This window comes from Thrips palmi, unplaced genomic scaffold (genome assembly GCF_012932325.1).
Source record: "Thrips palmi isolate BJ-2018 unplaced genomic scaffold, TpBJ-2018v1 HiC_scaffold_5, whole genome shotgun sequence".
Taxonomy (NCBI): Eukaryota; Metazoa; Arthropoda; class Insecta; order Thysanoptera; family Thripidae; genus Thrips; species Thrips palmi.
In genome coordinates, this window is record NW_023144632.1 from 10,858,349 (window position 1) to 11,130,478 (window position 272,130).

At 58.0% G+C, this 272,130-nt stretch overlaps 19 protein-coding genes, 1 long non-coding RNA gene and 2 other non-coding genes across 51 annotated transcripts; 14 read left to right on the forward strand and 8 right to left on the reverse strand.

Moving 5' to 3' along the window:
• Positions 1-1,017: 1,017 nt before the first annotated feature.
• Positions 1,018-3,417, forward strand: LOC117650325 (protein YIF1B-B). The gene is made up of 6 exons (XM_034393676.1): positions 1,018-1,207; positions 1,528-1,677; positions 1,788-2,065; positions 2,133-2,425; positions 2,515-2,608; positions 2,712-3,417. The coding sequence occupies exons 1-6, from the start codon at positions 1,177-1,179 to the stop codon at positions 2,919-2,921; spliced, it is 1,056 nt and encodes a 351-aa protein (XP_034249567.1). The 5' UTR covers positions 1,018-1,176; the 3' UTR covers positions 2,922-3,417.
• A 190-nt stretch (positions 3,418-3,607) lies between these two features.
• Positions 3,608-7,965, forward strand: LOC117650317 (ubiquinone biosynthesis protein COQ9, mitochondrial-like). Of its 2 annotated transcripts, XM_034393665.1 has the most exons (6): positions 3,608-3,762; positions 6,709-6,951; positions 7,026-7,167; positions 7,247-7,439; positions 7,541-7,750; positions 7,833-7,965. In XM_034393665.1, the coding sequence occupies exons 1-6, from the start codon at positions 3,705-3,707 to the stop codon at positions 7,857-7,859; spliced, it is 873 nt and encodes a 290-aa protein (XP_034249556.1). In that variant the 5' UTR covers positions 3,608-3,704; the 3' UTR covers positions 7,860-7,965. The 2 variants fall into 2 exon arrangements, with proteins under 2 accessions (XP_034249556.1, XP_034249555.1); XM_034393664.1 differs by lacking the exons at positions 6,709-6,951; positions 7,026-7,167; positions 7,247-7,439; positions 7,541-7,750; positions 7,833-7,965 and adding an exon at positions 4,330-6,518 and having other exon boundaries at positions 3,627-3,762.
• Positions 7,966-8,064: 99 nt separating this feature from the next.
• On the forward strand, positions 8,065-9,361 carry LOC117650334 (eclosion hormone). The gene is made up of 3 exons (XM_034393697.1): positions 8,065-8,512; positions 8,678-8,766; positions 8,993-9,361. The coding sequence occupies exons 2-3, from the start codon at positions 8,689-8,691 to the stop codon at positions 9,158-9,160; spliced, it is 246 nt and encodes an 81-aa protein (XP_034249588.1). The 5' UTR covers positions 8,065-8,512; positions 8,678-8,688; the 3' UTR covers positions 9,161-9,361.
• A 40-nt stretch (positions 9,362-9,401) lies between these two features.
• On the reverse strand, positions 9,402-20,519 carry LOC117650310 (basic proline-rich protein). 4 transcript variants are annotated; one of them, XM_034393638.1, is made up of 15 exons: positions 20,364-20,519; positions 19,912-19,987; positions 18,190-18,234; positions 16,824-16,864; positions 16,362-16,460; positions 15,807-15,827; positions 15,122-15,328; positions 14,728-14,803; positions 13,714-13,815; positions 13,441-13,613; positions 13,254-13,355; positions 12,940-13,185; positions 11,155-12,264; positions 10,020-10,221; positions 9,402-9,940 (listed from the first exon to the last, which is right to left on the reverse strand). In XM_034393638.1, the coding sequence occupies exons 2-15, from the start codon at positions 19,970-19,972 to the stop codon at positions 9,816-9,818; spliced, it is 2,610 nt and encodes an 869-aa protein (XP_034249529.1). In that variant the 5' UTR covers positions 19,973-19,987; positions 20,364-20,519; the 3' UTR covers positions 9,402-9,815. The 4 variants fall into 4 exon arrangements, with proteins under 4 accessions (XP_034249529.1, XP_034249528.1, XP_034249532.1 ...); XM_034393637.1 differs by lacking the exon at positions 14,728-14,803 and adding an exon at positions 13,937-14,021 and having other exon boundaries at positions 9,403-9,940; XM_034393641.1 differs by lacking the exons at positions 14,728-14,803; positions 18,190-18,234 and adding an exon at positions 13,937-14,021 and having other exon boundaries at positions 9,403-9,940.
• A 284-nt stretch (positions 20,520-20,803) lies between these two features.
• On the forward strand, positions 20,804-23,588 carry LOC117650320 (thiamine transporter 1-like). The gene is made up of 8 exons (XM_034393669.1): positions 20,804-20,932; positions 21,144-21,266; positions 21,328-21,498; positions 21,837-22,050; positions 22,133-22,353; positions 22,421-22,523; positions 22,620-22,809; positions 22,925-23,588. Exons 2-8 carry the CDS (start codon positions 21,144-21,146, stop codon positions 23,181-23,183), a joined length of 1,281 nt encoding a protein of 426 aa, XP_034249560.1. The 5' UTR covers positions 20,804-20,932; the 3' UTR covers positions 23,184-23,588.
• A 97-nt stretch (positions 23,589-23,685) lies between these two features.
• LOC117650312 (O-acyltransferase like protein-like) lies at positions 23,686-28,030 on the forward strand. 3 transcript variants are annotated; one of them, XM_034393645.1, is made up of 15 exons: positions 23,687-23,844; positions 23,965-24,104; positions 24,194-24,341; positions 24,625-24,767; positions 24,800-24,937; positions 25,120-25,343; positions 25,430-25,479; positions 25,560-25,753; positions 25,833-25,993; positions 26,241-26,418; positions 26,508-26,828; positions 26,925-27,141; positions 27,212-27,354; positions 27,431-27,543; positions 27,646-28,030. In XM_034393645.1, the coding sequence occupies exons 2-15, from the start codon at positions 23,979-23,981 to the stop codon at positions 27,788-27,790; spliced, it is 2,301 nt and encodes a 766-aa protein (XP_034249536.1). In that variant the 5' UTR covers positions 23,687-23,844; positions 23,965-23,978; the 3' UTR covers positions 27,791-28,030. The 3 variants fall into 3 exon arrangements, with proteins under 3 accessions (XP_034249534.1, XP_034249536.1, XP_034249535.1); XM_034393643.1 differs by having other exon boundaries at positions 23,686-23,844; positions 24,606-24,937; XM_034393644.1 differs by having other exon boundaries at positions 23,748-23,888; positions 24,606-24,937.
• Positions 28,031-48,964: 20,934 nt separating this feature from the next.
• Positions 48,965-52,830, reverse strand: LOC117650313. Of its 2 annotated transcripts, none has more exons than XM_034393647.1 (8): positions 52,613-52,830; positions 52,305-52,544; positions 51,935-52,170; positions 51,637-51,775; positions 51,320-51,563; positions 50,984-51,219; positions 50,516-50,902; positions 48,965-50,445 (listed from the first exon to the last, which is right to left on the reverse strand). In XM_034393647.1, exons 1-8 carry the CDS (start codon positions 52,778-52,780, stop codon positions 49,873-49,875), a joined length of 2,223 nt encoding a protein of 740 aa, XP_034249538.1. In that variant the 5' UTR covers positions 52,781-52,830; the 3' UTR covers positions 48,965-49,872. The 2 variants fall into 2 exon arrangements, with proteins under 2 accessions (XP_034249538.1, XP_034249537.1); XM_034393646.1 differs by having other exon boundaries at positions 52,296-52,544.
• Positions 52,831-64,451: 11,621 nt separating this feature from the next.
• Trnaw-cca lies at positions 64,452-64,523 on the reverse strand. The gene has a single exon. It is a non-coding gene; the product is annotated as a tRNA-Trp (tRNA).
• Positions 64,524-68,839: 4,316 nt separating this feature from the next.
• LOC117650315 (ets DNA-binding protein pokkuri) lies at positions 68,840-105,806 on the forward strand. 5 transcript variants are annotated; one of them, XM_034393656.1, is made up of 9 exons: positions 68,840-69,273; positions 90,730-90,830; positions 92,988-93,046; positions 99,128-99,343; positions 99,670-99,777; positions 99,968-100,522; positions 101,114-101,500; positions 101,579-101,828; positions 101,920-105,806. In XM_034393656.1, the coding sequence occupies exons 3-9, from the start codon at positions 93,034-93,036 to the stop codon at positions 102,437-102,439; spliced, it is 2,049 nt and encodes a 682-aa protein (XP_034249547.1). In that variant the 5' UTR covers positions 68,840-69,273; positions 90,730-90,830; positions 92,988-93,033; the 3' UTR covers positions 102,440-105,806. The 5 variants fall into 5 exon arrangements, with proteins under 5 accessions (XP_034249547.1, XP_034249546.1, XP_034249550.1 ...); XM_034393655.1 differs by lacking the exon at positions 90,730-90,830; XM_034393659.1 differs by lacking the exon at positions 90,730-90,830 and having other exon boundaries at positions 99,968-100,243.
• Positions 105,807-106,639: 833 nt separating this feature from the next.
• On the reverse strand, positions 106,640-146,897 carry LOC117650326 (protein held out wings). Of its 6 annotated transcripts, none has more exons than XR_004588028.1 (8): positions 146,768-146,897; positions 123,454-123,587; positions 117,414-117,530; positions 116,998-117,138; positions 116,796-116,916; positions 115,933-116,250; positions 112,379-114,409; positions 106,640-109,411 (listed from the first exon to the last, which is right to left on the reverse strand). XR_004588028.1 is itself a non-coding variant. In XM_034393678.1 (8 exons), exons 1-7 carry the CDS (start codon positions 146,895-146,897, stop codon positions 112,395-112,397), a joined length of 1,050 nt encoding a protein of 349 aa, XP_034249569.1. In that variant the 3' UTR covers positions 107,146-109,411; positions 112,379-112,394. The 6 variants fall into 6 exon arrangements, 5 of the variants coding, with proteins under 5 accessions (XP_034249570.1, XP_034249568.1, XP_034249571.1 ...); XM_034393678.1 differs by having other exon boundaries at positions 107,146-109,411; positions 112,379-112,483; XM_034393679.1 differs by having other exon boundaries at positions 106,640-112,483; positions 116,817-116,916.
• Positions 146,898-171,770: 24,873 nt separating this feature from the next.
• Positions 171,771-174,553, forward strand: LOC117650318 (probable metabolite transport protein CsbC). Of its 2 annotated transcripts, XM_034393667.1 has the most exons (8): positions 171,776-172,262; positions 172,403-172,699; positions 173,073-173,183; positions 173,261-173,387; positions 173,576-173,727; positions 173,810-173,889; positions 173,992-174,070; positions 174,170-174,553. In XM_034393667.1, exons 1-8 carry the CDS (start codon positions 171,924-171,926, stop codon positions 174,488-174,490), a joined length of 1,506 nt encoding a protein of 501 aa, XP_034249558.1. In that variant the 5' UTR covers positions 171,776-171,923; the 3' UTR covers positions 174,491-174,553. The 2 variants fall into 2 exon arrangements, with proteins under 2 accessions (XP_034249557.1, XP_034249558.1); XM_034393666.1 differs by having other exon boundaries at positions 171,771-172,262; positions 173,810-174,070.
• A 632-nt stretch (positions 174,554-175,185) lies between these two features.
• On the forward strand, positions 175,186-178,399 carry LOC117650323 (probable uridine nucleosidase 1). Of its 3 annotated transcripts, XM_034393671.1 has the most exons (9): positions 175,186-175,293; positions 176,551-176,599; positions 176,687-176,735; positions 176,827-176,925; positions 177,002-177,273; positions 177,357-177,473; positions 177,536-177,672; positions 177,779-177,949; positions 178,109-178,399. In XM_034393671.1, the coding sequence occupies exons 1-9, from the start codon at positions 175,207-175,209 to the stop codon at positions 178,307-178,309; spliced, it is 1,182 nt and encodes a 393-aa protein (XP_034249562.1). In that variant the 5' UTR covers positions 175,186-175,206; the 3' UTR covers positions 178,310-178,399. The 3 variants fall into 3 exon arrangements, with proteins under 3 accessions (XP_034249562.1, XP_034249563.1, XP_034249564.1); XM_034393672.1 differs by lacking the exon at positions 176,827-176,925 and having other exon boundaries at positions 178,109-178,397; XM_034393673.1 differs by lacking the exon at positions 176,551-176,599 and having other exon boundaries at positions 175,207-175,293; positions 178,109-178,398.
• Positions 178,400-178,964: 565 nt separating this feature from the next.
• Positions 178,965-187,267, forward strand: LOC117650333 (LIRP-like). 3 transcript variants are annotated; one of them, XM_034393694.1, is made up of 3 exons: positions 178,965-179,126; positions 184,752-184,977; positions 185,692-187,267. In XM_034393694.1, the coding sequence occupies exons 1-3, from the start codon at positions 179,115-179,117 to the stop codon at positions 185,862-185,864; spliced, it is 411 nt and encodes a 136-aa protein (XP_034249585.1). In that variant the 5' UTR covers positions 178,965-179,114; the 3' UTR covers positions 185,865-187,267. The 3 variants fall into 3 exon arrangements, with proteins under 3 accessions (XP_034249585.1, XP_034249586.1, XP_034249587.1); XM_034393695.1 differs by lacking the exon at positions 178,965-179,126 and adding an exon at positions 181,618-181,970; XM_034393696.1 differs by lacking the exon at positions 178,965-179,126 and adding an exon at positions 183,692-183,857.
• A 329-nt stretch (positions 187,268-187,596) lies between these two features.
• Positions 187,597-205,205, forward strand: LOC117650306 (leucine-rich repeat serine/threonine-protein kinase 1). Of its 5 annotated transcripts, none has more exons than XM_034393625.1 (26): positions 187,597-187,705; positions 188,234-188,364; positions 188,466-188,622; positions 188,702-188,742; positions 188,839-189,004; positions 193,602-193,761; positions 193,842-193,986; positions 194,070-194,360; positions 194,497-195,075; positions 195,152-195,313; positions 195,416-195,757; positions 195,901-196,587; positions 196,676-197,350; positions 197,425-198,058; positions 198,138-198,362; positions 198,450-198,572; positions 198,664-198,863; positions 199,236-199,374; positions 199,451-199,735; positions 199,842-200,356; positions 200,445-200,560; positions 200,653-200,833; positions 200,930-201,542; positions 201,625-201,734; positions 201,816-201,938; positions 202,019-205,205. In XM_034393625.1, exons 2-26 carry the CDS (start codon positions 188,311-188,313, stop codon positions 203,522-203,524), a joined length of 8,229 nt encoding a protein of 2,742 aa, XP_034249516.1. In that variant the 5' UTR covers positions 187,597-187,705; positions 188,234-188,310; the 3' UTR covers positions 203,525-205,205. The 5 variants fall into 5 exon arrangements, with proteins under 5 accessions (XP_034249516.1, XP_034249519.1, XP_034249517.1 ...); XM_034393628.1 differs by having other exon boundaries at positions 187,621-187,639; XM_034393626.1 differs by lacking the exon at positions 187,597-187,705 and adding an exon at positions 187,747-187,910.
• Positions 205,206-205,547: 342 nt separating this feature from the next.
• Positions 205,548-205,620, forward strand: Trnan-guu. The gene has a single exon. It is a non-coding gene; the product is annotated as a tRNA-Asn (tRNA).
• Positions 205,621-205,739: 119 nt separating this feature from the next.
• Positions 205,740-209,494, reverse strand: LOC117650311 (G patch domain-containing protein 1 homolog). The gene is made up of 10 exons (XM_034393642.1): positions 209,165-209,494; positions 208,874-209,094; positions 208,645-208,793; positions 208,171-208,558; positions 207,721-208,094; positions 207,400-207,629; positions 207,180-207,297; positions 206,884-207,072; positions 206,503-206,770; positions 205,740-206,418 (listed from the first exon to the last, which is right to left on the reverse strand). Exons 1-10 carry the CDS (start codon positions 209,223-209,225, stop codon positions 205,822-205,824), a joined length of 2,595 nt encoding a protein of 864 aa, XP_034249533.1. The 5' UTR covers positions 209,226-209,494; the 3' UTR covers positions 205,740-205,821.
• A 113-nt stretch (positions 209,495-209,607) lies between these two features.
• On the reverse strand, positions 209,608-217,148 carry LOC117650319 (bone morphogenetic protein receptor type-1B-like). The gene is given in 9 exon segments (XM_034393668.1): positions 209,608-212,912; positions 213,009-213,256; positions 213,259-213,323; positions 213,421-213,718; positions 213,809-214,001; positions 214,108-214,243; positions 214,324-214,550; positions 214,631-214,812; positions 216,999-217,148. Coding segments are annotated over 9 exon segments (1,569 nt in total). The 5' UTR covers positions 217,090-217,148; the 3' UTR covers positions 209,608-212,783.
• A 263-nt stretch (positions 217,149-217,411) lies between these two features.
• LOC117650314 (major heat shock 70 kDa protein Ab-like) lies at positions 217,412-224,622 on the forward strand. Of its 4 annotated transcripts, XM_034393652.1 has the most exons (8): positions 218,487-218,762; positions 218,837-219,029; positions 219,125-219,310; positions 222,320-222,457; positions 222,540-222,711; positions 222,809-223,380; positions 223,470-223,739; positions 223,820-224,401. In XM_034393652.1, the coding sequence occupies exons 3-8, from the start codon at positions 219,131-219,133 to the stop codon at positions 224,399-224,401; spliced, it is 1,914 nt and encodes a 637-aa protein (XP_034249543.1). In that variant the 5' UTR covers positions 218,487-218,762; positions 218,837-219,029; positions 219,125-219,130. The 4 variants fall into 4 exon arrangements, with proteins under 4 accessions (XP_034249539.1, XP_034249545.1, XP_034249543.1 ...); XM_034393648.1 differs by lacking the exons at positions 218,487-218,762; positions 218,837-219,029 and adding an exon at positions 217,412-217,579 and having other exon boundaries at positions 223,820-224,622; XM_034393654.1 differs by lacking the exons at positions 218,487-218,762; positions 218,837-219,029 and adding an exon at positions 217,559-217,680.
• A 148-nt stretch (positions 224,623-224,770) lies between these two features.
• LOC117650307 (eIF-2-alpha kinase GCN2) lies at positions 224,771-231,547 on the forward strand. 2 transcript variants are annotated; one of them, XM_034393632.1, is made up of 24 exons: positions 224,771-224,962; positions 225,171-225,340; positions 225,425-225,560; positions 225,643-225,762; positions 225,864-225,979; positions 226,105-226,165; positions 226,274-226,420; positions 226,549-226,782; positions 226,871-227,001; positions 227,108-227,302; positions 227,378-227,575; positions 227,661-227,829; positions 227,923-228,089; positions 228,175-228,349; positions 228,416-228,542; positions 228,643-228,912; positions 229,009-229,190; positions 229,283-229,498; positions 229,572-229,729; positions 229,817-230,042; positions 230,113-230,222; positions 230,302-230,593; positions 230,692-230,858; positions 230,938-231,547. In XM_034393632.1, exons 1-24 carry the CDS (start codon positions 224,897-224,899, stop codon positions 231,062-231,064), a joined length of 3,960 nt encoding a protein of 1,319 aa, XP_034249523.1. In that variant the 5' UTR covers positions 224,771-224,896; the 3' UTR covers positions 231,065-231,547. The 2 variants fall into 2 exon arrangements, with proteins under 2 accessions (XP_034249523.1, XP_034249522.1); XM_034393631.1 differs by having other exon boundaries at positions 224,897-224,962; positions 229,009-229,196.
• On the reverse strand, positions 231,417-232,454 carry LOC117650335. Its single transcript, XR_004588029.1, has 4 exons — positions 232,258-232,454; positions 232,043-232,161; positions 231,844-231,953; positions 231,417-231,762 (listed from the first exon to the last, which is right to left on the reverse strand). It is a non-coding gene; the product is annotated as an uncharacterized LOC117650335 (long non-coding RNA).
• Positions 232,455-232,508: 54 nt separating this feature from the next.
• LOC117650331 (succinate dehydrogenase [ubiquinone] cytochrome b small subunit, mitochondrial) lies at positions 232,509-234,017 on the forward strand. The gene is made up of 4 exons (XM_034393692.1): positions 232,509-232,696; positions 233,020-233,159; positions 233,241-233,425; positions 233,512-234,017. The coding sequence occupies exons 1-4, from the start codon at positions 232,651-232,653 to the stop codon at positions 233,687-233,689; spliced, it is 549 nt and encodes a 182-aa protein (XP_034249583.1). The 5' UTR covers positions 232,509-232,650; the 3' UTR covers positions 233,690-234,017.
• A 4,930-nt stretch (positions 234,018-238,947) lies between these two features.
• LOC117650330 (knirps-related protein-like) lies at positions 238,948-260,449 on the reverse strand (the record flags this gene model as incomplete). The annotated part of the gene is made up of 4 exons (XM_034393690.1): positions 260,175-260,449; positions 250,197-250,274; positions 240,151-240,430; positions 238,948-239,270 (listed from the first exon to the last, which is right to left on the reverse strand). Coding segments are annotated over exons 2-4 (681 nt in total), but the record flags the coding sequence as incomplete, so codon positions are not given.
• Positions 260,450-272,130: the final 11,681 nt, after the last annotated feature.

Sequence of the window (272,130 nt, forward strand, 5' to 3'; positions counted from 1 at the left end):
TCCCCATGCCGGCAATGCCCTGGCGGCCTGGCCCGGCCGTCGCAGTGACTGGGAGTCCCGCCTTGGGGAGATGAGACAGTTCAGCGGAGGCCGTGGAGGAGCCAGGCCAATGCGGGCCTCCAGCGCGACGCCGGGTCCCGGGTCGGCGGGGCCAGTGGGGCCAGCACGCGGAGGGAGCCGCAGTGCGGCGAAGCACGTCGCGACGGGGGCGGTCGGCGGGGGGCGTAGCACCGCGTAGCACCCAGTGGGGCACCGCGGGAAGCCGCCACGGAACTGGTAGCGAGCACGCCGCCGAGCGCGCCGCCACCCCCACGGCCGCGCTCCGTCGCGCCGCTCGTCACCCCTGGAAACACCAGTCACGTGGCCTGCCCCGACCTCCTGGCCGCTCCGCCGCCCCTCCCCTCGCCCACCACCCCTTCCTGCCGCAGAGTGTCCAGGGCCGGCCGTTCGATCAGCTGATGCGGTGGCGGTGTCTATGCTCACGCTTTGACGCTTGCACCGCCCAAGAAGCTGCATCTCCACGACAACAAGGCGACTGGCATTTGAGACGAACAAGATAGAAAAAGCAACTCTGAAACACTTGTAGTGAGAGATAGTGGCCTTATCTTGTTCCCTTACTCTAGGAGAAAAACCTCACAGTTTCTGGTTAAGATCGTATCTCTGTCGTTGTTCTCCTTTTGCCATATCGATGTACGAAGCTCAGTTTCACTCTCGACCGAAGTCGGCACTTCGTCTCACGTCCAACAACCCCTACCACTGCAATGGAAAGAGACCGTGTCCGTTTCGCGACACGATTTAAAACCTTTTCTCCGTGCCCCGCATATCGTGCCAACATGGCGCGATAAAAAATGTACATGCGCGAATGGGGCTTCATCTATCTTTGCTTAAAAAACGGGTCCTATCATGAACGCAAATCGGTGTACGCTGCATCATTACGCTCAATAACTGGGTGTTGTCGGGAGGGAGGGATTTACTTTTGAATATTTGTTCGCGGCGAGGTATTTTCGCGTGTAGCAGTTGTTGCCATTGAACTTAATTGTGACGTGGTGCATTGTGGGAATGGCGACGATGTGGCTGGAGCAATAACATCTGACCAAAGTTATGTCTTAGCTCAAACTTTAAGCGTACGGAAAAATATAGTTTAAGGGATTGTCCGTTGTTAGAAAATAAACTAAAATGAACTTCAACTCTGCGGGTGCCAGACACCGTAAGTACCTTAATGAAGTTTATTTAATGTCTCGTGAGTGAGCAACTCAGCAGTTTCTCCAGTGGCAGCTGCCGGTTTAGGTTATATTATTGTCAAAAGTGTTATTTATATTTATGTCTTTGTGATCCCGTGTGATTAATCATTCACCTTTTTTGTGGTTATTGCTACTATCTGTTAATACCTTTTCTTAGTGGTCATTGAAAGTAGAATTTCAAGTTACTTTTAAATAGTATGAGGTGTTGACCTTATATTATTTTGTCTTATGCACTCTCTCATGATAAGTTCATCATTTATCCATCTACTTTTGTGAAATGTTGCAGCTGCTCAGCGCAAGGCTAAAGCTGCAGGGGATACCTCCCCAGGTACACCAATGTCTCCATACCCTGCACCTTTCAACCCTGCGTATCCCACTTATCCCCCACCGTACGGCCAGCCAGGAGCCAATATGTATGGCCAGCAGCAAGGTGCTGGTATGTTGAATGACAATTGTAAAATTTATTCAAAGCTTCAGTGATAATTTTTTTATGAAGTCAAAACTGATGCCATGATAAAAATTTAACTGTGGTGCTCTGTGTATCAGGCGAGTACATGCAGCCAATGCAACCAAATATGGGAGGATTCCCGGGAGCCCCTCCGGTGAACCAAGGTTTTGCCATTCCTCCTCAAATTTTTGAACAGCCAATGGTAGCTGACTTGGCTATGCATTATGGAGCAAGCATGGTGGGAGCAGGGCGCCAAATTGTTGACAGAGAATTGGAAAAGTATGTCCCTGTGTCAAGACTCAAATACTATTTTGCTGTGGATACAAAATATGTAACCAACAAGCTGCGTTTACTCTTCTTTCCATTCACTCACTCGGTTAGTAAAACAATACTTTTATCTTGTACTCCATTGTGTTCCTGAAATAATGTTATAATTATTCCAGGATTGGTCTATGAAATATGAACAAGGGCAGCCTGTCCAACCACGATACGAGCTGAATGCGCCAGACTTGTACATACCCACCATGGCATATGTCACTTACGTTCTGCTGGCAGGATTTGTCCTTGGGTTTCAAAATCGGTTTTCCCCTGAGCAACTGGGTATTCAAGCATCATCAGCTCTAGCTTGGGCAGTAGCAGAAGTGCTTGTTGAACTTATCACATTATATATAACAAATATAAATACGAATCTTACTACTCTTGATCTGGTAGCATACAGTGGGTACAAATATGTAGGGTAAGTTTTTCCTACCTCTGAATCTATTCCTGAATTTAAATGATTTGATTTTACCTAAAATATGCTAATTTCTCTCTAACTTGTTCCAGAATGATTTTTGCCATACTCCTAAGTCTTGCTTTTAGCAAAATGGGATATTACCTCGGCCTTATTTATTTTAGCATTTCATTGGCATTCTTCCTGGTAATGTCTTTTATAGTACTTGCAATGAAAATTAAATAGAAAAAAAATTACAAACAGGCAATTTTTTGGAAGCTAATCTTTGATTTTACTCTCTTATTTTTAGATTCGCACTTTAAAATGTCAAGTATTGCCAGAGGGACATTCACAACCATCCCACGACATGTACGGGAATCCTATGATGAATTCAGATCAACACCATTCATCTGGGACCAAGCGAAGAACTTATATACTTCTGTTTGTTGCGGGCTTACAACCATTACTAATGTGGTGGTTGTCTTCTCATCTTGTTTCTACATCTCTTCCAAAGGTGTAGCATTAGTCATTGATCATCATCCAGCAGGACTTTGTTGGTGTGCTTCTGTCTAAAAGAATCTTGATGCTAAGTACAGTTATTGATTTAGCAGATTATCCCTTATTTTCCTTGTGCCTTTATTGAATCTGTGAGTTAATTAACTGTTAAAATTGTATTTCTCTCATGGGCCCCTGCATTTTTCCTCTGTTCTTAATTTTGTATGTAACATTGTCATCTGGATTAATATAAACAAATTTCAATTTCCTTATTGTGGTAATTCCAATGGAGGTTTCATTAGAGTTTTGATTTAAAAATGTTGTTGTTTTATAATATTAGTTGGAAGTGTGGGGTTCATGGCAATAGGGAAGTTTTCACCCGCCTTTTCCCCTCTGGTCAAGTATCATTTTCTACTCATTCTTTTCATTATTTTGTATTATTTTCCTTATTCCAACTTGAGTACCACTGACAAATGTGCCGCCTGTTCATTTTGAATAAATAATATGTACTTTTACAATGATTGTTGATGGTCATTTCCTGAACCACGGTTTTTCCCCTATTTTGAAACCCAATTTTTATTTGAAGGTTCGAGCATTTGTTCCTGCAGTTCCTGGGAACACACGAATCTGAGGCTAAAATCAAAATCCAAGAGGGGGCGTAGAGCCTAAGGGGTGTGTGTGTGTGTGTGGGGGGGGGGGGGTGGACGCCAAGGCAATTTTTCATACCTGGCACCTCGCTAGATGAGAAAGTTAGCGGCCAGAAACCTTTCCTTTTCGACCGATTGATTTTCAAACTTGTTTCACTAACATGGCTGCATTTGCGTTCCGAGAATTGTCAACTATTCGCGCATTTATTACGTTTAACGGTAAGTCAAGACTGGAGGTGACTGAAAGCTTGCATATTTTTCTTCTTTTCTGCTGCTCTCTTTATGTTTTCTCAAATGGGTGTGTTTTACCACTGTTCGCACTTAGGGTTATCTTAGTGTTACTTGTGTACAGCTGAGTTTTGCAAATTATTTTTTCAATTATACTGGCCTGCTGCGCAACACACTGGCATGTCTGAGTACCATTCCTTTTCTCTGAATTTGGGTGTAATCATGGCACAGTTATGTTTTCGAGGATATATTACATAACCTCTACACATCCCGTAGGTCGTATAAATAAACGCATCTCTTGCGCAATGCTACAAGTCAAATTGACAGCTAGAAATTATTCGTTGTCGACGCAATTTCCATCCGAAAATTTCATTTTTCATGCGTGTTTCAGTCTGAGTTTTCAATTGTCATTTCATGCAGAAATCATTTGTGATCAACTTCAATTTGTGATAGATCTCAATTTGTGACAGAAATCTATCTATTATGTTATCATTACAAGTGTAAACTGTTATCCAGCCTTAGGTGATAGTGTCACATAGCTCATTGTGTGTGTTACAGAATGATAATACTCCCCGCTGGATGTTTTGATTGTGAGGGCTGAATGTCATCTTTCCTTCACCATGGCTAACTCTGCTGACCTGGTTCAAGCTATTGCGGAGTGTATTGAAAACTCTGAAACAAACAAAGCTTCATCTATACTTGAAGATCCTAAAAATAAGGAATCCATCTCATCGAACTGCTGGGATATCATACATATTCTCTGTGCTAAATTGAATCAAGATGTTTATGACAAGCAGCCTGCAATGTTTCATTGCTGTGAGAAGCTTCTGAACAAAGTTACAGAACTTTCATGTCCTGAAGAAGCCCTCCTTGAGCTCATCGAACAGGCAGAGTGTCTCGATAATGATCATCGATTTCTGGCATTACTCAAACCAATTCACAACTTACTGAAACGAATGCCGGACAAGAGAGGACGATCCTTAGTTTGGTGTCTTAATTTGGTTGCTACCCACTTGTCTGCATTGCAAGAACCAGATTGTTATAAATTTCAGGGTGATGAGAGGGTGTTATTAGACTTAGACCCAGCAACTCGTAGAGCAATAGATATTTATGATTCAATTGTGCCCTTTTATGAACCCTTTATTGAAGAGGTTTCTCTATTCAGACCATATGAGTCAGCTGATAAGCCTATTGCTGCTCAGCGACAGTATCAACGCTATGTACTTGCAGCTTTCCTCATTCATTTATTGGGCAAACCATTAGTGTTTATGGACTTAGACTATGATGGAAAGACCAAAAGCAGAATTTACTGTATTGCTGAAAATATTGTTGGATTCCTTGATCATTTAATGCCAGATCTTGTACCTATACTGTTTGATAAGTATGTTGCAAAAAAGAAGATTTCTCAGAATGATGACTGGGATGAGGATCCCTTAAAAATGTTTCTGTATGAAGATAAGGTTCCCACCTTGGGCCTTGCAAATCTTGTATATTTGACTTTAGCTGGAGGGTTATCACGCCAATGCATACCACGTGTATACAGCTCCAACTTTATATTTCAAATTGGTCTTCATCTGAGCACAGAGCTGCTTCTAGTGTCCCATGACTTAAGTGTGTGGAAAGGACTGCAATTGGCAGAGAGGTTAATGCTTATTGTCCCAAAATCGAGCATTCCTTTTACAATGCTTGATCTGCCAGTCCATAAGAAGTTTTGTACAACTTTGGAGAAGGTGGTTGTGTATTGTGAAGTGGAAGGTTACAGAGGCAAAGGCATAAAAGTCTTTCAAAACTATGTAATGTTGATGGATTTTGCAGCCCAATATCAAGTCTTCATCAAATTATTTCCTGTTCTTCAGCATTCAGGTTTTAAAGGGCTTTTGGTGACAATGTTGAAAGATACTATTAGGTTAACATTGAATTCTGTACACATTCCCCATGTTCAACTGTACAGAGGCAAGTCCTTGTTGAAGCTGTTGGAGGTGTATTGTGTAGTACCCAATGGCCCAGAAGTAGACTTGATGGACCATTCAGACCATATAATATCACTATTGAATTTACTGTGGTACCTTTCTCTTGCTGATGGAGGGGATGTGCTCGGGTTGTGGGAGCATGCTCCATATTTGGATCGGAATTTTATCCATCCACTGAAGAATGGTCTGAAGCTTTCAAGAGCACATTATGAACTGAAGATCCATCAGTTAGAAGAAGAACGAATGGGGCCTCAAGGAAAAGACAGCAAAAAAGAGAAGATTGAAGTTGCTGTAACTGTCCATGGACAAGCTGTCGCAGATTTGTCTTATGAAGAGAAGAAACAAATTCTTAATGTTGCTCTTAATAAATTTTCAATCATGGAGTCATTGCTTAGCAATATTCGTGAGAAAGTGGAAGGTCGATTTGCTGCCCGTACTTAATATCTAAGTTTCTGAAAGATGTTACCTGTCCTGCATAAATTTCAAAGCATTTGAAATTCTTTAATATACAAGACTATTTAATTTATTATGTTGTGTTTGAGTTTTTTCAGAATTTTGGTTTGCATATTCAGACTCAAAATGCCAGCAGCCAGTACTGTAGAATACAGTTACAACACTTTTAACAATTTGTTAATGGGTGCTATCACCACAGTTTGATGTGGATAATTTAAGTGGTATCTCATGATGAATGTTTGCTTTAATTTTGCTACTGTTAGGTCTTGGTTTGTGACTTAAGTCAATTGCATCCTTTAATAAATCAGTTTGCTTTAGTATAAATGCTTTCATACATGTTTACCTTAAAACACCTCACACATTTTCTTTTTAACACACTACATATCAATATTTTTTTATTAAATGCAAAAGATTTCAGTAATTTTTTTTATTTTAGGTAATATGCACTCCCACTATGCCCTCAAACATTATTTGCCTAGTCAGGGTAGTAAAACATTGTGTATTTCTTGTGCAGGCATCAGGCTATCTTGGTCAACTACACCACGTCATTTCCAGTCAACAGACTCCCCATCTGGACAAGGGACATCCTCAGGACAAGTGCAAGATGACCAAAGTACAGCACAACAGAATCAGGGCTCTCGTAAATCAAGTACCCAGAGCGAAAATGATTACGACAGAGATATAGCAAGGCAAATTTTAGCAGCTTCTATTCCATTTGTGAATAAAAGTGGATGGACTAAAGCAGCATTAAGTGAAGGTAATTTTCTAAAATACTTTGTTTAACTTGTTCCAGACCAGCTGTACTTGATTTCATATCTGAATATGTTTTAGGTGCTGAAACACTAGGATATGCTGGAATAGCCCATGGTATGTTTCCTTTGGGAGGGGTTGAACTAGTCAATTACTTTTACACAAGCTGCAATGAAAAGCTGGTGGAAAAACTTAAACAAGAATATGAAAGCCTTCCTGAAGGGTAAGTCCTCAGTTCATATGTATTTTCTTGAACATAAGTTTCTTGTTCTTATATTTATTAATAAATTTTATTTGGACAGAAAATCGCCTGATCCTGAGGTAGTTGTCTGTAATGCTGTTGAAGCAAGACTTCGCATGATTACACCTCATATAGATAGATGGCCAGAAGCTATGGTTCTACTCAGTATACCACGCAATGTCCCAACATCCCTTGCCAACCTTTTGACATTAGTGGATGATATTTGTTATTACTCTGGAGATAGGTCAGTGGATGTAAGTAAATTATTTGTCATTGGAATAACAATTTAACGTCTCTCTTCAATAATAATCTGTATTGCAACCCATATTATTCATGTTTTTCTTTTCTTTATTAGGTTCGATGGTATGGCCGCCGTATAGGTCTGGCTACTGTGTACAAGATGACTGAATTGTACTTCATTCAGGATCAATCAGAAGACCACAAGGCCACATGGAAATTTCTTCAGCAGCGAGTCGAGGAAGCAGTTCAGCTCCAGCGAATTCTTCATGAAGCCGGAATTTCACCAAAGATAGCCTTAGATACTATTTCTGCAACATTTGACGCTGTATGTACACTTGCTTTAATTTTTTTTTTAATGCAATATTCCGACATAATTTTAATTTGTCTTACCTTTTTTTTAACTACAGGCACGGAGCATTCTTCGAATCAGATAATGTTCCGTCAATTTTGCAATCAAGATGCAAGATATGTTAAATTAAGTTGGTATGAATACACCTAGTACAAATTAAAAACAAATAAATGCTTCTCAAATCATGTGCATTTTTGCTTTTCATTGCTTTGGCTCATGTCTCATGCAAATTCATCATCAACATTAAAAAAAAAAAAAAAAAAAAACACACTTTTTATAAGCCATTGGAATTAAAAAAAGTTGCTCTGGACCATTTTTGAGATTAAGTCTCGGAAATCCTAGCTTACTTCAGAAAAGACCACATACCCGGTCTCCCTATTTCAAGAAAAGACTCAAGTTTTGGTGAACATTACAGAGAGTGGTGGCCGCCCGGAAGGCACCCGTCCCATTAGACATGGTGTTGCACTGATCCTATTAGTGCCATCCACACGGAGGGGTCGGGAAGGGGCGGAAACGAAGACCGGATCCCGCGACGCAAACTGAAGGGGAAGTGCGACACTCCCTGGACCCCCCGGGGGCTCTGGAAGGGGGTGAACCCCGGCCACCCCGACAGTCAGCTACTCTCGCTCCGGCGACTATATAACGGCAACCTCTCACGCGGCGTGGTTCACACTTCGTCCAGCCCCCTTGCCGAGCGGTTCGATAGTGCTGCTGCAGTCCAAGCGACACCTGTCGACGGTGAGTCTCCATACAGCGAAGCAGGTGTCTATAAAAATGTGTTCTGCATCAAAATCCGCGAAGAAAAGATTGTACACATATAGATCGAAATCCGTATTTATTTTCCCCTGGGTGGTTCCCGGCGTGTCCATGCTTGGCTCATACTTGTTGAAACCACATATCCAGGTACCCTTAGGATGGCACTCCCAACGAAGATGGTCTCCCTCATGCTGTTGCTGCTGGTGCTGTCAGTCACCCTCGCAGCTTCTAATCAGGTAGGTCAGTGTCCGCAAGTGCTGATGCTACCATTCAAAAAAATTCACTGCACAGAGTCGAAAAAGCGTTGGCTAAGTCTCTTTTCTTTCTCTTTCCCTCCCTCTTTTACAAGAATATAACTGGGTACGCCTTTACGTTTTTGAAACTTTCACATTTTTATTTCTCATATTTTCCTGGATTTGTCTGCACTTGAGGTGGGCCATGTTCTTTCTACTGCTTCCTCAGGTCCACATCTGCGTGGAGAACTGTGCCCAGTGCAAGCGCATGCTGGGCGACTACTTCCACGGCCAGCTGTGCGCCGAGACGTGCGTGGAGCTGGGGGGCGCGTCCATCCCGGACTGTCAAGACGTCGACAGCATTCGGCCTTTCCTCGTCAAGGCGGATCTCGTGTGACACGAGGTGTGACGCGGTGCAGCAAAAACTTTTAGTTCCACAGAGTCATGAAATTGATTGTTCACCTTTAGCTTGCATACTTAAAGGATCTGCTATCTCGCAACTTTCAGCTCTCTATATGCATGCTGTGTTACATGTATTCAATCATGAATCAAATTTCTCTTGATTTGTAAACGCCTGCTATTTTAGAATGATATAATTGACGAGGTGTTAAAAAATAAAGTATTTACATCTAAAACATTATTATTATTATTATTATTATTATTCTGTAATTTACACTATCCACATCCACAGGTACAAAAACACGTGAAGATCTTAATTTACAGACCAATGTCAAGTTTGCTTAAAATATATTAAGACATGTGAAGGATAATTTGTTTGCTTGGTTTGCTCCCACATTTCATCAGGAGTGATCTTGGTCTACTTTTTTAAGACTGATTTAAAAACAGATACAGCTGAAACAAATTCTTAAAAAGTTCACTTACATATGAACTAGCCCACATGAAACCTTTAGCCCGAGCAGAGACTAATTTCTGACCAAACTAAATTTACAAATACTGCAAGCAATATGACTTCAATATGAAGACAAACAGATATTTTAGTCAAATTTATATTTAAAAGAAAAAAAATTATGAGATCCCTATGAGTTGATAATTTACTCCGTCTTCTCTTCACTAGGCGCACTTGCTGCTCCTTCTGCCCCTGTTTCTGCAGTAGTAGCAGTCTCCGCAGGTGCAGGAACAGCTGCTGGGGGAGCATCACTTGCCCTGTTGGACTCCTCTGCGACCATGAAATAACCAAAAATGTGACATCAGCAAGAGAAACGCAGTCATGTCAACATTCAACGGGCGCAACTCACCTGGAGCAGGGACTGCTTTGGCATCTTCAGGCACAGATGGTGCTGCGGGTGGCACCACAGGGCCCACTGCAGGGGGCTCCGGTGCGGGGGGATGATGGATGGCGGGAGGGGGGCCCACCGCCTCCGCACCAGGCCCTGCAGGACCCGGATGGCCAGTAGGCATGGGAGCGTAGGGGTTCGGAGGCATCACACCCTCCATTCCCTGCGGCAACGGACAATGGGTGCGCCAGTTAGAAACACATCATCTCAGCTAGTAGAGTATAGTTTAACAGGTTGCCATCAATACTTTACTAATTCTCTTCAGAATAAAGAAATTGAAATTACTTGAAAGTCACTACGACGTGCAGTGCGTCAAAATCTATTGACTTATGTTATTACATATTATTTTTAGAGTGGCGACTTAAAAAGGAATTTTGAAGGGCTAGGGGTCTTTCCCACAGTGTATCACTCAATTCTTATCTTATAGATGTTATGTGATATGTGACACATTTAAGGTTAAAGTTTGATCAAAAACATGTTAAGAGGATAGGGTAAGCGCTTGTGGTTCAAGTGTACCTAGACATTATGTTTCTCCCTCTGTGAGGCATATCGAGGTTGTTCAGAAATCCAGGATTAAATTCGGAGAGAACCAAAAGGCACAACAATAAGTGCGACGCTGCTAAAAGGAAAAGAGGAAGATGGCCGGAACTAGAGAAAAGGAGACGGGCAGGGCGGGGGTACGGGCCAGGATGGACGACGGAACCCACATGAGAAGCTATGCACATAGCTGGAGCTTTTGTAAAGTGCCACACAGTCTAACACACACTACACACATACAGAGCGCTGCTGAATGTAAATGAGCATAACAACCAGAATAGCGTTAACATTGTAATTCATAAAAAGTAAAAAATAAAAATAAATTTGAACCTTTTTCTATTTTGATTACTTATTACTTGTCGAATTGAATTGTGAAGTTTCATGCAAAAACTAAAAAGTAAATGTACTGAGAAAAAAATGGTGCAATTGTTCTAATTAGTTGCAGAAAAAGTATATTTCAGCTACTTCCCTTTCAGCATTAAAAATCAAAACACTAAACCAAGAGAAAACAGAAAGCAAAAAGCCAATAGCGTCAAATGCGATGCGATGCGGTACGTACCGGGTGCGCTGCGTCCATGTGGGGGGCGTGGGGGTAGTGAGGTCTGCCTGGTGGGCCGCCCATAGGTGGGCCGCCCATAGGTGGGCCGCCCATAGGTGGGCCGTGCGGCGGGTACTGTGGACCAGGCGGGCCGGGAGCATACCCTTGGTGGTAGTACGGATGAGGGGGGTACTGAGGCGGGTACTGGTGATATGCCTGCTGGGGTGGGTAGCCTGCAGCCGGTGGGTACGCATGGACTGGAGGGCGCGAAGGTGGTGCTCCAGGGTACGGGGCGTACGGCTGGGGCGGGTACCCTGCGGGAGGTCCCTGGGGTGGCATCATGCCGTGGCTAGGAGGGTATGCTGGGTGGTGGGGATGATGGGGGTGATGGGGGTAGGCCCCCATGGGGGGCATGACGGGCGGCACGCCGGCAGCAACAGGTGGTGCCACCGGGGCCGGCATGACCGGTGCAGGCGCTGGTGGCGCGACTGCGGTGACGGGAGCGGGGGCTGGTGTGTGTTCAGTGCTTGGAGCGGGCAGGGGCGCAGCTGCCGTGGCCGCGCCGTTCACCTGGGCTTCAGTCGCAGGCTCTGCGGGCTGGGGCTGAGGCACCTCCGCGGGCTGGGGTGCGGCTGGTGGAGACGCGGTGACTTGAGAGTCCGCGGCCACGGGTGGTGCAGCTGCCGTGTCTGGCGCCGCTTCTGTCGGTTCTGCAGGTGCTGCAGGCGCCGCCTCCGCTGCCGGCTCCTCCACCTTCATCGCGACGTCGCCCTGCGTCTCCTCCTTGACGACCGGGGCCGGCTGGGGCTCACTCGGGGGTGCCTCCGCCGCTGCTGCCCCTGCTGCCACCTCCGCCGGGGGTGCTGCTTCCGTGGACGGCACCTCGCCACTGGGGGCGGGCGCGGCGGGCGCGGCCGGCGTGACGACGGGGGCGGGCGGTGGCGTCGCCTCCGTGCTGGGCTCGGACTCCGACTTGACCTCGGCGGCCGCTTCAGCGGCGGGCTCAGCTGCAGGCTCAGCTGCAGGCTCAGCAGCACTGGCGACGACGGCTGGAGCGGCGGCAGCCTCGACTGATGGCGCAGCGGCCTCTGCTGCTGGTTCGGTCGTGGCTGGCGGGTCCGTCTCCATAGGCTGAAACGAGATATAGAACCAGATTACTCAAGCGACGTGACAAGCCCAGCGCGCTCTGCAGAAGCACAGAAGCCAGTTTAATAAACCGACCCAGAATGATGCATCACACTGGTTACACTATGATGCACCTTTTGAGTTTCAAGCCAAGAATGTGAAAGTTGATAAAAGTTTAAGTGAAGCAATAAAAGAATAATAATACATATAAATAATGTTGTCTAACACAACTATCATTAGACCCGTTACATGAAAAAGTTAAGCTGTTAGTTACAAATGAACAGCGGCCTGGCCTACAGCAATAATTCGTGCTTGATAAGCAAAATCGAAGTTCTATTCAGTGTGGCATTGTTGTTCATCTACAAAAGGTGAACCAGTGAACAGGTGCAATAAGCATTCATTACCTGAATTGAATGCAGAGTGAGCATCTAGTGCCGCATAGGAGAAACCACACAAACATTCAACAAACCACACACAGTGCAACACTGGTTCTCTCAGGAAGAAATTAAATAGTATGTACAAAAAAAAAACAGAAGAGGAGAAAATTTTAAATGCAGAACAAAAAAGAGGGCACGGATAGTGAAAGTGGGAAAGTTTACCCTATAATACACACTCCATCAAACCAAACACCAAAAGAAATAATCACTACGCATACAAAATTAATTCAAAAGAAAAACAAACCTCTTGTTGGGACTGGTTGTCTTCAGTACTTTGCACAACAGGCTCAACTGCATTCTGTTGACCATCACCACTTTCCTCTCCAGCAGGCCTGCTGTCACTGCTTGCTTCTGTGCCGTTGGGTGTTGCTTGTCCATTTTGTGCAGGCTTAGGAGGTTCCTCTGGTTTCATGCGCTCTTTCCGAAGGAGATCAATCTGTTTCTCAACCATTCGGTTGAATGTTTCTTCATCAACAGCACGCTGGCAGTGCTGTTGAAAAAAAAAATTATGAATATTATATGAAAACAAACCAGACATAAGGTAAAAAAAGCACTGACCTTTTTCAGTTCTTCTTGGAAAACCTCACTACTTTCAGTGAATTTCCTTTTCTTGGATTCAAACTTTTCTTCAATTTGCTGCAGTTCTGCTTCAAGCTTTTTCTGATGGAGGCAAAGGAAAATTGTTGTGAAAAGAACTCAAAGAAAAAAGAACAGTTAGATCAGAATTCTGAAATTTTTGGCATACCTGATGCATTGAAAGAGACACTACTTGTCTCTTCAATACTTGCATTCGAGTAGTTGTAACAACAGATCTCACATCAGGTACAACAGAATCAGAGAATATTTCATTGATAAGTCTGTGGTTACGTAAATAACGAGCAAAAGCTACATGTTTCACCGAGTAACCATCATCTAAATCTGAGAAAGAAAGGTAGGGGAAATCATTTGAGAATTAGAAATCTCGCTTAGTCACACACACTAATAGAAATGAAAAATGTTAATTCAATCTAAGGTTTACCATCTTCATCTTCAGCAGGTTGAATGTCAATTCGGCGGTCTGCTTGCTTGCTGCTACTCATGCTCCCTGGCCGGTCATTCTCCCTGTCCACATCCACTTGAACTAGAGCAAATAAACATTTTCAAATTAAATGGGCAATGGCAACAGTTTCCTGAAATGGAAACTCACTAAAATTGTGAAACAAAATACACAAAGCAAAGTAAACAACATGTTGGTAGCATACCAGGCTTCCCACGAGATTTAGCAGAAAGGTAAGCCAAATAGGCTGGAGAATTGTGATATGCTTTCATGCATTTCTCATGTTCCAGCTGAAAATAAACAGAAGGCAAAATCCCCACAGTAAGCTGGATGCAAACAAACACAACATTCAAAGCAGTACACATGTACAGCGTTACATGGTGCTTGGACATGTAATACCACAACTCGTGCAGAAGCATTACATTTTTACAAAGATCAGAACAAAAATATTTACTTTGCTTAACTGAGTATCACAAGGATCTATAAAAATTAATTTTTTCCCTTTTGAAACTTTCTTTGCCCAGAAAGAAAAGAAAAGTCATACCACACAATTTTGAAGGTTTTATGTTCTTCAGTTAGGTAGAATAAAAAGGGGGCGAACATTAAGAGAAAAATGAGCATTGGTGCTAAGACAATTGTACTACTAAACACAATCACAGTCATTAGATCTAAAATTATATTAATATTTTTTAATTATTTTTTTGGAGGGGGGAGGGGGGGCTACCATGGGGAAACAGGGGACGGGATAAAAATAGCAAAGCAAAATCGCAGCCTTCCATACCCAAAATCCCAGAGTGTGAGAAAGTTGTAATGCACATCGTACACAAGAACTTTTCTCATATGTGGGAGTGCAGAACACAGAAATCTAATCCACAGAACCCAAGACTTTATAAGCTATCACATAATGTAATGATGTTTGAAGCAAGGAAATAGGCAGCACAATTAATACCCCACATTCAAGTTGAGGCATGGGCAGAGGCCTCTGGGTGCCCGTACCTTTAGATTTGGTAGAAATCCAATTAAGGTATGCAGCAGAATTTTGGTACTGCTTCAATGCTTCCGTATATTGAACCTAAAGCCACATGTTTGGTTATCACAGTGAATCTCCTTTGTAATTTGGAAACAGTTACAATTAGATTCAATAGATATGTATAATACCCAGTTGATAAACTAATGAGGTCATAAAAAAATAAACTAACTGAGAAAATTTTTTCTGTCTCTGTGATCTGATAAGGTTTGGTCTATCTTTCCAATTTTTAACAAGCCCATTGTGAGCTAATTTAACATTTACAGAATTCTGTCCACACTTGCAGTATGTCACAGGATAGGTGTACAGCACTTCATAAATAATTGAGAATAAAAGGAAGAGATAAATACATTGGAAACCCACCTTTTCTGCTTCGTATTCTTCAATATATTCAGCTTTATTGGCATCTGGAAGATCACGCCACATCTGACCAATAATTTTACCGATTTCCCAGAGTTTGTGATCAGGGTTGCTGGCTTTCACTGAGTCCCATACCTTGCGACTGTATCTCATATAAGGCATAAGAGGTTTTTCTGGAGGTTTTGGAGCCTTAGGCATGCGATTGTCTCCCTGTAATGAAAATAAAATCATGTTAGTAAATGTGTTCATCATTTTTTTCCCAGAAAAATTTTAGATTTTTGTCCATGCAGTTCATTTTACTTGGGATAAGAGGATGCAAAGCTAGTGACCATTTCATAGTTGCATTTCTATCCGATCAGAACAAGGCCCACATCCTTTAGAAACCTACTGTAGTAAAATATCAATATAAAGTACCTACTTCCAGTTGTACTTGTTTTTCACATGTGTTAAAAGGTTGCTAATCATGCAAGGAACAATAAAAAAAAGGACACTATAGGAAAAACTATGCTAGAAATTGAAAACAATCAATGAGGCGCACACTTGTTACTGAAGGTGGTATGGTAGACTGGAGCAGTGGAAAAGGAGCACATATCATTTGGAATGCTCTCAGTGGGTCTAATTTAAGAGCTCTAAAATACAGAGGTTGGGGTAATGATTTAGTGTGAACTATAACTCAAAAGATATTTACCAGTCCAGTCCAGCCTCCACCCTGTCAATGAAAAGCAAAAACCAATCAACATAACAAAATAAAAACCACATGCAAGCAACAATAACACAACACTACCAAAATTAAATTTTGTTACTGAAAAAAGAAACAAGACAAAATAAAAATTTGATACATTACTCGTAAAATAGCCAAACAAATTAAGCCAACATAACTTATAACCAAAATTAGTAAGATCACTAATAATAATTACGATGAGTTACAGAAGGTAGTATACTTTTCTATTGTTATGTAAAATAATGATAAAAATGCAATGTATACATAAAAGGTAGATTAAATTGTGCATTGTTTCTCAATTTATACTAGCAGGATGTAAATATCATTTGAGAGAAAACCATTATACCTTGGATAGAACATAGGTAAGACAGATTAAAACAACGTCTTGACAGAGTTAAAAAAAAAAGTTAGAATGTGGATGTACCAAAATAACCTACGCCCCAACAAACAGCAGCTATTGTTTATAGTTGCATGCAAAATTTAACACCAACACAGCAGTTCAAATATTTCTGATTTACTTACACCCACTGCAACCTTTGAAATCTTCTGCGGATTGAAGTTGGGATGGCCATGAGGAGAACGTACAAATGGATCTTGGTGAATAGAGTTGTCTTTCTGGATCTGAAAATGTGGGTTACAAGTAAGATAAAAAATTAAGCTAGACCGACGATTTATCGTTCATATCAAGTACAGGGTTTACATACAATGGGAGGAATGGGAAGGGGGATTTCGTCCAGTAGCGTACAGTAATACTGTGCAGGAGGGGAATTGTACAGAAATGAAGGAGTTGTTGCATCCAATACCACCTTGGAGATTCGGGGAGCAACAAGGAAGAGGGAGGGAAAATTTTACAGTTAACAGTTGCATCACACAAAATGTAAACATTAGGTGATGACATACCAAGCTAAGGTATTTAAGATTGACAAGTGACAGGAAGATGAGGGGATTGGTCTGGAGTATTATTTAACCTGGGGTGGTACCTACCATGCCTGGAAGCATGCCACCTCCTGAAGCCCTGAGACGCTCTGGAATGAAGAGACAGGTGCAAACATGAATTAGTAGCAGCACTAGCAAACTGAGATCAGAATGCTGAATGCATGTCATTAACATTTCAGAACTGAGGCAATTTAAAAGTGCCAGTGAGCAAAGTTTGAAAAAGCTGGAGCTGCTTTAAATTGAGTTTAACTAGTAACAAACTTTTGGAAAGAATAAAATATTCAAAACAGAGAGTGAAATTGACAAATAATTGTTGCTTTTGATTACCATATCTTAGGCACATCTAAATCTCAGTAAAGCAATTGCCTATAGGGAGAGAATATTAATTGACAGAAATTATTGATGTAAGTCCTTCCCATGTGTTACCTCAACCAAACTAACAAAGCAGAAGGGCAGCCACAGTTTCATCTCAAAGTAGTACGTCTATGAGGTGTTAGGAAATGTATACAACCATCAAGATAAGTATGGACATGGAGCATCTTGGGGGCACATCATCTACATTTATCAGAATCAAGCTCCTATCTGAGAGTTAATGAAAATTTCTACTGGAGAGCACCTTTAGAGCAACATGCTAATAAAAAGCGAATGCGGAGAAATGCTATGCAAAACCGCACTTATTCCAAGGCGTTATGCAGAAGACTGAAGATAGGAACATGTAGGTAAACAAATATTGAACAGAGTCGATTGAAACAGCCTCAGAAATTCCAAAGTTGAAGAAACATGTATCTGGACAGTGACTGGAATGAGCAAGGCATACATAAAATGGTTTCCCAGAACCCAAACATATATTTGTTTAACTATTCACATAAGCCAAAAGAGTAGATTACATCTCTTATCACTGATCCTTCGAATAATTTACCACCAAATGAAAAAGAGGTTCATTTGAAAGTATTGGAACAAAATGGTGATTTTCAGAAAATGGTGGCTGGTTCCAGCACCATAGGTAAGGAAGGATATTGTTTGCTTTGGAGTAGCTGAAAGCTGATGGTAGGCAAGGCAAGATCCATAAGTCCTTCTCACACACACACAAAAATAGAAAAAAAGAAAAAAAAAAGAACGAGTTGATTCAATTTTGACATTGAACTGGTTCTATACGAAGAAGAGCATGTTAACTCATATTTCGTTGTGATTGGTGCTGTTCTCTTTGATTTTACTTGAAATTCGGTACACTAACTATCCTGTTGCTTGTGATAGCTACACAAAAATTATTGGAGTTTTATGTATACCATTTACACCAGCAACAAAGAATTAAATGAGAACTTTACCAACAACAAAGAAATAAAGGTAACATGTTATTTTGACTTTAGAACACAACCTAATAAGAATAAAATCCCACCCTTTTTATCTTACCCACCTTTCAAAATGTTGAATGTCATAGGGGCACCGGGAGACTGCATCTCTAGATGGCAAAAATAATGCAACAAAAACAAAAATAGAGGGGGTCTAGAGACACAAAATCTACAGCACACTATGGCAGCAGAGTAGCACATAAGAGGATACAAAAAAGGTGGTAAAAAAAAATTACACATAAGAAAAATTTATGTACAAATTTTCTGCACTAAGAATCTAATCATTTTGTTGTGTATTTAAATGCAGCTCCATAGAGCCATCAAGGAGGATTGACCATGAGAAGAAACTGGTTTATCTTCAATTTTTAAGGGAACAGATCTTTAACAGACCAAAAAGATACAGCAAAAAACAATTTGAAAGCTGCAATGCTGTGGTTCACACAAAAAATATTACTCATTGATCTAGAAAAAGAATCCATAGACTAAGAAATGGTTTGCCCCAAAAACATGAGGATAAACTTGCGACAATTCTAGTATCCTCCAAAACTACTCTGGTGCCAAATGTATGAAAGAGCATGTCTTCATTCCAAATGTGAACACAGCACAAACATGGGTCAATATTATTGGTTATATGAACTCATGCAATAATTGAAATAAATATTCATTGATGAATTATTGGCTGAAGATTTCATGCTCTTGCAGACAAATGAACATCCACAGCAAACACACATCATAAGAGAATTAAAGAAGACCACTTTAAATTTAGCTATTCAAAATGATTAAACATGATATGGTACACAGAACAATTGCTTCACTAACAAGTGCAAGATTTAAAAGAAAAACATTAGTAGCACAACACTTCCACAAAAAAAGAAACAAAAAAGACAATGGAAAACTGATTACAGGATATACTGGAGAACCATAAAGTAATTCAAATAATACACCTAATGAGTGAACTAAAATTTGTGCATCATCTAATTCTAATCCATTTCTAATACGTTGAATTTAAAGTGCATTGTTTTCAAAGTAAAAATGATATTAATTGGATCTAACCCAAGTAAGAACACACAAAGAAAACACAGATTGCAAGAACAGGACAGTGAGAAACAGAAAGCATCATACTGAGAAAAGGCCCTTTCCACAGAAACCAAAACCCAAGCTAAAATGCCAATAAAGAAATCTATAGGAAGATAACCAAAGATTGACTGGCCTACTTTCAGAAAGACACTTTCAGAATAAGCTTCATTCTACAAAACAATAATTCCTAATCATTTGTTGAAACCCAAACACCAGGAAAGTCTCACATGCAACAGAAAGCCGCTGCAGGTTAATTTAAATGCATTATGTAGAAGTCAACATTTTTCTGTCCGTGTAAATTAATTGAATGAATAACATCAACGTGATCAAAGGTCAACAAATTTTGTTAAAAATTATAAAAGCTCATAAAATTGAAAAACTGAACACATAATTGGAAAAATGTTGGGGTAGGGACAGACATAAGAAAAGATATTTAACCAAACACTATTAAAAACAAACTAAAAGAGAGAGAGAGAGAGAGAGAGAGAGAGAGAGAGAGAGAGAGAGAGAGAGAGAGAGAGAGAGAGAGATTGATAGCATAAAGGCAATAATAAACTGATGCAGGCAGCATTCATTATTCAAAGCACGTGAGCTTAAACAAAAGTAAAAAAAAAGCTTGGGATTGTTTATTTAGGTGAACGTTTTCATGCGAAAAGGCCTGATTTTATGTTATCATTGAAAGAAGCAAAGTGGGACTCCTATTAACTCACGGTTTGACCCCAACGCAGGGCTCGTCAAGGCCAGGCTCTTGTAGTTACTTGGTAGAGCCATTGCAGTGATGGTTACCTGGAATAAAAACAGTTATTAGATGAAAGGAGCAGGTCACTATTGGAATGGTACCATTTATTGAATGGAGCCCCGACCAACGGATTTCCATGTCAAAATCAAACTGTTGGAGCATATTAACCTTAAAAAAACACTGCTTACAGTCGATATAAAATGATTCAGAGGAGCAAATGGAAACATAATATTATTAAAAAGATGCATACTAAGATTTTACGAAGAAAACGTTTTTAAACAAAATGGGTTGAGGGAAATAAAAGAAATGTTAAAAAGAGGCAGAAAAACTGATAGGCATCAGAACCACAGCGTCAGTATCACAAATGACGATTGCAATGGGAAAATTTTAGAAATGACTTCGAAGAATAGAATCTATACTCACAATAGGTTTACAAAGATCGTAAATGTATGGCGTTTATGTTAAATACGGCGAAACTCTCAACTAAATAACAAATATTTGGAAGTAACGCAGGGATCACACGTCCGCCATCACAGCTTAGCGGCGGCTTCCCGGCGGCTATCGAACTTCGATATCGAAGCTTCGTCGAGGATCGAATCGAGGTATCGAAAAGGCAACGGTTTCCTTTGCAGCGGCGGGAGCCTTAAATGTGAGCGCACACCTGCACGGAGGTAGAGCCGGTCTGAAAAATGGGATGCCATATTTAGGCCTCGGACGGGGGCAAAGCGGCACCTTTTGCCTACTTTTCAGGCTCAGGAGGACTGTAGGCCCCGTCACGCCTTTAAATTTGTCGCTGGGAAAATAACCCAAGACCAAAATCAGTACTCATCCGCCAGCGCGGCAGTTTTTACAGAGATATCGAGCTGTCGTCCACGCCGGCGGCGGCGCCTCATGATGTCATCCAAGGGCACTTCAGTTGCCTTCAGGTGCCTGGTGACAAGACTAGCGCCACATCGTTTCGCTATTTATTTTTACGCCCCTGAGCCGCGAACGTGAGTATTGTCCGACACTTCTCCTCGAAAAGGTTCTTTCTTTCTTTTTTTTGAGACGGTTCCAGCAGCACGTCCACGTGTTGCGGCTGTCACATTCCACCTCCACAGACCTCACCCCCTTTGGCACAGACTCGCATACGCATTATATACAAAGTGCACAGTGTGAGAAAATCTCATTGGCGTCGAAATTGAGTGGTAATCTTATTTTCAGATGGAGTGGAAGATGGTGGCGGCACTGCTGGCGGCCTACGGCCTGCTGAAGGAGACCCGCCCATCGGAGACCTTCATTACGTCGTTCCTAACTGGGCCCGACAAGAACTTCACTTCGGAACAGGTGAGAGACTGTTTCCTCATCAAGACTATCTCGGCCATGGCTCATGAAAGGATCTTTGCAGGTGAACCAGGAGATCTACCCGGTCAGCACGTACTCCATGCTCGCCCTGCTCGTGGTCATCTTCCTCGTCACTGACTGGCTCCGCTACAAGCCCATCATCGTGCTGCAGAGCGTCAGTGCCGTCGCCACGTACAGCATTATCGCCTGGGGGCAGGGGGTGCCCCTCATGCAGGTAGGTGGGGACAACTTATTATTTTTTAATTCTTCGTCCTCTCGGAGTGGTGTCCTGCTCGGTCCTGCTTCGGAGTCGCTCTGGAAAGCCGAACAGTAACCCGCGTGAGACGCGCACCTCTAAAACCACCCAAGAGACCAGGGCACAGAAAACGGCGATCATTTTGGATGTAGCTCCAAATGAAAAGGAAAAGGCCACAGCTGGGAGAAAGAGACTATGCTGAAGACAAGATTCTCGTGACTCTCCGTCGAGCCCGAACCCCTGCGTCGCTTGCTCTCTCTCTCTCTCTCCGCACTCTGCCAAAAATGCAAATTGACACATTGGTCTTCCATTCCTAGTTCATGGAGGTGCTGTATGGGCTAATGTGGGCCGCAGACGTGGCGTACTTCACGTACATGTACGCCAAGGTGGACCGCGCGCATTACGGCACGGTGTCTGCCACAGCCAGGGTGGGCTACCTTCTGGGCCGCTTCAGTAGCGGCGTCCTGAGCCAGCTCGCCGTCAGCCTCAACTTCATGTCCCTGCTGGGACTGCAGTTCGTGACCATCGGAAGTAAGACGCTAAAATAAGTTCCACAGCCAGCAGCGAAGTCAGTCCCATTTGGAAATAAAGAGCCAAAAACCACGTGTTGCAGCGGCCGCCGTTTCCACCGTGTTCGCCCTGGCCCTGCCCACGGTGTCGACCAGCTTCTACTTCCACCGAAAGGCCACCACCGAGCCGCAGGCAGCCGAGCCGAAACCGTCGTTGGCGGCGGTGGTGCGCCTGCTCTGGGCGGACTTCAGGGACGCCTTCCGCCAGCGGGCCGTCATCAAGTGGTCGGTCTGGTGGGCCCTGGCCGTCGGGGGGTACATGATGGTCAGTTCCAGAGGGCAGCAAACATTTCCTAAAATAAATGGTGGTAAACTTTGATTTTCTTTTGTAGGTTGCCAGCTACTGCCAGATTCTGTGGAAAGATACGCTGGACGGGAACAAGAAAGAGGCGACTATGTGGAACGGCGCTGTCGAGGCCGTCTACACACTGTTAGGTATTGAGGAAAGGAACCTACCCCGGCTCGGCTGCACCCGCATTGGAAGTCGCCGCAGTGCAGGATATCGGTTTTCAACGGCTTTCTTCCGCTTAGGCGCCGGGGCAGTGTGGCTGACCACCAGGAAGACGGACTACTCGGCGTGGGGGGACGCGCTGATCGGCATGTGGTCGCTGGCCTCAGGGGGCATCATGATCTTGGCGGCGGTCAGTCGCAGCATGGCGGTGCAGTACGCCGTGCACATCGTGTTCGGCACCACGTACCACGCCGCCGTCACGGTAGCCAGGTGCGACAACGGCAGAGCGAGAGCGCCTGCGTGCCGCCACGCGCCACGCGCCGCGGCCGGAAGGGTGGCCTACCACGCAGGCGCTTCACGAGCCCGCCTTTGTTTCTTTTCCCAGCTCGGAGGTGGCGAAGAGGGTGCGCGAGGACGCCCACGCCCTGGTGTTCGGGTTCAACACCCTGGGCGCGTACGTGCTGCAGACGGTGCTCACCGTGGCCGTGGCCGGGGAGGGAGGCCTGGAGCTCAACATTCGCGAGCAGTTCGTCGTCTACGGCTGCTACTTCCTGGTCATCGGGGCTGCCTTCCTCGCCGTCGCGCTGTTCGGCTTGTTGTCCAGGTGTCGTGGCACTCGAAAAATGGACGTGCCTGCCGTTTAGCTGTCGAACATTCTCCAAAGAAGCCGCTCCGAGTCAAGAACTTCGTGCGAACTCTGGGCGCGCCACGTCCACGTCCCTACTCCCTCCACTCCGGCTCCCCGCCGCACGGGGTATTGCCGGGACCCCTCTCCGCGTGGAGAACACTACTTATGCGATTGCTCCACGATGTCTACCTCTACGTATACAACGTGGATTGCACACAAATTGGTGGGAACATCCTGCTGTTGTTATTGTTGTTGTTTTTATTATTGTTAAGTTGTTGTTTTTATGCTAGCGTGAGACATTAAATGTTTTGACTGGAAACGCGAAAATATTTTGAGATGATGAAGTTATCCGTCTAGGCCGGGTTTCTGGTGAAGCCATGGCTTCATGGACCGAGCTAAATTATACATACACTTTATCTTTGGTCCAGTTACCACCACTGCCACTAGCACAAGCGGAGCGGTATCCCAATAGCAATAACTACAAGTGCGAGAGAGAGAGTCGATCACAACGCCACGACACGCCACGATTGGCCAGGCACGCCGCCACGACTTTTGTGGGCGCTCATCGTTCGTCTCCGGAGCGCTGTGTCCGTGCCACAGGCAGTGCGTTGGTCCACCGGAATCGGAGAGGTTAGCTTCAGTCTGTGCACGACAACACGTCACTCCCTCGCGCCCAGGTGAATTGAGTTTTAACTGCTTCGCTGCTGATTGAATTGGCACTGTGAGAATCATTATTGTAAACAAGAAAGTTGAATGGTACACTAGTTCCTTGATGGTGTATATGTTCGACGTCGTAGCTCCGCGCTCCGCGATGAACGCGGCGTCGGCTGCTTTCTACCTGCTCCTGGCTGTGGTGCTCAAGAGCCTGAGGGAGCACGGAGGACGCATTCGACCGGCACATGGACGTGGAGAGGGTGCAATCGTCGCTATGTTGGTCGTGAGTATTAAACAAACAAATGAGAACGACATAAACAACAACAACAACAATTGGTGTGAGAAAGTGAAACGTTTGTTTGTGTTGTTGAGGTGGAGGCGAGCGTGCTCGTCGACGGAGCCCTGTACCCGAGACTGACCCCCACGGCGGGGCTGTTGCTGCCCCCGGACACCGAGTGCCACGAGCACACTCTTCGCCTGCAGCGCGCCTTCAAGAACAGGACGCTGTGGGCGGCGCGCAGTCAGTAAAAATTTTGTTTGCACATCAAATGAGCTGATTGGCAATCTTTCCCAAGTCGATTGCGCCCCTTTGTAGTCTTATTTTTCCCACAAACCAGCGCGTTCATGTGGCTGAGATTCAAAATTTGGGCCATCGCTTTCTGTTTGCCATAAACAGTTTTTGCGGATCATAGAGAATGAAATCTTAAATGCCACCCAAAACCGCGCTGGTTCCGTGTTAAAAATAAAAAATAAAAGCTTGTACAAAGGTCTGTTATTGGATTAGTGACGCCCGTTTCCTGCAGTGGTGGACGCGAGCGCTGGCAGTGTGGTGGGCGGGCTGTGGGGCGCGCACTTCCAGCTTGGCAGTTTCGACGGCTGCCTGTCGGCGGGGACGTCATCTCCCGTGGGAGCGCGGTACTGCTTGGCGAGACTGTTCGCCGCCGACGTGGCCGCGCCGCAGCCCGCCCTGCTGCCCAGGCCCCCCAGGTCCCCGGCTTCCACCCCCGTCGCCAGCACCCCCACCAGCACTACCGCCCTTGCGAGGCCGGCCCCCAGCAGCGCTGGGACCACGTGACCGGCCTCGACCCGGAGAGTGACGCCCGGGATGCTCTGCAGGTATGGCACCACCACTTGCTCCAAATATACACAAGATTACCGCGTCAGTAACACATTTCTTGGTACAACTTCAACGAAATCGGGCAAACTACCCTCGCAACGCAAGGCCACGCACTACGGGAAGCCAAGCGATGCGCTGCTGTTGCGTCGGGCGAGACGTCACCCCTCCCACTGTGTTGCAGGGCTGCGGGTTGGTGGACGGCTCCATCCCACTGGCCGACGTCCTGGTGGCGCTGTGCGTGCCCGAGTCCTGCGGCGCCGTGCCTCTGCAGGCCGCCCTCAAGAAGTCACTGCTTCGTGCCTCGGCCTCGGACATCGCCTTCGACGTGCGCGTCGAGGAGGAGTACTGCGTCAGCCACCGAGAACTGCAGGACGGCCAGTTTGGTCTGGCGGCGCTCTTTTTCTGGTACAGAGTGTTCATCGAGGCCATTCGCCTGTGTCGTGCCACTGTCTCTCTCGGCCATTGAACCATTGTGTGCCCTTTGCCTGCAGGACTCTCGTCTTGGCGCTGAGCGCCGCCGCGGTCACCGCGCCGTATCTGGGTGAGTGCCTCGCCTCGTCGGGTTGAGTACCGTCGTCACCGCCCGTTGCGTTTCGAACAAATTGACCGCATGTTTTTCAGGCGGCCGCCTGTCGGCGTGGGATTGGCGCACCCATGTGGCGGCGCTGGCCCGGCCCGACGCGCCCCTGTCGGGGATGGACTTGTCGGCCTTATCCGGCGTCCGCGGCGTCAACATGGTGCTGCTGCTCGGGGCGCACCGCGCTTTCAACTCGGCCAAGCTCGCCACCACCAACCAGTTCATCAACACGGCCGAGGTAAGTGTCCGAACGGCGACGCGGGGCACCGCCCTTGGCACCGCCAGGCCATTCTTGCTCAATCACGCCCTCTGTGCAGTCCCGCACGGCGCCGCTGCACGCCCTGGGCCACCACGCCTCGCTCCTCGTCGACACGTGCTTCTTCATGTCCGGTCTGCTCATGTCGCTGTCGCCGTCCGTGAGACAGGGCACCCAGGACAACCACAACGCCCTCCGAGCCACCGCCAGCCGCTACCTCAGGTGAACGCCTCCCCCTCCCCCTCCCGCGGCCGCCGTGCTGGGTAGGCCACTCGGGGAGCTGGCTGCAGCGCTGCCGCGCGGGATGCCTATGCGCTCGTGGTGAGGCGCTCCGAGGCGGCCGGGCCGGGCCGCGGTGCTGCGCGGTGCCCGACCTCTCGAACTTCTCCTGCCAGCGGCGTGTGGCTGTGGCGCGGCCAAACACTTCACGAGATCAAATTTTGATTGTAATGTTGTCCACGCTCTGCAGGCTGACGCTGCCCTACGCGATGGTGATGCTGTTCTACGCCTTCGCCATGGAGTCGCTCGGGTCAGGCCCGCTGTGGAAGTCCATCACGATGCCCGAGGCCGCGGCGTGCCGGCGCTGGTGGTGGGCCAACTTGCTCTACGTCAACAACTACGTGCACGGCCAGCCCGGCGAGTACGCGGTGAGAGCACGTCCTGCTTTGGCCGGCTTTGGCCGTCGCGGCCCCGCGTCTCCGCTTCCCTCACGACGCTCTGCGCTCTGCCCCCACAGTGCATGCTGCAGTCGTGGTCGCTGGCCGTGGACATGCAGCAGTTCGTGCTGGGGACGGTGCTGGTGCCGCTGCTGACGCCCGCCAGCAACTCGGCCAACTCGCTGCCCCGCTGGTCCGCCTGCATCCTGGCCGTCGCCCTGCTGCCCCCGTTCGTCGCCACCCTGGTGGAGGGGTGGCCACCCCTCCTGGTGTGGTCTGCGCGCGCGCTGCAGAACCCCTTCGCCGAGCCCATGTTCTACTCCATGTACGTGGCCACCCAGTTCCGCGCCGCACCCTACGTCGTCGGCGTGCTGGCGGGGTGCGTCATGCTGCGCTTCAAGGTGGGCGATGATCGGTGCCGCGCTCCTGTCCACTCCCGCTACTGTAGCTACATGGACACGGTGTACTTCACGTGTGCGTGGTCCTTGTGGTTGCAGGAGCGGAGTCTGGAGCTGAACCTGTGGGACTCGACGAGGCTGACGTGGGGCAGCTTGGCCGCCATGCTCACTCTCCTGACGTCCAGCGTGCTGTTCGCCGACCTGTCCGCGCCCGCGCCGCCCTCGCTGGTGTCGGCCCTGTACGCCGCGCTGTGCCCCTTCGCCTGGGCCGCTGCTCTAGCAGTGTTCGTCGTGGCGGTCACGTTCGGCCAGAGGAGTGAGTACCGGTCGAGTGCCAACACTTTGTCAACGTTGTCGTTTCCCTTGTTAATTTACCACGTGTCCAGCTGCCGTGGTGGGGCTGCTGCGGTGGCAGCCGCTAGTGACGCTGAGCCGCCTGTCGTACGGCGTGTACCTGGTGCATTTCGCAGTACAGCTGCTGCAGGGCGGCGCCGAGCGCGCGCCTCGCAACGTGACGGTCGCCACGGTGGTGAGTAGCAAAATCCATTCCCAACCATATTCCTTGCAAGCTCCGGGTACAAGTTCGTTTTCTGATTGTTTGCCAGTTCCGCGACGGCTTCAGCGACCTGGTCATCGCTCTCATCGTCAGCGCCTGGCTGCACTTGATCGTGGAGGCCCCAGTGCGGTACTTGGCCAAGTCGGCGCTCTATGGCCGCAGGTACCACGGGGCTGAACAGCTTGCTGACCAGCGTCTAGACGGTGGTTTGTGTGAACCCGTCTAGAATGCCTTTACTCAACATTTTTGTTTTTTCTCGGGCAGGCTGGTGATCAACGTGAAGCTGTGCAGGAAGCGCACCGCGTCCGAGATGACGGCGAGTTCGGCTTCTCCGACCCCGACTCCGACCCCGGCAGTGTTGAATGGCATCGGCAGCATCGGCAGCGCCGCCAAAGTGAGCTGCTTTTGATCTGCGAGAGAAGAGACAAAGATTACATGTTCACTACTATGATCAATAAGCCTACTTGATAATCGACTATTTTAAATTATGTATTTTATCTAGTATTTCAACATAACTTTGAAAAGAATTATGTGTTTTAAATCCATGTGATTGTATACATCCAAATTTTAGGCGAGTCTTTAGAAGTCAAGGCAGAGTATGTGTAGGTCGCTTTTCAGAAAACAAATAAAACTTCTAGTCATACACGTTTCTGCAGCAGTTTATTATTTGACGGACTTGGTAACGCTTAACAACGTTACGATGTTGCCGACGTTTCCACGTAACCAATATTTCTGTACTTAATGTTTAACTCAATATTTCTGCCCAATTTTTCTAGTCCAATACTTCTATTCATGATTTGTATTGGGTGCGTCAACTTGAGAGATAGGTCAACTGACATACACCCTCAACTCTTACTACGCCATGACGATAATGTGCAGAGTGTCGTCATCATCATAAACGTGATGGTGCGGCCGGCGTGGGAGGCAACCTTTCCTCGCTTCCCCCATCGGTACACTACACTGTACACCGGCGCGGCGGGCACGGCGCCGCGGCGGGACGGCTCCCCGGCGCAACCAGCGCGGCAGCCCGGCGGCCCGGCCGGCCCTGCGCGGTTACCTAACAGCCGCTCGCTGCCTCGCTGCGCGGCGCACGGCGCGCTGCCCTTCCCCGCCATCTTCCCCGCCACCCTGCGACCCACTTCCCTATTTCGTTGCGCCCTGCGCCGCGCCGCGAGGAGACGGACTGCGCCGACACACTGCGCTACACGGCGACAGGCCGCGCGCAGATTCGAACAAGCAGGGCAAAGAAAATTTAGTTTCGGGGAGCTACCGCGGAAGACAGCCAGTCTTTTCCAGCGCTTTTTTCGCGCCTGATAAAAATCCCTTGAACTTGGTGCTTTTGGAACGCTTTTTTCGCGCACTTTTGCCCGGAAACCACGTATATCTCTACTTGGGAAACGCAGTTGAGTCCAAGCAGTCGCCTCAATGGTGGGCAAGCCTTTTAGGCACGCCAGCAGGCGCGGTTTGCATCGGTCAATCAAATCAGGGCGCGGTCCATTTCTCGCGATTCATGCTCGTAAACGCGATGTACTCCTGGAGTTGGACCTCGCACTTCCTGTGCGACCCCTGTGGCGCGAACCAACTTCCCCGTACCAAGCCGAGTGTCCGGAGTGTCGTAACGTCGCCGTGGACCTCGGGGCGGCTCGGCCTGGCTCGGGGCCTCCCCGGTGTTGCCGGTGGCGGCCGGACACTGGCGTGGGTGTGCGTCCGGCGGGCCGCGCGCGGAACGCCGGAACAGGACATGTAGGCCGCCCTGGCGGCGCTGGCGGCGCTGGCCCGCGGCGGCCCGCGGATGAGTCCACGCGCCGTGATGCAATGCCCTGGTGCGCCGGTGCGAAAGGCTTGCCCGCCGGCCCCGGGACCCACCGGAGAAGGGGAGGGGGGAGTAGCACGGACCAGGACGCGACCTCTTTCCCGCTCTAGCCGTACCCGTACCGCGCGCGCACCGCGGAGGACGCAAGAGGACCGGACTAGGCCGGCTGCAGGCTGCATTCGCCTTCGCCGGCCGTTGCAGCGCACAGCGCACCTACACCGCAAAGCGCACCGCGCAGTGCGGCCGACGGGGCGCCGCGCCAAGTCCGCGGGGAATGGCGGTGCCTGCCTTGCCGGCCGGGGCTCTCGCCGGGGCTCTAGCCGGGCCCGGCCTGGCCGCATTGCCGCATTGCACATCGGGGCGTTGCGCGCTGCCATGGCGCCGCGGCCCCAGTCGAGCGGGGTTCTTGCTCTTCCGCAACAAATATGAGAAATTGCCGCGGCGTGAGGCCGGCTCTCCCGCGGCGGCTCGGCCTGGCTGTGCCGCGGCTGGCCGCTTCAATTTGTCATCGAGAGGCCTTTGCCGCGGAGACTCCAACGCGCGGCAGGACGAGGATTTGGCCGTTGTTTTGGACACGTTTGCGGCGCGGATGGCCTGCCCCCCTTCCCCACACACGCAGTCATCATCTTTCCGATTGCGCTCGCCGTCAGCGCCTTCGCGCGGCCACGTCATCCGGACGCGTTCATGTAAGATACATCCAATAACCAATTTGCGCTGCGAAACCCATCAGGGGCTGTGACACCGACACCCGCAGTTACGCTGCGGCGGGGTGCTGCACCCCCCAACCCCAATCAAGACGCACGGGGGCGAACACGTGACCTGCCGACCGATTCCGCGGGGCCTTTCCTCCTTTCGTCGCCGTCTCTCTCTCTCTCTCTCTCTCTCTCTCTCTCTCTCTCTCTCTCTCTCTCTCTCTCTCTCTCTCTCTCTCTCTTTCTCTCTCTCTCTTACTCTCTCTCCCCCCACCCATACGGGAGGCCCCATGAGTGCGACAGAGGCAGAGCGACGATGATGCGACTCTCTGAATCAACCTCCTGTGCCGCCGAGGTGTTGAGAGGCAACCCCTGCGCAGACACTTGATATCACGGGTCCAGAAATCGCACCGTTACGTCGCCATGGTTGGCCATGGTGCGCCGAGCCGGCCGACGCACTCCGGGCGCCTCGAACTCTCAACGACGGCCTCACGTCTCTCAGCACCACGGCACCGTCACCCCCGACGCAGACTGACTCTGAGGGCCTGTCTGGCGCCCTGCCTGCGGAGCCTGGCATGGCAGAGCCTGGCTTGGCAGAGCCTGCAGAGCCTAGGCGGGGCGAGCCGCGCGCCACTGGCACGGTTTAGCCGCTAGTCTTGCGACACTGGTTGCAACAGAAGCGCAGCGCGGTGCAGCGCAGTGCAGCGCGGTGCAGGGCGTGGCCGCGGCGTGGCGGCGCTCGACTCGGCTTGGCTCGGCTCGGCTCGGCCCCTTCGTACACCTGCGGTTGGCTCCAGCCAGTATCGCTCGACGCGGTGCATGCTGCTGTACTTGCCCAACAGCGCCAAGCAGGCCAAGCAGGCCAAGCAGGCCAAGCACCGTAGTAACTCGCACTGACACCCCCGACTAGACGGGGCGAGGCGGAGCCGGCCGACGCATAGAGGGAGGGCGCGGTGCTGCAACGGGGTCGCCGCCGATAGCCGGGCCAAAGTGCACGCCGAGCCCACGGCGGCGCCGCGCGGCGCTGAGCCCAGTGTTGCGTCGCGCTGCGTGTCCCGGTGGGGCTGCCTCTACGCTGCACGTCGGAAGCCAGGCTTTATCGAGTGTGTTGCACACTGTCGTTAAATGAAAGGCTGCCTGTCTGACCGCCAAGCGGTTCGCAGCCACGTATCGGCTAATCGGCGCGCCGCGACACGCCTCGCCACGCCTCCGTTCGGCCGCTGTCCCTGCGAGTGCGGGTTCAGGATGGCTCAGAAGGAGGGGGAGAGGGGGGGGGGTCATTTCGCTGGGCGACGGCGACGCGCGATGGGTAGGCAAAAAAGTAGCACTTTCCCACAAACGTTTGGACTAAGAATACGGCCTTTACTCAAAAGGAAAAAACCTGAGTTTAGCAGGCATATAACAATTGCGCTCGTTTGTGCTTCAGTGCGCGGGGTTGAGGATAAGGAAGGCAAAGTTTCAATTTTGCACGGATCCAAAGCAGAGAACGGCAGGCAGACGTGAGCACTCTCCGATGATGAAATGCCAAGCTGTGCCTCCGGAGGCGGCCGAAACTTGCCAAAAAATGAGGACTGGAAGGATGACACGAAAGGCGTCATCACCGCCGGCTGCCGCGCGCCGCGTCTCGCAAGGTCGCGGATCGGACCGCGGCGCGGCGCCACCATCACGCGGCCAGCAAAACAAGACCAAGTCTCGCTTCATTTCGTTTCCGTCCGCCCGATCGCGGATTTTTCGGTCTGGACACAATAAAAACAGATTTGAGTGTGTTTTTGTTCTGGCGCGCGTCCAATTGTCATTGCGTCGCTCCGCTCGCCATTTCTAATTACTCATTCTGCGGCTCGCCGGGCGGGGCGCAGCGGGGCGAGGCGGGGCGGGGCGGGCACGGCGCCGCATCAGGAAGTCAACGCGCGGCACCGAGGCCTTGAGCACAACACGTTCCTCCGGACTTCTCCGGTCACTCCCAGTCACTCCCATAACGGCACCTCGCGGCTCCGTGGCTCCGCGCCGCTCGGATTGGCTCGCCGACACTTTAACAACATCCCTGTTGTGGGGACACGCGGGGACGCCGTTCGCACACTGTTCGCGGAGTGGGTGCGGTGAGGCATGCTCGGAGCCGTCAAGCTCAGCCAGTGTAGCGCGTGGGTTAAATTTTAACAGTCATCACCAGGATCACCATTTGACGGCCTGGTCTGCTGTACTCCCTGGTCACCCAAGTGACCCCAGTGCCGCCTTGGTGCCGCCCCCGCCGTGCCCCCCACTCTCCCTTTCGCCGCGTTCGCTCGAAGTGTGCCGGGTCGGCAGGGAAGGAGGAAAAGGGGCCAAAGGGGCAGCTCCCCTCCCCCCTCCCCTCCCCCCGTCGGCCGGCGAGGAGCAAAACTGGGAACGAGGAAACGTTACGGCACGGGCCGTCAGGGCAGGGCAGGGCTGGGCGGCAGGGCCGGCCGGTATTGCAGCACGGCTTGAAGCAGCGCGGCGCGGCAAGGCGGAGTGGCACACACAGTGAGCCTTCCGTATTGGGCCGCATTAAGCGCTTTCCGTCCAGGGCGTGTCCACGACCGTCCGCCACCGTCCGCCACGTCGGCCTTGCGACACGCCATCCTCCCGCCCTACAAGAAGAGGCACTGACCACGCGCCGTGACGCAACGCCGCCCGGTGGCATCGCTCGTTATGGACCCCCTAGGGCCGGGCTTAACAGGATTTGAGTTTCGTTCACTGCCTCCAAACTTCGTCCTGCGCGCGGGCCGAGGGCGATGGCACTGGCGGCATTGGCGCGGCCCGTATGAGCTTCGCCGGCACTGTCGCGGCAGTCGTATTGTGCAACTCCGATCCCCTCACTGATCCGCTCCACGATCCTCTCCTGCGATACGCCCTGCTGATCCTCTCCTCTTCCTGACCCGAGCCGCGGAGCGCGGAGCCGCCCGAGTCGGTCTGTCTCTCTGTCAGCTCGCTCCTCGTTTTTCCTCCGCGTCCTGCCGGTTTGTTATGCTCGGAAGGCAGCACCTTCAGTGCTTCGGTCTGCCTGCGTTGCCGGCTGCGGTGCTGCGGGCTGCGGTCACCCCCTCCCCCCCTCTCTCTTCGCCTCCTGTTATCCTCCTTCCTTCTCTCTCTCCTTCACTCTCAGCAGCAACACTTCCTCCATTCCTGCCGCCTGCATCATGATAAGCGGTTCGATTCTGCAGTCCGTGTGTCTCCCCGACCGCCCCGCCCGTGTGCCGGAGTGTCAACCTGCAGACTGATTCCGAGAGTCGCTCTGTCTCTCTCGCACCTGTGTGGGACGCCCCATGAGAGCGAGAGAGACAGGGCGACGAAAACGACTCTCGGAACGAGTGTGCTGCCCGCCTGGCCGCCGATTTCATCCGGAGAGCGCGTTTCCTAGTCGGTGAGGGCAAGAGGCGGCGCGGGGCGACCGGCGCGGCAATCGCCACCCTAGGCCGTTTGATTGCTGGCGGTGAATGTTGAAGCACTACATACTCTCAAAGAGGCACGTGGACCCGATGCCGTGTGACGTGACGCTCCCACTCAGAGACTGTCGCTCTGCTGCGCTCTGCCACGCTCTGCCTCTGCCACGCTCCAGTGGCTTGGCGGCGCCCCGCGTCCCCCGCGTGGGTAGCAGGCAGTGCCCGCGAAGTACTATACACTCGACTTGCTGTGCTGCGCTGTGCCCGTCGTGTGAACGGTTCCGCATTCTGCACCGGCCCCCGCGCCCCCCGCGGCCCCCGTCCGCCACTGCCCTGGGTGCCCTGGTGCCCTACGCCTTCGTACGGCGGTCATGCCGTCGCGCGGCGCACACAAAAAGCGAGTCGAACGTAGCTGACAGACTTCGGCGTGGAATCTGCTGCTGGCACTGTACATCACATCCGACACCGTGCTGCCTGCGCGCCAATCAGGAAGCGGCGCCTCGATGGATAAAGGGAGGATGGCGTTAATTACTACCCGTCCGCCCCGCCCCGCCCCGCCATGCCGCAATTCGGCCGCAACGCGCCGCACGAATCTGCGTACCGCCAGCGCGCCAGCCGGCTGGCTGTTTCTGTTTGTTCCTGCTGCACGCGGCGAGGTGCTCGGCGTGCCCGCGTGGCGTCGGCCCGGCCCCGCGCCCCGCGGCGGTGTAGGAAGTGCCAAGCGCGCCGCCGCCAAGCGCCAGGCCGCGGCCTGCAAAGCTGATTCCGAACACTGCTACGTCGCTCCGTCTCTCTCGCACCCCTACGGACCACCCCATGAGTGCGAGGGAGACAGAGCGACGAAAATCACTGTTCGGAATCAGTCTGCTGACACAAAGCATACCTCGCCCCGCCACGCCCCGCCGGCCCGCGCCACGCTGCGCTGCGCAGCGCCAGAGGACCGATATGAGGACCTACTCCTGGCTGGCCGGTGTTGAGACGACAGCCGACGAGGGCCTGTCGCCGTCGCCGCGGCCCTTCGCCCTAATGAGGCAGGGAAAGGGCGCCTCCCGGACCCCAATCAAAGGGCTCGGCTGGAGTACGGAGTACGCGACATCGGGATCTGCGGAAGTCAGCCGAGTCGAACCGAACACGCGGCCGCGCGCCGTGCAATCGCTCTCGGCTCGGCTCGGCACGGCACGGCTCGCGCGGCGCTCGACTCGTCGCCGTCTTGGCTCACTGCGGGGCGGGGCGGGGCACGGCGGGGCGGGGGGCGAGCCCCTCCACGCCGCGGCCCCTTTCCTTTCTTTTCGCTGGGCAGCCGAAGGTGGGTCAGTGTTGAGTGGGCGCCGCGGAAAGGGGGCGGGGGAGGGGGGCTGGTGGCCCGCTTCCTGGCCGGGTTGTGTACACACGACTCCAGTATGGGAGAGCATTATGCAACCCGCTGCTGTGCCTTAGCCCGGCGGGCTGTCGGGGCTGTCGGGGCCCAGCGAAGCCCCCAGGGAGGCAGGAAGGCTTCCCGTCGGGCACACGGCGTGGCGTGGCGTGGCGGCCGGCCGATTTGCAAAGAGGAAGCGGTGCGGCAGGGCTGGTGCGCTGGGCCTTTGAACCTCTGAACCTTTGACGACGTGCACTGCGGGGCGCTGCAACAAAAGGCAGCGCGCTCGAACCCTAGCGTGCCCGCATCGTTCTGAGTGGTCCTGTGTATTTCCCTGCCGTCCTGTGACCCGGCCTGCCAAGCCGCGCAGCCCTGCGTTTCCGCGCAACGCTCCGAATCCGACGGCCGGCCGGGCTGGAGGCCGGGCTGGAGGCCGGGCTGGAGGCCGGATGGGCCGGGTCCAGTGCGGTCCAGCTGGGTCAGGTCGTTGCTGTAAGCGAGGCGGGAACGAGGGCGAGGCGCGGCGGGGCGGGGCGGGACGAGTTAACAAGGAACAAGACTGGTGTGAAGTCAAGTGATGTAAGGTTAGAGCAGCGCGGAGCAGCGCGGATGGCATTACAGCGGTAAATGGGGCGCCCACGATCCCGCCATAACCGCATAAGCCTTTTGCCTTTATTGGGTATCTAGGACGAGGAGGGGGGGGGGCGGTATTCGCTTCCCGGCGGCCGAGCAGAGCTTGCGGCGGCGGCCTGCACCAGGCTGCACTGCTGCACGGGGCTTGGGTAGGCAACCCGGCGGACAGCCGAGCACGCAAGGCGACGCGCTGCCTATTTCGCAGGCGCTCTTGGTCGCCGCTTCGCTGCTGGTAACGCATGGAAATGACCGTCCAGATATTTTTGTCCCTGTACGCACATCGACATCGGACTGGCGGCAGTGCGTTGGACCCTCTGGGTAGCTGCAGTCTCCAGAACGAACCCTCGACGGCTAGCGCGCTGGCGGTGGCCTCTGGCTTCCCACGAAGCAGCGTCGTGGCCGGGTCCGCGGGGTCGTGGCGGGTCACCTCACCCCGCGCTGCGTTGTTCTGCCTGACTGCTTGGCCAAGGCGGGCGGAGGCGAAATCTACCGAGAATGCTACCGAGCCGCTGCACCACTGCCCCTCCGAGCAGTGTGGACGTTGACGCGGACCGCGCTCGGGCTGGTAGGCGTCGCCGGGTCCGGGGCGGGGCTGGGCGGGGCGGGGCCCTCCTCTCCTCAGGTGGTGACACGCTATATGAGGGAAGCCCGCCCCGCCGGCCCGCCCGGCCGTTCCCATGGGACCATGGGACCCTGGGAAGAGCGTGCCGTGCCGGCCAGGCCGGCCAGGGCAGGGCATTCCCCGGAGCCAGCCAGGTGAACTGAGAGGGTGCAGGAAACGCAGCGTGCCGCCGTGCCGGCCGTAAGGCGCCGTAAGGCCGAAACCCGATGCCAGCCATCGATGCGCCGCTCGGCCTCGAACCTCCAACCCCGCACCCCGTGCCGGAGTGCCGTGCCGCGCCGTGCCGGCGACAAAAAGAGGCCATTTAAACCAATTTGGTCATGAATATTCAGTGGCATTTACGGTGCAGGCGAAAAAGGAGAACGATCTTGTGGTGGAACTTTTTCGCGTAGCGAGGCTTGTGATGGCATGAGTTTAGCAATCTGAGGGAAACCCATCCATCTCATTGATTTGATACCTCTTGATCCGGAAAACGCGCGCATATCTTACCGGCGACGTGCGTGAAGCGACTCCCCCGAGACCCAGATCTGGCCAGGTGCTCCCAATCCACTCCTGTGCATCTCATTCTGGACGGTCTGGGCCCCGGACGGTCTTCCTCGCCTCGCGGCGCCGCGGTTTCGCAACGAGCTGTGGCGCAGTGGCCAAGGCAGTGGCGTAGGTGCGGTGGCCCAACTTCCCGCCGCCCGGCGCAGACTCTTGACTCGCCGTTCTGGTTCCGCGGCCCACAGCACACAGCACAGCGACTCCGGGAGCCAAGTCGAGGCGCCCACAACTCCGGCCACGCTTATGGGGGCTCTATTCTTCAAATGGGACGAATCAAAGACACGGGCCATTCGCAACCAGCATTGTGCGTGATTCGGTTTTGGCTGGAACACGTCTCGGGAACTTTGTCCGATGGTTTTGCCGGCGCATTGTGCGCACCGCGGCACCGCGAGTGACGCTGGCCAGCGCGTGTGCCGGTCCGTGCCGGTCCGTGCCGGTCCGTGCCGGTGGACCAATGGAAACTGGGGCGTCGCGCGACTTTGTGAGTGCGGTGCGCGGTGCGCGGTGCGCGGCGGGGGCGCGGCGTGGGACCACGGCGGGACGCGGGGCACCCTCCGGCCCCTTGGGCTGCAGGGGCCGCTGCCAGCACTGCCAGCACTGCCAGCTCCCAGCGAGCGCCGCGTCTTGCAGCACTACCGCCGCGGCTTGCAGCAACGCGCCGCACTGCACCGCCGGCTTGCGACACTCCGAGTCATGGAGTACCCGCGAGAGGAGAGAGGGCCGCGCGGAGCCTGCGCCGCCGTGCTGGATGGCGACCTGCTTGGCCTGCTTGGCCTCCGTGACACCATCTCTCTGCTGCAACCGCGTTCTAGCAGAGCAGCGTCGCGGCGGCGGTGGTGTAGGCGCCCCCTTTTCTGGATCGAGGCTAGGAGCAACACGACGACAGGCACGCCTAGAGGCTCTGTACGAACATGGGCGCGTCGACGAGAGACCGCAACTCGCCTCCAGAGGAAGACGAACGCACCGTCCGAAATTCGGCCGGCAGAAGGGATTGGTGCGCGCCACTGGTTGGCCAACCCGATCAACCAATGAGGCGAACACAGCGTCCTGCTCGCGATTAACCTTTCCCGGCACGTAACGACTTCCCCCTTTCCCCCTTTCCCCGGGCCGCCGCCCGGCCGCCTCCCGCGCGAGGCGGTGCCGCGGTGTCCAGGAAGCGCCGCCATGCCGCCATCGCCTCGGTGTGTCCATGCAACGCGACTGCTCGATGCTCTTTCAATAAGCGGGGTGGAGCCGAAGCCGGGCAAGCAGGCGGACGCGACGCGACGCGACGCGCTGCCAGGGCAAGGCAGGCAGGCCGTGCCGCCGAGTCACCTCGCCGCCAAGTCGCAAGGGGTTTCCGCTCAACTACCATCCACCGTACAAATTTCATGTGCAAAGTTAGGTTTTTGAGGAAGAAAACGTTGTCGGACTCGAACTGCGCCCTGCGGCTTGGTGAAGCCTGATTGCGAAGGCCCTTTGCGCAGGCAAGCCCTTTGAGCACGGCCACGGCACAGCAGGGCGTTGCGCCGCGTTGCGCGAAGACCGACAAAGACACTGCAAGACACCCACGCCGTAAGACACCGCCGCTGCACCGCGCGCTCGCGCACTGCTCTTCCTGCATACAGTCCGTCCCAATTAATCCCAACAGGAAACCGAGGCGGATGTCACTGACTGCCTGTTTTCATACTCTCAGCATTTTCCGCTCTTGGCGTCCACATACACACACTCTCCGCAGTCACAAACAAGTTTATTATTATTCAGCGTCGCTCACGTGCGAATGTGTGTGTGTGTGTGTGTGTGTGTGCGTGAGTGTGGCGTTCATCCTGTTCCTTATTTCCCTCTCCTTTCTGGATCGAGTTGACTCCTTTCGCAAGGAGTGGGCCCGAGCAAGACAACCCCCACCCCGCCGACTGGCCCCGCCGTCTGGTGACGCGCGGCCGCGCAGCGCGCCGTCTCCCAGAGTCGATCCGCGTATTTCGGACACAGTGGCCACGCTGTGGGATGCTGCCGGAGGCACGCGGGAGATACGCCCGGGAAGACGTGTGGCAGGGCTGGGTGGGGCGGCGCGGGGCGGCGCGGGGCGGGGCGGTCCAGCAGGCTGGGCTCGCGGCAATACGGTCGTTGCGACACCGCCAGCCCCGGGCTGGCTGGGACGCGGCCCGCTTGGCTTGAGTTACCGTGTACCGACTGCGGAGTGTAGTGGCCATGGCATGGGCCGCTTGTCGGGCTGCTGCAAGCAACCGTGTCCACGCCGGACACGCCGAAAATCGGAGCTCTCACGCGCCGCCGTGTTTTCGAACGCTTGTCTCCTTCTGGCTGCCACCAGTGCCCCCGCCTCGCGCCGCCGCCGTGCGGCCGTCGTCGTGTTCCTGGATTGTCTTCCCGCGTCCCTCCGCCCCCACGCCCCCCACGTCCCCGCGCCTCGTCTTCCCGTACGCCGCGACTCTGGCTGCTTCCCCTGCGCCCCGCCCCGCCGCGCCCCGCCCCGCCGGTCGGCCTGTTCCTGGAGGAGCGCTGCCCCCGTCCCCTTCCCTTTCTCCCTCCCGGCCGTGCCGTTCTTGTTGTTCATTACATACCGCCTATCGACGGCCGAGGCTGGCCGAGGCAAGCCCAGCAGAGGCCGTTCCGCTCCGTCGCGCTTTGTGTGATATAATGTAACTTCCCTTTCCAGTGCCCCCTCCCCTCGGCCCCCTCGGCCCTCGGCCTCTTACAAGCCGCACGCTTGGCGCACTCGCGCACTCTGGCACGGCGCGTGGGTCGCGCGGCGCAGCCTGCTTTACGCCTCCGCATGACGTAAGGCTCCGTAACGCTCTTTATGCCCTTCCTCCAGAGCCTCGGCCGGGACGACCGGGACGTACGCGGGGCGCGTTGCGAATGTCGTTTCCGGTCCGGTTTCGACCGCGCTGCTGTTCCGTTTGGGCGTCGGGCTCGTTGCGAGTGGTACACCGTGTCCGGAACAGAAACTCTCTCAGAAACTCTCTCGAAACAGAATTCAGAACACTACAAACAGCAAAAGCGGGCGAGAATGTGTCCAGGACGGGCACTGTCGGTGTGGACAAGATGGTCGTACTTTCGGCCGCGGCGAGGGCTCCGTCCGCCCAGCCAAGCGCGCGGCGCGCGGCGCGGTGGCACCGACGCGGAAGTGAGGTGAGTCGAAGCCCCTTGCCGGGCCGCGCCGCCCCGCTGCCGTTTTGGGCGGACAGGTCGGCGGCATAGCCGGTGAAGCCGGCATAGCCAAGGCCACCGGGCCGGGCCGAGCCGAGCCGAGCCGCCTTCCCGCTTCCTGCGTGCGTAGCGCCGCGTGCCGCGCAGCAGACTGATTCCGCGGGAGGCCTCTCTCCCTCGCACTCGTGGCGCGTCTCGTACAGGTGCGAGAGAGACAGACCGACGGCCGTACTGTGCGGAACCACTCTGTAGACCCCCGTCACCAGGACCAACACGCCGCTCCTCGCTCCTTTCGGGCCCACAAGACCTCTATCCTCCTGGCGATTCAGCAATCGGCCACGCAATTCGTCAAATGCCGAGAGTAGTGCCGGGAGGGGCCGGGAAGAACCCCCGGTCCACTTCAGCCTGGCTGACACCTGCTTGGGCGAGAGAGTGCGGAGAGTGCGTGGCCGGTGCTCGCGTATCGGGTTCCTCGTTTCGGGGATTCGCGGCGATTGCTCCTATCGGCAGGACAGGAACCTCGCGGGCACTGCAGCACTGCAGCGTTACCCGGTGGCGCCACCGCCAGAGCGAGATCAAGAGTCGCCTTATCGGCCCACTCCTGGGCGTGAGTCATGCTCGTTCAATCAGCGCAAGTCAATCACCGGAAAAAAAATGCATGCGTCAATCGAAAAAAGGATTACAACACTCCGAAGAACAAAACACTCCACAAAGAACGATCCACGAGAAATGTACACTTCTGAACGTGAAACTCGGAAAATGTTTGCCGATGTTTGCAGTTTCGTCGGTTTCGTGTGCCCAAACAGGAGGATGTTTCCTGGCCAATCGTTAGCAGAGCACGATTTCTCGTAGACTTTTTCATTTCGTAGAAGCCGCAGAAGCGTATGCATACCCTCTGCTCGGCAGCCTCCTTGTTGAGGCTACGAGGCCAGCCCATTGCACCTGACGCGAGAAGAATTGGAACAAACGTCCCGGATTGGTTGGATCTGGACGCGGAGGCACGTGAGACACGTGAAGCATACTGCATTCCGTAGCCCCGACCGGCCGTTGCTGGGACCGATGTGCTTCCGACACCGCCACGGGCCACGGATACCCACGGATCGTATCGGGGACGACGAGAGATATGCGTGTGTCGCCGCCGACACTGGCGAGACGCAAGGAAGCGGGGGAGGGCGAGGGGGCGTGGGGGGCTGAGGCCGGCATCGGGGGGCACCCGAACAGAGGGATCAAAAAAATAAAAGCATCATGCGGGACGAAGATGAACTTTCAGCATGAGTGAGTTTCCTTTGACGGCAGAGGCGGCGGCTGCGAGGCAAAGGACGCCGACGGCGATGCGTTAGCCGACTCCTCCCCGCCCCAACCTGCCGAAGGTGGCGAAGGGCCTCACCATGACCATACGCACGGATCAAACTGTGTTGGCACCTCTGTGCAGCCGCCGTGGTGGCGTTGTTGCGTCGACGGGGATGTGGGTGCGTGCATGTCGTGCATGGGGTGCGGCGCGGCGTGCGGTGGCGCGGACGGCCGCCAAACACGTGGGAGAGCAGTAAGCCCGCCGAGTGACCCGGACTGGGCTAGCTAGCCAAAGCACGCCGACAACAAAGGCGGCGAGATCCGCGCCGCCCCGACGGCCACTACGCATCGGTGTACATACTCTTTCTATTTAGTGGAGGGATCGAGGTCTGTGATAAACAAACGCAAACAACCAACTCTGCTGTTTGGATACTCGCGGGCGGGGCTGTCATTTAGTCGAGCTTCGCGGGTGGGCGGTAGGCGGGGGGGTCTCCTCGCGCCTCCCTGGGCAGGAAATCAACGCCGCCGCCCGAACACATCTCCAGCCCCAGCCGCCCTGCGCCGCCCGCGCCACCCACCCTCCGCGCAACTTCCCGCGCAAAACATCCGCGCGCCGGACGTCCGGCCGGACGTGGCAGCGAGCGCCAGGGCTGCCAGGGCGCGCCGCGCCAGGCCAGGGTCGGCGATGGAGGATGGGGCGGTGGCGCCCTCTGGTGGAGGCTGGCTGCGGCACCAGCCCAGGATGGCTCCTGGGTGCCCGTGGAACGCCGTGGAACGCCGTGGAACCTGGAACGCGACTTCCGACAGCTGAGGGAACGAGGAGCTGGAGTCGCAGCGCGGTGCCCTGGATCCTCTTGCGGATGCGGCGCGATGCGGCGCGATGCGGCGCGATGCGGCGCGATGCGGCGCGATGCGGAGCGATGCGGCCTCGCGGGCTCTCGTTAATATTCTCATTTCCGAAACGTGACCAAGTCACTGCAGCGGGTGGACGCGAGCAGCAGGCGTCAGGGCGGGCACGACCCGGCAAGGGAATGAAGGGACCCTCCACCGCAAATCGAGGAAAAGTTGTGGATTTTGCGGACCCCACGAGTGAGTATGTGAGGGCGCGGCGCAGCCCCTCTGCCCCGTGGTTGGACTAACGACTGACGCAACGCTAAGCACAGCAGCCCCCCCCCTCTCGCCGACCCGCTGCAAAGGCCAGGGGTCGGACAGGCGGTGGCTGGACGTGATTGGCGACGTCACAAACCAGAGTCCAGCGCCGGGCAGTTGGAGTTCCTGCGAAGAGCGGTGGCATCGGCCAGTGGGATCCAAATCCACACAATCGAGGCAAACGACGTTATCACAGCCTGCTCCTTTTCGTTCTTTTTCAATCGATGCTCCTCCTGTCTCCAACGCCCCACTGCTTTGCCCTCGCTCGCCCTCGCCCCAATGAGGATGCCCTGGCTCGACGCAGGATATTGGCGGCAGAATCGGATCAGCGCTCCTCCTGGCCTGGTCGCCTTGCACTGCTTCTACCAGACGAGACGCGCGTCGCCGAGCACTTTATTGACCCCTGGGCCCTGGGGTCGGCGATCCAGGCTGCTGATCCCGGCCGTGCACTGGCGGGGCTGGCGGGGCGGGCAGGCTGGCGGGCGTCGCCCCGAGTCGTGCCGGTGGACGCAGTGCCGCGCTGCGCCGTGCGACGACCGGGCCGGAAGGAATCTAGTGGCGAAGGCCATCCACTTCCGCGGGCGTTCAACTCCCTGCAGCCGGCCCGCCTGTGCCCGCCTGCCCCTCCAGACTCCTCGCCACACCTCTCCCCGCCTCGCCGCGCACTGCGTCTCTGGTCCAGGTTCCGTACTACACCTCGCCGGCCCCCCCACCGGCCCCCGCCCCGCCGCGCCTGCGTTCGCGGAGTACAAGTCCAATGTCAATGTCGTTCATCCGCACCCATGTCTGCTGGCAGGCGTTGGCCTTTCCCCCGCCGCTCCCCGCCCCGGCCGCCGCCGTGCCATCGACACCTGGAGTGCAACGCACGGCAACGCACGCATGCAGATCTGGGAGGGGAGGAAGCCTGGCGACAATCCGGACGGACGAAGGAGGAGGGACGACATGACGTCAGATTATTAGCTTGGAAAATAAACTCGAATCATGTGCAGTCCTCTGTTTTAACATGTGTTAAGGCTCGCGTCAACGGTTGACCCTTTCCAGAGCACCGGAAGACACTCGGATATCGGCGTGGAGGTCGATCGCGCCTACGCGTTCCATCCCCACGCCGGCGTGCTCCACGACGTGCTCCACGACGCCCGACGCGGCAGCAAGCCGGGCTGGGCCGTTCAACTCCGAGTCAACCACGGGGTCGAGAGCGGGTTCGTTCGGGTGTTGCCTGCGGAGTTTGGGCAGGACGAAGCGAGAGTCCCAGGAGCACCGCGCGAAATGGAACAGGGGCAAAGGTCCTAGCGCGCTCGCTAAGAGTTCGGCGTCGTGGGAGGCCCAGTCAAACCGTTGGCGTTTGCGTGCCGCCGCCTCGGCCTCGGCGTCCCGGGGCAGGGCGGGGCAGGGCGGGGCGCGGGGCGTTGCGTGGAACCCGCGGCAGAACGGCAGCCTCTCCGGGTAACAAGCGGTTGCCTTCCTCTCGCACTCGGCGGGGTCGGCGGGTGCTCTGCGGACCATTCCCCCGACAGCTAATCGGCGCCATCCTGGACGTCCTGGACACGCTGCCAAACAGCAGCCCGTTTACCAGTGATCGCGCCGTGTGAGTGTAGTGTGGTAGTCGCGTTCCATTCTCTGGGCTCCAGTTTCCCGCGAGGAGTCTGCGTGCCGGCGCTGGCTCCCCCAGTGCAAGTACTACAAACTAGCTGCGGGTCAGTCCAAGAACAGCTAGCGGATAGCCCAGGCCGGCCAAGGGCGCGGGGTATCGATGAGGGAAGGCGCGGCCGCGCGCGGCAGACAGCGCTGCGCTCTTGTTTTGTCCGTGGCTAGGCTGCAGTACGCAGTGGAGTGGATGCTGCGGAAGGCGCGGCGTGGCGCGCCGGCGGGACGCAGTGCATTGAACCGCCGGAGGTACCCTTCCCACTCGGCCCACTCGGACACGGGCAGACACGGGCGAGCGGACGGGCACGGAACAGGCCGACAGACAAGACAACTCGACAACTCGCGTGCCCACCAACACCATCTCAAGTCGTATCCGTGGCGACCGTCCCGCTCCCTCGGCCCGCGGCCAGCCGCTGTCTCGCTTCTCGCTCCCACCGACTCGGTTCCGTCCGGGGCCTCTGTCCGGGCTCCTGGCCCGTGGAAGGGGGAGGGGGGAGGGGCGCCAGGTTCACGTTCAGGGACAGGCAGGGCAGGCAACACAGGCCGCGGTCGGCGTCCCCGCGTGCAGAGTGCGGGCTGCATGTGGTGTTAGGGTGTAGCAGAAAAATCTCGTTGATGCTGAAGTGGTCGCGTCGGGTGGAAGTTGGGCGGTCGTCACCGCCGTCACCGCCTCAGCCTTGGACTGTCGCTGCATACCTCGCAGTGCCCTCCCCTCTCCGCCGTGCCCCGCAGGCCCTCCCGCCCTGGCCCTGCGTGCCCTGCGTCACTTCCGCTTCGCCGCCGGAAGGCGGAGCCCTGCCGGCCCCGAGCACCCGGAGCCGGGGCGGAGGGACGCGGGTAGACGCGGGGCCTCCCTCCCCCTTTACTTCCGGGCGCAGCACAGGACGGCAGCAGCTTGGCCGCGCCGTGCCACTTGCTCAGCTGCAAGTTCGGCCAAGTTCGGCCTGGACATGGACTGGACAACCTGAGCCGCGACGCCCCGACGCCGCGACCGCGGTCCTGCAGTTCCTGGTGCAGGCCCTGTTATCAGTCTCGTTACCGGGATGCGCTGCCGTACATTCGGGGTGCGCGACGATAACGCCACGGGGGCTTCTGGCCGTGCCGCCCCCTGGCCGCCCCCAGGCCACCCCCCGCCCCGGAAACGCCGCCGCTGCGGAAGGCAGGCGGGCGGCGCGGGGCGGCGCGGCGCTGGGGGCCGTATCCGGTTCCGGCCCTCCCACCCTCGCCTTCTTCCGATCTTACCCGCTTCGCTTCCTTTTTACTGGCGTCTCCTTCTCCGCCGCGTTCGCCGCGGCCTTATCGGCGAGGTGCTCGTTCGCCCGAGTGCTCCGCGGCGGGGTGGCGCTCCGCGGCGCGGCCTTCCCCAAGGCCCGCCTCGACGCCACCCCGGACCCCCTGCACGCCTCTCGCGTGGACTCGGCCGCTGCCCCGCTAAAGACTGACCCGGACTGACCACACGTAGCCCCGCCCAGTGGGGTGGCGCGGTTCCGGCCACCCCCTCCCCCTTCTCCCCGAGTCATTTCCGGCGCAGGACCTCTTCCGGATCCGGCCGTCATGACGTCAGCAGCGCGGCTGCCAAGGCTGGCCAAACCCCGGGCTGCCTTGTCTACCTCGTTCACGATGTTTGTGTCCGAGCAGCTGAAGCACGAAGCTGAAGCACGTTGGAACGCCGTCGTTACGTCTTGAACCCAAACAGGGCACTCGATTTTCAAACCCTGGCTCACCAGTCTCTCAATCACTGTGGCTTTCACTGTCTCGTGTTCGTGCAGCATGCGCTCAGCCATAATTTTATTTCGTCACTTTTCCTGTTCTAATTGAATGTGTTGGCGATCTGTTGAAAAAGCGAGAGAAAACAATGTTAGAACGGAGAGGAAACTACACACGTTCGTTTCATGGAATTGGTGAAGGCGTCATCACGACAGTAGAGAGGGATTTTTAAGCGCAGAATCGGTTTTTTCGCTCCCGCTTTGAGGGGGTTCGTTGGGTGTGAGGCTTATTGACGCTCGAACGCTCGCATGCTCGAACGGCGGCCAAAGCGCCTCACGCTCACATCCAAGCTCCTAAAGCTAGTGCCTTTGCCTTGGAGTTTGCCTGGGTTGCGAGGACGGCAAGCAGAAGACTGCAGCCTGCATCTTACGCTTTGACCTAGCTGCAAGGTACAAGGCCTGCAGGCCTGCAGCCGATCGGCCGTGAGCGTGGCCGACTGGCCGCGTGGCCTCCCCCTTTATCACGGGGGAAATTGGCGAGGTTGTCCAATTGACGTCCTGACGTCCTGACGCACTCCAGGGCCGCGTCACCAGCGCTTGACTGTGACACAGTGAGTGTACGGCGTGCAGCACAGGAAGTGACAATCTGCGACTTGCCCCCCTTCGCCCTGGCCTGGCTGGCCTGGCTGTCCGGGCCGAGCCCTGCGTGGCCGTGGGTCGTGGGTCGCGCGGTACTTGATGTGGGCGGTGCGGCGGGGCCGAGGCCGTCCAGGCCCTGCTGCTCTGCTGCTGCACGAGGCCAGGGGCAGGCTAGCAGAGGATGTCCAATTTGGAGAGTTTAGCGCGGCGCGCTGGCGGGTGAGGGGCTTCTCCTTCTCCACGGCGCGACGCGACACGGCGCGACACGTCCTCGCCGTGGGGATGTGACTCACCCCGTTGGGGGTGTGACCGAAGGGCCGAACAGGTGGCTGATCCGATTTCTCCGACTTTCCCAGTCCATAAGCTCCGCGGATCTCATTAAAGAGGCATCGGGGACCAACTAACGTGGCCTCGCGGTGGGGGCGGGCAGCTTGCGACTCCGCAGGATTGCGTGGGCCTTCGCCGTGGCGGTGCAGGGTGCGCGTCGCGTCCCCATGGCGCCTTGTTCCTGAGCCGGAAATAGGTTTTGAAGTTGACTTCGTTCTCGCTGGCCGCCTGGCCGTCGCATCCGGGCCGGAGGAGGAACGCCGGAACGGACCACCCCGGCTGACCGGAAGTTCCATCTCGGCCGCGGCGAGCCCGCGTGCGCCGCCGACGTGCCCCCGACCGCCCCGCCCCTCCAGCCCAGCCCTTCCAGCCCAGCCCCTCCGCACCATATCCCATCTCCCGGCCTGATTACGCTGTTCTAACCTCGCTAGGGCAATCCGGCGCAGCTAACGCTAACCGCCTTCCGCGCGCCGTGCCTCGCTCGCTCATCAACTCCCCTCGAGGGAGGCATCGTCGCGCGCCGCGTTGGCATGGCCTGGCAGGGCCTGGCTGGGCCCGGGGGCGGCAACAACATCCGATTTAGCCGCGTCGCGCCCAGAGCACAGCGAGCACAGCGCACAGGGCGCGTCCTTCTCCTATTTCCGACCGACACACGGCTGCGGCCCGCGGCCCGCCCCGCGACGTGGCCGCCGAGGACTGCCGCGAGGCACGGACCGCCCGGACCGGCTGCTGGTCGTGGCGCCGTCTTTCGGCAGCTTCAAATTTCCCTAAACCCCGAGGCCCGCCAAGCATGCCGCCAGCGCCAGGGAGGGCGCAGGGAGGGCGTGGTGATGGAGGGCAGCACTCGCTCATGCCGCGCGACTCAAATAGAGCCGCTGTGTGGCGGCCCGGGCGGCGGCGTCCCGCTTACTCTCCGCTCAGTGCGCGTCGCTCTTCAGGACCCCCGCGAAGGTTGACTGGTGACGCGACGCTGGGCTCGAGCGGGTAGGGAAACCAGTCACCAGCCTGACCGACGGGCGCCCTGGGCGACGCGGCGGGGCGGCGGCGACGTCGTGCAGGCTGCAACCGTGTCGGACTCGACGAAAGGCGGCGGTCCTCCCCGTCTCGTATGATTGATGCCCTCCACTGATGGGGCCCGATAAGGTAAAGAACCACAGACCCCGACCGCCCCGCCGCCCCCGCCCCGCCCCGCGTCCCGCGTTTCACCTGTGGGCCGTGCAGTTTGAGGGACCGCAGGACGTGGCCGCCCCCTGTGGCTCTACCGCCCGCCGCAGCCCCGGCAGTGCCCCGGCAGTTCTCCGCTACCTGGCCGCCCCGCCGCCGGTACCGCCAGCGACCCGCACCGACCACCGTTCGAGTTCAAGGGAGAATGCAAATCGAGGAAAGGGATGAGAATGAGAGATGGATTCGGTTTAATGACGACCGGCAGTTGTTGGATAAGGGTCGCCGTCAACGTGACGAAGGCCGTCCTCGCCCTTGGAGCCCTAGCGGTGGCGTTGGCCTTATCGCACCGCCGCGGCGTGGCGGGGCGTGGCGGCGCACGGCGGCGCACGGCGGGGATGAACCGCCAGCTAATGAGGAAATCACGACGCACTTTCGGCAGCCATTGGGGCTCCGCGCCGCGACGCAGAGATGGGACCGGCAGATAGCCAAGGTTGGGGATTTTCATTTCGAGTCGCTGTCCTGTTATTCCTGTTAGGTAGGGTCAGGGGGCGTCGCCGCGCCGCCCCACCATGCACCGTGCACGCCAGAACATCGGTTCAAGAAAAAGAGGCTAAAGTTTGTCCGGTCGCAGCGGCGTTCCGGCCTACATAGGCCCTCTCATGGGACTCGAATGAAACGCGGTTGCCGATACACACGCGCTAATTCTTCCTCTCACCAGCGTGCAGTAACCACGCGGTGGTCGACAACGGCGCGTGACACGGTGCGTGGGCGTAGCAGAAGCACGTTCCAGGAATCTGTGGGATTGAATGCCCTGCCGCTCTGCCAAAAGGGGAAAAGAGTACATTCCACTGTTCGATTCTCTCTGTTGGCGAAAGAAAATTTGATGAGGCGAGAGCGAGCAGACCTGCGTTGGAATTCTGTTGAGGCACGTGGAGCACTCGACGCAACCCGAACCGCCCCCACCACCCCAACCCCGGGATGCAAATGCGATTTCACCGCAGGGCAGTGTCCACAGCATCGGCACGCTTGTCCGCCGGACAAAAACCACAGCGAACATACGCGGGCACACTCAGACACAATCCAAACACACTCACTTGTACGTTTTGTGCTCCCATTTCATTTTTTACATTAGCTGTGATGACGCGCGCATATCGGGCCGTTTTTTCTTTGTAAAGCTCTGCGCAGAACGGCCCCACAATGACTAGTATTCAGGACGTTTGGAGCGCGGCGCGGCGCCAGGTCAGGCTCGGCAAGCCCCAGCACGCCCAGCACAAAGGGACGGAGTGCAGAAAGACGACGCCAGAGCGTCATCGAATTTCCACCACTTTTCTCTCTTTCCGTTTCTGCGGTGCGGTTGTGAGTAGTTTTTTTCTGCGTCTTTCGGCGAATTTGTTCCTTTTATTGATAAGAAAAGATCAAAATATAAGTAGGAACACGTTAAATTAATCGTAACAAATACGTATACAATCAATTTTTATCCCAGGAGAAGAAAATAAATCAATCCGCGAAGCAGTTGCCACTGGTGAAGGGACGTGACTCTATTGTTCTAGTGCCAAATTTCAAAATAATGATAGAGAAACTGTACCAACTGTGCGACGTTCCCTCGCCCCAACGGCTCCAACTTGCCCGTCAAAGTAAAATGCAACCTAGGAAGGGTGCAAATAAAAACGTAGTGCAGACCGTTCTGGCCTTTGGGGAAAGCGCTTTGCCAGCTTTGGCTGTTTTGTCGCTGTGCAGTGCAGGCCGAGCGGAACGTTTTCCAAACGGATGCGTTTCTAGCCGCTTGCAAAATTTGGTTAGTGCGTGCGTAGCCGTGCGTAGCAGCGCCTAGCTCGAGTTTATATCGTCTTTTCTGCTCATCGGTCGGCCTTTGGAGTGCGTTCAAGGAAGGGATGCTGAGCGCTGCCCGGCCTGTCGTCACCGGGCCTGTCCGGCTCGGGGCTTGCTGGCGATGGACCCCCAGCCTAAGGTATTATAAAGGCAACAAAGCGAAAGGCGTTGGAAAAGTCCGGATTCGGACCAGAAACTTGGTTTAAGGTTTAAGGTTGGACGCTCAGCATGTCAAGCATGAGCCTCTCACTGTTACTTAGTGAGGTTGATGGGCAACACAGGGGGCCCTTAGTCCGCAGAGTGCGGCTCCGAAGACCCACACTCCGCTGCGCCCGGATGACTGGGTTGACTGTCAACCTTGTGGTACAGTCAGGGTTTTAACCCACCCAATCTACTGCCCGCGCCATACAGTACCCTCGTCGCAGCAGCCGAGGGGTGCGTACTCACAGACCGCTCGTCCGGCGCCTCAGGTGTTGCAGAGCCCCGTTAGGGGCAATGCGGGGGGGGGGGGGGGGGGCTCCCGAGGGGACCCCCTGATTACACTGAGACAAGGTGGTGCCCAGCGAGTTGGACCTCCTGCTCGGGGAGGGAGACGGGGCCCGTCGTGGTCATCGTGGCTACCGAGGCCAGCAGATCCACAGGCACGCCGTCGTGGACGCCGTCAGTGGCAGGCTCTGCGTCAGGCCCAGGCGCGGTCAAGGCGGCCATGACCTCTGTCTCCAGGCGGGTGACTCGCTCGTAGCGACCCGCGCCCTCGGCCAGCATGACAGTGCCCTCGACGAGCAGGGTGGTGACCTGGCCCAGAGCGCCCTGCACACACGCGTGCGCCTCCTCGGCCGCCTCCTCCGCCTCCACCTCGGCCTTGATGGCCTGGAGGGGCGCGTCCACCGACACGTCCCTCGGCGGAGAGTCCACGTCGTCGGCCGGCTCGTCGGGGTCCAGGCCCACCATCTTCTGGCCGCCGTAGCACAGCAGCTCCCCGAGGAACACCGCTGTGGCCACCGCCAGCCCCGCGAACAGGCACGCGAAGGGGCCCACGATGCGGCGCATGTTAAGCTGTGGGGCGTTACTGCCGTTGGGGTTGCTGGCGCGTCGTATGCTGTATTCTATCTGTAGGGCACAAGGAGCTTTAGAGGCCATACAGCCGGAGTGGTACCGCGTGTGAAGCCAAGAAACTTACATAGAGGTTGATATTGGTTTGGAGGAGACGGAACCACCTCGGGACCAGGCCGCCGTCCTGCGTGTGCGCAATGGCGTCGTTGAGGGCGGGCAGGATGGGGGAGCCCTTCGCCACCAAGGTGGTGACGTGGTAGGAGAGCAGGGCGCCGCGCAGCGGCTGCAGTATCGACCGGCCGCGGTTGTCGGCGAAGAAGCGGGACGACAGGTACCACATGTTCTGCTCGCCCATGATGAGCGCCACGTCGTCCGGGGACTGGCGGAGAAGGCGCGAGCAGTTCTGCATGGTACGGCACACGACCACGCGGTCCAGGAGCGGCGCGAGCAGGCCGTCCTGCTTCAGGAAGGGCAGCATCATCTCGTCAATCATGCCCACGCGCCGCACCCGCCCCTGGAAGCAAAGCAAAGCAAAGGGTGCCAAGCCGGCAGGCAAACAGGCAAACCGCCATGCGTCGTGGGCTTGCGTTCCTACATTCAGGTCCTCGATAGTGGATGCGCTCTTCCTCGTGATGGTGCCCAAGTTGGCCATGGCGAGGGTGGCGCGGTAGCCCGCCGTGAAATGCAACGAGAAGACGACCCAGAGGAAGACGAGCAGCGTGGTGCGCGGAGACATCCAGCGCGGGAAGGAGCGACCCTCCAGGAACACGCCCCACAGCAGCATGGCGTTGGCGGCCGCGCCCTGCCGGTTCAGCCACGTCAGCATGGCCCCTGCGGGCAGCGCCAAGGCAGCGCAGCGGCGTCGTCAGTCGCCCTCCGCCAGAGGGTGACCCTCGCGGTGGCCCCCGCCACCAGGACCACCAGGACCTACCAACGCACAGCATGGTGCCGGCCAGGAGGGCCCAGGTCTTGGCGGACAGCACGGCGAAGGGGTACTGCCAACGGGGGACTTGGTACTCGCGCACCAGGTAGAGGCGCAAGGCGTCCGAGGTGTAGACGCCGCTCAACTGGAAGGAGTAGTAGCGCTGCGCCGTAGGGAGCACGCCGCCGATGACCAGGTCCGCGTGACCCAGCCCCAGCAGGTCGAGCGGGTCCACGTTGCTCAAGTTTTGACGCTGGAAGAGGTCAAGTGACACTGAGACAATGCCAGACTGGCTCGGCTGGTTGGGGACACTGCCTCTCCTCTACCTTATCGCCGGCGTTGATGTGATTGGTGATTTCGTCAAGGCGGTGCGCAGGCAGCATCTCCAGGGTGACGTTCTTCGTCTTCGCGAAGTACTGCACGAGGCTCACGTCTACGCCGCTCAGGCCGTTGTCGGGGTTCATCCTGGAATGTGGCACAAAAAAATCTGACAGAAAATGGCTGATTTTGCCATAAATCCGACCTTGACGGGGGTGGAAATCTTGAGTGTACCCTCTTCTTTTGTGTCCTTATGCGTATCGTGTCGGGTTGGGCCTGCGCCGTCATGCAGTATGTAGTACTTACACGTAGGGCGCGTTCTCCATGGGGGCTACTTTGACCGTGCAGCCCTTCAGGTCGTCCGCACGGGGCAAGCCAGTGAAGAGCGTGGCGTTGGCGGTCTTGTTGAAGATCCGCATGCTGCCGGTGCCAGGCCCCCAGTGCGCTTGCAGCGCCAGGGGACTCCAATTCTCGCCGCAGCGAACGCCTGGCTCGAACAAGGGCCGCGACGTGAAGATACGGACTATGCGGCGTGGCGGTGCCTGGCAGCAACAAGCCCAGATAAAGAAGTAGAACAGTTCGGAGGGCCTGTTACCACCGCAACCACCTCGCCCACCTCGCCCGCCTCGCCCTCTCCGCCCACCTCGCCCACCTCAACCCGACCCACCTCACCCACCTCATCCGCGGCGTTGTGACTCTGCAGGGCGATGGCCACCCGCCACCACTGGCGCACTCTGAGCTCGTTTCGCACGATCACCGCATCAGAGAAGCGTCCCGCCACCACGACAGCTAGCAGGGGCGTGGAGCGGTCAAAGTGCGGCAGGACCTTGTTGACCTGCCACCACACCTCGGCGACCAGGTCCTTTCCGGTTGAGCCCAGAAGCAGCACGACCACGTCCACTGGGTGCACCGACGCCTGCCACCAAGTTCGGGGTTCGAACATCCATGTCTAATGCTTTACTACGTGGAGGACGCGGTGCGGACCTGCTGCCCGGTGAAGGTGTTGTCCTGCACGGCGTCTATCCGCAGGGAGAAGGACTGGTTGTGCTGGAGGCTCGCGGCGGCCCGCGGACACAGCACGTCGTGGCGCCGCGAGTAGGACAGGTGCACGCGCCGGAGATTCATTCCCGCGTCCGGCACCTCGGCCAGCATCGCGTCCAGGAGGAAGCTCGCGTCCACGCACAGCTCCGGGGGCGGCAGCATCCCCGCCCCCGGGGTCGCGACGAAGAGGGCCGTCGAGGACGCCGCCATCGTCACGAGCAGCGCCAGGCAGCCCCGCGTCCCCATAGCGCAAACAGCGCAGCGCAGCGCCAGGACGTCGACCAGACCTCCCCGCGGCAGCGCACCTGCCGACTAGTCGAGACTAGTGCACCCCATGTCCGCGTCCGGGCCGTCCGGGCGGTGGTCCCGCGCTCGGCGCCGTGACCGAGGCCGTGACGGACAGGGCGGACAGCAGAACAAAGCGCGAGCCCGGCGGGGAGGCCGTCGTCCACCCGCCCACGACCGTCCGGGACCGTCCAGGTGCCAGGAGGCCCTCGATGAGCCGATCAGAATCGCAAGGCCGAAAGGCCGCAGACGGTGTGGCGCTGCGGCGCGTCGGCCTCCCTATCAGATTCAAGCGCCGAGTAATTCGGAACTGCGAACTGCAAGCTGCGGCCGCGCCTTCGATCGGGCGGCTGGCGTCCACGTCGACGCGGAGACAATACGCTTCGCGCACTGCCAGCCTGACAAGGGCACGGCCATCCAAGTCCCGCGAGTCCACTTCGTAACAACATTATAAGGTGTTCATTTGGACCTGCCTGTCCTGTCTTAGACCCGCCTACTCCTCGCCCGAGAGATAACGGTTGGACAACATGTACGGCAAATCTATTACTACTACTTCGATCGGTCCATCATTAAAACAGAGACGGTCTCTCGTTTGGCACTGGTAGGCAGAAAATGGTGACCCTTTCGCGACGAGTACGTTCGTCGCAGCGCAGTCGTCGCAGTCGTTAATGATTTCGCAGCTGCGCTACGTGACATTCCGCTTTTAGCGCGCACTCCATCGGCTCGGCCCGATCAAGAGTCAGATAAAGGCCGGACAGGGCGGGGCGGGGCATCCGAATCCACGTCCACTCTCGACGTCGCACGCCCCCCTCCTGTCACACTTCCTGGAAAGAGGCCTGCAGGGACCGGAGGGTCAAACTTGAAACCCTGTCCAGTCCTCTCTGGTCGCTTCTCTGTCCGTCCGTCCGTCCGCCCGTCCGCCCGTCCGTCCGTCTGTCTGTCTGTCTGTCTGTCTGTCTGTCTGTCTGTCTGTCTGTCTGTCTGTCTCGATGTCTGTCTGTCTGTCTGTCGATGTCTCTCCCTTCATGTATGTGTGTGTCTGCGTGTGCGCGCGCGCCTGTGTGTGTGTGCGTGTGAGAGCAGCGCAGTCAAGTATGCCAACATTCAGGCAAACAAGTCAAATACGTCATGCTGAATGAAGGGCCCCGGGCGTTCGAGGTGTTCGAGTCGTAGGCCCCGATGCAGGTCGCGCAGCGTGCAGGGGGCGGTGGGGGGCGGACCCCGCCGAGCCCCGCCGTCGTCTCGGAAACGAACCTTTTGTGCTTCCTCTGTGATCTAAAAGCACCCTCGTCATCATATAATATCTCTGCCGGGTTTTCATCGGAATTAATACTCTGTCTGTCCCCCCTCGTGTTTGTGTGTGCGTGTGTGGAGATTCTCTTCCCTCTGCATTGTGCTGACCCTGTTAATTCCCGGAATGCCTCGCCAAAAAAGCCGAAGAGGGAAAAAGAGAGGCGTCGGTAGCGGAGCGCGCGGGCTTGCACGCCAGCACAGCAGCAGCCCGTCGACTCCGGGGACGAGCCGACCGACCCGCCCGATCGGCACACTCGGCACTCGAGCTTTGCGATGCAGTGGCCGAGGGGCCCAAAGGCAAAATGTCCTCAAACAGTCGCTTTGTGACTGGACGTGACTACTCGTGTTGGCAGAACCCTGCACGCCGTGCTCCCCAGGGTGGGGACGTCATCGCGCTGCTACAAGCCGCACAGACACGGCGGCACTACACCGTTTAGCAACGCCTCGTGCACAAGTTATGCGCGGTGCATGACCACCTTGGCCGCCCAGCCACCGAGCAGGCAAGCCGGGCAAGCCGCGAAGATGGTGCGTGGGAGTTTCACACGCGTCCTGCGTGGCGGCGGCTCGGCGGCTAGGCGTGTCACCGCGACACGGTCGCACAGTCTCGCCGGTCTCGTCCGATGCGAGCAATAGATGCGTGTGTGCGAGAGGGTTGCTCAACGTCCGCAGCTGCGTCGCTGCGAGTCCCTGCGAGTCTCTGGCACGGCGCGGCTCTAGGCGCGGCGCGCCCCAGTCGCCGCCCAACCAGTTCCCGGATTTGCATCGCGCTGAAAGGGGATGGGCTGCGCCGGGCTGCGCGTTGCGCGTAGCTCGCCGCCGCGGGTACGGGACGGTGCAGGACGGGTAGCACCGCGGCGCACAAAGCGGTCGTTAGTATCACTCGATTCTCACGCCACCGCCACCGATTGAAACAAAGCGGCCGGGACGCGGAGGTCGGCGACAAAGGCCGGGGGTGCGCGGCGACGACGGCGACGACGACGCTCGCGGTGTCTAGGGACGGCCTAGACGGCCTGCATCGGGGTAATTAGCCCGCCGGTGGAGGAAAAGAAGAAAGGTTGCAGCACGCCGCCTTTGCACGCCGTGGGCTCGCAGTGGGCACGCCGTGGCCGTGGGCACGCCGCAGGACACGCCCACGCGATTCGCACGGGACGCGGACACCTGTGCGAGGCTGCATGACCCCGGACAACAAGTGCCGACAAGAGAGGAGGGCGGAAAAAAAGGGGCCAGAACGGGAGGCAGCAAAGAGGAGGCTGAATGCGGGGCGGCATTCAAAGGAGACCCCCATGCCAACCCCTTCGGGACGAGGAAAAACCGCCGCGCGCTCCCCTCCCCTCCCCCTCCCCCACCACACACCCCTCGCGCTTCGACCTCTACTCTCCTCCTGTTTTGCATCCACGACATGTAATCGGGGCTGCGGACGCCGACCGTAAATTTACGCAGTGCGAGCGAGAGGGAGTACTGTACGCCGGATGGTTGCTGTGCCACTGCAGTGCGATATGCGCGGCTCGGTCCACACCGTCATTCAGACACGTAGTAGAGTACCAGGATATTGTGGAGAGCAAGCTGACTGCGTCGAGTGGATATTGTTGTCATACCGTGCAAGCTATTTCCAGTGGTGCACGGATGCGTCCGCGGCCGGTGAGTGACGCGGAGTGACGGTCCACTATCCGTGCATGGCGCCGTGCTCCTGAACGCGTATCACCGATTGCATCCCGATCTGGACCGCTAAATACAGAACAGCGAACGGCGAACCACATGTGCTCTCCTCGTCAACCTCGATCGGCAGCCTCTGTTCCTGCGGCACTCCCCTCCCCGGCCTCACCCCTTGCCCCTTCGCCCACCCCTTCGCCGCACGGCGGTCGGTCCAACCTAGCAGTCCCCCGGCACACAAGGACACGCGAATACACTCAGTCACACACACACACACGCACACTCACGCACGACCCCCGCGCGCCGCGCATGCACTTGATCCGCACAAAACAAGACTGGCGAGTAAAAAGCCACCCCCTCCACTTCCTCTCCCGTCCTCCCCCTTCCCTCCGGTTTCCCTCCGGTCGCATCACGCCCATCCCCTCTGTCGTATTTAACTAGCGAATAATGTTGCCCCGGGCGCCTGCTGCACCACTGCTGCACCGAGTGCGGCACGGCCTGCGCGGCCTGCATGGCCGGGTTGAGCGGGCGCCTACGCTGCATGGCATGCACCGAACGGACCGAATGCGGCCGAGGGTATATTTGTGTGGCAGTCGTTCATAACAACGTATCTACCGTGGGATTCCCAATGAAGATGCGCTGTTCTGTCAGATGATCACTCATTTGCGGACCTGCACACACCGCTGTCCATGGCTGTCCACTTGGCGCCGGCCGCAGCGCTTTTTGCAACCGCGGCATCCACTCTGGAACACAAAGCCGCCGTCCACACCGAGAGCTCGGGCCGGCTCGCAGCGACCCGCCGACCACAGGAGAGATACAGACGGTGGAATAGCGCACTGTTGGGGATTGGTGGTCGCTACCTCGATTTCCGATATCGTTCGTAGTTGCCGGATAGAAATTTGAATGTTTTTCATTCCCTTGTTTGTGTGCGCGACGCATAGCGACCCGCCCCGGCCGGCACCCCACCCCACCTCACCCCACCTGCACCCCAGCCTCCCCGGCAGCACGGCAGCACCCTGGCCTGCACCCTGGCCTGCCCCACCACCCCAAAGGACGCGCCGCCAGCCACGCGACGCCGCGCCGCCGCGCCGCCGCGCCGCCAGCAGCCCAAACATATTACAGCCGCGGCCAGCGGGTCGAGAAAAAACGAAACTAAAGAAGAGCCACCCCCTTTGCAGCCTTTCTCGCTCCCCTCCAGCCACCCCCATGCCGGCCTCCCCCTCCCCTCCCCGCCCCCCGCCGCCGCAGCCAGCCCAGCCAGCCACCGCAACTACAAACTGCTGCTGCTGCAGTCGGCTTGACGTTGACAGGACGCCGGGATATGGTGCACTGCTTGCCGTTGAGGCCAGCAGATGCAACGTCCCACGTGACCTCCGATATCGTTCGGGCATGGATGAAACGGACAATAATATTTCTGTCCCGGGCCGTTTGGAGGAAAACCGGGACCGGCACTCAAAACCAGGACCAAGTTAAAGTAATAACAACATGTGTCATTTTGAGGGGAAATTGGACAGGCTCTTGTGCACGCAATAATAATTTTGAGGTCATCGCCTTTTGACTCCGCGTTCTTCGTGGGCTGGAACCCGGCTGCGTTCGTAAAGTCAAACAGCTTCCAGGTGCAACTCCGCTCTGTCCGAGATTCGGCGTTCAGGGGGCGCTGTTACTCGTTTCGAAAACTGCTTTTGATTTTTACGCGGTGCGTTTGAATCAACCCCGCTGAGCTGGTCCGGGGTTGTGCGCGCAGTGCGCGCAGCTCGCGGGGCGGGGTGGCCTTCCTGATCACGGCCTGGTCCAAGAGGATTAAAACCGGCGTGGCACGCGCGACGCGTTTTGTGGAGGGAGCGTGGGCAGGGGAAGGGGAAGAGGAAGGGGAAGGGTCACGCTGGGGGAAGGAAGGAAGTGGGTCGCGACGGGGGCGTCACTAAAAAACGCGTTTTAAAATCGCGCGCAACGCGGTGCCTCACGCCGCCGTCGCCGTGCCTCGCCGGCGGTGTCCTGGGGACTCCCTCATCGCGGCACTGACGACGGCGGCGCCGACTGAGCAACTCTGCGTGCTTTGACCTCCAGACTCGAATCAAGCCCGGGGCGGCCCCAAACGGTTGCCCGTTCGATGAGCAAGCAGTCTTGCCACTGTACGCATCATTCTTTTGATCCTTTGATCCCGACCCTCCATTTCCCCTTGCAGCGGACGGAGGTGCGAACTCGCAAAACCTGTCCCCTGTCTGCCCCACCCACACCCTGCTGCTGCACGCCGTTCCCACACAAGCATTACGCTGGCGACGAGACGCGACGAGGGGGACGCGTCCGTTTTGGCTCGCGGCCTCAATCACGGCATGGCCGAGGCCGAGCAAGGCTCCGGGCAAGGCTCCGGGCAAGGCTCCGGGCCTGCACTGCAAGCGGGCGACGCAGACGACGCAGGCGGCGAGGCAGTTCGCTCAAAGGCGGAACCGAGATGAGAGATGTCCTCTATGGCTGAACCAACCGGCTATCTCCCGTGAAAGCGATCCGTTTTGCTCCAGTACCTCGGCGTGGCGCGGTGCAAAAATGCGCCCGAGTCCTTCTTTGGCAGAACGGCCAGAGGGTGCGGAGGTGCAGAGAGCGCCTCGAGACGCGCGTCGAGCACAATGGAGGAGTGGCGGCCGGACAGGCATTCAGCGTCCAGCCCCCACCCCCCTCTCCTTTAACACCGTGCTCCTTGCAGTCACCCGAGCTAGAGGGTGCAGCCCCGCGGGGCCTCACCTTGACCACCCGGCGAGGATGTCCGCACCGGGAAAGAATATACAAGAAGGACCCCATACGGAGGGGAGGGGCGCCCGCCGGCGGCAGTGGCGGCGGTACTCGGCGCCCGGAAATCGAACTCTTTCAACGAGGCTGCATTCTTTAGCACGCTGAAAACGAAAATGAGTCCCGTTACCCCGGCGTGCACAGATAACACAGTACTTGGAGGGAGTGCCCTCTCGCTTGATTGGGTGAAAAATCGGTGTGAAATTCTGTGTAAGCTGCGGCGTTGGGTCGGTGGCGCGCCATGGCGTTGGCGGGCAGGGCAGGGCGCCGCGCCTCGCCTCGCCGGGCGTTCCGCATGCAGGTACACAAGGTGTGAAAAAAGCATTCATTAGTCTCTGAGTCTCTGAGGTGCGAAAGTAATTCGAGAGGTCGGCCGGGCTACGCCGGGCCCGCCTCCATCCGCAGCCCCGCAGTGGGGTGGGGAGGCGACGCCCGGCGACGCCGCACAGGGACGCGTTTTGGACGTACTGTACAGCGCCTCAACTCGGCCTGCTTCGCCTGCTTTGAAGGCGGTAATGAGCCGCCGGCGCTTCGTCGCTCTGTCTCTTGGGACGCGCCACGAGTGCCAGAACTGCGGCCAGAACGACAGAGAAACCCCGCCGTCGGAAATCAGACTCCTGGCGCTGGGCGGGCACCCGGCGCTGGGCAGGCACCCGGCGCTTGCCTGCACCTCAACCTAAGCCCCCCTGTGGATCGTCGTCATGGCGACGGCATGTCACCGCGATCTAAACCCAGCCACTGTCATTGTGGGACGCAGTCCAACAGGGAAAGAGGAAGCCCGGAAAATCCATGTCCCCGCGCGGTTGTCCCCGAGGGGAAAAGCACTCGCGTTGGTGACTGTCTGTTAACAGACGCGTGCAATTGCACGCGTAAAAGTTTGAGGCGTGTTTAGACGCTATACTGGTTGGTTCCACAGGTTTTGAGTGTGCATTCATCGTCCAAGGTTCAAAGGTTGTTTGCTGTCGCGGCTGTGGTACGTAGAGGGAAAAGTGCACGAGGAGAATCGCGGTTCGTTGATAGCACGCTGCGCGATTGGTCGGTCCGCCCCGTCGGGCCCGTCCAGCCGGTGCTGCCTCACGCGCAAAAAAATAAATCTCTTGAGAGCTACGTACAAATTGGGTCAACATCGTTTGTACGACCTGCACCTGCCAAAATTCGTCCGACCTCCTTCCCGCTGTTATATTTTTCTACGACCTCTTTTTGTCCGACCTTACCACCACCTCAGCCCCCAGCCCCCTCAACACACGACAAAACGACACATGGTTCCCACGACGGAGTCATATAAAATTTGGTTTAAAATAAAACATAAAAATTTGAACCCTACGACCCTTTTTGAATCAAGTCAGGCGACGCCATCGCCATGCCCTGCCGCCGCGGTATGTCGGTGGCGGTCGTCTTCTCGGAAACGAACGCCGCTCGCCGGCCTCAAGGCTTGGCCCCAAGGCTTGGCCCCGTGCACGGCCGTGGCGGGTCGCAGGTGCATCCAGTGTGCACCCCAGCCCGGCTGCCCTGGCTGCCACCCTGGGTACCCTGCCCATTTAACAGACCGATCGGAAGCGATCAATTTAAGTAATAACTCTCCGAGGACTCTCGGCGGCCTCGGCGCTTATCTGTGCCACTTGTGTGTGTGTGTGTGTGTGTGTGTGTGTGTGTGTCTGTGTGTCTGTCTGTCTGTCTGTCTGTCTGTCTGTCTGTAAAAAGGGGGGGGCGGATGGTTGTCACACAGATTGCGTGATTTTGTCAGGTCGTTCGCAATTCTGTAATAATAATTTGACGCGCCTTTTGCACTTACAGGCGTTTCCGATTGTCTCTGCTTACCCGGATTGTTTCAGTGAGGGACGCCTTGGGCACCGTAGAACGCAAAGAGATGCAAGGATTTTCGTGACCTATATTGCTTACGTACACGGATTGTTTCAGTGAAAAGCCCCTGGGCAACGTAAAACGCAAAGAGATTATGCACGGATTTTCGTGACCTATATTGCGTTGTTGTTCGTGCGGATTTCCAGCAGCTGGCCCTGACGCCCTTCCCGAGGTTCCCGGCCGGCGGCGTGGAGGTGGTGGACCGCATGGCGGAGCAGCGGGCGCTGTGCGGCTGTGCGGCGCTGCGGCGGTACAGTCACACCTCCGTGTGTTGTTTTAGGACCCTGTGTGTGCAGCACGGTTCGGCCCAAGGAGTGCCAACCGCAACACGTCGCGCTGGCGGACCACCGTCGAGCCTGGCCGAGGCGGGGGGGCGGAGGGCCGAAGACCCAGATCGGGAAGCAAACATGACGGGCAAATAATCCAGCACGCATGATAGGGCGGCCGCGGCCAGGGCGACGCCTATCGGCCTCGAGGACGCTGTTGTCGTCGTCGTCGGCGACCTCATCGGTGACGTCGCCACTCCCCCTCACTAACGAATTGCACGCCACTGCAACGGGTGCAATCAGCACTGCCTGCCGCGGTGCCCCGCCGGCGCCCCGCCGACGCCCCGCCCCCACGCTGCTCCGGGGCGCTGCTGGGAGTACATTCCAGCGGCCCTTATAATGATGCGGTTCGGTGCGGGGCCTAGGGCCTAGGGCCTCGGAGGGCTCCAGTGGGGCACATGTGTCTGGCGACACGCCCTCGCGCGTCCTTGCGCCCTGGCCCCCTTCATGCTGGCGCCACCGAGCCGCCTCCACCCTTTGAGGCCCTGCATCGGCCTGCAGCCCTGCAGCCGTGACTACACTCCAAATCCAGGGTGTCTAGAAACTATACGCCTTAGGCGCATGCCACAGAAATGGAACTGCCTTAAGGCGCCTTGATTCTACACGCCAAAGGCGTATACCCCATTGAGCACCTTTTGCAGATAGAAGTTAGCATGTGAGCACCATTGGTCGAAGGAAAGGTGCGTGCATTGTACACACCCTGGATCATAGGCACTGAGCTCAATAGGACTCAAGGTGCGTAGAATGTAAACACCCTTTAAGGCCTCGGTAGGCATGGCCTCGGCCAAGGGCGGTGTTTGCATTCAACGCACCTTGAGTCCTGTTGAGCTCAGTGCCTATGATCCAGGGTGTGTACAATGCACGCACCTTTTCTTCGACCAATGGTGCTCACATGCTAACTTCTATCTGCAAAAGGTGCTCAATGGGGTATACGCCTTGGGCGTCTAGTTTCAAGGCGCCTTAAGGCAGTTCCATTTCTGTGGCATGCGCCTAAGGCGTATAGTTTCTAGACACCCTGGATTTGGAGTGTAGCCGTGCCCACTGAGGCGAGGGCTCCGACACTGCGCGGCCTCCTTTCTCTAGGGCCTACACCGGGCTTCAGGGTGGCGCACGTTTTCTGAGGATATAGGAAAATGCCCGGAAAGTTTCCGGAAATATTGAAAAAGAAAACAGTGTTTTTTCCGTTTTTTTCCCTGGCCTCGGAAAAATAGGAAAGATTCAGCCTGTAAAGTAGGCAAAAAGCCGGGCATTCCACCTGAAAGTGGCAAAAAGGCAAAAAGCATATCTTTATCCCTATGTGAACACGATTCTCAGTGTACTCATATACTTTGAAAGTTTTCGGAAAATTTGCATCTCTATTTGAGGACAAGGCGGTTTCCGGGCTGGCCGGCTGGCCGGTCCGTGCTGAAGGCGGCCGCTCCCTGGCACTTGGTGTGCGCGAATTCCCTCCCAATTTCCCTATCGTTGAGGTGGGCCCTGTGGGCACTGCGGGCTGCGCGGAGGCGAGTCCCCACGGCAGCGCGGCCAGTGTGGTCCTCGGCGGGAACGCAGTGGCGTCGCCGGCCGGGGTGGGGCTGGGTGGGGCGCGGTGGGGCGCGGTGGGGCGGGGTGGGGCGGCTGGCCTTGGAATCGCCTCGCCGCCAGGTATGCAGGCTCCCGATGCACCTCAGTTCATCGTTTTCCTTTTTCTTTCCTTTTTTTAGTCCCTCCGCCCCGCCCCCCTCTCCTCCGGGCCGGATCAAGCCTTGGGTCAGAGGAACTAATGCGCAATATTCGGCTCGGGTGAACCCTTTGTATAATGTGTGCCCGGCGTGCCTGGCACTGGCGGGCAGGCACGGCGGCGTGGTACGGCCCGGCCTTACGGCCCGGCCCTAGGGACCGGCCAGGTAGGGGAGGGCGTCCCTGCGGTAGGAAGAGGACTCCTGGACAAGGCGTAAGATGTTCGGGCTTACCTGGGCATTTAGATCCGTCTTCCCATCACAATGGAGCCTCCTCCCCCTCCTCCCCCTCCCCCGTTCCTCTCGAAATCTTTTGATGGGTGTCTCGTCCCGGTGCGCTCCGTGCAGGGCCTGCTGGGCCGGGCTGTGTAGAGTGCACCAGCTTCACCTGCCCGCTGCCTGCGCCGTGCCTGCCGTGCCCGTATCCTTGCAGTCGCTGCGGGCCGCCGACGAGATTTTACCCTTCCCTTTTTGTTGTTTCTCGACGCGAAACTGTCTGCGAAACCCTTTTAGATCCAGCATCCAGCCCTATACTCAGCAATCAGTCGCAAACTGCGACCTAAATGCGTGGGGTAATTGTGGAAGGTAACCGAGAGTGGCATTACCCCTTATTACAGGAATGAATTTGCCGTGATTGCCCCGTTGTGTGTTGGCCTGTTGGTGTGTTAGGAAGGGGGCGGGCCCAGCGAGTGAGCCATTACGATCCGCCTTCCTGGCATGCTGGACCGGATCTGCTCCGAGTCGAGGGCTTCAGGCTCCAGCGTTGTCTCTGCTGGAATGTCCGCCTCTGTATAGGGTGTCCGCGGGGCGTCCGCGAGATGGTGACCACAAAAGGAGTTCATTGAATGGCTCCGACCGCGCGGGAGGGTGCCCCGAAGGTGCCCCGAGGGTGCCCCAGGAACAGCCACCCACAGGGTGCCTGCGGAGTGTCCACAGGGTGTTCACAGCGAGCCCGTTAGAAGCTTCAAGGGATACCACTTGCCACAGGGAGTGAGCGTTTCTCTAGGTGCCCCCATCGCAGTGACGGTGTTGTCGGCGTCCAAAGGGTTGTTTCAGGGGTGCTGCAAGGTAGCCCAAAGGGCGCCCACAGGGTGTCCACAAGGTGCCCACTCTACAGGGTGCCACGGTTGAGGTGTGCCGAGGCGGGGGAGGCGGGGCGGGGCCGATGCCCAAGCCATGGGCGGCAGAGACGCAGGCCAGCCGAGGACGGTGCTGCTCCACTCCAAGAAGAATGAGAAATAAAAGGTAAAGGAGGACCGGTAATGGCGGACGGGAGGGGACGGCGTGTGGAGTGTGGACAGCGAGTAGAGTGCCTGGAGCTGGAGCCTGGAGCTGGAGCCTGGAGCTGGGGCCTGGAGCTGGGGCCTGGAGCCCGAGCGGAGCTGGCCGAGGTGCCCAGCGCGGCGCGGTGCGGCAGCGCGGGCCATCACAAAAAAGGGAATTCCGTTACATAATGGAGTGTCCGAGGCTGAGTGGCTGGCCGCGCGCCGCAGCGCTGCAGTGAGACGGCCCGGCCGGCCTGCACGGCGTCGGACTGGCCAAGGAGCAGCGTCAGGGTGGCCGCGCCTGCCGTGGCCGCCGTGCCCACTGGACAGGACGGGGTCGCTTCCCACCCGTGCGCCAAGAGGCGGCCAGAGCGACAGCGGCCCCATGACACCCGACCTGCCGGATTGCACGGCCGCCCTCCGCCCTGCGGCCACCTTGAGGAGCTTCCCCCTCGGCCCTGGGCCCTTCGGCGGCGTGGTGCCTGCGGCTGCGTCACCGGAGCCACTCGCGCGGAAATTCGCTTAAACGGGAAGACACCGACACCGTCGCGCCCGGCACCCGGAAAAGGGGCACCCGCGCCGAAAATAAAACAAGAGCACATGACCCCGACGTGATTTGAACACGCAACCTTCTGATCTGGAGTCAGACGCGCTACCGTTGCGCCACGGAGTCGATGTGTGACCGATGTATCCCCCACTGCTTAGTCTCGACTGCATGTACAGTACGAGGAGCGAGTCGGCCGCGTCGAGCCGAGCGGAGGAAGACTGTGGTCGCGGCGATCGAGCGGGCGGTCGGGCCCGGTCGGGCCGGGCGCAGCGCCAGCCGCGGAAGCAGACAGGACACCGCACCCCGCACCGCGCCGACGCGTTGGCCACCTCGTTTTGGAACCGATAGTGTATTTCTGCAGATGGGGACGACAGGGCACCCCGCGGGGGCGTTGTCAGGTTGCTGCTGCTGTGGCCGAGGCTGGGGCCGGGCCGAGCCGAGGCCGGCACCGGGGCGCAACTGGTGACACCTGAGACCACTGCACTCCACCGCACTCTGGGGGCGGACATGCACCCCGCCTGGTGGCCGAGGGCAGCCGAGGGCGAGGGTGCGGCGGTTGACCACAGCGAGAGCGATGTCGCTGCCAGCCGCCCTCTGCACACGTTGCGGTCCGAGCGACTGCTCGAGGACTGAGGGCGGCCCGGGGGACGGGGGGGGGCGTCCACGAGCACACCGCGCACGTCGAGCAGGGTGCATATTGTTTGTCCAACCTTCTTTTTTCCGACCTGGCCAAATTTCACCTGCCCGTGAACCGGCGGAAAATTTTGGCCCACCTTGTATGAGGAATGGAGGAATGAAGTGCTTGAAGCAATGAGTTCGAAGCGCGCTGGTAAAGCTAGTGAAAACGTGAGACAGCTGGGAACCGATCGGCCGATCTTGGCGAGTGTTATGGACGCCTTTGCGCTCTCGGCCACCACTTTTTCGTGTTTGGGTGGGATGAGACAGCCGAGCCATGGTCGGCATGGTTAGGCGGTCGCTCCGTTCTGGAGCCGTCTCCTGGCGAGCCCCGTCGGCCCCGCCAGGGCCCCGCCCCGCAGCGCACCTTACGCCGAAACCAACAAAGGCTCTCATCCAGCCCGAGCCCGGATCAAAACACGCTTCCCATCCCCAGGCACCGCGTCACCAGGGCGAAGGCGAAACCCCGCCGCCGCGCCGGGCCTTCGCCGGGTCTAGACCTTCGACACGGTGCGCTGCGCTCCCATGGCCCCTTTAGCGGGGATCTCTGCGCGACAGAAAGAGTTGCATTTCCCCTGACAAGCGAAGAATGGGTTGCCCAGGGATCAGCCCGCCCCCGAGCACGGCTCCGAGAACGCCCCGCCCCGCCCTGCCGCCACCTGGGGGGATCTGGGCCCTGCACTCACATGCGCTTGCACCGCCGGCACCGCCTCGCCGACGGGCACGGCCGGCACGGCGGCCTACATGTTGGCACCCCCGTCATGCCGTGGGAAATGCTAAGTAGGCCGGCCGCTGTGCCCTGGCAGACCTGGCAGCCCCGCAGCCCCGCGGCCCGGATCCAGGCAGCCAACCCTTGCACAAGCCGCGTGGTGCAACCCAGTGCCGCAGCGGTGCCGCAGCGCAACGCGCAGTGCACTGCGGCGGTGCAGTGCAGGATATCTGCTCCGATCGCCCCGATTACTCTGCGATGCATTCCACGGAGGCTAGGCGCGGCGTGGCGTGGCGTGGTGTGGCGCGGCGGCTGCGATCCCAGACAGATGATGATCTGCAGACGCGTACGCCAAATTCCTGATATATCAGCTGGTGTCGCCCGAGGTATGAGGGGCGTCGGGTCTTATCAATAGGTTCTGCCGATCGACTTCGGACACATCAATAATTTTTCTTTTCGACTGGCTAGGGCAGTGCGGGGCTAGGCGGACAGCGCAGAGGTTCAATACCAACATTTATTTATTCACATATCATTTTACTGCCTCACCCAAAAGCGGTTGAAACCCGTGGCATCAGCTGATAATGAATATGCAACGTGTTGGTCGAGGTTGTCGAGTCGAGGCGTCGGTATTGGTCGGTACCCGATTCTGAGGGCAGCGGATCGACTCCTCTCTAATCCTACTCAATTTTTGACCGCCCCGCTCATTGCGACCCGTCGCGTCATCAAACCGCCTCACTCCACCCTCGCCATGGACCGTGGAGGCTGAGGCTGGAAATTAGTCTGCAGACGGGGTCATGACCCCGACGGTGAGGCTTGATCCACTCCCCAAATGCCCTTCATTTTTTTTCGACTGGCTTCTTCACTGCGACTAAGTTTTCGCAAGAAATAAGTAGAAAGTAGGCAGTAGGTTACCGCTCTTGTGGCGTCAGTGATTATTGTGCGCCAAGCGTCGGGATCAGCGGGACGGCTCGGCGAACTGACCTGCTGCAGGGCGGCGCGGGGCGGCGCGGGGCACGGCGAAGGGGAGGATTGTCAGCGGGTGATGGAGCAGGAGCGGCAGAAGGTGCAGGCTCCCCTCCCCCACCCCTCTCGCGGCCTCCTCTCTCTCCTACCCCCGCACGCCTCGCACTGCTCGGGGGAGGCGAGAGAGAAAGAAGGAGCGAGAGGGTCATCATTGTTCATCAAACACACAAGAGGGAGAAATGAGAGCGGTCCGATCCGGCCGCCGCACCGCTGCGCCGCTGGAGGCTCCGGCCTGGGACGCTGGAACCGGATTCAGAGAGTGACACGCACCCCCGTGCACCGCACACTCACCCCCAGCGCGGTGCAGCCCGGCAGCCGGCAAGCCAGGCAGCCAGCCATCCCTCGGCGGCCACCCTTCCCCGCGGCGTCTTTTAATTTGCTGCTGCCTCGCCGCACCGCGGCCGGCCGCCCAGCGAAAGGCGAAGCAGGCGAAGCAGGCGAGGCGACCTCTGTCCTGTCCTTCCGGCGGCACGGGGGCGCGGCGACGCGACGCGTGTCGCGCGTCAGCGGCACACGTCACGCGTCCACCGCGCAGTCACTCCACCTATCAACACACCTGCGACTGTTGGGCAGAGCGCGCGACTTCCGGCCGACCGCGCCGTTATCTCGAGCCTGTTGCCCTTCGACCGCCGTCGCCGTCAGAACTTTATTCGACACGTCCGACGATTGTTTATGGCCAAGTGGTGTTGACGCGTCATGAGATCCCGAATGTTTGTGCTGCGGCACGCAGTGATTAGCTACCAAGGTGCAGTGTAGCCGCAGGTCAAAACGGTTGACAATTGTCTAGAAATCGTGATCTTGGCTGACTTGTCGTGGTATCGGACCTTCTTTCTTTCGTCTGCCATCATCAAAACGGTCTACATCGCCCAGATTTTTTTCGTGCGCTCTTGGCATGGCGCGCCGAAATCTGCGTGGCGTCGAAGCATCGAGTCCAGCAAGCGACGCCACAAAGGGATGAACTGCCCCGCTGCCCCAACGCCCTCTGCCCGCCCCGCACCCCATTTCCCTGTCTCCGCTTTCTTCCTGTGCTGGTCCGCTTCCCTTCGCCATCCATCTCTCGTCTTCTTTCCGCTCCTTTCGCTTCCCTTCGGCGGGGCGGCGCGGCGCGGGCGGGGTGCTTCCGCTTCCGGCTGTATTGGACCGGCCCCGAAGCGCCGCGGGCCGCGCCAGCCGCGCCCGCACCAAGGGGATGCAAAGGGAGCTGACGCTTCATCAAGGCCATCAAGGCCGCGTGCCACGTTCGTAGAGTTCGCGGTGGCGGAGGCAGCGGGCGCACTGCTTGGACTTGGCGGACTTGATCCTTGACTTGGTCCGCCGCCGGGCGCACACCATCGCGCCGTCAAGCCGCCCCGCCCCGCCGCACTACCACGTACTACAAGTGCGAGAGAGACAGAGAGAGAGCAAGAGAGGGAGAGAGACGAAAACGACTCTCGGAATCAGTCTACAGGTGCCAAAACGACAGGGTCCTGACGAGCGCGGCGCGGGCCGCAAAGTAGCGCTCAGAAACAAGCGCAGCGAGACGCGCCGCGCGCCGCGGCGTGGCAGGCGTGGCAGGCGTGGCAGGCGTGGCGCGGAGTACAGTCCGTCCGCCGAAACCGCACACGCACACACACTCTCTAACACAGAGTTCGAGACACTGCGATGGGCCGTAGGCAGCAGGAAGAGGACGACGACGGGGAGCAGTAAAGGATGAGGATGAGGAGCAAGAGGAGCGCGAGGAGGACGAGGCGCGGATATCCGTACCGGCAGCGGCAGGGCGGCAGCGAAGAGCAGCCAGCAAGCCGCCTCAGGCTCAGGGAAGGCGAGGCAGGCGGGGCGGGGCGGGGCGGGGCGGGGCGGTGGGGGAGGCAGCGCGGGCTAGCGCGGGCGGCGAGGGAGGGGAGCGGGCGGGCGCGGCAGCGGTGGCTGTGGAGAGGAGAGCGACACTAGCGCTCCACGCCGCGGCCGCTGCCACGCTGCCGGACTGCGGCCGCGCTCGGAACTACGGCCCTCGCTCGCGTCGTCGGCGCTACCAGCTGTTTATTGCTGGCTCACACCGGCTGCGAGCGGGTCGGTGCGTCGCTGTCGCTCCGCGTCCCGTCCGTGGCGTCGTCCGTCGTCCGAGCAAGTCGCGGCGTGGCGCAGGCGCAGCTACTGCAGCGGTGCAGCCAGTGGCTCTCGGCGAGTGCAGAGCGGTGCAGTGACAAGTGCAGTGACATGTGAACCAGCGCCACCCCTGGCAAGGATTTGCAAGGATTACCGTGACTGCAGTGCGTGTGTGACATGGTGTGACGCCCCTATCAGTGCAATACGTCAAGAATTGTGGTGGCTGCGGCTCAGGCAGCCCAGGTGTGCAGGAGCAAGTGCTAATATTGAAAGTGGAAATCGTTGTGTGGAGTGCGCCTTGTGGAATAACTGTGTGTGCTTCAAGACCGTGTGCGTGAGCACACGCGTCGAACTATTGGATTTAACTCTGTCCCCACTGATAAGGTAAGTCCCTTCAAGTCAGTCGCTTGAGTTCAAAAGCGTTCCGCACCAGTTGCAAACACTTGCAGCGTACCTCTTGAGTTCGTAGACCTTCGCGTCCAGCGGCAGTGACCTGTCTCCTTGTCCCATCGCGCCAAAGCCCGCAGCCTGCACTGTGGGGAGAGGCAGGTACATCCCCCGAGACTGCGGTGCATGATGAGAAGCTGGACAAGAGGCGCCGGGTGCACTCGCCTGGTGGGGAGGCGGGGACGCGGAGGCCGAGGCCTCTCTACTCGGAGCCCCTCCTCGGCCCTCGGCACAAAGGAGCGTCTCAGCCTACTCGTTACCACGCCGTCCTCCCTAAGACCCCGTCTCGGCAGTCTCGGCCACTTCCGGAATTTTCCTGGCGTGTCGCCGGCCAGCTCTTGCTACTGGCGACTCTTACCGTCTCCGAGAACCGCTCTCCTCGGGCGGGTGGGCTTCCCCGCGGCCGCCTCGCCCCTGCCTCGCCCCCGCCCCTCCCCTCCCCCGCGCGCCGCCCGCCTTCCGAAACGCGATTGGCGGCGTGTCGTGGAGGTGTGCGACACTGCGACGACCTGGCGACCTGGCCGGGTGCCGTCGGCATATTACTTTTTGATTAGATAACGGGAACTCTATCAGAACGGCTCGTCGTGCCGCCGTGGCTCGCGAGGGCACCCTGCCGGTGGCTGCATGCTGCGCGTCGCTGGCGGGCCGGCCGGGCCGGGGCGGCTCGGCGCACATAATCTGCTTGCCGTGCCCTGGCAGAGCCCGGCAGTGCCATAATGGCCGCATCGCGGAGCCAATCTCAACCCAATTAACGGCTGAGTGGCGGGCGGGGGCGGGATGGGCGGGGCGCCGCGGAGGCAGGTCGAGCGCCACCTGACTACGCGAGGGAGCCTTTTAATAGAATCTCCCCCGGGGGTGGAAGACAAGTTCGTCGATCCTCGCCTTCTCGGCCTCCTCGGCGTCGGTGCGGTCGGCTGCCCGTGACACGGTGCGCGCGGCGCGTTGTCCCGGGCCTCGCTTTGCCGACTCGCGCGTTATCGACTTCGGCGGCGGAAGTTCGTCGCGGCCTCCCCTGAGCCACGACACCGCGACACCCCGAAGCTGGTGGCCCCAAACGCCCTAAGCTCCTTGAGTGCCCTCGCTCACCCTGCTCACGCCGCCCGGCAACAGGTTTCGCCAAGCCTTGCCAGCCCTCACGGCCCTACGCCGTGAGGCTGTCTCGGCCGTCTTGTGGGTGGACATGTCGACCGCCACCCTACTGTCAGGGATGAGCGTCGAGGCGCTGGAGCGAGCCTTGAGCTGCCAGTCGACTGATTCCGAGGGCCGCCTTCGTCGCTCTGTCTCTCTCGCACCTATACGGGACGCCCCACGAGTGCGAGAGAGACAGAGCGACGAAGGCGGCCCTCGGAATCAGTCGACAGAGGTGCACTCGTGACATGGGATGCCCGCCCTGCCCGGCCCTGCCCGCCACACCAACCCGCCTGCCGCCATGCTGCCGCGCGTTCAGGTCGGCTCAGGTGCGGCTGCAGGGGCAACTTACCCCAACACAATGCGCCGCTCTCTGCCTCTTTCTACCCTTTGCGGAGACGCCTGTCATCTGTAAAAGGCCTGCTGGGATGGTGGTGCCAAAAAATCATCGACTCCCCCCGGTCTGGAGAAATGCTCTTGGCCTGGAGAAATGCTCTTGGCCTGGAGAAATGCTCTCCGACAAGTTTCCTGTTAGTAGTACGCTGATGAGCTATTCCTTGCTTGGCGCAGCGTGGCGTGGCGTGCCGGACAGTGACGTGCCGGACAGTGGCGTGTCTGGTGCCCGTCGATGCTGGCTGACCCGGATCTGTCACCGCGGATTAAACATTCATCGCGGCCGTGCGCCGCGTCGCGTCCACCCCGGGAAACCCGGCAGGGTGGAATTGGAAAGGGGAAGGCTTGAGCCTTTTGTCCCTCGCCGCCTGAAAAGTAGGCCAAAAGCGGCGCTTTGCTCGGGCCCTCGCGCAGGTCGATGCTGGATCCCCTCTTCGAGCACCCTGAGCACTCGGGGCACGCTGTGGCCCTGGGCCGCCCTGGGCCGCGCGCTGGGTCGTGGAGGTGCACGCCGCGCCTGCCGCTGCACCGCCCGCTTCCGGCGCCGCGTGTCGTCACACCGTGGGAACAGTCGGCCTGCCGCCGGGCCTGCCGCGGCCCGTCACCCGTATGCTAAAAAGGGCCGGCCGAAAGGCGGCCGCGGGTCGGAAGTAGACAAGCAGCAGGGTCGCGAGAGGGTCGCCAGCGGTCGCGGCAGTGTCGCGGTCGGGTCGCCCGGAAATTGGCGAAGTCACGTCGCTCACGTCGTTCCTCCTCCTCCCCCGTGGCAGTGGCGTGGCAGTGCCGTGGCAGTCAAGTGCAGTGCTGCCGTCCTGTCATACGAGGTGTCATACGTGTGCCCTGCGTGCTCAGCAGCAGGTAGCAATGCCACTGGAAGCCCCGCGACAAGTCGGACAGCAAAAAGGGGGGGGGGAGAGGCAACCCCCTGCCCTCGACAGGCCTAGTTATACTGACCTGGCCGCTACTCCAGGCTCCAGGCTGTTCGGCGTGGTGCGGCGTGGTGCGGCACGGTGCGGCACTGCAGCCTGTCAGTCAGTCACCTCTGACAACGCACTGTAAATCAGGCTAAAGTGCGTCCCAGCGCCGCCAGGTGAGCCGCCGCCTCGCCGCCCCGCCGCCGTTTTGCAGTACGTATTTATGGCACGGTCCGGCCAAAGCGACGCCAAAGCGGCTCACTGTCCCTCGGCGCCAAGGTGCACCAAATCACGGCCTCAAGTGGCACGCCGGCGTGCCCATCGCCAGGGACATCCTTGAGGGCTGGACAGGCGGGCGGGCTGGAAGAGACCTAGGCTCCTTGACCGTGACACCTTGCCGCTCGACCAGTCTCAGTCTCAGGAATTCGAGTTTGCTCCCCGGGCAGATTCAAGGGGTGGTACGGTGCTCAGCACGTCAGTGATTTCAGATACTACTGCGAAATATTATCCTTGAGTAAAGAAAGCTTGTCCTTTTCGAACGGGACCTTCCGAAATCGAGCAATGTTGCCGCCACCAGTGGTGTCGTTGGTGTCGGCGCCAGACTGTAGGTGGCGGAGCACGGCTAGCACGGCAGGGCAGACGCACAGCGCCCCATTTCCTTCATTTCCATTGTCCGAGGCTAATGGATTGAAGCGCGTTGACGCGAGCGGCTCGTACTGACGTACGGACGGACAGGCTGGCAGTCGCACTGCCGCTCGGACTTTGATCCCCATGATTGCAGGGCGCAGGGGCCGCAGGCGGCAGTGTCGCGCTGCATTTCCGTCCGCCGGATTGATCCATGCGACGATTGATTGATTGTGGGGACGGCGCCGCCTCGCTTTGCCGCGCTCCGCCGCGCTTTGCCGGGTCATAGGCAATGAGCGTCGGTCGCCGAGGTTTGTTTCTGTTGGTCTCTTTGGCGCCGGGCGCGGCCGGCCGGACCTAGTACTGTACGGTGGTGTCGGGCTGGTCACGGCGTCGAAGATCTAAAAGCTGCCGGCGATGAGGGACTGCCTGGGGCCGAGGGGCACAGAGCGTGGAGTCGGTTGGGCGCAAGGCTCGCCGCCACACCGGCCTGCACCGCTGCATCGCAGCGCGTGCCGCCCCGCCCGGAGGTCGTGACCCCTCCACGCGTCAACGCTGTGCTCCGAGTCTCCTAGTCTCCTCGCTCCTCTGCCGACTGTGCACAGCGAGGCGCCAGTCTGCGAAACTGGGCGGCCGGCTCTGTACTGTACACTGTACGTATACTCGACCCGGAAACGGCGCACGGCCCGCCGACTCGTGCCCCCGCCGCCCCCCCACCGCCCCCACACCGCCCCGCGTCGTGAGTTTCCCAACTGGCGCGTCCGCCGAGGGAGTGAGGGCAGACGCCGTGAGCTGGTAAGCCGCCGCCACCGCGAAATGGAACCTATCCACGCGTCTACGAGGTAAAGCGGTAGAGCGGTAGAGTCTTGTGCGAACAGGTCGCGGTGCGCGGTGTCCGGGGCCACGCCGTTCCTGGGCCGCTGGCGGCGCGCCGACGCGGTGGTGCTGCGGAATGTGTTCGCGGCCGCGCCGCCCAGCCTGGCCCCCCTGCTCGGGGTGGCGAGCTCGTTAGCCCGCTATCAGTGCAGCGTCCGGGGCGGGGCGGTCCGGGGGCTGGCGGGGCGGGCCGGCACTTGGCCGTGGACAGGCGGGCCGTGTCGCGGGCCGGCCGGTGTCGCAGCCTCTCGGCCTTGCCTGGCCTTGCCTCCGCCCAATTAATCGCTGCGGTCTCGGAGTGTCGGCGAGGTGGGCGTTTCCGCACCCCGCGGCCGCTGGGCCGCCCATCGCGCCGGCGAGCGGAGCAGCGGAGCGGCCGGGTTGACCGCGGTCTCGGTCTCGGCGGCGGCACGGCGGCGCGCCGGCCCGTGGGAACGGCGGCGGCACGGACTGCAGAAGACGGCGCGCGGCAGAGCGTTGCCGCGCTGCGTTAGTAGTGCGAAGGTCCGCGGCGCCGTGCCGCTGGCCGTCGTGCCCTAGTTTCCTGACCGGGCCGGCGCCGCGTTCGCCGCGTCACATAATAGTGGCGAGTCGGTTACGGGGAGGCTTATGTAAGTAAAGCCCAGGCCGCCGCCGCGTCTGACCGGTGTTGCTGCTGTGCAGGCTGCAGGTCGTCTTGCTGCATGTCCGCCCCGCTTTCTGGCTCCACGGGGCTGGACACTTGGGCTGGGCCGGGGGCCGTGCAGCCCAAGGCGGTGAATAGCCACTATTCCACTATTCCGTGGATCCACCGGTGAATAGAGACAGTTATCTTAACCATAGTACCACCATTATTCACCCTCCCCCGTTGCACCCTTTCTTTTTAACTCAACACCCGCCAAAATGGTTTTTTCCGACGTGCGTCGATTGGAGCCCGCGGTTCCCTGGCGGTTCCACCCGGCCGCATGACCACGTGACACCACGTGCCTCTGTCTGTAACCGCTGTTCTGCAGGAGGAAGACTTGGGAAGACTGACAGCAGCGCCGCGTGCGTCGCGACCGTCACCACGGTGTGACTGTGACTCTGATCAAGACGCCGGCTGCGCGCTGTGCGTGGCTGTGCCTGGCACGGCGTGTCCCCTCTCCCTTCCCCCGCGGCCCCCGCCCCGCCCCGCCGCGGGTAGGACTCGGCGTACCACGCGCGCTGCGGGTCGTAGAACCCGCGCGGCGCTGCGCGGCGCCAAGGTTGCCGCTGGATTCCCTTCGAGGAAGTGTCTCGGGAGCGCTGACTCGCTGACTCTCTGACACGGAGGAAGTGGCGGCTCGGCGTCGCGGGTTCGACTCCCACCCTGGTCGCGGACCATCTTGGAGACACTGGCCTGTCGGGCGAGTCCTATAAGAACAACAGTTGTTCCAGGACCGCAAGTCGGGTGGAGACGCTCGCAAGGGGAGCCTTGAGTCCGTGTGTTGCACTCGCGGTCTGTCACTGTAAGCCTGCCCGTCCGTCCGTCTGTCTGTGTGACGTAACGCAGCCGGCTGCCTTCCTCCTTCCCACACCGCGGTGTAGTACATGTGTCAGTACCGCAAGCCGCGCTGGCTGGCTGGCTGGCTGCCCGCCTGCAGCCTTGCAGGGTTATTGACGCGCTGCGAGAGGGTGTCGCCGGAACGGGCATTGCGTCTGCTAAGTGTGTGTGCGTGATCGTGTGTATGTATGTGTACGTCCTGGTGTGTGTGTCACATCCGCCTCAATTGTCTCAATGAGAGGGCCCACACGGAGCTGCCTTAGCGACGGCCCCCGGCGAGGCGATGCGGGGCCGAGGCGGGCCGAGGCGGGGGCCCTCATGACGCGCCGAGAAGGAAGTAGCGCGGCAGTGCGTTAGCCGCGTTAGCGACGGCCCCCGGCGGAGGCGCCGCGTGGCGGGGAAGGAAAGGGGAGGGGGTGTCGGCCAGTCGGTGTCAGCCATGTGCCGCCAATTGAGGCTAATCAATCCAATGGGACAAGCAGCGCGGTCGCGGGGAAGGGGGAGGGGGCACTGCAACTCATCTGCCTACCAGCATCCCTCGAGCAAAGGAGAATTGAATCTCACTCCCATTTCAGCCGAATTTCCCCCCTTTCCTGATTGGCGAGGCGTTCCAATGATTCCCCGCCGCTGTGCTTGCTGTGCTTTGTGGACGCTGCGCTGTGGAACCGACTCGGCGGCTCCGAAAGCTCGGTCCGATTTTATTTTTTTCCGGTCGGTTCGGAATTTCCCCCGCCCATGTGGCAACGTCGGGCAACGACGCCGCGCACAGGTTTTGTTTATTATTTTTTCTTCCTGTGCCGGAGCTGGAAGCTGCCGGGAGGCTGGGAGGGGCCGGGAGGGGGGCCCTGCCGGAAGATGAGGGGGCTGTGGGGGCCGAGATGCTGGCTGCCGCACGCTGCCGTGCTGGAGGCTTGACCCCCCCCCCCTCTTTCCCCTTTCCCCTTCCCCCTTCCCCGCCTTGGTAATGACACGGCTCCTCTGCCAGCCTGCCTGCCAGCCCGGTCGGCCCGGCTGCTCCGTGCATGTGTTTCCACCCGGCTAATGATGCGCGCGCACACACACACTCGCACGTTGCGCCGATTTTCCAGCTTTTCATTTCAAGTGGCGATTATATCCCCACGTCGTCAGCACTCGATGTGACTGTGCGGCTTAGCAGTGGCCTGTTGGCCGATATACATAGTCCGCGATGCCTTTGGACGGACGATTTGAGCGCCAGAAAAGAGTTTGCCTTTGGAAATATGAGAACAGTTTTAGTGACGGGTTCGTTGAAGTTACGTGAGAGTATTTTTAGAGTTTTTATTTTTGTTGTTGTCGTTTCTACGTTTCGTCTTTGTGTCTCCCCTTGCGTTTTTGCCTCTGGCTGGGCTGCTGCAAGGCAAGGGTCCTCACCGGGTCCCCCAGCCGCCGCCGCGCCACGACGTGTTTTGCAGTGTTGAGGTTGTTTCATCCTCATCCTGACGTCGACGTCTGAAAAGAGATCCTCCGAAAGGCTGTGCAGCTAGCCGTCCAAAGAGCAGCTCGCCGGCTTGGCTAGCTTGGCCAGCTCGGCGAGCAGCTCGGCCAACACGGAAGGCTTCTCAAGGTTGGCCGGCGGTAGGGTCAGCCGCCAGCCCTGCTGCACCTTAGAGGCGCGACTGTTCTGCCCCCACTCCACGAAGGGCTTTAGGATGATAAGCAGCACGTCCCCTTCCGTCTGGCTGCCTGGCTGCCTGCCTGGCTGCCTGCCTGCCTGCCTGCCTGCGTTGCTGCTGGCTGGTGGCTGCCTGCCTGCCTGCCTGGCACCATGGCACGCCGGGCTCTCCTTTTCATCTCATCGCGTCGCGTCGCGTCCTCGCCTCCTCTCTTTTTCCGCTCTTTCCTTCGTGGAACAATTTTGTGTGCAGGGCGGCGCTGCGGCTTTGTTGGTGCCTCTCTTGTTGCCCACCTGCACGCCGTCCACGCCGTCCACGCGGTGTCCGGGCCTTGTCCGAGCGCCGCCGTGCCGCCTCCATGTTGGCGGTGGCTGTCGTGCTGTCGTGGCTGTCCTTTTTCCGAGCCCCTCGCCGAGCTGCAGGCAGCGCCAACCTGATCGGTGCTCGCAGTGTGCTCGCGTTCGCCGTTTGCGCACCGACGCCAATATAGCGGGGTTCGGGTTGGAGTGTTTGTCGCGCTGAGTGGGGTAGAGGATTTGGCCGTGCTGCGATCCCCATCATCCCGAACCGATCAGCTCGCCGTTGCCGAGGCAGATGCGCTGCCAATCCCCCCCCCCATTTTCCCATTTTCCCGTCGTTCCATGATCCACCCATCTCGGGCGTTCCCATGAAATGAAATACTTGGGCTGGCCGGCGGCAGGTCCGATCTCGGTGCGCCTTCTCTCTACGGTCTTTGTCGGGGAATGCCGGGGGCGGTCGCCGCCGGTCCGGCACGCCGCACCACGCCGCCGCGTGCCTCGCCGGTAAAAACGCCACTGATAAACCGACCAGCGCCGCATAGCACCACAGAGCGCCTTATGGCGCCACATAGCGCGCCGCGGCAAGAATGCTGGGCGTCGCTGGAACCTAGCGAAAGAATGGCGCCGGAACGAGGGCACATCGACGCTGGCCGCCGGCAGGGGTGTGCACCCGTTTGCACCCCTGCACGCGCGCAGCGGGGTGTGGCAATCGTTCTCTGAGCTACATCTCCGCGGGCTAAGGCCCGCAGTGTGATCGTCAGGCTCATGCGTGACGGGGTCGTTGTTGAAAGTCCATCCATGAACCTTGAACGACGGCGACCTGGCACGGCGCGCGGCGCGCCTAACGGTGACAGCCGGCTGAAAGGGTACTTCGTCGCTCTATCGCTCTCGCACCCCAACGGGACTCCCCAGAAGTACGAGAGAGACAGTTGGGCGACGAAAGCACCTTTTCGGAGTGAACCTGACGGCGGCGCAAACAAGAATCTGGGCTGCGGGCCCTGCGGGGGTGGGGCCGGTCGGGCGGGGCAGTGTGCCGCAGTGTAAGGTGTCTCGGTAAACTTCCGGCGGGCCGCGCCGTGGCCGCGCCGTGGCCGCGCGGTTTCCGGTGGTGCGGCCTGTCGGCCTGACCTGCCCGGTCTGCGTTTTGCGCCGCGGGCCGAGACCGCCGAGACAAGTCGCGGCTACACTGCCACCTGCAGTCCGCGCGGCACCGCGCAGCACCGCGAGCGCGTTTCGGGCGTTTAGTTGGGGTGTCTGGCTGGCGGGCCTGGCGGGCCTGGCGGCGCACCGCGGTCTGACAAGCCACAGCCTCCAGCTGCTCGCCCTGCTCGCCCTGCTCGTCCCGCTGCATGTCATGGCTGCTGCACTTGTAACCCGACGCCTGCTGCGCCCTGCTCCGCTTGGCGGGCGGGCGGGTTGGCGGGGCGGCCCCTCCCTCCCGACGGCGTGCGAGCCCCCCTCATCCCCGCGCCGCCGCCCTGCGCCGCCCGACGAGGGGCGTGTGAAAAATGCCGGTGACTGAGCGACCGAGCGACCCCGGCCGGGATGCGTGTTGACACCTTTCGAATGGTTCGAGGAAAGGAGAAGGGGAAGCAAACACACGGAACAGGAAAAAAGAGACGAGTCCGACATAGGCAAGGCGTGACGGGAAAAACATCCCGTGGGTCGAAGAAAGCGGGTCTGCTTTTCCTCGTGTGTTTGATCGTTATACCGCTCCGGCATTCAAGGACTCGAGGACGCTTTTGGCGCGAAACGCGACGAGGTGTCCCGTTAGCGCGCTACCTGGCCGGCAAAGCCCCGCTGTAAAGCATTGACGTAACGGGCCGCGTCCAGGACTGTCCCGGAGGTGTCCTTGTGGACCGGAACGAATAGGTGTCAATCTCCATAAGGCGCGGGCGCGGGTCAGGCCGTGTGTCGTTGGTTGGTATGTCGTGCGCTCGACGTGCACGTCATGATTATGTACATACATATCTTCGGAAGATCGCCGGCGAGTGTGCTAGTGCATTAGTGCACCGTTGTTGTCATACACTCGACATGTCAGCGAGACGGAACCTGACGAATCTTTGTTGCCTCGCAATGTTCGCGAGGGACAAGTTCGCTGACGTCGCTCACGCTCTTTCGCGTGATTGGTTTTGTTTTTGTTGGCGGCGCACGCAGCACGGCGTGTTGCGCGTCGAGTTGAGTACGCCGCGCATCTTTGGCGGAAGCACTCTCTCGAAGGCCGTGAAATTGTCCGACTCGCCGTGTCATCTTGGTGCGTCGCAGCGCGGAGAGCGCGACTTACCGAGGCGTAATCGAATCCTGCCCCGCCCCGCCCCGCCCCGCGCGGCTGTCTGGGGGCGTTTGTTCATCGAAGGTGGAACTCGAAACGCGGGCAGGATTGATTCCCCCTTCGGCACCATCCAGCAGCAGTCCCGCCGAGCACGGCTTGGCGTGGCTTAGCGCCATCTTGGTGTCCTGGCGCGACGCGCACAGCGCATAGCGCGCTCACAGCAGCCTTTGTGCCCCCGCAGCGCCGCGCTGCCGCTCCATGCTCCGTCTGTCTTTTGTGGGGCTTCTGGTGCCGGTTTGCCGAGTTTGCCTCTGGTTGGACGAGGACGCATGCAAGGAAGGCACGACTGAGATCGCGACGGCAGCTCTTGGCAGCCCTGCAGCCATTCAGGCCTCCGGGAATGATACCTGGGCTTCCTGCACAAAGGGGGGATGAAGGCAGGCCAGGCAGGCCAGGCAGGCCGGGCTAAGACCAAAGCGCCACCCCTGGAGACGCAGGGAGACTCTCCTGGAGCCTCCCCTGGAGAGTGCGTTGCAGCCCGGCAGGCAGGGCAGGCAGCACAGCGCGGGCGCGGACACGCCGTGGAGCATTGGAGTGTCTTGTGGGGACAATGGCCTGCGACGCTGCTACAGACTGCTTACAGGATGTAATGGCACCTAGGCGCCTGGGGACACTGCCAAAAAACCTGTGCGGAAGTCGGCGCCCCCCTCCACTCCTCGGCTGAGACGAGCTTGAGCTGCTCCGCGCTCCGCGAGAGGGAGGTTGAGTGTCCGACTGTGTCCGACTGTCCGACCCCGACGGCCGATTCCGTGAAAAGGCGCTTGGCCCCCGGGCGACGTGGTGCCGTTTGCCGTTTGGTCGCGCAGTGCTTGCTGTCTGGCTGTCGCGCCCTATCTCTCCCGATACAGGACAAAAAAAATACGTATAATAACCGACCAAAGGGCAAAAAAAACGCTCTGCGTGTTTTAATCTTTTGTGGAGGCCTTTATCAGTAGTACCTACGTACGTTCATACAGCAGTCCGATTTCCGCTGAGCTAACCGTGCATCACCTGAGCGCGGCTATCGCAGGAAGCGCCACGCGCGCAGCCCGCGCAGCCCCACCGAGGACGCTCTGCATCAGCGCTCCCATTAGACGATTGCAAGTCACTGTTTGGTTGCGCCATAAAGAAAAGTTCCTGCGCTCACCGAGTTTTTGCAACAAAATTGAAAATATGTTAATATAGTATTATTATTTTTTTTAAGCGGTAGGAGGGATGTCTATGCAGCCAGTTTCGGTCTGACTCAAAATCTTTGTTATTCGTTTTTTTGTTTTTGTTTTGAAAAGTGCAAAGTGGGGCGAGCGGACGGGAGCGACAGTCAGGCAGATAGACAGACGGACGCACCAGTCCCGCAGGAAGTGGTAATGGTCCAGCAGCATCTTTGGCTTGCCGCACCCCAGCTCGTGCACCTACACTGTCGACATCCATACTCAGATTTACTCTTGTGAGCCTCGTGCAAATTTGGTTTCTTCCTGATCTCCGACTAGTCTCCCTCAGGCCCGGTGGCGCCGAAACACTGGCGAGCACTCGGGCTGCTATCTCGGCGCACATCACGGTTCCACCTGGAAGCACACTTGTCTTGTCGGGTCGGCCACCGTCGGCCGCTTCCCGGTAAAGTGGACCCTCTCTCCGGTCAGCCTCCGGCGGCCCCTGGCCAGCCCTTGGGCCAGCCTCGCTGCCCCGCGACACCCATAAGTGCATGCAGGCCGGAGTGCGGACGCCGCGGACGCCACGCCGCCAGCGCGGTGCGAGGCACCCAGCCCGGTCCAAGGAATGCGTCTCGATGACATCAGGGTGACATCGATGGCCGACGTGGGCCGCCCTGTTTTCGGCAGTGTAGGAACTGCCGGGAGGACAGAGCGTGTTCTACGCGCGCTTCTGAGAATCGACGCAGCGCCACCTTTACCTGTGCCTTTGTACGCCGGTGCGGGTGTGCTCCACGGTGCGCTCCACGGTGTGCTCCACGGTGTGCTCCCCGGTGCTCCACGGCCTCCCTCCGCCCCGCCCCGCCCCGCCCCGCAGTCATCCAAGTCGAAATGTGGGTGAAAAGGACGCATCGCTGTGGCGAAGAATGGCGCGTGATAACTCATGTGGAAGCGTTGGCGGGACGGTGGGAACGCGGACGAGGCACCGCACGCAGAGGGCACGCTGGTGTCGACCGCCGCCGGGCCGCCGGGGCTCCGCCACTGCCCAGTGCACTGCACCGGCTGCACGCATTACCCGAACTCGCGTGTGTGGGGTGCGCCAGGCGGCGCTAGCACTGCCGTGTTCGCCATGAGTCTGGTAATCGAAAGGCGTTGCGACGTTCTAGTCGTGCTTTTTAGTCGACGTTTCCGAGATGTTGAACCACGACTGCGGTCCTTGGGTTGCCAGTGGGGCCCCCAGTTTGGAATGCATCATCACAGGGTGACCAGGTCCAGGTACTACAGGGTGACCACAGGGTACAGGTGTGCCGGGCCTTGGGGGCCTTGGGGCGTGCGGGGGCCTCGGTCCAGCCCCGCCCCCAGGCCCGGACTGCCTGCACTGTGCCTGCACTGTGCCTGCACTGCCCGGACCCGCCCGGCGGTCACCGGAATCCGGGCCAGCCGACCGGGGATGGAGCGGGAGCAGCGGGAGCAGCGGGCCCCGGAAAGGGGACGCGTTTAGAAGCGTTCTGCTCCGATGCCTCCTTTCCTCCCTGGGCCTGCCTCTGCCTCGGCGTGCTGGACCCGCTCTACCTGGCCGGACCATTCCGGACCATTCCGGACCATTCCGCCTATCGTGCCATGGCGTGCCATGGTAATTGAGTAGCCGCCAAAAGCAGGGCCCTCGGGACCCTCGCGTTTATGTGCGGGTCACGATCCCAAATTGGACGAGGGTCGGGGAGTCGAGGGTCCCGCTGCACCACGCTGCACCACTGCAGTGCATCATCAGGTGCACCGCGCGGGGCGGCGGGGCCCTGCCTCCTGTGCGTCAGCCTAATGCCTTGCCGCGCTGCGCGGCCGCGAGGCTGCGAGGAACAGCCCGCCGAGCGAGGCCCAGTTGACTCCACTTGACTCTCGTCTCGAGTAGCCGGCGGCCGCGCGCCCCGCATGCAGGAAGAGCTCGTCGTGGTCCTAGTGGCCGGGCCTGCCTGGCCGGGCCGGGCCGGGCGACAACCGGCGACAACCCCCAACCCGGCCGCGCCCACGGCGACTGCGCGCCGCGTCGCCACGGCGCGAGTCCGGCGGCACGGCGGGGCGCCTCATTATCGTTCATTTCCGCGGTCTTGACCTTGGCTGGCCGCGCTGGCCGGCCGAGGTGCCGTGGGCACGGTCTGGCACGGACGCGGCACGGTGGAGCGCGAGGTGGAGAGCGAGGGGGGGGACCCAGCGCGGTCCGCGGTCCGCGAGTCAGCGGCCAGGACCCGACCCGCGTCCCGCGTGCGCGCCGCGTGGGCGGGGGGGAGGGGGAGACCGGACGCCGCGGCACCGATCCGCTTCTCGGCGCTCCGGAAATTCTTGGCGAGGCCCCCGCCCGGCGACGCCGCGGCTACGCCCAGCGCGCCCAGCGCGCCCCGCGCGGTGACGTCGCCGCGGCGCTATTTTACGCGAGAGAGGAGGAGGGGGCGGTGCCGCGCGGGGCGGGGCGGGGCGGGGCGGAGTGGCGCGCGGGCCAGCAGGAAACGGCCGCGGCCCGCGGCGTCGCGGCGTTGAGATGAGCAGTTTGTCGGTCGGAGAATGTGGGGCCGGATCCTGATGATGTGTTCTCGGGACCGTGTTTGCCCACGGCTTGCCCACGGCTTGCCCACGGCTTGCCCACGGCTTGCCCACGGCCCCCTGCTGCCGCTGCTGCCCTATCTATACACCACCCTGCACCTCGCTCGCTGCCGGGCGCTGCCGCGCGGCGTGCCCCGTGCCTTGGTGCGGTGCCAGCGTTACTTCCGGCCCGCCGCTTTGGGGCCGCGTCCCGGCTGCGTCGGGCTGGCCGCGTCGGGCTGGCCGCGTCGGGCTGGCCGCGTCGGGCTGGCCGCGTCGGGCTGGCCGCGTCGGGCTGGCCGCGCTAGGCTCACACTGACCGCGGCCGCCGCTCGATCACCCTGTCCACCCCGTCCACCGCGGTCACGTTGGTGTGCTGGTCCAGCAGGGGCGTGGCGGGGCGCACACGTCAGTGTACACTAGTACACCCACACCCAACGCGTCGCGCGCGCTGCAGTGCTGTGGCGCTGCGGGGTCAGCCAAGTGGGCCAAGCAAGCTGCCCTGCCCCGTTTTGAAGCCGGAAGCGGCCAGAGTCTGTGCGTTGCGCCCCTACCCCTACCCAGCCCCTACCCCACCCCACAATGCCCCACTTCGCCTCGGGACCGCCGTTCCTTCCGGCCGGGCGGCCGCGTGCTTTGAGGCCGGACACGGCGAGCCGACTGCTAAAGCGGCTGTTTTGTGTTGCAGGTACGGCGACGAATCTGTGGCGCAGGCAGCGCACAGAATGCAGCCCCAGGAAGGAAACCACCCGCATGCCTTTATGAAGTCAGAACTTCGGTTAAAAATGGAGTGAAGGAGAGAAATTTGATGCGGCCAAATAACTGGAGACTGAAGCAGGCTCGGACTGGCCAGGGCAGACAGGCAGAAAAATCTGCCGGGGCCTTCGGATTTGTGACCAGTAACGTCACAAAGTTGGTCAAAAAGTGATTAAATCTCCGAAAGTAGCCGTTTTTGCTGAATTTGAGCGGCCACTGTGTCCAATCTAGTTGCCGTAAAAGGCCTCCCTCGACGTCCAAGTATTCTTAAGACCCTACTCTTTCATGCCCTGTATCGGGAAGACGTTGACCACAACGATTTTGCCTTTGACCGCAACGATTTTGGGACCAAAGTTGGTCAAAAAGTGGTCGAATCTCGGAAATTTGCTGATTTTGCTGACTTTGGGCGGCCACTGTGTCCAATCTAATTGCCGTAAAAGGCCTCCCTCGACGTCCTAGTATTCTCAAGACCCTACCCTTTCATGCCCTGTATCAGGAAGACGTTGACCACAACGATTTTGCCTTTGACCGCAACGATTTTGGGACCAAAGGTGGTCAAAAAGTGGTCGAATCTCGGAAATTTGCTGATTTTGCTGACTTTGGGCGGCCACTGTGTCCAATCTAGTTGCCGTAAAAGGCCTCCCTCGACGTCCAAGTATTCTTAAGACCCTACTCTTTCATGCCCTGTATCGGGAAGACGTTGACCACAACGATTTTGCCTTTGACCGCAACGATTTTGGGACCAAAGTTGGTCAAAAAGTGGTCGAATCTCGGAAATTTGCTGATTTTGCTGACTTTGGGCGGCCACTGTGTCCAATCTAATTGCCGTAAAAGGCCTCCCTCGACGTCCTAGTATTCTCAAGACCCTACCCTTTCATGCCCTGTATCAGGAAGACGTTGACCACAACGATTTTGCCTTTGACCGCAACGATTTTGGGACCAAAGGTGGTCAAAAAGTGGTCGAATCTCGGAAATTTGCTGATTTTGCTGACTTTGGGCGGCCACTGTGTCCAATCTAGTTGCCGTAAAAGGCCTCCCTCGACTCCCTAGAATTCTCAACACCCTACTCTTTCATGTCCTGTACGGGAAGGCTATTGACCGCAACTAGTTTGGGAGCGGTAGCCTCACAAAGTTGGTCATGAAGGGTAAAAACAATGATGATCGGGGGCCTTTTGTGGTGTTATCTGCCGGGGCCTTTTGGGGGCCAGTCCGAGCCTGGACTGAAGTCGAGGTTACTGAAGTGATTTTATTGCTGAGCCAGCCCTCCTTTTGGGGTCCAAAACGTCGTGCACGCATAGACTGCCTAGACGGACGCACACCTGAAGGACTTTGAAAGATTCTCTCTCTGTAAATAACGTGTACATTTGAAATGTAGCGCCCGCCGTAGGCGTAATAGATTTTATGACTAAGGCCGTTGCTTTGTTGAATTTTCTGAAGTGTTTTCTAGTAATTTGAGTGAGTTTGTCGGAGTTGCGCTGAGTTGAATCCGGCAGCGTTCGGGTCGCGGCCGTGAGCCCGTTACCAATGCTCTCTGTACTTGCGCGCGCCCGCCGCACGACCGTGGCCGAATCGCACCAGAGAGATTCAGTTTGCGAAACTTTCTTTTGAGCGCACGTCGCGTTGCACCCGTTGCACAGACTCCGGTCCGTTATCCAGTCCTGCGTGGGTCTTTGTCATTTTGTGCCAGGGGCTTTGTGTCTGCGAGTGGCTGCGCGCTGCGCTTGGCTGTCTGGCTTTGGCCGCCGGGCCCCGCGCACTCTGTCCACCTTGCTATGAAATGTCCCGAGCCCGTGTTTGATCGCAGAGGTAGAGTTTGTCTCCTTTGTTCACTGCCAGTTCGACAGCGGGTTGCTTGCTGTGGCGTTTTCTGCGTTTTTCGTTCGGTGCATGTCAAAGCCACTTGATCTGCTGTCGGCTGGTGTGCCCCGCTCCCCCCTCCTCCCACGTCCGCGTCCGCGTCATCGTCATCGCGGGTGAGAGGGTGAGAGCGCGCCTCTGTTTGCTTTTTATTTGAAATCACATTATTTCGGCGCGGCACTTGACACATGTGGTGGGGCTGGCGGGGCCTGCAGCCAGATGGAGTGCACATGGGTCCCAGGCGCGGCGCGAGGGGGCGCGAGGGGGCGGGGAGGGGTCGCCGCGGCTCTGCAGCGGGGCGCGCCACGCGGGAGGCCATGTCAGGTGCACGGCAGCGGCGTTGACGGCGGACGATCGCATTTATGCCCGCGAAGAGTTTCCTCGGCGTGGAAGGCCCCACACACGAGTTGGTCGTGCTCCCCACCTTCTCGGGAAGGCGAACTCGTCATAGTAGAGCTGCCGCGCTTCGTGGAAGTTCTTTTGAGGAGGCTTTCGCAGTGCGAGGCGCAGGCAGGCAAGGCGAGCAAGACGAGCCAACTTGTCAAGAAGTCCAATGAGAGTGCTCTCCGTTACGGTATGCACAGCAAAAAGTGATTAGAAAATGGAATTTGGAAGTGATACTGTTCATCCCGTTTACTTGCTAAACCCCGTTGCCAGCGTTCACCGGTTCGGAAACAGACAGCCGCTGGCCGTTGTAACTTTTGGCTAGTTTGCACTCGCTGCAGCGGGGCGCTCACGGTCATGCAATACAAGCCGCGGCAAGCCATCAGTGGGGTCAAAGTGCGGACCGCGCTGCTTTTCAGCGGGCGGGGCGCGGCGGGGCGCGGCGGCGGGGCCCGGAGGGTGCGGGGTGCGGAGGCACAGGCGTCAGCCGGCGCCAGGAATAGCAGAGCGTCTTTATTTTTTTTCACTCCCCCGCGCCTCTTTTTCCTTCCCGCCCCCTCCCTTCCTCTCTCTCGTACTCACACAACACACTCACACATGCACACATGCGCGCTCGTGGTGTTGGGAAGCAAGTAGCTCAGTCTGCTGCACCACGGTGCCACCACCACCACGACGCGGCCGGGGCGGGCCGCCGGCGGGCCGGGGCATTCCGCCAGGTCGGCGCTAATGAGAGGATCCGCCTGCCGCCAGAGAGCCCGACTGCCGCTCTAGTCCCTCTTCCTCGTCTTCCTCGACCTGCCCGGGAGCGGAAGCGCGTCGTCGTGCCGAATATTTGGTGGGGCCGCCGGCCTTGTCGAAATATCCGGCGCCCTGCCAACATCCTGACCGGCGCAGCGTTGGCGCAGCGCTGCGCCCGGAGGTGGGTACCGCCGGAGGTACCCGGAGGCGGCGGCGGGAGGAGCCGGCCCGACCGGACTGGCCCGGACCGGAGGTACTCGGAGGAAGATACTGCAGGCGGCGGGAGGGAGGGGGTTACAGCGTGGCGACGTTGCCGATCGGGCTGCCCGTGTATGTACTGCTTGGGCCCCGCGCGCCGCGCGCCGCGCCGCGTGCCGGACGGGCTGGTGGACGGACGGCCTGCTACCCGAGCCCGGGTGTCGACTCGCCGCGGACTCGACCAAGGGCTTGGAGGCGGCGCTTGGCCGAAGCGCCCCTTCGGGTTGCCCCCGTCTGTCTCCGCGATCCTCGCCACCGTCTCGGCGGTCTCGGCTTCCGCGTCGACGCGGCGCGACGGCTATCTCGGCGAGGCAGGCAGGCAGCGGCATGTCATTATGCCGCGCTGTAAAAGCGGAGGCGACGTGTCTGGCGCGCGGGTTTAGAATCGATTTGCTAAGAGCGGCCGAGCCGAGACGAGCACGGCACATCCTGCCCGCTATGCAGCCCGCCGCCCGCCGTTTGGCTGCCCCGAGGGCTGCCCGGAGGCGAGGCGGGCTTGTGGGGCCCGACCGCTACTCCGTGTGGGTTCATGTTGTTGTGCTGGTTTCAGTGCCGTGCCGTGGCGCACCGCCCGTTATCGGCGTGTGTACCTGGCCGCCTTAGATATCAGGGCGTCACGTGGGCGTCGCTTCCTGTTCCTGAGGTGGCGACCTTTGGCCGCGGGCTGCGCGGGCTGCGCGGACAGCGTGCTACGCCACTGCCTGCCGTGCTGCGCTGCGTGTCCGCCTGTCGGGTTAAGCGCAGCAGTATGCATGCATGCAACACGCCAAAGGCAGGCAAAGGCAGGCAAGGCGAGATAAGAGCCATCTTCGGCCATCTTGCAAAGCGAGACGGCGCCGCCAAACGGCTGCGAACCGCGCCCCGCCCCGCCCCGCCCCGCCCCGCCCCGCCGCCGCGCACCACCGTGTCGCCGCCACCCGCCGCGCTGTGGCCGCGCTGCACCGGGCCGCGCTGATAAGCCCCAGCACACTCGGAAGCACCCAGCCGCTCCCACGGATCAGCCGCCACCGCCCCGGTGCCCCGCGCCCGCGCCCCCGAAGTAGAGCAGTGTCACCGCGGTGGCCCAGGTCGTTCTCGTCAGCCATGACACTTAAAAACATCTAACCGAAAAGAAATGAAAACGCATCTCAGTGGCAGCTTTTCTTTTTACAGTTCAGATAGAACATGGTCCACATGAAAGCGGGTTTGTCGATGCTGTGATCGTTTCGGATGACGTTGGATGAATTCGTTTCGATTCTCATGGCGGGGATCAACGGCCGGCGGTTGTCGCGATGCCGTCCAGGATGCCGTCCAGGACGGCGACGACCAGGAGGCGACTCGCCGCTTCCTTGTCCTTGGCGCCGGGCGGCCAGCCTGTGGCGCCTGTGGCCGGACGGGACGCCTCTTCCTGCTCCCCGCCCGTCCCTCCTCTTCCTTCTCCTCGTGCTCCTGAATAATAATAAGTCGAGCTCTCTGTCGAGTCAGTGTCCGCGGACCCGCCGCTCCGCGGCGTCGGCGCTTCGCGCAGTGCGTCGCCGTAATATGACGTGTGTGTGACACTGTGTGACGGCACCACGGCGCCGCCTATTGGCGCGGCAGGCTATAAATTTATCCGGCTGCGGCGCGGCACCGCCGGCACCGCCGGGCACCGTGGCCGCTTCGTTTCCTCATAGGCAGCGCCTACGGCGTGGCGCGGCGTGGCGCGGCGTGGCGAGGCGCGCCGTGCCTTTAGCCTGTGGTCGCGAAGGGAAGTCCCGGCGGCGCGCTGCTGGTCTGCTGGTGCTAACCGACGGCGCCGGCCGAGCTTGAGTGACGGATATGCGAGGTGCGAGCGGTGCGAGGCCCGCGTCCAGCCCTGCGTCCAGCCGGTGGCGGGCCGGGGGCGGGCCGGGGGCTACGGCTCGACTCGGCTTAGAGGGGATTACTGGCAGGAGATAGTAGCGACATCGCCTGCGGAAGGTGAAGGTAGTGTAACGGGTCAGCCGCGCCGCGCCGTGACGAGTCGCGCCGAGCCGCTCTCGCTTCCTCCTCCGCCTTTGTTCGTTTGAGACCGTGCGTCAGCGCGTCAGCCGCGAAGCCTGTCCGTCCGTCTGTCCGGCCGCGGGGCCGCGGGCATGTCCGCCTTCTGTGCACGTGTCTCCGTACAGTAGAGCCAAGTGCAGCCGGCGAGCCACCGTTCGTGCCTCGCCGCCACGCCGCCACGCGGAAGATGGACATGGCAAATATTTACCTGGGTGGACGGCTGGTGGTGTGACACCGCCTCGCCAGCCCCGCCAGCCGGCCCCTTGTTTTCGGCCGCTGCGTGAGTGCTGCGTGTGGGGGTCACGAAATTCGCTCCCGTTCCCACCGATAGGGCCTTGGATAGGGGCGCTCTAGCTGCGGTGGGGCTGGCGGTGGCGGGGCCCGGGGCGCGCGCTGAACGCCTGCGCCCTCGCAATGTCGCGCGGCGGGCCGGGCACCAGGGCCTCGCGGTGTACAGTCCACGCCCGGCTGCCGCTTGAGTGGACTGCGTCCGTCGCGTGCCTTTTCGGCCTTTCTCGCGGACCCGGCGGGGCGGCGGGGCGCGGCGGCCGCCGAAAGCGGACACTTCCGGCCAGGCCCTCGGCCAGGCCCGTGCCCGGCATGTAGAGGTGCGCTGCGGTCGGCAGATTCTCGGTTCAGCCGGGCAGTCCGCCGGCAGGGAGAAGGGGAAGGGAAGGGGGGTCTCCGCCTGGCCACCGCATTCTTGCTGTCCGTCCCCGCCCAGCGAGGCGCCGCGTCGGTCGCCGCGTCGGTCGCCGCACCGGAAAGACAAGCAGGGTGGAGCGCCGGGCGGGCAGGCCGTCCCGCCACACTGCGCTGCCCACCGCCGCGGCGAGGCAGCTCGGTCCAGAGTATAATTGAGAAGACGCGACGACGCGGTGGTTAAAGGCATGGCGGCAGGGGCCACGGTCGTGAAGGGGCGCCGAAATGACACTCATGGGGCGCCGCACGGCCACGCGCCTCGAGCCCCAGTGGGGCCGTAACCAACGACAGCAATTTGTCGGTCGGATCGGCTTGTTGCCACTCACCGCCACCTTCCGCGCACTTCCGAGCGCGCCGCCGCGCGACGGCGGATGCAAACACAGCTGGCGCGCTGGCGCGCTGGCGCAGGAAGCGGCTCAGTCGAGTGTAGTGCCCGTGGCGCCCCGTCGTGTCCGTGTTGTCGATACCTGTGAATAAAAGACCAGCGGCACCTCGGCATCGGCATCGCGGTGGCTGTCCGGGCCTGCCAGGCAAATCGATGCTGAGGCGCGACCGGCAAGCAGGCTAGTGGCGGCTGCCCGCCACGCCTCACCCCGCCCCGCGCCGCCACGCCACGCCGACGTGTTGAGTATTGACTAATCAGATTGGAAGAAAAGAATGCGCCGCGCGCCCTGTCGTCATTGGCCTCCTTGTTCGTGGTCGCATCACATGACCGTCCGGCCTGCAGGCTGACTCGCTCTGTCCCTCTCGCACTCAGGGGTGGCGGCGCTCCATGGGGCGTGCGAGAGAGAGAGTGTGTGTGTCGGAATCGGACTAGGATGATTCATCAAGGAAGCGGCCTTGAGGACGCGGTGATAAGAGCGGATCCAGGCTGCGCAGGCCGCGTTGGCAGGTGAACCCGCAGGGCCGCAGACTGATTACTCCTGCCGCCGCCGTAAAACACTCAGTCTCGAGGCAGAAGGCTATCGGGCCATCGGCGCTTGATACGGTGATTACGCAGGATCCGACCCCGTCATCTGCCGCCGTCGCCGCCGACGCACCTCCTCCTCTCCCGTCGCGCGTTGCGAAACAGCCACTTGGACTTCCCTAGGGCCGCGGCTGTTGGAGCGAAATGTGCCCGCGCAAGCCGGAACAGCGTCGCGAGTTCCGGTCACACGGCAGCGCCGCGGCTTGGGCGAACGCTGATGCCGCGGCCGGCTTCCCGAACGAACGCGACACTGGATACGAACGAACGAGACCGCCGAGCTCGCCGAACGCTGACGCCAACGCTGTAGCTGTAGCGGTGTCTGCTTCTATGTCCACAGGTATGACCGGAAGTGCCGGGCCGGGCGCGTCGTCGCGACGGACCTAGAGGCCGCCGGGAGGCCGCCGAGCCCCTTGGGGCTCTTGGGGCGTACGCACGTCCGTGAGTACAAGACGAGCACGTCCACTGCACGGCCTGCACGGCCGGCACGGCCACCGCGTTGCGGTCGCAGCGTGCTGCACGCGAGGGGCGACGGAGCGGGCACGTTGGTTGCGGGGGCCTTTGCATGGCTGTGGCGTGGCATGCGGTGACGGGGCCGGGCATGGCGGGGCGTGGCGGGGCGGTAACGAATGCCCACCCCGACCTGGAGTCGGGGTTCAGGGCGCTGGCGGGCGCTGGCGGGCGCTGGAGGGGAGTTTTTAGCGGGCGGCTGGGCTGCCCTTCGCAACAAGTAGCGCGACGCGGAGGCGGAGCGCGAGCCGTGCCCGACCTCGAACTGCGAGGCGGGTCGCGAGGTGGTCAGTGCAAGCGAAAGGGCCTAGTCTCGGGACTCCAGACTCCCCCACCCATCGCCTCGCGGCGGGTGCGGGGCGCCGGCGGGCGCAACAGGCTCGCCGTTCTGGGCCCTGGGCCGTGGGCCGCTGTAGGGCTTCGTCGAGTCGAGGGCGAAACCGATCCGTGGCCCTTGCGCGCCCGCCCGACCACCCTGGGGCCTGGCCGCCTGGGGCGGTGTCGCGTCGGTGGCAGTGGCGCTCCGGTTGCCGTGTACTTACGTGTTGCGGTGGATTGCCCCTTTTTCGATGCCAAGAATACGAAATGACGTGGAGGTTCACGGCACTGCGCTGTCCCCTCCCCTCGAGACTCAAAGTGACCCCCTCCCCCTTTCCCCCCAGCCCTTGTGGCCGGAGGACTGTGTAGCGGGCTGTCGTGCGGTGCGGTCATTTCGTTTCGTAGAAATCAATGTATTGACCAGCGTAGCAGACATCCGAGAACCGGAACAGAGAACACATTTTTTGCGGTGTTTGAAGAACAACGAAGTTACCGTGGTCGCGATCGGTCCAAGATTTCGCCTGGTATTACCGCCGATGGTTTGCGGGAAGGCTTGCACGTGGGAATCGCCGACTGGAAATGAATTTTGCTCGAAGTTGAGTGCGACGGCGCCCCGTTTGAGGAGGGTCTCGCTTAAGTGTCGTCGGAGCGGCGGGGCGCGGGGCCGAGGCGAAGCAGTGGTGAGTGGCGGACCGACCACGGACCGACAGTGCAGGCGGAGGCGCCGCCGTGCCGCTGCTGTTTGGCGGCGGGCATGCACTTAGGCGCAGTCCACCCGCAGCACTGTCCCCCGCAGACATGCCGACGGCGCGTCGCAGCGCGTCGCCCTGCCCCGGGCAGTTTAGCCTCGGCCAGAAGTTTTGTTGGTTCAAAACAACGCGCGTGGTACTGCAGAGCCGCAGCCGCAGAAAAGTTGTTCCACAACTCTGCAGCGTCGACATAGGCTCATCGCGCGGGGTCGGACTGGGGTCGACATGGCTGCTGCTGCTCGGGTGTCGGACGGTTGTCGTCCGTCCGCACCTCCACTCTGGGAAGATGTCGGAAGTGAATCATCGCGCGGCATCTCGCGCCCGCTGGAGTCCGCTGGAGTCGGATGACGGCCGACGATAGCATGTGCGGCGGGGCGGGGCGGGGCGGGGCGGGTTGGCGGTACGGGTGGGGCCTAACCACACGCTGACCGGATGCGCCGTGCTCTGAGGCTGGCCTGCCTGCCTGCTTGCCGGCGGCTTGGTAGGGGCTTGGTAGGCGCGGCCGCGCGGCCTGCAACTCTTCTCTTCTCCGTGTTGGCCGAACGGTCGGGCCGGGTGGTGGCGTCGGAGCCGGCTGCCTCATGCTGCCATGGCCTCATGGCCGGAATGTCCGGTGGAGAGGCGGTAGCGGCAGGAAGACGCGTCGCTCTGCGTTGCTCTCGCTGGCGCTGTTGCCAAGAGGCCTGCACCAGCTTCCCCGCCCTGGCACGGCTTGAGTTAGGTGGGAGGCGGGGCGGGGCGGAGGGGCCTTAGTGGTGTGCCGTGTTGCCGGGCGAGGCGATGCGAGCTCTGATTTGGTTCGGTTGGGCTGTCTGGAGGGGTTTTAGAGGTTTCCCATGTTTTGGGAGGCAGCACAATACACCTTTATCTGGGTGGGGGGCTTGCATGGCCGACCTAACAGTTGGATTGATTTTCACCGACGTTGTACATTTGGGTGTACATAGTGTGTACATAGCGACAGAGCCTTGGCGAACGAGGGACGCCCTTTCCGCTGGTAACTTTATTTTGTGTCTGCTTGCAGGTGTGGTGAAAAATGGCTGTAGAGTAGCGCCCGCGACGCAGTCCGCATGAAACGGGAAAGTAAGTATCATTTCTGTAATTATTTCTACTACACACTTGTTTGTGTTTTAAGGACATGCAATGGAGGTGATTTCAGATAAATGAGTACATATCGCGCACGCTTAAAACCTTACGAAGTAATTTTGAGCGTACATAGTACAAACTATTTTACTTTGTTATACGAGGAAATAGTTCTCAAATTATGAAGTACTTTCTTTGTAAGCTTACATTTATGCTCAAAATACTTTGTTATAACAAGCTGCTTCTCTCCGTGCGGCTTTTCATTGAATCGATCGACCGATACCAGGTCGCGAGTTTGTGCGCTGGCCCGCGGTGCTGGTCGCACTGTTCCGCTTGCGGTGCGCGATGCGCGCGATGTGCGCGATGCGTGTTCCGCAGCCCTGGCGACGCTGGCGGCGTCGGCGACGCCCAGGCGACGCCCAGGCGACGCCTTGCGGTGCTTGGCCGCCCTCCGCCAGTCAGCACGTCGCGGGGCCCGGCCCTGGGCCCGGCCCGTCGTGGGGCTGGCGGAACGCGGCGCGGGGCGTTGTCGGCCGCGGTTAGTTTTAGTCGCGAGCGTGGATAGTTGGGTGCGAGTTGCTGCGCGGGGCTGAAGTCGGAGCGAGAAGCGGCGAGAAGCCAGGGAACGCGCCAAACAGGTCAGTGTCAGTCCAGCGGACAGCACTTAGCCCTCAGCGCTGTGGGCGAGCCCCACTGCCGCCACCCTGCCGTGTCCTGACTTGACCTCGCCTGCTCACCGCCAGCGCCCTCGACAGCATTCCCCTCGCTGTTCTCCTCGTTCGCACGAATCTGTAGGACTGCTTTGATCAGTCAGCGGGATGCCTTTTCGACCGCCGCCAGCGACTGCCACCCTGCCTGCCGTTTCCGCTTCCCCGCGTCCCCGCCCCCTGGCCTGTGGCTCGGCCCCTAATAATTCAGTCTGGGTGCCGTGCCGTGCCGGGCCGGGCCGCGCCCTGTGCAATGCCGCGTCGCGAGTCTCTGTGTCCCCCCAGGCCCATTCCTGGCCCTGGCCGCCCTGGCCCGGAGTAGTTAGGGACTAGACGACATTCCGCTCCTGAGGGATGTTTGGTATGCAACCCGCCGAAGCATGGCCCCTGCCCCCGGCGCCGCGACAGCCGCCACGGTGCGCCACGGTGCGCCACGGCGAGGGCCTAGGCCGCGTTGATCAACGCGGAGGGTCAGTCCGGCCCCAACAGTGCCGGTGTCGGCCTATCGGGGGATTGAGGTGCTAGCCGGGCCGGGCCGGTCCCTCCGCTCCGCTTTGCGTTATCTCGGGCCTGGCGGCGTGCAGAGACGAAGGGAAGGGACTCAGGCACCGCCGGGCCGGGGCAACTTGCCCTCGCGTTTCGGCCACTTGCGCGGTTGTAGAGCGGCCCGGCGTTGTGTGGGGCCGGTGGGCCGGTCGGCCCGGGCTCCCTCGGTGGCCCGCCACCAAACGGAGCGACTGGTCGGGCGAGGGGCACACCGTGTGCTCCCCTGCCAGGGGCCCTGCCCGGCCGAGGCCCTGCCAGGACCAGGCGCTTATCAAACTCAAACACGGCTGGCGTGGGGAGGGTTGCAGCAGGGTGCGCTCGGCGCTGCATTAATGCACGACCACTTCCTGTTTGCAGTCCACTAAATAAATATGCAAATACATTAATCAATCCGCTGGCGTGCCGGGACCCGGGGGGGGGGGGGGGGGGTGTCGACCGAATGGTGTAGGACCGAGAGCCCCCCTGCCCCTCTGTGCGCCGACGCCGCAGTGCCGGATGGGCTGCCTATGGACCGGGCGGCGGGGCGGGGCCGACTGGGGGCCGACGGCGTGGACAAGCTGGTGAAGTGCGTGGTGCTCGACGCCCTGCACAGCGCACACAGCACACGGGTCGACGGCTGTGCACAGGGGTCGACTCGAGGAGCCTCCCGAACAAAAGTGAGCCCTCCGGTCACTGACGCGCTGCCGCGCTGTCGCGACGCCAGGCATGTATGCTGAGTTGCAGACGGGCAGGCGCCCGTCCTTTGCATGCGCCTCGCCTCGCCTTTGCCTGGCTTGCTGGTTCTTGCTGGCATGCCTGGGTCGCCGAGGTGTATGTTGATGCGGACACGTCATGAGGCCCTCGCGGAGGGGGAAAGGGGGGGGGGCTGGGACCGGAAGTGCCACGAAGCGCCACGAAGTTCGTCCGCGCGGCCAAGCGCCAGGCGAGCGCCGCGTCGCTACGCCTCGAGTCGCGGGGCGTGGCCACGCTCGCCCATCCTCCTGTTGATGTTTTGGCGTCTATTCTAAGCGCGGGCCGGTCTCGGAGCTCGCGCACGCACGCACGCACGCACGCACTCGAGTGCACGGGCGGGCGGGCGGGCCACTTGCGCCCTGCGAACGACCATTTGGCGCGTAGTGTGCGCTTTCGCGGCCCCCCGGCGCGGCCCGCCTGCCGGACAGCGGCCACACCGATCACGTCCACTTGCTCGCTCGGTAGGATCATTGTCCCTACAGTGTGGGGGAGGGGCGGCCGGCCCATTGTCACTGGCGTGCGTGCGTGCGTGGGCGCGAGGCGTGCTTCGCGTACCACGTGTGAGTATGCTCATCGCGGGGGCGGGACGGGGCGGGAGGGAAGTCCGCGCGGACGTGGCCGAGTCGGTGCGCTGCGCTGGTGGCGCTGGCGCGAGTCGTGCTGTTGCACCCTGCCTCGTGACGCGGCGACGCGACGACGCGACCGCAGGACCGGTTTGAGGACCGCCCGGCCCGGCGCGGGGCGGGGCCGGCCGGCGGCTCGTTCGTCGTTCGGAAGAGGCAGAGGAGACGAGGAAGCGAGGCGGCGGGGCGGCGGGGCGGCGGGGCCGACTCGAGGAACAAGCTCGTGATGGAGGAGGAGGAGGAGAGGGAGTGGCGCTGCGAAGGCAGGCAGCAGCGGGGCGGGGCGTGGGGCGTTCGCGCACGAAAATAATTCGTACAAATTGAAAATAGATGGAAAGTGAAGCCATGCGAAGGGTCATCGCCTGCGGCCATGCGGCAGGGCGGGGAGAGGGTGTCAACAGCGGCAAGCTAAAACCAGGCGCGGCGGCGGCGCCCTCGCGGCTGATTCCGAAAGTAGTTTTCGTCGCTCTGTCTCTCTCACACCTTTATGAGATGGCCCATGACTGCGAGGGAGACAGAGCGACGGAAATGACTCCCGAAATCAGTCTGCAGCAGTTTATAACGCCAACGGCTCGCGGAGGCGTTCTTTGGAGGAGGCCGCGGTGCGGCGCTCTCGTGCGGGTGGGTGGGCATTGCCTCGCATTGCCCAGGCATCGGCTTGTCTTTTCATTTCCTAGTCTTGGCTCCTGGCCGGATGCTGCTCGCCGATGCACGCCGCTTGCCCGCGGAGAAGGTCACCACCATGACCTTGGTACGGACAGTGACCCCCCTCGGGGCACCTCGGCCCCTCGGCCCGCTCAGGTGTGTGAGCGAGTGAGTGTGTGGAGGGGGGAGGGGGGGTGGAGGGGGGATGCTGCGGGATGCCGGGAAGCGAGCCGACGGAGATGAGGAAGAGATGGGCGGTCGAGAAAAAGAAAAGGAAAAGGACCCAGACGGGACGAGTGGGGAAGGAGGAAGCTTGACAACCACGCGGTGGAGCTCTGCTGGGCCCCGCGCCACCACTACCCGCGCCTGCACCGGCCTGGCCAGACCGGGCCCGCGTGCCGAGCGCTTGCTGGGTATCACTTCCAGTCGAGGCTCGGGGCTTCAGGTGCGCACCACCACCACACCACACAGACACGAAGCAATAAGCGTCGGCCCGAATCTGACAATGGACTTTAGAGGCAAAGGCGGGGGAAAGGGGGGGGAGGGTCTTTGCTGCCGTGGGGCCGAACACAGAAACGCAGCCCGAGATCCATTTCATTTCGGCCGCGTTACGGGGCGGTTCCCTCTGGTCCCTCTGCTCTGCGCCGCGCGTTTGCCGCGCGTTTGCCGCGCGTTTGCCGCGCGTTTGCCGCGCGTTTGCCGCGCGTTTTGTCTCTAATGCGGAAGTCGTAATAAACCCCTGGCCGGCGTGCCGCGCTGCCGCACCGCCGCGCCGAGTTAATTCCGTCAAGTAGCGCTTCCTTCCCGCCCCCTCCCACAGCCAGCTCACGCGGCTACGCGGCCACGCGGCGTACGCGCCGCGGCCTCGGTGCGCCGCCGAAAAAGAGCGCGTCCGTTTCGTGTAATTTCGAATGTGTGCACCTGGTGGCGAGGCAAGTGTTGCCCAAGGCACTCGTCTCCCTGCCGCTCTGCCTTTGCACTATCTGCGGCACGTGCCCGTTTCGCCATTCCGACACTTGGGCGTTTCGACACCGCCGGCGTGCGTCTGTAGTCTCTTGGGTTCGCGGTACTGTCCTGTCTCGTCCGGTGCTCGAATGAAGGCAGGAAGGCCGCGCAGGTAGGCCCGCCGACAGCGATAGCGATTGGCGGAGGCTGTTCCCGGGTTCCCGAGTTCCCGGTACGCGGGTACGTGTGTCCCCCACCCACCACCAGGTCCGTGGCAACGCGGCGGCGCACTCCGCCTCCGCGGTGACGGCATCCTCGGCCGATGGTGGCCAATGCGCGACGCTGGACGCCGAGACGACTGGCGGCCTGGCGGGCGTGACGATACCGCTGCAAACGGCCGAAACGGGAAGTGGGGCGTTGCAGACCCGGCAGGCCCGGCCACTCCGGGCACCCGCCTTGCCTTGCCTGGCCGCCCTGCTTCCGGCCGCCTGGCCGCGTCGCGTCGACGGGCTGGTCGCGGAGTCGCGGAGTCGCGGACGGGAATTCGGGTTGCGAGTGCCGTATTGAGGTCGGCAACCCCCTTGCTGCGTGTGGGCCGCGCAGGCCGCGCGCCGCGTAGGGCGGGATGCCGCGTGGAATACACGGAGTGGAAGAGAATGGAAGTCGCTGACGCTGCCGTTGCGGTGTCGACACTGGCCGGCGTCAGCCAGCGTCAGCCGGGCCGCGGGGGGCGTTGGCCAGGCGTTGGCCACCGACGGGGCCGCAAGCTGCCGCAAGCTGGAGGCGTGGCGCGGTGGCACACTGCGCCGTCACGCCGCCTGTCCGGCCAAGCCTCGGGCCAAGCCCTGCGCCCTGTCCGCCGCTCGCGCTGCCGTGGTCTCGGCCCGCACTCGCCTCGCGGGCCCTATCTGCGCGGGCCGAGGCTGGCGGTCAGGCGGGGCGGGCGTCGCGGAACCGCAATTTGACTGTCAAATGTGTCCGGGCTTGGGACTGCGGCCGGGGCACCTGCAGGACGGCCGCGGCGCGGTCACCGCGGCGGAAGACGCTCCCTATTGAACCGGAAGTCGCGCCAACGGGACGAGCGGGCCGGCGCGGGGCGGCGCGGGGCGAGGCGGGGCCGCGGAAGTGGAGCAGGCGCATGCACAATGCTGACGGCGGCTGTCGAACCCGCGGAGGCGGTTCCACGTAGTTCCACGTGCTGGCGTGGTGAGCGCGACACGACGCGGCGTGCGGTCGTGACTCTACGATGACCCCGCGCGGCGCGGCGTGGCGGAGTGCAGCCCGTGCCCGTCGTGGCCGCGGCTCGCAGCGGCCCGCCTGAGTCGCCAGAATATCGTGAACGATGTGCTGGCCGCACACTTGCTGCCGCCGCACTTGCTGCCGCCGCACTCGATCCGCGGCCCCGTCCCGCCCCGCCTCGCCCCGCCCCGCCCCGCCCCGGGCCGCACCTCTGCCGGACAGTCGGACGGCGCTCAGGCGCGCAATCGTGTTTGGAACGCGACGCGACTGACACGCCACACGGCGTCGCGCTTCGAGAGGGCTCATCAGCGTCGCTGCCGTCGTCGGCGTCGTCCTCCGTCTGTCGGCCCGGCGGTCAAGTTCCATATGGTGGCCCCCGCCGTCGCCCCCACCGTCGCCCCCGCCATCTCCCCCGCCCTGGCCGCGCCCCGGAGCAGCAGAAGCTGGCCGCGGCGAGTGCCGGCATGGAGGCCGATGCCCCTGTCCCTGCCCACCCTAGGTAGCGCCAGTGCTCGCGGCTCTCGCGGCGCGGGCTGCGTGGCCCCCGCAGCCGAAGAACTGGGTTTCTTCCAGCGACTCTGTGCAGTGAATGTGATGGTGACTCGTTGTCTGACGCCGGTTGTGCGCGCGTGCCTTTGTTGCAGAGTCCGCCCCCCCGGCCATGAAGCTGCTGCCCATCTCGCTGCCCCCGTCGGGGGTGAGCGCCATGGAGCGGCTGCCGCTGTCGCTCCCCTTCGGCGCCAGCGACTTGCTGTGGCGGTATCCGGGGCTCAACTTCAACGTGCAGCAGGGCGCCAACACCCCCCAGCCCGCTGCCGCACCCATGTTCGACTTCAAGAACCACCTCCCCGCGGCACTCGGTGAGTTGGCGGAGCACGCCCACACCGCCACCGTTTTCGTTTCTAGGGATTGCTCTAGAAACTCAAGAGAATGCATAGCATGCTCCCCCTGGGATTCATCCTGGATAAAGCGTGCAGCGTCGTTGTAACCAGGCCTCGTAACGAAGAGACAACCATGCTCCACCCTGGGGTGTGCTTGCCAAGCATGCTCCTGGTTAGAGTGTACTTGCAAGCACACTTCAGGATGAAGTGTGCTTTGTGGTTGACTCCCAGGTGGAGCATGCTGAGCATGCACTCTCTTGAGTTTCTAGAGTGAATGTGAAGTAACGTTCTTTTGTGGCTTGCAGCCACCGATCCGCGTATCTGGAGTCGAGAGGACGTGTGCACGTTCCTGCGTTGGTGTGAGCGTGAGTTCGACCTGCCCAACTTCGACATGGACATGTTCCAGATGAACGGTGAGTACTTGGTTTGGTGCTCGGGCACCGCAGGCACCGCAGGCAGCTGTCCTCCAGCGGCGATGCACGCGGGCTGCAGGCCTCTCGTCCGGACTTGCGGAATCTTGGTCCGGTCCTCCGTTGATCTTCCCTGCCGTTGTGTTGTACGCCAAGTTTGTCCGCCCGGACTGACGCCCCGCCCTTGTTGCAGGCAAAGCGCTGTGTCTCCTCACCAAGACGGACCTCGGCGAGCGCTGCCCCGGCGCCGGCGACGTGCTCCACAACGTGCTGCAGATGCTGGTCCGCGACGCCCAGTTCCTGACCCGGTGCCTGCCCAGCTCCCCCGTGACCCCCACGTCGCGCCACTTCCCACCGGCGCACGCGGCGCACGGCGTGCACTCGCCGCACCACGTGCCGCACCCCCTGTCCCCCGCGCACACCCACCCGCCGCCCACGCCAAACTGGAGCCTTCTGGTCCGGCCGGGAGGTGAGTTGGCACCGCATGCAGACCGCGAGCGCCTCGGCGAGCGCGGGGGTGGAGGAGGAGGTGGTGGAGGGGGCGGCCACCCTCACCCTGGGCTGGCCCACCTCATGGGCAGCATGGCCAGCCTGGGCCACGCCGGCCTGGGCAGCCTGGGCAACCTGGGCAACCTGGGCCACGGCAACTCGGTCACCCTCAGCCCTGCGCCCTCGCTGGACAGCCAGTCGGGGTCACCGCAGCACCCGCTGGAGCACGGCTCGGTCGCGTCGTCCTTCCCGCTGCTCAGTAAGTATCCGCGCCGCATGTGCCAGGGTAGGGGTAGCGGGAGGGTTGGGGAGGGACAGGGGCAGGGGTCCAATGGACGCACCTTGAGGGTTTTCCTTGATTTTGGCAACTTGTCCGACTGGCTCTTGCCGCCCTTGTCGCCTTGTCGCCCGCCACCCGTGCCGTCGACTTGACACTTTTCCTGGCCGACCGCCTGTTTCTGTTGTCGGCTGTCTGTCCAGGTAGGCAACCTCGTTGCATGGCCGTCAGCCGCTCCAGTCTGCAGTCTGCATGGCTCTGTCTCTGTCTCTGTCTCTGCCGGAGACAGTTGGGGAAGGGCTGCCTGGGAAAGCCCAACGTCCCAACGCCCCAACGCCCCCATCCACCTGTAGAGATCCCTTGGTGGAATCTCCTGCCCCCCACCCCTAGCCGTGTGCCGCCCCGGCCGCCCCCATCCCCACGCCTCCACCGAGGTGCTTGCATGCTGTACAGTCAGGGCTGGAGAGGGAATGGTCAGAGGGAATGGTCGCAGCGGTGGCAGTCTTGTACATAGGGTTCTTCTTGATCGCATTGCGTTGTCGGTGAACTGACGAAGGGGCTCCCTGCTTGCAGCTGGTTTTGGTGGCTCCAACGGCAGCTCCGGCAGCACGCAGTCCCAGTCCGACTCCGAGGAAGACAGCTACCCGGACGGGGCCAATGGCACCAACGCCCGCGAGCAGAACGGCAACGGCTCGACGGGGTCGACGGGGTCGACGGGGAGCGGCTCCAGCCCGCCTAGCACGCCGTCGTACTTGGTGACGGGTGCGCCTTCGCACGCACCACACACGCCACACACGCCCGCCTCGCCGCGCTCACCCGCCGTCAAGGAGCCAGCCACCCCCACCAGCCAGACCGCCTCGAGCGGCTCGCTGTCCCTGCCCACCACCCCGGGGACGCCCAGCTTCAGGCCCTCCTCGGGCGCCAGGGAGTTCTTCCCGGACACGCCCGAGCCGAACACAAGTGAGTTTTAGATCAGTCGAGTTTACCAGTTGCCGTGCCCGACATGTCGAGACCTTGACGGACTGTATGCCTTTTCAGATGGCCGTCTTCTGTGGGACTTCCTGCAGCAGCTCTTGAACGACGCCAGCCAGCGGTACACCAGCTACATTGCTTGGAAAAACCGCGACACGGGTGTCTTCAAAATTGTAGACCCTGCAGGTCTTGCCAAGCTGTGGGGTATCCAGAAGAACCACCTGTCCATGAACTACGACAAAATGTCCAGAGCTCTGCGGTATTACTACAGAGTCAACATTCTACGCAAAGTCCAAGGAGAGCGACACTGCTACCAGTAAGTCTGAATGTTCCGACATTTTTGGTTGCCTGAGTTCTATGTAACCTGCTTTTGACCACCTTTTATTTTGTTTCATTTTTTTTTTCAGATTTCTGCGTAATCCAACAGAACTTAAAAACATAAAAAATATTTCACTCCTACGCCAGCAAATGAGCCCTACACGCCCAGCCCCTCCAGCAGCTTACAACGGCAATAGTACAAATGCTACTAGCAATAGCAACACACATCAGGCTACATCGCCGCCGTCTCCAGTTCCAATGATGATCAAAGTGGAACCTGATTTGGACATTGACGACACTCTTGAGGATGCTGAGGATATGCCTACAGACCTCAGTATGATGTCCTCACAAAGCCAACGCAGACAGCAAGACCAGCAAGCAGCTGCGACTGACTTGAGCAGTCACTCTAGTGACAGGGGCCATTTCATCGCCCCTGAAGTGAGCATCACCAGCAAATATGTTAGAGAAATGGACTCGCCCTCAGAGAGCCAGAATTCAGCATATCCGCTATCTTTCGGCAGTCGGCCCAATGAAACAGCTGATAATGTGCCATTCCCTTTAACACTGCCACGCAGAAGTGAACCAGCGGACAGTGAGGAAAGTAAATAGAAATTGTGTCACCAATGCTGACTAATTTCATTTTGAGTAACCTCATTTAACAAACATTTTTATGTGTCAAGTGCTGTGGGATCTTTGAGATAAACAAACGGCAATGTTCACAGAGGGCATGACTTCATATTGCGCTATAAATGAAGTTACTGTAGACTTGCTAGCAAATGCTGTTGAACTGTGATTAAATAATGATTTATGTTAGGTCTGTAGGGTGTGTCTGTGCTCAACGTAAAGGTATAGAACAGTATCCTCTTGAAAAGAATGTTTCTTTGGGTACAAGAATGAGCTGTATGTGACGGATCTTGTGTAGCTGTGTGCTTTTTTCTCCCTCCTAATCTTAAACAAAACCTGGTTTCTATTGTCATTTGCATTTCCACTAGTAATAGTTCGTGGTACCTTATATTCAGGCATTTTATCTCTAGACATGAGTTGTTTTACGGCACTTACCACTTTTTCTCTCCTTTTTTACAATTATTCTGATATGAATTCAATAAGAATTGTTGCTTGGGTTATTGCAGAGTTGCAGTTAAGTTGTTATATTAAATAAACCATTACCTGTGGAAAAGTAATGTGACACAGTGAGTGATTGAATGGAATGAAAGTAGGCGGCCTCAGACCGCATATTCTTTTCTGTTTTGTCTAGAAACTCTTAGGGATAGCCATTCTTAATAGTTTTTATGTGCATTTTCCTGTTAAATTTTGTGATTAATTGATGTTACTTGAATGCTTGTTTTACCTCCTCTTATGTGTTGAGATTTTATGCAAACGATTTTGTACCTTGAAGCAAGACATCTTGTATATTGTTTCAATTTTATGGATATAAATGTAGACAGAGGAAAGAATTCATTGTTTATCTTTATATTATTTAGTACAAAATATTAACTTGTAATCAGTCTTTTCCTTTTCTCAAAATGTTAAAATAAGACAAGAATCAATTTAATCCAATTTGTATATGTATCAGTTTGTGATAAAGATGAATTCATTTTAACATGACCGGATATTTATCTGTAAGTGATGTTATGTTGCTAAGAAACTTAAACTGTTCATTTATGTGATCATTAATATGTGTTCTGATGCTGTGGGAGAACTATTGTGCCAATTATTATTTTTAAGAGGATTCAAAGGAAAGGAGATATAGTACAATATTTCTATGAGTGTAACTATCTCGATCAAAATCGGAGCTTTCGGGAAGATAGTAATCCTCACCAGCACATTCATCTGTGATAATGCTCCTATGGTGTATTAGTACTGTTTTGTGGACTGGTGTTCATTTCTTTGCTCTTCTTGGCTTCTTGTGTTCTTTTCCAAATTAATATCCGATTATTTATCTTGCAATACCAATTGTTGGTTCATTAAGGAAGTAAAGTATGTATTCTACAGCACCCTAATTCTGTACAACGCTGATTGTATTCACTAAATTTTTAACTTCACATCAATAATATGCTAGTTGTTATTCATATTTGATACATAAAACAAAAAAACGACACAAAAAAAGTTATCAATAAGTATTGGCCTTTTTTAAAAAAAAGAATTATTACTTTATTTCTGTCCAAATTAATTGACCCGTCGATACTCCTCTCACGAGAGACTATCGGTGCTGCTGCTAGTACTACCACTGCTACCCCCTTTTTTCCTCCTCTCCCAAATTTTGATATTACTGTCTTGTTCTTTTCAAAATAAGTTGTTCCAAATTTGCATGCTCCATTAGATTTTATCTATCTGAACTGTGAAGAAAGGATATTAATTCCAGATTAGACCACAGGCAGGAAAACAGGAGGGAAGTGTTCTATTTAGGCTACAACTTAGATTTTTCTGTCGTGGCACCTCATAAATTAACAAAAAATTAAAAAAAAAAAAACCAACTTTGCTGGTTGATTATAAATTATTGTATGTAGTTTTATATGTGCCTTTGAATGTGATAAATTGACTTATGCTCTTATGAGGTTGCATGATTTTGCAAGCTTAGGGACTAACATGCATGATATGGTGAGGTTTGCCTCTATGGCTGGACTAGAATTCTGCAACCTCTCCTAGGTTTGGAATGTCTTAAGAAAGAAAGGTCATATGAGTGAAGCAGTCACATCTATTAACAACATCTCAGTGCACTTTATTCATCAAGAATGCTGGAGTTCTAAAGTAGTTTACAATCTAGCGGGTGATTAAAATTATTAGCCAATATGCTGCTAATCTCTCCCTCCAATTTTTCTGCCGGTGAAATAGGTTCTGTAGTTGAGCTCTGTCAAGGGTGAATTTTCTGTGTGAATGTATATAATATTCTGTACACTTCTTTTATCTGTAACAGACTATCTTTCATAGGAACCAAGTAAAGTAAAAGTGTACATATTTTAATTCTTAGGTATTATGATAAACCTTATGAAAGTTTTCAGTGCAATGCATTGAAACAGCCTTTCAATTTTGTTCCGTTATGTCTTTAACGCAACATTATTTTTCCTTTATCTTGGTTGGTGTTAGGACAAGTTATTGTGTTATTATGTACATAAAGAACTAGTAAATTCTATTTGTGTTTTTCAGCAAATAATTTTTTTTTGCCATATCTTAGACATGACAACAATGCCTCTGTTGCATAAAAATTCTATATATTTAGAGATATAGCAGCTCCTCAGTTTGTTCAAAGGAATAATTCCATTACTAAAATGTGTATACTGTGTTTTGGTATTGTTCGTAAATATTATTTTGATTATAACGATCTCATTTGCTGCTGTACAATCTATAAAAGTGTTTTTTGTTGCTTTGTACAAACCAGATTGAAATTTTATATCAGTAATGCCTCTGTACAGTGAAAAGATATTTGTATTTTGTACATAAAATATTACATAGATTCAGCAGCTTGGTCAAATAAAATACTTATAAAGTGGTACAGATGAAATTTTGGAGTCATAAGTTGTCACTTTCCTGGCTGGAGACCTTCATAATTTGATAGCCTCGCCGCACCAGAACTCAGCCATTGGGCACCTATCTGTCTCTTAGATCCATAGCAACGTTCCATATTAGTTTTAGGCAAATCTGAGGTGGTCTGCGGCGCAAGTTGGAGTGTGTTGTGCTGCAGTACTCCCTAATAATTCCTGACACAATTTTAAGGACCATTTCGGCCCTAAACAGTCTTTTCTCTAGTGAAAAACTGAAATCATTTGAGAATGCACGCAACACATCGCCCAGCCACAGCCTTTTCACTGGTGTCACAAGCCTCACAGGAAAAGTCATTTTTGGTCACCCTTGTTTAACTGCCCCTGGAAGGTAGGCCACCCTTTTGACTCTTCATGGACCTACACCGCCTGTGAAGTAGGCAACTGATCCGTCCCGCATCACATCAGTGTCGGACGGACGGATAGTTACCGGGCCCGAACGGACGAACGACCAAGTCAAGTCAAGTAAAATCGACAGGGGCAGTGTAGGCAGTATACACGCTGGTGTGATTGCGTGGCGTGATTGCACGTCACCTGTAATCGCCTGGAATGGATCCCGTTACGCAGTGGCCGAGTTCGTGGGGTGCGTCATTATCTGAACCTGGGGGGGCCATGCCCGTTGGTTCGTAGTTGGGCCAGGAAAAGGACCAAAAGGACCTTAAAATTTAGTGGCAGTGGTTGGGACGCTTTGCTGCGCTTTGCTCGCAGCAACAATACAATAATGTGGCAGGGGCTCACCTGGGGCTGGGGCTCACCTGGGGCTGGGGCTCACTGTGGGCCGTGGGGGCGGGGAGACTGCATGCGAAACGTAGCAATTTAAGGATGCCCCGGTGGGGGACTACGAGACAGCATGCCCGTGACTAAGGTCGAACTCCACACCATTCTCCAGCCAGGGGTAGTGACTCTGATATGTTATCTTTATCACGTAGAGAGGATTTTACATGACCAAGCTCTTGCATCCATGTGTATTGTAATATTTGCGCACCGCTGTCATTGCGTGTCTTGCACAGCGCTTGCTCACTTGGAGCCTGTAGTGCCTATGTAGGCTGTGTAGCCATTGGCTATGTAGAGTAGGCCCCTGAGAGGCAGAGGTGCAGGCCATCGGTGTCGAGACGGAGTCCTTAGGTTTACCCCGTCCAGAGAATGGTTGCCACTCATTGACTTGAACCTTCAGTCCTCTTACGAAGACAATGGGAAACCATGTTCCAGTAACAACTTCTGTACTCTCTCAGCTTGTAGAATGTTATTGGTAGGTCAATGCATTGTAATACAATTAATTTTAAACTATGTATTTCAATGTAACACATACAAAAAGAAGAAAAATATATCAACATCGAGACAGGAAAAAGTAGCTGAGACACTCTTTTTACCGAGTTTTCTTGCGTTTCTTACTCTCTAAGGCAAACAATTAATTGCCCACAAAGAGTGGAACAATCACAGTCAATAATATTTGCTTTTTTCATACAAAAAAGCAAGTTCCAACAACAAACTATAATCTCATAGACTTTTTTTTAAACAAAGATACTAATGGTAATAAATAAACAATAGACAATCAACAACCCTCCTTTCTCTTAATGCAGTAACTGACAAAAGAAGGAATCAACTTTCTGCGCCAGCAATATAATTGAAATTATGACTCCAGAACTCTTTGCAGCTATCTACACTAACTTAAGAAAAATTAATCATTAAAAACCGAAAAGAAAAAAAAAATACAAGATCTGTCTTCTACGTCTTACTCTTCAAAATCTGTCAAATTTTTTGCTTGAACTTAATTTAGTGTTCTTTCTCAAACTTAAGTATAATACAATTCAGCAAACAATTGAAATGAACATATTTCAAACTGCATGCTGTATGGCAACAAGTGGCTTTAATAGTGGGGCTTAGACAAAAACAATAAATCAACTTAGACAAAACAAACAATAGATTGAACTGTAATCCCACAAGGAAGAACAAACAAATTTAAGTACCAATGCCAAGCAAGATCAATGGGACACAATGAAAGTGAGTTCAGCATAGCCTTCATGTGGTTAAACGTACAGTTAATAAGAAATGTTTCGGTCCCTGTTTAAAACCTACATTTTCTAAACGCATTCTATTTTGAGAATATTCACTCTACTTTTTGAGTGTGTAAGGATGCCAAAATTGTTTGGCTTATTTGATTTTTGTCCAATATACAATATTCAAAAAGATCATTACAAAATTAATACAAATTCATGAGCTACCGAAGTTTTTGTGACAATGGGGAAGTTGCTAATCAATACATAAATGTGATGTGGTACAATTATGAGTGCAAAGGCTTGTTCTTGATTTCTTTGGTCTGTGAATTTGCACCCTCCTTAATCCTCATCTCATAATCCCTTTTCCTGTTCTAAAAGGTGGCATTTTTGTGTTGATGAAATTGCTGCACAGAAATGTGTGACATAAACATAAATCCTAATGTTTTACACCTTAGCACCATTTGACTACTTTTTCTCTTGTGCAGTCATGGACTGGCAAGTTTTTGTTTTTAAGCAGTGAAGCAAAAGTTTCAAAAGCCTACTCACAGCTTATTTTAACAAACGAAAATAAATGGCTTATAAATTAAAAATAAAAACAATGGGAAAAAAAGCAACACAGTTGAAAAGATCAGTGCAATACATTAATAAATACCTAACATCAAATGTTTTGTAACCAAATGGAAACACATTACGTACTGAACATAATGGCAACATGAATACGTGTTTTTCTTTCTAAAGTAGCAACAACAGCTAGTACTTTGTATATAGCTGCCTCTTTATCAAGGGTAGGTTCCTTACATTTTGTTTTATATGTACAAGAACCAGTCTTCTAATATAATAAATAATGTAATACAAGCAACATGAGCTCACGAGCTACCAACAACAAAAAAAAATTAAGAATAAACTAAAACATTCAGAACAATGTAGATATGAGTGCTTATAGATACTTTATAGATGTATTTATGGTAGCCATGGAAAATATTAATTTGATGGATTTATGTGCAAATTTTCAAATTAATCGAAGAAGTGACCAATCTTGTTGATCAGATAGAGCATTACTGATTCAAACAGCATCTAAAGAAATCACAATTCATTGAAACTTTTGAAACTCCATTAAATAGCAAAAAAGAGACCAATGAAGTACAGAATATTAGTTTCAACTGGATGTGAAGTATATAAGTACGTTATGCATATGTGTTCAGTGATTTCAACACATCAAATTCATTTAAAGTTCTAGCTAATACGCTCATGGCGAGCTTCATACCTAGGAGATTCATCATATTGAGAAAACTTTCTATGTTAACAGAATGGGCCCTCCATAAAACTAGTTTGAAACACAAAATAATCCCAACAGCATGCAATGAATGCACCATTACAAAAATGACCACATGAAAAGTTGATTTGAGTCAAGTTGCACATTACAAAAACGAAAAATGTGCTTTGGTATGGCTGTGGAATCTATTTTCCTGAGTCTTCATATTCAAAGATAAAATGAGAATTGTCGAAGTAAGTATGAGTCGGACACACACCTACTGATATTTCAATGTAAATGTGTCTCATAACTGTCAACATCTTTTCATCTTAAAACTTAAATATTGCTTTTGAAGACTAGTAAGGACATGAGACACTACAATACTGTTGCTTGTAGGTGAGTCCACACCTGTCTTCCATCATACTAATAAATTAATTTTCGTTAAGACTTTTGTACTTAATTAAGCATATATCATTGGCACATTGTTATGCTTGGCTTGAGTTGCTTCTGATGCTCATCACTAAATTCACACATTCACTCAAATTATGGTGCCACTTATTCCTTTTTAGTAGAAGTGATGTTAAAGGTAGCAGAGAACACAAGACACCTACCCATGCAGGTAGTGCTGTCCCCAACAAGTGACGCTGGTTAGTATAAAGTGTGGACCAACCAACCATCTTGATGCGTGCAGTTGCTTGTTACTTTACACTGGGAGGATGTTTGGATGGACGGTTGCTTGTGATCGCTCGACACCATTCCTGTGTTAGCACTCGAAGCCTACAGGCCAGGTTTTGTTCTAGGTTGCCAACCGGGGGAGTTAAAAAGGGAAAAGAAAAAAGAAAACAGAATGTTAGTATTTGATTTTGTCCAAAGATTATCAAAGGAGCTGGGTTCATGTATGTAATGCCAGCATGTATTAATTTGGTTCAGAAAAAAAATCGGAAATTTGTCTTCCACACAAGGCATTACAGACATATGAGCCCGAGTATTTTTTTTTTTATAGATATTATATAAAAAAAAATACAAATAACTAACTACAGACAAAAGCTTGCACATGATAAAGATTTCAAGAGTTAAAGTAAAAGAATGAGAAAAAATAAAACTTTTAAAAACGAGCCAAAATGTTTGAAGCAAACTTTTGTCATCAGGCAGCCACTAAACCATATTATCATATTATTTTAACATTAGTAACTGTAGCTGACTTGCTGAGAGACAATATTTATGCCAGTTTCTGACACTTAATATATGAACATCTTGTCTCAAAGCTGAGAGGTATTTACACCACTACAAACATCAATCCCAGGGAAAATTTGACATGAAGCCCAAACCATGTTGACAGACCAAGCCAACATTGAAGGTTTAGTAAAATGAATTAAAGTCTTTTTCATTATGAACACATGAACTATTAAAGCTTGCACATTGGTTCAAATAGCAATGAACAAAACAAAGATAAAATAAAATTAGTGGGGGTTTGTTAGTAACGAGCCCCCTGTATAGTGAAATGTAACACAGAAACATCAGCATCATCTGCAAAAATATTTGATAAAGGATTTTGCCACAAGAAACAATGAAGGACTTTCCATTAAGAAGGAATTTGATTGCAAACTGATAGGATAAAATCTCCGTATCAGATTTTCTTTACTCTCGCCAATGTGTAACATTCAACAGATACTGAGCAACAACAAAAGATAGAAGAGCAGATGATTCTGAAGAAGCTGGTGCTAATATTCATCCGTAAAATAATAAGAATTTCACTTGTAGCCCAATAGGGTTCCAAAAAAACAAAAGCAAGTGGGTGACAGAAAAAAAAATAACGGAAATTCCTTGCTGCAAACTTAAGAATTGTTATACCTCAACCTTTCCAAAAAACATACAAGAAAGAAAATGTTCATAAGAGTGTGCTTAAATGATTCAGTAAAACAATAATAAGTGGAACTACATCTTGTTTTAAAACCCAAAACTACCAGAAGCATTCCCCAAGGTGCAAGAGAACAGTAGGCAGAGCGCAGTCTAGCATCACTTATGTGGAGCATAGCTTGGTGACTCCTCCTCCAAATTTACTTAAGCATTTAATATGAAGCAATGATTAAATATCCATAAAGTTAGTAAGATCAACTTGGCCATGTGGACGTTCGTTAGCAAGAAAGGGAGAGAAGGATTGTATCAACGTAAGTTAGTAGAGACCCAAAGAAGGAAGGATTAAGGTAGTGTAGCTATTTTGGTGTCTGAACAGATCCATTTTGGGTCTGGCAAAATAAAGGCTAAAAGGATACAAAATGAAAATATGGGGAAAAGAAATGAATGAGTTTCTACTATCAACTTACACTTCATTTATTTTTGCATGTTTGATTTTGCACCTAATATGTACAAACCAATGGAAAAGTCTTACTAGCACTCCACAGGCTCAAGTTGCCATAAAACAACAACAACAAAAAAATACAAAATAGTATTTTCATACTGGAAATGATAATACATAATATATATATATGTCTTTATATATATATATATATTTAGTTTTTACCAATATATTTTATATAAATATCTCAAATTCCCCAAATGAGGAAACTAACAATGTACATATACATTTTAATTCGCTCCACATCTACTGCCCCTTTGAAATGAAATCTTTTTGTGACCTTCTCACAAATACGAAGATACAATCAGAGGAAAGAAGGACAGTTTCGTTTGCTTTTGGCCTCTTTAGGTCTTGGCAAAATTATCACAACCATTACAATGAAAAATTAAGTAAATGAGAAAGAATAAACCAGAGAGACATCACCTGGGTCCTTCATCTTACTGTCCCTTCAGAAAAATGTGTCCGAGTAGAACACAATTAAGGGAGAGGGGGAAACAGAAACAACCAAAGGCCACATGCCATTTTGCACGGCATATAGCAGAAAAAATCTTCTTTCATGAGAAATACTGGTCAAAATTGAAAAGTTGACTTAATGAAGGGATTATAAAATCTTATTACCAAGAAGTAACTGATAAAAACTTAACATTCTCGTATAAATATGTATACATAAATATCTATAAAAATCTGTGAAAAAAGGAAAATAATAATATAGACTAGCTTAAGGGAAAATCACATTTCTCATGTGACCTCATCTACATTTATGTTAAAAAGTGATGACTACTGTACCGACTGAGAAAAACTCCAATTTCATACAGTCCTTCTTTCCTCAAAGAAAGAAAAAAAACCCAAAATAATAATATCAAGACAAACTATAACACTGAGGCGGGCATTAATCATGTATAGATTACGTTAGGTCTGGTAACATTAACTTTTGCGAGCAGTTTTAAAGAATGCATATTTGATTCGAAGTCTTTGAAAATAAATATGTTGACTAATTTGTCACCACCAGGCTTAGGGTGATCACTTCCCACAAAGGGGTTTATCTGTCAATTGTTAAACACCCTGAACAGGTTTTTGATTAAAGTGAAACGTAATCATAAGGAATAAAGCCCGACTCATTCAACAACTTAAACTTGAATCAAGCACGCTCAGCCGAAACAGGCCTGGCCTTCCATTTACACTAGCCCACATCAGCTCAAGTGGCTTTAAAATTTTAGATTATGTAGGGGAATACTAAACCACTGGTTAGTATTTGTAAATGACAAGGCCAGGACTGGGTCGCACTCTGTGGAAATTTCATGGTGAAATTTCCAGATTGAATTCTGACTACGATAGTAAGAAAAGCCATATAAAAAGGAGGCTCCACAACAAGAGGTACTTTAGAGAGATAACGTAACAGAGACTAACCTTGGCACACTTGGGTCTAATTCACAAGAGGAGGCCCCGCCCTTTGGTAGGGATGTTCTCTCATCTGTCCCAAGTGTCTGCGCTGCTTAACGCCCGCTAGTGCTCCTGTTTTGCAGGCACAAAACTCATATTTAAAGCATACATCGCAGACACACAGAAAGTTTGCAACGTCCCAACTGGCATTTCAAAAATTTCATAAACTTGCGTATTAGATTTCCGTTAACTCAAAGGAGGGTTTTAAAAAAATTTCTGAAGAGGAACAGATTTAAGTAAAAGTTGACCATGTTGGGACGTTTTCAATCACGTTTATGTAAAATGGAACATTTAAAAAGAAAAGAAATAAGAATCCCATGGCAAAAAAGGCAGTATTTCTGCTTCAGGCACATCTATGGCTATGCAGCATTTGATAATGACATCACAAGAGCTGCTTTCTGGCAAATGCAAAATTCATGCTCCATTCTACACAAATACAAAACATCAACAAAAAAAACATAATTGATCACTGGAAAAAAGGCACACACACATACACAAACACACAACAAAACTACATATAAATAACACTGGTAACAGGTGACATAATGTCTTCTCTCGTATTCAAATACTTTGTTCTAGCTTCACTAATAAAAAATAAAAAAAGAGAGAAAAATGTTTTCAAAGCCTTCATAATAGCTGCAGTAAAAATTTCATGCAGAAGTTGAAACAGAAAGCAGTATGGCACTGGGAAGAGTAAACTATAGAGCAAATCAATGCATGTCTATCCAAACTGCCAGTCAGTTAATAGCTGTACTGGGTACAGCACATAATTTACATGAAAAGTGGAAATAGATAATCAATTCTTGTCAACTGAATAAAACTATGAAACAAACAACCATAGAAAAATTTTGCAATTGTAACAATATATAAGTCTTTGAAAGCTCGGATCGCTGCATTACAGAAACAATGTAAATTTCTCCACATTGTCTGTCTTATTCTTCTCCCTACTCCTACAGTCTATATTTCTAGGAAATACATAAGAAACTTTGATTCGATTTCCTGAATTTTGATCTGCTAAAATAATACCTTTATCCGAGCACTTAGATGTGCATTTCAGTCCCTCGGATAAGTATCCACAAAGAAGCGAGGATTCGTATTTTGTCCTTTTTTTTTCTTTTTTTTTCAGAAAATTGATCCTTTCTAAAAGTATCAGAGGAAGATCACATGAAATTCTTTGATAAAAGGAGAATTTTTACAGGTGCATAAAGAAACTATAAACCATCTCCACCTCAATGCAGTGACCATATTTAAGCAGAAACAGAATCAGAAGTGGACAAATTTCTTCTGTAAAGGGATTGGTAAAAGGCACTATTGCAATAGCACTAATCAAATAAATAACAATCACAATAATTCAACTTATATAGAAAATATAATACAAACTCTATACACGTGAGTATACATCAGAATGTACACATCAAAGAACGGCACACACAATTCATAAATGAAAAGAACAATAATCTAATTTTTAAAATAGACCCAGTTCAACTTGGCAAATCTACATAGATAATAATATTTACAAATTTACTTACAGAAAATTCTTTAACATACTCATTAACTACTTTATTTAAAAAATCTAGAAGGAAGATTCGTGCACTGGAATAAGGAAAGTGCTATCTATAGAAAACTACATTTAAAACAAATTTCATAGGTCACTACAGTTTATAAAAAAGCTGGCTTTGTCTTCTGGTAAAACTGGCAGCATTGCACACTTCACATTATACATCATACCTTTCACTGGTAATGAAGTAAGAAAGAAAGTCGATGTGAAATCATAGTGGTGGTCGTCACTGGAATATCCCATGGATGAAAAAGTGCCATTGAAAACAGCAAGAAGTTCACCAACAGAAGGATGTGAGCACAGGACATGAACAGTAGGAGGAGTCCTGTGCTCATGAGCTGCTCTGGTGGAACTGCGCCAGGAGTCTGCCTTGGATTATCGCTGGTCAGGCCAGCCTCGTGCGTGCAACCAATGGTTCACACCCCAACCGTGACCCACCGCTGCTCTGGAATGACCAACGGTTATCTTGACACTTGTTCGAACATCAACTCACAAAGAGCTCAGCAGAGTGTTTGCTTAACTGATTCAATAATCAAACTTACTAAAAATTTTAAGTTTTTAAAATTTTAGATAAGATTTAAGGGAAAAACTAGACACAAAGCCTCACACATTTCGCAAGAAATAGCTCAAATCTGCTTGACCGAAAAAAAAATTCTTTGCAATGAATATTTAAGAGACAAAGAAACCTGCTGAGCTCTGATATAACATAATACAGCAACAACAAATTCAGAAAGTAACACAATTTTAGTTTCGTTAGTTTGGTGAGTGGATGAGCGCGAACAAGTGCAAGAGGAATAATTGGGTGGAGGCCAATTCTATCAACTAACCATATTGAAAAGTTATACATTTATATTATGAAGATAATGCGGAACCATCTCCGACCATCTCAAGACCCAAGCTCATGGGAAGAAACACGAGTTAAGAAATAAAGCATGAAGAGGGAAGGAGAGGATTTATAGTGTATGCACTTTTGAAATAGTCCTAATACCTTTGCTCTCAGTGTTTTTTTTTTTCTTCTGAAAGTAATTTAAAGATATAAGAAATGCATTTTGTTTCATTACTAAACAAAAATCAAACAAGATGTACCCAATGAATTCGAAACTCACTAACTCTGAATAACCTTTACCACCGACATATAAATTTCTCAACCAAGGATGGTCTTCAGTTAATGGTTATTTGATGTCATTGTCACACCTTTCAATCACCGCTTGCCGCGTCTGCCATCGATGATTTACGATAAATATTGAAATTTATATAAGTATTCCATAACAATACAGCCATTTTACGCTTAACTGTACATACATCTGTTAGGTAAAAAGATACCTATAGTTTCATTACAATACCATTTTTCTATCAATACATTATATTGTATTTGTTGACAAGAAAAGATTACCAGTACTTGAATTTTCTTTTGTGTGAGAAAATAGCTATGATGAGGACTTTGACATTTGCTCCATTAGCAATCAAGAAGAAAATACTTCCTTGTCTCTAAAAATCACTCAACAGGAAATGCAAAGTCAATCTGAATACACCAAATTCACTCAACAGCATCTGAGTATTACTTGCAGGATAATTATAAGTTCTGATGATAAAGGAAGATTGAATTACGAACATAAATATGTAAAAATCGCAATTTACACATGAGCACAGAGTGAATATCAAGGAATTCAAATGCACATTACTTCTGTAAAGAGCCAGGTGACTGCCATGTCTCAAGATTTCTTCACGAAAAAGTTTAAATGCAACAAGTTTACCCAGCTGTCCTCATTAGTAAGAAAAAAATATGTAAAAAAAAAAACATACAACAGAACCCTCCCCTCCTTGTTTAAGCGACATGGAGCACGCCACCAATAATAAGAGGTCCTTGACAATCACTTAACATACGCCTGGGCGGCTGCTGAAAGGTGTGAATCAAGGTGGGGTTAGCCAAGCAGGGCCTTAGGTCAAAATGCAAATAACGCACCCGTGTGTTCGCTGTAGTCCGTCATGAGGGGCGAGGCGGAGGCGGCGGCCGCCAGGTAGTTGCTGAAGTCGTACGGCGACGCGTAGATGAGGCCGTGGTGCTCGTGGCCGGGGATCAGGCCCTGGGCCTGGGCCGAGCCGTTGAGCAGGGAGGCCGCCGACGTGGGCACCTGCATGCGCGGCGAGAGGATGAGGGGCGCGCCCAGCGGCGCCGCGTGGTTCCTCATCGGCCCCGTGAGCGTCTGCATGCCGGGGGACAGCATCCGCTGCGTCTCGGACGCCGCAAGCGCCACCCGCCGCCACTCCTCGTCGCACACCGCTGCAAGCACAAGGTGCAGCACGCCGTCAGTCACCTGCACCCACCGCGGCTCGTACGTCCAAACGGCCACGGCCGGCCACGACGCCAGGGAGGCGAGGAGGGGGAGCGTTAAGCAGGCGCACTACGTGGAAAACGTGGCCAAACTCGCCACGGCAACGCCAACGTTAGTCTTATTAGCAGGCACGATACAAACTAGATCAGCGTTTTATTGTCGACAGGAGACCGGTGTAGGTTCAGACAACACTCTGGACACGTTTTGAGCTTTGCAGTCCTTAAACGGGACTAAAACTTCGATCGAGAAGCAACCGGACGGTGCCATCCGGTCTTGGATTAGAGTTCTGTTTGAGGACTGCACATCTCAGAAATTTGCCATAGTTCCGTCCGCCTGTGCATTGGTCTCCTGGCTCACTTTGCGCTTCAAAACATCAGACAGGAACTTATTGACGGCAAAACATTAGCGGCATTGCTCACTCACTCACGACTCCTCCACCCCATTCACTCCGTTGGCGGTTACAAAAGACAAAAGAAAGGCTTTTCATACATACTTGCCACATGCGCGGCCTCACCTGCTTGCACCGCCGCCTTGGCGCTCGAGTCACGGTACGTCCCGTTGATAATGGCCAGCTCCATGAGCTGCCGCTTTTTCAGCTCATCCTCGCCATCGGCCTGCACAACAAGGAGAGCGTCAGCCCGTCTGTCCACGTCCACACACGGCAACGACAAGTTGGCAAGTCGCAACACACTCACCGGTATGAGCAGCTTTTTAACCTCCTCGACGGCTCTGTCCATTTTGACTCGAGCCCGATTTTCCGTGTCTTCAACTGTGAGTAGTACGTGGAGCTCGTCGTTCAGGTGTTCCCAGTTTGGTTTGCCCCGATTTTGTTCTTCCTGCAAAACAACAGAGTGCATCAGAACTCGCGACCTGGTCGCAGCCACCCTGCTCGGCACGGGGACATGTCCGCGCGTTGCGCGTCTCGGGTACGGTGTACGGTGCATACTCACGAGAAGCAATCCAGCTGCAAATCCACAAAAAGTAGCAGGACAAGGCAAAGAAACGTCAGACACAACCACAGCAAGTGCAATCAGACGTAAATGAATGCCCCACCCCAGCCAGAAGGGCTCGGACGGGACGGAGCGAAAAGAGCACCCGGCGGAACACAAACCTTTTTCTTATCTCTCATGGAGCCCTTGCCGCGCACCATGATTTTGCACCCAGTCTCTTGCTCTAACTGCTTTGCGGTCATGCCGCGCGGGCCCAGAATCCTTCCGACGAAGTTGAACTGCAACACAGAGAGGAGAAACAGTTAGTCAGGGCAGGCGATGGCGAGCGAGAAAGGCCGGCTGCACGTCTGGCCAGCCTAGCCAGGCGCTGGGATGCCCGCCCGTCGCGCAGGCCTGTGCCGCGTGGTTGCCTATCCCCGGATTCACAGGCGCTTCCCCTGGCTTGGCTTGGACACCGGAGACAAGGTTCCTCGTGTTCGCGACCACACACGAGCGAGCCGCAGCAACGCGTCGACATGGCGCTCCGGCGCCGCACCGCTAACGCCTGTTGACGCTGTCACGCCCGAGCGTGTCACGCTCGGCGGCGCGTGGGATGCACGCCGACACGCCACGTTACGTTACGTAACGCCCCGTCACGCCCGTCACACGCACACGCGTGGTCACGCTCGCCGTCACGCTCGCGTTGCGCGCTTCCAGGGCAGTCGCAATATACCAGCGCGAAGAGAGTGAGGGCGTTACAAAGAGGGAGATACACCAACGCCAACGGGCCGTGGCTGCCTGCCTGGCGCTGCCGCGCACGCACCGCCACGCACCGCCACGCAGCGTGGCGTTGAGGACGAGCACGGCCTTGGGGCGGTCAAGGCCGCCGCCTTCGCATTGGGGTCGTTTGCCGGATGCCCCGATGCCCGTCCCAATTCGAACTGCCCCAGCCGGGGTCCGGCGTCGGGCTTGCCGGGCCTCGCCTCCGTTGCACGCACGCCGCGCCGCCGCCGGCTGGAGGGGCTGAGGCGCGGGCTGAGGCCCAGGCCCGGGCCCGGGCCCAGGGACCCATAGAGTGAGCGGGGCCGGCGGGGCCCCTCCAGCGGGCGGCAGCAAAGTCGCCCGGAGTGCGACCGGACCGCCGTCGTTCGAAGCGCATAAAAGAGCTCTCCCAGCGGCCGAGCCAGGCGAGCCAGGCCCAGTAGCGCCACGCCGCCACGCCGGGGAAGCGCCAACGACCACCGACCAGCGGCGCCAAATGGCGCTTAACAGCCCACTTCGGCCGCTTCGGCCACTTCGACCACCGCGCGGTGCGCACCCCGCCCACTGACCACTGCCGGCGGACCGGGCGGACGGCGACGGCGGACCCCCCAGGCAGGCACTTGACTCAAACGCCGCGCGACGGGCCACGTCGCCGAGCCCGCCATGCCATGGCGCGCACTGCGGCCTGACAAAACATTCCACCGCGCGGCGGAGAGGGAGGGAGAAGGAAAAGAAAGAGTCGCAGCGGTAAGGGTCCCATTTGTCCCAATAAGGATGAGATTAAGAGTGATCCGATTAATTGGTTAATGAATCGGAGTGGGAGGACGTGAAGAGTCCGCTACCGGTCTCTTCTGCAAGAAAAGGACGACGGCGCAGCCCTATCCGTCCAAACACACTTGGCCCCGCCGCCCCGCCCCGGAAAGGGAGTGAGACGAGTAGCCGGCCGAGACGCAACGCGGCGACGAGCAACGCGAGACGTCCTGGCATAACATCGGGCGTGGCGGCGACGCCCTGGCGACGCCCTGGGTGGAGCAGCGGCAGCGGGGCCGCGACGCCCTAGCGACGCCCTAGCGACGCCCGGCAGGGCCGGCCCGGCCCGGCCAGGGACGCGGGGACTCAGGGACGACGCCCACGTGCATCCTGTGCCCAGGCTTGCCCAGGCTTGCCCAGGCTGTGCCCGGACGACTCCGCTACACAGCCAAAAGCGGCCACAGCCTTCGCCGGGCTGGCTCTGCTCTGGCTGTGGGGCCGAGGGCCGAGCCCCCGGCGGAGGCCTGACCATGGTCTGCCCCAGACTCCGACAAAGAGACCATTGTCGCGCAACGCCAGACTCCCAGCAACAACATCTATAAACGCAACAACTACATCAACAAGTCCGCCAGCTGGTCGGCGGGTCGGCGGTTGGGTCGGTCGGTGCTGCGCGGGCAATACCGGAACGCGATGATTCACAGCCACAGCGCTCGGCGGCCGCGGCGGCCACGGCCCGGACGGAGCTGGCAGGCAGCCTGCCAGCCTGGGAGAGTCCGTCAAGTGTTTCGCGCAGAAAACAATGTCGCAATAACGCACACAAAAAGACGCGCTTCGCCAAAATTATAAAGAAGAAACGGCAAAATAGATGGTGGCAACGACGACGTGCATCTGTCTTGTCTAGTCCCGCTGCAGCGCCACCCGGGCACCGGGCAGCATCCAGGACTCGGTCCAGGACCGGCCAAAGGTCTTGACACGAATCACGGAGCGGAACACGGTCTCGTATTGCAGCGTCCGAGGGCCGGGCAGCAGTCGGGGCGCCACCCAGCGCGCCGGGCAGTCATCGTCATCGTGCGCCCCGAGGCCAAGTAGCACGACGGCGTCGAGGGACTGGACAGCGCGAGCCCCTCACCTGTCACCGCCGCAGAGCGCGCTGCGCTCCGCAACGGAACATTTGCGTCGCGTCGGTTCGTCCACTTCCGCAGACGGGGCGGGCCCGGCGGGGCGAGCTTAATTTTGACGGGTTGGAACGTTTCCACCGCCGCCCCGCGCCCCGCCTCACTCGGCTGCGCGACGGGGGCGGAAGGCAGGCAGGCAGGCGCGGTCAGAGACCCCACTCACCCCACTCCGTGCACCGCACGGCACACGGCGCGGGGAGACCTCAACGCGCGGAGGCTAAGACGCGGGTCCACTAGTTGGCCTCCTCGATGATACGAGCAAAGTCTCAAGTCAGTCTCCGAACCCGAGAGCCTCGCTTCGTCCCAAACAATGCCTCGGGAGGCGCTGCAAGTCGTAAAGACCAGCCAGGCCCCGCCCCACCCCGGGCACTTGTCACGGACACGCAATTCTCGCCGCGACAAGGTGCCAAGTTATAAGGGGCAGCCGCGCGTGACGGGTCGGGACGGGTCGGGCCTGGTCGGGGCCATCCTTGGCCGCGCCCCTTCAAATCGACCGACGGGCGGCCCAACGCGGTGCGGCCCCGCGCCCACCCCGGACCCGGGGAGGGGACCCAGAGGGCCAGCCGCCTATGACCCACATCGAGTGCCTCTGCACGGACGGCTGCCCAGTGTGCACGCGAGCGGCACGGGGCGGCACAGCATCTCGGGGGAGGGAGGGACGTGGCATCTGCGCAAGTGACCTTCGCTCCGCCAGGTCCCCACTCCCAACTCCACTTTCAGTTCCTTCAGCTTCCTCAACAAGATTCTAATCGGCCGTTTCGCCCGTTCCGCGCCCTGGGCGCAAGCCGAGCGGCGCCGTTTACTGCGAGAACGGAACGCCCTCGCGGAGTCCGCGGACGGCGGCGTCCAGGTCCAGATCCGGGCCCAGATCCAGGCCCTCCGCCCGGCGCGCGCTGCAGTTGACCCGACTGCACGCGCCGCAGCGGCAGTCCCTGCACGTGCACACCCCAGGTGCGGCTGTGCACCCCACCGCGATCCTCGGGCAGCTGAAGGCGTCGCGCCGCGTCGCCGAGGTGGCAGCGACGACGCCGCCCCAGGCACTACGTGGGCGTCGCCCGGACGGCACGGCAGCAACTCCGCTCATCGCCCAGCTCGTCAGGCTCGAGGCCGCGCCGCACCCCGTCGTCCTTCTGCGACGAGGCCGCACGGAATCCAATCACAGTCCCCGGCGCGGCCATCGACGGGGATGGTGCACTGCCAGAGGACGCTCAGCGACGACATTCGCCGCGGACACCACGTGCGCCAGGGCGGCCAGGGCGGCCAGGGCGGCCAGGGCTCTGCGGCGGGGCGAGGTCTCCGCCCACGCACGCACGCACGCACAGGCAAGCACTCAATGGGCGTATCGCGCGCGCCCCCTGCGACGTTGGCGGCGCACCGGCGGCGGCGCACTCGCTATTTCGGGTGCAGTTCGGTGTCCGCGTCGAGCCGCCCGCTTCCTGCGGCGTCCTGGCCGCCCCCTCCCCTCCGCCACGCGCATCCACGCCGCGGCTGGAATCAACGCGCCGCACGCCACGCGCCACGCACGCCGCGACTCGCGACACGTCACAATGCCCTGTCGTCAAATCAATCACCGCGGGCCTCGTCAACAACGTCATCATCCTCCTCGCCGTCATGACCCTCGCGGCCGCGCCGCACGTTCATCTCGGCGCAGTGGCGGTGACACGCGGCAACACGGCAAGGGGTTATTTTGGACCGGACCAAAATAGTCCAAGTGGAGAGCGCGCGCGGAGACTGAGTGGCAAACATGGAGCTGGCCCTCGTGCGCACACGCCTTAGGTACTAGTCGACGGCCAGGCCGAAGCTCACGGCGACGTGGAGCCCGGTCAAGTCCGCGCCTACACTAAGTCCTCTTTTTCACCATGTCACCGCAACTGGCGTCTCACCCGAGGCCTCAATTTGATGCGACTTAGCCCTGTTGTTCGCAACCGAGTACACCGGCCCCTCCGACGGCCTCCCCGGAGCGGAGGCGACGCGGCGGCGACGCCACATGCCGCCTGCAGCATGTCTGCAGCTGCGCACGACGGTCTATTTAAAAAGTCGGCCATACGTGCACAACAACGTCATGTCTTTTCCCCGATTTTGTCACGTGGAGGCACGGGGGTGGGGGACCCGAGAAGCTGGGGCGACGGGCGGGGCGACGGGCGGGGCGACGGGCGGGCCTTCCTCGCACTCATTAAAACGCCAGGGGGAAGAAAAACACAGGCAGGGGGCTCAATAACGGAGACGCGACTCCCCTGATGCTTTCCCGACGGGCGCCAGCAGCCAGAGCCCGCGGCAGCGGCGCAGCGCCGGGGTGGGGAGGGGGAGGAGGAGGAGGCAGGGAGTTGCATGCCTCCCCAGCGGAAGCGGCGCGGGGGGCGGGAGGAAGTAGCGACCCTCGGGGTGGCGTGGCGTGGCGGGGCGGGGCGTGGTGGGGCCCAACACCTCCATTCCCTTGCCACACAGTTGTCCCCGCGGCCGCGGGCCTTCGCCGGGATGCAACCTCCTCGCCGCGAGCGCCGGTGTCGCGATCCAAATTCGAGGCGGCCGGGCCGGCCGGGCCTCCTCGCCCCGAGAACTCTAATCGGGCCGAACAGGCGGCCGGGGCAGAAGGCAGAAGCTGTATAATCTCCCCGCGGCACGTCTGCTGCCCTGCTGCTACATCCTCCCGCACCTCAAAAATAGACGCGGCCCTCTCCACCCACAGTGCCAAGGCACCGCCCACCACGCCCACGCCCGGCCTGGCCGCCGCCGCCGAGTACGCCGGGGTGTACCCTCCGATATCGAAAACCTGTGACGTTTGAGCGACTTGGAGGCCGTCCGAGCCGCGTCCAAGAGTACGGCATGGCGAACAGAGACTCGGCCGGACATGACATACCCCTCTCCAAAGACGAAATGGCGCTCGGTTTGTTTACGCGCCGTCCGCTCCGAGCACAAGGTCGACGCATTTCAGCGGGGGTGGCGCCATTGCCCGACTCACTGACTGACTGCCTGCCCGGCTGGCTCGGGCTCACTATGACTGGCCCAATGGTCCCCGGCCGCGCGAAATGAGTGGCGGCCCACTCGGCCTCGAGGCGAGGCGCGCAGGCGGCGCAAGCGCAAGGCGGGCAGGGACCGCGGTCCGCCAAGCGTGGAGCGCAAGGCGTGGCGCGGCGAGGCGCCGGCAGACGACGCCATCCGGTTGCCGCGTTGCCGCCGTCAAGGTCCGACCATCATTTCCCGAATTCGGCCACAGCGTCCCCGGCTTCGGCCGACTTCGGCCCAGTCACCAGTTTAAAGCGCGCCGCCACACAGTGGGCCAGAAGGCGGTGGAGGTGGCCAAAACTCCAGACGCGTTTTGAGCTCCAGAGTGTCTATTAAATGAGACGCAAACGGAACGTGTGACACCACCACTGGATTGCTCTTTGAAGGAGGCATCCATTGGTGGGGTCACACGTTCAGTTTGCCTCTCATTTCGCGACTCGGGAGCTCAAAACGCGTCTTGAGTTTTGGCCGCCTCCCGCCAGTCTGACGACGCCAGCCCTCAAGAAGGCGACAAGCAGCACGGCATACTCACATCTGGGTGGTCTTTTACAGGAACGTAGACTTTTTCTGTGAGTGTTGTGGGCGGGCCCTGTGCTTCTGGCAAAACTAGCGGCTCCTTCTTCATTCCGTTTATTTGGAATAAATTTGCCCGAACCCTGGCGATTTCTGAAACAGACGAGAACAAAAACACATAAGTTAGTGGTGTGGGTGCGGATGAGGAAGTGTGTGTGCGTGCGCGTGTCCGCGTTCAATGGGAGCCAAGTGGCCCTCCACAATGGGCACGAAAGGGCCCGCGACACTGCCGGACGCGCGGCGCGGGGCGCGTGGCCCGCACAATACGGACGGCGCGTGCCGCCCCAGGTAAGCGAGGGCAGGCTGGCGGGGCTGGCGGGGCTGGTGGGGGAGGGCCCCGCAACAGGTAGCCTTCCACCCAGACGTCCCTCACCCTCACCGGACTAGACGCCATACAGTCTCGGCATGTCTCGGCGACGCGGGCCCCGAAATCTTTCACTGACCCCCAGCGGCGGCGATCCGGGCGAGCGCGGGCGGGCGCAGCGGGACCCCCATGCCGGCAGCACCGCCACCAGCACCGCCACCGCCAGCACCGCGTCACGGCTGGCGCGTGCCACGCCGTATCAATGGCAGGATGGGGGAGAGGAGGGGGAGGGGGGAGCCCCACTTATCAGGAGGACTCCCTCAATCAGCTGGGCACGCGAGGGAGGGGCTCGCCGGCGACGTCACCGCGGCGGCAGACGGCCGGCCGGCCGGCAGACAGTGCCGGGCAGGCGCAGGCTCGAGGCGCACTTCGCCGCCATGCAGATGAGCAGAGCGCGCCGCGCCGCGCCACGGCCCGATCAGCATACAACAAGGCGGCGCGGCGTCGCGACGGCGGCACAGCCTCCGGGTGCCCCCTCCCTCTCCCTTTCCCCCGCAGGACATCCAGGCGGGCGGCGGAAAGGCTTTGTGCGTCGCGGTGTGGAACGCCGTACAATCGGCCCCGCCCCGCCCGGCCCCGCCCCACCTCTGCGCCATCCCAGCCCGGCCTGCACAATAGGACGTAGGACATGCACTTTCAGGAATACGCGAATAGTTGGGTTGTTTTGGCATGGCGCCGCGGTGCGGCTCGCCGGGGGAAGGGAAAGGGGTGGGGCTGTTTGGCAACCGCAGCCACGTGCGAAATTAAAACCAAGGGGCCTGAGGCGGCTGGCGAGCCACATGTAGTAGTGCAGGCCCCGGTTACACCTTGTCAACTCGAGCCCAGAGTTAACATCGGACCCATTCATCGGTGCAACACTGTTGCATGGCCACATCGTTCGCGTCGCGTCGCTCCCGCGGCCACGGCGCCGCCAGCGCGCCCCCGACTCAAAGGACCGCGATGACAAGCTTGCCAGTGCGCGGGGCGCGGCGCGGGGTCCTGCATGCGAGACTCGATCGGGTCTAACCGGGCCGCGGCGCGGCGAGGCGGGGGCCGTCGCCAACGACCCGAATCGCGTCCGGAAGCGCCCTGCACGCCCTGCACGCCCTGCACCTGCAGACGCCGCTGCACTCGCATGATGGATGGCGGCGACGCGTATTTGTGGAATATCCGGGGCGACGACGGCCAGGCTGCCAAGCGACATGACGACAAGTGTGCCGCCGTCTCCGTCTCCGCGCGCTGGGCCGTCAAATGTTTCAAACTCATCCTAGTACCGCAGAGCAGGGCACAGGGTGCCGGCGGGCCGCGGATCGGGCGCCGCGTCGGAACACGTCGAGACACGACGACGCAATTACCCAAATAATCACCAATTGTACACAAGTGCCGAACCAATTAAGAGTGCCGCACCGCACGCACGCGCAGAGCGCGGCACTTGGCGCAGTGCGTCGTCGTGATGCTGGATGGACACACCGCTTGGCAGCCGCACGCCGCGCGCCTCGCGCTGTCAGAGGGTCAGTGGTCGCCGCGTTCACCCTGATCTTGGCCGCGGCCGCCCCGGCCGTGCAGCGGCGGCTAAGGCCCGGGGCGCGGCGGCCGCGTCGTACACGCCCGGCCAAACGATCCGTTTCGAAACCCTCCCCCCACGACAGGAAAAGGGAATCTCTTGTCAACGCCGTCAGGGAGGGCGTCCGAAATAGAACCGAGGGATGCGGCCGGGCTTGGGCAGGCTTGGGCAGGCTTGGGCAGCTTTGGCACGCCGGAGAGGCAGTCGCGTAAGGGCCACTTTTAGAACGGCAAGGCGAATGGCATAGCGCGATCGGCCGGCCGGGGCGGCCACATCGCAGCCGCGGTGACGACACGTCAATTCGGCCATTCGGCGTGGCGGGCGAGGCGGCGCGGCGGCCGTGTCACCGCCCGAAGCTCGGCGTCGTGCCCACCCGCCCGAAGCTCGGCGTCGTGCCCACCCGCCCGGCCGCGAAAGCACAACGACCAAGTCCGCGCCGCCGGGGTCGCGGCAGTCGCGGCCAGACGGGGCCGCAGTGGAACAGTGCTGCCTAATTGCTAGCGGGGAACTTCGCCAAGAGGCGGGGTGGAGCGGGGCGGGTACTCGACGCAAACAAAGGTTAACACTGGATACAAATTTAAGCAGCCTGGCAGGCCGCGGTACTTGAACCCGGGACTGCGATACGAAGTCACCACACCACGGCGGCCACGGCTCATTGGTCCGCAGGGCGTGGCGCCTCGCTACGCCGCGGCGAGCGTCAACAACACCACGGCAGCGTACTGCGTCTGCGTTGCGTACTGCACCACGGCGCCGAGCGAGACGCGCGTTCGGAAACCCTTCGACGACCACGTCACACGAGCCGCGTCTTAGTCCGGGGCTGATCCCTCCATTAATCCCAGCGCCATCGATGGAGCATCAAGGAGGCCCGCGGCGTGGTGGGGCGTGGTGGGGCGTGGCGGGGCGCGGCGACCACAACGCGGCGCTGATTGGCGGGGTTGCCAGACTTGACGGCGCGGCGCGGGGGTGAGGGGGGCCGCCGCAGCGTGCCGCAGCGTGCCGCCAGCCCGCCGGCAACATCGCGAGGAGCGGCCAGAGCGCCGCGACCAGAGCGCCAAGGCACAAGAGGCACAAGGCACCGCGAGCTGTGGTGGAGCCGCTCGCCCCGCCCCGCCCCGCCCCGCATAGCGCCACAGCGCGATCCTCGCCGAGCTCGCCGACGTCGAGTGAGTGCACTCTAGGCCGCACGACCGCGTCACCGAGTGAGTGCAAGCCAGGCATGTGCCCGATGTGCCGCGCAGCATTCGTTGCCGTCGTGGGCCAACCGATTTTACACCCCATGCCTCGCTCCCTTGCGGGGCCCCACCTAGTGGCCCCACCGAGGGGCTGCGTCGAGTCGAGCACAGGGCTCGTGAGGGGGAGGGGAAGGGGTCGATGTTCCCCGCGATGCCCTGCATTGCCCTGCCCGCACTCCGTCCGCCGAAGCACGAACTGGTCATACCGCATTCCAGGCACACTGTGCCGTGCGTCGCGGCCCCGCTGCCCCCGGAGCCCCCTCCGCGGCCCCCACGCCCCCCTCCACATCAACAACCCTTCAAAAGTCAACACAATGCGACGCACATGACAATGAGCGTGGCCCGGCGTCACTTAGACGGACGGCCGCCACGTCGGCGTCCCGGTCGCCCTTCCCGAAGGACGCCGACGACGAGCACGGCGGCGGCAGAGCGGCAGACGGAGGACCGAAGGACGGCGTCGTCATGAGCAAGGTCGAGGCGGCGGCCCGGCCAGTCACTCTGCCAATAGGGATTGCTGCATTTCACGACCGAGAGACACAAACCGCCATACGGCAGAGTGACGCAACGCGCCACGATACGTAACTATTTAGCCTGACATTCGCCAGGCCGGGGAGTCAAGTCCAGGGGAATCAAGCTAGGCGGCGGCGCGCGGCGCGCAGCACACGCCCATCCGGAGAGAAGCACGGCAACAGCCTCCAGATCCAGACACGGCTGGGCTGGGCTGGGCTTCACGGCTTCCTTCCCCTTTCACAGTAAGTAGCCGTAATCTTGCCATACGTCCAGCCAGCCGGCCACGGCGTCGACCGGCCGACCGGCCCCTCGCGCACCGCGCCGTGTACGCCGCCGCCGCTAGCGCGCCACGCCGCTTCCTGTCCACATTAAAAAACAACTCGTCACCGACACCGACTGAGGCTGCCCCGGAATCATTCGGCCGTTCTTTTTCGACCCGCCTAAAATGGCCGCGACCGGGCGGGGCGCGCGCAGCACCGCGCAGCGTCGTGAAAGTCGCCCAAGTGCGCGGATCGGCCGCCCGGGACGGCGGGGCCCAGCCCGTCCAAAAATTGGACCCGCAAAAGACGCGCGGCACGGCGCGGCACGGCACGGCGTGCGCGGCATTAGATTCCGATCATGCCCCTTGTCCCGGGACGCGCGCTATATACGGCAGGTGGATGAGAAAGCAGCAGCAGCCGCTCCGTCAAACGGTCCGCGAGCGCCATCGGGAGCCGACCGGGAACCGACCGGGAACCGACCGGGAACCGACCGGGAATCGACCGGAGACTGGCAGGGGGAGAGGCGAGACAGAAAAGGAAACGAGGAAGTGACACCCCTGGGGACGCCCAGAGCTCAGTTTCAAATCCCGCGCCGAAACAAGGCCTCTTTCGTAGGCTGCCGAGTGGGCCCAACCACCAGAGCAGACGAGCGCCTCTGACGCCGACCAGTTCTAGTCGCTTCTTGTCCTTCACCGTGCCGGGCTGAGCAGTAAGGGCAGGATACGGACCTTCCGCCCTACCTCCCAACACGAACCGAGCCCGAGCCCAGTACGGCCCGTTGCTGACCGCGCCGACTTGAACGACCCCGGGAGTTGGAGCGTCAAACACTTTGACAGCAGCAGGCAAACACGATAAAAACGTTGCTCCCCGCCATGCCGTTCAGGCCTCACCATATGAGAAGCAGTCCGAATCGCGGCACAAAAAACCCAGTCCATTAGTGCAGCAAGTCAAGCCTTTACGGCGTCCATCCCGGATCGCTGCCGCGCTGCCGTGCTGCGTTGACACGGCGACGCCGCCCTTTCCCGCGACCAAAAAGCGCCCGGCGCAGTAAAGATAGCCCGGCGCCTGTAAAAATGCGTGGCCCCACTTACACAACAGGCCTGCCACTCCACTCCGGCCAAACCGACGAGCCAATCAAGCGCCAATAAAAGCGCGCGGTGGGGCAGCAGACTCTCGGGGCGTTCCGTAGGGGTGCGAGAGAGACACGGCGACACGGCACTGCTCGGAATCAGCCTGCTGGGCCAGCCGGCCGGCCAACGCCGCCGTCCAGAGCACCGCGTCGCACCGCGTCGCACCGCGTCGCACCGCGTCGCACCGCGTCGCACCGCGTCGCACCGCGTCGCACCGCGTCGCGGGCAGATCCATTGGCACCGTCGCGGCCCGGTGAGTCACCCACCAGTCAACGTGCGCCATGCCAAGCCATGCGGGGGCGTCGGGCCCACCGGGCTCACCGCCGGGCCCACCGCCGGGCCCCTCGGGGGGTCGTCCCGCAAGCGCATGCAGCCGCGAGCAGCCCTACAGGGCGCGAGGACGAGGTGGGCCCGGAGATGGGCCCGGACACGGGACGCGATAAGCACTGCACAGCACGGCCGCGGCGTCCAAGGCCGCCGCCAGGCGCCGCCAGGCGCACAGCTGGCCCGCTGGACCGCCGCGGCGCCGCACCCACTTGGGTCATTTGGCTGCCCGGATCCCGATTCCAGGGTCTCGAATCACGGACCGAATGGCACACGACCGCCAACAAGCCGCCGGCCGCTATTCGGCGCGCTGACGCCGTCGGGCAGCAGGACAGCCCAAGCCCGGCCGGCCCGCCCCCGCCAGGCCGCCACGCGATGGGCCCCGCCGCCCCGCCGCCCGCGCACCTCCGCATCCGCCCGTCCGACGGATTCCCACGACGGCGGGCAATTCACAACAGCAAAAGAATAAAACAACGAACAAGGCGACGGCGGCGCAGCAAACTTTCGGGGCATGAGCCGAGCGGCCGAGCAGAGCACCAGCCTGGGGAGGTGGTCACACGAATAACAACACCCACGGGCCACGGGCCATGGCGGGCGGCAGGACGAGAGATGACGGGAGAAGGTGAGGCGGACGAATGTGTAATCAATTCATGATGTCATGTGCGCACGCCTCGCGACTCCAGGGGAGCGGCCCGGCGACAGGACGCCTAACGCTTTGCGTGCGCACGGCACGGCAGGGCACGCACGGCACGGCGAAGCAAGGCGGCTCCACGCTCACGCGGAAGAGCTTCGTGAATAACTTTCTACGCGGCCCGCGCGCGTCCTTGGGAGTCCTGGTCGGGATCCTGGAACGGAAACCGCTCGCTCGTCCACCACGGCTGGAATCAAACCCTTTGGGAACAACACGCCGCGGGCCCGGGCCTGGTCCGGCGAGCTAGGCCGCTGGGGACGGATCAGCTGGGAACCCAGAACCAAGGCCACTCCAAGCCAAAGGAAAGGCGACACCGCGCCGGGCGCCGAGCGAACAAACCTTTCCACTCGGCGCGCTGCAATTCGCACTCCGAACTAGAATTCGCCGGGCCTGGCCGAGCCAAGAGCCAAGAGCCACAAACACAGTCAACAGGACCCGCCCTGCCAGCCCCTTACCCCGTTGTTTTCGCGGGGCCGGTTATAGCCGCCGCAGCTTCGGCTCGCGTCTTTAGCAAACACGAGATTCCCCGAAGCACCGCGCGGACCGCGCGGACCGCCCCGCCCCGCCCGCTTCCACTGAAAATCAGGCGCCGTTCGCGGCCGCCACGCCGCGTCACCCCTATCACTGTGAGGCACTCCATGGCGTGGCACTCCAAGGCGAGGCCCAGCGCAGCGCCCACTCAGCTGGCTGGCCGGCAGTGACTCACCTCGCCGCCATGCTCCGTGGAGGCACGGCGAGGCACGGCGCGGCACGCCAGGGATACCCGACCCGACGTGCCAGCCGAGGTACCCATCAGGTTCCTCGGAAACATCATACACGCCCTCAGGGGGCACGCGCCCTCCCCCCTCCCCCTCCTGCAGCATCCTCCGGCCCGATCAGCCCGGCTGGTAGGCAGTCCCGCCGCGCGGCCGTGCAGCGCGGGCTAGCCTAGCCTCATTACCATTACCATTACGGGCTTGCCGCCTGTCTGCTACAGGCACGTCTGCCCTCAGCTGCGACCGCGGTGTGCCCCGGCATGAATACACGTCCTCGGCGGTCGGCAGGCGGCGAAAGAGGGCGCCTCGGTTCGCCTCGCGCCTTAGAGAGCCCGTGCAGACGCAGAGGCATTCCACCTAGAGGACGGGCTAGGCCACCGGCACCTAAGGGCAGGGCCCCCTCATCACCTGTCGATTGGCGCAGCAGTGCCCACCAAGAACGCGTGCGATCCCCCCCCCCCCACTTTTCCCCGTTTTCACACGGGTCGCACGAGAAGCACGCAACAGCGGCAGGAGGACAACAACCGTCACTCTCGACGGAGAAAAGGAAAACTCTCCGCTCCTCCCATGAACTGCACTTGCGGACAGCGAAAAAACAAAACAAAAACAAGAGAGAATTAAAAACAAAAACGGGAGGAATCCAGTATTTATTTACGCCCTGTGTTTACCCCGCGGACAGTGCAGGATGCGAGGTCAACCGCCTCACCCCACGTCACCTCACCCCGCCCCGCCCCGCGCCAAATGTGACACTGCGGCGTCGCCGTCCAACCAACCTGGCGGGCCGGGACGCCGACGCCGACGACCACCCTACTGTACACCACCAGCTCGGTCGGAGGCCTACTCGCCTTGCCAACGCTGGTTGCCGCCCTTTACATAACGCGGGGCAGGCTGCAGGCTGATTCTAAGTGAGCGGTCTCTCTCGCACTCGAGGGGCGTCCCGTATGTGCGAGTGAGACAGACCGGCCGGACCGCCCCCTCGGCATCGGCCTGCTGGCGGGGCGAGGCGACCGCTGGCAGACCCTGTGGGGACGGCCCGTGAAGGGCGGTGCGGCGCGGCCAAGACGGCCAAGCACCAAGCCCCGCCGACGACGCCGACGGCAACAACCCGACCCGCGGGCCGTCTGTCTTGAAGGTCCCCGACGTCCCCGACGCAAAGGAACGCTACCAAGTTTAGGCCTCTCAATCAGCGCGGGGAGATGGGCGCCGTTTACGACCTGCCCAACGGCGCGTCCGGCGGCGCGTCTGGGCTGGGCTGGGCTCGGCGTCGTGGGGAAGGCCCTGGCTGCCCTGGCCGTGTCGTCGACGCCCCTCGCGACGCTACTTGCGCAATCACCTGCACCTCGGCAGCGCGGTACGGACCCCTGCTGAGAGACGGCGTGGCGGTACAGCGGATGTCCCCCCTCCCCGCCACCTCTCGCACCATGAGTCCGAGTCAAGAGGCAGCCCCCGCGACCGGCATCGAAACGACCACGCATTCATGGGCGATAACGTCAGTCCGGCCGTTCGGCCGTCAGAGGGCCGAGTGCACGGTCGAGGAGGAATCCGGCGGACGCGGCGCCGCGCCGCCAGGGCCCCGCCAGGAGGGCACCGCGCACCGCGCACGCCGCTGCCATAGAGCGTCTTTGTCCCTGCGGGACAAAAATGGCAGCCCCTCCACCCCCCTCACGCAGGGGCCGGCGTCGTTTATTTTGCCAGAGCCTGGGCGCGCCTCTGCTGCTTGCAGACCTCGGTTTGTTTGGCCCCGCGGCCCGCGGGGACGGCGAGGACGCGCCGCGACGCGCCGCGACGCGCCGCGCAACAACTGGCCCAGCAGTGCAGCCTCGAGTGCAGGCAGCACACTGGCCCGGGCGAGTCGCTTCCAACACGCTTTTCGACGCATCACCGCCACCCGCCTCATCCAGCAGCACTCGCCGGGATGGGCGCTGGGCCCAAGCTGGGCCCCACGACGGGTACCACCTCGAGTGTTTGCCGCCGCCTCCACTTGCGGACGCAGCCGGATGCCCCGGCATGCGCCCGGGTGGGGCCCGCCTCGGCTCGGCTCGGCTCGTCGCAAATATTTCAATCTCATTAGTCAAGCCATGTAAGGCGGAGAGACGAGGGACGTACCGCAGGTACCGTGGCAGCGGCAGGGCAAAGAAGTACCCGCCCGTCAGCGCGGTGCTCGACGCGGTGGCGGTAAACACTCGTCATCGGCGAGTCGGAGAAGCCGCCCCGCGAGCTGTCCTGCAGCTGCACCGCGCACCGCAGCGCTGGCCTGACGGCCTGACCGCTTGGGTGCAGCTGGGCCTCTCGGGTCGGCACGCCGCGCCGCGTCCAATGTCTCAGCTCGCCGTTCAATTTACTCAACCAACAGCTCGGCGCGGCGGCGGCGTGGCGGCGTCCCCTCCCCCACCGCCGTGAGGTCCGCGACGACGTGAGCCAGGTGTCAATTGGCGTGCGCACACGACGAGCAGGAGGGTCCCCGAGGAGCTCCCCGCGGGCCCCGCGGCCCCCGCGGCCCCCGCGGCCACGCAACGCCCCAGGGCCCCAGGCAGCGCCAAGCTTTTCACTGGCAGGATGGCCATCATGCCCGTCCCAAAACGTCATCCGTGCCGCACGGGCAGGCATAGTGCCTCACGCAAGGGGCCCGCCACGCATGCCTGGCGCGTACTCACAGCGCGGGGGGGGGGGGGGCAACCCATATTTCAAAGAGTCTCACTCGCTCTCGGCCAAAAGACTGCTAAAAATCTGGCTAGTTGCGAGACAGCGCCTGTTTTCAGCCAAGCGGAAGACCACCCACCCGTTTAGGGAGCTGGACTGGTTCACCTAGGGCGCACTACCCAGTGCCGCGACGGGCAGTCCCGGCCACCTTGCCTCTAACCTAACCCTTACTTTGGCCGAGCGATTCGGTCGGGTACTTTAGTCGCTCTGTCTCTGTCGCACTCCCGAAGCTCTCCTCAAGGGTGCAACAGAGACAGAGCGACAAATCGCTCTTCTGAATCGCTCAGCATAGCTTCCCTTCTGCGCGGCGTTACCGTCAGCCGCCCTATTTACTGAGCCAACGCCCGGTCCTTATAAAAGACCGCGGAGAGGCTCTCCGCGTTGGGTGACGGGTCGGTTCGTCCGGTCCGGCCCGGCCCCACACTCAGACACCTGTGCGGCCAGGCCAGCCACGCCCTCCCTCCCCCTTCCCTCCCCTCCCCTGCCCGTCGCTGTTCCGCGGGGTGCGTTAGGGATCCTTCCGCTCCAGCCCAGCGTTCCGTCCGTTCCGTCACGGTGGCCAATGTCAAGACCGGCGCAGGCGCGGTGCAGCGCGGCGCGCACCACGGCCAGCGCCAGGCCCACCGCCCGTGACGCCCACACTGTTGGAATAAACGCGCGGCCGGCTCGGCGAGCGTGGGAAAACGGGCAAGATGCGCATGTGAGGAAGGAGAATTTATTACGGGGGGAAAGGAAGAAAAAACTAAACACCAACCAGAGTAGCGGCGGCAGGTGGTTTCTCTCCCACTGAGCCGTAGTTGCGGCGAGTTGCACGAGCACACACAGTTTCACTCGGCACGTTGATGCGACACGAGTCCCGGGTTCAAACACCGGCCGTGCTCCCGCTTTCCGTTCCTCTCGTCCGCCTTGGCGGCCTTGGCGTTTGACGCTCGGCTGGTGGACGACAAAGCCCTCACTCCGCAGCGACCCCGACCTGCCCCAGGCCGCCATGCAGCTCGTCAGGCCGTCAGGCCGTCAGGCCTCAGAGCCACGCAATTTGATTTGGCGACGATATCACGCGCCGCGCCGTGCCGCGCCGTGCCGCTCCGCGAGGACGGCAACAAGGGCGTGACGCCGTAGGAGACACACAAAGCCCGCGAGCACCGGCCCGCCGACCCCAAGCCTCGCGGCGCGGAGCGGAGCGCGGCCTATGCGGGTGCGAGTGACCCGCGGCCCGCGGCCAGAGGACTCATTCCTCCTCTCTCGCACCATACGGGACGCTGCGTCGGATGGAAAGAGAGAGACGGAGCACCGTCCGGCATCACTCCGCCGCCTAAAAGACATCCACTTTGGCCCTCGTTCACGCTCGGCTCGGCACGGCAAGCATGGCGCTGGCAAGAGCACGCTAAACAAGCCTTCCCATACCTGGCAAATTATGTCACTGCAGCGGCGGTGCGAGTGGCCAGCCTGCCTGCCTGCCTGCCTGCCTAGCCCTGACAACGCTACCCGCGTGCCCGCGTGCCGGCAACAACGAGGCGCGCCACTTGGGCAGGCAAACAGCATGAGCCACTTCCTTGAAAGCGTCTCCTCGCGGCGCGGCGCGTCGCGGCTCGCGGGCCGACGAGGGCAGGGCAGCCCGCAGCCGCAGGCCGCAGGCCACTTGATTCCGAACAGTGCCTCAGGCGCTCCATCTCTCTCGCACTCGAAGGCCGTGCCGCAGGGTGCGAGAGAGCGCCGAAAACGCCTTTCGGAATCCGCGGTACCAAACCTTTTCGACGAGACCTCCGCGCACGCCGCACGCGGCGCACGCGACCGGCTGGCCGCACGGACGGCACACACACCTGCAACCAAACGAGAGCACCGAGTTAGGACCAGCGGCACGAGGAGAGGGTTAGTGGACAGTGGGGCACACGTGTTTTGTCGCCGACAAAACGACAGCCTTTATCGCGCATGTCATCGCATTTCCACCAAGCGCACGACAATGCGGCATGGACCGTCACGTCAGATGCGTGACCAGTGCCCCCACCGCCAGAGCAGGCTCTAGAAAAACACAAGTCAAAGGGCGGCACGGCAGCGGCGACGCGGCCACGGCGCGCCCAATTGACACACATATTTCCCGTATACTGTACGACCTCGCGTCGCGCGCTGCTCGCAGTGCCGCGACCACCCAATTGAGGCGCCGCCTGCAGGCCCATTCCGTCGCTCTGTCTCTCTCGCACCCCTGCGGGATGATCCTGGAGTGTGTGTGAGTGTGAGAGAGAGGGGGGCATCAGTCTGCGGCTGGACGGTCACACTGCGCTCTGGGCGGCCGTTGCCGTTGGCGGCCGTACTCCTCTCGTCACCACGCCGTCATCCCGCCTTCCTCGCCGTCGGGCCCATCGCGCCATCGCCAACGAGGGGCCCTTCGAGCGGAGCGGCACGCATAACGCTCGGCGCCTCGCGCTGCTCGCGCACGTGCCGGTGACGTCACGCGCTTGCGGTTGGCGCCGCGCCGCCGCGTCTTCGCGCAGGTTGGCCAACGCGACTGCCCATGTGTGGCGGCATCGCGGCGGCATGCGCGGCGGCCAGGGCTTCGCGCGGCCATACGGCACCAGCTGCGCGCTGCGCGACATCGCCAGCCTCCGGAACGTCACCGGCGACGCATGAAAGCGCGCCGCGGCACGGCACGGCGACGACATTGAGCCGGCCGGCCGAGCAGTGGGGCCGCGGGGCAACAATGGTCCAGATAGGGCCTGGCAGCCTGGCACACTACTCGGCGGCGCCAAGGGCGCGGGCCGCGAGGCAGCGCGGTGGCGCCAGGTGTCCAGTGCAGCAGGTGGCTGGGCTGCGCGGCTGCGGTTCCCCCGCCCGCGCACTCATTCCAATACCAATCAAATTCGATCGATTATGCAACCGTCGGCTGGAGGCGAGGCGACCAAGGGCGCGGCGCGGCGCAGCTGGGCGGCCAATCAGGACGCTCCCTCCTGGCGGCAACCTGGAGGCGTCAGGAACGCGCCCAGTCAAGCCAGCCGTGAGTGTCGCCGGCCAAACCAGCGTAATGTGGTGGGAATTTCATGGAAGATACGCTCTAGCGCGCTGCAATGAGGCGAGGTATCCTGCACTCTGCAGCAGGCCGAGCAGACCCAGGCACGCCACCGCGGCACTTGCTTCGCGGCCTGAAGGGCCCCGGTCAGTCCTTCGTTTCGATTCCGGGCCGCGGGGCCACGTTTGGGCCGCGTTCGGGCCGCGTGCCCAAATCAAAGCGGGCTCACTTTCCCCCGATTTAAAGTCCGCTCGCCCATGAATGGCTCCATGAATGAATGCATGAGCCACACGTCGAGCGCCGAGCTTGCACCCCTTCGCGTCCAGCGCGGCCGCACGGCCGCACGGCCACGACGGCGTGGCCTCGGACGCGGCACACGGTCACAGCCTCGGACGCGGCTTCAGCCTCGGACTCAGACACGCGGTCTAAAGATAACCGCACGGCCGTACCGCCGTGCCCTGGGCCGGACTGGGCTTTCCCTTCATAATGTCGCGGGGTCGCGCAGTCGGCCGCACCCCGCCTCGCCGCGCTAGCCGCGCATGCCCCGCCAGCCAACACGACGTGCCGCCAGTGCCGGCCGAGGGGCCTTTGAAACCCAAGACGGCGCTACGGCCCTCGAAAACAGGCGAAAAGCGGGCAAAAGCGGCGGACTCGGGACTCGCACCGGCACCGTGCCAAACCACAGGGCGCTGCTGCGCGTGAGGCAGATCTCTTTTGCCCGGCGATGCACACCACGCACCCAGAGGGCGGCGCCCGCGGCGCCAGGACCAGCCAGGACCGCAGGACGGCGACGGGAGCAACAGGTGCGCGCAGGGGAGGGGAGGGGGAGGGGAGGGGGCGCACTGGGGCGCAGCAATAGCACGGCCCATTCAGCGTTCGCCGGAGAATGTTTTCTAATGTCTCCTTTTCGGGACGAAATGATCAGTCATTTCGAGTGCTGCCGCCGCGGCCCGGCCGGCCCCTCCCCGCAAGGCCCGCAAGCAGATGTTGACGCCGTGCCCCAAGAGAAAGAACATTATTTCGGCTTCGGCGCCGCAGGTCGTGGCGCAGCGTTGCGCAGCGTGGGGCCGGGCTGGCCGGGCCGGGCGTGAGACGCATAGTTCATGTCCGACCGAGCGACCGACGTTCAATCAGCTGACGGGAAAGCAGGCCCCGCCCCGCCCCGCCTAACTCCCCTACGCCCGCTACGCCCCGCGGCCCGTCACCCGCCGCACGTGCGCGCCGACGGCAGTAACAGTGGCGTGGCCTCAGGGCAGCCGGCCACAGCCCTCGGCACCCTGCCGCGCCGAACTTTTCTTTTCGTTTCGTTTCGGGACCCGCACTTTATTGGAATACCGGGTTGGCAGCCGGCGTCTAGTCGCGCAACCACCAGCTTTATTTCGGGCCACCCACGCCGATAGGATTACGAGGGGCGCGGCGCCAGAGAGCAGCGCGCGGACGCGAACCGCCTTCCCGCGAGACGACCAGGAGGCACCCCGGCCGGCCCGGCCGCTCCGAGCTCGCGGTTTTGGTGGAGGGGCGCAAGCTAAACCTGGCTGATACGGAGTCCGGAGACTGGCAGGCCGCCAAGACTCCGCAAAGCCAGGCTGCTGCCACACTGCCACGCCGTCAGCCGAATCACCGCTGCCACGCCGGCCACGCCCTGCCAGGACGAAGGCGAACACACAGGCGGCCGAAATGGAGGCCAAAAGAACGAGCACCCTTCGCGGCACGGCTGAGGCACACGACGCTCGATCATTTTTCTGCAGCCGGTAAGCTCCGACCGGCGATCTGTCACGGCGTGTTCCAGGCGCACGCAACGCACGCCGCTCGGCTCGTCTTGGACACCTCAATCGGCGGCCGGGTCATCCCACGCACGCTGACGCACGCCAGAATGCGAGCCTGCCCGAGGCCTGGCCGACAGCCGCCCGCAAAGAGATCTGCCGACGGGGTGTCAGACACGCACGCTCGGCTGCGCGTTGCACTTGCATCCGAACGCCATGGCGCGCCGCGCCACGCCGCGCCACGCCGCGCCCACCAGAGAGGCCAGCAGGGTGCCCGTGGTACAGTAACGCGGGCAGAGACGGCGTGGCCCCGCCGCCCCGCGCGCGCAGCAGCAGCAGCAGCAGCGGCAGCAGCAGCAGGAGAAACGCGGCGCCGTGGGCACGCCGTGGGCTGTCGCAGTCGGCGGACGGCGCGGTTACCAAAGACCACGCTGGCGGCAAAGGGTCGCCTTAGCGGCCGCAAAATGGTCCGATCGGCGCGCTTCTTTCGCGCAGCGCCTCGTTCAGCGCGGAAATGAGCGGCGGGCCGCGATGCCGCCGCCAAAAGCCACCAAACGCGGCCCAAATCGGACCCGGCGCCGCCAGATGGCTCGCGGGGCGTGGCGGGGCGCGGAGGCACGCGTGGGACTCGGTCATAGGACAGGGGAGTAGGTCGCTGGACGGCGCGGCTGCGCGGCCGGGAGGGGGCAGCACGGCCAGCACACATAACGCATGCTCCCCCTCCCCCCTCCTCGAGAGGCGGGGAGGCGGTTGGGGCCCCTCTCATTGCGCAGATCCTGCAGCAGGCCATCGACGTGCCGCGGAGCCGCCGCGGCGTTCACCGCAAGCGCCGCGCCCCGCGCTCTCGATGCAGTGTGACCGGGACATTACACACACACACACACTGACGCACACAGATCCACCCAGCCCCGACAGCCCAGGTGGCGTGGGTGGGGGAGCACAGTCTGACCGTCGCACCGGAAATCATGATCCGGGCAGTGTGGCCGTCGAGGAACGGGCGCGGCACGACCGGGCTGCCCGGCCGGACAGTCTGGCGAGCGAGGCGCGAGGCGCGGCGGCCGGAGAGCCCAAGTCGCTACATCAAGATAAAAAGCGAGCCAATTGCGCCGCCACTGCAAAACAAAAGGACACGCCGGGCCCCGCGCCCCGCGGTCCAGGCTGCGTGAGGACGCGTTTCGCGGGGCGCGCGCCGCACCGAAATTCCGAGAAACGCCGCTTCACCGCGCCTCCCCGCTGCTCCGCGCCACGATCAGGCCGTCGGGCATCGGGCCCTTCCACAACGAGCTGCAGCAGTCCAGCAGCCCAGTTGCAGGGCCTGGGCCGGCAGGGCCGCCTCGATGGGCCCCGCCGCCCCGCCACCCCGCCGCCGCACAGCCCCGCAGGACGGAGAAAGCCGAGCCGGTCGAGATGTAGTACCGCCCCGCAGGCCGCCCCGCCGCTGCAAGGCTGCACTCACGACGACGCGGTCGACGCGGTCGACGCGGCTGCCTGCACTCCGTCCTCAGACTTTCAATTTCGGCCGCCGTTGTTCGTCCTGCGCCCTGCGGCCCACTTCGGGGTGCATCCGGGCGGCGGCGGCGCGGCGCCTCCAGCACACCTGACCCGTGAAGGTCGCAGAGCCCTTGCTACCGCCACTTGCCGCGCGCCTCCGGGAGGACGCACGCCAGATAAGATAGCAAGCCGCCCCGCCGCCCCCGCAGCGCCAGTCAAGGAAGCGAAACATCCTGCCGCGGGCGTCTCGTAAAACTTCCAGGCACGGGCCACGCATATCGCTATCAGGCAAGGTCGGGCGTGACGTCAAGGCGGCGCGGGCGCGGGTTCGAATCCCCGCGACACGAATCCTTCCGTCCGCCACAAAGCCGCGGCGCCGCGGCTCACGTTCCAAACGGGACTCGGCGCGGCAACGTGCGCGACACTTGCGCGCCGCAGACAATGGCAGGGCCGCGGCGGGACGCGGCCGGCCGGCGCAGCCTTGCGCAGCCATGGCGCAGCCCACGACGGCGACCTGGGGGGCCGCCGGGCCGACGCTATGAGATTGGCCACATTTCCGTGGCAACCGTCCTCGGACCGGCCGGCTAAAGGGCAAGGGCACAGGGCACGGTCGTGCCGGGCTTGGCCGGGGCAGGGCAAGGCGCGTGGCGATCACAAAATACAAATGCATGAAAGCGCCGCGAGAGCCGCGAGCAGTCGAGCACACCCCCGCGGGGCACGAGCCCAAGCCAAGCCGGTCCGGTCGCCAGCACTTCCAAACAGGGCTCCCCACTTTCTCGGCGCATCGACAAGCAGCCACCATGCATTTCACACGCCAGTGTGGAAACGCCGCCACCTGCTTCCTCGTCGCGGGGCCTCGCGGGGCCTTATCCTTATCACAGGACCACTTTGGGCCAAGACGCGCGGGCGGGGCGCGCGTACTACAGATACAGGCGAGTGGAGCAGCCCCGACGACGCTCCACCTGAATCGCGTCAAACCGAAAAGCGCCACCTGAGCATACCTCCATGCACCTGAGGCAGACACAGACGAAACTGCCCTCAAAAGCACTCGAGTCAAACACATGACGGTACCAGTGGATTGCCCTTCGAACGAGGATTCCAATGGTGCCGTTTCCGTTCGAGGGCTGCGGGGCTCGCCACGTGCCCAGACTTTGCCGACCGGCGGGCCATGTCTTCCGGCCCGCACTGTTGACGGCGAGCTCGACGGCCAGCTTGGCGCCGCGCTGCGCAAAGGGGCTAAATTTACCGAAAGCTGATTTACTGCGCGGACTCGATAGCGCCCCGCGAGCAGCCGGCCGACCTGTGCAGCCCGGTGCAGCGCGACAACGCAAACACGGGCTTATCGCCGCCGGCCCCCGCCCGCCCCCCCGCCCGCCCCGCCCCGCCGGCCAGTCGTTCCAACCCCGCGTGTCGCGCCCCCGCGGCCCGCCACGGCTAAAGTGGTGCGCTATCTGCTACACACACCCGCGGGTATGGCCGGCCTGACAAAAAGTCGGTAGCCCCGCCTCTCGAACAGCGAACCCCGCACTCGTACCCGGAACGCTGGAACCAATCCAGCCCCAGCCAGTCGGCCGCGCTATCGCCGACAGCGAACGCCCTCGCGGATCGACCGCGTCTCGCGTCGCAGCGGGAGCGCGTCGCCTCGCCCCGCCCCGCCTCGCCCCGCGTCGGCAGTCGGGCGGTCGGGCCTCCACGCGGCGTGGTGCGCGAGTGACAGCGATTAACAGGATGAGTGGCTCCAGCAGACAATTAGCCACGCCCCGTAAAGAACGCCGCGGCGGGAGGCTTGCTCGGCTTGCCTCGCTCGCCCCGCCCGCCCTGCCCCCGGTATCTAAATCGCCATCGCGGCGGCCGTGCCGTGTCACGCCGCGCGGGGTTCGTCCAATCAAGCGATTTGCAGGGCTGCCACACATCGCCATCGCGTCGGCTATTTATTTCTTTCCTCTGCTGATCTGCCGCCCGTTTCCCGGCCACCGCGGCGCGCGAGGCAGCGGGCAATGCCACCTCGCCGAAAGTCCGGCTTCAAGCGTCCATTTGCACCTTTCCAATTCTATTCGCTCGTTTTGTTATGACAGCACGCTCGTGGCATGAACTGCGCCCACCTCAAGGCCTGGCCAGTGCGCGCCGTCGCCATGGTGACAGTTGTGACGTACCAGTGTGCCCGACGCGCAGCAACGCGCAGCATCGCGCCCAAACCCCGGCCGTCCTGCGTGGCTGCACACGAAAGGGACCGTCCCTCGGCCGGTTCCGAGTCCCAAACCCGCGTCGTGCCGAATGGCATGGCAGCGGCCAAAGCCGCGGCGGCGGCGCAGCGCTGTACCATTTTGATTTTGGTGAGGTGGCGGCCTTTCCCACAGGGCGGCGTGCGGCGTCGATGGCCGGGCGCGCCGGGCGCCGCGCGGGACGCCGAAACAGGGTCACCGTGACGTCACGCCGGCCTTGCACTTACACAATGGGACAAGTGCAATTAGGACGGGCGGCCGGCAGGGCGTGGCGCAGGGCGTGGCGCAGGGCGTGGCGCAGGGCGGCGACACGTTGACCCCCAGCGCGCCACAGCGACACAGCGCGCAGCAGTGCGCCGCACCATGCAGACACTAACGCAGTCCCGTTGGAATGAAATCAGAACACAGCCGCGGGCCGGCGACGGTATCGAGCCTGGCGCCCTGTAGGGGCTACAGTGTAGGGGCCCTGCAGTCGCCCTGCAGTCGCCCGGAGCGGCCCCGCCCCGCCCCGGGGCCCAGCCGCCTTGTAGGGCCGGCCACGCATGCGTGGGGGCGTGGCGGCCGAGCCTCGGGTCTACTCGGGCCGAGCCAGCCCAACAGTCTCAGTGTCCGGTTTCCGGGACGCAGCGGACCCGACCCCGCAGGGCACCGCAGGGGCTCCAGTACTGACGTCGCTCAGCTGTGCCGGCGTGCCTGTGCAGCCGCCCCCCTGTCCCCCTCGCCACTCCGGCCAGTGACCATTGTCTCGGGTCATTCCATATGCACACTGCGCGGCCCGGGCTGCGCCATGGCTGCGCCCGCTCGCCCGCCCGTTCGTTCCGGCCGGCCAGCTTAGTTCCGGGCAAGGCCGCGTGGAGGGTTTGGCCCCAAGGCCGACGCGGTGCTCGAAGGCTTGGCGTGCGGCACTGCTGCGAGTCCTTCAGGCCCTGGAAGGACCTCGGCCCTGCCGGTCTGCCACACATCAACCCGATTGGCGTGAGCGCGCTGCCGCCGCGCGCTGCGTGCTGGGATTGGAGCCCCCCGTGCCGCGCCTGCCGCGCCTGCCGCGCGGCCCCGTCGGGATGGTCATGAATATTCTATGCAGCCCTGGGCATCACACAGCCTGTCCTGCCGCGCCCACCAGACGGTATTGGACGGTGAGCCACGCGGAGCCACGCAAGTGAAGCCAAGCCAAGCCGCGAGCCGCAGCAGTCGCAGTCAGCCACGGCGATCGCGGCCGACGTCCAGCCGTCCAGCCCCGAGGCGGCAGGCGGCCATCTGGAGCGCCGGGGCCGAGGACGAGGACGCACAGGCAGTCGCGGAGTTACAAATAGTCCGCTGCGCCGCGAAAGCCCACTGCAAAACACGGAAAAACGCTTCCTGCTTCCACCTGGCTCGGGTCGAGACAGGAAAAGGCAGCAAGCCGCACTGGGACGTCGACGTGGGCCAGACCCGCCCCGCCGCCGCCTCCCGCCGGGCCCCGCCTTGCGCGCACATGTGCTCTGCACGTGAGGCCCAGCGGGGCCCAGCGGGGCCCAGCCCCCGGGGCATCTGCCGTGCTTCCAAGCATGCTTCCAAGCCAGGTCCCAGATTTAGAAAAGCCACACCTACGCGCCGAGGCTGGCCAAACGATACTGCAGCGCAGCGAGCCGCGGCCATGGACTCGGAGGTTCGAACGCCTCGGCTTGAACGGGTGGCGGCCTTATTGAGACTGCGGGGCGCTCGCCGCTCACTGCGGCTCTCTGGGCGCGGCTGAGCGGCGGCTCTGTTTCCAGCTCGCGGCACGTACAGCTGCAGTGCTGCAGCAAGGCGCAGGCCGCGGCCGCAGGCGGGGCCGGGGCCGGGGGCGGCCGTAAGTCGCGTAAGTCGCGGATCGTCCCGCGTCACGGCGCTGCCGGCGTTATCCGACACTACAAGGGCAGGGAACTGAGCCCCGCAGCCCCGCACTGCGAGTCGTTCTGGGGGAAAGAAGGACTGACGGCGAGACAAGCCACACGCGGACAGCGTTCCGGGCCCAGCAGGCACGCACCGGCGCTGCATCTGAGTGCATCGCGGGTGGACGACAGTGAAAACCAAAAACTCGGTCGGCGGCGGCCGCGTTCGAAGCCAGGGCCCAGGGCCGCGCGGGGCGCGGCGCGGCGCTCCAAAATGACGACACTTTGTCCGAGCCGTAATGAGATATCGTGAGAAAAGGCCTCGCCGCGCCCTGGGCCCCAGGCAGCCCCCGGCCGGCGGCCCAAGCGGGCCCAAGGCAGCCCAAGGCCGACGGCCGGGCCGCGAGATGATGATCACGTTATCACGAGAGTACACCGCCAGGCCGCCGGGCCAGCGCAGCCCGCAGCCCGGCGCCGCGCTCACTTCATCACGCCGAAGCAGACTCGCGGACCGCGAGCAACCGCGAGGCGAACACCCCGCCTGCCCCGCGCGCCCCGCGTTCTGCGCGGCCCGAACAATGACCGCTTCTTCTTCTGCTCCGGCCCGGTCCAGCCTGGTCCAGGTGGCGCCACCGCCGCACTCGCCGCGAGGAGCCCCCGCGCCCCCGCCCAGCGCGATAACGCGGCGGCAACGCGGCCGGGTCAGCGCGGCCGCCACTATCAAGCCGCTGCACCGCGGCAGCACCGCCAGCAACAACAACATTGTCAAGACCTCGAAGCGGGGCATGAAGACGCTGGCCGCGGCGGTGAAATGGCCAGAGACAGGGCGGCAATCAGCGGGCCAGGTCGGGTCATCCTGGCGGGACGCTCGTCCGTCGTCCGCCACTGGCTGCTCACTGCACTGTCATTAGCCGAACCACACACGATCAGCTGAACCCACTTTGCCCCCAAAAACTTAATCAAAAAGGCAAATGCCTGCCGAAACGACCTCCTTGGCTGCTGGCTGTCGCTTCGCACTCCGCGCCGCTCTGCCGCTCTGCACACTGTCATTAGCGCCTTGCCCGTCGGCCTTCCCGCCCCGCGGATTCATTCGCCGTGAATGGGGCTGCTGGGGCTGCGCGGCTGCGCCGGGTGCCGGTCCCGCCGGAGTGCAAACAAGCCATTGTACGCAGGTAGTGTCCACAGAGGGCGCCTGCCGCCGCAATCGCCACTCCCAGGGTGACCTAAACGCAGCCAGCTGCGCGCAGAAGGTGTGAAAAAGGGCGCGGGGCTCGGTGCTCGAACCCGGGCCGGGCAGGGCCGGCAGGGCCAGGTCGCCGCCGCGGTGGGCGTGTTTTCGTTGGCGCCGTCGTACAGTCTGACGCACTGGACGAAGCCTCGAATCGGATCGAGATCTCGCCGACGCTCCGACAGGCGCTTATTAAGATGGGAGGCACGCCAAGACGTCCTTGTTGGCGGCCCGAGCTCGGGCCCGAGGGCCTGCGCCGTTCTGGGCCTCCGTGGGCCTCGGCCGCCGAGTGGCGCGTCTCTTCTGCTTGACAATGACGGTCGCCATCGGGGCCTCGGGGCGGACGCGCTATCGGGTCCCTGTCGTGTCACCAAAGGGTTGGCGTGGCCTCCCGTGGCCAGTGTGCCGATAAATTAGAGTCGTGTCATGTGGCGGATTCGCGCCTGCACTGTACAACGCCGAAGACGCGGGTCGAATTACTCTGTGACCCCTTGACGACGTGCGCACTGCTCTCTCGATGATCGTAAAGACTTTCCACACGCTTGAAACCTTACGAAGTATTTTGAGCACTTGTTAGGTATACTTGGTGTACATTAAGAAGAATTTTCTTCTTTCTGCTCATTGCTTTGTGATGATAAGCTCTTTTCTTTGCAAGGCTTGGCATAGTTCGCAAGGTCGAGAGTGCAACAATGCGAAAGCCGATCGCGTTGGACTTGAAATGTTTGTCGGGGGGCAGATGCAGCAGGTGCAACGGGATCGAGGCGGCGACATCGCAAAACAAACACGAGAAAAGGAGAAAGAAATAAGAAATCTCAGACTGACCGGCCGGCCGGCTGAGGAGGCTGAGGCCGGTCGGGTACACACACAGTCACACACCAGCCAAGAGCGCTTGGCTCGGCTCGGCACGGCGCGGCTGCGCTCGGCTCGACTCGGCTCGGCTCGGCTCGCTCGGCCCTTGTACCGGTTTGGCTGAGGGGCCGACAGCCTCCGAGTGTGCGTGTGTGGGTACGTGTCGGTGTGTGTTGCTGTGTGGGCAGCCCATGGCAGCCCATGGCAGCCCATGGTCCCACACGTACCGCTCAAGCTGGACCAAGCCGGCGCTGCTCACTGGCTGTCCTGGCCAGGGCTTCCAGGGCCGCGAGCTCGCTGTGACGCCGCCGCCGTGACGTCGCTGCACTGGTGACAGCTCCGCGGGCTTTGCACCATGTGTACAGTGGCGCGCGTTTTCAATCGTCGCTCAGATCCTCCGGCCGCCCACGTCGCCGCGGCATCGCGCAGCATCGCGCACGGCAGCACCGCGGCAGCAACAAGATTTCCTCTGCATCTTCCAGACGTGACGTGGCCGCCGCCGCTCCCCCCGGCCTGGCGCGTGTGGGGAGGTTATTTTGGACCCCGCGCGCTGTCAGCGAGCCCCGAGCCCAGAGCCCCAAGCCCACGAAACACATAAACCGCCGCTACGCCGCCACTGGCGGCCGAGGCGAACTTGGCTGCAGAGAATTCGGTGGCGGGCTGGCGAGCTGGCAGGCTCCGGGAGGTAACTTTCCGCGGCGCACTTGCGTACTTGCTGCACTCGGCCTCCGCATCGTCGCCGCTGGTCCATTGCAGTCCATTGCCGCACAGCGCGCGGCGCAGCCACGCATCTCGGACGCCGCGACGCCGCGACGCACGTGTCGGGGAATGTCGCAGCGCTGAGTTGTGCGCCGCCGGCCCCGCCATGGAGGCCCCGCCGTGGAGGCCCCGCCATGCCCAAAGCGAGAAAAGGCGACTCTTTTTCTTGTTGGCTCTAATTCATATGGGTTAGGGCCGTCGCCGTCGTGCCGTCGTCGTGCCGGGAGGAGCGGCAGGGCATTCCTCGGTACACTGTTCACGTCACCGTCGTCACCGTCGCGACGCGGCTCAAGTCCTTGGCGTCCTCAACTGTCCAGGTATTCACATTCACACACACATGCATACACAGTCCGACTTTTAACAACACAGGTTTATTTTAGAGGGCCTTGCAATGATCGGCGCACTTGTCCTCTTCTCCATTTATCTTCTCCGTGGCAGATTTCGACGTGTCATTCAACTTGTACACACCACAACTCTTCATTTACTTCCTTTCTTTTTCGACGAGCCGCCGCGCCGCGCCGCGCCCGGCGGACATTCCCTCGCGTCGTCTGCTGCCAGAATGAAAGCGGTGGAGGGGGGAGCATGGGAGTCAACTCACCTTCATCTATGAGCCGTTCGACGTGAATGAAGACGTTCGGGAAGGCGGCGAGCTGTTTCCTGTCTTTGAGCAGTTGCGCCAAATAGTCGGCTATACTCTGCATGGTCGGATGACCCTGCTGGTCACTCATGGTGGCGATCTGCAGAGTTCCAAGCGGGCAGAGTCTAGTCCAGGCACCCCGTGGCGCGTCGACGCGTCACTGCAAGTCCCTGCAAGTCGCTGCACACGGCACTGCACTTCACTGCACACACTGCGAGACGAGTGCCCGTTGAACGCTAGCCAAAGTCAGGGCGGCGACTAACGACTAACGCGAGCTCAGCGAACGCAGACGGCGCATCGGGCGAGACCGGTCGGCGCTACTGAGCCTGAGTCTGAGTCTGGCTCAAGTCGCCAGAGCGCAGAGCACACTGGTTGGTCCTCTCCTCGTGGGCCGTGGGCGAGCCGGGCGCGGCGCGGCAGGGGGCAGAGAGGGGGCGGTAGGGGCAGGCGGGGCGCGCGGAGGGGGAATGCCTGGGCTGAGGAGGCGGCGGAGGGGAGGAGGCGGGCTGCGCAACCGCTGCAGGTCGGGCGTGGCGGAGCGCGGAGCGGTGCGGGCGGAGCGAGGGGAAAGGGGGCAAGTCCGAGAGCGGAGTAGACGGGGTGAGGGGCGGGTGGAGTCAGACACGACGAGGACGAGGGGGCGGGGGGCGGCGCGGGGGGCAGGACAGGCCCCCGTCCTGCCCGTCCTGCCATATAGGGCGCGCGTCGCCCGCCAGCGCCGCCCAAATCGCCTTTCCCCGATTCTCCTGGACTCCCTGGACGCCCTCCTTGAGGTGCATGGACTGCATTGACTGCAGTTGGCGCACCCCGCCCCGGCCGCCCTCTCAGCCTCTGCGCGACATCCCTGGCAGCGGACCGAGGCCGCGGCCGAGCCCCCCTCGCCGGCCGAACCGCGAGCGCCGCCGGCCCGTCACCCGGCACCCCCGGTCGCTGTGCGCGCGCCACCAAAAGAGACAAAATCTTTCCCAGTGACTCAGGCGACAGTTTTCGCACGCCGCAAGCCGTAGGCGCAGACGCAGTGGCCCTTGCGGCGGCGATGGGCGCCTGGGCGCGGTTTGGAGACGCATCTGTTTCCCTCATTTACTGGCTGGCGGTGGCGGGGCGCGGCGCGGCGCGCACGGCCGCACAGCGCACGGCCCCAGCATCATCATTTCTGGAGTGTCTGTCTGGCTACAGCATGCCTGCCTGGAAGGCCTGGAAGGCCTGGAAGGCGCGGCGGGGCGCGGCGAGGGGCGCGGCTGGCGGGGCCGAACGGAACGGCCGAACGGCCGAACACGGCGTACCTCCGTCCTGCTCCTCGGCGACGCCGTTCGCTTCGACTCGACTCCGCGCTCGGCGCTCGGCTCGGCGCCGTTCGGCCCGAGTCTTTGGACCGGGCAGCTGGCTCGGCTCGGCTCACGCCCCGGCTCGGGTCGGCTCGGCTCGGCCGCTGCCCGCACGACGGCGCGGCTGCGCGGCTCGTCTCGGCGGGTACGTAGGTGGCGTTGGCGTCGCCGTCACACGGGTAGGCCGCACCGCTGAGCTACGCCGTGGCTACGCCCCTGCCGCCTTAAAGTGCTCAAAGCTGAACCGCTGCCCGGTGGGGCGGGGCGGGGAGGGGGCACGCAAAGCGCGCGGCTTTACTCCCGCGATTCAAAATGCACATTACGGGGGGAATGAGGGAACACGCACATGATGCGGACGTGCGGGGGCAGCATGCTGCAGCAGCAGCGGCCGCGGCACCGCGGCGCCAACCACGACCACGACCGCGACGGCACGCACGGCACAGCATCTGGGCGTTCTTTACGATTGGGATGACACTGTAATTGAATATGAATGATTCTCCATCGCGTCCCCCGCGTCCCTCGCGATGCCTATCTGCCGCACATACCGGCGTGGACCCGCAGGCTGCAGGCTGCCGCAGTTCATGCCCCTCCCCGCCCTCGCCCTGCCTCCCTCGCTCCCGGCTCGCATGCATGTCCCGATGCATGTACCGTAGCCCGTAGGGGAAACGCGTTATAAAAATAAAAAGGTCCGAGAGACTTACGCGCACCGCCGCGCGTATTGCAGCTTACTGCAACTTAACTACAGCCAGCCCGGTTCAGGTCCCAATTAAAATTGCGGCGACATCGGCGGCGTGCCGGACTGCGCGCTCAAGACGCCGAACCACCGTCGCGGAGTCAGACCAGTGGCGGTTCTAAGGTTTCGGTTTGGGGAGGGAGGGAGATTGTGAGGAGTTTACCTTCCTTCGAGGGTATGTGTTGTGGGTTACCCCACCTGCCCACCAACCAGCAGGCTTTCTGGAGATGCTATTTTTAAGGGATTGGTGAAAATTGTCCTCAGTGCCACACAGCAGAATAAAAGACGGCGTGAGTCTTTGAACACTCGTGAAAGTCCGTGAAAACCTGTAACCAACTCCACTCCACCCATTTCCCCACCAATTTTTCTTTGGTCGCTTGCATTTTTGTTTTTTGCCGACGCCACCCCGCGCCCGCGCTACACACGTCACCCCGTCGCACCCCCTCTCCGCACGGGCAATGCACGGACGGGGGCCGGGACGGCGAGGGCATCCGGCCAGGGCCCGCCACCAGGTCCTCGGCGTCGTCCTCGGCGGTTAGGGACGGCCCCGCCTCGGTGTCCTCCGAGGTGTTTACGTTTCGTTTCATTTGTACCGAGTGCACGGCGGTGCGCGGTGCGCGACGACGCGGCGGTGCGAAGACCGTCGTCGGCCCGTCGGCCCGTCGTCCCGTCCACGAGGTGCGGCCCGGAGGCCGGCGGCGGAGCGGACGGAGCGGACGCACTCACACCTACGCACTTTCTCTCGATGTGGCCGTGGCCGGGCCGAGCGCCGCGCCGCGCCCGCCGCGCTATGTGCCCCGCCCTGCTCTGTTCGGGGGGCGCGGTGGAAGGGGGGAGGGGGCATCTTCCCACACTGTTTCTGTCCAGGCCAGCAGCTCCAGCGATTCCATTCAGCCTCCCAGCGACACGACGGCGGTGAATCCAAACACACCGCGTCCAAAATAAACAATCTGCAAAAAGTTTATTGCAGCCCAACGGTGGGTCGTCTTTACTATTACTCGTACAAACGCAATCATCTTCGTCTACTGGCCACCATTCCGAAAGTTTGTGACGAGCGCCTGCTAAAGCAATCGGTTCGGTTGTGCTTCGTGCACCGACAGACGAATCTTTCGTTCTGGGGCGTACAATCATCTCACGACAGACAATGTGTACTTCTGCTTGAACGCTCTAGTTTTACCGGCGTGCGAAGGAATATTAAATTACACTAAACTATGCCTTTTAAATGGGTACTGCGTTGACGTCAGTACGAGCGAGGTGGCACGGTCCAGCAGCCGATCAAAACTACTCAGATTGTGACGCTAAAGCTAAAGCAGCCATCACGCTATCCGCGGGCACGCGGCGACTGGTCACGCGAGTCGTCGCTCGGTCCGCCAGTCTCTAGTTCGGCACTCTCATTTTGGTGACGCACGAGAAGGCCGAATGATATGGTTTCGGACGGATGCGCATCTCTGGAACTGCATTCGAAGAGGAGAATCGCGTTGGGAAGCACAGTAAGTACTCACGGGTACGTAGTCCCGACGAGACCTGCTGAGCGCCCCTATGGACGGCGCGGCGAGGGAGCGCCGCGCGCTGGCGGAGTGCGTTGGGTTGCCTACCCGCCGGGCGGCCGCGCTCGGCCCGGCTCCTTGACTTGGCCGCCGCAGCGTCGCGGCGACGCACGGTGCACGGCGACGCTGCAGCCCTTTAGCGTCGTCCTTTATCGGCCGTGCGCATCGGGCTGAGGGCGGAGCAGGCGGAGCAGGCGGAGGCAGCAGGAAGCTCTGCGGCACCGGGGCGGGGCACTGCGGGGGGCGGCGGTGCAGTGGGGCGTGGCGGCGTGGCGGCGTGGCGGGCGGGGCGGGGCGCCGCGCCTAAGAATAGCGGACGAACCCCGGGCTAGAGGGAGTGTTTGCGATCAACGAAAACACCTCTCCTCTCCCAGGCCGACGCGGCCGACGTTCGGCGGGCAGACAGGAAATGTGGAAAAGTGCGGCCGCGATCCGCTGGGCCGACAAGAAGAGCGACGTCGTCGTGCTGCCCCCGGGAAGCGGGTCAAGCAGGTCGTCGGCGCCGTGGGGACCGCCGCCTGCACGGCCGGGCCGGGGCCGGGCCGGGGCGCAGCAGGTTCGCGGCCAGCGTCTCGCCTCCTCGTCCTGCTCGTCCTGCTCGCCCTCCTAGCCCTGCTCGTGCTCGCGGTGGTCGCGCCGGCCGGCAGGTACGGCTCACGCGGCGGTATAAATTGCGGGAAGGCACAAAAATAAAATACGCGGCGTGTTTTCATGTGACACTTGTTTCGGGAACGGAGCCAGCCCGTTTCAGAGACCGTGAATTACGTACCTCTGAATATACCTGGGAGGGTGGACGCCGGCGGAGGGAGGAGTGGGATTCGCGTGGTTTCCCATCACAGTCCCATCTTCCACCCCCTACCCTCTTTCTCTTTTCGTCTCTCGTTCGGCGGGGATCTAATAAGTGACAGGCTCACTGGCAAAACCGATCAACAAGACTATTGTTCGATTCCGCAACCGATTTGTGACCGACCCTCGGCTTGGGGAGGCGTGGGGTGCTATGGTCCTGGTTGTTGGTTGACGGCACGAGTGGGTGCTGCCGGCCGGTTGCATGCGGCACATCAAGCAGCCAGCACGAACTGATCCCGGCTGATCCCTCAAACGGCGGCCGGCTCGGCGTGCCTTTGAACGCGGGCGTCGTTCTAGTTCACTGAAAGACGTCCCCGTCTCCCTCCTCTCCTCCGGCCGCGGGGCACGGTGCGGCGGCGCGACACTTCTTGGCCGGCGGCACGGCAGGGAGGCAGGGACAGCCCCGACAGCTCCCCTCTGCGGCGCACTGCGGCGTCGAAGGACGAGGCGACGGCGGTGGAAGCGCGAAGCAGGCGAAGCGCAAGGGGAAGCTTTCTTTCCAAAAATAAGCCGAAACGCACCGAGACGGCCACGGCGCCACTGCCCGGCTTAGCAGGGAGTCTCGCGGTCCACGGTCCGTTGGCCGCTTCCAATTCAAATGGCTGCTTGGCTTTGGCGGCCCTCCGCGCCCCTCCCTTCTTGGACGCGGCGTGAAAATCCACCCACCAAAACCAATCTACCGCCAATTTTTGACTCGACCTTTCTCTTAAAGGAGACTGTCAAGTCGAGGGCGAGTGGGGAGTGGGTTGCTTGATTGGGCATTCCGGTGCGACCACAGACCGAGGACAACCCCAGAGCCAACGCAGTAGCCCGAGTACCGCCCCGGCTAGCCCCCCCCCCTCCCCCATTCCCCCATTCACACAAGCCGAGCTGACAAAGTGGATATATCAGCGCCGCGGCGCCGCGGTGGGGCCCTGCTGGCGGGGCTAGCCTCTAGGCACGCCAGGCCGGGCGCGACGGGCGTGAAGCGAAATGGCGGGACCACCACCGCGGCGGGCCCAGCAGGCCCAGCAGGCCCACGAGGCGCAAAGGGCCACCACGGCCTGGGCCCACCAGAGCTCGCTAGAGCCCACCCGCGACTGGCAGCCAAAAGGCGTGTGAGGAGGGAGGAGAGCGAATATTAAATGAAAACTACACTGCTGCAGGTCAGCCACAACACAGGCAAATGTGTCGCTTTGCCTATTTCCAAAAATTTTCCCATTCGCGTTGCTTGATTTTTAGTGGGATTGCTCGAATGAAAAGGGTGTGGATACCCTATCCTAGCGTATGTCAAAGCCGAACCACTCCCCATCTCCCTCCCAGCCTGTCTCAGGGCGAGCGTTTTGCAGGATCACCGTGTGCAACCAGGACTCCTTCTTTGATGCGGTCAGACGGTGCCGTCGCAAACAAGATTCTCGACGAACGGTTTAGCTTTCCTCGAAACTCGAACGCGTGACCCACAAGTTGAGCGTCTCTTCAAAAGTGGCGCGTCGCGGCCAAAGAGACCAGAGGCGGAGAGACCAGACCGCGGAGGGTCATTTGCCGGCAGAGTGACTCGCGCCCTTGTCAACCGGTGGAGTGGGGGAAGGGAAGGGTTATCGTCGTCGCAGAGGGATGCTCGCTGCTCGCCGAAACCGAGTTTATTTTCGATGTTTTACTGTCCGCCGTGCCCGCCGTTGCAGTCGGGTCGGGCCTGCACCAGTGTCCCGCCGAACCTCTCCCGTCACAACACGAAGGAGGCGCAGAGGCCAGACGAGGACAAGGCAGCCCAGTGCCGTACGGTAATTGTATTTTAGGTGTCTCTCCTGTAGACGGTGCGCTGTGTACAGCATAGCATGCTCGATACGAGCGTCTTGCGCACGACAACAGATTTAGGAAATCATGGAAAAATAAAGTTATTTTTTGTATAAAGTTTCGACCAGAAGTTATGCAGACCCTGCCGATGGGCGCCGAGTGCAGAAAGGAGCCAACATAAACATGACGAAATGGCCGTGTCACACTAAACGGGACCGGATTATACCGGAGAGGAGTGGCGGATGACGAGGTGTACCGAGGTGTACGATCAACATGCGATTACCGTAATGGCATGTCCGCGCCCACGAAGCGTGCAGAGTGCAGTGGAGTGCACGCACAGGCACGGCGCTCGCACGCATGTCGCGGTGCCGCCTTGGTCGCCGCCTTGGTCGCCGCCGGCCCTCGAAGCATGACACCTCGAGCGGTCCCGGCTCCAGCCCAACGACTTCCACACACAGGCAGGCCGTACCGTACCGCGTACCGCACGCCCTGCATTTCGCCTGCTACACTGAGCCGAGCGCCTCAAATACTTCGAGGTGGATCAAACATCAAAACGAGACAGAATTGGTTTGAGGGCAGCGCCGGGATCGGTGGCCGTTGCAGTCCAGGCGTGGTGACGCAGGCCGCGCCCCGTTCCGCCGCCGCGCCTCGCGCGTAAGCTCGCGCCTCCACGGCAGGGCCTCCTGGGCCCGGCCACACGGCCCGGCCCCTTTGGGGCGCCAGATTTATGTGGCGGAACCGAAACAACAGGGAGGGTCAGGGCAGCCCCAGGCCTGCGAATGGCGAGCGAGGAGGAAACTTGAAAATAGACGTCATGTTACAATGGGGGCGCGGCGGCGGCCGAGGAGGTGCCCAGTGGTGCCTGAACAGAATACAAACGAATACTCCCCGATGCGGGTTCACGGATTAACTTCGATCAATCATTCGGGATATTGTTTGGCGCCAGGGAACCAATTTTAAGCGCTCGGGAACCAAAGTTCGACAACGAGGAAATGCCCTTTGGGGGCCACTTTTCGTCGCGTGTAGGAGCGCGGACAAGCCGCGGATGCCTCCTCGTCTGGCGTTGCGCTCATCGCGTGGCGTCGCGGTGGGGTGATGCCAAGTCCGTCATATCGAGTCTTTTGTACACGCTCCGTGCTGGCGTGCCGGCGTGCCGGCTTGCTGGCGCTGGGTTGGCTTGCCTGGCTTGGCGCCGTGCGTAGGGGTGAGACAATGCGGTACGTACGTGCAGAGCGCGATTGTATCTGCGCGTTGCATGAGCAGGCCCCGCGAGCGGGCACGCACTCGCCGCCACACTAAAAAGAGGAGTATCGACGTGTCTCTGACACCACCCGGCCGTGTTTTCTTCGTTATGTTTGGACCATTCTGCCGACCTGCCTGCGGAGGGCGGGGGTGCCTCGGACCCCTGGCACTGGGTCAGGAACGGATCTTTATTCGCGGAGCGAGTTCGCAGGCGGACTATCGGCAGAGGTTTCGAGGTGTTCTGACAGCACCCGGCGCTGCTTCGTTGATGCTTGACGCAGCTTGACGCAGCTTGACGCAGGGCGGGTTGACGCAGGACTTGAGCACTTGAGCAGCTTGACGCAGCTTGACGCAGCTTGACGCAGCTTGACGCATTGACGCAGCTTGACGCAGCTTGACGCAGCTGACGCAGCTTGACGCAGCTTGACGCAGCTTGACGCAGCTTGACGCAGCTTGACGCAGCTTGACGCAGCTTGACGCAGCTTGACGCAGCTTGACGCAGCTTGACGCAGCTTGACGCAGCTTGACGCAGCTTGACGCAGCTTGACGCAGCTTGACGCAGCTTGACGCAGCTTGACGCAGCTTGACGCAGCTTGACGCAGCCGCGGGCGGAGAATCTTCGAGGCCGACGGCGGGCGCCGCAGCCTTGGAGTGGCGTCGAACGCCTGGGTGGGGCCAGTGGCCGGAGAGAGCTGGAGTGGAGGGTCATGGGCTGGAGGAACGCGGTCCGCCCACACTGGCCGCTGGCCGCTCCACGCGCTCGCAGCCCTTCAGCCTGTGGCGGCGGCGCAGGCTGGCCGCGCTGCAGCCGAGTGGTGGCGCTGCCTACCGCCCGGGCGCCGAGCTGCACCCAGCCACACCGAGCCCCGCAGCACTTCGCGCATGCTTCCCTCTTTATTTTGCCACTTGACCATCGGCGCGTCCACCCCCAGCCCCGCCAGGCCACGGCCAGGAGAAGACACGCATGGCGCAGCCCCGCAAAACAGAGGTGGTACCCGGCGGCGCTCCATTCATCCAAAAAGCCGTGGCTCAACACGATAAAGAAAATTTCAGCGAAAGAGGGCACCCCGGCGAACCGGCCCTCTTCCCCGCTGACTTGGTGAGCCAGTGGTTCCCCCATCTCATCACAGGAGCAACCTCAGAGTTAAACCGCAGTGGCCCCGTCATTGGTCACGTCATCTGTGATGTGGAGGAGTCCCCTCATAGTAGGCCAGGCTGCCACCTTTCCCAGTAGTCGGGTTTCGATCCCCGGCCCCCTTCCCACTCAGGGGCCATGCTACTGGTACTCAGGAGTCTGCGTCACCCTGCCCAGCAGCGGAACCACTGGGCTATGAGAGGCACGCCGGTAGGAGGCCGATTTTGTATACTTGAACCGCCTTCGTGCTATGTAAGCTTGGTAAAAACATTTGCGACCTGACGAGTATCGAACCCCGAACTCTGATGTCGGGGCCCGACGCCTCTCTGATCTCGGCCACCACAGCTCATGTGGGCTTGTGTGTGGAACGAAGTGCTTGAAGCCATGGGTTCGACCGCAGTGGTGAAGCCAGTAAAAAAGAGTGAGTCGCTGGGTTTCGATCGCCCGATCCAAGCGTCACACGCACGCCCTTTCCGCACTCGGCCACCACGCTCTGTATCCACACGTGCCGGGTGAGGCCAGAGTTTGAAACGCAGTGGGAACGCCAGTCAAAAACGGAAAACAAGTGTTAGGAGTCGATCGCGAGACCCGTGGGTAGAGCCCCATCGATGCCTTTTAGCTCATGGCGGCCACCATCCACTTGTCTTGGAATCGCGGCGCGGAACACAAAAACATAAAGTGACCGGCTCGAACCACACTGGAAATGCCACTAAAAATTCGCGGAAGTACGGAGAGTCGATCGACTGATCCAAATAGCGGGCGACGCTTCTACGATCTTGGCCGCTGAGGTCTGAGGGTCCAATAAAGAAACAAAACGGGCTTGAACAGTACTACTAGTAGTAATTCGGGATCGAATTCGGGTATCGAATTGACAGGAGTTTTGTGCAAATTGTCCCGCAGCCACGTCTCGATTACCAGAGAGTAAGCCACGGCTGTTTGGATCAATGGACGCTTCCGGCAACCCTGAGTCCGGTACTCTCCGGCGGACTTGCCCTACTGCGCCGGCTTGTCGCTGGCCGGGGTGCGGCGCTGCTGCGTGGCCGCGGCCGGCGGGGCTGGCGCTGGCGGTGCGGGAACAGGGGCGGCAGTTGTCTGGGTTGCAGGGGGCGGCTCGGGGTTGGCGGGCGGCGGGGCGGCAGGCGGCGCCGACGCGTAGACCGCGTACGCGGGCTCGTGGTACACGACGGTGGGCACAGGTATCGGGGCCGGCGCCGCCTGCCCGGGGTAGGCCACCGTCACCACGCCGTACCGGGGCGACCACCACCACCACCGCGCCGACGAGGACCCCGACCTGGTGGACGTCCAGTCGCGGTACGCGCGCCCCTGGGGCCCCTGGCCGGGGTCGGCCGCGCGCACGCACCACAGTGCGCACCACACGAGCGTGATCAGGGCCATGGACCTGCGGCACACACGGCCTCGTCTCAGGCATGACCCTGGGCCAAGGCCTGCGCGCCCTGAGTGCCGAAGCCGAAACGCAGACGGTGTACTCACGCGGCCACCACGGTGCCCGTGACGAGCCAGATGTCCTGAGTCCAGGGGACGTCCATGTCGCCGAGGAGACCGTCGCCGTCACGACCTCGTGAAGATTATCATTGCAGCAGGGGTGCAGCACGCTGCAGGAAGACGCGCTATCCGGGACTACATGTACCTCACCTACAAACGATAACGATCCTCCCAGAAACGTAGAAGCTGCATGGCCGAGCCCTTCCGGCACAGGAATGCCACTCGACGCCGTCCCATTCAACGAGGCGAAACACGCGCAAGTCCTGCAGGACCCTGCAGTGGCGGCCAACAATGGCCACCGCGCCGTAAAGGTTTGTTGGTTGTTAGGGAGGCATCCAACGCAATTCTGTCTGTCGGCGGGAGAAGTGAAGTAGCTTCACCACCATGGTGGCTCATTCTCACCATCCCCGCAGATACGACAACATTTTTCACTGAGAAAGTTATGCATTTTCTGACCGAGCCGCACCGCGCTGCGCCGTGCCGCGCGGAGTGTGGGCGCGCGTGCGCGTTGCGTTGTACGACGCTTTCCTGTTCAGCTCGGCTTCATAATTACAATACAATTACGACAGCAGCGGCCTACACTGCTGGGGCACAAAATCTCATTCAACGAACGTTACTGAAAGCAGATGGTACTCGTTTGGTTTTCTTATACGGGGTAGTATGGGCTCATTCCAAAGATAGTATTTAAAATTGTGTATGAAACAAAATACATAGACCCGAGCGAGCTGGCCGGTGTTGGTACTTTGGTACTAGCCGTGCCAAGGTATCATCTGCTTAAAAAATCCGATACTGGTAGTCGAACCCCGGCCTGAACTAATTCGACCGTACACAGGTGATAGGAACAAGCCTTCCGTCGCGTTTCACAACTGCTGCGGTAGCCGACAGGTTCGAGACGTGGGATTGGGTTACCGCAGGCCGGCGTTCGAATACCAGCGTCACAATAGTTTTTTCGACTTGCTATCCTAGGGGTGGTGGTTTGAGGCCATCAGAGCGGAGCCGTGTACAACAGGCCCACATGCCGGAGGTTCGACTCCTAACAAATATTTCCATTTAATTTTACTGCCTCACCCAGTGCGGTTTAAACCTGTGAACGTGAGCCCTCACTGAGTGTGGGACGTGGTGGTCCAGGGAGTAGAGGCGTCGGTTCGCAGTGCAAGGGTCGGCGGTTCGACTCCCGCAACTTCTTGCGAAATTTTGACCGGGTCGGTCGAGTCCTGTTGCGTCAAGAACCCACCTCACGCCGCTTTACATATCATCGGCTGTGGTAGCCGCGAGCGTAAAGTCGTGTGATCCTGATGGTGGGATCCGGGGATCGAATCCCACCATTAAGACTGGGGAGGGGGTGTGGCGTTCAAAATTTTTTCTCTTCCCTTTCAAATTTCTCGGTTAATACTGGTTTGGTTTTCTTATACGGGGTAGTATGGGCTCATTCCAAAGATAGCAATTAAAATTGTGTATGAAGCAAAATATATAGACCCGAGCGAGGTGGCCGGTGTTGGTACTTGCCCCATATGCCTGATGGGCAATGCGGGCGGCGTCCTCCCCCTATTCCAGCACAGCGCGTTGTTCCACACCAAGGCGGCTCACTTGCGACGCACGCGCCGACCTGGTGGGCGCGCGTGCATTGAGACGCGGGGTGTGCCTGCTGCGTGCCTTTACGGACGTTGTGACACGCCGACACGCGGCGCGCGCCACACGCCAAACTCATTTGCTTTTCACATTCCGCGCCCGAATGCAGCAGGCGGCAAGGCAGGGCCCTGCCCTGGGCCGTGGGCCGTGGGCCGTGCGCTGCTGCCTCGTCCGGCCCACGCGATATTTGGCCGTGCGGCGCAGCGGCGTGGCGTGTCAAGGCGCCAAGCCCGCCAAGCCCGCCCAGGCAAGGCACCCAAGGCACCGCCGGGGCACCGCCACCGCCGTGTGGGGACTGCGCGCAGGTTGGGCCCACCGGAGGTGTCTATCCCCGACATTGACACACCAGAGCGAGCTGCAGGGGAAGGGGGGGGGGGAGGGGCCACACGCACCTGGTAATGAAAACCTCCATTCCGGCCGACGTGGGCGAGCGCGCTGCGCGCTGGCACAGCCAAGGCAGACACGCGGCTGCGCTGGACACATTCTCCCTCGAGATGTTTTTTCCTTTTCCTCCTCGGCCTAGATTTTGCGCAGTCGGCTCGGCGCGGCTAGCGCAGCTCGGCGCCGAGGACTTCCCTGCCCGGGGGCAGCGTCCGCGGTCGCGATAAACACGCACGCCACCAAGGCACCCGCCGGGCACTCGAAGAATGGACAATGGTTGCATTGATGGGCCTCGGCGCCTCGGCCGCCGAGAATTCTCCTAAGAGAACTGATCGATCGAGAGAGCGAGCGACTTGCGTCTGATGCGGGCACGGCATGATGGCATGGCCATGGCGCCGGCCGGCCGCGATTCGAAATGCCAACACCTGCTCGACGCGGCGCCGCGGCGCTCGTCTCGCCCACGCACCCCGACGCTCCGGACGAAACGAGGTCGGACAAACGACGCAGGCTCGCGTCGTCCACCGCGGCAGTGTGATCCGGACGCCGCGCTGCGCTCGCGGCTCGCGGTGGCGCGGCCAGTGACCCAAACCCCAAGAGGAGAGCGTCGGGCTTTGGATTTGACTCAGCGCGGACCCGGCCTGATGTCGGTAGGCCCGGCAACCCGCCCTCCCACACCAAACAAGGCTGGGCCTGGCTGCGCCCAGGCCGGGTTGGAGTTGAACCTCACCCACACGTTTTCGAGCGGCGGCCAAAATTCACTGGACGCGCCCGCCGCTCTGCTCGGCCTCCCCACACCACCACCGCCGCCACCACACCGTGAGGGCCGTTCCAAGTTGTAAACAATCTCCCCAGAAGGCGAGGGGGCGAAAAATGACGGCCGTTTTGGTGCGCGTCGGGCGGGGTATTCGAACCCTCGGAGATGGAGGCAAATGCCTTGCCGTGCGAACGACTCGGAACGACTCCGAGACGCTAATCACCCTGCGTCCGATTGGATGCATGGTCGCTGGACGCTGGACACCGCGCCGCCGCGCTGGACGCGTTGCGCAAAGGCCCCACTGCCACTCGGGGCACTCGGAGTGACGCCGGTGTCTTGACCAGCTGTTTCCGGCGAGAGCGTGTGGGCGTGCTGGCGAGCAGGCGAGCTGGCGTCAGGTGGTGCTGCCGGCCTCGGCGACGTCTCGCTTGCTGCAATAGTGTTCCCGGTCCAGCAGCAGCAGCGAGCGCCTGGGAGGAGGGCTGCCCCGCGGAACGGCGGCGCGCCGCGTGAGCCAGCCTACCCACGTGGGGGCCGGGAAAATCGGTCTGAATCGGCGTGGGTGCAGCGGCAAAGGCTGCGCGTTTAATTTCTGGCTTTGTTATTCAAATGAGTATACCGCGGGGCGAGACCGAGGGCGAGACCTTTCGGAGCTGGTCGGTTCGGTGGCCCCATCGGGTGCGCCGTCCTGGACCGCCGTCCTGGTGGCCGCCGTCCTGGACCGCCGTGGCGGAGGGCCGCGTCGTCGCGGGGCGGCGGGCGGGGATCGGCGGAGACCGACCGCGCGGACGGCGAGCGAGAGCGGCGCGAGGCGCGGCAGTAGGCGTGAGCGACTCGCGGCCCCAGTGGGGCCTGGTGGGGCCTGGTGGGGCCCCACGCCCACTCGCCACGCCACCATGCCGCCGCGCCTATTATTCACCTGACTGCCATCCGCGCCAATAAGGTGAATGGAGAGGCCAGGCGGCCAGGCGGCCAGCACGGCGTGGGCCGCAGCCCGCCGCCCCAATGGAGGCGCGCGGCCCCCAAGCCCCAAGCAGCAGCAAGCAGCACCAAGCGACAATGGAGAATGGAGGCCCCGCTGCCGCGGCGGCGGCGCAAGCGGCGCAAGCATTAGGCGGCGTGGTGCACTTGTTGGAGTGCGCTCGTCCTGATCACCCACATTTGCCCCGGGCCGTCCCGTCCCGTCCCGTCGGGCACAAGAGGCGCGAGCGGCTCAGGCGGGCGCCTCGCTTCGCGGCGTGGCCACGTCGCCGTCGCCCCCGAAATAAGAGGAACACTAAAACGGCCGTAAAGGCGGCCGGGGCGAGGGGCGAGACAAGGCGCCGACGCGGACCTGCCGGACCCACCGGACCCCACGTAACCGTCCCGCGGCCCGGGCACGCCGCCGGCCGATTATCTCTCTCCGCCGTGTTGTTGTTGTGTCGTCTGCAATCGGTTCGATGTGTCCACTCCACTGCGAGCCGCCAGGCCGCGAGGCCCTGAGGACGGGGTGGGTGGAGGAGGAGGCACCGTGCCGCCGTGCCGTCAGCAGCGGGCCCGGCCGGGCCGTCCGCCCATGTAAGACAAGGAGCACGCGCCGAGGGGCGCCCCCCCCCTCACCTTTGCCCCTCTCCGGAGCCACGAGCTCGCGGGGCCGCTGGATCGGCGAGTGGCGCGGAGGCGGCGGCGATTACCTGCAGCCCGTTGGCGCCCACGCGACGTCCACGCCGACCCCCTTCCCCAGCCCGCCAGCCCGCCAGGAGGCTGTCCCGGGGCAGGCCGCGGAGGACATGCAGCTTCTAGCATCCCCACAGTGGCCTCCAGTCGGCCTCCTGCTCGACACACACACGCAGGCAGGCACATATGCAAAACGGGTTTGATTTACGGCCTCAGCACAATTTTGGTCGCTGCCCCAGACGTGCCAATCCACACGCCAATGTCGTGTCGCTACAGTACTCCACAGCACGGCAACAACAAAGTCGCCCATCATGACGCCCTTGTACGACTCTCTCTCTCTCTCCCCCCTCTGTGTGTGTGTGTGTGTGTGTGTGTGTGTGGTGTGTGTGTGTGTGTGTGTGTGTGTGTGTGAATGAGTGTGCGTGCGTCAATGCTTGTGTGCGCTTGTGCGCACGTGTATGCGCGCGTGTGTGGGTGCAGGCTATTTTCCTGCGCCGTGCGCGCCGCTCGTCTGTGCCCAAAGTAAGGCCGTCCCGTTCGCCAGGTGCGCCGATAGAGGCGCGCAGCGCGCAGCCGTCGCGCGGCGGGGTGCCGCGGTGCCGAGAGGTGGCGGTGGTCGACCGATTTGCGCGAAAAATCGGGGAAAGCCTGCTGCGGTGCCGCCCCCTTGCCCCTTCCGCCCTCTCCGCGTCCTCTGGCCCCCGGCCCCGCGGCCTCATCAGCGCCCCGCCCACCGGGACAATGCTCGGCCGTGCTCGGCGCGGCCGCCTCTGCAGGTGGCCGCCGAGGTGGCCGCTGCACACCGCTGCATGGCTGCATGTGGCGCCGCGCGGTCCTCAGCCTCGCCGCGCCTCGCCGCGCCTCGCCGCGCCTCGCCGCCAACAAGCAGGCAGTGGGTTGACATGGCCGAGCCATACTGCACTCATGGACACAGGCTGGAAGTTTTGGTAGTATAGTTTAGGCAGGAAAATGATCTCCGGCGTAACTGCTTTTAGCAAAAAGTGCTCTAGGGCAGAGAAAATGCTTTGGGCAGAAGAAAATGCTTTCTGCTGAAAGGAGCCCTTGGCGCTGTTTGGAAATTGTTGAGCGTGTGGGAGGCCAAGCAACCGAGCGGGCCGAGGAAGGCAACAACGTTACCGACGGGTGCGGCCCTGTCTTGCCCTGGAAAGCCTGGAATCCATAATGCGCAGAATGAACCAACTGACCGGTGGCCGATGGCATGGCCGATGGAACCTCTCTCCGCTTCCAATCAGGCCGCCTTGCCGGGCCTTGCCGGGCCCCGCTTCATTACGGGGCGCTCCCATCCCGCATCTCGCCCACCCGTTTCTGTCTCTTTCGCACCCCAGCGGAACACCCCACGAGTGCGAGAGAGCACAGTTCGGTATAAGCCCAGTCCATCAGAGCCCTAATACGCTGCTACCGCGGCCGGGTCATGTGCGTTAGCGGGGCAGTCTGCGCCACGGACGAGGGAGAAGGTGGCAGGCCAATCTCAAAACACCTTTATCCGAGGGGAGTGACGAGAAGTTTCATATGTACCTCATATGAGTAACTGTAGTCGCCACCGCGAGAAAAGCACCCAACGCGCAATTGTGAAGTCGGAATGCCGCTCGAAAATTGCGTAAACAGCGGGGTATCTGTCCTTGGCTCAAAAGCATGGCAGATCGACGCCTTACGCTGCGGACACCGTGGCGTGGCTTGGCGTCGCCAGTCGCCATGGCGTCGCCGTGCCTTGCGTTTAAGTCTCCCTGCACGGACTACCGGGGGTATCGCCGTATCGCCACCGACAGGCTGCCCACCGATTCCAACGGCCGGCAGTGCCTCTGTCTGTCCTGACTGTAGCACCCAGACGCTGACTCCAGCGAGACGTCTGTGACGAGCTTGTCGTTCGTGGGGCGGGGCGGGGCGGGGCGGGGCGGGGCGTGGCGGCGACTAGCGCAGGATGCTGGATGCCGGGTTTCCGGCCGTGGGCGATGGTGGCCGCGGTGCTGAGGCTTGCCAAGCCCCACCTCGCCCGCCTGCCCGCCTGCCCGCCATCAAGGCCCTGGCCGAGTGGGCGCCGCGACGCCTAGATACCGCCTGGCCGTGCTGGCCGTGCCCGGGCCTCGGGGGCGTCGGTGTTTCGGGGCCGGGACGATTATACCGCAAACTGTAAAGGGCCGAGCCGGCGGAGCCAGACCCGTCCTGACGCCCAGCACGCCGAGGAGGCGGCCGAGCCGCGGCCGGAGCTCCTCGACTACGCAAAGACGGGCCCGCTGTGCGACGTGCCTCGCGACGCCCACCTGGCCCCCGCCACGCCCCGCCACGCCCCACACCGCACAGCGCCCACGACTAATGAATCAAGGAGAGGATGGATGCAAGACCTGCTCGGCCTCTGGCTCGCCTCTATCCCGCCCGGCCGAGGCATCGCAAAAGAAAAAGCGAAAATTCATTTGCGCTGAAATTGACTCACGTCTGATGAATATTTACGGTGCCTCTCTTTGTCGGCGACGTACGACCGTCGGGCGACACGGCAACGCGTGATTGGGGCAACACGCAACGGCCATCGGGGATCGCGGCGCCCTCGTTGACGGCGCCGCCGAACCGAACGCCGCCTCCAGCGTTCCCACGGCCACCGCCGCCCTGCGCGCTGCGCCCTCGCCGGGGCCCTCGCCGGGGCCCTCGCCCTGCACCGCGGACGTGCAAACATGGATGGGGCGTGTCGACGCGGCGCTGGGGCGGGGCGGCAGCACGCGGCACCACGCGCCGCGGCCCTGGACCAAATGCGTAATGTCTATATCTCGGCAGCCGGATGACAGGCTACCTATCGGATCGGGTGATAATCGGAGCCGCTGCGCAGCCGCCCCGGGCGCCCCGTCGACAGGCACCCGGGGAGTGTTCACACTGTGTTCACAGCCCCGCCCGGTCGCCTCGCCCACCGCGCCACGCGCCGCCCTTATACGGCGAATATACGGCACGACTTTCGTCTTCGACGGCCGGCTGAGCCGGATCCGGCTCGAAAAACACCTGTTCGTTGAGCAATTTCTAGTCACAGTTTCAACACGGCAGCGGCAAATCGTCATGTAAAAGATAAGTCCAAAAACCACCACTCTGTAAGGAAGTACGATTTAGCGGCTCTCATAATACCGAGGGCCATGGTTTGATATGGTTTGATTTGGGTGGTTTGGTTGGTAGTTTGATTTGGTTCGGTTTGGTTGGGTTGTATTCGGTTCGGTTCGATTGCCGAAAAATTAATAATTCGTTCGCTCTCGAACTCGGCACCTTCCACTTCCGGGAACATGCTCTTAACCCCTCAGCCCCCGTACCGTAATGACACCTTGTCTGCTACGCCAACGTTAGTGTTAAACTTCTCTTGCAAACGGGTACCTAGGGAAGATGCTTTGGCTTTGGAGGCAGTGGCCGCCTAAGGTGCCAAACCACGATTTCTGCACATTTGCCCCCTTTTTCAATTACTATGCGGCAAGACTAACCAAGGCGGCAAGTCACTGAAGTGCGTGAATTATGTACCGCCTCGCCGCGCTGCGCTGCGGTCGTTGCGATAACGAACGGTGGGAGAGTGCAACAAAGTGCAATGAGGCACGTCCGGTAGCAGTCCGGCAGTCTCGCCGGCCTCTGGCGCCTCTGGCGTCTCTGGCCGCTAATGCCCGGCATCGCCAACGCCGTCATCGTCCCCGTCAGGCAGGCCTTGCCTCGCCCTGCCGCGCCTTGCCTTGTGCAAATAAACCGTCAGTCCCGGAGGCCGCCAATCAAAATCAGAGCGGCGCCGCCCCGCCCGGGCGTACCGCGTGGTACAACAACAACATCAGCAGCAACAACAACAATGTATGAGAAAAGTAAGAAAATGCAAAGCCCAGAGCCGCAGAGCCAGAGTGGTCGTGTCCGGCTGGCAGCCATGTCTTCCAGGTACCAGCATAATGGCGATTGAACTTTCATAGCCGTGCGACCGCGGGGTGCTGGCCTCTGGCCGCCGCTGGCCGCCGCTGGCCACTGCCCGGGGTGCGCAGGTGGAGCGCGCGGACGGCGGCGGCGGACGGCCAGGGTTTGATTCATGGCTTCTCCGAGTCCCCCACGACCGACCTGAACGGCCTGGACGGCGGTCTGGACGGCCTGGACAATGGAACACTTTGCGCCGACATAACTGCCTGGTAATTGAGACCGCGATTGAGACTGAGGTGCGCGCGCAGCGCGGTGCGCGGGGGGCGGCGGGGGCGGCGGGGTGCGGCGGGGTGGCGGAGGAGAGCGCCACCCCGCCAGCCCCGCCAGCCGCTGCATGTTCGTTTTGTTTTCAATTGAACCGGGCGAGCCGCGATTTCCATTCAGCGAGTCCGCGGGCGAAGCGCGAGGCGGGAAACGCGCGCTGCGCTCTCGCTGCACACTTTATGGGCTTTAATTAGCGCAAGTCGGCGGTATGCATTTGGTCTTGCAGGAGGGTAAATCAATTCGCCCAGTCCTGCAGTGGCGGATCCGGAATGGTGCAGAGCTTGGCGAAGCGGCGATGATGACCCACATTCCGGGGCAACGCGCGACGCGGCGCAACGGCTGTTTTGCCTGTCTTTTCCCGCTGGGCGCGGATGTGTCGCGGGGCAGTCGCCCTTTCGCCCCTGCCCCTAGGATCTCCTGTGGCGGTGACGCCCCCTTCACGTCCCCACGATGGAAACAGATATGCCCTCGCGGATGCCCCCCGCGCGAGGTACCGTGAGGTTGGCGCTGGGTAACGACGCGTCGCGACGACTCAATTCGAGGTTGACAGCCGTCCTAGCTTCCACTTCCACTTCCCCTCCCGCGGCCCGTCACTCCGCGGATCAAGTTTTCGTGGCCGTGCAATTGATGTAGAAGAGCGTCTCAATCTGCTCCTCCGTCCGCGCCCTGGGCAGTCCTGGGGCGCGAGCCTGCTACAAACCACTGTTTTTATAGGGCTTTAGGGTTCCGACCCCCGAATTTCAGGCCAGGAAGACAAAACACCGCAGTGCTTTGAGTCTGCTGTCACCTGGTGTCGCCTGGTGCCGGTCGCGGGATGGAAGGGGGAGGGGGGAAGCTTTTACTGCCAGTCTCTAAATATATTCTCGCCTCATCGAAGGGCGTGTGCGATGCTGTGCCCAATCTACAGGCCCTACGGCCCAGCCAGCCCAGCCAGCCCAGCGCTACGGGCCGAGGGAGGTAGCAGAGCGAAGCAGAGGCTGGCTCAGTCCTCAACACGGACCCCACCCGAGCCAACCAGTAACAACAACCAAATCGATATCCACCACCTCCTCTGCCAAAACACTTTCCAAACTAATTGCAAGAAATCTCATTTCATTCGCTTCCCTCATTTTTCTTGTTTTTATTTTACCGGCTCTTATTTGTTGCGTCGAAAAATATTTTGTCGCTGCTGTCACGGGAAGGATTCGGCGGCGAAGGGAAGGAAACCATGCACGCGGCAGACAGATGTGCGGTGGGCGAGGACCGCGGCGCGGCGCAGAGGAAGACACATCACAGAGAATTTCTCTCCTTCGTTCGCATCCCTTTCACGCCAAATTTTAGACAGGCTCTCTGTGTGTGAGCGAGCGCGAACGCATGTGTGAGTGTGTGTGTGTGTGCGTGTGTGTGTGTGTTAGCGTGCGTGCGTGCGTGCGGGTGGGCGTGTGGGCGTGCGTGCATCGCGCTGTCGCTTCGGATCGCGAGTCACACTGTCACCCTTTGAGGCCCCTTCGAGTCGCAGCCGCAGCGCTCGAGGGCCTCTCCGTCACATCCCATCAAAATGTTACAGCCCAGGTGCAGCTGCGGATATTAAGAAAACAAGTTCTAATGCAAACGCATTACACGCTGCTCCGCAGCAAAACATTTTGATGGAGGGCATTGGCGACGTCCTGCGGGACGGCCCGGCACCCGAGGGGGCAGCACTTCGTGGGCAGCACTCCGCGGGCAGCCCGACAATGGCTAGGATTGGTTTCAGTGGAATGAGTGGCTACGATTTTTAAGAATTTTTTAAATTTTTCGTTGCGTGCAAGCAACCTTAAAAAAGCCGGTGATGTTTTGCTGTTTTGACTTTTTGTATGACTTTTTAATGGCTTTTTGACTTGTTTATGACTGTAGGCGGACACTGCGTCCAATGTAGCTGTGGTAAAAGGCCTCCCTCGACGTCCTAGTACTCTTTAGACCTTAACCACAGCAAGTGTAGGGGCACCAGCCTCGCAAATTTTGTCTTGAGGCTCAAGAGACGACCCACCTTGGCCACCTATCAATCCAGTCACTTGACTGCGTCAGCGGATCAAGAAGCTTAGCGAGAACTTTATTTGATCATGAGCGTTTGTGCCATTTGGGCGCAACATGTTCAGTCATGAAATCAACTTCGTCACTGCCATGATTCCGTGAAATGATTTTCCCCCCTTTCTTTTGTACATGGTATCCCCCCTTTTTTGCTGCTCGCGTAGGCGCCGCCCCTCCCACGGCCGCAAAGACAATACCGCCACGGCCGCGGTCCGCTCCGCCACCAGCCGCCACCAGCCGCCACCGCACCGCGACGCGATTGGCACGGCCCGCGACGGCCGCCGATGAGGGAAACGGCGGCCGGCCAATCCGCGGCCAGCAGCGCGCCGTCCTGGAGGCGCCTGGAGGCCGCGCCGTTCCGCCATTCCGGCTTTGCGCGGCGCGGCACCGAGACCGTCCGAGACACCTCCTCTCGTCGCCGTTGCGTCGTGTCGCTTGGTGCGAGGCAGGCCGCCTAGAAGGCCCAGCAGTACCGCGCCTTGGCCGTCTCGGCCGTCTTGGCCCGCAGCGCGATGCCGGGGTGCTTCCCGTTCCCATTCGCCCGACGCGGCGGCCGGGCCCGACGGCCCGACGGCAGCGTGGGCGGGGCGGGGCGGCGGGACCCTGTCGCAGAGTCCCTTCCCCTTTTCCCCCTTTCCCTCAGATCGTCGAGGAATTTGTTTTGATGGCATGTTTTGCTAATCACCTAAACTGGCTGTCACCGAGCTACCTGTCATGCTGAGGGTCTCAAAATAAGAGGCGGGGGGAGGTGTAGTCAAACTGTGGGGCTTAAAACTTCCTAGCGTCTAGCGTAGGGATGGTAGCGGGCGGTCTACTAAGGACTAGAGTTCCTCCCTTCCCTTCGGTTGCCCGCCCGGAGGATTTGTTTTGCGTCCGCGTGCCTGCCTCCTCCTTTCCCGGGCCCCCAAAGTGGCCTCCCGCGCAGACCGCAGTGTGGGTGGGTGTGGCCGTTGCTGGGTGGAAGTCGCACGCCGTGAAAAACACGTCGCCACGATGCACACCGAGCTGCCCGCCCGCCGCGAGACTCGAGACTGCATCCACAAACATGCCACAGCCGTTTCAGTCGATTTAATGGCAACTGCCATAGAATACATTCGGTGGAAGGGTTATGTTTTCGTGGCCAGCGCGGAGGGCGTCTGCGACCAGGACGACACGTTAGGCTGCGCGACGAAAGTCCGCTGAACCCTCCCCCGGCCCCGGCCCCGGCCACGTGTTTACTTCGCAGCGTGGCCGAGATGGAGGAGCGCCCCGCGCCGCCGCGCCCTCTCGGCCCGAGGGGAAGGGCTGCAGGCTGCACGCAGGGCCAACACGGCCGCGGAGGGGAGGGGCGAAAGGACGGGAGGGAAATGACAAAAAATAAAACGAGGCGATGAATAATTGGCCGGGGCGTGGGCGTGCGGTGCGGTGCGGCGCCTGCCTCCACCCACACCCCCTTGGCGTGCCCTGGCGTGCCCCTCTCCGAGCCGAGCCTGCGCGCGCGGGGACAGGCAGGGGGGCCTAACGGGTGTGTCGATGGCCTGATAGGGCCTGTCCACCTCAGCACCACGGCGGCCCGAGGCGTCCAACATTTCGACCGTGTTCAACAAGTGCCCGACACGACTGTGGGGCTGAGAGAGAGGACCCGGCGGCCGTGAGTTATGAAAATTAGTTGGAAAGCGGCCGGTGTGGAAATAGCGGATCCGTATAGGGCGCTGAGGAAAACCCCGAGAGGCAATTCGAGCGGGGTAAATGAGCCAATCGAAAAATGTTAAGATCTATAGAGGATGAAACGCTCAACTTGTGTGCACGGTGTCGATACCTCTACGTACACTCTCGGTCACGGAGTGAAATCAGCGTTTGCCGCCAAGGACATGTCGTAAAGAAAAGCTTGGAGTTGTGGTCGAACGCCGGTCGTGGGGTTGGACGATCGAAGCCTGTCCGCTCACTGCCTCACAAACCTGCTGCTCAATTCGGTCGATTTTTTGACGTTCTTGGTGTGGCGCTCAATCTTTGGGGCCTAAACAGGGACGCGGTGCGGAGTACTCGGGCGACTCTCGTTTCAGTCTGGGGCGTGTTTTCGTGGGCAGGGGCCCTGCCGCAGGCCGCGGGGCGGCGTCGGCGCCGCGGACTCTCTTTCGATTCGGTGGGGTCCTTCCTGCGTGTCTATTTCAGTATGACATCCCTTTCCATTTTATCGGGGCGTCCAGTTTGGCCGGCTGCCTAGGGTGCCCAGGGTGCGGGGTCGCTCCTCGCTTCGGTCTGGGCTGGACTCGACTCACCAGACGCAACCACTCCCCCGTGCAGCCCGACGTGGCCCCTGCTGCACACGTGCGCTCGCGGGCACGGGGTGACACGCCGTCGCGACGACGCGGCTTGGGGACGCGGCGACGTCGTGGTGGAAATAGCCTTCCTCGGTGTGCCGACGTGACGTGCCTCCCGCTCGTGCCGCCAGGCCGCCAGGCCGACAGCGACGGTCCCTGCTGGCCGGCGAGCGCACCGTCCGCCAGGCGATAGGCAACCCAACGTGCGCGCGCGCCAGTGTGGCTGCCTGCTGCCACATTGCCATTACCATTAAGGGCTAGACCACACCGCGGCCAGCCGCCAGCTCCGCAGAGGCTCAAAGCGAAGAAAAAACATGTAGTCTCGCTTCTATAGTTAACTCTCATAGGCTCGCGGTTCACTACTTAATTTGTTTCTTTCTGAAAATAGAAAGTTTTTCAAACTGTATTAGTTTTGCTGAACACTCCCTTAAGCTGCCCACTAGGAATTTATCGCGTTCAACAAATCCGAAGCTGTCCACATTAAGCTCGGCGTGGCTCTAAAGTGACGAATGCAGCTCTATGCGTGCCTCGTCAAGGTCAAGCCGTCTCGGACGCAGTCGGCCGCCGCGGCCGCCGCTCAGCTGATTGCTGTTGCTACTGCTCAACAGGTTGGTGGGGAATGCTTTTTTGAGGTTATGTCTCTTCAATCAAGTTTTGACTCTCTACTTTCTTTGATTGTCAATGGGCCAATAGTTCAACAGTTTGGAAGGAAAATTTCCTATGGTGTGGTAGTGCTGGATACTATTGCTTGTTGAAAAGTCTAGTAATTGTGTTGGTAAAACGTTTGCTGTTCTAAAAACTTGTTGAAAGATTTTGATATTTTCAAAACTTTGTTTGTCAGCCCTTTGATTCTGCAACATAACTTCACTAATAAACTCCCAGTGAAAGTTTTAGTGAGATAGTGTACATACTACTTTCTTCGCTGTCTTATGTTCAGTCCAAAACGTTCAAAATAAACTTAAAGCAAAACAATAACACATAGGTTTCTTTTGAAGGCCGTAAGAGTAGTGTCACTGAAACAAAGAAATACTATTTAACCACTATTTATTTTGTTCTGAACCAATATATTAGACCCAACAGCAGCTCGCTGCAATTTTGAGAGTATGTAACTTCAATTTAGTGTTTGTGCTTTTGGTCATTGCAATTGCAACAAACTTTACACGATCTTAAAATAATTTTTCCTCTTACTTTGACCTCCACTTTATCTTACCCATTATCTTCTATATTCTTCTTCTCTCTTTAATAGGCACGTTTTTCTGTCACTTGGACCTTTTATTTTTAATCCAAATGATTACTGACAATTCATGTATTGCAAACCAGATGGTTTTAAAATTACATTGATTTATGTATATCACTAAGGCTCCAGAGAGCAAAATATTGAAAGATGATTTATTTGCCACATAGTAGAAAGAGAGTAAGCATTTCCATTCCAAGCTTGTCCAACGTTTTGTGGTCGCTCCTTGTTTGTCTGGCTCTGATCCGACTTTATAGCAGATGTTGCATTATACAGAAAGACCAGATCATACGTTATACATACAGACAAAACAGAAATAGTAGCATACATAATGTGTCAGCATGCCAGTACCCTCAGGCTGTGAGGCGCCAAGCAGTGAGTCAGAAGAATATCTGTGAGGGGGCTCGATTCCGCTTGCTGCGCCCGCGCCCCCTCCCCCCGTACCCCACCCCTCCCCGGACTGCCCCTACGCCGCGAGCAGGCTGCGTCACGCCCAGTCACGGGAGATTCTCCTCTCACTGCGCTGTGATTTTCTCCGAAAATGAATAGCTTTTTCTGAAAAGTAACAGTATTATCTGCTTTCATGTTCTCCACTTTCCTGAGCTTCTTTTTTGTCTCCGCCTTTATCGCCAGTTTTAAGTCAAGTGTTTATCTCGATTCGAGGTGGTGGCGCGGCGTGGCGGTGCCTGCTGACCGGAACGGCGCGTGGCCGGCGTGGCCAGGGGACCGCTGGGGCATCCCTGTCGTCCGCCGGCTTCAGGTGAAGGCACGCCGTCGACCGCCATCCCGCAGCGCCCCGCCCCGCAGCGCCGCGCCATGCTGACGCACAAGGACGCCGAGACCGCCGCGGCCATGGCGGTGACTGACAAAGGGCGCGCCGAGGAGACGCCGGCCTCGTCGGAGGGGGCGGAGGCCCCTCGTCCGTCTCCCAGGGCCGCGGCCGGGGCGGCCGGAGTGCCGTGGCCGTCCGTGGGGTGCCAGTGCCTGTCCGCGGCCGCCCTCATGTGCCAGACGCTGGCGCAGGGCATGGCGCAGGGCTGGTCGTCCCCGGGCGTCAGCAAGCTCATGCACGGCGAGGGCCCGTTCGTCCCCACCGCCGAGGAGCGCACCTGGATCGTGTCGCTCTTCGAGCTGGGTCTGCTGCCCGGCTCCGTGGTGAGTCGCTCAACGAAGGATTAAACACTTACAGTGTGGTTGGTGACAGTTCTAGAAAGCATCTCCATTGCCCTAGATATTCCGTGATTGCTCCACCAAAATGACTTGCATTTTCTAAGAGAGTGTTGGCGCTACCTCAGGTGAGCTGGGCCGTGTTCACGCGCCTGGGCCGGCCCTACACGCTGTCCGTGGCGCCGCTCGCCTTCCTGGTGTGGGTGCTGCTGACGTACTTCGCCTCCTCGGCGGGCCACCTGTACGCGGCGCGGCTGCTGGCCGGCACCGGCATGGGAGTCAACTTCACCTTCTCGTCCATCTACCTGGGGGAGATGGCCACGCCCGTGATGCGCAGCGTCCTCATCCTCGTCATGACGCTGCTCGCACCGTCCGGTCAGCTGCTGGCCTTCGTCATCGGACCGCAACTCACGTACTGGCAGGAGGTGCACGGTTGCGAAAAATAGTGCTAGCTCCTCTGAAGCGGTGGAGTGAAAGGCACAAAAACGGAACCCTCTATGTACAAATCTATGGGTACTCAGCCCATATTTCTGGTACACTGTATATTCCGCTTTCCTCGTAGATTTGTGCATCGAGGCCCCCGCGCTTTTGTTCTTTTCATTTCCGCTTACTGAGGAGGAAACCCCAAATCGATGTCAAATCGAGCCGTTCCCTCCTCATTGTGCGGCCGAGGTCCTTATCTCGTGATCACAGCCACGCCCGCAGCGAGCAGGATTTCGCGACGTGCCCCGCGGCACGTCGTTTCGCGACGCGCCCCGCGAGCTCGTGCTTGACGGCCGCCCCACCGTGCCCCCGCAGGCCCTGTCCCCGCTGCCGCTGATCGCCGCGTCGCTGCTGCTGCATCTGTTCTGCACGCGCGAGTCGCCCTTCTTCCTGGCCATGGAGGGCCGCCACGAGGACGCCGAAGCGGTGCGTACGTCGGAGGGGGAAGGTCTGCCGTCGTGCTTGATTACCTGCCAATGACGGCTCTCGAATCCGCCCCGCAGGTGCTGTTCAAGCTGCGTCGCGGCCACGAACCCGCGGCGGTGCGCGAGGAGATGGCGAAGATACGGAGGTCGGTGCAGCGCCAGATGGAGGAGGCGCAGTCCTGGAGGGACACGCTGTCGCCGCCCGGTAAGGCCGGGGACGGGAGGAGACGAGACGGCTGACTGGTTGGCGGTGTTGGCGGGGCATGGCGCCTGTGAGGTCGGCGGTAGGCAACCGCGCGAGCACGCCGCACCTGCGCGTCGCGGGCTTGCCTATCCTCACTTTGCAGGCGCTTGTATTGTATCAATGGCTTTGCTGTTCTGCCCCTCTCGCAGGCGTGAAGCGGGCCGCGCTGATCGTGATGGTGCTGAGCGGCTCGCCGGCGCTGTTCGGCGTCACCACGGTGCTGTCCTTCACGCAGAGCATCTTCGAGGAGGCCGGCGCCCCCATCCCCAAGGTCGCCTCCATGCTCGTCATCGGCGTCAAGGTGAGGGACGATACCTGTACCCGCGCCTGCGGCCCTGTGTGCATTGCTGAAAAGTGGCGCGTGGCGCGGCGTTGTGCTGCAGGTGGTCATGATAGTCGTGTCCATGTACCTGGTGGAGCGGCTGGGACGGCGCGTACAGCTCAGCGCTACCGCCATTATCAACTTCATCGCCATGGTGGCCATGAGCGGCTACTTCTTCGTCAAGGAGCACCTCACCGTGGATTTGGGGCCCGCCAAGTGGGTGCCGCTGGTCGCGCTCATGGCCTTCATGGCCGCCACTGGCGGCGGCGTCATCCCCGTGTCGCACGTGCTGCAGGGCGAGCTGCTCAGCCAGCGCGCCAAGGTGAGTGCACCCGTCATGCATCCTGAGGAGCGCCCTCATGTCTGTGGTCCCGCGCCTTGAGTTCGGGAAGAATGATGCCCCTGATGCTTCTCCTTGCAGATGATCGTGGCCCCGCTGTCGGCCGTGCTGCTGTCCGCCACGTCCTTCGGCACGCAGCAAGCCTTCGGCGCGCTGGGCAAGATCGGCGAGTACTTCATCCCGTTCGGCGTCTTCGCGCTCACCAACCTGTTCATCGCCGTCTTCACCATCCTGGTGGTCCCCGAGACGCGCGGCCGCACGCTCGTGCGGGTCCAGGACGAGCTTCGCGAGAGGGCCCTCTCGTCGACCGCCTCGCGCCAGCAGCTCGTGGAGCACGGCCAGCACGAACAAGACCAGGACGGGACGCTCGCGGAGCGCGAACACGCGGCCGGCTCGGCCTGAAGTCGCTCGACCTCCGCGACGATCTCTCTTTTGAACTGAAATACAAGGCTCGTGAACGTTTTACCTCGTTGACCATTTTTATCACTATCCTGATTTGATTCTGAATGGACAACTCGTAGATAGTGTAGCCCGAATCGACTTTCCTGGTACTACTGGTGGCATTCTAGCCTCCCAATTCGCTGGTCCCTATTCAGAAAATCTTACCGTTTCCTTGAAAAATATCTTATCTGGTCGTCCCCGACCTACCTGCCAGGCGCCTCGGGGACGCAACTCGACGTACCGCACTCGCATCCGCGGTGTTGGCCACATGCTCGCCGGCAGCATTTCTCAGAGCCCCGCCCCCGCCTTGCCGGCAGTGGATGGGGTGAGAAGACCAATCAATGTGAGACAACCCTTCCGCGGCCAGGCCAGGCAGAGTGACTCGGCTGCGCTTGCGCGGGTGAAGGTACCGCAGGAAAAGAGGGATAAACAACCTTATAATTATTATCATTTTGTCACTGAGCTGTGGTTGGTTTTTTCATGTGCCAGGCGTTGCCAGGTCACGAAAAACGCCGCAAGGTGGGCGTGTCGTGACAAACATTCCCTGGTGGCTTGCAGTCCGCGTTGACGTGTAAGCCGCCTCCAAGGTGGCGCTATCAGCCATAACCCGACGGCCTTGGCGCCACCGCGGCGTTCGGGTGTGTTGCGCGCCAGGAACAGTCATTTCGCAGTGAACCATGACGGGGACCAGGACGGGGACCAGGACCGCCTCGCTGCGACGCGCAGCCTCCCCGGTGCTTGCGGCCTCGCTCGCAACAGTGCTGGTATGTGTGGCCGGAGGGGTGACCGGTGCTCGTAGTTCGTCCGACTTTCTTCAGTGCGAGAGAGCCGAAACATCGCCTGCCCGTGAATCGGCAGAAGATTTTGTCCGGCCTTAGTTTTGTCCTACCTGCCTTTTTGTACGACTTCCGTTCTGTCCGGTCCACTTACACCGCCACGGGGTCAGGCGGACAGCCTGGAGAGCGACTCGGCGGCGCTCCATTGGTCCAAACACCCGCGGCGTACTCTCTGTCCATCACGACATGGCTGCAATACAGTTTTCTCAAAACAAAATTCTTAATCCTGTTTATTTGGTTTGATAATGTTTCTCCTTTTAAGAAAAACCAAACACATTTTAATGCAACGATAGAGTACCATAAATAAAATCAACAAGATATAGAAAATTTCAGCGAAAGAGGGCACCCCGGCGAACCGGCCCTCTTCCCTGCGGGAGTGGTGCTCACCAGACAGTTCCCCCATCTCATCACAGGAGCAACCTCAGAGTTAAACCGCAGTGGCCCCGTCATTGGTCACGTCATCTGTGATGTGGAGGAGTCCTCTCATAGTAGGCCAGGCTGCCACCTTTCCCAGTAGTCGGGTTTCGATCCCCGGCCCCCTTCCCACTCAGGGGCCATGCTACTGGTACTCAGGAGTCTGCGTCACCCTGCCCAGCAGCGGAACCACTGGGCTATGAGAGGCACGCCGGTAGGCGGCCGATTTTGTATACTTGAACCGCCTTCGTGCTATGCTCGCTTGGTAAAAACATTTGCGACCTGACGGGTATCGAACCCCGAACTCTGATGTCGGGACCCGACGCCTCTCTGCTCTCGGCCACCACCGCTCATGTCGACCCGTTTGTGGAACGAAGTGCTTGAAGCCGGTTCGACCCGAGGTTCGATCACAGTGGTGAAGCCAGTACAAAAGTGTACGCCTTTCCTTGCCTGGTAAAAACATTTGGGACCGAGCGGGTATCGAACCCCGAACTCTGTCGTTGGTACCCGACGTCTCTTTGCTCTCTGCCACCACAACTCATGTAGATTTGTTCGTGGAACGAAGTCCTTTGAAGCCATAGGTTCGAACCGCAATGGTAAAACCAATAAAAATGTGTAAGTCCTGGGATTCGATCGCCCGAACGAGGCAACGATTACCAGGCAGGTGAAATTTGGCCGGGTTAGACAAAAGAAGGTCGTACAAACGATTTATACCCACGCGACAACGTCCACTTCTTGGAGCCGCCTAAGTATTGGGAAATGGTTTTCCAGGCCGTGTTCCTTACGGTGCCGGCGACAGGCTGCCGCGGGTCTGCTTGCTGTGAGTGCTCTAGGCCAGGGACACTTGACGTCTTGGAGTCGGAAGGGCTCGTCCCGGTTTAAATTCGAACCGCTCTGTCGGTTTCAGGTGCCATCGCGGGCGCTGCTCTCGGGGCCGGAGCCGATATGACGGAGAGGTGAGTTCCCTGCCCCTCCCCTTCTTCTTCTTGGAGCCACTGCTATCGCGCCGCCTGGCCGCCACTAGAGTCCTATAGAGTCCACTTGCAGGCTGCTGGTTGTGGACACCGACGCCGGCGCCGACGACGCGATGGCCCTCCTGGTGCTGCTCGGCGCCGAGGCGGAGCAGCCCGGCGGCGTGGAGGGCACGTAAGCGCGGTGCAGCACGCTGGCTCGTTGGCGCGCTGACCTGCAAGGCCGTGACGCACTGCGCTCCGATGTGCAGGCGCGTCCGAGTGTTGGCGGTGACGTGCGCGCAGGGCAACACGGGCTTGAGGAACGTGACACGCAACGTGCTGGCCACGCTGCGCACGGCGGGGCGCGCGGATGTGCCCGTGTTCGGGGGCGCCGCGCAGTCCCTGCTGGTCACGCCGCCCACGGACCACCACTTCGGAGAGGACGGCCTCGGCGACTTCCTCCCCGCCAACGATAGCTACAGTTCGGTGCAGGTGGAGCACGCCGCCGTCGCCTTGGTGCGCCTGGCCCGTCGGTACCCTGGTGAGTGCCGCGCTGGCTGCATGGCTGCGCGCTGCGCGTCTGGGATTCGCACCAGCACTCCGGGTCCTGGCCCTGGTTTGCAGGTCGCATCAGCCTCGTGTGCCTCGGGCCGATGACCAACGTGGCGCTGGCATCGCGCCTCGACCCGGAGTTCCTGGACAACCTGAGGGACGTTTTCGTGCTTGGAGGGTCCTCGATGGGTGAGTGAAGCGTTTGTGGGGTCACGTAGTGTGCCGAGTGCACTAAGCGTCATCTGGTGCAGGCGTGGGGAACACCAAGGCCGCCACCGAGTTCAACGTGTACATGGACGCCGAGGCCTTCGAGGCCGTGCTGCGCAGCGTGCCGAAGCCCGTGTTCTTGCTGCCCTGGGAGACCGTCACGGCCACCAACTTCTCCCAGGTGCGGTCCCTCGACTCACCGCGACCGCCCTAACTCGTAGCGCGTCGTGCCCCACGCCCCACCCCAAACGACTTGCCGTGCCAGCTCAGAGGCAACCGTGTTCCAGGAGTGGCGCAGGGACCGGCTGGGCGCGCTCGCCACTCCACAGATGGAGTTCCTGAATCTGGCGGAGCGCCGGACTCGGTCGGGCAAGCGGTACAACCCGGCGGACGCCATGCTCGCCCTGTTCGTGCTGCGGCCCGACTTGATCACGGAAAGGACCACCACCAACGTCCAGGTCAGAGACAAGCCAGGGCCCCGTCCAGGGGGAAGCGCTTCGGAAACTGTTATCCGATTTTGGATTGTTTTCATGGCGGTCCGGCTGGATTAGGAACGATAAGAGTACAAGGTATTGTTTGGCGGAGTCTTCTTGAGCGCGCTCCCCGCTTGCTTGCAGGTGGTGCTGGGCGACGGCTTCGCGCGCGCGGCCACGCTGGTGGACTACGTGGGGCGGAGCGGCAAGGCCGCGAACGCGGTGCTGCTGCAGCGGGCCGACCGCGCGCTGGCGGAGTGCCTGCTGCTGGAACTGCTGTCCGCGCCCGTCTCCGTGTCGTCCCGAGCTGACAAGGCGCACAAGGCCGTTGCAGGAGAGGACTAATCTCTGTTCATTGGGCCAGACTCGTGATGGCATAAACGTTCAGCCGGGCAGCTGCCTTCAGCTTAGTTTCCACCCCTCCCCCTCCCACGCACTCAGACACTACTCAGGGCCCGAGCCTGTCCCAGTACTGGCCTAGCCTGGCCCAGGACCGATAACGCGATGCCCGTTATCGAGTGCGCCGGGTGGCCCAGTGGGCCAGGCCCACCCGCGAGACCGCCCGGCTCCACCCGGCTGGGCCGACGGCCGGCTCGCTGGACGGACTCCGCACGCTCCGCACGCTGCACTGTGACGCACACGCGGTAAGGACCTCTGCGGCTAAGGCTCTGGATTCGGGCGGTACGCGGCCGCTCCAACAGTGCAGCGGCGTCCGCGCGCCCAGATGATGAACGGCCGGCTTTTTATAGCCGTGGGGGTGCGGGGCGGAGTGCAGGCCGGCTGGCTGGACCACGGCCAGCGCGAGGGCCGCTGCGGCCGGCACCGCGCGCCTTCCGCGACGAGACGAGGAAACGACGCCCCCTCTCTCCGCCGGCGGGCTGGCCGGGCTGGCCGCCGGGCTGTCCAGCGTGCGGCTGTTGCGGGCCCAGCGCAAACGCAGCGGCCAGTGCGGGGCAGGCAGGCCGGGCGCGCGGTAAGGCAGCAGGGCTGGAAGGCAGGGCTGGCAGGCAGGGCTGGCAGGCAGGGCTGGCAGGCAGGCAGGGCTGGCCGTAGGGCAGGTTGAGGCTGGCGTCACCCCCGGTACTCCACGTCCAGCACGCGCCGCAAGAAGGCGTCCTGCAGCAGCACCACCATACCGGGGGGAACCAGGATGCCGATGAGGGTGAGTACGAGACCAACAGCGCGCTGCTCGGCTGGCCTCCCCCGTGCACTCCGTGCAGTGGACACCGTGCGCCCGTCGGGCTGGTGTCGCCGTGTCACTGAACGCCGACCTTTGGCTTGACACCGTGGTGCGGGCTTATCTGCCGAAATTCTCGAAATAATTCCACTGAGGACCGCGACGGCCGTCTCTGCCTCTCCGCAGCTCTAGGCGATTCGCAACCGGGCCATCTGTGCGCGACGGGTCGTTGTTGACTCGCTACATAGTCTCGTTGCAAACAGCTGGGTCCAAATGCTAGGCCGCGCTCGAAAATAGCGTACTGTCCCGTCTTTTTTCCTTCTCTCCCTCTCGCCGCCGGTCTCCTCTTTCACTCTCTCCGATAAATGACACCGTGCAATGCACCGTGGCGGCCCGGCTCTAGGTTATCAACCGTGTTGTGCCCTTGTTGGCGGCGGGGTGGCGGGCCGGGCGCTGCACCGTCCCGGTCCTCGGCGGCGCCGTCGCAAGGACCGCCAGGACCACGGGGCGCGGACCTGCGCGCCCTGCCACCCCGCCCCGCCGCCTCGCCCCGCCCCGCCGCACCAAGCCACACCCTGCTACGGTCCAACGACGCGGCCGAGACGGAGCGAAGCAGGCGTGACCAGATCAGCCTGCAGCAGTTGTATCTTGTTGTCACGAGGTCCAAAGTCGCTCAGAGCTGTTTTCGTGTAAGCGTCGCCGGCAACTCGCATGGCTGTTATTTTCCCTTTTTCTGTAAAACAATAGTTCTGTTTGTGGGCCACTGCTCCGCGCCGCCGTTGCCACCCCTGGGCGTCGCAGTGGGGTTGAACTTCGGTTGGTTAAAAGGCGCATTTTTAATCATTTTTGGCGTTGAGCGAGGCGGGACAAGCTTTGCCGGCTGCTGCTACACTGTTGCGCCAGGGCGGGCAGGACGGGCTGGGCTGGCAGGGGACTGACGTACGTACTGGCGTAAATAGATGAAGCTGAGTGGCGGACTTTCTTGCAGCCACGACGTGTCCACGCCGAGCCTGCGTGGCGATGTGGCGATGCGTGGCGATGCATGGCAGACATTGGAGCCACGGGGCCGACAAACAATGGCCTCAGTGCGGCAGTGGGCGGCAGTGCGCCATCGGGGAGGGGAAAGGGGAGAAGGAGCAGTGCTCTAGCGAGCTGTGCTAGTTTGCTGAAACAAGTATAGTCTTGTGCAGGACATCGACACACAGATTTTATCATTCTTTGACGCCACCCCTCCCGAACGTGTTCAAAACCCTGCTTAAAAATGTGTCAACAAATTTTTTTGAAATTTCATCAAGTTATCCCGTTGCACGCGCCCTCTTCGACTTCGCTGTGACACAAGTGGGAACAGCCTGTCGAAGCGACGAATCTCAAAGTGGAGCGGTAGCGGGGTACAGACTCCAAGGCCTTACCACCACCCCAAACACAGAGCGAGCACTCTTCCCGAATTTGTGTCGGAGCAGAGAACCACTGCCGGCCAGTGCATCAACAGACTTTCTTGGGTGCACCCTTGTGTAGAACCCTTCCTCGAGCAAATCGCCACGTGGCCGTGTCCCGCTCTCGAACCCCAATCGCATCAATCGCCGGCCGCGCCGTGCGATACATCGAACTTGTTGTTAACAAGCCCTCATTATAGATGCAAAATTAGACCACAAATAAATTGATTGATTCTTATTGAATTGGAGTGGCGGCTTATCGGCACGGTGCACGCACGCGGACCGCGCGCCGCGGAATGAGCAATAAAATTGCGTGAAAAAGAAAAACAAAGGCGATAGCGCTGCAGCCGTGTTATAAAACAACCGAACTCGTGTCGGGCCAGTATCGCATCGCTCGCTAATTGGCGAGGAAAAGGAAACGGCCTGTCGAGACGGGGTTTCAATTTGATTGAGTAAAATTAGCTAGGCTTTGACTTGAGTTCTGATCTAGTCCATGATACACGCGCCGGCAGTCCGGACGCTACCAGTGGCGGATCCAGAGGCGACCTCTTCGGGGGGGGGGAGAAGCACTTTTCACCCATACTTACAGGGGCAGAGTATGGCTTTCTCCTACCCTTCAGGTAGGGAGCCAGAAGGGCCCATGATCGGCTAGAATGGTCCAGAATAGCCCAGAATGACCGCCAAGGCCGCGCTTCTTGGCCTGCTGGTCGACGTGCAGGGTCCAGGGTGGTCCAGGATGGTCCAGTCTCAGCCCGCCTCCTTATCGGAGGGCATATTTTTAGACTGCCAGCCAATCTCGGCGAGGAGCTTTCTAACCGCTCAACGTATTATCTCGTTAACCCGTGCGCCGTTTTTTGCTATTACTTATCGATGCCACGTCACAGCCTCCCTCAACCTCAAGTCTGCGTGGCATTGGCGGCATTGGCTAGTAGGCTCCCCCTGCCTCCCCTCTACCTCTGGGCCGCTGCTGGCCGCTGCCGCCCGCCACCCTCGCCTGTGCCGCTGTGCCGCTGCTCCCTGCTCCCGGTCCGGCTGTCCGGCCCGGCCGGGCCCGGCCTCCGCTCCACTCAGACCGGCCGCCGGCAGCCGGCAGTGCCAGTTCCCAGTGCCGTGTCAGCGCGAGGAGCCACAGCAGCGTGCGTCGTCTGCTCGTCGTCTGCTCGTCGCCGGGTCGTCTGCTCGTCATCTACACGTTACCGCGTCGTCTGCTGGTGGACAGTACCGCCGCCTCCTTCGCAGCCAATCGACTCGTGCCTGCAAGTCCCTGCCACCTGACCCGTGAGGTCCCGGAAAACCTGGAGATCCTGGATGTCCTGGGGGAGGCTTGGCTCGTGAAAAGGCCGCCAGGCTGTGTCTGCCTCTCTCGTATCACCGCCTGCCCGATCATTCCCACAAGGTACGCGCCGTGTCCGCTTCATTTTCGTTTTTTGTTGTTGTTTGTTGCCTTTGGTTTCTTTTGCCCACCCCGATCTGGGAGTGGCTTATTGGATTTCCACAGTCCAGGGGAGTCTGGCCTCTCTCGCTCCGCGAGCGCCGATTTTGCCCTGGTTCTCTCCGTGCGGGTGCGGGCCTTCCCCGAGTGGCTAACGAATGCTTGTTGACATTCCCGCGGCAAGCGCCACCATTCCGCGTTATCTATGCTTAATTCCTGGAACGGACTCGTCGCCGACTCTTCGCGGTGCTGCGCGCTGCGCGTCGCCGCGGGTCGTCAACCCGGCGAGGGTGCGTGCCCCTGGTGCCCCTGGTGGGGCCCCGTCCCTGGGGTCACGATGGGGCCACAGAGCGCCGAACCCTCAGGAACCTTGACTAGAGTTCATTCATTCGAGCGTGCCAGCGCGCAGACCTTTCCCAACACGCCCTTCCGTCCGCCGTCCTTTCTCGGCAAGGTCGCGGACGGGCCGAGCAACGTCTGTGTCTCAAATTGGTTTTTCGCACCCAGAAGGAAATGAGGGATTGGTTTCCTCGATACCGTCGAAGGTCTTCCCTGTGGAGCCTTAGACCGGAAGCTTGAGAGAGACCGGGTCATTCCGTCCTGGGCCTGGGGTCTGTTTGTTGTAAATCGCCTCTCATTGAAGGAGTTCTCAGAACACTCCTAGCGCTACGCGTTCCACTGCCTCATCCGGCATAGAGCAGCTCGGAAGGGCCTGGAAGCCGCCGGTCCCCAGAAGGCGGTGACTGGACGCCCCCGACGCCCTGGACGCGCTGACGTCAAGGTGATAAGTGGCGTCGCGACGGCCGCGGGGCGCGCCGTTCCATTGCCGTCGTCGCGCGCCTCGCGCCTCGCGCCAAACGGGCGGGCGGCGCGGGCCTCTAGGCGCGGCGCGGCGGGACGTTTCCACTGGCCGTGCTGGACCAGCTGGAGCGGCAGGCCGACGCGCCGGAGGGAGTCTGCCAATGGAAATGCCCTGCTCTAGTGGCGGCCCCGCCCGCACCCCACCCGCACCCCGCCTCGGTCCCGGTCGTCTCGGTGCGGGTAGAGTGGTACAGAGCGCAGCGTGCGGCGTGCACGCGGGGGCGTGTGCTGTTGGTGCTGTTGACGCGCTGGCGAGGCGCCGTGGGGGCGGCGGCGGGCGGCACGCGGCAGGCGCCAAAACGCACAAACAGCGAGGCGTGGCGTGGCGTGGGCCGTGGGGTGGCGCAAAGCTCAGAGTGCAGTCCGGGTCGTCGTCGTGGACGCGTCCTGGCCGGGTCACCTCCTCGACGGCACGCTCTCTGCGTCGTACGCGGCCGTACGCCGCACTCCACCCGTCGTCTCGTCACCGTCAACATCTTCGTCGTCAATTGTCACCACCAGACCTTTGACTAAACGAGGTGCCGTGAACAGCCGTGACGTAGTTTTGCGAGTCGAAAGCGATTGGTGGTTATAATGGGAGGTTGCGTGTCGACACGTGCTTTTGAGACTTGGAAGGGTTGACCCTCCCCCCTCTTTTCTCTCTTCGCCGGGCCCCGCCCTTTGCATCGCATTGGCCATTGCGTAAGCGCCCCGTATTTACAAGCTTGTTTACTGGCCGCGGGCCGCGGCTGCCGGCCGGCACGGCACGGCACGGCACGGCAGGCACGGCACGGCACGGCCGAGGTGTCGCGATAGTCAATCTCGCTCGCCGACTCGGATTCATTGATGTGCTGCTGCGTGGGCCATGATAATGCCTAGACTGCTTCCGTGGAGGACGGCTGAAGTGCGGCCCGACCCGGACACGCCCGGACACCCTGACCGGGCGACGAAGGCACGTGCTTTCGACGGCCGCGCCGGTGGGATCCTTTCCTCGCTTTCCCACTCTAGAAGGTACGAATAAACAACAGAAAACTCCCCCCCCCCCCCATGACCCGCCCCAACGTGGCGCCTGCTCGCCGCTTTGCCGCGCGGAGCGACTCTGCCAAAACATGTTGTCGGTGTACGGTTTTTCCCCTTTCTCCACTTCATCGCGTTGTGTTATTATGTAAGGAGAGTGCGGATTGATCACCCGATAATCCGTGCATCCACGGCCGTGCGACACTGAGCCCGAGTGTTCGCCCTTCCTGGCCCTTTTGGGCCACTTTGTTGCTTAAACTATAGCTCGACCCTCGACCTTTTCCTCCAAATCCGTTTGCTCTGGGAGACTGCTTGTTTTTGTCACTTTGGCCATCGACCCCTGCTAGTCAAGCTACGTTTACCGGCCTGGTTGCAGGCCTACTTCCTACTGACCTCTTTTGGACCCCTCTTCGGGTCCTCTGGCTGGCGGCCGGGTCCAAGTCGCGCTTTTGGTGGCGATTTTGACGGATGACCACCGCTCAGCGCTCAGCCTCGCCGGCACTGGGGGAGAATAGAGAGCCCTAGGAGTGGCTGGCTGCGTGGCGCGGGGCGCGGGGCTGCGTGGGGCTCAGCCGGCCGGCCGGGCGGGCCGAGGGGGAGCTTGATGGAATAAGTGGCCGCATTGTTGGCCCAGCGGGCTCCATGCCCCCCATGGCGCGGCCCGCGGCCACTAGAGCTGCGTCCACTCCAGGGCACGCCGGGGGCGGGGGTGCTGGGGCGGCGAGGGGGCGCCGACGGGGCACCCACCTCGGTGCACGCCTTGGACACGTGGGCCCGGGCCGGCCGGCATAGAGCATGCACTCAGGCCCTGATTGGGTAGATGAAGCACTGCGCGACCATGACGCGGCCGAACTTGCACTCACGTCCTCGTCCTTCTCGTTGTTGCAGATGTGTGGCGCCAGCTCGTGGTGCGTGCACGTGGCCGTGGCCGTGCTGGTGGCGTTCGCGTGCCTCGAGGTGTGCCTGGCCGCGGCGCAGCGAGACCCTCGGCACGCGCGGACCGGCACGTCGGGCAGCTCCACCTACTGCGGCAGCCGCCTGTCCGACGCGCTCAAGTTCCTGTGCAACGGCCAGTACAACTCGTACTTCAAGACCAACAAGACGCCCCCTCCAGGTGAGTCCGCCCCGCCGCCCTCCGCTCCGCACCAAGAGTCAGTGCGAGACGTGAGTCACGTGAGTCCTCTCAGCCCGGGCCGGGCGGGCTGCAGGGCTGCAGGGCTGCAGGGCTGCAGGGCTGCAGGGCTGCAGGCAGCTTTCGCAGGCTAGAGGCCAGCCCAGCGTTGCTTCTCCAAAAGCGGCTTGCTGACCGAGAGCTTATTGGCCTCTCTGGCGGTACAAAAACAGCTGACCTTAATGCCCTAATGCGTCTGCGCGTAATGATGATAGGTCAGTCGCCTTTGCGTGACATATGTAGGACGCTCCTGATTGAGGCCAACCCTGACCCGAGTCCCGGGGCTCCCCCGCTCCCTTCCCTCCCTTCCCCCCTAATTTCCCCCGTCCCCTCCGCCTTGCTCGCCTTGCAGCAGTGTAGCTACCCCCAACGCCACCGGGGCCTCGGCTGTCCCTGCTGCCGCCCCTCGCGGCCGAGCCCCTTCTGCTTTGAAAAAAGGGGGCAAGTCCTCCAAGAGTAGTTTCCGTGTGGGTCTCAGCGAGGGAGCATGTGGACCTCGCGACCCCGCGACCCCTCTGACCCCATTCAGCAGTCAGCAGTCTTCGACTGTGGCCCCAGCAGCCCAGCAGCACACTGCTTTGTCTTTGTCCTCATTCCCGGCTCAGCAGCATGCTGTGCACAGTCAGCTCTAACCTCGGTCTTGTCTTGCCTTTGCAGAGGAGTACTGGGCGCCGCCCGTGCAGCTGCCGTTTCGCGACCGCCTGAGAGCCGCGTCGCTGCTGGAGTCGCGGACGCAGCGGACGCGCGTCACCAGGGGCGTCTTCGACGAGTGCTGCTCCAAGTCGTGCACCATCGACGAGCTCATGGCCTACTGTGAGCTGCGGGATTAGCCTCTCAAGTATCGCTATTCGAATAGTCCTTTTTATTAATTGATTAGTCAATGTTAAAGTTAATTGTCTTTACACTCATCATTTTTATCGGCATTTCCTTGTTTTAAAAAATTATATGCATCACTTGTTAATTTGTCTTATCTCTCGTCTCCCCTTCACATCTACTGTTCCTGTTCCCTGTTCCCTCATCGATGTCTTATTTCATATCTCTGTTTCCTTGTCATTTTTCCTCCTTGCCCCTATCTCACATGCCTTCATCCCTTCTGTACAACTTCATACCCTCCTTTACTTTAATCTTCACTTTCTCCATTTTCTTCTTTCTGTTAGTATTTATTGATGTGTACCACTGGAGCCCAAAGCTCTATCTAAATAGTGTGTCTAGTGATCATTGGCTTCACTTAGAAGCTTTTTTTATACGTCCATTCGACTTAAGCTGTGTAAGGTTTAGTTTGTGTGATATTGATGTACAATCTTTACGATGAATTTGAAATTTTAATTTAGGTGTCTTTACATCTCTTGGCATCCTTTTGTTTTCACAACATGAATGTCTGAATTTTATTTTTGTTGTTATTGTTATGAGTTCAATATAATTGTAATACAACATTTAAAACACTCAGAAGATAGAATCCATCTCAGTAGCTGTGTTACTAATTTAGCTGAGTTAATAGGTTTTGTACATCAGCTATGCTGATGTAGCCGGTGATATATAATGATATCGGGTGTATAACGTGATATTGACTTATATACAGACCCGGAAGGTGGACCAAAAAGATGAGAAAAAAATGAGGAAAAAAAAGATATTTTAGAATAAAATGTGTAAATGAGGTTCCTGTACATTACTTTATCCTTTGTTTTTAAACTGGCTAGTGATGCAAGCTCTATGTGTATTTATATTTTGTGTTGCAAGTATGACATGAATTGTAAGTGGGACTTTATATATTTTTAATGCTTTAATGGTTTGCATATGTTGTCTTTACTAACTGCATATGAGAACAATTAAGTGAAACTGAGTATACAATTGTATTAAATGATCCATGATAATGATCTCATGCTGAAGTTGTTTCTCTACACATCTTTGAAGGAATGCCCTTGACTGCATGTGTCATAAGTCCCGGAAATGCAATATTGTTCTTGGAAAATATTGCTATTACTTCTTTTTTTATTATCTCTATATGAAGATAATGTCTAACCTTTTCAAGAAAAATTACTTGAACAGTCAAGAATTGTTATAAATAATGATTTTCTGTGACTGCTTCTTACTGTATCTTAATATCTGTGATGAATGCTGCCACCATGCCCTATATTTGATCTTCTAACGTTTACTATTAATGAGATTTGCTTTACAGTGGTTTTGTTCCAAACTGTGGTGGTCTGAAAGAAATAAAAGATATGAGAGCATGTCATCATATGTGGTCATTTTTATCCTGGGACGTCCAAAATATAAAGGGAAAACCCGATTCAATCGCACTATGATGAATGTGTGCAGTCTACACTCACATATTCCTTGTTCGTTTCATTTTGCTCAAGAGCGCAACACGCGGTAGTACGTTTTTGGGTTGGAATGGCTCGTCATGCCTCTCGTGCTGGGGGAAGCCTTGAGACTGAGAAGCCTGAAGCTGGGGGAAGCTTTGACAAGCGTTCGAATCCGAGACAGTTTCGCGCCACTGAGGTTGATACAGGAACGGTGCTGCAGGAAGGCGGAGCGGCCAGAAGGGAGATAACACTACCCCCCCTCCCCTTTCTTTCCCTCTCAATCGTCGTGGGGAAGATAAACTGTGAATAAACTAAGTACTTTCGTATTCTGCTTCTTTGAAGTCAAAGATAATGTTTTATGAACATTAGTAAGTGGAGTTTTCGTCATCCAACATGTGTAGAAACTGTTACCTTTCCGCCCTGCTCGTTCAAGTTGTTGTTATTCCAAAGCTTCGTCTGACAGCAGAAGAGTTTGCTTTGTTTGGGTTCAAATTGCGACGTCGTCGAGCTGCACGTTGTTTATCAGACTATTATGCATACTTTTGTCTTTCTCGTTGCAACTTCTCATAAAAATTAAGTGACTTTATTAGATAACGTATCTGTGTTCTCTCGGAAGTGGGGTTAGGATTGTTGGTGGAAAGCTAGTGAAAGTGCCTTTTCGGCTGCTCCCCCACTGTGCTGAATGGGAGACCATCAGCAGATTGTTTCGTTTTCCTTAATTTATATTTCTCTAGGATTTTGAGCCTTCTTGTAAGGTGATCTTAAGTTATTTTAGAATTCATTTCAGATATGTTCTATTGTTGACATTTAATTTTCCCATGAGTTTACTTATATTTTCTGTCTACTTTGCACTATATTAATGGGGAACTAATTGAGCATGTTTGTTTCCATTTTAGGTTTAACCATGGCGTCGAGATGTCAGAAAAGTGCCTTATTCCTCATTGACTGGTAACATCTGGTCATTGTGCAAGAAATGGAAGAGGCAGTCCAGGAAGAGGAGGATTTTCCAGGGAGGCTTCTGCATCAGGTAAGTGTTTCCCATAATTTGTTTAAAATTATTTGTTATTAAATTTTGACAATCGTTAAAAATGTGTTTGCTCTGCACCAAAAACTTGATTCCTCTTTCAGGCTGCCCTCTGGGATAATGCAGAACTTTTAGAAGACTTATTACATGGAGATCAACTAGCTCACATAAACAGCCAGGACTCTTGGGGTCGAACACCTTTACATGCAGCAGCCACAAACTCAAAATCTCGCTGTCTTTCTGTGTTGTTACGAGCTGGAGGTAAATTTCTTTCATGAACTGCTTTGGTGTGTCATGTTTAGTTGGGTCAATCGAATGAAAATTTCTCTTCAATTTACAGCTAACCCAAATATTTCTTGCGGCCCTCGAGGAGATACAAGAGTAAGTTTTAAATTTAAACTCTATAAAATAATTTGATAACTAGTAAATAAATAAGAAGGACTGTTACGCAGTTTTAATAAATGCATTTTATTTCAGACCCCACTCCATGTGAGTGCAGTCCATGGGCATGTCACCAACGTTCTCCAACTTTTAAGACATCATGCTGACCTCGTGGCTACAGACCGACATGGTCAGACAGCAAGAGACTTGGCAGACAAGGGAGGTCATCATGACTGCATGGCGGTTCTTAAAGAGGCGGCAGGTTAGTACCTGGAGTTTGTCGGCCACTTTGGCGGCTGCTGTTGTGTTGCTTGTTTGGTTCGGGTTGAAGCATGAGAAAAGTCTGGCATTCTCTCCCTGTCCTCTGCCGTCCCGGACGGCCCGTCCGTGGCCGTGCCCCTCACCTTGCCCTACTTTGATAACAAGCTGGGCCTCTCCAGAGGCAGGTTCACCGGACACCGAACGTTGGAGGTCTCAGCCCAGCCCACTGTATGGTATGGGTCACGCTTCCTTGGCCGCGCCGTTGGAGCGCGACGGAGCCGGATGGGTTGCCTACCCCGCTGGCGTTGTGTGTGTGTGGCATGTGTGACTCGCCGCTACACCCCAGACGCACCTGTGGAGGAGCGCGGGCACGGTCACGGGCCTAACCAGATTACGGTCTCTGGGTGACCCAGCCCCAGGCTGCTAGGCCCTTCGTGCCGCCCCCAACCGGACCGCCCCTCAGAGTCGCACGGCGGCCGGTGGATTTGGCAGCGTGGCCGTGGGGCTGCCCCCTGCCCCTCCTTGTTCGCGCCCCGCCCGCCCCGCATCCTCGAACGTTTCGGCTGGGCTGTGGCATCCGCTCTCGAGGCCTGTGTGAGTTTCAAAGTCCCCCGACGACACGCGTAGCCAGGAAACCGAGAGGGGGTGTGTTTTATTCAGCAAGTTGTTTTGCCGGACCTGCTGGGTCCATTGGTTCGCACAGCTCGTTGTTTCGGCGAGGGTGGGATTGGCCCGTATCTCCGCCTGTCCCCCTCCCCTTTCCGCCGGTCCCTCTGGGCTGGGTGGCTGCAAATAGTCGTGGCTGAAGCTGGCTGAAGCTGGGTCAAACTAATTTGTGGTTGACGTTGTTGCGGTGCACGCCCTGCACGCCGCGGCGTGGGGTGGTACGGGCGTCCCCGACGCGACGCACGCCGCGCTGCATCCCTTGGAGACGCCGCGGGGCCGCGGGGCGCAGGGGGCCCAATGAAATGCCGGCGCGGCCGGCGGCACTGGGCTGGCCTGGGGACTGGGGCCGGGGGCCTGGGCTAGCACGGCTCCGCCGCCGCTCTTCGCCGCGCCGCACTCGTGTTGCGTCCGTGGCGCGGCGCGCTTCGCTTCCACCGCCTCGACGCGGTACGCGGTGCGCGGCCGGTGTGCTTCGCCGTTCCTATCGCGCCGCTCGCGTCGACGATCGACGACGCCCTGCTCCTGCTGCACGTCCCGCGTCCCCGCCAAGGATACCGCAAGACTGGTGTGCAAGTAGGACGCGCTGCGCGTCGTGCCGTGTCGCCGCGTCGCGTGCCGCAGTGCGTCCGACTGAAGGCGCGGGGGCAGAGTGGCAGAGCCCGGCCCGGCAGCTCAAACCTCGTCTTCCCGCCAAGCGGCAAGCACAAGCACCCCGCGGTGCCCGGTACGGGCGGGGCGCGTCCAGCCCTATCGCACCTATCGGTCTCGGCCGCTAGTCTCGGGGAAGGCCACTGCGAAGCGCGGGGAAAGTGGTTGCCTGTTCAGTCTCGTGGACGGCGAGTACGGCGAGCTGGTGCGGTGCGCTCATGGTAATGGCGCCAATTATGCCGACGAGCGCGTTCGGCGTCCACGCTCGTGCCGCTCTCCGCGTTCAGTGAGAGTTTGGCGCCAAGACGCGCTGCGGCACACGCGTAGAATTGGGACCTCGCCGGCGCTCCTGGCACGGCTGGCACGGCTGGCTCGGCTGGCACGGTAGACGAGTGAGTAACGGGTTTGGGCGGCTTGGGCCCGGCAGTCCGCACCACAACCTTGGCCGGCGTCGCTTCGTCCGTTTGTTGTCTTCTTTTCGGCGCGTTCTTCTTATTTCTATTTTTATTTTTCTTGCCGCACCTATCCTCCTGCCGCTTCCAGGCGTGCCTGCTGGCTGCCTGCTGGCTGGCCGAGCGCGGTTTGGCGCTGCCGCCGTCTATCTTTCCACGGGCTGTTTTTTCCCACCGTGACTTTCGGCGCGGACAAAGGCGTGGCCGTAAATGTCGCGTCGATGGCCGGCACAGCCATGGCACAGCCGAACCTCGACGGCCGGCCCGGCCCGGGCGGGGCAGTGTCTGGCTGGAGGGTCAAAGCCACCCCGCGCCGCGCAGGCCACGCCAGGCCACGCCGCGACCGTCGTGTTTTCTCGGACTGCATCTCGATGCTCCACGCCGCGCTGCGGCCGGTTGGGTAACGCCCTGCGTGCGCCGCGAGGCGGTGAGCCTCGAGGTTGGAAATGGAGGGAACACTTTGAGGGGCTTCGCCAGGCTTTGCCCTGCTGGAGCGCAACAGCCCACTAGAAACTCCATAGGCTAGAAACTCAAATGCTTGAACCTAACACGCGATGGGTCGTGCGCCCGAAGGTCAATCCGCTGGTGCTCGATCCGAGTTACGTAAACACAGGGGGGCTGCACTTGTGTCCCGAGCGGTGCAGCGCGTGCCCATCCAGCCCCGATTCCGGATTAGTGCTCTGGGTGGGCGGCCGGCGCAGGGCCGCGACAGGTGCTCGTCTGGTCCGTCTCGTCTCGTCCCGGACCGAGTGAGGCGCTCGCGTGTTGCGTCACGCTGTTGTACGTTACGTAAAGTACGCGCCGGCCGGCAAATGCGCTCCTCTTCCACTGTACTACACTTTGGTGTCCGTGCCTGTTGGCTGCAGCCGGCTGCAGCTGTGCGTCGAAAGCCGATTTCAAGATCGGCTGCACAGAGTGGCCGGTAACCTCGCCGGTAACGCGATCCCCGCCGCCGCGCGCCCCCACGTGTGCATGAACATGCCGTCGTGGCGGCCTGGCGCCCACGGCCCGCGACAAGTCGCCTCCATAGCCGCCTCGTGGGGTTGTGTGCAAACGGCAGTGTCGAGTGTCGGGCTGAGCATCCGTGTATGGGCATGGCCGGCGCGGATTAGACTATCGCAGCAGAGCCTCCGGTCAAGAACGAGAAAGCCACCAGAAATCAGCCTTTTTGGGCATTTTGACTGGTTAGATTGAGCCTTTTCTAATTTTCGGATTGAAATGTGACGGAATAAATTCGCGATGTTTGGGTTTCCGGTTCTTCTTCAGTCCGGGTTCGGGCGGAACAGTCTTGCCTCCGTGGCCCGTTCCCGCGCAACGCGTCGCGCTGCGTGGTAGCGCGTGGGCCTTGGCGCCTGCAGGGCGTGGGGTAGGCAGTCCCGCCGCGCCGCCCTGCGCCGCTGGACAGCCTACCCGCCACTCGTCGGGCGCTAAGGGCTAAGGGACGGTGGCGGCGGTGGTGGCCTGGCGGCTGGTCTCGCTCGGTGTGCCGTTGTTATAACGCGGCCAGGATACCGCGGCTCGGCGCGCGGGGCGTTGCCGGCGTTGCCCGCGTTGCCCAATGACGCTGGCCTGACCGGGCCCGGAAGCCGGAGCCAGCCGAGCCGGAGCCAAGCGCCATTCAGTGAGCTGCATGACCGCACGCGTCGCTTGACTTGCTGCATTTGCTGCAACGGCCGGGCCCGGGGGCCCCGGGCTCGCTGGAGGCCCGGCCTGGCTCGCTGCGCCTCTTGATCGCGGCCCGGCGGCCCGGCCTCGGACTTAGCTCTCGTCAAAAAGTTGTTATTTGCGCCGGCCCGGTCGCGCTCTGAGGAATGTCCGCGGCGAAACGGCGCGGTGCAACGACCGCGCTGCCGGTGGTGGCCAGTCGCCGCGGGTTCGAGCCCCGCCCGGGCCTTTCTGCCTTTCTATATTCGGCGGGCGAGGCGAGGCCCCGCGAGGCCGTTCGATGGCGGCGCTTGCTGCGCTGTCCGCGCTGGCGAGTTGACAAAGGAAGCGCGCCCGGCAGATTGCTAGTGGCGTGGACGGCGTGGACGGCCAGCCTTGGCTTGTCAGCCCCGCCTCCGCCATCGGGCTGCCGCCGCTGCCGCCGCTGCCGCGAGGCTGCCCCGAGTGCCGCAGTGTGTGGCTTCTTAATGAGCTTACGGGGCGTCGCGGCGTCGCGTTGCCGATCTGGGCCCTTTTGCGCCATCCGGGTCCCGGTCAAAATTGGGGTCGCGCTCGCTTACTGTTGGGGTGGCTCCAAGGGGCAGGCCGTTAGCGCCCCTCCCCGCGACCCAGCGGCCCAGCGGCCCAGCCCACGGCGTCAGGCATGTGCGAGAGAGTGCGAGGGGCCGGACGTCCTGGCAGTCGCCTTCCGGCCGGCGCGTGGGGCAGGGCAGGCAGGGCCGTCGGGGCCACCACCGCGCCCATGAGGGTACGTCAGTGAAGCGGGACTGTCACGGCGTGCATGTGCTCGTACAGGACGTCTCGGCGCGCAATGAAGCATGAGGTGGATGAACCATGAAGCAACTCCAGCGACTCCTCTCGGTGGCCATCGCCGAGCCTCTCAAAGAGAGATGGCAGTCCCAGCAGGTGCCCCACCCCACGCCGCCGCCGCCGCCGCCCCCGGACCCGCCCCCCGAGTGCGAGGGGGCGGCGGCGGACTCGGCCTTCGACGCGTGCTGCTACTTCGTCGACGACATCACTGAAGGCAAGTCGACGAGGTACCGCCACTCGGTCTCGTCTCTGTCGCCGCCAAGGTGTCTCGATGCTGCGGGCTCCCCTCCCCGTCCAGCCGCCTCCTCGCCCTTTCCCTGACGGCCGTGCGCCCCGTGCACGATGTGCCTGTTGCAGACGCCAAGGAGTCGGTGCGGCGCGGCGCGCACGCCCAGGTCCGCGATGCCGTCATCGCCGGCGACCTGGCGCAGGTACGCAGCCTGCTGGCGGAGCAGGGCCCCGACGCCGAGCTGGTCATCAACATGGCGCCCAACGGCTCCAACACGCTCCTGTTCCTGTGAGTATCAGTGTCCCTTCTGCAGGAGGCGCTCGCGCTCTGCGAGACTCGGCCTACCTGACGGGCTCCTTGTCGTGCAGGGCGTGCGAGCTGGGGCACCGCGAGATCGTGCAGGAGCTGCTGGACCGGCACGCCGACGGCCGCATCCACCCAGTGACGCGCTACTCGCCGCTCTACATCGCCTGCTTCAAGGGCCGCAAGGACGTGGTGCAGATCGTGCTCAAGGTATGCGGCTCACCGACAAATCGGGTTCCAATCTCACGATGGGCTTTTATACACTGATGTACTGACGTCTGTTTTTCTTGCAGCGGTTCCCCGAGCTCGTGAAGCTGTTCACGGTGGAGGAATGGCTGCCAATCCACGCCGCGACCATCAACGGCCACCTGCCCGTCATCGAGCTGCTGCTCAAGCACAGCTACCCGGCCAGCGTGCTGACGACGTTCCAGGACGCCGTCAACGAGTGGGAGTACGAGCTCCCCTTCGACATCAACATGCAGGACCGCACCGGCCAGAACGTGCTGTACCTCGCCTGCGTCCTCGGCAACTTCAAGCTCGTCGACATGCTCCTCAAGTTCCGCGTCACGGCGCGCCGCATCAAGGTGAGTCGTTTGTTTCCATGTCCTCCCTCCAGACTGCAGGGCAAGGACACTAGGACGTCACTGCCCGACTGTTTGGAGTGTAATCGCGCTCGCGACGTAGGCTAACTTGTTGCACCCCTTGACCATGCCTTGGCAGTCCTCCGCTGAGACGGCCGACGGCACCGAGGCCAACGAAGCGACCGAGCTCCGCAGCCCCACGGGGGGCGCACGCCGCATCTCGGACGGCATCCACTCCATCATGTCGCGCCTCAACCTGAGCCTCAGCTCGCGCGGCAACGGCGGCAGCACGGCCTCGGCCACGGAGCGGCAGCTCAGCCCGCTGCTGCTGGACCTGCGCTGCAACGCCAACGCCGAGACGGCGCTGCACGCCGCGGCGCGAGGCAAGCACTGGGACATCACCAACGCCCTGCTGCAGGCCGGCGCCGACCCCAACATCGTGGCGCAGGACCCCGTCCCCGGCAGCGGGCCTGCCGCGTACTCGTCTGCCGGCCACGACGAGGGCGGCGGCAAGGCCGCGGGGCCGCAGGGCGGGCCGCAGGGTGGGGGCTCCACGGCCCTCGTGGAGGCGTGCCGCAACCGGGACATCGGCATGGTGGACCTGATGCTGCGGTTCGGGGCGCGCGACGACGAGTGCCGCGCGCTCAGGGTGGCGGCCGGCCACGGCCACGGCACGGCCAAGGAGGACATCCTGCTGGCCAAGCTTCTCTCCATCAAGGTACGGCCCGGTTAGCGGCGAAAGCTGGAAACTACTCGGCGGGAACGCGTATGCTGACAGTCTTTCTTCTGTGTAGGCCCACCCGGACCCCGAGTTCAAAATCAACAAGAAGGCCATGAGCGACAACGTGCCGGCGGCTAGCCAGTTCGCGGGGCTGGCCAGCCTCACGTACAGCTCCATGTTCCCCAACACGCCCGCCATGATCAACTGGCACGGCTTGCGCTGCGGGCTAGCACAGGTCAGTGGCAAATCCTTCAAAAATGGTGCTGTTTGATTTATTTCGTCAGACCGCATCGTAATTATTGATTGTCCTAACATTCCCTCTGGTATGATGCTGCAGGTGCGCACGCAGTGGCTGGTGGACGCGGCGCTGCACGTGAACCCCAAGCTGAAGCTCAACCCTCGCAACCAGGACATCGCCTTGTACGCCATCACGCGCCTGGACCTGTCCAACAACGCGCTGGAGTACGTGCCCGCCGCCGTGATGCAGCTGCAGAGCCTGCGCTACCTCAACCTGGCCAACAACAAGCTAGAGCGGCTGCCTGAACCCGGAGGGTCGCCTTCGTCGCGTGGCGTCAAGGGGCGGTCCAAGGGAAAGCTTCGAGGAGCTGCGAGTGAGGAGGCGGCGTACAACGCGCCCTCGCTCAAGGAGCTCTACCTGCAGGACAACCGTCTCGTTCAGGTAACTTGTTCAAAAACGTCGAAGTTTGTACCCGCCTGCCGCCACACGGCTGGGCGTGGTTTCAGTACCCGGGTACTCTAGAACAGAATGTTTTGGAACTTTTTATCATGAAGCTAACGGTTCAATGTATTGCTGTGGTGCAGGTGCCCGAGGAGGTGTTCTCGCTGCCCAGTCTGGTGACGCTGGACGTCTCCAACAACCAGCTGCAGGCGCTGCCCTACTCTATGTGGCGCGCGCCCAAGCTCAAGGAGTTGAACGCCGCCTTCAACCTGCTGCGCGAACTTCCCTCCGAGCACCCCTTGGGGCACCCCGTCGGCCTGGGGCTTGGCTTCGGCCACGGCCATGGCCACGGTGCGGCCGCGGACACGCTGAGCGTGTCGTCCGTCGACTCGAGCCGCTCCTCGACGGACACGTGTGGCGGTGCGCTCGAGGCCCTGGAGGAACTGAACCTCAACTTGCTGTCGCCCGCGGAAGACGCCCTGGACAGCCGGTCGCTGCACGCCTCGTACGCCAGCGCCAAGACGCTGCGGCAGCGCGACCTGGCGCACCACAACATGTGGAGCCGCGGCCACGGCGTGGAGGTGACGGAGCAGATCCTGCTCAACGAGGGTGACCAGGAAGGCTGCTCGCAGCTGTCTGCCCTCAACCTCGCCCACAACCAGTTCGCCAGCATCCCCGCCGCTCTGCCATGCCTAGCTGTCAACCTCACCCGCCTCAACCTCGCCTACAACAGTCTGCGCTCCATGGGCTACATCACGTCCTACCCCAACTCGCTCAAGCAGCTCGACCTGTCGCACAACCAGGTGTCCTGCTGGCCCAGCCTGCCCCAGGTTAGCACCATGGCCCGCCCTCTTCACTTTTCAAGAATTAGTGGAATTTCATTCCTACCGTATGCTCACCGTGCTCGTTTTGTTGCAGATGGACCCCGCCGCCTTGGCCTGCTTCGCGCCCAGCGCTGAAGCCGCCGCTCCGGCCTCGCCGCCCATCCCCACCGCGGCCCCAGCCATGGTGAAGCTGCCCGCGCTGGGCGGCGCGCTGCAGTGCCGCCGCACGCTGCGCAGCGTCATCCTGGACTGCGTGTGCGTGCACCGCCGCCACCTGCGCCTCGACAACATGCGCACCCTCATCCTGACCGACAACCGCGTGACGCGCATCCAGCTGTCGACGGATGACGACGGCGGTGGCGGGGTGGATGACGAGGAGTCCACGGACGCGGACTTGTCAAGTGCGGCCTCGTCCGCGCGCCACCAGGGCTCTGGGAGCTCCAAGGCGCGCCTCATGATGCCTAACCTGAGCATGCTGGACCTGAGCAACAACCAGCTCAAAGAGATACCACACAACATCCACGAGCTGAGCAACCTGTCGGTGCTCAACATCAGCGGCAACGCGGACGTGTGCGAGCTGCCGCACCAGATGGGGCTGCTGTCGCGCCTCTGGAACCTCAACACGCGCGGCTGCAACCTGCAGGAGCCGCTCAAGTCCATGATCGACTCGAAGAAGTTCAAGACCATGGACGTCATCGGCTACCTCAAGTCCGTGCTGGAGGACGCCAAGCCTTACGCGCGTATCAAGCTAATGATCGTTGGGGTGCAGGTAAGTATCATTTTCCTTATCGATTGTCCGCATTGTCGACGGCTGTGTGTGACGCATGAACGCTTCGCTTCCAGGGTATCGGCAAGACCTCCCTCCTGGAGCAGCTGCGCCAGGAAGGCACAGGGTCCTTCCGCAAGCGGCCCGCTGGCCCGGAGCACTGGGCCAAGCGCATGGGCAACAAGAACGTCAACACCAAGACCTCGCGCGGCATCAACATGTCCACCGTGGGCGTGGACATCGGGGACTGGGTGTACGAGAAGAAGCGGGGGCAGTCCAACTCCAACTACGGCCCCGTCGTCTTCCGCACCTGGGACTTCGGCGGCCAGCGCGAGTACTACGCCACGCACCAGTACTTCCTGTCCAAGCGCAGCCTCTACCTGGTGGTGTGGAAGATCTCGGATGGCGCCAAGGGCATCCAGGAAATCCTGCAGTGGCTGGTGAACATCCAGGCGCGCGCGCCCAACTCCCCCGTCATCATTGTGGGCACGCACTACGACGCGGTGCGCGACAGCCAGGGCGCCATGCCCGCCGCTGTGTCCGAGGACCTGCAGCAAATGATTCGGGACAAGTTCATCAACATCGTGGACGCGGAGAAGTGTGGGTTGCCGCGCGTCCTCGACACAATCGAAGTGAGCTGCAAAACGAGGCACAACATCAAGCTGCTCTGCAACCTCATCTACGACACCGTCTTCAGTCTGCGGCCCCCAGGTGAGTGACACAATCCACTAGGTCGTGCTCACCGTGACTCGGTCCGTCTGGAGACCCTCTCTGACCTCCTCGTGTTTAGGGAGCAAGGAACTTCTGCTGGAACAGAAGGTCCCCGCCAGCTACCTGATGTTGGAGGACGTCGTGGGACACCTTGCCGCGGAACGCAAGTCCAAAGGCGTGGACCCGGTCCTCAACGCAGAGCAGTACAAGGCGGTCGTATGGTATGAGATGCAACACCGGTACGGCAGGACTTTCAGAGACTGGTCTGAGCTGCATCAAGCAACCTTATTTTTGCATGATAACGGTAAGCTCTATCTTTCACAGTATCTTGCTTAAATACTTGGGTTTGGCTTTCTTTTTTCACTGTCCTTTTGTTTTATTTCTCTTTTAGGCTTGCTGTTACACTATGATGACGCAACTCTTAAAGACTTATACTTTCTTGACCCTCAGTGGCTCTGTGATATGTTAGCCCATGTAGTAACTATTCGGGAAATAAATCCATTTGCAAGAACAGGTAACTGTCTTATGAATTGAGATTAATTAATTCTTGGTTTCAAAACTATCACACAATTGAGCAGAAACTAACTATTTGATTGTTTTTACAGGAGTAATGAAGCTGGATGATCTTAAGCATGTATTCAAATCTTCGGCAATAGGTCCTGTTGACACAAGAGGCTACATTGTGAGTCTGCTTAACAAGTTTGAAGTTGCTTTGACGTGGGACAGTCGAACTCTTCTCATCCCATCCTTGTTGCCCTGCGAAGAAGACTTGCAACTCCCTTCAACAAACCCTGTCAGGGTAAAGGTGCTGTGCCACCACTACTCCTGCATGGTATTTTGGTTTGGGTGACATGTGCCGTTTGAACCTTTCAATAATTAGATAATTTTGTGTTATAATTTTTGGTTGCTTTGAGTTTGAGGTGGATTTGGTTTGGTTTTTGTTGTGTTTTTGTAGAAAATTTGATGTTTAGATTAGATAATTTTCTAATTTATTAAATGATTTTGATTTTTTAATGCACTTTTTACTAAGCTAGTGGTATACAGCCAATGAAAATGTTGCACATCACTTACTCCAAATATTTATGCAGCAGTAACTTGTGGCTTGAATTTTGCATGTATGTGTTCTTTTCTAAAGTTTGTTTTCAAAATGACTCATGGATGTTTTTTGTCTTTGCAGATTCCTGTGCGGTCTAGAGGGTGGGCTGTTCGCAGTAAAAAAGCTGCTAGCGCTCCTGCAAGAGTGCATATTGGCAATTCTTCATTCTACACATCTGTATCTCAAGATTCCACCGGTCGCATAACACCCTCCTCGCCATGTAAGGAATCTCTTCTTATCTTTACATTGTTTTTTTAAACAGGAGCCAAGTAAAAATATCATTTGTTCATTTCCAGCTATTGAAGCAGCACTGGAGGTCGAGCCTAGTGCCTCTGCTATTGCTGCTGCTGCAAGCTGCGAGTTAACACATCGTAGCGATCCCGAAGTATCCATCCGGCGCTTGCTCCTCATGTCGTACTTCCCCAGTGGGTTTTGGTCTAGATTAATGACCCGTATCTTGGCTGATGATGCTGTTGTAGACATAGTGCGTTCCTTCTTTGTCATGCCCAAGGAGGTGACAACAGATGCTCGCCTAGCTCAGATGTTAGATGTTCGTGCTGACTGGTTTCTTTGGCAAACAGGTAATGTCTATTAGTAAGAAAACTCATATTTTACAATTAATATTATAATTCTTAGATTGCTGTCCAGTTTATTTTCTATTAAATTGCCCTTTCTTTTTGTTTGAAGGAATGGAGCTACGCTATGCGGACACAACATTATTCCGTATGAAAGAAATCTTACGAACAATGAAAAACAGCCCCATGGACTATAGCCAACTTCAGTTAAGGGTTAAGCAAGAAGGAACTTGGACAGATGTAGACCTAGCCAACTCCTCCATCCTGGAAATATACTTTCCTGTGGACACAGTTGTCATCAAGCGACCTATCACAGACGAGTTGTCTGGTGACAGCCCCATTGGTTACCAAGCTGTTGTACTAGATCCAAACCTAGAGTATGTCACCAAGTTGCTTGCCTTAGCTGTGGATCATATTGATGTCCTGCTGGAAGACTGGTATCCCACACTAGGCACAAGGTTTGTGCATACCTCTGAGGGGCGGTTTCTTGTCACTCGCCTTGTGCCATGCCCTCGCTGTATCAGTCTTAATTGTGAAAATGGTGATGGTACTAGACCTCGAACTCGCTCAGATGACTCTGATGACTGGGAACATGTCTCTCAATCTGATCGCCCTACAGTTCCCAAGGTATGCATCATAGATCATTTCAGCTCTTCTTATTTTCTCTTGGATGTGCTAGGAATTTTGTTATTCATTTGCTGTTTGTGCTGTTTAGACGCCTTCACATGCTGACAATGAATCCGGTTTCTTGAGCCGATTGACCAGAAAAAGTCAGGAAAGTTGTGCTTCAGATGGTGATAGTGGGGTTGGCCCGGAAAGTGCTGGATCCAGGTTGGTTATAATTTTAAATTACACTCATCAATAAAGTATTTGGTGTGGGAAAAGCAACCTCATTTTATGTCATCTCATCTTTATTTTGTCAGTCGGAATCCATCGAAAGAGGGCCATCCTCGCTACAGTGAAGAAGCTTTTCGTCCTGTGGATGATTCTTTGATGCAGTTCAGTTGGATGGTTGAAGAGTGCATCTTGGCAGCCTATGACAAGAAATGTGTCACTTGCCCTACGCATGGAGACTTCCCTTTAGCGCAGGTTGCCCCGGATACGGTAAGATTTATGGAGGTCTCTAGAGCCTGTAAAGGCAGCTTTACTGCTCTGTTGCATTTTCTCTGAATTGTTGGCTATACTCTGGCTCTGACACAGATCTTCCTGGACTTGGGTGAGAGCTACCTGATCCGGCCTGAGTACATGCAGCAAGGCAGGCTGCTGGGCCGCGGGGCCTTCGGCTTCGTGTTCAAGGGGTCGTGCCAGCGGCCGGGCGGCGTTCGCAACGCCAGCTTCAACGTGGACGTGGCCATGAAGATGCTGCAGCCCGTGCAGCCCGGGCCCAACGCTCACCAGTCGGCCGTCATGGCCTTCAAGGCGGCGCAGGGCAAGTGGTCGCGAGACCCCCTTCAGTACGCCACCAAGGCCTACTGCAACGCGCGCCAGGAGCTCAACATCCTGCTCAGCCTGCGGCACCCCCACATCGTGCCTCTCGTGGGGGTGTGCACCAGCCCGCTGGCCCTGGTCCTGGACCTGGCGCCCCACGGCGCGCTCTCCGCCGTGCTGCGCCACTACCGCCGCTCCGGGGCCAGGCTCGGGCCCTTCGCGCTGCAGGCCATCATCCTGCAGGCTGCCAAGGCACTCGAGTACCTCCACCAGCAGCACATAATTTACCGTGACCTCAAGTCCGAGAATGTGTTAGTCTGGACGCTGCCGCCACCTTTCCAGGACCACCCCGACGACCTGGTGCATATCAAGCTCGCTGACTATGGTGAGTTTTAAGTTCATTTTTTTCTTAGGCCACCTCAACCTTCTCCCTTTTCTCGTTGTTTTTATATTTAATTCTTCCACAGGTATAAGTCGACTCACTCTGCCATCGGGAACAAAGGGCTATGGAGGAACAGAAGGGTTCATGGCGCCAGAAATTATGAGATTCAATGGAGAGGAAGAATACACAGAAAAGGTAACTTTCATCATTCTCTTCAAAACTTGGACAACCCTTATTTATTGTTTAGTTTCTTAATGTAAATCTTTCATGTTGCAGGTTGATTGTTTCTCCTTTGGCATGTTCATCTACGAGCTTCTTACACTACACCAACCCTTTGAAGGTCATGAGTCTGTCAAGGAGTGCATCCTGGAGGGTGGCCGCCCTCCTCTGACGTATCGGGTATGTCACCCACAGAACTAATGTCCCCAGAAATTGAAGTCGCAAAACTTCCTTACGTTCCTTCCTCTTTCCCCGTCCAGGAGACGCAGTACCCTAGCTACATGCTGGACCTGATGGCGCTGTGCTGGTCGCAGCAGCCCACGGACCGGCCCTCTGCCAGCCAGGTGGTGTCGATCTCCTCTGCCCCCGAGTTTACTCACCTGTGCGACGCGGTGTCGCTGGACCACGCCGAGACCGTGGTGGGCGTGGCCGGCGCGGGGCTGGGAGGCAGCGGTGGCGAGGACGGCGTGGCGGGGGCGTGGCTGGCGCGCGGAAGCACGGTGGACTTGCTGTTGGCCTCGCTCAGCAGTTGGCTGCAGTCGTACAGCCTGTCCGCGCCGAACACGCTCTCTGCAGCCTGCTTCGTGCCCGGCCTCGGGGGCCTCGGCCTCGGCCAAGCCGGGGCCGTGTGGCTGGGCGACGCGGCCGGACTGATCCACGCGTACTCGGCCTCGGACTGTTCGCACCTCTTCTCCTACCGCCTGGACCCGGACGAGCAGCCTGGCGCCAGCGTGTGCTGCCTGCTGCCACTGCCCGCGCTGCAGAGGGTGGCCGTGGCCATGTCCAACGGCCGCCTCTTCCTGGTGCGCAGCGACACGCTGCCCGCCGCGCCGACCATGGCCGAGGGCAGCTTCGTCATGGCCGAGCTGGGCAGCAGCAGCTCGCTGTACTCTCTGGCCGCCGTCTTCCTCGAGGACACGCTCTGCGAGTTGTGGTGCGGAGAGGACCATGGCAACGTGTCCGTCTACACGATCCACGACAATGTAGTCACGGGCCACGACGTGCTGCAGCATCCGGATCAGGACCAAGACAACGCGGAGGTGCGACACTTAGTGTCGGCAGCGGAGTCATCCCCTTCCTCGGCCCCGTCGGTGTGGTCGTGCGCGTACCCCAGCAGCGTGGTGCACCAGTGGGACGTGGAGTCCAAGTCCCTCATCAACAAGCTGGACTGCTCCAAGCTTGTGCCGTGTTCGGAGAGCCTCAAGTCCATCAGCATCGAGGAGCACCTGAGCCCCGGCCGCTGCCAGGTCACCGCGCTGGCGGTGCAGCGCGCCGAGCTCTACATAGGCACAACGTGGGGGTGCGTGGTGGTGGCGGAGCGCGCCACTCTCCGGCCCATCACCGTGTTCAGGCCCTTCGAGGAGGAGGTGAGCGCCATCGTGCCCCTGGGGCTCGGTCAGGGTGCCTCTGCCACACGGCCCGAGAGCTCCCTCAGCGAAGTCTCTTCTTCCTCCACCCCCGCGTCTGCCGCGTCGGCCTCGTCCAACTCCAACTCGACCTCCGGCACAGGGAGCACGTCGGACGCCGGCTTCGGCCAGAACACGCCCAGCAACGGGCTGGGGCCGTCCTTCGGTGAGCATTGCAAGGGCCAGGGACATGGCCTCGGCCAGGGTGGCCCCGACTACCCCTTGGTGGCCACGGTGGGCCGCGGCTACCGCAGCCTCATCAGCCGCTACACCGACACCATGGCCACCTTGAGCAGCAGCGACAGCGCGAGCGGCACCTGCGCGCTGCTATGGCGTGCCCAGCACTGGGCTGTGCGGTAGCTGCGGTAGCTTCTGCGCCCTTCAAGCATCTAGCGTCCAGTTGGACCGACTAGTCAACGTAGTTAGCATCTGCCGGTCCACACGTACACCTCGGACACTTTCTAGTCATAAATACCGCCCAACTGGCTACATCTCGTGTTTTAATTTCCTCCCGTTTTATTTTTTTCTAACGAAAGGGCTGTGAACTTATTGATTTTTGAGACCGTATTGTTGATCCTATGAAACAAGGCCAAAGGCTTGAGTGAGAATGCAGGTTACGCTGCATACGCCTATTTTTAATGTAAGATAAAAACTTTAATCATTCCTGCTGTACTGTTCCAGGAAAAACTGACTGATTGATAAGTGGTGTATTTTTTAATTTCTGTCTTTGTGAATTTTTTTTTCTTTTCATCTTTTCTATGTAGCTGTTATTGCATTTTTATGTGCAATTTCTATTTCCAGTTTCCATTAACACCAAATAGGAGACAGTTATGTGATTTTTGATTTGTGTTAGTTTTAATGAACTGAATGATTTCTTTATGAATTAAATGATTTGTGCTCGATAGCCCTACAATCTACACTGTACTGCTGCAGAGTTCTGATAAAATTGTTTTGCTTGTGTTTTCTCATGTATAAGTGACTCTGCATGTATCGCTTGACAATATTTAAAAAAATAATGAATGCAGGTTTGTTGTGATATTCTTGAAGTTTTAGCTGTACATTTGTGCTAAATGTACAAGAGATGTTGAATATGCTCGTATTTGTTGCCTATCCTTTACTTTAAAGTATTCAAATATATGACGATTATTTTCAATGTAGTAGCAATCTTGTTGATAACTCTATATTTTTACTTTAAATGTTCTGCCTCTTTTGGGCAGTTTTGAACTCTTTGTGTTTACACTACTTACTAAGTTCATATTTGTGATATAGATATGACATTAATTATTCAATCTTCTCATGTAAAGATTTATTAATCTTGCAACCCATTCATTGAATTTGTAATAGGTGAGATAATCTTATCTCAATTTTACTCGACAGCTTAACTAGATAAATTTTGACTATTGCCCTTGTCACTCTCCTGATAAGAAACATGCTGTATTAGTTTCACAGCACTTAATAAATAGTGTCTTCTTCTGTTCTGTCAAAAGAAAATGACCTAATGCACAGATGAAGCAATCAATTTTGAAGACTATTTGCTTTCATTATTGACAAGTTAAAGTCTGTGTTGTGTTATTCAAACACACCATCCTCACTAATGCTGTGACGCCACGTTCAACGGAACCCTTTTATCTGACATCTAGTCACTATTGGCATCGTAAGTCATGTTAGTCTACATTTGCTGTGCTTTGGTATTGTAAACAATATGTCTAGAACTGTACATGGCTGAGAGTAGAAGACTTTTAAGCAGTAATAAACGGTTCTTTCAACTAAGACAGTTTACTTGAACAATTTGTTAATTTATATAAAGCTGTGTCAATGTAATTAATATACTGTCAAAGCATACTACCATCAAAAAAATTAATATTTAAAGAGTAATTTATGTTCTTGTTTCGGGGATTTCTTTCACTCTGAAGACTTTGTCAATACCAAATGATATGGTAATATGGTACCATATGGTTGTACTACCTGATAATTTATGTCATGTGTCATGTTATTTCTTATAACTGACTTTTTAATTAAAGACTTTTTTTGTGATTTCTGACTTTTAATGCTTTTTTAATTTAATACTCCTAAGATGAACACATGTGCCTAATGGACTTGACAACACATGCCGCCTTAGACTTCAATTTTGAGAGTGATTGATGAACTCAACAGCCCTTTTTACTTTTTCTCTCACCCGGCTTATCGCCGCCTTCATAGATAATACCTCGGTGATCAGAGCATCAGGCAAGTAAACTGGGATACAACACTTTCTCAGCAAAGATAGAGAAAAAATTGAGCAGAACTCTCGCCTGCCACGCGGGCAGCGTGTTCGCTCCCTGGGTGATGCACTGTTTGCAAAGTACGAATCATTCCTTTGCGGCAAGGACCTGTGGATACACATGCCTCCGTGGCGCAATGGTTAGCGCGTTCGGCTGTTAACCGAAAGGTTGGTGGTTCGACCCCACCCGGGGGCGTTGTTTTGTTCATCGTCCTTGTCAGCATGCTGTAGAGGATTAGTGTTGCTTGCCATCTATTTTCCACAATGTGTTCTTTCAGTAAGGCATTAGAAGGAAAAGAAAAGGAAGAGACAAAATGACTACAATGCTAAGTCTTTTAAATCCATATCAGTAATCACAGAATTGAGTTTACAATACGGTGTAATAGAAAGTGACAAATCAAGATTTTCTTTTATGCTTGGACTTGTGCTTTTTATGTCTCTTATCTTTTTTCTTCTTTTTTTCTTTTTTGTGTTTTTTCTTCTTAGACAATTTCTTTTTATCACTACCTGATGATGAAGAATCATCAGAATCACTTGACGCAATTGTATTTTCACTTTTTACTTTACGCTCGACCCAAAGGGCACTCTCACTTTTTCGATGTGATTTAAATGTGTCAGAAGAACTTGGAACATTCATTTTCGGCGTTGCTGTCGGTAGTCTTGGACCATACATCATATCATCTCCTTGAGCATCATCTTTTATCAAGGAATGATGTATTTCACCAGTTTCTCTTTCAGATACGGTGGTCTTTTCTTCCTGTTTTTCTGAAGGTCTTGTATTGAGAGCGTCTAGGTCAAGATTAGCAAATATACCCCTTGGTGGTGATAGATTGCGAGGAGCAACAAGATCCTCTTTGGAAATATTTTTTGCTAGAGCAGTGTTGGCTTGAGAACCAGTATCATCTTCAGAGTCTGATTCAGAATCTTCACTACTTGAAAGGAAGATGGCTTTGAACAGGTCAGGTTTCTCTTCAGGTTCTGGCTGCTCCTTTCCCTGTAAAAAGAATTTAAAGTCAAAACAATTTCCTGAGTTAGGAAAAAAAAGACAAGACAAGAAATGCAATAGAAGGAAACTTGCCGTATCATCAGCTAGCAGTCTTGCCAATGTATCAGAAATGTTGTGAACCTTCTTGGTAGCTTCAGGTCCTTCATTAAGATCATCCTCAGGCTTATCTTGTTTTGCTTGAGAACTTGAAGGGTGTTCTGCTACAGTTGGGATACAGTCAGAAGCGTCTTCTTTCTCCACATGTTGGACTTCCACTGAGGTGTTATGAGAACTGGCCTCTAGATAGTCAAACACCGAAAAAGAGCTGGGGCGTTGACCTGGCTGAGTCATTTCTGGAAGACTGTTATCATATTTATAAAAAAAAGAAACAAACAGAAAAACACCATTATTTCTTGAGATACATTTAATAAAAATTAAATTGCAATGATAAAAAAGATACTGAACACTTCTTACCAAGAAGGTTGTGGAACATTGAATCTTTTGCACAACAGAGCACAAGGTTGCCAACTTCCTCTTGTCCTAGTTAGTTTTCCAAATAATTTCATTTTGGCTGCATTTCGCATTTCCTCATTACCATGTTTCATTTTTTCTACAGGAATGAGTGGGTTCAAACTGTCGTCTGATTGTGATGCTGACACAAACCTGTGAGCATAGACATTACAAATAAAATGTAAAAAGAATAATGATCAGAGTTTCATTAAAGGAACATTAGGATAAGTAATGTATTAACTAAACGTTTGAAATCCTACCTGTCATTCATGATGCCACTTAATGGTTTGTACAGTCGAGCAGCTTGTTCAAATTCACTCCTTTCATGTTCTTTGTCCCACTCAGTCATAGAAGCAGGCTGAATTGTGGGCAGTAAATCTAAAATTTGAACAAAAATCATTCAGTTTAAAGTTGTTAATTATATGGCTATCCAAATTTTTAAAAAATGGACACAAACACTGTCAGGAACAGTTATTTTACCTCTCTGACCATATTTAGTGAGTTCTAAAAACCTCTCATAGCGAGCCTGTTTTTCTGGTTGAGATATGAAAGGTCGAAATGAGCTAGTTCCAGCTAAAGGGATAGTGTCAGACGAAGCCATCAGTGGTGACTGTGCAAGCGATGTTGATAAGACTTGAGGTACTGGTGGACGTACATCACTGGTAGGAGGTGCAGCGGGTTTTGGTAATGGCTCATCTAATATACTCCCTCTGTTAAATTCAAAAGAACAAAACTATTAACTTTAAAGCATTTCATATAACTTATCCATGAAATACACACAAAAAAGCCAAGTGCCTGTACCTTACTCTTGCATCCAGATCATGCCTTCCAAGACCTTGTTTCTTTGCAACATTTTCTTTTTCTCCTTTGCTGTTCACATCCCATCTTGATGTTCTTGTTTCATGGAAAGCCTTGAACCCAGGAGGTAGATCTGGTGGTCGGAAAAATTTTCTCTGTGAGTTCGGCTTATTCTTGCCAAGAATAAAGCCCTCTAGGGGTGCCCCTGCTTCTCGAGGAGCAGTCAATGCAAGATGCCCTCGCTTCTCCAAGGCTCGTTCTTCCTTCTTCCGCTGAGCTATCATGGAACTGGATTCCAAAGCAAAGTCATACTGGGACATGTCATCCCTTGAATAGATGTCTTCATCATCTTCTTCAAGAGCCCCAACCCCAAATGCCTGCATACATGAAAATTAATTGAGAAATAAATAAAATCAACTTACTTGTTAAAAGGAGTATTTATAACCCACATACCTGTCCCCAAATTGCAACTTTTTTCTTCTTCTCTTGCATTCCAAGGTAAGATGGTTCAAATAATTGAACATGCTTAGAAAGAACAGGCCTCTTATCAAGACCCTTGTAACCAATTCCAAACACATCATCTTTAGTTTTAACAATAAATGCTTCATAGTCATCAGGTGCAAAAGTGATGGATTTCAATTCACTATCTGATTCATCAGATGAATCATTTTCACTGTTTGCTGAAGTGTTTTGGGGTAACAACTGACATCCATATACTTTTTTAGAAGCCTTCCTAATCTCTCGCTGTTGAGTTTTCTTCTGCTGATGATTTAGACGTGGGCCCACACCTTGGCCTGGACGCCATCCCATACTTCTTAACAAGCGGACTCCAACAGTTTCTCTGCAAACAGAAAGAAGAAGTTTTTTTAAACAGGAAGATTGAGCAATTGAGGAATTAATAAAGGTATGTTTGACATAAATACTTACTTGGCTGGTTGCAAAATGTCTCTAAGAACTGGTTGACCAGGAATAGGTCCGGTTGATAAATTCATGAGATGTCTTTTGCGAGATGAGCTCTGCTTATAATCAGAAGTTGCTCGTAGAACTTTTGGAGCAATACCAAATTCACCTGTATCCTGAGAATGAGCACATATCCAGCTGTGTAAGATTAATTTTCTTAGGCACATAATAGAGCAGTAAACTACATGCTACATACTTCATCATCCATAAAATCTTCCGGTTTTTGGAACTGTGAAGTCGCCTTTTCAGAGCGTGAAGACTTAAAAGCGGATGGTGTCCACCCCTCTTCTGAGCCAACGCTATTAAAGTATCCTGCTGAGAATCCTCCGGTAAAAGCTCCATGGAATCTTCTACGTCCATACTTGTCTCGTACCTCTTGTTCCTCAATGGGAGTTGGCTTTTTACTAGGAATCGCATCTGCAAGACAACAACAGTGTCAAAATATTTGTCATGATGCATCACATACCTCTCGTTTGAAGAACTATACCTTCTTCAATGGGATCCAATGGGGTACCGTAGAACGCTAAATCTTCGTCGTCTGAAGACATTTTGGTAATGTGTACTTTTGATATGCGATAGCTAGGGTTAGAATCGTTACACCCCACTTTAAGTGAAATTATTCAGTTTCGATAAAACGTCCAGCTGCACCCAAAAAAAGGGCAAATACTAAAAGAGCTTGGATTGTGACTAGAGTGGGCGTAAAGTCAATCCGTCATCGTGTAGTTTTCAGCATTTTCTATGAAATCGGTCCATACTCGCTGTTTATTTTGTGAAAACATAGCCATATCGTGCGACTACGGCGTAGAGCGCTGCCTTATTCGCACTCTCAGTACTAGGTTATTCGCAGCGCGCAGCCGCTCCGACTCCGTTCGGCTCCCCAAGCGCGAGCCTTCAAAAATGAGATATTTGAATGAATGAAGAAACAATAACTATTTAGGATGTGAATTTTATTTAACTTCTAAAACACAAACATTTACACATGAGCCAACCTTTTCACTACTCTTCAAGCGTTTTTAGATGAATTTGACAGGAGTAAACAGTGGTTCAACCACTTGCTGGCTTTTAACTCTGATAATGAACATATGATATGCCTACGATTAGCAGTTGAATATGTTGATTCTTAGTTTGTCAGCAACCAACTACAGCATATAGCAAATATAAAAACCAAATACTGAAGGGTAAATAATTAACAAACTGGATGATAACAGGATACGATTAATGGCGACCTACTGTAAGCAACATTTAAGTGGTACACAAATTTCTAAGGCCTTGCTAAAATGAAATTTCCTGGAGATGAGATAATAAAATGAAGTTGCTATATTATCAAGTCCTCAAAAATAAACAAGGATGATTAAGAATAATAATATCAGATCTTTATGGCACAAAAGTCTTAAATATCCTCTTCATATTTTAAACTGATGCATGGAAGCAGAGTAATTAAGTCATTGAACTGCAGTTGTTCCACACAAGAGGGGGAATCAATACAAAAAAACAGAACACTAACAGTAAAATAAATATACTGTGCACTCAATCACAATGGTCAGTCAGCCAAGTATAGTTGAATCTACACATGTTTCTCAACACAAGTGTATTTTTTTTAAACGACTGTCAAAATTAGGGAAGTGCAGAAGCGACAAATGCACATTAAATGAAACTTCAACTAATAGGTAAAAGCGAGGGAACATTTCACATAACTTTATTGCACACCACTGGGATTTTAAACCAACCATACTTATTGGCGTGTAAGAAGGTGCTTTTGTCTTACAATGAACACAGCCCTCACCTTTCACACTGTACATGCCGACTACCTTTGAGCATGGTCACTCGATTGCTCAACTGAGAATACATATCAAATTCATAAAAGTTGCTTTGAATCTTAAATAAAGCTCATCAGAACTCTGGCATTCTTCTTAGAAAATTATAAAGTAGATAGAAAAACCGTGTACAATTCATTACTGAAAGTTACATTCAAACTACACACATACACACTAGATCAGAGTTCAAGCAACAATTGCTTCCATTGAAATGGCTTAACATCGATATTGCTGAAGTAAGTTCCTAAGCCTTTAAACAGCATCAGTCTTTGTCAAAATATTGTACTTGCTGGTAAATAACTTGACATTTTTCATCTTAGCAATTTAGACTTTTTATTCGTTTCTTGTTTGTTAGCTGTTTTTTGTTCTTGTTGTTTTGATTTTTTTTTTAAAAAATAGGTACTTTGAGTTGAACACAAATACAATCACATCTTCTCATCTATTTCTTACAGCCATGCCAGTCCAAAACAAAAAATTCTCAAAAAATTCGCATGATGGCTGCAAAAAGGATTTGATGGCAACATAATTTCTGTTTGACACATTTTTATACACTTGAACCAAGGTAGAAACACACAGAGTAGTTTCCAGCCAATGTAAAAGTCTAAGTGGGATAATCGTAGATAATTCATGGAATATCAAAATACAATAGTTTCGTCACTGAATACATATATAATACCTCTTTCTTTATGATTGGCATTTTAAAATAAGAACAAGTAATTCTCCTTAAATCACATGAGCTTGCCAAGCTCACCTGAAATTTATATGATAGCAAACCAACAACAGCAATGCTTCAACACATCAAAAAGAGATGAGCACAAAGCAAATAATGAGTTAACTAAACAATAAGACCAGCAACTTAACATACGCGCATAAATATGTAGTATGAGGGTTGAGGTCATCTTCAAGTACCTGCCATAATTCCAAATGAAGTATTTAAAAAAATGCAAAGGAAACGTTTACATTTTGAGCTAGAAAACTACTGTTGACTAAAGGAACCACAGAAAGAATAGGAGGCATACAATTTTTAACAAGGATGTCATAAAGAAAGTAAGTAATCTTACCCCCCTGCCCGAGCAAACTATATCACAGCATTATTTATTGTGCACATTTTTGTCTTTTTGACACATAGGCCATATTTCAATTTTAAGTAGTCAACACCAAGACACCTGGAATGATGACTTGTAGATCAAAAGCAATCAGAAAACCAGTAAAATTATTCATGACCAAAGCCAAGTTTGTTAAATTAGAAAAAGAGGCATCAATTTTCCTGATATCGAAGAGGAAGTTCTCCTTAAAATAAACAAAACTGAAGCGCTTAAGTTGCAGGGGATGGGGATGATTCATATAAACAAAGCAATATTGAAATGAAGATATGATGAGGAAAAATCTCAAGTCTCTACAGAGAAAATGGATGATATAGTGTACAACAACATAACAAGAATAAAATTAGTTTGAGCATTATTGCTGGTAAGTAATACTTGATATAATAAACACAAAATAATAGTGGTACTCAGTTGAGATGTGAGCTCACTGAGAAGGGAATAGGCCAACCAAATTTTAAAAAATTGCTGTTTCTGCATCACCTACAGCTTAATTCTATACGAAAACGTTTCATTCATTGGAGGAACAGAATTAGTAAATGAGCTTTAGTGGATACCCAAGCCCTTAAATTCATGAAGTTTACAGAAAGAAATGTTTGTTTAAGATGCACCTGATTATTATTACTATAATTATTCCATTCAAAAATACAAGTGAAATTAAACCCCTTCTCCATTCAAACAGTTCAGAAGCTAAAACTGTGATGGAACTGATAATTGGGAACGGGAAATATAAGTACAGTATCAGCAAAAAGTTCCATTTTGGTAAATGTGGTTTGTACTACTAATGGACGGACTGCTTCGCTGTCAGGGCAGCCCAAGAATAGCTACCAGCCTGAACAAAGGGCATGTAAAACTAAAAGCTATCGCCAAGACATATTTAACAGAACTTCTGTTTCTCGCACTGACACGACACACATACATATGTACATATACTAACATAAAATCCGTCAAAAAACTTTATACACCCTTATAAAATATACACTTAACTAACAGTACTTTACAATCAATAATTTACACATTTCTACAGATGATTGAATGAGTTTCTTTTAGTCATAAAATGTTTAACACCAAAACATATGATAAACTTTGTCTTTCACTGGTCATAACAATAAAATTGAGTAAAAGCAGATGTCTGCTTTGGTTGTATTTTGAATCTGGACAGGATGAAATATAAAACTAACATAGCAAACGTCTACACTATTTTGTAGGTGTTGCTGGCACATAGTTTACCAAGAGTCTTTTTCACTCTTAGAGAAGTGAGTCGAACCCCTGGATGAGGATGCCAACACTCTTGCATAACTTTTCCTAAGGTTTTCAGGACCTGCAGCAAAAAGAAAAGACAAATAAGTTCTAATTCAATAGATCAATTTGCGATTTTCTATTTATTTGGTCATTTATAGAGCCATTAACGACATACCTCTTCTGATTGCCATCTGGAAGGTAAAGGAGGACGAATCTTTTTGTGGCATACAACATCCTTCATATCTTCAAATGATGGGTCACTTGGCACACAATCCCAATAGGGTAATCGATAATCATCTACAACTGTTTGTTTGTCTCCTGTTACTGTGCGACGGCCAAGCTCCCACAGTACAAGACCAAACGAATACATATCAGCCATTTTGAAAGCTTCAAATGATGATGTGTCCAGGGATTCATCCAGTGCTCTGGTGCCATATACCTTCGAGTACCAACACGAGCATTTGGTGCAATATTGATCTCATCTCGCTCACTGAGATAAAGAAAATTATGTTGGTAAAAATTGATCTTTCCTTGTGCTGAAGGACAACAAATATACGGTATTCTGGTGAATAAGGAGGAATACAAACCTATTATATCTTACAGCCAGCCCAAAATCAGCAATGGCACATTGACCATCATTTTTTACAAGAATATTTTTGCTCTTGATGTCTCTGTGAGAAATGGCAGGCTTTCCCTTAGTTCCAAAAATTTCAGTGTGCAGGTGAGTCAAACCACTGGCTATTGACAATGCCATAGAGAGAAGAGAAGATGAATCCAGAACATTGGTTTGCAGATAATCATGGAGAGACCCTCTCTCATGATAATCAGTTATGAGCAGCATTTGTGTCCAGGTTCCTGTACCCTTTATGTCAGCTGCAATGAAACCTAAAAGACAAAAGTAAACAATTCAATTCCTGTATTTGATTCTTCAGGACCTCCAGAAGTAAGTAAGCAGAACAGGCTCTCTTTCCTTACCCAAAATATTTTCATGCCTCATGAGAACAGTTTGGTATATATTGGTTTCTCTAAACCAACTTGCTTCTTCAGTGGTAAAGAAAACTTTCACAGCCACAGGTTCACCCCTCCATGTTGCCAGCCAAACTTCGCCATATCTTCCCTTTCCAACTGACTTTACCATTTGCAACTGCTTTGCTATTGTTCGTTGGACCTGAAATAAGAGAAAAAGAAAATAAGTAGTATAGAACATTTTTAAAGAAAAACCCAAAACTACTGACTAACATTCAAATAACTTAAAAAAAAAAAAAAAAACATACCAAAAGTGGAAGGCCTGAGCCTGAACCAGAACTCTGTTCCATAAGATCATGAAGGGTACCGTTACTTGTGAGGTATAGATTTCGACTGCTATTCTGCATCAGTTTCTTCTTCAACTGAACTTCCCGTCGTTTGTACCTAAAACAAAATTTGTAATCAGATCAATAATGAAATAAATAAATGATTTCTGATGTTAAAATTATGTTGGTTGCACTCACCAGAGCCAAAGGAAGCCAATTAGCACCGCCAGCAGTATGAAACAGATGATCACGGACAAAAACAATGCAACATAAGGCATAGAACTATCTGGAATGCCAAGGTCAGGAAGAGGAGTGGTAGTTCTAGGACGGAAAGGTGGAGGGTGTAGCCCATAGTTGCACTCATCCTTATCATTGCAACATGCTATGGACTTCCGAATGTAATGTGGAACGTGGTTCCCTTTGCACTGTAACATACAACATTGATATACTGTTGTCCTTATTATGCTAGGAATGGACCTCGATTTAATTTTGTTACTTGTATTACCTGCATCTGTGCCCTCTCATCAGAGGGCAGACATCCATAAGTATATTCAACCTCAATGGTATTTTCTGGGGTGATAACTTCCGACATTGATACAAAGCAGAAGCTTTTTGGTGGAGCAATGCAGGTACCATTGACTTCATGATTAGGGCAACTTCCTTCACAGTAGCAAATCAAAGCATTGCCTGCAAATAGAAAAGAAGAAATTGCTTGAAAAGAACATAGCGTGGACTTTCCACACTCCCCGTCATATTTTGTCATGTTTGAGCGGAAAGCTGTAATCCAAGTTGAGCCCCTCGCGAGGTCAGTGGGTTCCGCGTCACCCCGGGGCAGGCGTGCATCAAAACGCCCACCGTCTGTTTCCTATTTTTGCAAAATAATTCCTGCAACCGCTTTGCTTGCTGTGCTGGTGCACGTGACAAAGAATTTCATGTCCGTCTCCGAGCCAAAAGGTAGTCCAGTCCCGTTAGCGCACCCCTACGCCGCAAGGCAGATGAGGGCGCGACAGGGGGTAAAAGGGGGCCGGGGAGAGGTAAGACTGGGTAAGACAGCCCACTGATCTCTTGTCCCTCCTCTAGTCAGTCTAGTCTAGTCCTGTATGCATTGGAAGCAGTGCAGATCCAGTAAGCAGAGCTCCCAGGGCGGGTCACACAGAGAAAGCGAAGCTAAGCGAAGCCAGAGGCACGGCCACCGCGGTCGGGGGAAGGCCAGGTCTGCGGTCAGCGATACTCCGCTGGCCGCCAACGACGCGAACAGAGGCACGCTGGCCTTTTGGACCATTTTATTCGCGTCGATGCCCCCAGCACGCAGCACGCAGCATGGGTGACTCCTAGCACTGGTGCCGCGGGTTCACCGGCCGGCTCATCTGATGGCACGGCGTGGCACGGCGTGGCCGCGGCGGAGAGCCGCGGCTCGGCGGCGCCGCAGCGGCGCCACTTGCCCGCGGCAATGGAGGCACGGCCACGGCACTCGGGAGTCGGGAGGGGACCGGGGTGGAGAAATGCTGACAAGAGTAACCAGGGAAAACCTCCTTGCGTCTGGAGCGGCGCGGCACGCCAAACTAGGCCACGGAGCAGCAAAAGACCCAACATAAAAAGATGAACCTGCGATGAGGCCTTGACGCCAAGGAGGTAAGGACCCAGGGCAGGACGCTCGTGCACCCTGCACATCCTGCACCTTTGCGGCCTTGTGGCGAGGGCGAGGCGGGGAGTGGGGGAGGGGGAGGGGGCGGGGAAGGCGGGCAGGGCCGCGTGGCGGGCGGCGGTGCGGCGCCAGGGACGAGCCGAGCAGAGTCGAGTCGAGACAAGCCGAGCCAAGCCAGGGGCACAAGGGGGCACTGCACCGCCGAGCCGAGCCGGTTTGTCTGCCGCCGTGGGCGCTGCTGCATCGACATCTGTTGCGGCTGCGGAGTGCGGCGCATCACTGCAGCTTGTTCCTGTCTGCAGTTGCAACCAACCTATGTCTCCGAAAAGGACACCAATAGGTGTGCATTCTCTACCACTCGCTATCCCGTAATAATATTAGCAATAAGGGGAAAGTGCAGACATGAAATTAGATGAATAACTCTTAAACATCAGTTGATCGAATACCAGTAACACTCCGGCTGCATGATTTCTTGCACCAGCAATAAAATATTACATTGAATGATCAGAGCGTTATTTATAGTATGAAATCTTTAGGTCATTCAGATTATTCTATAGCTCAGCCATATATAAGTATATCAAGAAACAAAAATAAAATAAAAAATAAAGTAATAAAACTGATGATTTCTCACAAGCTGATGAGTCGATGGTGCGCTTAACCAGCAAAACAAAGAACACATGAAAGCCACAATGATGTGGAGATAAAAAAGAAATGGTGATGATGGATGCTTACTAAGTTTTACTTTCGGGCAACAAACTTTCATTCAATTAGCTACACCTCAGCCGTGCCATTGAACAGACAAGTCATATTATATTACTGGAAACTGGTAAATGGTGAGAAAAAAGAAATCAGAACACAGAACAGAAAGGTTTTCATTAACTGATGGCAAAGACTAGATATAAAAAGACTAACAAAAATAAAAAAGGAACACAAATTTGACTAAATATACACAGTTTCAAGATCAAGTTAATGGTGTAAATCAAAACGACTGTAGAGGTTAAATGTAACCATCAAAACCGATTTTTCGCAATGAACGTGGTAAATGCAATACAATAAAATTACGTGTCTCAGAAGGACTTGAATGCGTTATTAGGACAATGCTGAACAACGGGACCAAAGAAAGCCTAGACGACAACAACATTGGCGAAACGCGAGGACGCCCAAACTAGGAGGCCTAGTCACGCTGAAACAAATAACCGAGCACCAAGACACGCTTGTGAGCACTTACCGAAATTTGAAAACCCTAAAACTAGAAACGTTGTTAACAAAATCATTGAAAATCCTCCCCAATCTTGGTTCCCGAACATTGTTGCTGCCATCTTCACTATCCTACTTGAAACGCTGCCAACCTCCACGAACAGAAAGTTCGCAAAGCTCACAAAGAAACGCTGCTGCCAACCTAACCAACAAACCACTGTAGCGCGCGCTCGGAAGTGGCGCCATCTGCGAGGCTACCGAGCGCGGGCATTTCGAATCGAACCGCGCAAGCCCTCACGTGGAGAGGAAACAGACCCTCTTCCCGGGTGGGTCCGCGAACACGCGTTCATGCGTTACATTTAAATGCATTTCTCCATGAAAGCAACCAAGGAAAGGTGAGCAGAAAGGAGACTTGAGAGAAGAAGGAGCTAAGGCGGGGAGGGGGAGAAGTTTGGTACTGCAGGAGAGAGACGGAAGATGAACAGGACAGAACGGGAGGGGGAAAGGGGCGTGGGCAGGGCGAGACGTGTCCACGGCGCGGCGCTCAGCCGAGGTCCTGGATCAGTCGAACTGCAGACCCGGTTCAACTCGGCCGCCGCGCAAACGCCACAGGTAAGGTGCGACGCCCCAGGACGACGACGACGACACGGCCGTGGACGAACTGCTCTAGTGAATTGGGAGGTCGGAGGACAAGTCAGCGTCTTCCGCTGCCAGTGAGTTTTGATAGAAGCGAAAGAGGCCTTCTAGCGCTCCTTAGGTGAAGTCCGCGACTGCTGCGGGGGCGTCGTGTCATGCCGGCGCCTTAATCTGCCTCCACTCTCAACCTCACGCATCACCTTAACGACGGTGACGGACGCCCCAGTAAGTCCCGGGCCGAGGCTTTCCGAGAGGCTTTCGGCCTCGACACATGGCAACGCTCCCCGGTCCGCCGGCTCCTGTCTTTGGCCGAGTTTGTATGTGTTGCGGTGTGGGGGGAAGCAAAAATATCGCGGAGTTTGTTGGTGTCGTGTGAATGAGTTGGCCGCGGGCGAGGGGTGTTCGGGGAGGGGAGGGGGAGCCAGCACCTACGCCACTGCTTGCTGCAGGGCCTCCTCGAAGTCCCTCAACGACCGGCTCGCGTCGTCGGGGGCTTGATGGCGACGCACGAAAATAGGAAATCTAGATTCACGAGTAAACAACAACAAGTCGTGTGTGTGTGTGCGCGCGCGCGGGTGTGCAGAGGGTGCAGAATGACTATTTTGGGGTCGGATTTTCTGCGGGGCAATCGGAGTAATCTCGAAACTATGAATCAATGTGCGAGGAAGGGTGGCGGTCAAGGTGATCTACTTGGCGCTGCACGCGTGCCGCTCTGCCGCTCTGCCGCACGCACCGCTTGACGCACGGCGGCACGGCGCTCTCACTCACTCCCACGCTTCGTGCCGTCACCCCGCCCGGCGCAGCCCGGCGCTGACACGCGCACTATTTTTGCCGAATGCCTGCGCGGAGCACGAGGCGCGGGGCACCACACAGTGTGGCACACACCGCCATGGCAAACGGACGGCCACCCGGCAAAACGACAAAACAAAAGCCATGCTTATGAACGGCAGAACGGCAGAACGGCGCGCATCCTCGCCGCCAACACCGAGGCCGCGAGGCCGTCCCCAAGGCTACATTGTTGGGGCGGCACCCCGGGTACCCAAGCCCGCCTCCCCGCGCCTGTATTGCCTGCATTGCCCCGGCATGCGGCCATACCAGGGAATGCACGCTGGCGACGCTGGCCCGGACTGCGGACGGCGTTTCCCTTGGCGGCGGCAAAGTTGGGGAGCATTCGCGCGGACGTACGCAGCCACCGCCCCTTGGCGCCAAATCTAATATCAAGTTCTATTTCAGACACAACGGCGTAAGCAGGGCAAGCAAGGCAAGCAGGGCCTACACCAACATTTTGCCCGCAACGATATTTACAGTCCGTCTGCTTCGCGCTTCGCGGGGCGGGCACTGCCGGGGTAGCGCGGCGTAATAGCGTAGCCTCAAGAGTTTCACAACTTTGCGAAGATTTTTGCCGCGCTCGGCGGCCGCGTTCAAAGTATGCCACGGCGGTCTGCGATTTGAAGGACGACAAATTGTCTGCCTCTTGTCTGGGACCACGCGTCAGCTTCGTCCTTCCCTTTGTTGTTGCAGGACATCATGCCGGGGAAGAACGCGCCCGCCGTGGGCATCGACCTGGGCACCACGTACTCGTGCGTGGGCGTGTGGCAGCACGGCAAGGTGGAGATCATCGCCAACGACCAGGGCAACCGCACCACGCCCAGCTACGTCGCCTTCACGGACTCGGAGCGGCTCATCGGGGACGCCGCCAAGAGCCAGGTCAGTTGTTACCCCGGCCAGTCATGAAGGCTTTCCCCGCCTCGCCTACGACGGGGTGCCCGCGGTCCTCCCCGAAGCTTAGCGCGGGACTCCGCGGCATGACTCATTGCCGTCCGCGGTCCGCGTCAAGTCGGGCCGAGTCGACCGAGTCGGACGGGCAACTAAACAAATAAGGCGCGCTTCGCGTGGCGCTCGCGGCGGGGAAGGGGGGGGGGCCTTCCCTGCGGATCGCAGGCACGCGGACCACCACAGCCACCACAGCCCGCCCGCAGGGCCGCCGGGCCGCCTTACACTAAGCGGCGTGAACGACACGTCTTGGCAGACATACGGCCGTGTCATCAGGCGTTTCTTTCCCCCACTGGCCCACTGGGGCGAGGGGCGCCGAGGGAGGGGCCTTTGGGGCGTCAGGAAAGAAAGCAGCCCCCTGTATCTAGGCAACCGAACACTGCCCGTTTCCGTTGGTTCGGACCGCCGCACTGGCCGCCAGCCACCACCAAGTACCATGTGGACCTCGCCGTGCCCGCGGCGGCCCCGCCCCGCCCCGCCCGGCCCGGCCTGCTTTTCTTTCTCCGGCTCCCCTCCGCGCGCACGCCTTTCATGGCGATGTCATCACGGCGACACTCAATTGCGCCGAACGCGGCGGAACGCGGCACGCGGTGCGCGCGGTGCGCGGTGGCAAGTCGATGGGGTTTATCGGCGTGCTCGCGGCGGATTACTGCGTACGTGCAGCGCAGCGTAGCGCCAGATTAAGACGGCGGGGAAGAAGGAAAAAAAGGAGACGCCCGCCCCGTCGGCCCCGTCGGTGCGTGATACGTGCGACACTGTGTGGAAACTGTTAACTGGGCTCCACGTCCAGCCCTCCAGCGTCCAGCCCTCCAGCGTCCAGCCCTCCAGCGTCCAGCCCTCCAGCGTCCAGCCGCCGTGCAGTGGGCCGCGGCGGCACGGCCACCGCCAGGGTGGCTGGCACAGCGGCCGGCCCGACCCGACAGTCGCATTATGGAGGCATTGTGCCGGGGCCGTGTCGTGGGTCGCGTTCTGCCTGACACCTGGCGACCTGGCCTCGAAAGCGTGAAGGCAGGAAGGAAGCGACGCGACAGCCGCATCGCCGCCTCGTCTCCGCGGCCTGCGGGCGGTCGCTTGCGGCTCGCTTGCGGACGCCGGCAGGGGCAGGGAAGGCTAGCGGCAGCACCGCTCCTCAGCCCTGGGCGGCGGCCTGCCGACCCGTCAGTGACATGTTACAAATGTTATTACAAACAACTCTGGACCCGGAAAATAGCTAAAAATAATTGGAGGTGTTTCCAGTGTAGAGGTGCCGGGCTACCTCAGCATTTTTCTGAATTTCTTTGACTCGAGAGCATTTTTCTTCCGTTGAGGTGGACCTAGAGGCACTTCCAGTAGAGGAGCCTACTGTCTACCTCTGCCGTGCCCGGAGCCCGCGGCCCACGCGTCAGGCCGCTAGGCTACGCCAGGCCGGGCCGGGCGTTGCGTTGCGTCACCAGCAGCCCGGAAAGGCATGGGGCGATGCCTCGGTGATGCCCTGGCGATGCCTGCGTTGTGGGCCGGCAATTCGCGGCAACGGGCGGGGCGGGGTGGGCCTGGCGAAGGGCAGAGTGTCGGAGACGAGGACGGGGGCCCTTTGTTTTTGGGTCCCGGGGACAGACAGGGAAGGCCAGGGAAGGCCAGGAAAGGCAAGGAAAGACGACGAGCTGCGCGTTCCGAGAAGGGCGCGCGCACGCCGTGGCGACGAACGCATGGGACGCCGCGAGAGCAAAGCTGGACCAGCGGGACGCATCGCGACGAGGCGCTGAGGCGAGCGTGGCGATGCCCGAGAGCGAGAGATTCCGTGAACGCGCAAGAACACGTCTCGGGCGGGAGACGGGCGCAGGCCGCGCGGGCCGCGCAGGGCGGTCCCGGCCCCCGGACACCCAGACCCAAATGATAAACTGTCGCGACTTCATCGCAGTCCTCCTTTGGAAGCGCCCCCTCCCTCCTTCCCCGCCTCGCCCACAGCGGCCATCAACGTCGACGGCCCTAATGATTGGCAGGTCGCGAAAATAATTGGGTGTCTGGCGCACGCAATGGAGGCGCTGGCTGCTCGCTGCTCGCACGGCCGCGTGGCTCGCTGCTTCATCATCGAGTCGAGACAAGGAGAAACACCTCCGGCTCCATAAGGGGACGGCACGGCGTGGCACGGCGCGGCGCGGCGCGGCACGGCCACTTGACTTCCTGTCAACTCGCACAAAAACGCCACGCGGGATAAGAGAGTGAGCAGACCAGTGAGTGACTGACCCAATGCGACGACGCGACTGTCTGGCAAAGCAAGCGGAGCCAAGCTGAGCCACGCGGAGCCAAGCGGAGCGATGCCCACATATGGCGTTAGGCGCGGGTGCAGGAGGCAGCCCCCTCCTTTCCTTCCTCTCCGCGGGACGCTCGGCGGGACGCTTCCCCTGCAGTCCCACAGCTGTCCTGGCTTTTTCTCTGGCGGGGCACCGCGCGCCGCGCCTCACCCCGGTCCGGCGAACCCTGCCAAATACAGCAGCCCTTTGACAGCCCGTTGAACCCGCGAGCCCGCCGTCGACGTGCTTGCCCCCCGCCGGGCCGCGCGCCGCGCACATGGCGCGCATGGCCGCGGGTACGAGTGCTCCGGAATGCCATCCAGGCGAACGCCGCGTTAGAGCTATGTTGAGAGGCTTGGTTGGCGGCCCAGCCCAACCGCAGACATGTTGCGGCCGGTCGGCAGGGTGGCCCGCCTACGACCATGTGTGGTCTAGCCCTTAATGGTAATGGTAATGTGGGGTAGGCACCCCGCCGCGGCGCGGTGCGTTGCGTTCCTCTGGTGGCCTAGCTGCCGGGCGGCCCGCCTGTGGGGTAGGCACCCCGCCGCGGCGCGGTGCGTCGCGCCCCACTGGTGGCCTAGCTGCCGGGCGGCCCACTGAAGGTGGCAGCGTTGACTGCGCGACAGCGGAGCCCCTTGTTGTGGCCACGGTGTGACACTCCGTGTGTTTGCAGGTGGCGATGAACCCCAAGAACACGGTGTTCGACGCCAAGCGACTCATCGGCCGGCGCTTCGACGACCCCAAGATCCAGGCGGATATGAAGCACTGGCCGTTCACCGTAGTCAACGACGGCGGCAAGCCCAAGATCACGGTGCGTGCTGCAGACACGGAGTGCGAAATGACGAGATGGGATATACTCACATTGACACCCTTGCTGGCGCTTGCTGGTCTAGGTCGAGTACAAAGGCGAGCAGAAAACGTTCGCGCCCGAGGAGGTGAGCTCTATGGTGCTGACCAAGATGAGGGAGATCGCCGAGACGTACCTGGGCGGCAAGGTTTCTGACGCCGTGGTCACCGTCCCGGCGTACTTCAATGACAGCCAGCGACAAGCTACTAAAGACGCCGGTACGTCGTCCGTCGTTCGGTCTATGTCTCCGTTTTTTATCCTGCCGGGTTTGCTTTCTTGGCGCACTGATCCTGATCCTGTTCTCTGCCCACACAGGTGCCATCGCGGGCCTCAACGTGCTCCGGATCATCAACGAGCCCACCGCCGCAGCCCTCGCCTACGGGCTCGACAAGAACCTCAAGGGCGAGCGTAATGTCCTCATCTTCGACCTGGGTGGCGGCACCTTCGACGTCTCCGTGCTCACCATCGACGAGGGCGCCCTGTTCGAGGTCAAGTCCACCGCGGGAGACACCCACCTCGGAGGCGAAGACTTCGACAACCGCCTCGTGACGCACTTCGCCGACGACTTCCAGCGCAAGTTCAAGAAGGACCTGCGCGGCAACACACGTGCGCTGCGACGCCTGCGCACCGCGTGCGAGCGCGCCAAGCGCACGCTGTCATCCAGCACGGAAGCCTCCATCGAGATCGACGCGCTGCACGACGGCGTCGACTTCTACTCCAAGATCACGCGCGCCCGCTTCGAGGAGCTGTGCATGGACCTGTTCCGGTCCACGCTCGCCCCGGTGGAGAGGTCGCTCCAGGACGCCAAGATGGACAAGACGGCCATCCACGACGTGGTGCTGGTGGGCGGCTCCATCCGCATCCCCAAGATCCAGAAGATGCTGCAGGCACGTAGCTGTAGTGGTCAAGCCCCCAGGCCCCCCGAGCAGGGCCGACGGAAAGGTGCGGTTCACTCATCGCCTCCTCTCTGTTCCAGGACTTCTTCTGCGGGAAGGCGCTCAACCTGTCCATCAACCCCGACGAGGCGGTGGCGTACGGCGCGGCGGTGCAGGCGGCCATCCTGTCCGGAGACACGTCCTCGCAGATCCAGGACGTGCTGCTCGTGGACGTGGCGCCCCTCTCGCTCGGCATCGAGACGGCGGGCGGCGTCATGACCAAGCTGGTGGAGCGCAACAGCCGCATTCCGTGCAAGCAGCAGCAGACCTTCACCACCTACTCGGACAACCAGCCGTCCGTCAACATCCAGGTGAGCGCGGCGGGACCGAGGGCTTATCACTCGGCGGCTTGCGAGGTGACTGGCCAGCATTGACGCGGTGTTCTGTGTAGGTGTACGAGGGCGAGCGCGCCATGACTAAGGACAACAACCTCCTCGGTACGTTCAACTTGACGGGCATCCCGCCCGCACCCCGCGGCGTGCCCAAGATCGAGGTGACCTTCAACATCGACGCCAACGGCATCCTCAACGTGTCGGCCAAGGACACGAGCACGGGCCGCTCCGAGAGCATCACTATCCAGAACGACAAGGGTCGCCTGTCCAAGAGCGAAATCGAGCGCATGCTGGCGGAGGCCGAGAAGTACCGCGACGAGGACGATAAGCAACGCGAGCGAGTCGCGGCGCGGAACGCCCTCGAGAGCTACACGTTCGGCGTGAAGCAGGCGGCCGAGGACGCGGCGGCGGGCAAGCTCAGCGACGACGACAAGAAGACCGTGTCGGCCAAGTGCGGCGCGGTTTTGTCCTGGCTGGACTCCAACACGCTTGCCGAGAAGGACGAGTTCGAGGCCAAGCTTAAGGAGCTCCAGGCCGATGTGGGCCCCATCATGCTCAAGCTGCACCAGGGCGCAGGTGGTGGTGCGGGGGCTGGGGCGGGGGCGGGTGGCAAGGGACCCACTGTGGAAGAAGTCGACTAGGGAATTCCCCAGCCTGTGGTTTATATAAAATGAAAATAAACTCCATCTGTACAATAAATTATATTTAACATGCTGTGCCAAACCAAGGGTTGTCTTCCCTCAGGAAGATTACATGAAATCAAATATTTTGTTAAAGCGGCCATTATGTTCTACGCGGATTTCTGCTCTGTAACATTTTATACGTATACTTTGTACAATAAACTGAGTGGAACGTAACTGAATTTTCGCGTTGCTCCTAGAACCGTTCGGCATTCATGCTGCAGTACCCAATAATCCAGCCCACAAATCCAAAGCAAACAGAGATCAAAGGCGTGCGAGGCGTCTTTTTGTCGTTCCCGCCACAACCACTCGTCATGACGTCACAGCAGAGCATCGGCTAGATCGGCTATTCCTCCCTGAAGTCGGACTTCCCCGACACGACGGCGAACGACAGGACTCTAAACAAAACATTATTGGTTTTACTGCTTTTTCCAAAATGATTGACACGGAATTAAAATGTCTGTGCTAGACGACTCTGAAATAAGGCTAGAGAGACAAGAAAATGAAGTAAATGCTCTTAAGGTTAGTGTCACACGAAGGGTCATGCTTTTCGAGGTTATAAACAGTTGTATGTAAACACCTTTTATTCCCAATAAAATAAAACTAACTCGAACGCTAGCAATGTGTCAGCATCACGAATATCAGACACGTTTTTAGTCAGATCAATTTGTCCCTAGTGCATTTATTTGACAATTTTATTCGCCATTCTTGTGAATTGTTAATGTTACAGGCCATATTTGGTGATGAATTGGAAGATCTACGAAACCCATCTGAAAATGATGTTTGGCAGCCCCTTGATTTTATACTCAACCTCACTCCACAACAAGGAAGCTCCGGTGTCAAAGAAATCCATGCCCAAATTCACCTTCATGTATCATGCTGTCGTCTTTACCCGGAGAAGTAATTTGGTTTTTATGAATGTATGTTGGTTTTTCGTACATTGCAATGAGGTATTGTATTAAAGTAAAATTCTTTTTCCATAAGAGTGCCAAAACTAGAGGTAAAGAAAAGCAAAGGCCTCTCTACAAGTGATATTTCTCAACTACAACAAGAGCTAGAAATATTAACTTCTAAGCTCATTGGACAAGAGATGGTTTTTGAAATTGCACAGCATGTACAGGTTGGTTGAAGTCTTCACTTTTGATTGCATATTCTTTGTTTTTACAAAGCAACATTTGAATAAATCGCATCTTTTATGGTAGGGATTTCTTCACAAACACAACAAACCCGGTTTCAAATCATTCCACGAAGAAATGTTGCTTTTTCAACAACAGCAGGAACAACAACAGCAACAACTTAATTCAATACGCGAACAAAAAGAGGTAATTTCTTTAGTGAACCTGCGTCCAGATTCACCCTTTTCCTATATGGTATTGAATAGATAGGTTAGTAAGAAATGGTTTCTGATTTTGACATTCTGCAGAGGCAAGCAATACAAGACGAGGTCCATCGCAAGCAAGAGGCATTACGTGCTGAAGGCCGCCAGAGAAGAGAAAGTCTTAGACTCAACCAAGACCCCTCCACTAACTACACTCATGGGTTGGTACTCACTGCTTTTTCTATACATACATCTTGTGTTGTACCATCTTAGAGACTGTTGTTCTCTAAAGCAGTCTAATAAACAGTAAACAGTGAACAACTTTCTTTAAAACTCTGTTTTCCAGTGACCACTTAGAACAGTCTGTGGAGACCAAACCTACTTTATTCAAGGACTGTTATATAAAGGTAAACTATATTTTATCCTCTAGACTTCAACTGGTTAAGCATTCAAAACCTTCAAAGATAATTCTCTGTCAGCATACAATAAATTGTAAATATTATGTTCCTTTTCAGACAACACAGGATTATGTTTCTGATGAGGAAGACCCTGAATCAGAAATGCGCTTTATTTCTCATGAATCAAAAAGCCAATCTCGCATTCTCAATGAATTTGAAATGTTGAAATTTCTTGGGAAGGGAGCATTTGGTGATGTTTTAAAAGTAATGTAGTTTGTTCTTGCGTTTATAGAAAATGCAACTTTACTAGTTGATTTATTCAACTTGATACTAAAAATTTAAGGTGACAGTAAGGTAATCTCTAATACTTGCAATTTTACTGTGAATGACAGGTGCGTAACAAACTTGATGGTAGGGTGTATGCTATTAAACGGATTGAATTAAACCCACGCAACCGCCAACTTAATCGGCGTATCACGAGAGAAGTAAAACTTCTTTCTCAGTTGAACCATGAAAATGTTGTTCGGTATTACAATTCGTGGATTGAAAGTGCTACAATGGAAGTATCCTCGAGTGAATCATGTAGTGAAAATTCACCAATTCCTAAACAGTACCGTCCAGTGAAGGTATTACCCACGAACAAATCACCTTTCAATTGCATCAACTCAATTCAACTGATACATTTCTCTTTTTTAATTTTTATAATAATTTTAGGCTTTAAAAGAACTAGCTCCTGCTATAAAGGGCAGTTTAGAGTGGAGTGTTTCTAGCACTGCCATGCAGCCAAATATTGAGAGTGACTCAGATAGTGATGGTCCAAATGATGATCACTGGTTGGGATTTTTGTAAGTTATGCTGTGTTTGTTTTCACAATTGGTGATTTATTTTCCTGTGCATCTTGGATTTATATTTTGTTTGTGGTTTTTTTATTTCTTTTGTGTTTTATTTTAGATCTATGCAGGATTCATCCGACAGCATTGTCTTTGAAAATGGCTCTCAGGCGTCTCCTGACATAGATAAAGTAGAACCAAACGGAAAATTTTCAGAGGTTGATTCTGACGAATTGAAAAATGTTCTTAGTCCTCTCCAACGAGAAATTCAGTTTATGTATATCCAGATGGAGTTTTGTGAAAAAAGTACCCTAAGGTAGTATATTCCTCTGCATCTATCGATCATTGTTTGCTTTCTCGATTGTTTTCTTACTCTGTTGTGTGTATTTAGGACTGCAATAGATGAAGGCCTGTGTCGAGATGAAACTCGAGTTTGGAGATTATTCAGAGAAATAGTTGAAGGGCTGGCCCATATTCATCAACAAGGAATGATTCATCGAGATCTGAAGCCAGTGAATATTTTCTTGGACTCTCAGGATCACGTGAAAATTGGTGATTTTGGCCTTGCGACAATGAGCAGCCTGCCAAGGTGGGTGCTTCTTCCTTCTTTCTGAAATTTTTGTTTGCCTTTTCTTCTTGTAAATGTGTCTGGAATGCTTTATAATTCTTTACAGGGCAGCAACCAAAGAGAAGGATGTGGTGGATACCTGCCTCATTGACCAATTGTATATTAGCTCCGACAGGAATGACACTGCTGATCAGTCCCTCACTAGTCATATTGGTACAGCCTTGTATGTCGCACCAGAAGTAAACAATGCATCATCGAAAGCAATGTACAATCAGGTAAACTTAAAGTTTCAAATTTTTGGTTTAGTTGTGGTGTGTAAAAAAAAATTAAACTACAGAATTCATTTTCATTTTTTTCTTATTTTTCAGAAAGTAGATATTTATAGTTTAGGTATTATATTTTTTGAGATGTGTTATCCTCCTTTGCAAACCAGCATGGAGCGTATGACCATCCTCCAAAACCTCCGCTCCAAGCAGATCATCTTCCCAGTGAATTTTCCTTTGAGTGATTTGGTAAAACAGGCTCATGTTATACGGTCAGTATGATGTCAGAGTACATTACTTGGATTGTTCTTTAATGTTCTTTTATTTTTCACATTTCAAACACAACCAATTTTGTAGGTGGCTTCTTGATCATGAGCCGTCGCGAAGGCCATCATCTGAAGAGCTTTTGGCTTCAGATTCCTTACCGCCTCCTGAACTTGAAGATGCTGAGTTGCAAGATATGGTTCGTCATACATTAAGAAATCCTCAAAGCAAAGCATATAAGTACCTTATAGCTTCATGCTTTAAACAAGTAAGTTTATTGAAACTCGTGTGGTTCACATCACATCAACCATAATTATCTATTGGCTTTCTACAGAATGTTGGCGCAGCGGAAGATGTTACATTTGATATGGCTGTAACTCAAAAAGTTTTAAGTCTACAACGATTTTTGGTTCTTCAAGATATGGCCAAAGGTGTAGTGGTCAGAGTTTTTAAGAAGCATGGTATGTCCTATCCTAATTCAATATCAATTGTTGAAAGAAACATGGATGGAGAAAATATGACTAACATTTGTAATTTTTCCGATATTTCTCTATGCTGAAGGTGCTGTTAGCTTCACCACACCCCTTCTGATGCCTCAATGTGATGTATACTCTGAAGTAGATTCTGTTGTTCGTCTTATGACTCGATGGGGTGGCATTGTAAATGTCCCCCATGATCTCAGAGTCAACTTTGCCCGTTATGTTGCCTGGAATAATATATTATGCTTGAAACGTTATGCCATTCAAAGAGTCTACCGAGAAAAGAGAGTGTATGGCTTCCATCCTAGAGAACTGTATGAGTGTGCTTTTGATATTGTTACTCCTAATCCAGGTAATGTATATAATTAACCTTTAAGTTTGCGCTTTGTTCAAGGTAATGACAGGAGCCTTGTAGGCAATAATTTTTTCTTTTTCTTTTCAAAATTAGGGAGTTTGTTGTTGGATGCTGAACTATTAGCTGTGTCTTGGGAAGTGGTATCTGAACTTCCTGGCTTGAAAGATCTTGCTTGTGCATTTCGTCTCAACCACACTGCTCTGGTCAAAGCTGCTCTGCTCCATGCTGGTATCAGTGAAAATCGCCATGTTAAGATTCTTTCAGTCTGTAGTGAGGCAAGGGTAATATATCATTTATTAAATGATTTTCTGATAATCTATAAGCACTATAAGTTCAATTTAAAAAAAAAAATACATTGTATTCATAGGATAAAAATAATTTGAAACAACAATTGCAAGGAATGCTCTCCGAGGCAGAAATTGTCTCTTTATTTGGATTGCTGGAGGTAGAAGGTCCATTTTCTAAAGTCTCTGCATCATTTCGTGTGATAAGTAAGCGAAGAGGAGCAGCAGCATCCTGGGCAAAACAGGGCCTTCATGATCTTGAAACCACTATCAATCATGCCCAGAAGTTAGGCATCAAGGTAGTTAGTGATTTTGCTTTAACATAATCAAATATCTTATTGTTTGATAAATTTATTTATATTTTTATTACAGTGCCCTATATTAATTAGTCCAGTACTTGTTCGGAACATAAATCTGTATTCTGGTGTCATGTGTCAGTTGGTTTGTGAAAACAAGAATAAACACAGGCATGGAGGGGTTGAGGTGATTGCAGCTGGAGGAAGATACGACGGTATGATTTCCTCCTTCAGGTAAAACCAGTTCTCAGTTTCAAAAGTCAGTTTCATAAATAGTTTTCTATGATATATATGCTTTGTTTTTTCTCGTTTCTAATCAAGACAAGCCCTTGATCGAAGTGGTATGTTGCGCCCGGGGACATGTCAGTCTGCTGTTGGTGTTAGCATCTGTATGGATAAAGTTGTCACACTTCTTCACGACAGTGGTGAAACAGTTCATGCTGCGGATGTTGTTCTTTGCTTCTCTGGGAATCTAACAGCTTCTGAGGCTGCTCTGGTTGCCAAAGACCTCTGGGGTGCTGGAATAAAATGTTTGTTACTTGACAATGTAAGTCACATGACATCTAAATTTAATTGTAGCTTAGCTGTAGCAAATTTTATAAATATATTTTTTTTAGACGGAGCAGGATATAGAGGAGTATTGTCAAGAAATGGAAGTTCCTCTGATGATTATGCTAAAAGAGGGAGACACAAATTCACTTCATGTTAGAAGTTGGGAGAAAGATAGGTAAGTGTGAATTCCAATTTACAGTCCTTCATTTTCATCTTTCTGGAAGCTTTTGACTTTCATTATTATAACGTTGCAGACTGCAGGAAAAGAAAGTCCTTCGCTCTGAATTGGTTGAATATCTCCAAAGAGCTCTTCGTTCTTCAAGAGATCAGATTGAGGGAGTGGGATCTGCTCAATCTTTGCAAAGGCAAGAAAGTAAGACTCAAGCTGGTGGGGACTCCCACTCTTTTGCACATAATCATGCACATTCCCACCGGCATTCTCATTCATCAGAAACACATGTTCATCAACACCACCCAATGATGAATATTAATTTTCTAAGCTCAGAAAGAATGGCAGCTAGTTCTAGAAAGCGATATCAAACACAGGTAAATCATTGAAGCCTGACAGATTCAAATTTTATCAATGAGTCTGATCATGTTGTATTCTGTTGAATACTATTCTCAAAATGTTGGCTTTGTTTCAGATTTTCAGCCATTCTCTCAGAGTTTTACAGAAACTAGAAGTTGGAGCACCTATTGAGGTTCTAGCTGTTGGTGCACTAGATGGAGCAGCTGTGTGTTCCTTGGCTGGATTGCTTGATTTGGAAAGTGAGCAAGAGTTTAAGGAGAGTTGCAAAGTCGCAAGTGAAAAGTAAGAACAGCTCTTGCCATTCAAATAAAACTTTTCTGTTTATACTAGCCACACCTAATTCAATTTTTCCCCTTTCCAGGTTGCCAAGGAACAAAAAGATAACAACTGAAGTTTTAGATGAAATCTATGACTTACGTTTTGAGAAAAATGCTCCTGTGATAATGTTGTATAGCCTTCCTGATAACAAATTTCGCCTTTTAGTTTGAGTTACACAAACCAAGACTTTGCTTTCAGCCCTTTGTTTCTCTCATATGAACATCTCAAAGAGAGGCACTTGTAACTAGCCTAGACTTTGCCAAGTGTTTTTTTTTTTTTTTTTTTCAAGCTTGAATCAAGCATCCTGTTGATAATTTTGATTACTATTCTTTTATACTGTATTTTATTTCTTAATATGTTTAAGTACGAATTCTGACTGATGCAAGTGACTGCAACAAAAAATGAGTTCTACCAATTTGTTCCTCTTATTTAACAGTTTAACTGAGGATATTTTTGCTTTTACTTTGTGAGTGGGTCTAGGTGGAAAGAACCAAAGACATTTGTGAAGTGCCTGTCGATAGGTATTATTATAATGTGTTATATATTTCATATATACATCAACAAGTTCAAATTAATCAAATAAAAGTGGAACATAAAGGGAATGATTTGTATATAAACATGAATAAATATGAATGAAATATTTTTCTATGAAATTGCAAAAATTATTGAACAACAGCATCAACTAATGTTTATTGGCTCATACAAATGAATGATGAAAGGATGGCGTAGGAAGGTGTGTCCTTAAAGTATCTTCAAGGTTTCAATTGAAGCACTGATCGCCAGAAACCATTTTTTTGGGTTTATTCTGGCTGATGATATTTAAAGCCTTGGTAACTTGAGTTAAGTATTCTTCCAGGCTATCAAGTTTCTAAAATGCAAAAAGAGAAACGTAAGACAATGTGATGGCAAATTTGGGGCAAAACTAAGAAATAAAGACATTAAATCATACCTCATATGAAAGACTCATCTTTTTAAGCAAGCCAAGATTCTCTATGAGTTCACGACCATTGTATTCAGCTATACTTGAACTTTTGATCTTGTATCAACCTTGAAAGTCATCTGAAAGAAACGGATTCTGTCGATAGTTTTAAAAACATCAGGAAAAGTTAATTTAAGCAGCCGGGAAGCCAGCAGGAGAAAATACGAACAGAGGTTGTTAAGTCACACTTTAATGTCTTCATGTATATGTTTGAGCAAACTTTGGGGCGACCTGCGCGACGCTCGGCAAGGCCTTGTCTTGCTTCTAGTGCAGCAAGCTCCAGATCGTCTGACATTTGGAAAGAAACAAACCAATGAAAATAAGGTGTCTTGAAAGACCATGGAAAAGGACACTTGTAAGTACTTGTACCATGCTTGTACATACCTATTTGGCTGGCCATATTTTTAAAGGGATTATTCAGATCACCATGGATAAGAGGATAAATTCGTGCAGTGTTTTAACGCGAGACCAGACCCGCGAGACTCAACAAGATTTTGTTGACAGTGACAGTTCACAACGGACGGAAATCAAATCAAACTCGCGGTAGGGTTGCCGTTTGCCGTCGAGTACTCGACGAGCGTCGAGCTATCGACGGTCGAGCGTCGATACTTTCCTGCAAATACACTATAACGATAATTGCGTTATTCGCAGTTTTGCACCTGACCTGCCGTGGCCCTGACTGGTGCAGTTTTGGTGACCTACAGAACTTACAGTCTTTCAATGAAAACAAGACAATAAGCTACACTACTTTTACTCCAAGCATTTCTTCAAAAAATCATGGCTTTTGTTAGTCTTCTTCGTTCATCTGCCTGCCGTGGCATGGGTAAGTTGACGCTAAAATCGATCTAATATCTAGAAGCAGAAAGTCATCTTTTTCATTTTCAATTTTTATTTGTTTGTCTCTTTGCTTGTTGACATTTCTTTCTTTCAAGTAAAATAATGAATATTTTGTAGCATGAAATTTTTTAAATGATGACACATTTAGCATGTAGAATCTTCAAAGATCTAAAAGATGTCTTGATATGTCTGCTACACATAGGGCCACATAACCCTGACATATGTGTTTGATTAGCGAAATAGCCGGATTGTGCTTTAAATATTTTTTTTAACTATCGTGTGTTTTCTCCCTTTTATTAAAACCTTTAGCTGGTCAAGTTCAGGTTCTTTCGAATGCCTCAAGATTGAGCGCTGGATCATCATCATCTCTCATTCTTTTGAAGTCAGCCGTCAAACCCCAGGCAGGGCTATCTGGTGTCAGCCGCCAACAACTTGGTCGCACCAATCAGGTACATTGTCAGGTGCCTACTTAGCACCGTCACTGTGTTACACATTCAACAAACAATTCCTTAATAAGCAACAATTTGCAGGTTCAATTTTTCTCTGTCAGCCCAAAGAGCTACAGTGCCGGAGCAGGACACAGCCACTCCAACTTGTGGACAATTGAACGAGCTCTTAGCGCAGCTTTAATTGTCATTATTCCTGCAGCCCTGGCATCTCCAAACAAGTTACTGGACACAATTGCAGCAGTTTCTTTGGTGATGCACTGCCACTGGTAAGGTTTGCACTTAATGGTATTTGTGATTTTAAAATATTGGTGTATTATCCTCTTCTATTCCTTTTTCTTTTTATTCCTCTCAGGGGTGTTGAAGCCAATGTTGTTGATTATATTCGACCGATCATCTTTGGCAAAACCATACCAAAAATTGCGTTGGCTGGTGTTTATGTTTTGTCTATTGTGACCATGGCAGGTCTTCTCCAACTTATCTATAATGATATAGGCTTTGCTAACACTGTCAAGAAAATCTGGAGGATGTAATTCTAATTGTGGTTTTAGCACTTATGTAATGCGTATTTATTGCTGTTTCTGTGTTAAGGTGCCCTCATTTCACAAGCATTTGTGGTTTTAAGTGAATGCTGTATGAACCTAAAGACCACATCTCTCATATGTTTTCAATCCATTTTACGGAATCTAATGTTATCATAACAACCATTATTTATTTTAATTAATGTGTGAGTGCTGATGAACTATTTAAATTGTTGGAAGTACTGTACTTTAAATTATTTCGCTGTCATCCATGTTGTGTTCCTCTGTACTTAGCAATAAATTGAGCTGTTTTGTGCCCGTATTAAAATCTGTTGAGTTACCGCCTGTTTGAATGATTCCACCCCGACGGCCGCTCTCAGGTTACTCTCAGAACTCTCAGGTGGCGTGAGCACGGAGATAGTCTCGTGAGACCAGACGTCGAATGGGCGGCCTGCCTACCCGGCGCTGTAGCCGCCCCGCGTTGCATGTCGGATGGGTGGCCTATCCCAACGGCACCTCGGCTGCTCTGCTACCCGGGTCCCGGCCGCTGGGCATCCGTATAGGTCCGTTCCTTCGAGCTCAACACGTTTTCTGGAAGCGGTGGAACAATTGTAGTTAAGGGGAGGGGACGTTTCCAGTTCTCCACATCCGGCTTCCCGCACTTATCTGCGGTCTTCGGAGTCCACACAAGTGTCTGGCAAAGGACGACAGGCAATATTCTACGCAAATATGCCCGCGGCGCGGAACTCTAAGGACTAGTTACTGGGACTGAGCGACGACGAAACGATTCTCCTCGGCGTTGTGCGGCTAGAACTGGCCGTTCATCCCTCCGAGGGCGGGTGCTGCAGGGCGATGATGCAAAAAGGGCGCCGCATCGGCGCAGGCCGGGCCTGCCTAGGGGCCCGGGCGGTTGGCCCGACCAAGCGCTGCGAGGCGATAGAGATAGAGCTCCGATTCTTCGAACGGCCGGCCAGCCCGCCGCACCGGTAAATGACAGCTAATGAGCGGCAAGACAATATTCCCGAGTAATTACTCGTCCGCCCGGGGCGGGGCGGGGCGCCACTCTCGACACGCAGACACTCACCGTCCGCAGCGGCGATCGGATTCCGAACGCGATCTGCGGCACGTATGTCACGCTGCCTGTCACGCTGCGCAACTGACGCGCTTGGGAACGCCATTTATAGAGCAAACAAAATATCCTTCTCACACTCACAGCAACGTTCCTTATCAATTTCAGAAGGATCGGTGGCTGCGAGGGTTAAATATTATTAGTGGAACCGTTCTCGGGGAAAACATGAAAATCTGAAAAAGCGGCGGAGTTCATTGTGCTGGAGCTCTCTGCAATAGCTCTCAATACTATGTTCTAGTTCCACATCGTCCATCGTACCATAAATTTCCCAGATAATGAAAGAATTGTAGTTGGCGCCGGGTTAGTAGATAAATCTTATCGGTGAAATTCGCCGCGTCCCAGCCGACCCCAGCAAGATTTCGCAACTAGCCGGACGCGCCCCACCACTACAACAGCCCCGCGTGCCGCTACCGCTACTGGACGAGGGCCGCTCGAGCCGATGCACCTGGAGGCCCCGCGGGGCCCCGCGTGGGGTCACGGCACGGTCCTAGGTCCACCGCCGTGGTGGACGGGCTTGGCGAGGCTCTAGGCGAGGCGAGCTTCTGTTCGAGCCTTGCCATCCGTGTTTCTGTTATCTGCGGAAAGCCGGAGCCATATGCGGCGTACATCGGCACAGGGCTTAGCCATCGTGGGGTGGGCTGTACACTGCTGTGCACTGCGTTGAAGGGCAGCCCCATCTCTTTAAGGCCCATTTGAGTACCATAACAACATGGTCCACGATGCTCTACATCATGCAGAGCTCCGAGCGTGTCCAGTGCAGTCGTGCTCGCCTAGCTGGCCCGCTGTGCGTCGCCAAATCATACTGCGGCGTTCGTTGGCAGACCGCTGCTTTGTATAGAACCGAACTCCATCCGCCCATCCGCCGGCACCATCAGAGCCACTTCTTCTGGTTGGTGTGCTGTGACTTTCTCGCTGGCGGCGCGCGGCGCGCGGATTGGCTCGGCTCTGCTCGGCCCCCTATCATTCCACACCACAAATGCCCAGCGTTATGACAATGGCTGGCTGGAAGAGGAGGGGGAGGGGGATCTTTCGCATCTTTTTCGGCATTTCGGATCCACACAATGCGCGGGCCATTGCCTCATCGCGAGGGACGTGTCGGACTTCCCTCTCCCTCTTTCTCTCTCGCGTCCCCCCGCGTCCCACGGGGTAATCAATTAATTACATCGCGTCCGAGCCGCGGTCGGCCGGACCGAAGGACCGAAGATGTCGTTACAAGATATTTATGGCACGTCCTCGGCTGCCGAGTCTGCCGAGTCTGCCCGACGAGGGGACAAGGCTAGTGATTGGGCTGACGCCTTCCAAATGACGTGTCGGCTTGGCGCGGTTGGCGGCATCCTGGAGACTGCAGCGCGGCCTGAGCGCGGCCTGGCCTGGCCCTGGCGCCCCGCGGCCGCGAGGAGCAGGGAGCCAGGTTCGGGAAAGGAAAACGAAGGGAACCGCCGTTTCAGTGTATTTTGGTAACACTTTATTATGACTGTAAACATTACATTTTTAAGAAATGTCACTATCCCAGAGTAAGAAATGTTGAAATATCAAACGATGCAAAAATATAAACAGATTTATAAATAAATACACCAATGTTTTGAACGTTGGTAACTGAACACAAGTTCTTGTACGAGAGACAGAAGTAACACAAAAGCCAACAAAGTAGGACCACATGAGGGAAAAAGAGAACTATGTAGTCTCTTCAACTCTAAAATAGAATCTTACTCTAAATCTAAAGATAAACAATCAACAACCCCCTTCTCGTCATTTACTATCACAATAGTTTTCCTTTTATGAACCACCAGACAGATTCCTCCACGTCGAAATGGGAGATATTAACAGTGCGCAAATTTATTCTGAATTAATTAATTAATGAATTATTAAGAAGTAGAGGAGAAGGGCCTGGCTGCTGGAAGTCAGAACACAATCAAGTTCATGGATGCTTCCTCAAAACACTGCATCTTTGGTATTTCGCGTCATATGTACAACACTAAGTTGCCCACAACTGGCTCGGCGGGGAGCCCTAGGCCAGTGGTTCTCAACCTTAGGGTCGCGACCCCAAGCGGGGTCGCGAAATTTTTTTAAGGGGTCGCGGCGATGCTGGGGTCGTGTTTTAGGCCGATTTTAAGCAGCCACTGCGTCTGATCCGAGGCGGGCATTTTGCTCCCTCAACGGGCAGTTGGTCTTTGGACCTTCCTTTAGCATGCCTTTGTTACGGAGTGCGATTATCAGTCTTAGTTTGGGAGCAGTATTGTCTCAAAGTTGGCCGAAACGCTCGGAAATGTCCATGAAAAATCGTGTTTTGGGCCGATTTTAAGCAGCCACAGCGTCTGATCCGAGGCGGGCATTTTGCTCCCTCAATGGGCAATTGGTCTTTGGACCTTCCTTTAGCATGCCTTTGTTACGGATGCGATTATCAGTCTTAGTTTGGGAGCAGTATTGTCTCAAAGTCGGTCAAACGTGAAGTGTCTTTGAAAACCCGGTTGTGGCATCTTGGTCAACTTTGAGACATACGCTCCGACCTAAGACTGTAATCGCCTCCGACCAAAGGCAGCTAAGGCCAGGTTCAGGGAGAATTGCGCGTGAGGGACATTGCTCTTTGGTCAGACTCTGTTTGCTTAAAATCGGCCCTATACAAATTTTTCATGGCCATTTAAGAGCGTTTCGCAATTAGACGATACGCTCCCAAACTAAAACTGATAATTGCCTCCGTAACATGGTATGCTAACGAAGGTTCAAGACAAACCCGGAGGAAAGCAAAATGCCCGCCTCGGATAGACGCTGGGTAAAATCGACCTATACGATTATCTCATGAAATTTCTATCTTTAAAGATAAAAATATAGACCCTCCCGAAATTTACTATCACTTTTCCTTTAAACCACAGACTGATTCTCATAAATTGGACTCCGTAACAGGCGCATATAGGAGGTCCAAAGACATTGCCCGTTGAGGGAGCAAAATGGCCCGCCTGGCTCCCCTGGCATGTCAAAGGAGGGTCCGTGGGTGCGAAATTTTTCCTGGGCTCTGGGAAAAATTTCGGCTTTAATTTGGGGTCGCGGCCACAAAGGTTGAGCCGGGCCCTAGGCTTCAAGCCCACTTCATGTCTGACGCGGGGAAGTTTCGCGTGTGGCCAACGTTCCGACGGCACTCGACGCTGCCAAACTTCATTTCCAAAACGATCGATCGCGAGTCCATTTCTGGCCACAAGTTAACATCGTCCGCGAGGTGGGCAGAAGAAGATAATCGAGGAACCGTTCCAATTTGTGCGTTGTGGTTGCTGGCCATGCTGGCCATGCTGGCTGTTTGGCCTGGGGACAGTGGAGTAGATAAGCACCATGACTTCATGGCGCTCTGAGGCGTTCCGTCCCCGAGCTGCGCATCGCCGTGGTGAACGTCACGTCGGACACCAAGGGCTCCCTCGTCTCCGCGGGCCTCCTCGGTGCTCGGTCCGGCTTGGCCGCCGGCTTGGTCCGCCCGGAGCGCCCGAGAGCGCCTCTACGTCCTGGCCGACAGGTCCAGAGGGATGACCCGCAGCGTCCTCTCTGGCGCGCGCGTCACCTCCACGTCCACGTCCTCGTCCTCGTCCTCCCTGTCACCGTTCTCGCTGGCGCCGCTCAAGCTGCGGTCGTCGTCGGCCATGCCACCCGCGTCGCTGGACGGGCGTCGTCGCGGAGCCTCCGCGTCGTCACCGCCGCTCGCCACGGAGCAGACGTCGGCGTCGCGGTTACTGGTCGCGCTGCCGCCACCGCCCCGCACCGACAGGTCCATGGGGTGGTCGTCCACGGGGGCGGGCAGGGCGATCTTGGGTCGCGGGGGCGACGAGGGTCGCCGCCGCGGTGCCTTGGCCTCCTCCGCGCCGTCCGATGCGTCGCCGTCGTCGCCGTGGTCGCGGTAGTGCGGGCGCGGCGCGTGCAGGATCGAGTCCAGGTAGAAACGTTTGCTGTACTCGAGTGTGTCCTCGTTGTTATTGTTGTTGTTGTTGAAGGGGGTGGTGTTGTTGTTGAAGGCGCGCGGCAGCACGCCCGGCGGGAACATGAAGGGTGGGCAGTGGGGCTGCAGGAAGGCGGGGTGGGGCATCATGAAGGGCAGCGACTGCAGGGACAGGGGCAGCAGCAGCTCCTTGGCCGTGGGGTGCGGGGGCGGCGGTGGGTGTTGGGGTGGCCCCGCCGCGTGCTGCAGCGGTGACGGCCGCGCCGGGAAGGGAGGCAGCGCGCCGCCGAGGCCGCCGAGGCCGCCAAGACCGTGGCTCAGTCCGTGGCTCAGTCCGTGGCCAGGGTGGTGCCCGCGGTGGCCTCCCAGGCGACCGTCGCCCACCTCCACGGAGGTGTCCGAGTTGTGCGACTCAGGCGAGGAGCCGCTGGGCGAGGAGGCGGCGTGCTCGGAGTGCTTGTACTCGTCCACCATGCCCAGCATGAGGAGGTCCTCCTTGGTGGAGGCGCGGGACAGCACCTGGTGCAGCGCGTGAGGGCCGAGCATACCTGCCAACAAAAGCAGAAAAAGATTAGCGGCCTGGTGCTGGAACAAATTCGGAGACGAAAGCATCAGGATGGGCAAGGCGAGTCCCGGCTGTCCGCCGCGGCACCGCGCGGCACTCCACCGCCACGCCACCATTAACATACTAGCAAGCGATTTGCATTGTGTCCAATAAGTAGTAGGCTGACTGGGGCTGCGCAGGGCTGCGCCCGAGACACCCGCGCCTGCTGCGCCTGCCCCGCAGCTGCAGTCCGCCGCGGCGCGGCCCCACCCCACCCCGGACGCGGCCCTCGCGCCTCTCGCCACGATGGCTTCCAAACAGCATTTGTTCAGCCTGCGTTAATTAGGAGGGGCAAGATGGAACGGCACGGCACGGCCACGGCACGGCACGGCACGGCACAGCGCGGCACATCGCGCGCCTCAAAATTACACCCTTCGTTCGTCCTGAAATAATGAACGATTATTGAGCAGCTCGGCTCGGCTCGGCCGGCGAGTTATCCCGGCGATGCGGCGCGGCGGTACGGCACCGCGGCATGAATTGGTTCACGCCAACTAAACTGGTGGAACGGGCCGCACCGCGCTCGCTGCACTTCCCCGCGACCTGCGACCCCGAGGGGGGCTGTCCGGGGCTGGTCGGGGCTGGCCTGCCTGCGCCTTGCTCCGCGGCCGCGCCCTCTGCCCGCAGCCTCTGCCGGCACTCGATGGGCGGCCGATACACGCCTGGCCGGCGCAGCGCGGATTACCCGTGGTCAAGCCCAGGCGGAACGCGGCAACGCGGCGGACAAGATGTAGGCTCTCGTGCTGGACGTTGCACCGCGACCGTGGCGGTCGGAGAGACTCTGCCCGACCGAGGGGATGGTCGCGCCCCCCGAACTACTAACTGACCTAGTTGAGGGGGAGGACTCTTGTGCCCCGAGCCCGGCGACGACTGCTGGCCCGCCTGCTGTTGCTGCTGTTGCTGCTGCTCCTGCAGCAGGCAGTGGATCTTGAACCAGTTGGACCTGCGGCCGTACCGCGAGCCGCTCTTGGACATGCCCACCAGCAGGCACTTGCGCAGCCGGCACGCCTTGCACGACGTGCGGTTCTTCTTGTTGATGACGCACGACCCTTGGTTCTTGCACTCGGTGATGGAGCCCAGGTTGTTGTAGGACCGGCCGAAGAAGGACTGCAACAGACGAGCAAGGCCACGTTAGTGACGAAGGCGACGGCGCGGCGTTCGTCGGCATGCACACGCATTCCCCGCGGCCTCCTGCCGCGTGGCGCACTGTCCAGCCGGAGACGAGACCGGTCAAGACTGCCCCTCCGCGATAATTTTCACCTCGAGTTGTAATGGCTGTGGTGCAGCACTGGTACCGGCAGCTCGGCGGCGTGTCCAGCGGGGCCGCTGGCCGCGGCTGGCCGGGTAGCAAGTCCTACAGGTAACCGCGTGTACGACGGCGGGACATCGCGGAAAAGCTGGCGGCGCGGACCTCGCCAACCCGTACGGCGCGGAGGAGGGGGAGGAGGGGGAGGCTGGGCGGGGGAGGGGTGGAGATGCGCACTGGATAGCGGCCTACACGGGGAGGAAGAAGAATGCCAGGCCGGCGGCAGGTGCCGGTTCGTCGTGTGCCACTTGCGCCACTTGTTGCCCAGCGCCGGGCTGCTGCATTAATCGCGTCGCCGCGGCGGTGCGACACTGCGAGGGACCGCGAGGGACCGCGAGGGACTTCGCCGCCGCCATGCAAATTTCTCCTATCATTTCCGGCGATGGACGCGCTTCCGGCTATCGGGTCGCGGATCTGCGGCTTCCATGCCGGATTCCGGAAACCTCCGGCCCGGTCGGGTCGGGCACTTCGGCCGCTGCTGGGGACTTTGTCCAGTTGAGCAGCAGGCACAGCGGCGGGTGTGGTCCCACTCCGGCGCAGCCTTTTATTTCTCTATGTTTTCGTATTTTTTGTTGTACGTGCTCGGCCTGGCCCGGCCTGGCCCGCGCTGGAGCATCCGGAAGCCCGATATGGAGCGGGAGCGAGGCCTAAGTGACTGGAGAAGCAGTGACGGCACTCTTTCGCCGCTCGGCCGCTCCGGCCGCCAAGGTTGCGCGCGGGCCTGCGTCTGCCTGCGTCTGCCGGCCTGCTAATCGCGCGCCTGCGCGGCTACATGATGGATGGATTAGCAGCCAAGATGTCGTCGCGGTCACGCCGTCTGACTCAAGCGAAAACCATCGCAAAACAGAAGAAACGGTCGAATCGACGACCACTGGGTCCTCTTGCTCCCGAAGGAAGGAACGGCATGTTTTTCCCGACAGCGTCCACTAGGTTCTGGACCGAGTGGACCGTTCCGGACTGGGGTCAACAAGTGCGTGCGCAACGCGGCGACGCGGCGCTGGCAAATCCGACACTGTTTTAGCATTCAGCGCGCGTGCCTCGCGGAATATTATTCTTATTAGTATTGCTATTGGCGCGGCTCGGCAAGGCGCGGCGCGGCACAGCGCTTATCACGGCGGTCGAAAGGTGAAGGACGGGTCGGCACGTTACCGACTGAATCTGGATTCCCGTCTAGTCGGGCGGGACGCGGCGGGACGGGACGGGACGGCACAGCCTGACGTGAAGTACCAATTAGGATCGCCGGGCTGCGAATAATGGAGCAGAACAAGCACGGCACCGCCGGGGCCGAGTCAGACCGAGACTTTTTCAGAACAACTAACTCCTTCCTTTTTTCAACGAAATCATTTGATTTCAGTTAAATAGAAGCCGAAAAAGGCCTTTTGCTCGGCACTTTATGACTCGTCCGTCGGCGGCTTAAGACGGCGCCGGCCCGAAGCTCGCCGCGGCCGCCGCGGCCAAGACCCCGTCAGCGCGGCAGCGCGGCCGGCCGGGGTAATCCGCGTGACGGCGACCCGCAGGCCGCGCCGAACCTGCTGCTTTCGACCATTCGACGGCGCGACGGCTTCAATACATACAAATTGGCTCTGATTGGAAGGCAACTTTTTATGCCGTCCGCATGCGCTGCGTGCGCTGTCTGCGCTGTGCCGCGGAGGATTCGTTACCGCCACCTCCGGAAAAGCGACCCCGTCACAATCCACCGGCGGTGCCCGACGAACCGATGAGCCCACGGCGCCGCGCGGGTCCTCTATGTACCTCAGGTTTTCTGGAGCCTGCCCAGAGTTTGCAAATCCCTAGACCTGCGATCCAGCGCGCCTAGCACTTGAAGTAGATGGCGAGCCTCGACTCGTTTATCCCTTTCTCTCTCGGCCTTTTGTGGTGTCACTCGGCAGCGGCGGGGCGGCAGGACGACCCGCGGGGCTGCAGTGCAGCATAATGCGACTTGACCTTGCCCAGGAAAGCGAAATCCTCCTGCAGACAAATTCGTCTCATTTTTCAGGAGCGCGAGGCGAGGCGCGCGCCAGTGACCTAGCTCGGGCGAGTTGAGCCGAGCCGGGCAGAGCCGGGCCGGGCGGGCGGTGTCAAGGCGGCTAGCGTGAGGTGCTCGCTCACTGACTGTCCGACTGCACGATCCAGCGAGGATAACAATGCCGTTACATCACTTCCAGAAGCGCGCCCGTTTTGACACTCGCCAGGACGATGTCGCCCTCAAGGTGCCCGAAGGCAGCCGAAGGCCACCAGAGGACGGTCCGCTCCAGTTCGGGGCGCTCGGGCCGCTCGGGCACTCACTGGGCAGCCGCCCTGGGCTGTCTAGCCGGTCTAGCCGCGCCAGCGAGCCGTTCCAGGCGAGCGGCGATCGCATGTCAAGTGCCTTCCTCTGACCCGCGCCGCGTCGCGTCCTTTGCGCGACAGGACATTGCGGCCGCTATCCTGGAAGGACATCATCGACGCGCACTCTGCGCATCGCGTCAGAAAAGAGCCCCCTTCCCCGCGGGCTGCCTCCGAGACGCCGAGCGAGACGCCGAGCGAGGCGCCGGTCGCTAGCTCGAGTCGTGTCTAGCAGAGTCGGCTCCATCGCTCCAAATCGCATCAGATCATCAGCATGACGTCCCGCGCCGCCTTGCGTCCCGCGGGGTCGGCCCGCTCGCTACCGTCCGTCCCGCAGTCACGGCTACACTGCCACGCTCGAGTTGGAGCCGCCCGTGCCGTGCCGTCCCGTGCCGTCCTCCAGCGAGGCGTGCGCGGCGCCGCCTTGCGTAGGTCAGTGGCGCCCCCTGCCACCCGGAGAGTGTGGCGGTCAACAATGGGACGCCCCTGCGCGGCTCAGCACGGCCCGGCCCAGCACGGCACGGCACGGCACGGCATGGCAACGGCATTGCATGCTGATTGTTCACAAGGCCACGACGGAAACGAGCTACAACAACAACGGCGCCGCGCCACGCCTAGCCATGCTGATACAATTCTCATCTTGCATCACTTCCGATGACGCCACGGTCTTCACCTCCATAGTGCACACTTCCCCCCATTTTGCAGCGTCGCGTGCCGGACCAGCGACGCCGAGGGCGCCGAGGGCCCCGTCGGACGGGAAGACCGCTTAGCGAGGACGTCGGGGCCCTGGACGCTCTGGACGCTCTGGACGCCCCGGACGACCTGGACGCCCGCACCGAGCCAATCGGCCGACGGGCGCCGGCGCGGTGCCGGTGGCACGGGTGACCTTAGCGTGGAGAGGAAAAATTTAAAGGGTGTTGTAAGGCTGCGATAATCTGCGCTCGCCGAGCCAAGGCGCTCTGCAGCTGATGACATAAGGTCAATGATGCTCGGCTCCAGCAAGCCCGCGCGGCCCGCGCCCACCGAACACGTTGCCCTCATCTTCGCTCGCTCCGGGAGCGCCTGCCAAAGCCAGGGTAGGCAACCCGCCGCACAGCCGTGCATGCAGCCCGCAGGGTTGCCTACCCTAGCGCCTGCCAGGCGGAATAGGCAACACGCCGCACAGCCGTGCATGCAGCCCGCAGGGTTGCCTACCCTGGCGCCGCCAGGCTGAATAGACAACACGCCGCCCAGTGCGCGAGCGCTCGCCTGGGTAGGCAACCCAAGCAACCCGCGCCGTCATTGCGACTTTTTCCTCGCGCTCATTGCCGTCATCAGCGCGGCCGTTACTGAAGACAGCCGCAGGGTCGCGGCACGCAGATGAAAAATCTGGCAGTCAGAGGATGAGCAAAACAGTAGTTTGGTTTCGCAAAGCCGCGCGGCGAGGCGGCGAGGCGGCGAGGCGGCGAGGCACAGTAAGTGGCCATTGTACATCAGGAGGCACACGGGCGGAGCGCGGCGGTGGCGGTACGGCACATCCACGGCAGAGCCACGGCAGAGCCTCGTCTGGTTGGGCCACCCGTCCATTGTCCTATCTCCGCCCTCTATGACCTGGAATCAGGGACGGCCAGTTGCACAGTGCGTCGGCCACGTCGGCCACGTCGGCCACGTCGGCGCCGCGCTGCCCACCACCGAGTCCGCCGCGACGGACGGGCGGGCGGACGCGCTGGAACTGCGCTGCGCTGACCCGCGCGGGCAGCGGGCATCACCTTCAGACCGGCCGGCCCGGCCGCTTTCACGAGCAGACGCATGCAAGGCCTGCAAGGCCTGCAAGGCCTGGAAAGGACGAGGAGGTTTCCGCCGCCAGCCTCCGTGTCTCCTAGGCCTCGCCGGGCCGCGCCTCGCGCCACCCGACACCCGCACAGCGCCGGGCGCCGCGACCGTGAACCTGGCAACCGCCGGCAGGCTGGCCTATGCACCACAACGCCCACCTCATGAATCAAGGGCTTGACTCGCCGGCCTGTCCAATTCAATCACGGCCCCCAGAACTCATTGGGCCGTCACGAGCTGGCCGATATTCGCCTGGTGGTCTCCCGCGACTCGCCGTGCCGCCGCGCCGCGCCGAGCCACGGCGCGCCGGGTCACGCGAGGCGAAAGAGACGGGGCCACGGCGGCGTCGTGGCGCCGCGGCGCGCCGTGGTGTAACATTAGACCGTTGATATGTTCGCGTAAGTGTAGCAGTCCCACGGCAGCGTCACGCCGCGGTGCGCGCCGCGCTCCCAGTGTGCCCCCCGTCCCCTGTCCTGTCCGGCCGAAACTGAAGCACGAGCTTCACGAGGTTCTCGCCGGCGTCGGAGATCGCTCCGCGCGCTCAGCGTGCCGCCACAACACCGCGCCTGGGACTGCGCTGTGCTCCGCGCAACGCGGTCTGGGGCGGCGATAGCGCCGAAGGGCCAAGGACTGCGACCTCGACGTCTTGCCGCGCGGCCACACCGGCCACACCCACGCACGGAGTGGCACGGAGGCACAAGTGCGCGCAGGTTGCCTCTTCCTCTCCAAGGTCGCCGCCCACGCCCTGCTGCCTGCCCTACCTGCCCTGCTGCCGACAGCCCTGGCTGCCCGCCGCGCTCCTCCGCGGCCCGAGCATCTCGACCCAGTTTCCCACGTTCCGAGTCAAGGAGCACGCGAGGCCCGCGGGCAGGCGACGACGCCGGCCGACCGAGCGCGGCGCGTGTCTGCATCGTCTGCATGGTGGCGATCGGCAGGCCGGCCGTCTTATTGGGGCGCGGTGCAGCGGTGCAGCAGTGCATCGGCGTGGCGGCGCCTCGTGGGCGACGCGGACAATCAGCTGACGCAGCGCACGGCGGCACGGCGGCACGGCGCGGGGGCGGCACATCGGCGCCGCTCGCTAACGCGTCCGAGACCTACGACATCCTCGCGGCAGCACGCGGCACTCGCGGCGGAAGTGGCAACACCAAGGTCCGCCCACGATGCCTCGGCGCCGACCTGCCGACGCCGTGCCGACGCCGTGCCATCGCGGTCCCCACTCACTTTCGGCCGCGGCGGCCTTGGCCAGCCTTGGCCCTCGGCGGGCGGGCGGCTGGCCGCGCGGCGGGGGTGCTATTATACAACTAAAAACAAAGCAGGCAGGCCCTTTGGAAAAAAGGAGGGAGGGGGTTCCTTGGCGTCCATTCCAGTTTTCCGCTGTGCCAAACCCACCAGCTCCGCTGGCCCTGCATCGGTCGATCGAGCCAGAAAGCGAGAAGGGCCAGGCCAGCCGGGCCGCTGGGACGATGTCACGCACGCTGAGCACAGAGGAGCAGTGTTTGCGAGAGAGAAGGAGAGCGAGGGAGAGAGAGCGAGAGAGAAACAACAGCGATGCCATGGTACACTGCGCTCGCTGAATAAGATGTAGTATCATCGCCGTGAAGGAAGCGCGCACCAGCAGCGGGGCTGCGCGGGCTGCGCCGGCTCTGGGAGCAAGGTCAGTGGCAGTGACGTAACTGAGTCAACGGGTACCCGGCCAACAAATGGGCGCTCATGCCACTCACGCTCGACGCGCTTCTTTTCCCGCTCGCTATTAAAAAGTGCCTAGCCACGCCGTATCTGCGCCGCGGAGGGCTGAGGTCATGTTCGATTGCCCCGCTGCAAACAACTGATTCTGGACCATTTTTTTTTGCTTTTTTTCTCTTTTGGACGACGAGAAATAATGAGCTGCAAAGCTGTACAGAAATGACTGTTCAAATTCGCCCCCGCGGTGCCGGCGCGGGCGATTTAGCCGCGCACTGGACCGCGAGCGAGCAGCGAGAGGGGCCGGGGTGCGAGAGAGCGAGAGATAAAGCATCGTGGCCCTGGCGGCCCTGGCGGTCCTAGACCTGCAACGCGGAGACCTGAACGCGCGAGTGGTCCCCGAGGCGGGTAAACGCGGTTAACATACACAGTCCGAGTGGCGCTCGCGCTCGCGCCGCCCTTGGCTGCTTCCGACACGCCACGCGCTTCCCGCGCTCACCGCGCCACTCCGCGGCTTTCTTTGCCGAGAAGAAGATCGAGAACCGACAGCCGCGCCTCTGCAAAGGCAGCGAAGGCATGGACGGACCTGCTTGCTTGTTCCGCGGCGTGGCGAACTTCTAGGAGGAGCGATGATTGGCGCATTCGAACTGAAAGTCACGATCGTGCCGCCGCCTTCGCCATGCCTTCGCCATGCCCGCCCTTTCCCTTCGGTGACACGGGGCCCACGGGGCCCACGGGGCGCAAAGGGCCCGGCCGGCCGCAGGTTGGCCGCAGGGTCCACCGAACCCAAAGAGCCGAAAGGACCTGCAGGCAGCGAGCCCCAGGACCCAAACGGTCCTAAAAGGCCTGAAGGGCCCGTACGTAAAGGCCCGCTGGTCCGACAGGGACCACAGGGGTCACGTCGTATTAGTCCTGCAGGACCCGAGGGCTTGCATCACGCTGTCACCGCGGGGCCCGTCGGGTGTCTCGGGGCGCCTCGGGGCACCTCGGGGCCACGGCGAGCGAGAAGACGAACAAGAGGAGCGTCATCGTGCGGATGCGCTTCCCGAGCTGCTGGCGGTGCTGGCGGTGCTAACAGTGCTGCCGGAGGTCGTGCGTGTGGAGTCGAATTTCCGGCGCTGCAGCCGCGGCAGCCGCGAGCTCTACATGGAAGGCGCGAGGCGTGTGATGCGAGATGGGCGGGCGTTGTCCGTTGGCCGCCGTTGGCGGGCTGGATGCTCTTGTACACAGACGCACGCACACACGCACACCCGGTGTCGCGCACACAGTGTTACACACACGCCTCCTTTTATTGCGTTCACAGTGCCGAGCCGAGAGTTTACTGTTTTCTTCTTCCGACAGAAAGCGCTCCGCGGGCCGCAGGGCTGCGGCGCGCTGCACGCACACGGGCAGGCGGAGTCGCACGGAGGCAGGCGGAGGCAGGTCGAGGCCGAGGCAGGCCATCTCGCCACGAATTCGGTGATTCCGCGAGGGACAAAAAAGTTTCCCGGGCTGCCGCGCCAGCACGGCAGTGCTCGGTAGTGCACGGCAGTCGCACCATTACGCCGGGCGACGCCGCGCGCCGCGCCACCAGGGCCCCGCCACCAGCCCCGCCGATGTCGGGACGACTCGGGACGTCATTACCCGGACAATACGGAGCCATAAGGACCATAAGGCACACGCCAATATATCAACGCCCGAAGTTAATTAGTCATAGAGCCCGGTGCGGCGCGGCGCGGCTCGGCATGGCACGGTCATAGTCCGAAGCCGAACAATGTTGCATTCTCGACTTGACAAATAGCAGCCATGGCTGGCAGGTATGGGCGATACCGGCCCATCGCACGCGGCCGGCCGGGCCGCCGGGCCGGGCGCAAGGGAGTACTCTGGAAAGACTGGACCCGTTCGAAGTCCATGCCGATCGCCGCCACCGCAAAAAATAAATACCTAAATAAACAGCGCGGGGCAACGAAAGCGGGTCGTGAGGACTCGAACCTGCAGCCATGCGGCAGCCATGCGGAGCCGCGGAGCCCAGCCGGTGGCATCGTGAGCGATTGTGCGATTGTACACGCGAGTCGGTGTCGCCCTGACCCCTGGCCCCGCGCCCCTGCCCCGCGCCCCTGCCCCGCGCCCCTGCCCCGGCAGTGCAGGGGGCCGGGCGGCGGGCTGGACGCGCTCTGGATCACATCCACAATGGTCGCATCGCTTTGCGCGCATCCTTCTGACGCAACCGTTCAATTGTGCGTGTGTGTGTGTGTGTGTGTGTGTGTGTGTGTGCGTGTGTCCAGAGGAGGAGCGGCGAGACACAAAAACAAACGAAACTCTGTTTCGCCTTGCTCGGCTCCGAGTGATTTTTGCCAAAAAAAGCAGAAACAATCATAAGGTTTCTGGCAAATTCTGAGCTGACTAGCGCTCCCCGTGGTCGTGCAAGCGGATGCATGAAAAACGATACAATTAAAGCGAACGACATAACTAAAAAGCATGGCTGCAGCGCGGCCCATAAAAATATCTAACTGTTGCTGAATCCGTGTAGAGTTGGCTGCGGGGCACGCCGCGCCTGGCTGCGCCTGTGAGGTGCCCCCGCGAGGAGCCCCCCTCCCTCCCCTTCTTCCCCGCAGCCCAACGGGGTCACCAGGGATCCCATCTGCCATTAAAACGAAAGTTGAAAGGTCGTATGTGAGATTTAATAGCGGCTGCAGGCGAGAAATTTGATCGAAGCCGAATATTTGGCCACACGTTTCTCCGTGTCACCGCTGCAGCGCTGCTGCCTTGCCCCGCCGGGGGCACCGAGACCTGCACCGACCGCCGGAGATTTCAAATCTGGCGCCCCTCCCTGGCCGCTGCCCCTGGCTGCCCCGTGGCCCAAAACGCGGCGCTCGCCCGTCAGCCGCCGTCAGCCGTCAGCCCAACGGCCCGAATGGCGGGCATAACGCGCATGATTACGACCTTATGACTTTGATCACCTGCAGCATACTGCACCACACTGCATGCAGTGCACCGCGCTGCACGACGCTGCGCATGCGCGGAGCGCGCACCCTCCTTAACTACCGATCATTTTAGCGCCGGACTCTCGTTTTGTTTCTCTGCAGTAATGGTGGCACAAGACTCACCGTGAAACACGGCCAAGGACTCATCATCTATAACATAGTCCGCTCGTATGCTTAAAACTACGCCCGTTGCGCTGGCCGTCCAAAAGGAGACTGCTGATTTTAATAAACGGTTTGAACCGAAATTAATTGCCAGATTTTAGTTTTCCTTGCACAAATACATTTATTTCCTACCTCAAATTGCTAATGAAGGGAAAAAAGCTACCCCGAACTTCCCCAACAAGCTAGTCACAACAAAAAAATTCCCTCATGATGTTTCATTTCTAAAACGAGCCCACATGACAAAGGAAAACCACAAACGCTATCCAGCGAGTTGGCAAATTTTCTTTACTTCGAATATTTCCTTATCAAACCTGCACGACTCTCCGTAGATGTGCTGCAAGGACGGACCGCTAATACATAGGCGAATCAGCGGAATTCAGAGGGAATTCGATGGCAGAGTGCTCGTCGCTTTGGCAGCCTTGGCGAGTCGCGTTAACGGGGATGCGCTATCATTTATCCCGCAACGCGTCAATCAGCCGCCCGGCAATCCATTTGCATTTTATTACCAGAAGCAAATGAGACGAGCGGGCAATTTGACCCGCCGTTGACACCCGGCGAGTAAAACAAGGATGGAGCCTGTTACGACGCAGTGCCGTGCCTTGCAGTGCAGTGCCTTGCAGTGCCGTACCTTGCAGCCCTCGCACGTGAAGGCGCCGAAGTGGAAGCCCGCCGCCGGCTCGCCGCACACTTTGCACTGCTGGTTCATCTGGAACACGACCAAAAGCAGAACATAAATATCGGACAAATTGCGGAAACGGCGTCGAGGAAGTCAAAGTTTTTCCATGAGCGGGCCGCAACGACACGAGGCGCTCCCGAAGAACATCCGTCGCGGCGGCAGTCCCCGCGGGGAGCCGTCGGGGCTGTCGAGTGCGCGAACGCGTGCGCGCCACGTGCGTGTGTGTGTGTGTGTGTGAGCGTGTGTGTGTGTGTGTGTGTGTGTGTGTGTGTGTGTGTGTGTGCGTGCGCGCGCGCGCGCGTTGTTTCGTTTCGTCCCGTTCGAAACGCCCCATACCCCTTGACGTGTCCCCAGGTGACTTGGAAAGCGCTTGCGCGGCTTGCGCGCTCACGCACACGCGCGCACACACACACAGCTGCTACCGGGTCGACAATGGGGGCCTGTGACGTGCACCGCGTGACCCGTCCAGGATTGCAACGAGTGGCTCTGCAACGCACTGCGACGCACTGCAACTCGAGTCCCCAGAGATAATCGATGATCGACGCGCAGGCCAGCCAGTGCCCCTCTCCGCATTCCTAGCCCGTCCGAAGAACGGAAAGAAAATCAATAAACAATTGGCAGCGGTAACGACCTCGACCCGCATTTATGCAGAGACAACCTTTATTGGCGTGGCAAAGGTGCCAAAGGCATCCTTCTCCTGGATAGCTGGTCCCGGCCGGGTGGTAGGTCCCAGGCTGGGACTCCCAGCTGGTCCCACCGGTCTAGCGGAGAAGGGCTGGTCCAATTGGGGGCCCGGCGATGGGTCGGGTCACTGAGCAGGACAAATCGCCCTGCGGCCGTCCAGTGCGATACCGAGGCCCCACCGGGAGCCAGCTGGAGGGCCGGGTGGAGACTGGGCAGGAATCCCGCACTGGAGTGCGAGCAGCGAAATGGCACTCGGGGCTCCTAGATGAGCCAGCAGGCTGCCAGGCAGCAGGCAGCCAGCAGCTTGAACCTACAGCACCACTTGTATCCTAGTCGCGGCCATAACCCCTTTGAGGCGGCAGTGCGGGCAGCGCGGCCAGGCGGTGGCAATCCGCGCTCGTCATAAAGGACACCACAACACGACTCGTGACCTGGAATACAGCGAGGGGCGCGGCGGCCGGCAGCGGCGCTCTACGAGTGTTCAGGCCTTTAGACTTCGAGCTCTGCAGTCCTCAAGTAGGACCCGAATCAAGCACATGATGGTATCGGTGGATTTACAGTAAAAAGAGGAATCCAAAACTACCACTAAGAGTTTGATTCGTGTCCTATTTGGAGCGCGGAAAGTGCCAAAAACATTCGGAACAGGTCTTGGCGCCGGGTCGACCACACACCCGGCCACGTTTCGCCTTATCGCACTAAATTGACCTGTAACGGCCGGGCCCGCGTCCACGGGGACACTATCCACACAAACGCCGAGGATTATGCAAATGGTGGCGTCCGTCGTCGGCGCGGTGGTGCAGCGGGCCTCTGGGTGCCCCCCCCCCCCCCCCCCCCGCGCCGCGCCCTGCTTCGCCCCACCCCGCTCCCGGCCGGCAGTGCGTCCGTCCGCGCCACTTCGCCGCCTCATCACGCCGACGGGCCGACGGGAAGCACGAATTACGCGCGTCTCGAAATGTAGAACTCAAGAAGATCGAGTTATCACATTCCAGAAATGGGCGACTCATCTCGCCGCTTCCCACGACGGGCGCCCCGCAGCCCAAGGCAAGGCAAGGGCCTGCCCCGCCCCACCGTGCAGAGCGCCGCGCGCCCCGGCAGCGCACATGCCCGCCGCACCAGAAGCCTGGAGCACCAGAAGCAGTGCGACCCGGTGGACGACCGCGCCGCGGCGGTCATTTGTTACCGGCGGTGTACTTCCGGCCGCGGGGTCCATCCGGATCCATCCGGGTCCAGCCTCCCGGCGGGGCGCGCCGGGCCGGCGGGCTTCCCACGCTCAAGTGTCACGACGACGCCGCCGTGCCCTGGCGAGCCGTGCCCTGGCGCGCCCTGCTACCCTCCGGGCGTGCCGCGCTCCGGCCGCGCTCCGGCCGCGCTCCGGGTCCCACGGGAGGCGCCAATGGGATCGGCGGCAGCACCACTTCGCGTCCAAGATGGCCGTCGCCTCGACGCCTTCAGCGGCCGCTTTCAGAGCGACATGGCCGCGTCGCCGCGCTGGCTCCCCGGGGCGTCGCGTCTCGATGTGAGACCCCGAACGACCGCGGCTTCCGTTCGGGAAGAGCTCACCTCGAATCGTAGCCGCGAAGCTTGCCGGTCAAATGGCAGCGCGACCGGGAGGCTAGTCGGTCTGGCACGGCAGGCACACATACTGGAGTAAAGTGTGGATTGGGCCGCGGCGCCGCGGCACGTCGAGCCGAGCACGTCCGGGCGGCCCGGAACACACTGCTGGCCGTGACCCCGCCCGACCCCCGTAATTACCCCGGTCACCTCCATCCTCCAAGCCGCTCCAGGCCGCTCCAGGCCGCTTCATGTGGTCACAGGCTGGACGGGCCTGGTCTTCGGCCCGCCTCCGGGAGCCGCATGGGTCCGCACCGCACGCCTGGAAGACTTTACTTTACAGCGTCATAGAGGATCCACACAGAGCTGCAGTCCCTCAGGCCCCACAGGGCAAGGGCCTAGCGCAGCGGTTCCCAACCTTTTTCGGTTCGCGACCCCAAATTTGATACAAAAATTTCCGCGACCCCCAGGAAAAATTTCGCGACCCCACGCGACCCCTCCTTTAGCATGCCTTTGATAAAAGTGCGATAATCCACCTTAGTTTGGGAGCAGTATTGCCGCAAAGTTGATCAAAACGGCCACAAATGTCTTTGAAAAATCGTGTTTTGGGCCGACTTTAAGCAGCCACTGCGTCTGATCCGAGGCGGTATGTCGTCCTCCCTCAACGGGCATTTGGTCTTTGGACCTTCCTTTAGCATGCCTTTGTTACGGAGTGTGATTATCTGCCTTAGTTTGGGAGCAGTATTGCTACAAAGTTGATCAAAACGGCCACAAATGTCTTTGAAAAATCGTGTTTTGGGCCGACTTTCAGCAGCCTTTGCGTCTGATCCGAGGCGGTATTTCGTCCTCCCTCAACGGGCATTTGGTCTTTGGACCTTCCTTTAACATGCCTTTGTTACGGAGTGCGATTATCGGCCTTAGTTTGGGAGCAGTATTGTCTCAAAATGGATCAAAATGGCATTCAAAGGCATTTTATACTGTTTTCATCAACTTTGAGACAATACTGCTCCCAAACTAAGGCCGATAATCGCACTCCGTAACAAAGGCATACTAAAGGAAGGTCCAAAGACCAAATGCCCGCTGAGGGAGGACGAAATACCGCCTCGGATCAGACGCAGTCGCTGCTTAAAGTCGGCCTAAAACACGAGTTTTCAAAGGCATTTTCGACCGATTTGAACAATTCTGCCAGCCGGGAAACAGCCGCGACCCCAGGCGACCCCAACCACCTCGCCGCGACCCCAAGGTCGGGAACCGCTGGCCTAGCGGGCTGTTTCAAGTCAATCGGGCACCTCACATCGCACTCCATTCACTCAAGGGTTCTAGTCAAACACAGGATAGTATCATTGTATTCGTTCGGAGAGACATTATTGGTGCCAGCATGTGCTTAGTTCAAGTCCCATTGCCAAACGATTTTGGAGCTAATGTTCCCAGAGCAGAGTCCGCCTAAACAGGTATCCCGACTGCCTCTCCACAGGTCTGGTTGTCACGCGGTCAGACGCTACAGTGCCAACGCGGAAGGCGAAGCAGTGTACGGCTCACTACTACCCACCCACACACCCACTCACACAGCTGAGATCCGAGAGCTGTGCAGTGCGGTGAGCCGCACCAGTCTAGGCTGGCTGGCTTTTGCTGGCTGTGTCTACTCATCGCATCGGGCGCCGTAATGACTGGGCAGGCGGTGCACGACCGGGTACACGCGCCCAGGGTACCCGGAGTACCCAGGGTACCGGGTGCCATTACGAGGAAATCCACGTCCTGATGAGGAAACGGTTCACGCCGGCTTGATATTCACACAGCGAGCGGCACGGCCGACTAGACGGCGGCCCAGCGGCCCAGCCGCCCAGCCGCCCAGCGGGCCAGGCCGAAGCATGTGTCGTGGGGGCGTGCGCGCAGCGCGGCGCGAGTTTGAGGTAAGTACCTGAACATGCAGGCGAGCGAATCACTGTGATTGGCCGCCGGCGCCGACGGCCCAACTAGCGCGAGCTGGCGTGCCATTGGCTACGTGTGCAAACCAGACTGGCCACAAACAAGCGGAGTAGTACACTCCGCGGCAAAAGCATCGCGACTGCTCTCTTCTTGTATCGGCGTGGAAAAATTTGGCGCTGCCGCGGTACCGCCGATGGTGGCGGGTCGTCGGGAGACCACGGCCTTCCTTGAACCCTGATATTCCAGAATTCCGGATGGCGCCATCTTTTCTTTTTCGTTTCCTTTCCTGCCTCCTATGGCGACTGGACCGAAAAATTGCACCGGCCGTCCAGCACGGTTGTTTCCTCCAAATCATCCCCCTAAAAGACGAAGGCGCGGCGCTAGCCAAGCCACGGCGGCGACAACGCCGAGGAAAAAACTACCGCCAGTTTTCACCGAATGGGGCGATGGCAGGCGGTGCCGTGGAAGACATAACGAACCGCGTCCAGAAAGGCCACGGCGCCACGGCGGCACGGCGCGGGCCTTTTTAGCCGATTCACTTGAAAAATGAAGATTGCTCTGCGGCACAGCGACAGTGCGGCCCGCTATTGCAAGTCGAAGGCGACGGCGGCGACGGCGACGACGACGACGACGACGACGACGAAGAAGAAGAAGAAGAAGAAGAAGGAGAAGAAGAAGACGACGTGTGGCTTGAGGAGCAGAGCGAGATGCAGTTTTATGCGAACGTCACGGGTGGCTCAAGCGCTCAAGCTCTTCCTGCTTCCTGACTGCGACAGGGAAGCCGGGAAGCCCCTGTGGCGAACCTTGGGGCACCGCCACCGCGGCGTCGTCGGCGGCTCGGTTGCTCGGTGTCGGGCAGATTGGGCGAGTGCCGTTCGGAATACAGCATATTGGCGGGGGGACGCGGCGAGTGCTGCGCTCTGGTGGCGGCCGGGCGCACCACGCGGACACGCCTCATCGCCTCCCCTCCACGACGGGACGGGTCTGGTCGACGGGCACTCGCGCACCGCGGGGCCGCGCGGGCCCGGCCTGTGGGCCCGGCCTGTCAGCGACGCCTCCTAGTTTGTCTGCCCGGCTGCTTGATCGTGCTTGATGCACCAGTGCGCCGCCGTGGCGTGCAGACCTCGGACACCGACAGACACACACAGTCTCGCCATTTCAAGATGGGTGAACTGCAGAAAAAAGTTCTCCAAAAGGCGAAAAAAACCTCTACGGGGTCCACCTTGTGAGCCCCGCTTGTGGAATTATATGTCAGATGCCGTGACTGCCAACCTCCCAGCGGTTTGGTTGGCGGCCCCGACCAGGATGCCAGAATCACACGCGCTGGACCTAGACGTCGTCGCGGAGGCTAGCGGGCCGCCGGTGGCGGTGCGCTGCCGACTGCCGAATGGGCACCGAATGCTGCGGATGCTGCGGATGCTGCAGACAGACGGAATCGCCCAAGGGGCCTAATTCCGCTAACCAATTTCACCACGCGGCTAATGAAAGCTATCGCACGCACACAGGAAGGTGCGCTATCCATGAGACGTACACACTGTCTCTCTCTCACACACACACTCACACACACACGGCGCGTCGCCAGCAGTCGGCAGTGTTGGGCGACAACCCCGGAGGTCCTCGCGCTTCATATTATCGCGTTAGGAATGCCACTTCCGCGCGCCATAAATCTTGCCAATGGGGTGTTTCGTGATGCTTATCGCCCCCCCCCTCTCTCTCTAGAGCTTAGATTTTACTGGGAGGTCTTCCGCGCGGTCGCAAGCGGCCACCTGCCATGGCGGGGTGCACCCTGACTGCGCCACGCCGTGCCGTGGCGGAGAAACTGACTCGCCCTCAAAGTCGCACCCTGTGCATCGGGTTTCCGGGCACCGCGGGGCCCAGCCAGGCCGAGGGGTTGGCCCGCTGGGTTGCTAAGGGCGCCAGGGCGCCCTGGAATGGATTGCGTTGGTGAAAGGGGCGGCTCGCCCGGGGGGCCCGGGGCTTAGGCCGGCCGGACAAGTCACCTCGTTAGCGCCGAACTGCTTCAAACGCACCGACCGCCGCCAAACCGCCGGACCGTCACCACCGCCACCACGCCGCGGAAAACAAGCAGAATGCGTGCCTCGGCACGCAAAGAGGCCGCTCGCACTGCTTCTAGATCTTAAAGTGGAATGACCACAACTTATTCATTTTCCTGCTGTGAGTGCTCAAAAATGGTTCCCACTCTCAATTTTAGCGCGTGTAAAATGGTTTTGATGTGGTCCTTTTTCTTGCTGGGCGCCTTTAGTTGGAAACTGAAAAGACTCTTTGCCGCGTGGTTCGGCGATAGCCCACCCAGCCGGACGCGGAGGGTGGCGAGCGCGGTCTCGGTGAAGTTCCACCTAGAGTTCCACGCAGTTCCACGCAGTGCCACCAAGGTGCCACGCCGACAGTGCCGTACCGCCACCGCTCCGCGCCACGGGCAGCGCGCAGCCCGCGGAGGCGATAGACACTAATTAAGCGATCAACGCGCGCCATCTGACGCACGCTACGCATGCACTGCCCGGTAAACACCTGCCCACCCGTCTGCCTGCGTCTGCCTGCGTGAGACCCATTACCGGCAATTACCCGCCGACCGTGTTGCCAAAACACACAGAGTCTTTGTCGTCTTTTCCTTCGCGGCGGCGGTGGTTGGCACATTAGTGTAATCGGGACTACTGGGCAGCAGGGCCCGCCTGCCGGCCATGCCTTCGGCTCGCGCAACGCGCCGTGCGTGCGAGCGTCGCGCGTGACGAGGAGGTTGGCGTGCGCGCGGATGGCTTTGCGCGCCATCGAGCAGCGATGACACAATGCGTGCTGGGCGGTGCTGCGCGGTGCAGTCCGGCGTCACCATGGTCACCCGTGTCGCGCAGTGGGACGAACGGACCTATTTCGAGCTCTATGGTTCTTGGGCGAGCCTTGGGACCGCAACGCCATTTAGAGTGGCAGAAAAATATTTTGGGGTCGCGGCCTGGTGCCAAGAGCATTTCTTCCGGCCAAGAGCATTTCTCCCGGTAGCGCCGGCCAAAAGCATTTCTTCGGGTCAAGGGCATTTTCTTCAAGGGACGGGGACACTTGAATTTGGCTGTTGCTGTCGTGAGTTGGAAATAGTTGAGACAAGCTCGTCGAGGTCTTTCTAAGGAATCTAGAGCTCACATAGAGCTCAGATCGTGTATACAAAATCATGTCCACGCAAACAGGACCCATGCATTGCCCACCGTCCAGGGCATTCGCTTGCGTCCATCCTTGGTATGGAGCCCTGCTATCCCTGCCAGCCCTGCCGCGCCTGCCGAATCGGTCGGGGCCCTCCATTAATTAGCCCTGTGCACACGCGCGCGTTGAGCAAGGCGCTCTGGAGGACTTTCTCACACCGCGCCTCACGACACTGCTTCGTGCCGCCCAGCCCCACCCGCCCCGCAATATACACACAGTTTTCGAGGCGCAAGGTCGATCTGGGTCGGGCTCCGGGGAGGAGAGCCAAGGCCAGGCCGATCTTTGGCGCTTGTGGGGTGTATGGCTGGGCGACATGGCGGTCGACGTGCATGTCAAAGCGCGGGCCTCTACCAGTCACCGACCGGGGCAGAGGACGGAGTGGAGGGCCGATTTCAGCAAGCGTGGCTCGGCGACGTGGCCGTCAACGTGGCCGTCAACGTGGCCGTCAACGCGTCCGTCAACGTGGCCGTCAACGCGTCCGTCAACGTGGCCGTCAACGCGGCCATCTGCCAACCACCGGGGTGGAACATCTAAAGCGTTGCGAAGTGCTTTCATAAGACTGTCACATGCACCGGCCGCCCCACCGAGTCGCTGCACTGCTAGACGAGCACCGAGAATGTAGAAAGTACAGCTTCGGTCAGTCTTCTGACCCCAGTCTTTCAAACCAAGCTGGAAGTCGATTTACCTGATGGGAAATCCGTTTGCTGTCAAAAATCTCGCGTACGTCGCTTTCGATAAATCCTGTCTAGGATCGTGCAGAATATTGGCTACTGGGGCTGTCGAAAAATGACCAAAGTACGGTCGCACAAGTCTGGCCATGAGGTGCTCATGGGACTCCGCTCCGTTCCGCACCGCCTCAGACCGCCGCCTCGGAGCGCTCGCAGCCGAAGCCCCCCAAGCCCGGTAGCAGCGTGGCGTGTCGTGCCCGCCGTCGATTTCAACCCCGAGCTGTAAATTATCGAACACCGCCGCCGCCTGAAAAAGTGAATCGTTTTCGCGAATACAGATTGGCGCGTCAAAGCGCGGCGACGTCGCGGCCGTCCGCCCCGCGGGCCTCAATTAACAGCCACCGTAAAACACGGCCAAACTTGTGCTCGTTTTGCAGCGAAAGCGGCGAAGCGGCGCGGAGTGCTCCAAGTGCGCGGCTACCGTATTTATTATTGAGTTTGCCGCGAAACGAGGCGATGGGAAACAAGTGACTGCGCCCCCCCTCCCCTCGGCCCCCGGGCCCCCAGGCCCCCAGGGCCTCGGGGGATCGTAATCCCATCGCACTTTCCTCACACGTGTCCTCGGCGTGGCTTCCCCGACGCGCGGTTTGCGCATCTTTTCAGACTTGCGATTTGACGGGCGCGGAAAAAAAGAGCTGGCAGCGCGGTGCTTTCGAGAAAGCAATCTTTATCTTTAGCAATCACTGAAACGACGACCGATAAATTAAATCCGGGTTCGAACGAAATTAATTGCGCAATCAAAAGGACGCGTATTTTATATTCGCTGGCTGCTGATGAGAATGTTTTGCTTCCTTGCTCTGCGGAACACATTTGTACCATAAACAAGTAGCCGGATGGTTTTTAGTCGGTCGGGCTGTACTGCCACCACACTGCCACTGCTGCCGCGTCGGGGAACACTTGTCCGGTAATTCCCCCAAAAGACCATCAAGTCTTCCAATTTATTTTCGTTTCGAGAAAAAAGAGGGCGGCTCGGCTATTAATTCTCACGGCTCAAACGAGAAATGTCGGTTTCTTGCTCGTGTTATATGGCCGCCCTTACAGTCGAAAGGGGGAAAAGGGGGAGGGGAAAGGGAAGGGGGGGGGGAAAGCACGGGTCAGTCTCAACTCGCCCGACAGGACGGCTACTTTGAGAAGTTGCGAAAGAGATCTGCAACATTGGAGATGATCTCGCGTACGGCACGAAGTGTGGGGCGTCATAACTCGGTGTTCACGGTCGCGCCGTCGTCCGTTTCCGAGGCAAGTGAAGCAAACGAAGCAAGCCAAGCAGGGGGCGTTCGACTTTGGCAGCACGCAGGCAGCGGACCTCCGAATCAGACGGCGCCTCTGCAAGTAAACACCCTCGCGATACACCGCGAGGCATGTGACAGCGGGCATGTGGGGTGCGACTCGGACGAAACTCGTCAAGGAGAGAGGCCGTTAGTCCCCACATGCACCCCACAAAATGAAGTTGGAAGCAGCGGAATCTTCGAACTCCGCGGACGATAGTCGCGTCCGCCCTGCAAAAATAATAATGTTGACTGCAGCAGCATCATGTAGAATGAAAGGTCAGGCCGCTCATTTGCAAGGCGCTCTGCCGCTGCATTTTGAATGTCCCGGACGCCTCGGGCCCCGCCCCGCCCCGCCCCGCCCCGCCCCGCCCCGCCCCGCGCCAGCCCACCCCGCCCTGCAGCGCCCCGCACTCGGCAAAAGACATGCTTATGGAGTCAGTCAATGCCGATAAACAGGACAGTCACCCCCTGCCCTTCCTTCCTGCGCCTTAAGATGCACCGGCGGCAAAAAACGCGCGTAAAAAGGCGCCGACGTCGTCGGCGAGGAAGCGAGGACGGCGCCGTACCTTGCAGGGGGCCGCGGCGTCGCCGCGTCACCGAGTCGTATTCCGTGTGGCAGCAGGGGAGGCTCGCCGGCTAGGTCTCCGCCATGTCGCACTCACTGTCACTTGGTCACAATCACTTTGCCACACTGCGATATAATCCTCTGCACTTTGTCACAAACGGCGTCGCCGCACGGCGGCACACGCTGGCGCACACCGCTCCACGTGCGCGCACTGGCGCACTCACACCAAGACACACACACAAACACACACGGCGCGGAGGGGCACGCGCGCTGCGATCGGCGACGACCGGTGAAATGAGCGGGCCGCGATGCACCTTGCCAGGCGGGGCGGCGGGGCCGGCGGGGCCACCCCCTACTACCGCGTAACCTTTACGCCCCCTCCACCTGGCGGCGAGGCAGAGGCGAGGCAGAGGCGAAGAGGCGAGGCAGGCGCCCCTCCACCGGGTACCGGCGCCGCGCCGCGCCGCGCCACGCCGCGCCACGCCGCCAGGCTCATTCAGCGGACGCCTCGCCGCGACGCCCGCGGCCCGCGATTCTGCACACTGGGCAGAGGGCGAAAACGCGAGCAGGCCACTGTGGTGCCCTACCGCCAGGCCAGGCCGCTGTGTTAGTTCAACCATAAACCAACACATTGTTTTGGGTCCTGGCAAGCCTTCAACTCACGGAACGAGGCGTCGTGCTCGGGAACAGCGCTCGGGGACGCTGCCCGTTGTTGGAGATTTGAACGCACGTCGGCAGCAAAGATTTAAGGAGATGAGTGCTCTACTTGTGTCTTCTCCCCCCAGCAGTGTTTGGGACCAGCAGCCTATGCTTAAACGCCGGTTCAAAGTCCGCCACCGCCGTGGCTGGCATCCGTCGTGCCTGTTAGCGTCGCGTTTGGCGGCGCTTTCAAAACGCCCTCCCCGCGGATCCACCCGCACTGCAGCCTGGTCCTGGCCTGGTGGCGCTGGCAGAGACATAGAGAGCGGTGCGGTGTGGTCCGCAGCGACGTGGGTCATCCGCCAGCAGAGAGCACCCGGCTCCGGCCGCACCGCCAGACCATTTCCACAAAATAGTATCCACACTCACAACGTCTCCCAGGACGGCGTCGCCCGTACTGCCTTCGCCTCACTACCCTCCGCGCTCGCTCGCTATAAATCTTGGACACCGCCAGACCCCCCGCCCCCTCCCTCCCTACTCGCGTTCGCACTCCCCCTACGCGACTCCACCATTAATTATTCCAGGTATTTTAAATGCGGCCCGGATGGTGCGTCTGGCGCGGACTGGGTGCACGCCGTGCCACGCCGTGCAGTGGCGTGGCGACTACTAGTGGCGACACGCCGGCTTCCTGGAAGCGCTGGTCCGTGAGAGCGCTGCGTTCAATGAGTGGCAAAGCCGAAAGCCAAAAGCCAAATGCACCGTCGGCCTGTCGAGCCTGTCCCCGTGGTGCCTTGGCACCAGGCATGGGCAAGTTACTTTGAAATTGGTGTCGAGGCACTTTGCCGACACTAACGAAATTTTCGCGATACTGTACCGATACGTATTTTTTGCCGATGGGTAACTCGATACTTTACTGCTCTTTTTAAAAGTGCGTGCGCACAGTGCGTGCTCCAAGCGAGCGCGCCCCAAAGTTGATCAAAACCGACTTTAAAGGCATTTTTGACCGTTTTGATCAACTTTGAGACAATACTGCTCCCAAGCTAAGGCGCATAATCGCACTCCGTAACAAAGGTATCCTAAAGGAAGGTCCAAAGACCAAATGCCCGTTGAGAAAAAACGAAGGCCCGCCTCGGATCAGACGCAGTGGCTGCTTAAAGTCGGCCCAAAACACGATTTTTCAAAGGCATTTTTTTACTGTTTTCATCAACTTTGAGTCAATACTGCACCCAAACAAGTGGAAAACTGGTCGAATTTCGCCCCGTCCTGGACACGGGTGTCCGCTGCTTCGCCAAGGACACGAACCCTGCGGGGCACTCATCGCTTGCAGACGGCCCCGCGCTGCAAACCGCGTCAGGCAGCGTCAGGCGCCACGGCCGCGTCCGAGTCGGCGGTCCGGAGACAGCCCGCCAAGCGCCAGGCAGCGCCAGGCAGCGCCAGCACTGGTAATCAGGGGCTTTTGGTCCAGCGGGCGACCGCAAACGACTCCATCCGTGTGCAGCGGGGGCTCCTCCGTCGGGGATCGAACCGAGTCCCCAGACGGATCCTCCTAGATGCACCCAGAAAGCGGAATCCGCGGGGTTTCCGCGGCGGCCGCGTGGCAGCCAGGCGCAGCCGGGCCCGGAGTGGTCCAGTCGAGCAGAGCCAAGTGCACTGCATGCAGCGCCACTTTGCCACACTACTTGATGACGCCGGTGTCATTCCGCATATAAAAAACAAACGGTGTTTGCGCGGCGAGCGCGAAATGGAGTTGCGTGCAGACTGTTAATTGTCAAGGTTAGATTGCATTAATTGCAAAAAGCACTCGGAACAGGGGCGTGGCGGGGCGGCGGGGGCGCGCGTCGCCCGCGTCTGTCACGAAGCGACCGCGCTCCATCTGCCAGGACGAACGTGACGGAGGCGACATCGGACCGATACTCCCCGCTCCGCCGTCCCGCCGCCCCGCCGCCCCGGCTCGCACGGAAAGACAAGCCAGTGCTGGCGTTGATTGCATCCCGGCTGAGACATTTGCTCCTTTTGTCAAGGCGCGGGGCTGGGCTGGCTGGGCTGGGATGGCGGCCACACCCCTGACGACGCCGAAGGTGAAATTCGTGAGGCGGGCGCCGCCGCCGCACCGAGAGACACGGAGAAAAAGTCAACCTGACTTCACTTAGTGGTTTTCGAGACTGCCGCTGTGTATTCTCATTTCGGTTAAACGTATTATCACGGGAAACAGTAATCTTCGTTTTTTTCCTCTTCTCCTCTTCATCCGAGAAGCCGATGTCGTGATTTGAATCTGTTTACCTTTTTCCCGCGCGGCGCCTGCCTTGCCTCCGCCCGCTGCGTGCCCCTGGCCCGGCGTGGCGCGGCGTGGCCCGGGCCCACCAGGCCCTGCCTGGCCCTGCCTGGCCCTGCCTGGGGCCGACTTGGAACCGTCAATTATTTCGGAATACGGTGGCACCATTTTTCCCTTCGTCCCTGTGGGGCCCTGGTGGAGCCTGCGGGGGCCGCCCCAACCCGCGGCCCCGCACCCCGCCCCGCGTCGTGCCGCCAAAACACCGAAAAGCACGGCCGCCAACCGAACAGACACATCAACTGCGGCGCAGCATTAGTAGGGGAAACAGAAGTGGTTCGAGGACCTTTTCTCGTGTCCCGAACACACAGGAAGACGGCGGCTGCAGGGCGGGGAGGAGGCAGGCGGAGGGGGAAGTCGAGTCCCCATTTTGCGGAATCGTGAATGCCTTGTCAAACACGGAGGAAGCGGTGGCTGCGGCGGCGACGGGGCGGGGCGGACGCGACGGGTCGTTTTACGGGGGCACCACAAGAATGCAATTTGTACTGTATTTCAATTGCTGGCGTCCGATTGTCGTCGCCACGCTGCCACGCATGGGACTGCCTCCGTCTGCCTGCTCGTACATCCTTCTGAGCAGCGACACGTCTGAGACTCAGGCCTCGTCTGAGGCCAAGGCTGCGGCGCTGCATGAATATCCCCCAAGTCGCAGCGAACTGCGCGGCGAAAATCTGAAAAAATGGAACGTTTTGGTCGCGGCTTTCGATGTCAAGGCGAGGAGCTGACGCCCGTTCCATCCGACCGGCGGGCCGTCGTTAAATAATTTCGAAAGCCTTCTGGCTGCCACTTCCAGGGACAAAGTACGCGTTTGTTACTTTGGCCGACGCCCCGGGCGAGGCGAGGCGCGGAGGCCAGGCAGGCAGGCAGGTGAGACAATCAGGTAACCGGGTCTGGAATAACGTCCAATGAAACACAACTTAGATAGAGAGAAATGGCGGCCATCCGTCAGCGCGTGCATTACTCACTCGGCTTAGCCGGGCCGACTCGGCCGACGCGGCCCTGCCCGGCTTGGCTTAGGATTGCACGGCCAGAAATGTGGACGAGGGCGCCCCGCCGGGCGGTGCTCCGTCAGCCGCAGCGGTGCTGTCCGCGATGTTTGCCCTCCTCTCCGCGGGGACGGCCGGGGCCTCGGCCGGGGCGGTCCGCGGGGGGCACCGAGGGTGGCGGCGTGGCCTGCTTCGCTGCTTCGCCTCCTCGGCGGTGATGGCATTGTCGGCAGCGACCACCCCGGCTCCCCGCATCGCCGCATCGCCGCACGCCTGCACGGCGATGACGTCGCACTCACACCACGCACTTCCAACGGCCTCGGCCCTGCCCTCGGCCGCCTGGAGAGGATTGACGAGAATTCATTAGGCTGGCCCGGCTTCGAAAATCAACTAGAGCGCCCCCCCCCGCCCCCTCCCCCCGACTCGTTATTCACCCGGCGGCCATCAGCCGCGGCGCGTTATTGGCAGTGTCAGGCCCGTAATAAAGCGGCGCAACAACGTCTAAATGCTCGGCAGGTGAGCGTGGCGCGGCGGGGCGCGGCGGGACGCGCTCGTAAAGGTTAAAGGTAATTCAGATTCCAGGCCACGCGATCGGCCGGGCGGGGGTTTCGCACGGATTCGACGAGGGCGTGGCGGTGTTGACGCGCGGCCCGTCGGGCCCGACAGCGAGAGAGAGTGACACTAAAGCGAGCTCCCCCCGTCGTGGCGCCCGGCGTGCCGCTCGGGGCGGGGCCGCGGGGTCCCGGGGCCGCGGGGTCGACGGCAGTGCGGCAGTGCGAGCAGCACGCGGCGAAGAGCGGCTCGGCGAACGGCGGCCGCGCTGCTCTTGGCTTCGCTGGAGGTCTCCGTCTGTATGTCAACTCACGTCCCGGCAAACCGGCATTTTTATCTGAAAAGTAATAACCAAGGACACTTTGTGCAGGCCTGGCCTGGCCTGGCCTGGCCGGGGAGGCGCGAGGTGGGGAGCAGCGGAGCCGAGCGAAGCGCACCGCCGCGCCGCGGGTGCCGCACCGAGCCGCCGTAAAGAAGCTTGAAATATGGTCCGGCGCGGTGACAACAGCAGTCCGGCGAGCCGCCTGCGGCCGCCAGCAAGGTGACATTGCAGATCACCTCGCGGGGGAATCAATCAGGACGGCGATGACACCTCTAGGCTGGCCGCGGCCTGCAGCGGCCTGCAGCCAGTGCTGACGGTGTGCTGGCATTAGCGCGGTCCGGTCGACGCGTCGCCGCCAAGTGAATAGCACCTCGCATTTTCTCATCCCGCAACAAACAACAACATTGGCAAGAAATATGAACACGGTCTGGTATGAGAATGTCAGCGGGTCGCTCTTGCGCGCTTGACGTTCCTGTTAGACAATGAGGAACACCTCGGCAGTGCCGCCACCTCCATGCTGGTGCACCAGCAACAAGACGAACAAACAGCGAGGCGTGGTGACGGATGCTCTACTTGGGCCCCGCTGGGCCCGCTGGGGGGCAGTCGCCGCAAAGTATGAAAAATGCTGCGGCCGCGTTTCGAGCCGCTGAATGAATGCGCGCCGCGGGAGCGCCGGGCGATGTATTCGACAATGGGCCGTTAGTCCGCACCACCAGCACCGCCAGGCTGGGCCGCCGAGACCGTCACCGACACCGGCGCGGCGTCCTCTAGAGCTGAGCCCTGGCAGCCCTGCTAGGCGCGGCTCAGCGCGGCTGGCGGCTGGGCGTGGCGGCGCTGACCCGCAGTAACCCCCAATCACTGGCCGCCATACCGCGCTCAAGTGCCGCCCTGCCCGGCGTGCCCGGCGTGCCCGGCGTGCCCGGCATGGGGCGCGGCGCACTGGGGAACACTTGGCGCACTTTGGCGAGCGCGGCCGGGCCGCCGCATTGTTCCGGCGCCATCACCCGAGCGTTGACACCCCCAACGCACGCCCGGGGCCCTTGGCCGCGCCACACGCACGAGGAGGGCGAGGGCCGCGAGGGCCGTGAGGGCGGGCGGGGCTCGTCGCAACAGTAGCACATTACACCCTCGGCGCGCTCGGCGCTCGGCCCAACAATGGACAGTTAACCATTGTTGCGTACCTCACATCTCGCGCCTGCTCGGCCTGCGCCGCCACCCGGCCCGAATTGGATCATCTATCGGCGCGGCCCGAAGCCCCGAGGCGCCACCGTTTAGTCCTCCGTCGCGATTAGGCCCTCGTTGAGGTCCAAGTGGCGCTAAACTGCACAATGGATAAAGACCGGGTGCAGCGCGGCGGCGCGGCCTCCGTGACCTGCAGCAGCAGCTCGGCGCCGCGCAGCAGCAGCAGCACCACCATCACCACCAGCAGCAGCGGCGGCGGCCCGGCGGCTGAAAAATCAGAAATCGGCGGCCGAGCGGCCGAGAAGGCACTGCATTGCAGCACTACTAGGACTACTAGCGCGCCGCGCGGCAGTCGTCCGGCGCCTGCCCGGATTAATTGGCCCTCGTCGCCGCGTGGCCGCGCGGCCGCCGCGTGACGAATAGCGCTGCGGGCGCCGCGCGGAACTAGTCCGGGATGGGGCCCGCATTAGTCCACTGGATTAGTCGCGGCGCGGCAGCGTGGCCGCCTGGCCGCCAGTGGCCGCGAACACGCGCTTCAGCGCTACGCGGAGCCACGCGATGTCGATGTCGCACAACTTAGTTTGTGGTGTACTCGCCGGTGTCGGTGCAAGGACGCGGCGGCGAACACGCGGCTCGTTCCATTTATCGATACAGCCTCGTCGGCGTTATATTGGCGAGAGAGCCTAGCCGCGCTCGCCGCCTCCGCAGAGGCCATCGCGGCGGAAGGCTGCTAGCCCTGCCTCCGCCGGCAAGGAAAAAAAGTTTCCTCAAAGAGCGTTGGCGCGGCTCCACGGGCGCGAGAACGAGTGCAAGTCAATCGCCTCGCCGCGGTGAGTGGACGCGGGCGCCGCTGCCGGGTTACGTGTTGATGGAGTCAAACGGACCGGGGAACAATAAAAGCGGCGAGGAGCGAGCGAAGCGCATCGCGGGAAGCCCAGCCTAGTTCGGCCGAATCCACCTGGGGCCGCCGCAGGCCGCAGGCGGAGAGAGACGCGCCGCGCGGAGAGAGAAAGAGCTTTTATTGAGAAATTAAAAGGCGCCGTAAAAGCCGGCCGACGGTGCGAGCGAAGCGCGAAGCGTTGACGCCTGTCGTGTGACGTGCCTCGGGGGCCATCGGGCTTCGGGCCATCGCCTCGATCAGCGCGGATCGATTTGCCGCGATTATAAACTGCAGAGAAAAGAGAGACGAGTGTCATAACAAAGACACTGCACCAGCGCTCGCCGTGCTCCCATTGGAGCACAATGCGGCTATTAGTCTTGCTTATGCAAATGGCTCGGCCGATGAGCGGCTGCATGCCTGGCCAGCCGGCCGGGCCGCCGGGCGCTTGGCCGGGCCTCGCCTTTGCGCGGCTAGGTGGCGGCGGATGAGCCGAGGACTGGCCAGAGCCTCGGCCAAGCCTCGGCCAAAGCCGTGGGACACTCCTTTGGGGCGGCCGCGACACCAGCGTCCCGACAGCGTCCCGACAGCGGCCCGGCAGGCTGATCGGCTGATTTATGCGTCCAGATCGGACGTGTCGTTCCCGGACAATATGAGTCACGCGCGGCGGGAGGGGGATGCCGCCACGGCCGCCACGCCGAGGCGCGCCGAGGGGAGCCCCTGCCACTCGGCGGGTAGGCCGCCGCGGGGCACGCAAGCGCGGCGGGCTGCCTACCCTGCGACTGGCAGGCGCTCTACTCGCCGTCTGCCAGGAGTTTTCGCAAGTTTCCTCTCTGCCGCGTTTCCGTCGCCGCACCTGCGGGAATTATGAAAAATCGGCGCGGCGGCAGTGGCGGCAACGGCCGCAGCGGTGCGGCGCTCTGGGATGAGCAGGATGGGCTCGGTCACGTATCGGCCCGCACGCCAAAGCCCTGGGCCAGCCCAGGCCAGCCCAGCCCAGGCCACAAGGCATAAATCAGGATTTGGTTCGATTCAACTCATTCCCCCGACTTATGAATAATTTCCGACCATTTACAAGGGACGCGCTCCGCGCTCCGCTCCAGCTCGCGAAAGAGCCAAAGGGAGCCGCGCCGTCTTGATTTGGGCCGCCACAAAGTTGCCCCCGGAGTTCGCTGGGCCGGGGCAAGGGGCACGGGCACCGCCAGGAGGCACGGCCGGCCTGGGGCTAGCTCTGGCCGCCCCGGCCGCCCCGGCCGCCCTGCCCAGTCCGATTGATTCCCCGACTCTCCTTTCACGGAGCGCAGCGCACAAATCACGGGCCGGACAGCCACCGCGTCGCATTCACATTCACATTGGCATTCGCAAACAAAACGTTTGGACGACAGAATGCAAAGCGGCGCGGCACGGCGCGGTCAGTGGGGCATTATATAGGGCGCCGGTTTGTCAACGACGCAATGCGTCAGTCGGCGGAGGCCGCGCAGGCCCTTGCAGCGCTCGGAGCATCGCAGATCGCAGCGCGCGCGGTGACACGCGGGACTTATCTCAATATGAATCCCAAAGGATCGAGTCTCAACGCGCGGCAAATTCAAACTCCTTTTTTCTGACACGCGCCCTGCACGCGTTATTTATCGGTGCGCTTTTGCCACGTTAGCGGGCATGACTCAGTGGGCCCGGAGATCAAGCAAAGCAGGTGAAACGCGTTTCGGAGCGGTATACGAACTCCTCAAACCTCTTACAGTCGGTGGTTCCAATGGATTGCTCTTCCGATGGCATGGTCGATTCGAGCTCTAATTGAGGACAGAAGAGATCAAAACGTATCCTAAGTTGCTTCCTCCTTGACCGAGGTAGTGCTATTCCGACCCGCCGAGTTGGATGAGCGGCCGTCCCCTGCCGCGGTGACGTGGTTCATGAACAACGTCGCCGGGCAGCCCAAGCCGCCGGTGTGTTCTAAATCCGTCCGTGAGCAATTAGGCTAGCAGTGGCTGACTGGATTGGAGAAAGAGGAGGAGGCTGCTCGCGACACGTCGGGCACGGACGTCCACGGACACCTCACCATCCGGCTGGAGCATCGGCTGGAGCGGCCCGACCTGACGAGGAGCTAAATATAGTGATGCGGCATCAGGCGAAGTTCAGCCGCGCTCGTGCCGCATGAGTCGACATGTTCCCGAAAGTCATTTTCTAGTGCGCGGCGCTCGGCACCTCCGGATCGCAGGAAACATCAAGCCGTCATGCACTAAGTTCCAGTTTCAAAAAAAAATAAAAATAAAATAAAAACAAATTTCTAACTTTGCATTTTTTAAAATTTGACATTATAATGCTGATAAGAAGCCGAAAATGTCCTCGAACCAAGAAAAGCGCCCGCTTTTCTGTGTCGGTAGGCTTGGCTTTGCGAAACGCACGCGCGTGTGCTGGTGGACGCCGTGCGAGGCCTCGAAGCGCGACACCTTTCCCAAAGCGCGAGCGATCGTGTGTTCGACGGCAAATCGATTGTAAGCAGTGGGCTTTCAATCTGATCGGTACGACCGGTTTGTTAAGTATATAAATTACTGTAGGACACTGGGGACCCAACGGGGACCCGACGGGGACCCGGGGGCACCCACGGTACCCACGGCAGCGTCGTAAAGACGCTGCAAACGAGGCATGTGGTAGTCATTTGCCTACGGTAGCATTGTGCCGGCATGTTGCGCATGTGTGCGTGCGCGCGCGCGCCCGATAGAAAACAGGCTTAGGGATTGGCGTCTTCTTTCAGTTTTTAACAAGTTATTGGTCATTAAATGTTGGCTTCAATACCGTGCCGTATTGCATCTAGTGGTGGGGGGCGTCCCCTCGGCCCCCTCATTGTGCCCGTGCTTTATAGCGCAGGGATTAACGCGACGGTCGCGGCATTCTTCGGACGAGTGAAATGCCGCGTCAACCGCGGTAATTATTTGCCGCGAAATTCGACCGTAAATCACGGAATCCGAAATCCATCGGCCGAAACGGCAAATGAGGCAGTGGGCGGCAGTTCCGGGTCACCGTGCAGTACAGTGGGCCAGAACAGCAGCGGGGCGGCCCGACCACAAGAAACACTTGTGAGGTGAATACAAAATATAGTGTCTTTGGACCTTCCTTTAGCATGCGTTTGTTATGGAGTGCGATTTCCCGCCTTAGTTTGGGAGCAATATAGCCTAAAAGTTGGTCAAAATGGGTAACAAAGCTGTAGAAATCGTGGTTTGGGCTGAGTTCAGGCAACAAATGCGTCCAATCCAAGGCGGGGTAACTGCCGAATCGTACTTTACTTTCGAAAATGAGCGGAGTCCTACGCCTGACGAAATCGGTGGGCGGCCCACTGCGCGCCGTCAGCAGGAAGTCTCTGGCACAGATTCAGCGCGCCAGGCTTGTCGGAGCTGTGATGGAAGGCCGCAACCCCACGCGGCGGCCCGGCGGCGTCCCCGACGGGGTGCTGCAGCGTGCTGGGGGGAGGAGCTAGGCTACCCCACCGTAAATCGGCGGTCCTGCCGGCCACTGCTGCTTCTCCGGTACGACCTTTGAGGCGTCCAGGAGTCCGTCGGGCGCGACGCGACAGTGTTTCGGCGGACCGGCGTCTCTGCTGCGCGCTGCGCCCGGAGCCGCGTGAGTGCCCGACCGGCCCGACCGCAACGCGCGCTGACCACCGCGGCGACCCCGCAGCACGGCCGCAGAGTGCCAGGCCGCCACAAGCCTCCCTTGTTCGTCGTCGACTCCCTGACCACCGACTAGCGGCTCTGCCATGTCGCCGCTTCTTTCGCGCTGCAAAAGGGCGATTTATTGGAGATGAGGCAGCAGCGAGTTGACACGAGCCGAGCCGTGTCCCTCGCCACCGCGAGTGGGGCGGGGCGGGGCGGGGCGGGGCGGGGCGTGGGGCCGAGCCGAGCATTCCTCAGCGACGCTGTTGGTGTCACTTTGTATGAGGAGTGCGGCCGGCCGCTGTTGTGAACGAGAAGACGGCGGAATGGAAACTCGGGAAACGCGAAGCATCGCTCACCAGGTTGGCAAAAACGAGGAGGGGAACAAAAATACAGAGCAGAATGCGGGCATGTCCGGCACCTTTGACGGCAGGACGCAGTGCACGGAAACCAAGGGGAAAAAAAGGGTCTGTGAAAAATGGCAGCGAGGCTCGCAGTATTCCACGGAGCTGGAGTCGAACCCAGGACTGCTCGGAATGACAAGGTGTACTCCCCCGGCGGGTCGTCGTGTTCCCCGATTGCCCCTAATACAACGACACTTGTAACTTTCCCAAGCAGATTCCGCGAAGTCGGCGAGGAATAAGTAAATGGGGGCCGGTCGCCGCCGGTCGGGCCATCTCGTCAACATAAACCCGGAACTCTGACCCCCGCGCCCTCCCCCTCGCCGGGAGCTCCCAAGCCCTGGGTCCAGCGGGTCCGGCGGGTCCAGCGGCAGGTTGAGGAAAGCCACCCACCGAAGGCAGGCTGCGCAGGCTGCGGGTGCCGTACCAGGCCGTGCAGTGCGCTATCTCTTGGGGCAAGGGGCAGTCCAGCCCGCTCATGGCACAATATTAAACTGTAAACTTTATGGAGGCGGCTTGGTGGCGGTGGAAGCCCCGAAGCTCTACAGACAGATCTCCAAAGCAGCTCCTTTATTGTTCGGGGTCGAGCCGCGATGCTCGAGTCGGGCACCTGCGTGAGCAACATTCACACACACGCACACACACACGCACACGCACCGCCCAGTCGAGCTAGGGCTGCCGAAAAGACCCATCCATTGGTTTCGAAAGCAGTGTCATGTCAAACGGGCACAGAGGCCCAGGGGCGTCGACGCCGTCCTGCAGGCAGCGTTCTTCCCCTCCCCCTGTATTGAACTTGCGGTCCCCCTTGGGCCATAAAGGCTTGCCGAAGTACCCGGCTCCATATATGCCACCCGGAGCCACCTCGCAAGGTGGGCCCCAATTTGTGCACCTTAAATCCCCCTGCCACGCCCGCATGGGGTCCTCCCTGCCAGCCAGCGCCTCTGCCCGGTCCGGACGCGAAGATCCAAAGCCCGGCGAAAACACCTTCCCGATGCGAGGACCTCCAGCACGCATTTTCGGGATCACTC

Coding starts and splice junctions, on each gene's coding strand:
- LOC117650325 (XM_034393676.1), top strand. CDS start 1,177: ATGAACTTCAACTCTGCGGGTGCCAGACACC. Junction 1,208..1,527: donor CTCTGCGGGTGCCAGACACC/GTAAGTACCTTA, acceptor GAAATGTTGCAG/CTGCTCAGCGCAAGGCTAAA. Junction 2,426..2,514: donor AGTGGGTACAAATATGTAGG/GTAAGTTTTTCC, acceptor AACTTGTTCCAG/AATGATTTTTGCCATACTCC.
- LOC117650317 (XM_034393664.1), top strand. CDS start 4,392: ATGGCTAACTCTGCTGACCTGGTTCAAGCTATTGCGGAGTGTATTGAA.
- LOC117650334 (XM_034393697.1), top strand. CDS start 8,689: ATGGCACTCCCAACGAAGATGGTCTCCCTCATGCTGTTGCTGCTGGTG. Junction 8,767..8,992: donor CCCTCGCAGCTTCTAATCAG/GTAGGTCAGTGT, acceptor CTGCTTCCTCAG/GTCCACATCTGCGTGGAGAA.
- LOC117650310 (XM_034393637.1), bottom strand. CDS start 19,972: ATGGCTCTACCAAGTAACTACAAGAGCCTGGCCTTGACGAGCCCTGCG. Junction 15,329..15,806: donor GTGGAGGCTGGACTGGACTG/GTAAATATCTTT, acceptor TTTTCATTACAG/GGAGACAATCGCATGCCTAA. Junction 12,265..12,939: donor ACAACCAGTCCCAACAAGAG/GTTTGTTTTTCT, acceptor ATCTCGTTTCAG/CCTATGGAGACGGACCCGCC.
- LOC117650320 (XM_034393669.1), top strand. CDS start 21,144: ATGGAGTGGAAGATGGTGGCGGCACTGCTGGCGGCCTACGGCCTGCTG. Junction 21,267..21,327: donor AGAACTTCACTTCGGAACAG/GTGAGAGACTGT, acceptor GGATCTTTGCAG/GTGAACCAGGAGATCTACCC. Junction 22,524..22,619: donor GGCCGTCTACACACTGTTAG/GTATTGAGGAAA, acceptor TCTTCCGCTTAG/GCGCCGGGGCAGTGTGGCTG.
- LOC117650312 (XM_034393643.1), top strand. CDS start 23,979: ATGAACGCGGCGTCGGCTGCTTTCTACCTGCTCCTGGCTGTGGTGCTC. Junction 24,938..25,119: donor ACGCCCGGGATGCTCTGCAG/GTATGGCACCAC, acceptor ACTGTGTTGCAG/GGCTGCGGGTTGGTGGACGG. Junction 27,142..27,211: donor GGTCACGTTCGGCCAGAGGA/GTGAGTACCGGT, acceptor CCACGTGTCCAG/CTGCCGTGGTGGGGCTGCTG.
- LOC117650313 (XM_034393646.1), bottom strand. CDS start 52,780: ATGCTGGCCGAGGTGCCGGACGCGGGAATGAATCTCCGGCGCGTGCAC. Junction 51,564..51,636: donor ACATCAACGCCGGCGATAAG/GTAGAGGAGAGG, acceptor GACCTCTTCCAG/CGTCAAAACTTGAGCAACGT. Junction 51,220..51,319: donor CGGCACCATGCTGTGCGTTG/GTAGGTCCTGGT, acceptor CGCTGCCCGCAG/GGGCCATGCTGACGTGGCTG.
- LOC117650315 (XM_034393656.1), top strand. Junction 99,344..99,669: donor CCACCTCCCCGCGGCACTCG/GTGAGTTGGCGG, acceptor TGTGGCTTGCAG/CCACCGATCCGCGTATCTGG. Junction 101,501..101,578: donor CACGCCCGAGCCGAACACAA/GTGAGTTTTAGA, acceptor ATGCCTTTTCAG/ATGGCCGTCTTCTGTGGGAC.
- LOC117650326 (XM_034393677.1), bottom strand. CDS start 146,897: ATGAGTGACCAGCAGGGTCATCCGACCATGCAGAGTATAGCCGACTAT. Junction 117,139..117,413: donor CCATGAGAGATAAGAAAAAG/GTTTGTGTTCCG, acceptor GTTGTTTTGCAG/GAAGAACAAAATCGGGGCAA. Junction 112,484..115,932: donor GGACTACAGCGAACACACGG/GTGCGTTATTTG, acceptor CCTGCAAAACAG/GAGCACTAGCGGGCGTTAAG.
- LOC117650318 (XM_034393666.1), top strand. CDS start 171,924: ATGCTGACGCACAAGGACGCCGAGACCGCCGCGGCCATGGCGGTGACT. Junction 172,700..173,072: donor AACTCACGTACTGGCAGGAG/GTGCACGGTTGC, acceptor GTGCCCCCGCAG/GCCCTGTCCCCGCTGCCGCT. Junction 173,184..173,260: donor GCCACGAGGACGCCGAAGCG/GTGCGTACGTCG, acceptor TCCGCCCCGCAG/GTGCTGTTCAAGCTGCGTCG.
- LOC117650323 (XM_034393671.1), top strand. CDS start 175,207: ATGACGGGGACCAGGACGGGGACCAGGACCGCCTCGCTGCGACGCGCA. Junction 176,600..176,686: donor CTGCCGCGGGTCTGCTTGCT/GTGAGTGCTCTA, acceptor TGTCGGTTTCAG/GTGCCATCGCGGGCGCTGCT. Junction 177,474..177,535: donor GCTTGGAGGGTCCTCGATGG/GTGAGTGAAGCG, acceptor CATCTGGTGCAG/GCGTGGGGAACACCAAGGCC.
- LOC117650333 (XM_034393694.1), top strand. Junction 184,978..185,691: donor CAACAAGACGCCCCCTCCAG/GTGAGTCCGCCC, acceptor TTGCCTTTGCAG/AGGAGTACTGGGCGCCGCCC.
- LOC117650306 (XM_034393625.1), top strand. CDS start 188,311: ATGGAAGAGGCAGTCCAGGAAGAGGAGGATTTTCCAGGGAGGCTTCTG. Junction 195,076..195,151: donor CCAAGCTTCTCTCCATCAAG/GTACGGCCCGGT, acceptor TCTTCTGTGTAG/GCCCACCCGGACCCCGAGTT. Junction 198,864..199,235: donor CAAACCCTGTCAGGGTAAAG/GTGCTGTGCCAC, acceptor TTGTCTTTGCAG/ATTCCTGTGCGGTCTAGAGG.
- LOC117650311 (XM_034393642.1), bottom strand. CDS start 209,225: ATGTCTTCAGACGACGAAGATTTAGCGTTCTACGGTACCCCATTGGAT. Junction 207,630..207,720: donor GATCTGGATGCAAGAGTAAG/GTACAGGCACTT, acceptor TGAATTTAACAG/AGGGAGTATATTAGATGAGC. Junction 206,419..206,502: donor GACTGCTAGCTGATGATACG/GCAAGTTTCCTT, acceptor TTCTTTTTACAG/GGAAAGGAGCAGCCAGAACC.
- LOC117650314 (XM_034393648.1), top strand. CDS start 217,445: ATGAACAGGACAGAACGGGAGGGGGAAAGGGGCGTGGGCAGGGCGAGA. Junction 217,580..219,124: donor CCGCCGCGCAAACGCCACAG/GTAAGGTGCGAC, acceptor TTGTTGTTGCAG/GACATCATGCCGGGGAAGAA. Junction 219,311..222,319: donor GGGACGCCGCCAAGAGCCAG/GTCAGTTGTTAC, acceptor GTGTGTTTGCAG/GTGGCGATGAACCCCAAGAA.
- LOC117650307 (XM_034393631.1), top strand. CDS start 224,897: ATGTCTGTGCTAGACGACTCTGAAATAAGGCTAGAGAGACAAGAAAAT. Junction 224,963..225,170: donor ATGAAGTAAATGCTCTTAAG/GTTAGTGTCACA, acceptor TTAATGTTACAG/GCCATATTTGGTGATGAATT. Junction 225,980..226,104: donor TCCACTAACTACACTCATGG/GTTGGTACTCAC, acceptor TCTGTTTTCCAG/TGACCACTTAGAACAGTCTG.
- LOC117650331 (XM_034393692.1), top strand. CDS start 232,651: ATGGCTTTTGTTAGTCTTCTTCGTTCATCTGCCTGCCGTGGCATGG. Junction 232,697..233,019: donor ATCTGCCTGCCGTGGCATGG/GTAAGTTGACGC, acceptor TAAAACCTTTAG/CTGGTCAAGTTCAGGTTCTT. Junction 233,426..233,511: donor TTGGTGATGCACTGCCACTG/GTAAGGTTTGCA, acceptor TATTCCTCTCAG/GGGTGTTGAAGCCAATGTTG.